General features: G+C 36.6%; 10 protein-coding genes across 10 annotated transcripts; 3 read left to right on the top strand and 7 right to left on the bottom strand.

The window, feature by feature from the left end:
- Positions 1-2,777: 2,777 nt before the first annotated feature.
- LOC128211355 (transcription elongation regulator 1-like) lies at positions 2,778-22,758 on the bottom strand. Its single transcript, XM_052916049.1, has 18 exons — positions 22,544-22,758; positions 21,929-22,190; positions 21,427-21,591; positions 20,919-21,081; positions 20,445-20,698; positions 19,681-19,953; positions 19,008-19,233; positions 18,652-18,700; positions 16,469-16,622; positions 16,008-16,097; positions 15,451-15,569; positions 12,534-12,684; positions 7,926-8,093; positions 6,944-7,126; positions 6,349-6,528; positions 5,321-5,404; positions 4,884-5,045; positions 2,778-3,772 (listed from the first exon to the last, which is right to left on the bottom strand). Exons 1-18 carry the CDS (start codon positions 22,732-22,734, stop codon positions 3,632-3,634), a joined length of 3,015 nt encoding a protein of 1,004 aa, XP_052772009.1. The 5' UTR covers positions 22,735-22,758; the 3' UTR covers positions 2,778-3,631.
- A 7,219-nt stretch (positions 22,759-29,977) lies between these two features.
- On the bottom strand, positions 29,978-91,558 carry LOC128211920 (synaptic vesicular amine transporter-like). The gene is made up of 15 exons (XM_052917057.1): positions 91,479-91,558; positions 59,716-60,361; positions 49,706-50,078; positions 46,609-46,667; positions 45,001-45,084; positions 42,763-42,855; positions 41,992-42,081; positions 39,801-39,902; positions 38,935-39,030; positions 37,528-37,658; positions 36,813-36,876; positions 34,109-34,228; positions 33,734-33,779; positions 33,240-33,327; positions 29,978-31,958 (listed from the first exon to the last, which is right to left on the bottom strand). The coding sequence occupies exons 2-15, from the start codon at positions 59,852-59,854 to the stop codon at positions 31,857-31,859; spliced, it is 1,587 nt and encodes a 528-aa protein (XP_052773017.1). The 5' UTR covers positions 59,855-60,361; positions 91,479-91,558; the 3' UTR covers positions 29,978-31,856.
- A 4,656-nt stretch (positions 91,559-96,214) lies between these two features.
- Positions 96,215-104,297, bottom strand: LOC128211936 (uncharacterized). Its single transcript, XM_052917087.1, has 6 exons — positions 103,914-104,297; positions 102,267-102,355; positions 101,094-101,259; positions 100,468-100,548; positions 98,585-98,707; positions 96,215-98,269 (listed from the first exon to the last, which is right to left on the bottom strand). The coding sequence occupies exons 1-6, from the start codon at positions 104,061-104,063 to the stop codon at positions 97,592-97,594; spliced, it is 1,287 nt and encodes a 428-aa protein (XP_052773047.1). The 5' UTR covers positions 104,064-104,297; the 3' UTR covers positions 96,215-97,591.
- Positions 104,298-105,159: 862 nt separating this feature from the next.
- Positions 105,160-118,362, bottom strand: LOC128212315 (macrophage mannose receptor 1-like). The gene is made up of 15 exons (XM_052917710.1): positions 118,315-118,362; positions 117,450-117,526; positions 116,297-116,484; positions 115,003-115,112; positions 113,887-114,014; positions 113,292-113,467; positions 111,681-111,811; positions 111,003-111,136; positions 110,584-110,735; positions 110,245-110,360; positions 109,600-109,730; positions 107,235-107,413; positions 106,453-106,595; positions 105,940-106,064; positions 105,160-105,381 (listed from the first exon to the last, which is right to left on the bottom strand). The coding sequence occupies exons 1-15, from the start codon at positions 118,326-118,328 to the stop codon at positions 105,281-105,283; spliced, it is 1,905 nt and encodes a 634-aa protein (XP_052773670.1). The 5' UTR covers positions 118,329-118,362; the 3' UTR covers positions 105,160-105,280.
- A 1,071-nt stretch (positions 118,363-119,433) lies between these two features.
- On the top strand, positions 119,434-138,405 carry LOC128212047 (C-type mannose receptor 2-like). Its single transcript, XM_052917290.1, has 14 exons — positions 119,434-119,554; positions 119,989-120,140; positions 120,505-120,638; positions 121,539-121,666; positions 127,340-127,530; positions 128,124-128,248; positions 129,192-129,319; positions 131,292-131,458; positions 131,767-131,888; positions 132,404-132,531; positions 134,184-134,350; positions 135,662-135,795; positions 136,159-136,292; positions 137,171-138,405. The coding sequence occupies exons 1-14, from the start codon at positions 119,488-119,490 to the stop codon at positions 137,305-137,307; spliced, it is 1,914 nt and encodes a 637-aa protein (XP_052773250.1). The 5' UTR covers positions 119,434-119,487; the 3' UTR covers positions 137,308-138,405.
- Positions 138,406-142,893: 4,488 nt separating this feature from the next.
- LOC128212413 (free fatty acid receptor 4-like) lies at positions 142,894-145,298 on the bottom strand. The gene has a single exon (XM_052917870.1). The coding sequence runs from the start codon at positions 145,181-145,183 to the stop codon at positions 144,062-144,064; it is 1,122 nt and encodes a 373-aa protein (XP_052773830.1). The 5' UTR covers positions 145,184-145,298; the 3' UTR covers positions 142,894-144,061.
- Positions 145,299-152,099: 6,801 nt separating this feature from the next.
- LOC128210218 (uncharacterized) lies at positions 152,100-156,222 on the top strand. Its single transcript, XM_052914419.1, has 3 exons — positions 152,100-152,235; positions 152,456-152,680; positions 155,540-156,222. Exons 1-3 carry the CDS (start codon positions 152,118-152,120, stop codon positions 155,764-155,766), a joined length of 570 nt encoding a protein of 189 aa, XP_052770379.1. The 5' UTR covers positions 152,100-152,117; the 3' UTR covers positions 155,767-156,222.
- Positions 156,223-190,745: 34,523 nt separating this feature from the next.
- On the bottom strand, positions 190,746-191,896 carry LOC128210663 (TATA-binding protein-associated factor 2N-like). The gene is made up of 2 exons (XM_052915014.1): positions 191,791-191,896; positions 190,746-190,951 (listed from the first exon to the last, which is right to left on the bottom strand). Exons 1-2 carry the CDS (start codon positions 191,894-191,896, stop codon positions 190,746-190,748), a joined length of 312 nt encoding a protein of 103 aa, XP_052770974.1.
- Positions 191,897-214,663: 22,767 nt separating this feature from the next.
- On the top strand, positions 214,664-233,398 carry LOC128210661 (uncharacterized). Its single transcript, XM_052915013.1, has 6 exons — positions 214,664-214,732; positions 223,600-223,799; positions 224,956-225,066; positions 226,374-226,511; positions 228,840-228,990; positions 233,303-233,398. Exons 1-6 carry the CDS (start codon positions 214,664-214,666, stop codon positions 233,396-233,398), a joined length of 765 nt encoding a protein of 254 aa, XP_052770973.1.
- Positions 233,399-237,467: 4,069 nt separating this feature from the next.
- LOC128212394 (uncharacterized) lies at positions 237,468-239,654 on the bottom strand. Its single transcript, XM_052917833.1, has 2 exons — positions 238,882-239,654; positions 237,468-238,246 (listed from the first exon to the last, which is right to left on the bottom strand). Exons 1-2 carry the CDS (start codon positions 239,431-239,433, stop codon positions 238,208-238,210), a joined length of 591 nt encoding a protein of 196 aa, XP_052773793.1. The 5' UTR covers positions 239,434-239,654; the 3' UTR covers positions 237,468-238,207.
- Between the last annotated feature and the right edge of the window lie 6,143 nt (positions 239,655-245,797).

The raw sequence follows: 245,797 nt of genomic DNA, 5'->3' as shown, positions 1-245,797 counted from the left end.
CTAACTTCTTTCGTACATTATGAATCAAATTATGAAACAAAATTGTATACGATATTTTTTAAGTAAACCAATCAATCACGAATTAACAAACCTCTGTAAAACTATTTTAGGCCTAGTTGCTGAGTTGCCAATAAAATGAAATCATAACTCCTGTTTGGCTCGAGACCTCATACCAAGAGAAATCAAATATAATGCGCTTGTATATTTAGCCTTCCAAAAAATTGTTCTCGAGAGCATGGGAGATTAATCAGTGATAGACCCAAGAAAAGTACGATATTGTATTTATGTATTTATTCAACGGTGACCTCCACAGAAATAACTCAAATGTTGTATTTCTGCAGGTTAAGCGAAATGAACAACTTTTAATAAACGGAACACCTGCGTATTTCCAATCAACCACCTTTCTCATATCTCATGAAAATTCCAATCAGAAAGCAGTTATTTGGCAAAGAATTTGTGGATGCCTTTCACATATCGCCCAATATTAACGAAAATAACAAGAGCTATCACTAAAGGTGATTAATACCCCCGAACGCCGCCTCTCATTATGATTTATCATTGTATGAAGTTTTATGAAATTCCATCTAGTAGTTTTTAAGTTACTGTGCGGACAAAAGTTAGACAAAACAAAACACACACAGAAAAAGGCAATAACTCTGTAATTTGCTAAAATAGTGCAATGATTCATGTACACTGAACTCCTATCTCATTGTGCTGTACCATTGTATAAAGTTTTATTACATTCCATCCGGTAGTTTTCAAGTTATGCTCCGGACAAGAAATAAGTAACAAAGGGCAATAACTCTGTAACTGGCTGAAACACTTCCTCTCATTATGATCTATCACTGTATGAAGTTTTATTAAATTCCATCCAATAATTTTCAAGTTATGCACTGGACAAGAAAAAGTAACAAAGGGCAGTAACTCTGTAATTGGCTGAACTAGAATTGCAGTCCCTGTACACTGCTTTTCCTCTCATTATGATCTATCACTGTATGAAGTTTTATTAAATTCCATCGAATAGTTTTCAAGTTATGCTCCGGACAAGAAAAGTAACAAAGGGCAGTAACTCTGTAATTGGCTGAAATATAATTGCGGTTCCTGTACATTGCACTCCCTCTCATTATGATCTGTCACTGTATGAAGTTTTATTCAATTCCATCCAATAGTTTTCAAGTTATGCTCCGGACAAGAAAAAGTAACAAAGGGCAGTAACTCTGTAATTAGCTGAAATAGAATTGCGGTTCCTGTACACTGCACTCCCTTTCATTATGATCTATCACTGTATGAAGGTTTATTAAATTCCAGTTTTCAAGTTATGCTTCGGACAAGAAAAAAGTAACGAAGGGCAGTAACTCTGTAATTAGCTGAAATAGAGTTCTTGTACAATGCACTTCCTCTCATTGTGCTTTACCATTGTATTAAGTTTTAATAAATTCCATCTAGTAGTTTGCAAGTTAATGTCTGGAAAAAATGACAGCAAAAGAACAACAAATAAAGGGCAATAACTCAGTAATTAGCTAAAGTAGAGTTATGGTTCTTGAACACTGCACTTCCTTTCATTGTGCTTGACCATTGTATGAAGTTCCAATCAATTCCATCCAGTACTTTTCAAGTTATACTCCGGACAAAAAAAACAACAAAAAAACAAAGGACAATAAACTCAGTAATAGGCAAGAATAGAGTTATGGTTATTGTACACTGCACTTCCTCTCATTATGTTCTACCATTGTATAAAGTATTATTCAAATCCATCCAGTAGTTTTTAAGTTATGCTCCGGACATGGTAAATTGCAACGGACCGACCGACAAACCGACCGACCACAGGGTGACTCCAATATACCCCCTTAAAACTTCGTTTGTCGGGGAAATACTAACATAATAACTTTATTAGATGATTTGGGCGAAAACATTGCCATTGAAACCTATTTCATAACAACATGCTTTACAAAGCAATTAATAAATCGATGCATACTTGAAAATAACTTCTCATATCAACCAGATGAAGACATATGTGTTCGAGTGATGAACGCAAAATGGTGAGATTTGTTTAGCTTTTCCGTTTAAATGTTTCATAAAATCTTCCCCCTTTCATACCGCAATTTACGATTTATTCTAAATAATTACCACCCAATCATCCCTCATTCAGAGCAATCATGGACAAAATTTGATTTCCATAAATGGAAAATCGCATTTAACAACTGCGCAATGCAGCTACTTTTTATTCAAAGTTTTATGCAATTATTGTATTCAAGCTATTGAACGTCCATATTATTTTTCCATATACATGTATAGTCATCTGCGCAAAAGCAGTCAAGATAGACAGCGACCTGACCAATAGCCAGTGATGAGGTTTGCATATATTTAACAAGAGGTTCATGCTCTTCTTGCATAGCTGTTTTCGTCGCAGGTTACCACATAATTTCAAGGGAGAAAAACACTACAATTATACATAACTCTCTACACAAACTTGGCTCCCTTAGAAAACAATTTTGCATTTAAAGGGTTATAATTCAGTCATACATGGGGAGATCTGACTGTTTTTCGAAAAGAACCGGGTTCTCGTGGATATCATTCTCGTACACCAGATGTGATGATGCTATGCGTACCATGAAACTACTGTCTAAGTTTGATTCAGATACAATTAAAACTGAATATTTTTATCTCATTCACACGCAATTGTCTACAGACGCACGGACGCTGGACAACGCGGCATCGCATCAGCTAAAGGTTAAACAAGAATTCATTAACAAGAAGAGATAACAAACAGCCTAAAATACGCTCCAAGTGTGTTTATTAACATATTTTAATGTTGTTACAATGATTAGTTTAACATCTGTCATAATTTACATGTACTAGTTCACAGGCAATACAATACTTGTTAACAATACCGGAGAAATATACATACATAAATATCTCCAAAATGATCATAGTTGTCAAATAGGTGGTTAGTACATGCATCTTAATAATAACATTATGGATTTGCAAGTATCAAGCACTGGAATACACCCGAAGTGCAATTTACAGTATGCAGTATGGCATTTCTGTATAGCATTACACACACTTACTTTTGTATTTAAAGCACGTCCTTAAACATCTACTCAAGAAATCAAACTGATCATATGCGTTCCGTTTGTTTATCTAGATTTACAGAAACATCCATCACTTGCTTAAATAATGGATTTAATTAGTTTTTGCCATTGACAATCTCCAAAAACACATATTAAGAGTACACCATTCACTCCTGAAATGTTCCAATTTTAAATCAATGCCAATGTCTAAGAATTAAAATTTTAAAAACAAATGAGAGTATGGATCATTTTCTAAACCCGAGGCGAAATCCAAAACCTCTTACATGGAACAAAATGTAGGCAACGAACATGTATCTGTTTTAAAAGCCCTCCTAGAAAAAATATGATAAGTCTTAGGAAAAACACTTTCTTTAGGTCGCAGGAAAAACACTATCTTAAGAACTATGTTCCCTATGCTTCTTACACATCTTTAAAACAATGTGCAGCTTTACTGCTGGGACAATATCACATTTCCACAATACACATGATGACACTATCCAAAGGTTACCCTTCAGACATTTATCTTTAAAACCTCAACATGATTTTCAACACACCATTTCTCACTTCACGTTTCTACGGGACGGTTCTGAGGCGGTTGGCGGAGGGGGCACGCCTTTCTTCTCCAGGTCATCAATGTATGAGTGCAAGATTCTCTTACGTTCATCAGCGACCGCTTCCAGCGTCAGGTAACGCCTGTCATTCTGAAAACACAAACAAATCCTTGAGAAACTCATTTATTTAGTTTAAAGGTATTTTTTGTAGGCTTTAAAATACTAATTATGTTTCCTATTACGGGCTCAAAATATAAAGCGTCGGTACTCGGTAGGTATATATTTTTTTTAATTAAGGTCTTATTATAACTGTATGCATGATAGTTATACAGAAATAAGCTTTAAAAACATTTAGCTTCTTGGTGGCAACATGCAGTACAAGTTATCGCTAATAAATTGCATTGTGACGAAATTTAAACCGTAAATGGAATTCGTAAGTCGCTAAGCAACAATATAGTATAAAACTCAAAAGTATTGTCATCGACATATTTGACTACAGCAGAAAAAAGAAAAGGTCAGGAGCTATAAAAGACGGACGGTCAGGTAACCAGAGACAGAAATATTTTTAGTCGTAATGTTGATTAATGTATCTCTTATACACGTATAGTATTTTTAAGATAGTCACATCAGCAAACTCGAAAAGTTCATTCCTACTGATTGAAGCATGGGTCGACAGGTCATTGTCCAAATAAAAGAAAAGTTTTGTAAGTTTGACCTTAACTGAGATCATATTCAGTTCAATCTTATATCTTTGATAAGCAAGGCTGTATAATGGCTGAATTTGTAAGGTTTTTGACAAAAGAGGGCATGATTTTTAAAAATACTGCACAAAAATAACAATGTACTTGTTTGCAAAACGCAAGAAGAAAGACTGAGAGATAACAACGTGTTCAGATGTGTGTCTTTCTTTTTCAAATTATGAACTTCAGCGATTTTTTTCATCAATTTATGTTCTTGAAAACAAGAGCACTGCTGAGCAAAGCCAATGCTTATCTGCTTTTATCAGTCGAAAAAGGGGCATAACTAAAAAACTATTGAAGCCATAGTCAAGGGCCTTGCTGTATGTGAGCATATTTTCTCTGGCAACATGTGCACCTAGTTACATTTGAATATCTTTGGACATTTTTCGGCTATAGCCAAGGTAAAGTTTTTCAACAATGGCCACAACAATATCAAGACTATCACAAAACTCCAACTTTCATTCTTAAAAATAAAACAGACAAGCTAAAAAATATCCTCTGCATGTATGAGCACAACGAACCTCAAGTATCTTAATGATGTCATTGAAGTGGCTCTCGGACTCCTGCAGTTTCAGCCTCGATGTGTATGTGATAAGCTTCGTCTCCTTGAGCAGCTCACGGAACTCGGCCTTAGCCGTAACATACTTTTCACGCAGATACTCGTCAAACTCTCGTTCCCTGGACTGTAAAAGACAAAAATTTGAAAGGACTGGTTTGCAATGATATTACATCTTTGAATTGATATATGAATGAACCTTCTTTAATCTTTCATAAGAATTTAAAACTGAAGTTTTGCTAAATTTCTCTTAAAATCTATAATACTGTTAACTGATAAAAACAATTGCGATTATTTCAAATGAATTATATCTCGTAAGCAATTCGTAACCTTCAAAATGAATGGTGATTCTAGCATAATTTTTCTCAAAATATTCACCATGTTTTGGCATACAACACTCACCCTGTCACTTGATGAGAACTTGGAGTATCTGGGATCATCTTTTATGACTTTCTTAATCTCTTTCCAGGATGAGCTCAAAGAAATCTGAAAAAGAATTTATTACTTCAGAAAAGCACTACATAACAAGGAAATGACATTTCTTTTTTTTGCCTGATATAAAACCTGCTATAATGACAATGTGACAAATATATTTTCTACTGAATATCATCACTGCAATCTCTATCTAAATCCCCAACTAAGCCTAAGGGAAATAACTCTCTAATTTGTGGTTCAACAGGAACTGATATTACTGTGTCCCATGCCCTTTTAATACAATTGTAAATCATTCTATTAAAGCTGCACTCTCACAGACTTACCATTTTTACACCTTTTTTTATTTTTTGTCATGGAAAGAGCAAATTATTGCATAAATATCTGCAACCCAATGATGTAAGATTGCTGACAAAATATCAGATCGTAGATTTTCATATATCCGTTCGAAAATTAATGTTTTATGGTTTAAACCATTACTAACGTTTTAAGAAAAATGCATAAAACACCAATTTTTGAACTTCAATATAAAAAAATCTGCGATCTATTTTTTTGTCACCAGTCTTATATAACCGGTTTCCATGCATTTTCGCAAAAATTGGCTCGTTCCAAGAGAAAAACTAAAAGAGTTGTCGAAAAGTTCAATCTGTGAGAGTGCAGCTTTAAAGGTTTTAGTAAAGGTTAAAGCCAAAAAAAACCATCTCAATTTTAATGCATTATAATGGTTAAACTCATTTTACTTAAATGATCAAAACAAAAAAGCATATGATATGTGAACAGAAAAAAATTATTAAAGATTTTAGGGATTTTTTTAAAACTGAGGAATCTATGGCCAATTAGCTATTAATTATAACCCCATTCATCATGGCAATTTTTTTACCTATGTATAAATAAATAATATGCCTATTTTCGTTCAATCATATTGTACCTTTAACGAACCCTATAGGTAATTTTGTTAAAAAGTTCAGCAGAAAAACATCTCTACACATTAAACATACCTCGGTGGTTTCATCGAGGAGTTTATGGAACATTTCCCTGTTTTTCTTGGCAAGGGCCTTGATGTGTTCCTCAAACAGTTGCTCTTTCTCCTCCCTCTCAATTCCAGCGGCCATGTCCCAGCGATGATCCTTACGCAACTGCTTCCTGGTGTCACGCCATGACGCCTCATGGTTACGAACCTGAATAAAAAAGATACCTTCTTTGTAAAAAGATTGATGTCAGAAGATTTGTAATATTTAATGAGGTCCATTTTTCTGATGACCAATATAGTGACCTTTAAAATTGATGATGCCATTATTAATCACTGACAAACATTCACGGCCAAATAGATTTACACACTAATTTTGAACCCTCATTTAACCACGGTTGTAAAAAATATAAAATTCTTGGAAAATTTAACAATACCGGTAGTAATTGCAAATATTGAACTTAATTGTGAAAATTAAGCACATCTTTATCTTGTGAATTCATATTTTACCCTCGTGAAATTTAACCACAGAGATCATGAAAAATATGCTCTCATGACTATTAAACCCATTTGAAATTTAACCATAGTAATCACGGCAATTTAAATCTTGCGAAACTCAAACATACCAGGTCCACCAGCAGGGCATTGAACAATTGTATGGCCTCGTCTTTCTTGTGCTGTTCCCTCTCCTTCTCTCTCTCCCTCAATGACGAGGACAGATCTTTCTTCACCTCTTCCTCGCGTTTACGGATACTAGCTTCAACACGCTCCTGTTTTTCGCGCGTCTTGCGATCCTCATCATCTGATTCCTATGTATAAAAAGTTCAATTTATTAGCATTGATTTAATACACAGTCTATAAAATCTTGTTTTATCTGTAGCATTCAGGGGCTTATTTTATTAATAAACAATTAGTTGCAACTTCAAACATCCGTACAGGAATATCATGGATACCAACAAGATGCTTTCCCTCATATTGTCTTCAACTAAAACACCTGCTAAATTAAAATTCACTCAAAAATAAAGCTAAATAACGGTAATTGGCTTAAAGATAAACATACTAAGAGCTTTAAAACTGTCCCCAGGACCTCTGTAGCAGTCGTTAACACTTCAACACTAACATGTTTTTTGTCTATATGTATACATGTACATTGATTAAGTATCTACATAATCTATACCTTTAAAAGAATTTTCATGAATTATATGATTGCCCAGAGCTGCTAATCAATGGTACAGGAATAAGAATAAAATCACTGACAACCACATTTCTCCAAATCAGATGAGTCACTGCTACGAGTGCCCAGTATTTGTGACCATGATCTATTGACTCAAAAATCTAAAGGTCATCTACTGACCCTGACAGATGTGCATACCAAGTTTTCAGACTCTACAACTCCTAGGTCAAAGGTTATTGAAGTAGCCATAACTTTTCTAGGTCACCATGACATTTGACTACCGTATATATACCCAAAAACCATTGATTTCATCCTCTGACTTTGACCTATTTGCATACCAAGCATTAAGACACACACTAAAACTGATTATATAAAGTAATGTGCCTGCTATGTAGATGTTTGTGCGAAGATGAACCAGTCTGAGATATACTCACATCATCGAGAGTCTTGACGTAATCCTTAAACCAGTCTTCCCGTCGAGAGCTGCTGTCAACAGCCTTGTAGCGCGGGTCAGAATCAATTTTCCGCTTGATATCGCTCCAACGAGAGTGGCGCTCGATTTCAGAGGTCTCCTTTAGAAGCCCTAGGAACTCAGTTTTCAACTAAAAAAATAGAAAAAAAATATGCATGATATAAACTGTTGACAGGAAATTATGTTATGTTTATCTGTGATGTGGTTATATTTCGCTGTAAGTTATGCCAAAGTTCAGCAATTTTAAACTTTTTTTGCTATACATTTACAGTTAAGATAAAGAAATCTATTTCCCATATTACATACAAAGAATGAATACAACCCTAAGTTGTAGTAATTCTTTGCTGAAAGATTTATAAATACCTCAATAATGTATTGTTTAATTTATCACTAAAGTACAATAAATTGAAGGCAGCAATATAAAACCAATCACATTCAATCATTCTTTTTAGCTTTCTTTTTTATATCAGCGAATAATATTCTGTGTTATTTCTTTCTTGTCTTATTTTATACACACCTCTTTTTCATAAACGATTGCATGTTTTTACACTGGTCACAATAACTTCTGTGAGTATTTGAAACTGGGAAGATTATTAATAGAGAAAGGCATGTACATATAAAACATTTCGTATCATATTTCTGAAAAATAAATATTAAGTTAAAGCAGCCTCTTGGACAATCAGTGGTGTCCATGCCAGCTGAAAACAAAAGCATGGTTAGGCTGAAACATAAAGGTCATATTCTATTCTGCAATGTAAATGGACAACACTGATTTCAAACAATAAACACAAACTTGATGAAACTTGTGCTCGAATGAGAACTATGACTTTAAGACTAGTGTAATACCGGTATCTTTTGTCTCATTTAAGGAATGAATTGCGGGGTTGATGTCATTATCGGGGTATGAACGCAATTGGGTTGGTTAATGTGTGTGGAGTCCGAAGGACTCCACGCGTACTTTGACCAACCCAATTGCGTTCAAATCCCCGATAATGACATCAACCCCGCAATTCATTCTTTATATTTACACCAATAGTTCATTATTTCATTCAAGAATTGTTAAAAATACTTCATTTCATTTAAGAAAACCTTTCAGTAATCCGTTCTTGCCCATTCTGTAAATAGAACAACCCGACTATAACCGGAAACATTTTTTTCAAATGACGTCACAATAACGCGGGAAAAGATCAACCACTTGAAATCACTTTAAAACGTAAAATTAAAACAATTCTGGTACCAATATATTTAAAATATAATAAACTTACACTTTTAAAAATGTTGATCTATATTTTACGGGACCTGCAGACACAATACAACCAATAACAAGATCAATAGCTTTCATGTATATTGTTATGCAATGAATTACGATCCGAACATATCCAAAGATGTTGCGTTCATCGATTGGCAATTGCCAAAAGGCAGTTCATTTAAGGAACAGAAGTTGAGGTGTAAATATAATATTTTGAATCCAAGAAACTGCTTTTTTTCTATGTTGTGTTCAGGTCGATATTCCAGCAAAAGGTAGTAGTTTGAATTGGAATAAAAAAAATCAAGTGCAAAAAAGTTCCAAATACATTGTTGTGCACTTTTTTATTCTATGAGGTTGTTCATTCAGTTACTATAATTTTTTATTCATCACTGAAAAATATGGATCTTGAGAGCTCTACACTTCAATAAAATCTTCAATTTGTTATTTTGTATTCAATTTGGTAACGCTTTCGGATTTCATGGAATTTCCACCTGAACACTGCTGAAAGAAATAGTTTGATAGGTTTATCTCAAAACAAAGAGCGTGACCTTGACATGTATATGATATGTGTGAACTTGGGTCAATTGTTATAAAACATTTTCCATGAACATTTTAAGACATGTTCAAATATTAACAACAGAATGAAAAACACAATTGTAACTGAATGAATTTAAGCACAGATTTTATATTGAAGCAATATATTTATTTTAAAGAAATGAGAGTTTCGTCTGAATATTCAGTATTGTATTTTTATATTCAACTTTATAAATAATGTCATTATTAGCATACTCTATTATAATTCAGGCATTGTCTTGTACACATTAAAAAAATATATGAAATTTTGATCCAGGAAATTAGAATTTTCCTGGTAATTCTTTCTTTTACAAGAACTAAAATGCATAAAATTTGTTCTCAGGATAACATAATTTATCATGTGTTCAGTTCTATAGATGAACATAAAACATTGGGCATACAACATACTCAGAGTGACAATGGCAAAGTTTGGACAATTTGTTTCAGTAAAGAAATGTTTGTTTCTTTTTATTTTACATGTGGATTATTCCTTGCTTGAAAGCTTTTAAACATGTACAAGAAATGACTGTAAGATAATATTTGTTCATCAATCAATCAATCAATCAATGCAAGAAATTATCAAGACAGGGGACACAACTTCAACGTTTTCAACTACTCAAACTTTATACAAGCAGAATATCCAAAACTGTCGATCATAAAATCTTGTTACATGTATACTAAATCAAATGAGCATACAATATAATTCATGATGAGAGATTGTTTAAGAAAAAATTGATATTTGTTTCAAAACACTTTAGAATATTTCAGTACCGGTGAACACAAACCCGATGACAGCCAGCCCCTCTCGGCCCGGAATTTTACGAGACAGTCTTATGACTGACGACTCGCTACACGCCCTCGGCGGCAATTTTCAACCCCTGGGTCTATTTGAACTCTCTGACGATGGTTTCATCTTTGGTTCAAAATTGATAAATCAGGTCAGTTAAACAACAGATAAATGGATGAGGTGGTATTGCATTTAAGAATACTTTACTGTATTTATATAAATAGTAATTGTCATGAATTACAGAAAGCAAAACAGATTAATTAAGAATAGATTTAAAATTTTGTAACAAATAAATCAAATATTGTTACATTTATAAGAATATTGTATTCAATATAGAAAATTGTCAATATGAGTAGACAATATTATTTCTTTCATTCCAAATATTACACATTTAAAACAATGAAACAAGAATAAAAAAATCACAAAAGTATATTAGAACAGCATTGGTTTTTCACTTTCTTTGTCAGGATTTTTCTTTAAATAATCAAATAAGGCATCAAATTTTCTCTCACAAGAATCTGTACTTTGCAGGTTTGAAAGTCAATGTGAAAACAACATACAATCTCTGGTGTGGCTTAGAAGTAAGGCAAGAAAAGGCTTAAAGCAAGAAAATATGAGTTTAATAACATTTTTTTCTTCAGGAGACCATAATCATAAGGATGAATATTGTAACAGACAGTTTAAATCATTTAAATTGAACTAAAAGGTCATTCAAATAATCAATACCTTAAGCTGAACACAATTGGAACAAGAGCACCCTGAAGCAAAAACAAACGCTTGTCTGTTCTTGTTTTGTCAATCGAACAAGGAGCGTATTAAAGCCAAAGTCATGCATCTAAATATACATGTGTGTATTGTCCGACTCTGGCAACATGAGTTCAAAATTAAATTAAATTTTTTTTAGCTACAGCCAAGGTTAAAAATTTTGGAAGTAGGCCACAACACTAGCTATGACAATACCTCAACTCTTCCAAAAAACGGACAAACTTTTAAAAATACCTCTCTACTTTCAGCCAGTCAAGTTTATTTCATTGGTTAACAAATACTATAAAACCATAATCTCAAAGATTGTAACTGACAAAACAAAAAAAACGGTACCATAGTTTGATACTGAAAGTAATTTCTTTGTTTTGCATTCTTTTCCCACAAAGACTTGATTAAACCTATTTTTGCTCTACAAACTAAACACACAGTCAAAACGTCCACAGAAACATATAAATCATGCATGAAATTCAAATAAAATTGTCATTTGTGAGAATGAAAGCCGCATAGTTCTAACAAGAACTGCGCCTTTTATTCGGCACAAATGAAGAGCTGAAACAGAGATATCATTATTTAAAAGTGAAATAAAAAGGTTAAAAGTCGAACTTCACCATCAAAAACATTTGTTTTCATAACAAGAAAGAGTGCATTCTTTTCCATTCTTTTCTCTATTAGTCTATTTAAAATAGCTAATAATTAATTCTGTTTAATAATAGTATATGAATAAATAAGAAAACTTTTAATAAGCAAGTTGATATAATAAAATAAAATTATATTATATTTACCCTGAAAATGTAAGGTTACCCCGGTATTCTTAAATATATATATACATGTATATGAACAGTTCTATGACAAAAGCAACATATCTGATAATCTGATTTCTGAAACACAAGATTTGATGTATCCTTTTGTAGAAGAGCTGAACACAAAACATTAAATTCTAACGTAACCTTAACTCAGAAATGTAATAGGAGTATCGTTATGCTAAAATAGAAACCTTCTTTACATTTCCTTTGCTTGACACCTGATGATTCTCTACAAAATTTATCAAGTCTTATTTTTGGAATTACCGTAACCAAAACATTTTTTATCATCTTATTAGAACTAAAATGTAAATAATTTGCACAGTGCCAGCTCTTCTACCCTCCCTGCAATGAGAAATGGAATGGACAGTCCCAACTTACAGGGGAGACACCTACCTTCTCTTTTTGTTTGGACTTTTCCTCTTTCTCCCTGTGGCGCACGTCGCTGACAAAGTCGCTGAATATAGCCTCACGTTCCCGCATCTTCTCGATGGCCTTGAAGCGTTCCTCTTTCCCATACTTACTCGCGAAGTCACTGAACGAGGATCTGGAAGGGGGAAACAACTTATTAATTAATTTATTATTTTTTAGTCATAAGCTGAAAGGTACTAAAACTTGAATACTGTCATCAATTAAGTCAATTCAAGATGATTCAGGGAAATGGATATCAAATGCATTTGACATAAAGATTGGACAATTTGCTAAGGTCTAAAAAAAAAATACATCTGATTCCGGTTACCTGACCTGAAATAGGCGCCGACCCTACCATTTTTATAGTCAGTTTGAAAAAAAGAGAGAAAAACTTAAAAAATATATTTTTATTTTTTTTTGCTTTTCAATATGTAGTTTAAAACCTTGAATGCTTTTTAAATACAGAAGATAACTTTAACACCATTCTCCAATGATGAAAATGACAATCTCATGGGTAAAAGTTGAGAATTTTGAAAATCCTGAAAAATGCTGGGGGCCTGGGTGCCGCAGGGCCCCCGGTCAGGTCCAGGGCGAAGCCCCCTGAAGCTCCTTAAACATAGCCATTTTAGTGGATATGAAATGCCTTTTCCAGGCTTTAATTTTAAACAATGAGGAGTATTGGAATAAGGTTTTTCACACAAATATGACTATGAATAAGTATACTGATATACATGTGACACTACATACTAAAATATATCCCGCATAAGCAAGCCAGTAATCATGATTTACTAATTTTATTTTAAAAACCTCAAAATTAACCATGCTAAAATACCATATTAATCTGTCACTTTAAAGAACAAGTTGCAATAAGCAATTTGTCAAATCACTTCGCACTTCGGCCGAGATCGTTGCTAAGTTACCGGTATGGTACAAAAGACCATTAATCATTCTTGTTAATTGGCATCCTACTAATCAGCTATTTTGTAAATATCAAAGACATAATAAAACTGTCAAAACATAAAGACAACATTACTAAGGTGTTATAAATTATCTACAGTGTATAAAATTTTACGACATTTTGGGGGGAAATTTGACCTATACAGTACTGCAGTCGTCTGCACTTACACTCAGACCTGTTTTGGCAGTCTGATTTGATTTTTTTAGCAGCACTTCTGATAATAAACTTGTTTTTACAAGTCAGATGTAATATTTCTTCTGTTTCTCAATCACTGGCACTTAACAAGTCTCAACCATGACGTATTTAATGCGTATTTTCCGAAAATCTAAAAACAGTAACAAATACAACTTTTGTTTACATTGTTTCCGTCATTGTTTTTGTCTGAAAATTTAAAGAAATTAGAAATTCTACCACTTTTGAACACAAACTACCGCTATTGAGACCTAAATCTACCTCTCTGTCATTGCCAAAGTAAACTCAGCAAGTTTGCGGTTATTTTTGAGAGGCCTGTTGTAAGTTTTTCGGTATCGGAAGTAGAGGATTACCTTATATGGAAAATGCTTAAAATAGCACATGACGTATTGCAAAGGTTACGATCTACGCACACTTCTGGAGAAATGACCCGGAAACTGATGCTTTCTGTCACGGAAAGCTCACGAGAGAGATTCAATTCGAATTTCTTGAGATTAAAACTGAGATTTAAGCTTGCTTAGATATCATCGCTGACCAAACTTGAAAACAAAATACTACTCGCGCCTTTTTTCAATATAATTGTGACTAAGGACCGCGTCTGCCATATATGGAAACGTTCGTGATTCTCCTCAATGACGTTAATCTTCCGATCGATTTGATTAGTCAAGCAGCAAGTCGTGTTTTCCCGCCTATTTCCGTGAAATATACGTCACAGCGTCGTTTCAAAATACCGCAGTGTTCGGATAAGACAATAAGAACATAAGTTATCGCAGATCTATACGAACGTCGAAGCATCGAATAAGCGATGGAAAATATATTTCAAGGTCCCAGCCTAACCCCCTCCCCCCCCCCCCATTTTCTCAACGGATCTCGACGAATTGGAAATTCGACCCTCCGGGAATACGAAAATCCCGAAATTCCGGATAAATCCGGAAAACTTTTTACCCATGATTCAGTGAATCTTATATAAAGTCCAATGAAAAAACAGATGTAAACAAATAAGCCTTCCTACCCTACCTATTTTTGAAAAGGATGTAACACTCGCTAAACCTAATTTTTTTAGGCCTAATTTTACTTCATCAAGGATATCAAACTTATAAACATTGCTGAGAAGTTTGTTATAGATTGGATAAAAATCTATCAAGTTTGTGAGCAGACAAGGTCAATTTTGTCTAATTTTGTTCCAACGTCTGGTAATTTGTCAATCCTGAAAAATAGCTGGGGGTTTGTTTGAGTACAAAGGAATCTGGCCAGAAGAATAGTAAAGGGGCTAGACCCATTTTGATACGTTTTTCAAAATTAAGGTACTTCCTAATGTTTTTTATGCAAATGTCTTGCGCAAAAAATCTCTACAACTGCATAAAGTCTGAACTTAAAAGCTCTCAAACCTGATTTCAGAATTTATCTTGAACATTATAACCCCTGTCCATTTAAGGGCCATAACACAGTAACCAAATTTATCAGGTCAGAAATAAAATCCTTCACTGCATCTAAGTTTGGATGAAAAAGGGTCAAGTAAGAGAGCAGGCAATATACTTGTGGTCAGATTTTGACATTTGAAGGGCCATAGATGTACGGAAGTGCTGTTAGTTATCGAACACATCCGAGCTATGCCCTTTTCACTGATAACATGTTAACAAAGTTCAATGTGAATATCTTTATACAGTTTTGAGTTAGGATCAAGGTTGGAGTTCTTGCAAGCGGATGACACTAAAGGCTACCACAATACTTTATAACACAGTGAGGACCTACTTTCCATGCAGTTTAGCCTCCTCTAGGAGTAGTTTGAAGGCAGCCTTCTTCTCCCGCATACGCCGGTGTTTCTCCTGTTTCTCTTCCTCCGCACGCTCCTTCACATACTGTTCGAACACCTAAAAATAGCAATGGCATTGATTAGAAAACGTAAAAAAAATATAAGCTTATCTCTTTAAATACCTTTTTTTGTCATTTAAGTCGATAGATATAGGACTCTTCAGAAAAAGCCAAACAAACACTTTTATAAATCATGTTCATATTATTACCAGGCTATGACCCTTAAGCCAGAATATATGAATATTTTCACATAATTTAACCCAGATTTTTTTACAACCCAAAACTGAATTTAAGCTTCCTGATCTGTACTAGGTTTAATTAAGATTTTTTTCAAAACTCTTAGTCCGCATTACCAATTTCCACTCACTGCTAATGTCCAAAACAGATTTTTGTCCCAAAGATGTTGACTTTAATAAGTCACATTTAAGAAGTATCTGGCTCTAGTCATTTTGCAAGATTAATTATTGAATGAAAACAGTTAACAAAATTCAACCAACCTGTTTCCGCTCCTTTGACGTCAGTAACAGGTATCGTGGGTCAAACACAATCTTGTGAAGCTCTTTCTCCCAGGTGGAAAATGCCGACACCTACAACATAGAAAACATGGTTTAAAATAGTAAGTCTGGAATTAATGCAAGATTTTACCAGACTAAATGTTTCCCTTATTTTTGGTAAATTCCCTTTTTTTAACCTGACCTAATCAAATTTACTAGACTGAGATGCTGGGATAGATGGGTTTCACAAACACATAGTCACAATATTTAGGAGATGCTGTTATACTATACTATCTCTGAGAAAACTGAAGTTATGATATTGAATTTGAATTGGTATTGCTTAAGTTACTATTTACTGTAATAAATCTACAGTCCCTTAAATTTTCCCTCAATCTTTCAACCACGAATCCAGATATTTTTTACATGAGGACAACATGAAAATAAAAATCTCAAAAAATGCTTACAGCTTTCTCAGCCAGCATATCCCGGAACTGTTTCATGCGTATTTCAAGAGGCACCACAGCCCTCTGCCTGGCAGCCTGCACTTCAGCCTCTATAGCGGCCTCCTTGCTATTATCTATAGTGTTCTTTTTTTCCTCTTCCTTGTTCTCCTCCAACCTGAAGAAACAATACTTATTGTAAACTAGAACTCTGCGAGTCGGATGTGTCGCCTGACGAATTATTTACTGTCGCATTATAGCTGTTAGATTGGCATTTTATTCATTTATAGACAATGATGTTGCCATTTAACTTTCAAGTGTAGGTGGCATTTGAACCCTCAATCAGATATACCTACGGAAAAAGTTTCAGGTTGAAACCTCCTATAGTTTACGAGATATGCCACGGACAAAACCTAAGCAAGAAAATTAACAAAGGGCAATAACTCTAAAAATATGGCAGCAAGAGTAACGGTTCTTGTGCACTGCACTTGCCCTCAATGAGATCTATCTAGCTATTAAGTTTCAAGTTGATACCTCTTATATTCTTCAAGATATGCCCCGGACAAAACTTTAAGCATGAAAATTAACAAAGGGCAATAACTTTAAAACTAAGAAAGCAAGAGTTACTGTTATTGTGCACTGCACTTGCCCTCAATGAGATATATCTAGCTATGAAGTTTCAAGTTGATACCTCTTATATTCTTCAAGATATGCTCCGGACAAAACTTTAAGCATGAAAATTAACAAAGGGTAATAATTTTAAAAGGGTAATAATTTTAAAACTAAGAAAGCAAGAGTTACTGTTATTGTGCACTGCACTTGCCCTCCATGAGATCTATCTACATATGAAGTTTCAAGTTGATAACTCTTATATTCTACAAGATATGCCCCGGACAAAACTTTAAGCATGAAAAATAACAAAGGGCAATAACTCTAAAAATATGGAAGCAAGAGTAACAGTTCTTGTGCACTGCACTTGCCCTCAATTAGATCTATGTACATATGAAGTTTCAAGTTGATACCACTAATAGTTTAGGAGATATACACCGGACAAGCGAAAATGGGACGCGGACGCCGCCGCCGACAAAAGTAACCCCTATATGTCGTCTTTTCAGGCGACACAAAAAGTAGTATGTACATATGTGTGACCAGTTGAAATAAGCACAAGCCCACAAGCCATGCCCAAGGTAAAATGCTTTCGTCTTGCTCAAAGTCTGGATTTTATAAAGCAGGGCTTGTTCAATATTGTAAAGCCAAGCAGTTGTATCAGAATTAGGACTAAAGCCTAGTTTCAATGACAAGGGCTAATTACTCATCAATGAGAGCATTATAAACAGAATTCATCCAGAAGTTGGCAATATAAAACCAATAATTGCAACCTTACATATCAATTTTGGAGGGTAAAAATCTGAGCATAATAAAACCAATTATTTAAGGATTGCAATTTAGAAAGCTTCAAGGCTTTTTCACCTTCTTTGCTAGGGGTCGAAATTAGGCTACTTCACAATTGGGAAAAATGACACATTTTCCCAATTTCCAGATATTTTTTTCACAATTCCCAGATATTTTTCCCAAAAAGGAATATCTTACTTCACAATTTTACAATAAAAATGTATTCTGTTTGAGCAAGTTATTCGTTTTAACTTTTAAGTTGACATAAGAAGAATGCTTCATAATTTAAAGGACCAATTTGTCCATAAAATTATATTGTTATCAATTCTTTCCCTCAATTTAGAATCAACTCTATGAAGATTAAAACTAATCTCGCTCCCTCTCTTGTCATTGTGTCATGTTAAAAAAGCGAAGTCAAAGACATGATTTCTCCCCCAATAAGATCTACATGTGTATCAATTAAAAGTCCATACATTTTAGACCTTTCAAGCTTGACCCTGTGGAGTGTTTGTACACATTTCATATTAAAAAGGCCATAATTGAAAAAAAATCAGCTAGAAGTAGACTCACATGTAAGATATGAGACTGTTTTTTGTAACATGAGTTCCAAGTTTCATATGGATACCTTGACCCGTGTTTAAAACGTGTCTTAAATCCTCATATGTGGAATTTCACATTTTGCGACGTTTACGCATTTTAATTTCCCAATTTGTAAAATTTCACGCATTTAAATTTCCCAGAATGAAAAGGCTAGGCCTCTTCACAATTTTTGGTGAAAAAGCCCTGCAGCTTAAACAAATCATGAGGCCACATACTTCTTCTTCTTGGCAGCAGGTTCCCCAGTTTCCTCCTCCTTAATGGCAGCTGTAACAGAGATAGTAAATTATAAGAATACATAGAGCAAGATTAAATATAATATGAAATCAGTTCAGTTCAGAGTAGGAGAGCTTAATGTTACAATGAAGACATTAGTAAGTAAAAACTGAAAATTATTTAAAGAAATCTTGTGTCTTAAAACTATTTAAAATGAGTTGTCTTAAAACTACTAAAAAAAGTTGTGGGCTTAAACCCCACCAGTGACTTTATATGGGCAACAGAACTAGGTTCTACCAGCAAATAGCTGCAAACAATCAAGCTAAAAAAAATCCTTGAGTACAAAACAAATAACTACATTTCTCTCCAGGCGGTCCTTCAGTCAGTTTGTCTACATCAGCCCGCCCCATGAGATCGTCCGGGCGCTCCCACAGGGAGGTACGGGTAGAGGGGTTGTAGAAGAACACCCGCCCATCCCCAGTCCACACCACACACCAGGGGGTGCCAGATACAGGGGTACTGGAGACTGGACGGGACTTCTCCTGGGCTTTCTCTTGTTCTGTTTTTTCAGCCTTTTCTTCTTCCTTTAATAAGCAAATTCATATTCATTTACTGGTCTTAGTTTTAAAATGTTGTATATCTAATTTGAGATTTATATTATTTATATTAAACTATTTCACTCTATTTAGGGCTGATAGAAATGTTACCATCAAAGTGACATTGACACCAGGTTTTGATTTTTGAACTATAATTTGGGATGTTTACTTGAAAATTATGAAAGTTTAAATACTTCCAAGGACTAAATTTTGGAAGTTTTAGCCCATTTTCAGCGAGTAACATTCTTACAAACTTCCTAAACTTCATATATGCAATCGTTGACTGGTTTATAATTGATGTCATTTTCTGTAGCATTGAAAACATTACCATACATCATCAGCATAGTTTCAGGCAGGTACATTTTAAAAGAAACTATCCAGACTGGGCAAGTAGAGCAAAACATTTACTTTGAAAATTGCTTATCAAACTCTTACCTGTTCTTCATCATCATCATCCTCACTGTCTGACTTCACTGCAGCCGGTTGGGGCTTGCTGGTATCCATGGGAACAGTCCCATTCACTCTAGCGGGCTCAGGCTCTGTAGTAGTGACTGGGCTCTGCAGGGCAGTAATCTTTGCATCCCAGTCTACCAAGTCTTGGGGCTTATCCCAAGTGGATTCCATAGTCTTTGAATTGTAGTAGTATGATCGGCCATCTGTGTTCTTGTGCTCCGTCCATACCGCTACCTCTGCTGGCTTTGGTGGCAACTAAAGAATAGTACCATATGTACATGACAATATTATATGTTGATTTAAAAGAAGCACAAAGATAAGTTAAGATACTAATAAGTTTTAAACCTTTTCAAAAGTAACTGCATGGAAGTCACCTTGGTTCAAAACTTAACTCTAACATGCCTTTACTATACATTGTAAACTGTAAATTGTTCTATGCATTTTCTCTGTTTTGTGACAAGAAAATAGTACCACTGCAAGTTAGATCAGTGTAATGTTGATAACCATAATTCTGTCATAAAAATTAGACTTTGGACAAACAAGCCTGAATTGTCATACAAGAGCTTGCCATCATTTTTTTTCACCAACCCTTGCTATATAAAATCAAGTTATTGAACAAGCCTTGAAAGTGTTCTACTAATGCATGGCTTGCGGCCTTGTACTCATCTCGACCACTGATTATTTAACATTGTATTCTACTTTGACATGTAACTTACACTAACTAGTAAGCTTTTATTCAACCCTACCTGACTAGAAGGAAGCTTATGGGCAACTACAGAATTATCTGGCCCTGGTATGGCACCACCCATTGGCTGACCTCCCATTGGCATCTGACCAGGAAATCCACCCATCCCTGGGGGCACCATATTGGGAGTGAAGCCTGACGGCATTCCAGGGAAATTCCCCTGGGGCAAAAATGGGGGTTGACCCCCTTGAGGCAACCCTGGTGCAGACAAACCAGGCACTACGGGCTGTTCCATTCCCTGGGATGATGGTGGGGCTGAAAAGAACAGATATTCAAGATCATGTTCACTTGTTGGCTCAGAAATACTCTAAATACTCTTGCACATCCATTATTTTGGGTTGATTGTATCTAACAGATCCAATTAAACATGTTACATGTTCTGCGCAATATCAATTCGAAGGACCATCCCAACACTATTTAGGTTTATTTTAGATATCACTTTTAACCGTTCCAGATTTCACCTCATCCATTTTACCTTGTTCTGCAGGTGTGACAGTTGTTGTTCCAGGGGCTGTAGTTGCAGCATTAACCTGGGCTGACTGAGCAGCCATCTGTTCCACCTCGGCCTGTGTGATAATCTTCACGTTGTCTGGCTTAGTCCAAGCTGACTCACGAGTCTTTGCGTTGTAGAAGTATGTCTGTAAAAGGATTGGAAAATGGTAAAACTGCATGACAATATTAGTACATACATCACCAAATCATAACAATAGTATTCAATAGCATTCACATCATATATATTTATTGTAATGCAACGACATTATCATTGTAATTAACTGACAAATTACTTCAAATATGTTCAATACTATTTGTTTTGATTGAAATGCAAATATTATCGGTCTTATTGAATTTCTGTCAAAGAGACAGCAAAGACTTTAATTAAAGGAAGTATAATTTCACTACCTTAAGTATATTCTTCATAGAATAGTAAAGTTTATGTTATTTCAAATCTAATTTGAGAACAACCCAACAGATTTCCTTCATACCTTGCCTTCAGCAGTTTTTGTTTCCACCCAGAGCTCCTGTAAGCCAGGATCATTTGGGTTTCCCTGCATTGGTGGGTTCATAAAGCCAGGGGGTGGTACACTAAAGTTTGGTGGGGGAATGTTGGGTGGCATCCCACCTGTACCTGGTGGTCGATTAAACTGGTCCTGAATAAGATTTTATTGCACAATGAAGTTTTATCAGAGAAGAAAGATGTTCAAATGGCAATTGGGCTTGATTAAATTTGGAAAAAAAGTTAATTGTAAGTAGATTAAGTAATAGTTGGTCAGTCACTTCACTATCTGAGACTGTTCAACAAAAAATTGAGAATCTTATTCCTTATACAATTTCGCTAATTAATCATCATTTTTTTTCTTCACAAACAAGCTGTATCAAATAAAACATTTAACATGCTAAATTAAAAATAAAGCATTGTTTTTTACGGAACAAGTAAAATAATGATTAAAATAACTCCAATTTTAAAGCTTGCTGCATGCAACATACCATGGGAGGGGGTCCCATGTTAGGTGGGGGCATGCCTGGAGGACCATGTGGGGGCATTCCTGGGGGTCCCATAGGTGGCCCCATAGGACCAGGGCCGTGGGGAGGACCATAATTTGGGTCAAATGGGGGTCTGCCAGGGAACGGTGGGGGCGGGCCTCTTGGTCCAGGTCCACGCATAGGGCCTCTCATCCCTGGTGGTCCCCTCATTCCCGGTGGTGGTGGGCCACGGAATCGTGGTGGTCCTCTCCCATATGGTGGCGGTCTGTAATTCAGTAAAATGTAACAGTTAGTGAGTTACTCTAAGATGATTATGGCCTGCAGAATGTTGCACCAAACTTCTTACAAATTAGTCAATCTCGGTGCTTTTATCCCTATAATACTATATCTATATATGAACTGCATTGAAATAAAAATGGAAAAAATTATCATGATTTCCTTTTAAGAAATTCATAGAAAAAGATATTCTCTGCAACACATGACGCTTTGAAAAGCAGTACTTGTTTAAAGCATATAAATATATTGTTTAAAGCATATAAATATATGCAAAGTATTTCTTTTAAAAACGTAGCATGAAACGAAAGTCAAAATCTCTGTGAGTGTGAATAATCGACAAACCTTGGACCTCTCCAACCTCCCCTAGGTCCAGGTCCCCTGGGACCCGGAAAACGGGGCTGCTTGTTCTCGTAGTCGCCATAGCCTGAATAGTCATAACCTCCACCATATTCATCAGGTCTTTCAGCCGGTGGTTGTTCCTGTTCTTCGTAGGGTTCTGGTGTTTCTTGTGCAACGTTATTTTCTTCCTCCATTTTGCACGCTCTTGTTTCGCCTCGTTTTCGTTTGATGACGTAGTGTATTTGAGTTTGTAAGCCGGTGATCGGTACACCAATGTTTCAACAGCAGAGCAGCCCGGGCGATGTTCGAGTTGCTCAAATGTTATGTTTGTCACAACTTTTGATATATATGAGCAGTCATTGAACGATTTATGTAAACGAAGGGGCATGCATTAAATTCGATCATGTAACAAACGATGTAGGTGTAGCAAACTAGCTGATTATTTTTTTTTATTATTTTAATATTTTAATCTTGACAATGAACGAAATTCAGCAACAAAGTTTGAGCTATATTTTCACAGATAAACTGGAAAGTATATATTAACTAGGAATATATTATCTATTTCATAATACTGCTGCTATCATCCGTCAAAATTGCATAATCCCTTTTTTGTTATATATATTTTGGGACAAATCCTACATGTACTCCCAGATGTATTTTGTACACATACACACATGTACATTGTTCCATCTGGATTAAACTATTACGTAGTACTCCATGTCACGGATATATAAATCGTGTCCATGTATACGTTTCCAGCAAATGCATGTTTTCTTCATGATATTTATTTAACTTAAGTAATTATCCCATTGAATTATTGAAGGTATGTTACAATAGTGAAGAGTAAGACTGTTTAAAACTGCTTATGAATACTTAGATTCAACGACAAATTTGGAGTTCACAATTCTTGGTAACACAATGACGTCTCGTTAAACGTCGTCTTAAAGCTGCACTCTCACAGATTGAACGTTTTTACTTTTTTTTTTTTTTTTTTTTTTTTGTCTTGGAACGAGCCAATTTTTGCGAAAATCCATGAGAACCTGTTATATAAGAGAGCTGACAAAAAATAGATCGCAGAGTTTTATATTTAGGTTCAAAGATTGATGTTTTATGCATTTTTCTTAAATCATTGGTCATAAAACATCAATTTTCGAACGGGAATATGAAAATCTACGATATGATTTTTTTATCAGCAATCTTATATCACTGGTGTGCATATATTTATGCAAAAAAATCTCTACCCAAGACAAAAAATTAAAAAAAAAAAGTTGTTAAAATTGTATATCTGTGAGAGTGCAGCTTTAAGATATCGAGGAAAAATGGAAAATATTAGACAAAAAAATGGCCCTAAAATTTTGACATCAAACCTGACTTATCGCTTATATAATATATCGAATAATTATTTTATATATTATCATATAAACGGGCACAATTATGGTTGATGCATTTTTTTGTCATTTTGATGCCTCATTATGATTAATTCATTTGACTTTTAAAATGCTCAAAACAAAATAAAAACATATGATTAAAAATCACAAAATAGTTCAAGTACAAAATATTTAAAATATAGTGCATTCGTAAAGGTTGGAAATCTATCTATCTATCTATATTATATTGCATGTGCGTACTTACATGCATGAAAATACACGATCGAACCGGACTAAAACTAAAAAACAAGTGAGAAGACGCCTAAAAAAAGAAGTGCGAACAATTAAACATTCGGCGCTGAGAAAGAGTTCCCTCCCTTAATAATAATTATATTTCCTCAAAATTTGTAAAATTTGAAGTGTAACGTGTGACTACTTCTCGAGCGGTCAATTGGCATTATGTACTTAACAATTTACCTCAAGACTTCTTTGGCGGTCGGTCGGAAATTTGAACAAATGATTTGCAAATAATAAGGAGGAATCAAAAGTAATTAAGTAACCTCAACCTAAGCAATTCGCCTGGTGCCTTGTCCCCAAAGCGCTTAACAACTTTTGGTTTATGTTTTGCAATCTGTGCAGAAGTCACTACAATGATTCCACAAATATATGTATATATATATATATATATATATATATATATATATATATATATATATATATATATATATATATATATATATAATATATGCAAGGTCAGTGTCAATGAGATTTATAATCCTCGAAGTTACTGCTTTAGTTTGTTTATTTTAGTTTATCAAGGTCAATTGGCTGCCTTATGGTTTGCATTATCTAGCTAATCTTATCAACTGTGCAATAAAACACCATATGATGGTGAACTAGGAACATCTCCATCTAAAGAAAGGTAATTAATTATTTTGAAGTTAAAATCATCACGTTTATCATAAACAAAAATAGTTGTTTATAAAAAGGGAAGTAATAACAATGAAAATGTAAATCTTTAATTCAGAAATGAATTCAAAGAAAAGGTTCAATCTTTTAACTATCTTGGAATTGTTTTGTCAAGCGGAGGATCATTTATGAACGCTACACAGACATTAGCAGATAAAGGACTTAAGGCTATGGGAAATTTGTTTGGGATAACTAGGGGGAAAGAAATTCCTGTTAAAATATGTTGGATTTATTCGACTCATTTGTGTCATCAATTTTGTGCTATTCTTGTGAAGTTTGGGGCTTTTGTATAGCTGAAAATATAGAAAGGGTTCATAGAAAATTTCTGAAAAGACTTCTTGGAGTAAAAATAAGCACTAGTAACTCTGCAATATATGGTGAACTAGGACGGTAGCCTCTGTATGTTACTAGACATGTACGAATTGTAAAATATTTTCTTAAACTGTATCAATTTAAAAGAGACAATTGCATTTTATATAATACATTGCGAAGCCTTCGATACGATACGGAAAATAACGCAAATTCAAACAATTGGTGTTCAAATGAACGCACTATATTACAAAATGAAGGATTTAATGAAGTATGGTTATATCCGGAGTCGATTAATATTTTGATAATGTTATGCCTATTTTTAGAAGAAGATTAATCGACTTATTTATTGGGTGTTGGAAAACTGATATAAACTCATTAAGTTCACTAGTGTTATACAGAGAACTAAAATGTACTATTCATATGTCATCGTATATAGATAAATTATATAGCTATATAGACTTAGGATTATTATTGCTAGGTTAAGATTGTCCTCTCATATATGTTAAATGTTGAAAGAGGCAGATATGTTAATATTGAAAGAAATCAACGTAAATGTGTTTTATGTGTTCATAATGATATTGAAGACGAATATCACCTTGTTTTGATTTGTCCACTATACAATGACATTAGGAAAAAATACATAACTAAATTTTACTACGCAAGACCAAGCATGTTTAAATTCATTCAATTATTAAACTCGGAAAATGCTGCATGTCTACGAAAACTAGCTTTGTATTGCAAACATGCTTTTAAGCTACGATACAATGGTTTGATTAATAATGCGTAACTTTATTGATTTTAACATGTTGAAATCATTGATTATTTATATATGTATATATTTATAAATGTATATATGTATAATGCACTCTCGCATTTATCAACTATTGCCATGCTATGTGTTATGTTATTGTAATAACGATGAACTGTATATGTTCAAGTTAACAATAAATGTTCTGTTCTGTTCTGTTCATAAAGATTGCTGTTCAATTGATCTCCCCTTACTTCGAGTTGCAGATCTAAATAGGATGCTTTTAAATTGGATGTATTAGATTTATTAAGATGCATTTGTGAAGGGAATATATCGATTTAATATTATCTGTAAATACCGGATTATCCAAACTTAGAATATCGTCAATACTAGTATATATCTAAAAGTGTTATTGAATTTATCAGCAAGGATCAGATCTCCAGATTTAGATGGTTTCAGCATAAATTCACTTTCATAGCAATATAAAAAGAAGTCTGCAAGTAAAGGTGCTTAGTGTGGAACATATATGAACACAGCGCTGAAAAGTCATACGTTTTAAGCACCGAGACCTTATATGGACTACTTTCAAGATCATTAACTACAACTAAAGATTTGTTGATGAACCAAAAGAGATTAATTCCAGAGTTCTCATAAATATTGCCAGTATATTTTTTTCACATGCATTTTAATCGCAGTTTAGCAGGATGTAAGTAAAATCGAAACCTGTTTAGTAGAACAAGAACTAGAATTAACTATAAATCTTGATGTATACGTGTTTTTAAGCATTTTAGGTAACCAGTGCATTGTTGGAATGTTTTTATGATCATCATTCAACACAACTTGAAAATTAACATTAGAATCAATATGATTTTTAATAACACTCTGTTCATCGAGTTGGCTAGGAACGTAAGTTCTAGAAGATTGTAACTCTTCAATGATAGTATTTACATAATATAAACGTCAAACTATTAAGACTTTGCAGGCTGATGTCAAGCAAGTCAGATGAGGTGGGACAGAAAGTCCTTAGTACGATTGATCGTTCCGGAACGTTTTGAGAAATTAATGAGGAGTGTTTTGTCGCATAAAGAAAATGGGCATGATTGACTTCTCGATTAATAAATCTCTAAACAGGCGATCCTGTAATCCGTCTGGTAGGTTGAGTTTGTAGGGGCAGGTAGGCATTCACATAGGAATGTGATAGCAATGCTAACGAGGTATGCACATGAGTGGTTTGGTGCCTGAGTATTACCGGCCACCGCTAAATCCAGTTTCCACCAAGCAGCCCAGAGTCAAGGTCAGTGACTTTATGACTGGGCTGACCAGGTGAGTTCTGCCCAATGGGTGGTGGCTACACCAGGTCTTACAGGTTAATGTAATCAAACTACATGTACCATGATTCGGAGGGTGTGTAGACCAGCAGGGATGTAGGCAGTGGTTTATATTGTAAATCTTACAAACTGCTACCGAACTCTGTGGATTTGTAGGGTCGCATTAGGAGTTGTAAAAGTATGAAAATGTCGGACTGTTGGTTTAGATTGGCCTACATCCAGTAGCTGTCGAGCATATCAACGGTTTGTTTAGTTACTGTTTCATTCAAAACATCAATATGTTGTCATAGCCGTTGTATCGTGATACTGGCAAGACTGCATTTCAGTTGGGTGAAGAGCAGCAGGCGGCATTCGAGGCCCTGAAGGGACCTCTAACAACACCTCCAGTTTTAGCTCTTCCAAACCGTGTGGATGAATTTGTCTCGGACACGGATGCCCTGAATTCTGCGATTGGAGCTGTACTGAGCCAGATCAAGGATGGGTATAGCGGGTTGTTGGTCTGGTTGTTGCATATGGTAGTTTAACTCTTACAAGCGAGCAGAAGCGCTATTGTGCAACGCCTCAAGAGCTACTAGCGGTAGTAAGGTTCACCCGGCAGTATAGCCATTATTTTTTGGGAAGGGCGTTCACTGTTTGCACAGATCAGTCGTGTCTTACATGATTGATACGGTTTCGGGAGCCAAAGGGTCAGTTATCTAGATGAATGGAGGAGTTATCTCAGTATAATATGATTCTCCACCATAGACCGGACAGTAATCACCTCATTGCGGATGCCCTGTCCAGAGTGTCTGAGCAGTGAGCCAATAACCAAATACACAGGAAAAAATTGGCCCCTACTGTGACACCAGTGCAGCGAACAGGAGATGCACAGCAGGGGATTATCATGCCAAACATTTCTTAAACTAGGCCTTTAAGGGTCCGCCTATCGCCACTCATCCGATTCCCACTCCCGGCGTCATAATTTGCGTTTACACTGTGTCAGGCAATGAGATTGCTTTCTAAGTCAGTTAGATAACCTGAAATAACATTTTCATGAATAAGAAGCGCTCTTTCGCTACAATCACTCCGCCCATTCTTAATCGTAAAAATCATACTTCATGTCATCTAACTTTTACATGATACCTTTTCTTCCCGACTCGTAATAGTTCGATGGCATGACTTTAAATCTTAATTAATAAGCATTAAGATTTTAATTCAGGTCATCTAACTGACTTAGAATACAACCTCATTGACTTTTAAATTGTCGACGCAGAAATTGTGTATCGGATGAGAGGCAGTGGGCGGACCTTTCAACACCAAAAAAAGTTGAAATTCTGAATGAGTGAGCCAAGTTCTTAATGCAAATTGATCGCCTTTATGCATTTTCATTGGTTGTAAATGTAGGTTTGTGTTCTAAATTGTACTGTTCTTTTATAACGAAATGTATGCAAATACATGCATACGTGTGCTTTTTGCTGATATCACTTAAATGTTTTGTTATAATTTGCCATACACCATTGTGGTTGTTCTTTGTATGTTCCTAAATGACTGATGGCGCGTGTATAATGTATTGTCATCACATTCACACATCTGGCATTATGGGCCAATCGCTGTAAACAACAAGACAAATGAACTTTATGCACAACAACAGAATTGTAGGCAAAAGGATTTTAATTCTATTTATTCAACATTTTTTTCGAATATTCGAATATCGATTTTGACATTCGAATACCAAACGTTTGATCGAATATTCGTGTGCATCCCTACTTTGTACATATTTCTTATAAAACTGATGCCCACATGTGCATAATTCTTCAATACAAACTGAAACTGAAAACTACACAGTGATCTCCCTTGACAAGTAGTGAAACTATCTGCAGCAGCGTGCAAAAATGACTGAATTTCAGCCATATGTACATGCTTGAAAATGTATTTATGCGACATTGAATAAAAGTTTTATTAAATTACGTTGTTTTCAGAGAAGATACTAAAATAAATATTTCGCATCAAAGTAAAACAAATATATGACGTCACGTGATGTTGATCGCGATTGAACAGCAAAGGGAAGTAACCGCTGAATGCAGTCTAAACGGTGTTGCCAGCGTTGCGCAACAGTCTCAATGAAACGGGACTGCTATATGCTATATGTAATTTATGCTCCCGAAGGATCTCTCGTCCAGAACCTACATACCGTCTGTGACAGATAACTATATTGCACTAAATTACCGTTCCCCTCATCATTTTTCATAAGTCTTTGGTTGTCCGGTTAGCGCTGTGGTTGACGCACTCGCTTCTCACCCAGGCGCCCTGGTCGGGCTCGAATCCCAGCCTGGGCGCATGTGAGTTTGGGTTTGTGGTCACCAAGCCGGACAAGTGGGTTTCCTCCCGGTTCTCCGGTTTCCCCCACAACACAAGACCACACTCTCGCGTAGCATCGTGTCAGCTATACTGATTTATATAATGTTGTTACAACTTGTTTCACAATCGTTGTAAATTAATTAAGTTTAAACTATAAGTCTGAGAATGATTTTGCGTTTTTGGTAATTGATAAGGGGGGCGTGGCCATAGGGGTGTGGCATAACTACGTACCCTGCCCCTGTGTATAATACACAGTGTCGGACACTGACGAAAGGCATTTAAAGAAAAGCAATATCTTCTTTCATTAATTCACAGCTTTATTCAACAACATTAACATGCAAATCATTGATGTGAATTTAACAGATATATACTGTACATATGTTGTCAATGTTTATAACAGGATATACAGAAATTGCACTCCACTCACGGGGACCTGTTATCAACACTCATATCGTACAACCACTTTTTCGAATCTGTCCCCAATTTCTCGAAAATACTTGAGCGTAACAAACAAAAAGTAGATTATTGAATTATGCCAAATTTCTTAGTTAAACTTGTTTCAAATTGAAGTAAGTGTATCGTGAGTTTCACTAAGATAAGTTCGTAGTTCGAAATATTGTTAAGGATGTCAATATTAAACAAACTTTACTCCAAACAAAAATTCGTGAGCTTATAGCTTAATCCTGTTATAAATGACATTAAGACTTCGAGCAATTGGGGGTCAGTATCACTTTGTAGTAATGAATGTTGTTTTTTCGAAAAGGACTTTTGAATATCTTTTTGAATTTGCAAGCAAACGTTTCAATTACATTAATATCAAACTGAATTACTTCATATACAAGTGTAGTACTTTCACAATCGGACCTCCACGGTATTTCCATCGAAAAAATCTCGGATGATTGGCAATACATCAGTAGAAGTAGTTTGTAAAATTAAAACAATAATACCTTTACTTAATTAGAGCGTTTTGACGTGTGATTTGAATTGCCAAGTTCATATTGAATCCGATTGAAGTGTAATATTGCACTCACAAATAAGATTCCTATGAGTAAACTCCTTAGGCTTAACTGCTAAATTCAAATTACTACGCGATAAGATTTCAGCGCATTCGGAACTCCTCGGCCATTTTTTTCAAAAACAACCTCGGATGTATGCAGGTACATCAGTTGAAGTAGTTCGTAAATTTTTGAATTATATCATTAATTAAATATAGTGTTTTAGAGTTGTATTTATTGATCTAAGTTTAAATTGTTTGCCATTGAATTGTATTATTGCAAACATATTTAAGAATCCCAAGAGTAATGCCACAAAGTTTAACTGCTAAATAGAATAACTACGCGATCTACTTGCAGCGGACTTAAACGTACCACTTTTTGAGTATGTAAACCGTCCAGATACATCCGAGGTTGTTTTCGATAAAACGGCCGAGGAGCTCCGAATGATTTCAGCGTAGTATAATGTAAAGAGTTCTGAATTTGTAAACCATTCATATACATCCGAGATTTCTTTCGATGGAAAATGGCCTACTAGGTGTTCCGATGGGTATTCTCAATGTTTAGGTTGTCCCATAGTCTCGTGGACAGTCATCTGGATCTTTGTCTTTATATGAACAGTTTATATGTACAAACTATATGACTACAAATATGTAGGTACATTTTTAAACATGGAAAAGTTAGTCATTTATCGAATAATCGTAGAGCTGGAACGTAAATTGCAAACTGATCCATTAACACATTTTAAAAACAGTTTTTTAATATCACCGAATGTTATTTTAGTCCTTAATTTTATTCGCCCATCAACCAATGGCGAACAACGACACTTAACCAATATTCTATGACGGAAAGCAAGAAATGGCGCACAAAATGTAGCAATCATATGGAGTAAGGAGATACTATTTTTTGTTTTCGATAAAACGGTAGACGCTTGATTAGAAGGGCGAATAGACGTCAACGTCATAAATTAAGGCTACATATTACCCTGAAACAAGAAATGACATGTGATTACGTTAATTATAATTAGCACTCTTGACAGTCTTTGATCATGCGACCATTGTCATCAATTTTATCAAAAAAATAATTCATATTAGGGAAGGAAGGGAAGAGGCAGAAGGCTTGGACATCTTTATTGATTAACACGTAGAGGGACGTGGCTGAAGAGCACAGAAGCCACCGTCGTCGTCTAAAGACATCTATGCAAAGTCACAAACACGTCTATGAGGCTCGGCTATTAATCAAACTATCATGGGAATAGTGTGTTCATTGAAAGTAGCCATCGTCTTCGTCGGAGGCTGCGTTACTAGCCGTTGTCTGATTATATGTCACGTACTGCACTGGGCACTGGTCGTTCATGATAAGCGACTGAAACAGTAGGAAAGCAATATAATGTTAACACCAAGGAAAAAGTGTTGAATGGCAACTTTTTAAAATAGATTCTTATAAGGTTGCATAGAAGAAGAAAGTTTATTCAAGAAAAGATAATACACACTATATTTTTGAAATAGGCCAACATGACCTTTGATCAAATTCATAGAATACAATTTCGTACGTATACAAATACAAATAGCGAACAAGTAAACTACATACAAGTATAATTGTATCAAATTAATAGCAACTTTTTCTACAGAGTTTGATATACATATAAGTTGTTGCGTAACTTCTGTGTTAAATTGTATTTTTGAGTCTTGCGAACGTTCGAAAACATGAAACGGTATCTAAAAAGCATATGACATTATCCCGCCCTCCCCAACACCAAGTTATGCAAATACCGGCACCCCTCCCCCATCAGCTTATAAGCTATGTTTTATGTTGTTTATGAGTAGCAATGGTGTAACATTATTTTTACATTAAATATTATACACATATATGTGATAAATAACCGTAGGAAATGGCAAGAAAAGTTGAATATCATAATGAAGAAGTTTGTCCAGATTGGTTCAGAAAAATTTGTTAGCCTACGACAGAATTGGTGCTATGGGTAGTTTAGTTTACCTATGCAAAAACTGGTAGTTGGGTCTTGTCTGCCTATGCAAACATTGTGAACGGAATTTTGTCCGCCTTTGCAGAAATGGTTTGGTGAATATTGTCCGTATTTTCAAAATTGTTTGGTGGGCTTTCGTCCGCCTTCAAGGAATGGTTAGTTGGATTTTGAACAGCTGTGCAAAAATGGTATGGAGGATCTTTTACGCCTTAAAAATGGTAGGTGGGGTTTTGTCCGCCTTTACAAAAATTAGTCAGTGGGAATTTGCCCATCTTGTATTAATTTGATGGTGGATTTTTTTCTGCCTGTGCAAAGATTGGCTTAGGGGATTTTGTCCACTTTTTAAATTGTTTGAATGATACTGTCCGCCTTTACAAAAAGGTAGGTGGGCTTTGTTTTCCTTATTAAAAATTGGTCGGTGGTATTTTTTCCACTTGTAAACTAATTTGTTTGTGGGATTTTGTCCGCCTTTGCATAAATTAGTTGGTGGATTTTGTCCGACTATCCCAATGGTGTGCGTTGGGGGAGGTTGACTTCCTATGCCAAAATAAGTGAGAGATTTGTCCCCTTTTTCAAAATTGGTTCGAGGTATATTGTCCGCCTATGTAAAAACTATATCTGAACCATTTTGTTGACATTTTTATATTAAGGTACGGCATTACCATTTTCTCCTCCTTTCCTGGAGGGTTGCGTAGAAAGACGACCAGAGGTGCATATGTCAGACACGCAATCGCTGTTATCCACAGCATCCTAGAAATAAAACAAAGACATAACTTCATCAAATCTCACTATACATACAGGAAAAATATACTGCCTTAACATGACGAACGCCAGTCCCTTATTACCATGGACGCTGCGCAAACGATACGTGACATCTACATTGATTTCATTCATTCTATAGTCTCATAAGTTTTGAAACTAATTGATTAAACGGAGATATACCCGACACACGTAGCTTTCCATTGTGATACATCGTATGAAGACTCTAGTCTATTATACACATGTATTTGAAAATCAACCCGATAGTATTTACTACAACTACATTTATTCATTGCTGAACAAAATTGTTGTTATTTTTGATACGAACCAGAATGCTATATTTTCGGTTTAAAGTAAAGAAACATGTAAACTGTTGCAAAATCTTGCAAAATCTTACCAGCTAAATCCTATGGCCTTTACAATAGTTCCACTCAACATAGGTCCTGGAAGTAGATACGTTGGAAATTAAATACATTTTAGCCAATGATAAAAACGCCTTCTAGAAACTCCTTTTTTGCAATGTGCATACTTTTAAACAGTACACTTGATATTTTCAAAATAAATGCTGCACGTCTCCATTGAAGATAAACAAAAGAAATCAAGTCGGTAAAATAAAGATCATGGTGTTGCCATGCAAAACGCCGGTGAACTTTCTTCACTAGTTCATAGTCTAGACCAGACATATTTTTTATTGCGTCAGTGCGTCTACTGTGAACCAAATCTGTATATCATATACATGTACATATGTTACTTAGACTTTTTTGATACATACCAACTGCAAATCCTAGCGCAAACGCGACATCTGCTATGGCATACACGTTGCCATACACCGAAACATGTCGCAGATCGACCAGATATCCCATGTGTGGCATCATAGAAGAGTCAACCATACCTGAAATATTGTCAGTGCACATTGATTAAGCTGGCTATATATTTTGATATTCTGTGTACCGCGTAGCTCCATCTTGAGTGCCGACTACTCCATAAAAACCGCTGAAAATCGCGTTCTGAAGGGGGGTGGGTGCAGTCGCAATTATTTTACGATGAAATTTCATTGCAAAGATATCTTAATCTGATACGAATACATCTCGCATTCGTTTAAGAAGTTTAATCAAGTGTGGCGCCCTTTTGAGAGGTAATGAGAGATTTAAACTGATCTGGCTTCATAGCAAGACCTCTTTGTGGACTCCATCACCATCACAACACCATAAAACATATTTACTATCTACGAGCAGTAGATGTATTTAGCGGTATAATATATAAAAACTCATCCGGATGTATTGAATAACCACCGTAGATTGCACTTAATCTTGAGAGAAGAGTCCATGTGTTATGATTGCTCTTTAAAGATGCTTTCTATTTGCTTTGTCAGCGCTTACCATTCACTATCAGCTATGGAACTCTTTGTATAGTGTTTCAGCATAAGCAGTAAATGAATATTTGAGAGATACCATTTATTACTTCATCAGTAGCAGTTACTCCTGGAGCCATATTACAGAAGCGTCTTAAGTTAACTATACCTTTTCCTTAAATGCAACATGTTCCTATCTTATCTCACTGGAAGAAAGTGATATACTTGGTGTATGTTCTGCAATTAAAATACGGACACTTCATTTAAAAAAAAATGAAAACTTCATTTTAAAGAATAAGTAATTTAAAGAAATATAAAAATTTAAAATTTAAGTTAAATTATGTATAATAAACCCCTTAAGATGCTTCTGTAATACGGACCAAGCCATACTAACAAATGATGACAAAGAAGCCATGCATGGGCAGGGCGATACTAATTTTTAACCAAATTTTGTGTCTTACCAATTTGCTTTTTGTGTACCTCATGTATTATACGAATGTTGTGTATATTTATACTGTTCAACGCAAAAGGCAGCACAATAAGTTTTAATCAAATGAAGCCATCCACGCGCGGCATCTTTTTGACTTCATCCACTATAAAAACATCCTCTTTAAGTAAGAGATTGTTCCCTGACCGTCTTCTATTAAAAAGGGTGTCCAAAAACCATCTTCTTGAATTAAAAGATTTCCCCAAAACCATCCTCTATAATCAAAAGAATTCCCAAATAAAACATTCTCTGTACTTCAAAGATTGCCCGAAAAACATCTTCTAGAATTTTTCAAAAACCATCCTCTTTAATTCAAAGATTGCCCCAAAATCATCCTCCCTAATTATAAAAAAATCACAAAACCATCCTCCCTAATTAAAATAATTCCAAAAACCATTTTAAAAACCATTCTCCCTAATTGAAATAATTCTAAAAACCATCCTCCCTAATTAAAATGATTCCAAAAACCATCCTTCCTAATTAAAATAATTCCAAAAACCATCATCCCTAATTGAAATAATTCCAAAAATCATCCTCCCTAATTAAAATAATTCCAAAAACCATCCTTCCTAATTAAAATAATTCCAAAAACCACCCTCCCTAATTGAAATAATTTTATGATACTTCCTCCTGACTTAAAAGATTCCCCCAAAACCATCCTCTATAATTAAAGGTTTGCCATCAAACCATCCTCTATAATTAAAAGTTTGTCACCAAAACCATCCTCTATGAAATCCACTTTTGAAATGTCTTGCTACCTGAACATTGTTGACAGTGTTAAACACAGACATGCGTTAAGCACATAAGAATTATCATCTCACAGGCTTTAAACAGAAGAAGGCCGTTATAGGAACATTACCCGACATGAAAGGAGATGTGATGTATGTTCATTGAATGACATTGAAGATGAATATCATTTTGTACTGATATGTGATAGATATAAACACTTAAGAGATCATTATATACCTAATTATTATTGAACACGACCTAGTATGTTAAAACTTATTACTTTTCTTAACTCTAAAAAGAAGTCGTTGCTACACAATCTGGCTATATTTACTATTAAGGCAAACCAGATCAGAGACAATATAGTTAATATTACAGCATAACTTAAACTAGATGTTAATGCTCTCTTTTTCTTGTTTCTTTTTGTTTGTAATCATGTCAATTTATATATCCTGTTGTGCAGGCTATGATGATTGTTTTGATGATCATAAGCTGTATATGCTTGTATCTCAATAAATGTTCTGTTTTCTTCTGTTTTATAATTAAAAGATTGCCATCAAACCATCCTCTAGAATTTAAATATTTCTCAAAAACCATCCTCTAGAATAAAAAGATTGCCTTAAAACAGGCGACAAAGAACAACAGGGGACTACCATCGTCGTTTCATAGAATTCAAAAGAAACAGCAAAAAATAACAAAATAATTTCCAATGTGGCCCATGCAATGCGTTTATATTTGGAAACCATGATATCACAATTATCGAAGTGTATGGAATGTTTCTATTTTTAGCTATGGTGGTAATTGCAAAAACACGCACAATACAGGTGCTTAATACACTTCTATAAACGATTGCAATACGATACGTTAGGAAAAGTGCATGTACTGTGAAGATGGTTCTGTAAATTTACTCACCAATTGAAAATCCTAGCCCAAACATGGGCGCAATTAATAAAGCATTAGTTCTACAAAATGGAATCTGAAATGTAAGATAAACAATAGTGTCAGAATTGTCACAGATAATTGACATGTGTACTGTTTTATTATAAATGGGATTGTTTATGAATTGTTTATACATTATTATTATTATTATTATTATTATTATTATTATTATTATTATTATTATTATATGGATAGACAAAATGACATATTAAATAGGGACAACATTAAAACCAAGTATGTATAAATGAAACAAGTTGGTACATTGCTATACAGTCTATACATATGAAAGGGTCATAAGTCCGGGATGCCAAATATCAATATTCAAGTATACAGTATGTACCATTTTAAGTACAATCGAAGCACCTCGGCCATTTTTCTTTGAAAACAAACCTCGATTGTATGGTCAGTTAAACAACGATGCAAGTAGATTGCGTAGTAATTTCAGTTTAGTAATTGTGCATAAGGACTTTACTCTTATGAATCGTAATAATTTCTGCAATACTACACTTCACTTGGAATCAATTTGAACTTAGTAATAAGCATAAGACGTTAAAACACTTTATTACTTTTATTCTTAAAAATTATACGAACTACTTCTACTTATTGTATCGGCATACACCCGAGGTTCGTCGTTTGGCAGAGATAGCCGAGGTGTTCCTACTGTTGAAAGCAATGTCGATTCACTTACCACAAAGAGGCATATAGCAATGAAAATCATGCCAAGCATGGTAGACAGCCATCTGCCGATCTTGGAAGCGACGGGGCCGAAAATGTTCGTCCCCAGACAGTAAGATATACTCGCTGGCAAGAACGCCAGACCTGTAAGCATACGTACGTAATAATTTATGTAAGGTACTGTACATTTATATGAATATATATTTAATTCCAAAGATTGTGCCATACACACATTGCAGGTATGCATTTTAAGAATTAACAAAGTGTCTGAGTAATATCACTAACCAATATATATCAAAATAATTATCAAGTACGCTTTAAAAAAGAAATCGTATGAAACGGGAGCGGTCACTTTAAGCATGAATACACATCTTAAATCTGTGAGGCGGATAATATCTCAATACATATTTCTTGAAGCAGCAAATAGATATACAGACTGGTAATACTGAGAGGAGAGAGCTTCAGCAGCAAATAGAAAAAAACAGGCATGTGTACCAAGACAGAAATCTTCAGCAAATAGAAGACCGGCCATGTGTTCAGCGATATAAAACACAACAAAACAAACATGTGGTACTAAGAGGGAAAAGCTGCAGCAGCAATTAGAAATTCAGACATGTGTTACTAACAGGGAAAAGCTGCAGCAGCAATTAGAAATTCAGACATGTGTTACTAACAGGGAAAAGCTGCAGCAGCAATTAGAAATTCAGACATGTGTTACTAACAGGGAAAAGCTGCAGCAGCAATTAGAAATTCAGACATGTGTTACTAACAGGGAAAAGCTGCAGCAGCAATTAGAAAAAAAAAAAAACACAGAAATGTGGTACTAAGAGGAAAAAATCAAAGCATAGAAAAACAATACATGTGACATGAAGAAAATAATGCTTCTGCAGCAAATAGAGATACAAACATGTGGTACTCTAAGGAAAGAGTTCCACATCAATTGGAAATATAAACATATGGTTATCGAAGTGTAAAAATGCAGTAGTTAATGGAAATTAAAAAATGTGGACCTCGAAGGAAGAAGCAAATAGAATATAAAAATACAAAGTTAAACCAATTTCATTAGGAAATTTTCCAGAAGCATAATTGTATGTGTCCAAAACTATTTAAATAATTAAATCTTTCTAGAAATACTGTAATACCTTGACAACTACATAGACAAGCCAAGTTGTCAACAATTAACGAATAACATGTATAAAGACACATGGCCTAACACACACTCATTACGTACAAAACAACACTATAGACCACACATACATGGACATATCTGTATTGATAACTGTTGGAGCCCTTCAACGGTCTGCGAAAAAGGAGTCTATTTGGAGTTTAAACTAGTTTTTTGAGTACAAAACCTCACACTTATCACCCAAGTTTGTATCAACACATTGTCTTAGAAACTATCGGGGCAATGTCTACAAACCTTCGCTCCACTCCTCCGCACCCATGACTTTCTTCATCCAGATAGGCAGCGACGGCTCGATCATGGCAATACCCATGTTAGCGAAAGTTATAGAACCTACAAATGATGGGGTTTGAATATATACAATCGACCTTTAGTTAAGCAGCCACCTAAGAGACACGGCCACATTGGCTGCTTAAGAAAGGTGTCCGCTTAAAGAAGGTAATAATTTACATGGTAGCTTTTGTTAAAAATATTGTTTTCAAAATCATCACCATCTAGTAAGAAAGGACTTTTATGTAGTGTACTTTTAGCCCTATGACATGTAAAAACTGTAAATTATTTATCATGTTAAAGATGGTTGTGACACTCGTTTTGTTTATAATAACAATGAATATGGTATTATTATATGCACTGGCAGGCCATGGTAGCTGATGTTTGACATTGAAGTGGATTTTTTTAATATATCCCGGGCAAAATGAAAACATTAACATTTTGTTAAAATCTGGTTCATTTCTCTATCGACAAAACAAAAAAAGAAGAAAAAAACGCCAGGCCTTACTGCGGAGTAATGCTGGAAGGTATTAATCACCGTTATAAGGAAAGTTTTGGGACCTTCTGTCATTAACCCCACGGTATTGTCAAAACGTCAAATATAACGACAAATATATAGTATCAGATGTCTTTTTTTCGTCTTGTCAAAACCAATTATATATTTGTATTTCAGACTTGTGGAGCTTGGAAAGACTCCATAATAATTGTGAGACTTTTCAACCGCAATAAAGCAAACCAAAAACGACATGAATCGAATCTAGCATTATATGTGGATCATGTGAGCACAAAACGCCTTTTAGCTGTGACAAATATTGAATTCGATGATTCTCTACCTGCCGCTATGACAATATATGGGTCCTTCAGGAGAGTGATGTACGAGGTGCCTTCCTGGGACTCGGGTTGGACGGCTGGCTGTAAGACGAACAACTGCAGCGCTGTAAAATCGAAAAGTCACTTTTAACTTAAAGATTTTGCAGGCAAGACGCGTTGATGAGAAGTTAAATGAAACGCGAACAGGCGGTTTAAAAAAAGCTTAAAGATGCACTCTTAGTACCTAATAAGATTAACCACAATTAATTATGTTGTTTTAATAGTCCAAAAAGGATGAATAAATGAAAACCAATGGTTCTTAAGAAGAATTCCGAGTTTAATTTGAAAGAAATGAGCATAAAACACGATATTTCAACCATAAGAGACTATATTAGACCGCAATAAATCTTTTAGCTTTCACCAATCATTTTTTTTTTTTGCACTTTCTGCTGTTAAATACACGGTTTCAGGCTTGTTATCAGTTATTGATATTTTCCATAAATGCATTATTAAGCAAGTATTAAAAGGTTTATCACTCAAAATTTATGTTTGTTATACATGTGTATGTATTGATTTGAATAAGAGTGTCACTTTAATAATACAAATAAGTGAAATGATGGAAACGTTATAAACAAAGACATAATGTTAAAAAATACACATTGAAAGCAATTTTAAGTGAAAATACGAACAATGAAACGCATTGTTAAAAGAATCTAAGCAAAAAAAAATATCAGCGTATAATTAATTTGTGCATGACCTTCAGTCAAGAAAGAAAATGCGTATAGTCAGAACTTCAATGTAAAGAAATGTTGCGGATTACGAAACGCACGTATCATAAGAAAATTCGGGACTTGGACCACATGGAAAGAAAGGTTTAATTGAAGATAACATGAAAAGTACAATTTACGTCAACTGAAAATAATTAGATCGTCGTACGAACAGACGATTTATAAAAAGAAGAAAAGAAACACACTTAAGTGGAATGAATTCGAGATGAAAGGACTGCTAAGCGAACATGAAACAAACAAGAAATCTAATAACCAATACAACAAAGGCAGAAATTATTAGAGAAAATTTCGTCCTGAAACACCAAACGGAAGACTTGTAAGGACTTTGAACATCCAAGCGTTTAGCGTCATTATGCTGATTTTTTAAATACTTCGTTTTAGGCTTAGATTTCAAGAATGCTTGTAAAACATCTTGGAAAAATTTCTACAACATTGCAAAAATCCAAACATTCCAGTTCTTTTCGATATTTAAACCGAAAATAGGTTAAACCTTGAAATTGTCACTCATCCCAAGATTAAGATTTTTAGCCAACTGCCAATATAAATATTAAATAAAGCATATAACTTAGTATTATTTGAGCCAAACAAGCATTCTATTCATTAAATACTTGTTTGACACCCACAAAACGTGCGTAAACCGATTAGAAAAAGTAAAAAGGGCACCACAAGCGGATGAGAACCCTGGTCTGTATTTTGACTATCGGAAAAGGGAAAAAAACATGAAAAAAGTCAAGAGACCTTGATACTGACGCCGAATACAACCGTTACTAAGGCTGTAACAATACTTCGACATTGTCATCGATGTCGTATAGAACGGCACCAAATTTAGACCGTGACATAAATGCCGAATAGGACAACACACACGCTGTTACACAACTTCGTCCTTGACACCGATGTCAAATACGACGACACTAACGCTATTACAATACTTCGACCTTGACACCGATGCCAAATACGACGACACGAACGCTATTACAATACTTCGACATTGAAACCGATGCCAAATACGACGACACTAACGCTTTTACGATACTTCGACCTTGACATCGATGCCAAATACAATACTTCGACCCTGAGATCGACGCCGAACACGATGCCTCTAACCTATTACAACATTTCGGCCTTGACACCGACGCCGAAAACAACGACACTAAGGCATAACAGTACTTCTACCTTGACAAAAACGCCAAACATAATGCCACTAGGCAATAACAATATTTCGACCTTGACATTGACGTCGAATACGACAACACTAAGGATATTATAATACTTCGAACTTGACAGAGACACAGTATACAAAACACACTTAGGGTATTACAGTTCTTCGACCTCAACAACGACACCCCAACGCCGTATACGACGACACAAGGGCAATAACGATACTTCGATCTTTAATTGACGAGCTTAAATGTCTCTATGAACATACCTCCGTCTAACAGCGCTAAGAAGGCTAGAATAAGAAACGGCGCTTCCTTCCCGGCGAACTGGTACATTATACCTCCAAACGGTGGACCGACTGAAAATGAGAACAACGTTTAGTATGAACATTGTACAGAGTGTATGATAATAAACATACAATAGAGTTCATGCCCCCCCCCCTCCAAAAAAGCGTTTATAGTTCAAAACTTCTGTGTATTGATCTTTATCTAATTGCTTAGTTGTCTTATCAGATCTCTGATCTGAGTAACCTGCTGTGCAGTTTTCGAGGTGTTATTAAAGAAATGGACCCTAAATGGCCCTGAGCCACTAAACAAATACACAGGAAAATTGCCCCACTGTGACACCAGTGCAATTAGCAGGAGATGCACAGCAGGGGATTGTCATGCCAAACATTCCTTAAACTAGGCCTTTAAGCTGTTCGAAGGTCTTGTTTCTGGGACAACTTTCTTATTGCTTACCAAAACAAACACTTAATCCTGTTACACACTCACAAATGTCATAAGACACAGACTGAAACTCAGAATCAGAAATGCAATTACATAAATGTAAAATTGTATTTGGACAACAGGTGTGTAATAACTTGTTAAAAACGTTCGTGGTTTTTGATTTCGTGGTCAAAATTTACTTTACTCCTTTAAAAAAAATATATATAAAAATACTCGTCAAAGGTCCATTTCCAAAAAAATCGTTTAATATATTCTGTTTTGAATGGCCACGTTTGAAGTATACCCTATGTAAACCACATCAAAGCACTTACTAAGAACGCCGAGAGCAAGCCCACCCAAGGCAATACCCATGGCGCGGCCTCTCTCGTCATCATCGGGATATCGCACTGCTAGCATGCCCATTCCTGAAAACATGTTGTAAACAAAATGTCAAGTACAATCTGCTTAAAGATGCACTCTTACTCCCAAATAAGATTTACCACAATTAATAATATTGTTTTAATATTCCAAAAAGGATGAATAAATGTCGAAAACATTATGAAAAATACCGTGTTAATTTTGAAAATAATTAGCATAAAACACGGCATTTCTACCTTATGAGACTTAGTAGACCACACTAAATATTTTAGCATTCAACAATCATTTAATATTTATGAATTATTCAGCTATTACATACACGATTATAATATTGTTATCAGTAGTTAGTATTATCCATAAATACATTATTTAGTAAGTAGTTTAAGATTTTATCAGTCAAAAATAATGTTTGTTATACATGTGTATGTATTGATTTTGAAAAAGAGTGTCACTTTAAGATAATCAACAAACTTAATTTAGGTACGCAAACTTGACGTTCTCACTTATTAATACAGAGCAGTTTGTTTAAATATGTGCATTTCTCAACAGCCAGAAAAAAAAAAATTGAGTACGAAATTGTCTTTGACAAATAAACACCCCATGTAACGGCTGCGAAACAGTGGCTCCACAGCTCTTTTAGGAACTGTGTATAAAAAAGAGCCAATGACACTTTCCGAGCTAGAGCAAAAGAACGGATATCATCATAAAACGTAAGTATGACTCGTTATTTTATCTAATATCGCAAGTATGAGGGCTTATTTGAGAAATCGGGTAATGCAGTGCCATATAAATATATTTAATCTTCACACGTATTTCGGTTATTTTGTAAACATATTATTTATGGAGTTATAAAACCGATTCTCCCATCAAACACATGCATGTTTACAAACGAAAGTAGAACATTTTCACCAATTTTCAGCTGAATTTCACTCAAGAAGCTTACATTTAAAATAAAACCAGTATTATCGAGTGCTTTTATTTTGTCGGGAATAAAAACCACCTGTTTACCAGAATAAGCATGTTTATACTCTTTTTTCTGGGTTCCCCGATTTCTCAAATAAGCCCTATTAATTGTGATATTAGATAAAATAACGCGTCATACTTACGTTTTAAGACGATATCCTTCTTTTGCTCTGGCTCGAAAGTGTCATTGGCTCTTTTAAAACACAGCTGGAGCCACTGTTTCGCAGCCGTGCATGTGCCCAAGAAATATCAAGCCATCGAGTAATGCTTATGGTATAATTGCTTACGTTTTGTTAACGAAAACTACAATTACAAATTCTTAATAATGGCCTTTCGATTTACCGAAACTGCCGAAGTGCACTATTTTATGACCTCAGGAATTATCATTTCTGTGTTATTGTTTTTTTTCTGTTAATGAGTTTCTAAAGGTCCGCCCGCGCTCTATAATGGCTACATAATGGCTTGAGCGCGTTACGTCCCGAAGTGCAAATTTAACAAAATTTATAAGCCAAAGGGGGATTTTTCATTTCTTCATTATATTGTGTTTTCTTATGTAATGTTCAGCTATCATTCAATATTATAAAGAGTCGTGCAAACCGATCGACTTAAATGTTAAAACAACGACATTGTACTAGCAAATGATCATACGAAGGCGACATTAAATTAATTTCTAGATTTTTATCCCTGCCTGTCCCCTCTTTTTCCGCCGCCCCATAAATTTCATTGACTCAAATAAAATTGTTGAACTTGGCTCTGTATTTGCGTATCCGTCCGATACTGTCCGGGAAGGGCGTTTATTCCAACCTAAGGTGTCGATGTATAACTTTCGTATGCATAAAAAGAGAACTGTAACGGTCGTGTTCGAGGTTCGTCTAAAACACACGAATTTAGTTAGTCCATTATGCAATAAGACAGAGAATGAACACATATTCAACGGTGAAACAGTCATCTAAAAAGAGTAAAAATTAAAATGCCACCACCCGCACCCATTTAAAAAATGGATGAAAATCTAACAAAAGCTTTATATTGGCTATTTTTATAAGGCTTTAAGTAAGAACGCTATTGTCATCATTGGATAATTGTGTTGAAGTTATTTTTTTTTCATAAAAGTTCAAAAGTTAAAACACACACGTTTTTAACCAACTGGCTATTAAAACGGTACGGTGTGTGCCTGTTTCGTAAAAAGGGTCGGGTAACCCAAACCAAATGTACATTTAGGCCTTTTGTACCTGCAACACTGGAGCATGCTGATCCTATTCCCTGGAAAGCCCGAGCTACAAACAACACGGCGTATGTCTCACCGAAGGCAAATACTGCAAGGAGAAATACAAAAGAGGAACATGCATTAAATAAAATATTAAATTGATGGAATTAAATTACATTGGGACGAAAAATACACAATACGTAGGTGAATAATGAGTTCTTTGTTAGCATGATGGAAGTCGAGCTGCTGTAATGATAGATTGTAATGCATCTGAACATTTTTGTTGCCAGCCAAATTGAGTAATCAAAATATATCATTAATCATCTTTTAAATACAGACTTTTTACAAAACTGACGCGACCTTCGCAAGGACGAAACGATTAATATAAAATTGGCATGATATTTGATATTTTAGAAGGCCGCATTCAAAGCAACAGAAACCAGCTTAAAGGGATTCGCTCATGCTATAGAACCAAATTTATTTTCCCGGTAATGCATCTGAAAACACTTATATTATAAACTATTTGACTTTGTGATACCGAAATCGCAAAAGAAACAACAACATTTAAAGAATAAACAAATATTTTTTGTTTTAGAGGGGAGTGAACCAACGCCGGCACAGCGAAGAGCAAATTAGGAAACTGACAACAAAACCACACGCCCACAAGGTCACATACATCAGGAAAACCTAACCAGTAAGCCTTTGCTGAAATGCTTAACTAACGCTATTCAAAATTATGGATTTCAAAGAAAAAATTTGAGCATATATCAGCAATCATTGAAGGATTCCAGCCGTCAGTATCTTAGTTTTAACACTCCTAATGAGTTGCCCCAGTTGATTTCGTCATTCAACAAAAAAGTGCATTTTACAAAAACATGAGCGAATCCTTTTAAAACCAATTCTTAAGTACATGTAAAGTATAATTGGCCGATTGGTTAGATCTTTGTTTAAATTTACAATGTTGCGAACGTCATCGTTGTTAACTGTGATATCTTCACTGCTCTGGTACGTTTATGGATACACCTGGGATTTGCTGTATTTCTACCAAGATTTGGGACAGCTGTCTCAGCTGTACTTGTTTATATGTAAATATATGTGCGTCTTATCAAATAGCTCACATTTAAAAGTTAACAATGATGTCGTTAAACACGTTGTTAACTTTGACAGAGTTCTGTACAATCAGCCAGTTGTTAGTTAAGACTGAAGCGAAGTGTCTTGAAATGAGTTTTAAAAGTAAATGCTAATAACACCTTTTCGAAGAAGGCTGTACATTACGTGTGAACCAAAACGTAGTATAAGCAGGTTAAAACAGATGGACGTTGATTAAATGCATGGGGCCAATTGTTCAAGTTAACAACGTTGTTAACGCACTCATCGGTGTTAACTTTTAAATCTATTTGCTCTGAAAGTATAATGGATAATACTGAAATCTGCAGTATTCTAACAATCTAACTCTCATGGCTCTACTTGTTTTATTTAAAAGTATTAGCAAACCATTAAATAGATAACGTTAAAAAGTGTACAACGTTGTCGTAAATTAAGTTTTGAACAATCAATGCAAAGTGTCTTTAAAACAGTCTTCAAAACAAAGGATCACACAGAGAGGTACGGAATAGACGTGATGGCTACTTACTTACTGTAGATGTCATCATAATGAAGAATCCAGTAAACATCGGAATGGTGTACCCTATCCTGAAAAGAGAAAGGCATAATTATATTTCAATGGGTTGTCCGGTTAGCGAAGTGGTAAGTGCACCCGCTTCTCACCTAGGCGATCCGGGTGCGATACCCCGGCCTTGGCACATGTGAGTGTGGTTTGTGGTCATTAAGTTGAACAATCGGTTTTCTGCAGGTAATCCCGTACCTCTCATAACACAACAACACGCTTCCATGCCACTCTTTATGATTAATATAATGTTTTAAAGCTGCACTCTCTCAGATTGAACGTTTTGACAACTTTTTTTGACTTGGAACGAGCCAATTTTTGCAAAATTCCATGGAAACAAGTGATATAAGACAGCTGACAAAAAATTAGATCGCAGATTTTTATATTGAAGTTCAAAAATGTTTTATGCATTTTTTTAAACCGTTAGTAACGGTTTAAGCCATTAAACATTAATTTTCGAACGGAAATATGCAGATCTGCGATCTTATCGTTTGTCATCAATCTTTTATCATTGGTTTACAGATTATTACGCAAAAATTTGCTCTTTCCAAGACAAAAAATAAAAAAAAGTTGTAAAAACGGTAAATCTGTGAGAGTGCAGCTTTAATAACTTATTTCATTTTTTTGCAAACTCAATAAGTTTAAAGTTGTAAACATTTTTGTTTTTTACTACCGGCGAAACATCGTACATTTTTAATGCTGATCGGTACTAAATTTGAATTCAAACTACCAAGTCATACATAGGGAGGTTTCTGTCCTCTAGCGATAGGTTCATGCACCAAAACAGTGTGTGTGTACCACGTGATAAATTACGTCATAAATGCTACGTCGGAAGGCAATATTTTGCTAGAATAAAGTCTTAAAACAAAGATAACTTCGCCATTTCTTCACCATTTTAGATGAAACATAGCGCAGCCTACGCCTCTTACGGAGCTCCACCGTCGGTCTTTAACCAGAGTTTGATTGGGAGTTAAGTTTCTTAAAGCACTTCGACAAAACTTTTCACAATACGGCAGTCTGACGGAGCACTGTCAAAACTTTATTTTGGAAACAGGTTTGTTGAAATGTTTGAGGAAACTAATTACGTAATCAAACTTCGGTAATAAAACGAAGGCGGGGCTCTTTAAGTGCTTTTTATTTTTAAAATGGTGTAGTAAAAGAAAAGTTATCTTTGATTTAAGTCTTCATTTTATAAAAAAATGTTCCCTTCCGACGATGTGACGTAATTTATCACGTGGTATATACACACACTGCAAAAGCCATACAAGTTATGTTCGAGACCAATAAGACCAATAAGGCTCATCGTCGACGGGCGAGCGGAGGGGGGGGGGGGGGGGGGGGCGGGGATGTGGTTACCCCCGCCACTATCTGTACCCATAGATAGAAGCTCTAATCATGTGCGTGTATACTAAATGGCACATGAGCAAAAAGGTCCACTTGCTAGGCATTTTTGTTATCAGAACTTATATTTTATAAGTACTATTTCTTTTTTCTATTTGTATAGCTTTCTCGAATCAATAAAAACATCCTATACCAATCCAGTCAATTGAAACTTGCTGATTAAATAGAACTCTATTCGTTTGTCGTTTTACTCTAGAAGCTGAATACCGAACTACAAGCTTGTAATTGGCGAACTACAAGTTGAATTACTATGTACAATATACAAGCCGAACTACAAGCTGAATACCAAACTACTAGCTTGTAATTCAAATATAATGTAAGCTAATGTATTTGTCAGAACAACAAGATGAATACCCAACTACTAGCTTGTAATTCAAATATAATGTATGCTAATGTATTTGTCCGAACTACAAGATGAATACCAAACTACTAGCTTGTAATTCAAATATTGTGTATGCTGATGTATTTGGTCCGAACTACAAGATGAATACCCAACTACTAGCTTGTAATTCAAATATTATGAATGCTGGTGCAGTTATGGTGAACTACAAGCTGAATACCGATATACAAGCTTGTAATTGGCGAACTACAAGTTAAATTACGATGTACAATGTACAAGCCGATCTACAAGCTGAATACCCAACTACAAGCTTATAATTGGCGAATTACAAGCTGAACTACGATGTACAATTTACAAGCCAACTTCACATACCTCTAGAAATACCACTTACTACCATTTTACATACAGTCTATATACACGCCTAACGAAAACCTCAAAACAGCAGAAATTATTGATTCAAACAACATGCATTACCTTTATTCAGCTGTAGGATTGCGGAAGAAGCCAGTGGCTAATACGTTTCCCATTTCCTATATCAATGTTCATATTTATATAATTATAGAGGAGACATGGAATACATAGGATATTTAAGGAATGAATTGCGGGGTTGATGTCATTATCGGGGTATGAACGCAATTGGGTTGGTCAATGTGTGTGGAGTCCAAAGGACTCAACGCGTACTTTGACCAACCCAATTGCGTTCATATCCCCGATAATGACATCAATCCCGCAATTCATTCCTTATATTTACACCAATAGTTCATTATTTCATTCAAGAATGTTGTTATGCAATGAATTACGATCCGAACATATCCGAAGATGTTGCGTTCATCGATTGATGAACGCAATTCATTTAAGGAATGGAAGTTGAGGTGTAAATATTTGTTTTTGTTTAAGTGTAAGATTGTATTATATTTCACCGAGAGATCTACAAAAGAGTGACGTAGCCACGAGTAAAATATTTACTTTTGTTGTTCACAAGGTGAAATATATTGCGATCTTACACTGAAACAATCATATATTTTTTTATTTACTTTAAAAGTATATTAAGCAGACATCTAATTATAATTTTACAAAATGCTCCAATTTGAATGCGAACATAACGTCATTTCGGAAATGAAGTCGTTAAAATTATGCCCCAGTCTTCTGCGCTCTGACGTCGAATTGGGAACTGAGAGCCGACTAAAATTTCACAAAAAAGTGAAAAATATCAAAGTGATGATTTCACTGTTTGAAACAGTGAAATATCAAATTTTATTTCTCTGATAAATCTATTTTAACCTCATGAAAGCATATAGTAAAATGTCATAAATGAAAGAGTACCTGTTGGTTATTGGCCCCACAAATGGATTGAACAACATTTGAACCAATGCTTTGGAACCAAACATTAATCCTGCTTTCACATTTGCATCGCCATATTCTTCATAGTCGGCCTCCTTCTTTCTCTTCTTCAAAATGGCTTCTGCTGTCAAGTTCTTAACCTTTGTACACTCATAAGGTGAAAGGGGTTCATAATCACTTCCGTTCCATGCAACGTCATTGCCAAACGGTTCCATAGTTTTAATTTGGCTTTTAGTGAACGCATCATCAAAGTTTGTCCTGTTAACACATATAGTATTATATGGTTCCTCTGTGTTATTGCTCGGTACTTTTGAAGCTTCCTCCAGTTTTAGAATGAAGTTTGGTATTATAGGCACTGAAACATAGAGCATAAAGGGTTTGATACTAAGCCAACAAATTCAAATGTGTATAAACAGTGTATGTATACCACGTGGTAAATTGCGTCATAAATGCTACGTCGGAAGGCAATATTTAGCTTCGAATGGTGACTTTAAACAAAGATAACTTTCTTATTTCTTCACCATTTTAAAGGAAAAATGTCTACGCCGCTTACAGAGCCCCGCATGTGGTCTTTTACCAGAGTTTGATTGAGAGTTTAGTTTCTTAAAACACTTCGACAAACTTTTCGCAATACAGTCGTCTGACGGAGCACTGTCAAAACATTATTTTGGAAATAAAACGAAGGCCTGGATCTTTAAGCGACATAGACTGCCCTTTGTTTCATTCAAAATGGTGTACTTAAAGGCAAGTTATTCTATGATTTAAGTCTTCATTTTAAGCAAAACGTTGCCTTCTGACGTAGCATATTGCTATAACCAGGGCCGGTATTCATAAATAATTTTCTTAAGTTAAGTATCATACTTATCATTAAATATAATAACTTAATATTATCTGAAACACTTAATGTGCATTGACTTAATTGAAAATATATTATTTTAAATTAAAATCATTTAAACGTTTCTTTTAGTTTGACTATGGAAAGTCTAAGAAATTGACTTAAGTCAGGAAATTACATAAAACCTTTTATGAATACCGGCCCAAAACATCAGTGTGTTGAAAAAACCCTATTAAGTTCGCTTTCGTATCTATTGCGTATGGCCTAACTTTTCGCGGACTGCGTCAATAATTTACATTTATTTTCAGGGACGAGGCCACAAGTGTTGCGGACATCTAAAAGGCTCAACAACGTCAGATTGACTACTTCTTTGGTCCAGTTTGCGTGCAACAGAGTACGGAAAAATATAATATAGTGTTCTCAGACACGATGGATCATTACGAAACAATGGAGCTTGGATGTTTAATAAAGAACAAATGGAAGTAGAGTAGTTTTGTAAATATCTGTGAGAATTCTTCCCACCAAAAATCTCCTAGCCCAGGACAAAATATTCCCTTTTTAACCAAGCTTCAAAAGCTATTTTGAATGTATTTGAAATGCACAAAATAAATAACTGAATATTTAACTAACAGAGATTCAAACCTTTTGATATCACAGTTCTGCCTTTTTGTGCTATTCCGCAGAACTGTGGGGTTTTCGTTTATCTAAAGTTATCGAAAGAGTTCATATAAACTTTTATATATACATTTGCACTTGATTTTCTGTACGATAAAATTTGCATTCATTTTGCATAAACCCGTCGATCTTTCGGTACCTTAGTAGGTTGAGTTTCGCAAGGAAGACCTGGATTGAAGTTTTTTTTTTAAATCGCTAGACTTAATTAAAAGTTGGTATTTTTTTTGCCATGGCATGAATATGGTAAGTATACATTATCCGCAATTTACATGAGCAGGTGTGCAACGTCACCGAGTCGAATCATTACGTGTTGAAAAGGTGGAGGTAACGTTAGTTAGTGGTGGGATAACGCTTGATCGTGATTGTAAACACGACCAGAGGTAGGAAACATCATAAAATGTAGCGAGAAATTAAAATGTATTTTTACAAGCGAAATGTGGAAAACTACACCTGTTATTATTGATTGCATGTGTGTATTTGATTTCCTCTAGAATATCGCCGTTTCCCACGTCATTCGGGAAAAGCACGATATTTTATATGGCAAGTATGTACCGCGAGCTTTGAAGGTTTAATTTTTTTGTATACAGTTGGAAGTGCTGTCTTAAACTTCACAACATGGAGAACAATAGAAACCTTAAGCAATGCTACAATATACTTTAACTTTAGATAATTCACATATAAAAACATGGGCAACACATGTTAAGATATGAGAATTTTATTTAGATGAGACTTAATGAGATGAGAAACAAGTTATTGCAACATAAAGTTATCACTATCGCTAGAACGACGCTATTTGAATATGGATTTGGATATTCCTGGACATATGGTGGTGCTGGAGACAACGTATGTTTTGTAACACTATTCAAAACAAAACCACTAAAAGACTGTGCATTACAAAGTCTGCAAATTCAAATAAATGCGTTTCCCAAATCAATTTATTGCAGACATCTTAAAAGTTTGCTTAATCATTAGAAATATTTATCTATGGAATTGTCTTATATGTCTCACGAAACATTATCAAACTTCCGTTGTTCTTGTCATGATTTAGTAATTGCAAAGAGCAAAAACAAAGCAATAGATTCAGTGTGCAAAAAATGATTATTGTAGCTCTTAAGTTTTACTGTCCATTTACAGTCGAACCCCGTTGGCTCGAACTCCAAGGGACTGGCGAAAAAAACTCGAGCCCTGGAAAGTTCGAGCCAAGCGGGAATGCTTACGTTATTTTTAAATAAATCGGTCCTTTACATTGAGTTCGAGCCAACGAGGAATTCGAGCCAAGCTAGTTCGAGCCAACGGGGTTCGACTGTTATCTGAAATAGGGCGTGAAACAATCTATTTTGCCAAAAGAAATCATGGTCAAAAAGCTTATTTTTATATTATTTTATGTCTATTTTTAACGTTCTCTTTTAGCACATACTAATCTTTGAATTGATACCAAAATTATGCAGGGGGTCACCATACATTCGAACTTATGTGTGTATCGGTGCCCTAAAAGCTGCACTCTCACAGATTTACCAATTTTACAACTTTTTTGTTGTTTTTTTGTCTTGGAAAGGGCATTTTTTGCGTAAATATCTGCAAACCAATGATATAAGACTGTTGACAAAAGATCAGATCGAAGATTTGCATATTTCCGTTCGAAAATAAATGTTTTATGGCTACTAACGGTTTAAGAAAAATGCATAAAATATCAATTTATGAACTTAAAAATAAAGATCTGCGATCTAATTTTTTGTCAGCAGTCTTAAATAAATGGTTTCCATGGATTTTCGCAAAAGTTGGCTCGCTCGAAGACAAAAAATAAAAAAAGTTGTCGAAATGGTAAATCTGTGAGAGTGCATCTTTAAAACAAAGTCATTGTTAGTCTATATAGGTGATGAGGAAATTATATCACAAAATATAACATTTACTCAGCATTCAACGTTTACAACATTCATAGCTATCATAAATTATACATCACATTTTCGTAGAGAGCAAATTCATGGTCCTTACAGAGATTTTGCATAATTTCATATATATGAGTAAATATGGCATTAGTAGACACTGTCTTTTTAGGTTCGTAATATAGATGCATAGTATACAAATCTACTATTATTTCGTTAAGTTTTTCTCGAATGTGATGACATCAAAGTTTCAAACATTTGTTTTGTTTCCAATGGCAAAAATAAGGATTTAATAATTATTTCTTTAAATTATTATCCTTGGGACAAACATGAAGGAAATGATATTCATTTTCAATGACATTCTTTTGCAGTAAGTGCAAATTCTATCTGTTCTGGGTCTATGATATGCATGAATTTACGAGTACATACATCATTGTTAAGATTTTATTTAGTTATAGTTAATGGTTATAAGTAAGTTAGATTGAACTTAAATTTAAGATTAGAAACTGAGTTTTTTGATTGGCCTGTATATTTAGCTGACCAATAGGCTGAAGGGAATCTCTGAGGCATGAGTAAGAATAAGGATAATATCAATATTTAATACCGGCCCGGTCATTTTTCTGTAAATGCATACTAACAACCCTTTACATGCTTAGTGTTTATGATAATATTTTGTCTCTTTATTCAGCATTTGTTTAAATCTACTAATTGCCTAGAATAAAATCAATAACGGCTGACTGCTGAATTACTAATATATGTATATGGCGGAATTGAATAAAAAAACACAGCTAGTTTGTCAGTTGGACAACATATAATTTCGAACACTAAGTTTGATTATTGTTCAAAATTTCGTCATGCTTATCATGCTTATTTCTAAGTTAAGACACTTAACGAGTTGGAAAACACACACACACACTAATAATTGCTTATATAACAATCGAATTGTTTAATAAAAGAAATCCTTGACAGGGTGAGGAAAATTAACGCTTATTGATTGCAGAGGATAGTCCGGGAGTTTCGGAATTCTCGATACCTTGATGCGATATAGTCTCTAAAAGCCCAGTGGTTTTATGGGATGTTTAAGTGTTTATTATCGAAGACAAAAGCTTCAATGCCATTGTGAACCCACGTTTACAAGACTACTGAACTACAAAAGAAAATCTCTTGGAAAGCCCAACCTAACTATAGCCTAAGTGCGTCATAAAATTGTCGCCAGCGTATCTTCAATGGCAGTTTCAAGCAGTTGCTAATGGTACGGGGTGCAGTTAAATTGCGTTTATTATCTTTGTGTGTGGTGTCGCTTTTACTTTGAATCTAAGAACTGTATATTTCTACAAGTTCTAGACACTGAGGTGATGATGTGTTGGTAGCGACCCATATATTTTGGCATTTAAAATGCCGATGTAGCGTTATTATGGCTTAAAGCGTCCGCCAAACAAGACATTATCTCAAAATAGAATACGCCATATGAATACGTAGTATTGAATTGCCACACAGCAAAATAATTTGTCAAAAAAGTCGTTTTTTTTTGTCGAATCATCTTGATATTCTCAACCATATTTGCACATCGGCAGACAGCAGATATATTTATTTGTCATTGACAAGTTATTTAAAGTATCATCGTTGATGCATTTCTACAGTTTATACTTGATTTTCGAATTGAACGTACATGGCACTATGACTCAGAATATACCCCCCCCCCCCGTTTATTGGTGATTCAACCGTTGTAATTACATAATTATGTATAATAGTGCACCGTAACCTTCCTAGATTATGCGGTTGTGGTTTGTTTATACGGCATTCCAGTACAAATACTTATAGCAAAAGGATACCATCCAAAATTCGAAATCGCCGCCTGAACCCAAAAGAAAGTAGTGTATTTCATTTGCATAAATAATAATAATAATAATAATAATAATAATAATAATAATAATAATAATAATACTTTTTAAATAATACTAAAACTAATACTACTACTAATAATAATAATAAATTGAATATTACTACTTATACTGCTACTGCTACTGCTACTACTACTACTACTACTACCTACTGCTACTGCGACTACTACTACGACTACTACAACTACTACTACTACTACTACTACTACTACTACTACTACTACTACTACTACTACTACTACTACTACTACTACTACTACTACTACTACTACTACTACTACTACTACTACTACAACTACTACTACTTCTACTACAACAACTACTACTACTACTACTACTACTACTACTACTACTACTACTACTACTACTACTACTACTACTACTACTACTACTGCTACTACTACTGCTACTGCTACTGCTACTGCTACTGCTGCTACTGCTGCTGCTGCTACTGCTACTGCTACTGCTACTACTGCTGCTGCTGCTGCTGCTGTTGCTACTACTACAACTACTACTACTACTACTTCTACTACTACCACATACAACTACTACATACTACTACTATTGCTACTGCTACTACTACTACTACTACTACTACTACTACTACCACTACCACTACCACCACCACCACCACTACCACTACCACTACCACTACTACTACTACTACTACTACTACTACTACTACTACTACTAATAATAATAATAATAATGATATTATTAGTACAATCATTAACACCATTCTTAAATTTGTGTGTTCATTTGAATGATTTTTGTACGAGAAACACAAGCCAGTGTCAAATACAATATTGTTCCAACATGAAACTGGCTTGCATCCAACGTAGAAAAATGGGTTAATTAATCAGGTATATGGAGTTAATGGGAAACACCATAAAGTTGATATTGGTATGACATTTCATCTGGAATATTTTGAAAATGCAGAAATGTCAAATAAATATCTATTGAAATCTGTGGTACAATATTTGCATTGAATCAGAAAACCAACGACCACAGTCCGATAAATAACAATAAAGGTCGTTTTAGCAAGCTACCACGAACACTTCAGCGGGCTCCAATAACAGCGATGTTGAAATACGGTTACCGGTAATTGAACAGTTATTGGCAGATGCTTTCTGAACCCGAGCTGCAGAGAGAAATCGGATCCAAATTGGCAGCAATAAAAAATCTTATTATTTTAAATCTGAAAAGAAATCATGGAAGTGTTGGTGCTCGTAAAATTGTTAGCTTTTCATTTGTTTTATCAATGGCAGATTGATTTTAGTAGGAGAATATTTTGACATTGATAGAGTGTTTAAATAAGATAAATCATTGCTTTTAGCCTTATCGTATTATTATTTTTTCACTGCAATAACAGTAATTGTAGTTAAAGCAGTGCATTTGTGAGGTGATGTCGATAGATTGATAGACTTTATACAGCAGATATAGCATAAATAAATGGTTATAATAAGTTTAATCAAAACCGAGACGGATTTTGTCAACGATAATTGTTATTCAAACCTTTGATGATGCTGTTAAAAGCGGGTAAATCCGAAACAAGACTAATGCTGTCAAAGTTAACTCTTATTCAAACCGAGACTGATGCTGTAAATAAGCAGTTTTATTCAAAACGCGACTTATACTGTCAATTAACAGTTGGATACAAACCGAGACTTATGCTGTCAATAAACCGAGGTTGATATGTTCTTACTTCCGGTATATTTTGAGCTTCTGAATGGTAGCTTTTCTAGAACCTATTTTCAAACTAATTTCTGTTTGTGTTTTTCTTCTCATGTTAATATATAATCATTAAAGGATGACTTAATTTGAGAACTTTGAGTCATAAAAAGGTGAACTAAAGAGTTTGTACAGATATGTTCCCTGAAGATTAATAAAAGTGGCATTAAAAGATGGACAAACAGTTGCGTAAATGTCACATAAAAAAACCAAGCACGATGATTTTGGGATCAGCGTTACTAATTTGTGTTGATGAAGGTTGTCATTCAATATCACTCTTGAAATGATTCTAATTTCTCACATATTGTACCACTGGTTTTCTGTAAAGTTCAAGTTTATTCCACAGTGGCTTGACGACAAGTTCCCATAAAAGTCTTATGAAATCAATTCAACTACCCAAAATTATATTTTACACATACCTGAACATGTATATCATCGATGTAAAAAGTGACAAATTTCAAAAGCCTATACTGTCAAATAAAATGTATAGGGTATAGGATACTTTTTTGTCAACTCTCATTTTATGTTTAGGGCAATGTATTATATTGATGAACATCTTGGTTACAGAGTTGTATTTCGGGATTTATAATTATTTTCTGAACAATATTTTATCCCATTATCTTTTCGAAAGACAATATAGTACTAGCAACTTTAATTAATGGACTATTTTCTGCTGTGCCGCCCGCCTGAAGTCTGACCGCAATTTTCCCAAATAGGCAGCTTTTTCTCGTGAATTTATCATGGCATTTTCTCCAGTCGCTCTAATAGCAGAGCTGTTAACCGTCTAATTTTGTTGTGATTTGTAAATCCCTGTTTCCTCTATATTCGATTAAAGGAGGCGGCATTGACAGTTGTTTGATGACACAGACAAAGTTATGGTTCAAGTAACAACTTGTAATTTTGTTACATTTAACATCACTTTTGTATATTGTTTAGGAAATGTTTTGGCTAAATATTTATGTGAAAATATGATGCTTGTGTTATAAAAAAATAATGCCACTCTTTATTAATTTCTCCGTTGTATGGAAATGTTAAAACCAGAGTTATAACTCTTCACTCGTCCTTTAAAATATTGCCAGATTACAAAAGATGATATGCCATATATATTGCAAACTTTATAAATTATGTAAGGCTTTTTACTCGAAATTAATTCATATTTGACAGATAAATGACAAATGGACTACTATAAAGATTATATGAAATGTGTGGCAATATTTTATATTTGTTTATGCATGACTTGCTACCACTATTGTGTAATTCTCTGGTGTAATTGTATTTTGGGACGATGAACTATTATGAATATTATGTTATTGGATATAAATCAAAGACGTAAAAGGTAGTTCTAGTGTGTGTTTAATGCACCAGTCAATTGTAACAACGCCCCCCCCCCAGGTCCGGGGAATAGCGGGGGCTTTAAATTCCGGTCCAGCCAATCCCAGGTAATATCTCCGTCCTGCGGGGACAAACAGTTGGTAAAATTGCCACCAAATGCCCCCGCATCCTGGGGACATACTAGGTAAGTACTTCAGGCCCATTCCTCGCTATTTTCGGCGCGAAACCAAAATCACCGCATTCACACGGTATTGTGGTGACACATGAAAGGTAAAAACACGGCCCATTTCCCCCCGTTATCCCCGGTATATCCCCGGACCTGAGGGGGTCGTGGTAACAATTGACTGGTGCATAAAAAACCACTACGGTAATGGATTGTGCTTAGAAAAGTAATGGTACATGAGTAGCTCTTACTAAAACCATTCCAAACGTTATTACTTGTGTGTGCTATTTTGAAGAGTCTTATCTTATATCAAGAATGGTTAAAATGACACTCTTATTCAAATCCAATACATAAATTTTGACTGGAAACCCTTTAACTACTTACAATAAATGCAGTTATGGAAAATATTAACTACTAATAACAAGAATGTAACCGTGAATTTAATAGCAGAAAGTGCAAAAATATTAAATGATTGGTGAATGCTAAAAGATTTACTGTGGTCTACTATAGTCTGATAAGGTAGAAATACCGTGTTTTATGTTCATTTCTTTCAAATCAAACTCAGTATCCTTCATAAGAACCATTGTTTTCGACATTAATTCAATCCTTTTGGAATATTAAAACAATATTATTAATTGTGGTAAATCTGATTTGGGAATAATATCAGTAATTAATATTTTCCATAAACGCATTATTTAGTAAGTAATTAAAGGTCCACCAGTCAAACCTGATGTTTGTTATACAGTCGAAACTCGTTGGCTCGATATCTCATGGCTCGATATCCTCGTTGGCTCGAACCAGATTAAAAGGACCGATTTTTGTTTACTCTTTGTTCATATAATATTCGATCGGATGGCTCGATATCACTGTACATGTGTATGCATTGATTTTAAATAAGAGTGTCACTTTTAGAGTATTAAAGATGTGAAAGTTAACAACGGTCCAAGTAACAACGCTGTTAACTTTAACAATTTTCTGAACAATTGGCCCAGTGTATTATATAGAAGATATGATAGCCCCTCGCCTTTTCGCTGACTGAATGTAAGACTCCTACTTTAAAACGGGTATTCATAGATGACTTTGTACGACTTCAAGCCCCAATTTCTCGAAACTTTTTAAGCTTAACAGCCTTAAGTAGCTTATTTCAATTAGCCAAAATGCATACTTTAATTGAATCTTGATAAATGAAAAATGGTTAAATGTGATTTTCGTAGTGATAATTCCTATCCAAAGTATAAAACCTCTTGAAGAAGTTAATATTACGTAATTTATTATAAACCAAAAATAGTGAGCTTAGTTTAATTCTGTTATAAGGGACTTAAGAAGTGTCGAGAAATCGGGGTCAGGTAAGAGTTTCATACGCTTGTAACATTGTAGTTGACAATGTGTTATTATAAAGTAAAAAAAAAAACACACAAAAAACAACACACTTAAAACATTTAAAATATATGTAACAAAATAAAGGCACTTACCGACAGTTGTTAGAAGCATATTATCCAGGAAAATCGCAATAAATACGATGAACAGAATCAATCGTCTCGACCCCCTACAACTGATAATATACTCCTTACACGCCTTGATTCGACTCGTTGTTCCGTCGATGAACGTCATTTTGTCAATACGTCACGTTTCCGTTGACTCGTAACGTTTGATTCCTCCGTTAATTCACCGTTTTCACCCCCTTATTATAAACGCCGTTTGTTTTATAAGCCAGTAAGCTGGCGAAGTCTATACTATCTCTGTCCCATGATAAAATCACAGACAATAAAATCTCATTCCCTCCTTTAGAAGTGCTGTTTTTTATTAAAACATTCCTAATTTTTCTTCCATTATCGCTATTTTTACGATGGCATTGTCGTCATGATTCCAGAACAGCTAAAACAGCTATTATATTTGCTAATCGAGACGCGCTATTTCAAGGCATTGGTTAAACTGCTCCGCAATGTTTATTAATTGGAAGGTCCTATTCCAATGCGCCTGACTAACTGTGATTTCTTCTTCCCCAATGTCACCTTCGGCTAGCTGGTCCGTTAATGGACAACTCACGATCGTGCGTTATTGAAGAACCAGCGCGGATCTTTGATGCTAGGGAATGGCGATCCTTAATGCATAGGATAACTGAAACAAAAATATAAATATAAAAAATATTATTTCTGCCACCTCAGATATTAAGTAGATCCAAATATTTGGCAGCACTAGGGATTGGTGATCATTGGATAACTGAAATAAAAATGTAAACAGTATAAGAATATTATTCTTCCTCCCCTGATAAGTAGGTCCAAATATTTGGCCATGCTTAGAATCCTTTACCGCTAAAGATACAATAATACCCGTATGTAAAAAAAGGAATTAAAATACATTTTGTTAAACTACGTTGGGAGCAAAAGCATCTATCATGGCCGTGGGGTATCTATTATTTCGTTAATGAGTAATTTTAAAGAGCTTTAAGCTTGCTAGAAGTCGGCGAATTTAAGATATGGAAACTAAACCAAAATAAAATACGCCATGCTGTACATAGTTGAATAGCGTGTGTGTCTACGTATGTAAAAATCCGTATGCGATGCCGAAGTGCTCTTTTTGAAAAGTCTTTGTGATATGTTTATCGCACTGTTAAACAGAGGATAGTGATCCTTTAATTCAAGATCCGAGGTCTAGTGGTATCACACTTGACTGTCAATCCAGGGGCGAAGGTTCGATTCCCCGCCGCGCCACTACATGAAAAATACGAGACAGTCGTCTTTCTTGCGGGACGTTAAATGGGGGTTCCCTGTGATAGTGCTATTCACTAGAGCACGTTAAGAACCAGGGTAGCTATAACAATGGTTACATTCTGCCTGAGCACTATGCTCCGAAAACCGAACAGGCTTATCGGAGTTCTCGCCGGATGGGCCTTAAAGCTGCACTCTCACAGATTGAACGTTTAGACAACTTAGTTTTTTTGTCTTCAAACGACCCAATTTTTGCGAAAATCTATGGAAAACCGTTAAATAGGACTGCTGTAAAAAAATGATCGCAGATTTGTATATATTCAGTTCAAAAAATGATGTTTTATGCATTTTTCTGAAACCGTTAGTAACGGTTTAGGCCATAAAACATTAATCTTAGAACGGAAATATGAAAATCTACGATCTGATTTTTGTCATCACTCTTATATCATTGGTTTGCAGATATTGACGCAAATATTTGCTCTTCATAAGACAACAAATAAAAAAAGTTGTAAAAATGCTAAATCTGTGAGAGTGAGGCTTTAGAATAAACGTACACACCCTGTAATTCAGCAGATCAGCGTAATCCAGAAAACATGCACTAAAACCTTAAAATAGGCGATTGGCCTTTCAAATTTATGTATTCATCCGATTTCATCATATACAATGAAAAATAGAACAAGATATTTTAAACGATGCTAAAATACACAATGCGTCGTTGAAAGAATAAGCTAACGAGAACTACATTTCCTAAATGGTCTATGATATCACAACATGGGATTGCAGTCAATCTGTTATAGAAGTGTGCCAAACATGATACCTATTAAAGACCGTGTTTTCGCAACTCTAGTCAACAACATCACGATGTCAATAGCATCACCTGCTAATTGGTTACATTTTCCACACTTTGAGAACAACAACTCGAACACCTTGTTTCTGAAAATGACGTAGATTTGATTGTGTGCTGGGATTTAAGTCAAATCAAACAGCGTTTATTCACCCATACACTAATATATGTCAAATGAGGTTTAACGTATATGCAATGTTAAGGTGATTCTCGTATTTATAATCAATCTAACAAACATAAGTTTTGAGTACAAAACCTTTAACTACCAACTAAGTAATGACTTTACGGGAAATTATTACTAGTATTACTATATGATAGCTGAAAACGCACAAATATTAAATGACTAGTGGTCCTAAAAGATTAACGGAGATCAACGACCGTTCCATAAGGTAGAAATACCGTGATTTCTGCATCCTTCATAAGAACCATTGTTTTCGATATTTATTCCTCCTTTTCGGAAAATGTGAAAACAATGTATTAATTGTGGTACTGCTTATTTTGGAGTAAGAGTGCATCTTTAAAGCAACGCAAAAAGTTTCTAACTCATAGAGAGAATATAGAGTTGTCCGGAAATGAGCGCATTTGCTAAAAAATAATGGAAAAATAATTGTTATATGACTTAAAATCTTATCGGAGCACTCGCCGAAAGGGCCGACTTCGAAAATCAATACATTCAAAAAGAACAAAAACATTGGCTAGCACACTTGTTTCTCACCAAGGAGCCCCAGGCGGGTCTTATTCCCGACCCGGTCAATAATGAGTTTGCTTGATGGCCACCAAGCTGGACAAGTGGATTTTCTCCGGGTTCCCTGGTTTCCACCCCCTCCCCTCTTTACAATTTATATAAATTAAATAAACTTACTCTATGAGTACAATCTGATGCTCTACCGTATTTGCTGGACAATGGGGGATTGGGAATTGGTCCAAAATCATAAACGATAATGTCATCTCGATCAATTATCGGATATGTCATCGAAAACCAGAGGTCAAATTAACAACTAACTACATTTGAATGTTAATAAGTGTACTGCATTATATTTTGTTGAAAGAAAATTCTTATGATGTAATTTTTTGATATGGAATTTTTTTTCCAAACACAAGCTTGATTTTTTGTTAGTTAAATATATCTGAGATATAATAATTTAAATACATAGCATTGCCTGCCCTTTGTTTCATTTAATCTGGTGAAGAAAAATAAATTTATCTTTGTTTAAGTCTTCATTTGAAGCAAAAGAATGCCTTCCGACGTAGCATTTATGGCGTAATTTATCACGTGGTTCACACACACTGGCTAGGGAACATTGACACTGTAGCACATATCATTGCTACCAATGGACTTGTCTACATTAAACAGTTTGGATCCATGCTGTACGAAAGACCGGTTGAGACTTTTCAAATTGTTTGTCACGATTTTCCTATTCACAAATTTACGATTTTCAACTACACGATTTTATCATTTCGACTGCGCGATTCACACGAATTCAAGATTTCATGATATTAACTTCACATTTCCAACTACATAATATCACGAATTCATGGTTTTGCTGTTTCAACTCTAATTGCAATCATGAAGTTGAAATCGTGAATTAGTGAAGAAAAAATCATAAAATATTGAATTTGAAAAAAGTGTCATCTCCGGTCTTTCGAAATCGCGTTATCATGAAGATGAAATCGTGAATATGTAAAAAAAGAAATCATAAAATATTGAATTTGAAAAAAAAGTCATCCCGGTCTTTCGAAAAGATGATTCTCTTATGCATCTCCCTTTTCGGAATGTATTCATACAGCACGAAAATTCAATGTCAACGACCGTCTACAAGTAATTAGCTGTCTCATCATGTTCCCCCCAAAATCAGTAAAGATATGCTGGATCGTAATGGGACGTCATATCGCCCACTACGGCCCCCACTTTTAGCAATGCAAGAATCAGTGCTCGCTTTTGTCGTAAGTACTCTAATCATCGAATCGATTATACAAACACTTTCTAATTGTTGTATTGGCTTATAATGTTATCTTGCCGTCAAAGGATCTAATGGGAATACAAGTCAATTCCAAGTACAAAGACAACAGAGGCCAGACAATGCACCCGATAGCTACAAAACAAACACAGCCCATGGTTCAGCTGTAAAACAATATTTGGATCTGTTATTGATTCCACTTTTTGTACATCATACATTCTAATTATGAATGCTTTTATTCAATTTAAAATGCTTTATGTGCAATGTTTGTCCTATGAAGTTGTTTAAGCATTGTCAATGATGAAGAGATAGTTATTCAAATGTTACTACATCATTTTATATTGAGCCTCATTCTGTAAAAATAGTTGTACTTTTGTTTTAAAAAATGACAAGAATAAAGCCATTCGTGACAGAGAGCGTTGGTTCAACAATATCGCTTCCGTCCGGTTGTTGACTTAGATAAAGATATCAGATTTCATGTTTATTTTTGTTAAATGTTAAATGCGAAATGTGGCTTTTTCTTCACCTCTCGCCCAGGAGATTGTTCGATCCTCAAAACCTGGGGTACATTATCTCTCAAAATGAACACCATTGCCGGTTTCTTCAAGTGATATTATTTACTCTCTTCGCTGTCGAGTTCATTCGGAGCACATCGGCCATTTTCCATAGGTGGTTGTATAAGTTTATTTATACCCGCACTCGGGCCTTGCCAGTTCGGCGAGTGTCCGTTAAGATTGTTAGTCATTTTAGGTTTTTGGAGCATAGTGCACAGACAGAATGTAGCCCTGGCTAGAGCTACCCCGGTTCTTTAACGTGCACCAGAGTATAGCACGGTCACACTGGACCCCCCATTTAAACGTCCCTTTCAGAAGACGATCAGTATTTTTTTAGTGGTGCGACAGGGAAATCGAACCTAAAACACTTGGATTGAGAGTCAAGTGTGTTACCACTAGACCATGGATCCGCCATTTTCCGTCGAAAACAATCTGTGTTTTTTTTGACGGTTAACAATGTCGGAATCCTTTATATTTAACTACGCAGCAAGTAGATCGCGTAGTAATCTTACTTTAGCAGTTAAGTCTAAGGAATTTACTCTTATGAATCTTGATTATTTATGCAATACAACATTTCACTGGGTATCAATTTTAACTAAGTTATATAAATAACACGCTTTAACTCTAAAACTAATATTCATAATGTAAACAACTACTTTCCCGATGCACCGGCAACTATCCGATATTGTTTTCGGTGTTTTCCTAAGTAACTGAGTATAAACCAAACCAACTTTCAGGCCAACCCTCTGTAGCGTGTACATTTCAAACAAACAACTCTTTTGAATGATCCACAAACCTCTTTATAAAAAATAGAATTTCCCGCCATGTGTTTGCAAATAAAGACTAAAGTCTAAGCACCATTGCATGTAATTTATGTTCTTGCGTCAAACATACATAGGTCGTAGAGAGCATAACTATTTTGGCAAATTGAATGGCACAATCTTACCAAACGTGAACAAATCGCTGGTGAATATTCAAACAATATATATCTGACAACTCCCTGTCCCTCACACCTGTCATTACATTGCCCATCCTCCCAACACAAAAATGGCCGCCACGCGTGTACAAAACGTCAGTCTAAATATCATTTAACTATGAGATGGGTACTTTTCATTCAAGCAAACATAGTTCAAACCCATACTTAATGTAAGGCATGTAACATGAATACCAATATGCTACAGGTAAAGTTTCATTTCAATGTTTAAATATCTTTTAAATTTTCAACGACAGCTTTTTTCAAGCATAATGTTATTTATGATCTAAATTAACAAAAATACTATAAAAATACTACTACTGCTACTGCTACTGCTACTACTACTGCTACTGCTACTGCTACTGCTGCTGCTTCTGCTGCTGCTGCTACTGCTACTGCTGCGGCTACTACCACTTTTACTACTACTACCACTACTTCTACTACTTCTACTACTACTACTACTACTACTGCTACTGCTACTGCTGCTGCTACTGCTACTGCTACTGCTACTACTACTACTACTACTACTACTACTACTACTACTGCTACTTCCAGTCTACCACTCCAACTACTACACTACTACTACTACTACCACTACTACTTCTACTACTACTACCACTACTACTACTACTACTACTACTACTACTACTACTACTACTACCACTACTACTTCTACTACTACTACTACTACTTCTACTACTACTACTACAACTACTACTACTACTACTACTACCACCACCACCACCACCACCACCACCACCACCACCACTACTACTACTACTACTACTACTACTACTACTACTACTACTACTACTACTACTTCTACTACTACTACTACTACTACTACTAATAATAATAATATGATGTTGTAACATTACCTCCCTTTAATATATATCATAGCAGATGCGTTATTTTATGGTGTTATTAAAAATGCTATCCATGCAAAAATAATACAATGGTTAATCAATATAAAGTAAACATAGAAATAATCTCGATGTTTATATCTAAAATGCACTAAAACATTTTTGCATCATATTTATGGATGGCTTTGACAAAACTCGTGGATCTATTTATAGTTTTTTTTTGCATGTATTTTATGTTATTGCGTCAAACATACACAGGTCGTAGGAAGCATTACTATATTTAGCCAAATAAATGGTACACAATTAAATCAAACGTGAACCAAACCAATGGTGATTGTTCAAACAATATATATCTAGCAAATCGTAGATCTATTTATAGATTATTTTGCATGAAGTTGCGTCAGACACACACATACCGAAGAGCAGTACATTTTTTTGGTCAAATGAACGGCACAATTAAACCAAACCGCTGGTGAATATTCAAACAATATATATCTTACAACTCCCTGTCTCTCACACCTGTCACAACAATGACTCTCCACCCAATACGGAAATGGCTAATCTTGCTCAAGTGGTCTCCAACGACATAAGAACAGATGTCCCTGACGGTAAGGGTGGCTTAGATGGTCGGTAATGAAAAACAAACAAGCCTCTTAGTAAAGCTAACATGCCTTTCCTAAGAGATCTGACCCACGTTTTTTTTACGTTTTCGAGAAAATTGCATTCTCCATTTGATAGAGAAATTGTCTTGTAGGTGGGAGTTAGTAATCAGCTGCGAATAACAAATTTAGATCAAGTATAGTATGAACTATGATCAACGGTTCAAAACATTTGTCATTTATATACATACATATTTGAGTTAAACATAACTAAGATGTTACTAAATAGTATCTTGCTGTAAGGCCCTTCCTCTCATTGTAATTGCATACTTTATTCACCAGTCAATTGTAACCACAAATGCGGTGATTTGCCTCCGCGCCTAAACAGCGGGGATTGGGCCTTACCTAGGGTCCCTGGGTCGCGGGCGCATTTGGCGGGGATTTTACCAGCAAATCGTCCCCGCAGGGCGGGAGTCTTACCCGGGCTTGGCTGGACCGAAAGTCAAAGTCCTCGCTATTCTCAGGACCTGGGAGGGCCGTGGTTACAATTGACTGGTGCAGTAAAACATAAATTTACTTTGTTGGGAAAAACAAGTCAATCCATTTACAATAGTATGTAGGCGCGTTCCTTGGCAAGTCCTGCATACAAACCTAGGATTGTCATTAAACGCTCCTATGAAGATTTCCTTTTGAAGTAGAAGAATGTCAACACGTTATATATTAATTCGTCTTCTATTACACCAAGAATTGGTTGAATCAGTCTGATTGTTATTGGATGTCAGTTTCTTAAAAAGCTGCAGTCAATTGTAAAAACTTGATAAACTTATCCACAATTCATATTTTGACTAGTTTCCAAATCAAAGTAAATTGATTGGTTAACAGTAATCATTGGATAAGAAATGACCAATCAAGAAACATTTGGGATAATTTTAGCCATTAACCAACGAATTAACCAGTTTTATACGATTGGCTGCTGGATTGAAATGTTCAGAAATCAGACGCACATAACAATATGACGACAATTGAGAAAATAACAGTTCAGAACAGAACAGAACAGTTCAGAACAGAACAGAACAGAACAGTCGTTTATTAAGACTTATGCATCATGAAGTACATCGTCTTAAGACATGCACTTATCTTATATATGTCCAGTGTATGTAGATTTTAAGTTCGAAAATAAGCCATATTTTTATGACGTCAACAAAGTAAAGAATATAATGCTGTTGTATAAGGTATAGACGTAAGTATGTTTATAATTTAATAATGTTGTAGTACGGGAAACAGTATCGTAAAGAGGATGATGAATTATTAAAGTGACACTCTTATTCAAAATAAATACTTAAACACATGTAAAACAAGCATAAAATTTGAGTGATAAACCTTTAACTACTTACTAAATAATGCATTTATGGAAAATATTAATTATTATTAACGGGATTATAACCATGTATTAAATAGCTGAAAACGCAAAAATATTAAATGATTGGTGAATGCTATAATATTTACAGTGGTCTACTATACTCTCATAAGTTAGCAATACCGTGTTTTCTGCACATTTCTTTTAAATTAAGCTCGGTATCCTTCATAAGCATTCTTGTTTTCGACATTTGTTTATCCTTTTTGGTATATTAAAACAATTGTGTTAAATATGTTTAATATTATTTGAGAGTAAGAATGCATCTTTAAGAATAACATTACGAATTCACAGTGATTCTTTAGCATTGTGGAGTCTAATCAACAAATTCCAATAGTTGGTGGTAGAGGCATTATAATAGTGGCATCTATAATAATAACGTTTCCTAAAAACGTGGGCATGTAGTATTATTTACTATTTAGTCATAACTATTATGTTGGACACATAAAAATCCCTGGCACTCCTTGGATTCATTGAAAACGTATTTTGTCAATATGTGTACTAATGAATGTACTGGTTATAATGTTGTTTACTATTTGGCGTATGTGGCAGACCCGACATTTTCAGGAAGTGCGAAACCATCAGGGGATGCTGAGCCAATTAGCAATAGGAGTGTAATAAAGGATAGTCTCTTTGAGTACATATTACGTCATATAAATAGCCAATCGGAACTCCTCGGCCATTTTCCATCGTCAACGACCTCCGATGTATGCCAATACATCAGTAGAAATAGTATCAAAATTGAAATTACCACGCAATCTACTTGCACCGTAGTTAAATGTAAAGAATTCTGACACTGTAAAATGTCTATGTACATCCAAGGTTGTTTTCGATAGAAAATAGCCGATGAGTTTCGATTGATAAATAACAAAGAATGTACTTCCTTTAAGCCCCTTTTGTTTTTGCCGAAGTGCGAGTTTGTCTTTTTTATATTTGTAAATTCCGCAGTTCCATTGTTAAAGCTGCACTCTCACAGATTGAACGTTTTGACCATTTTTTTTTGTCTTGGAACGACCCATATTTTGCGAAAATCCATGGGAACAAGTTATATAAGACTGCTGACAAAAATTAGATCGCAGATTTTTATATTTAAGTTCAAAAACTGATGTTCAATGTATTTTTCTTAAACCTTTTGAAACGATTTAAGCCAAAAAACATTAATTTTCGAACGGAAATATGATAATCTGTGATCGGATCTTTTGTCAGCAATCTTTTATGATTGGTTTGCAGAAATTTACGCAAAAATTTGCTCTTTCCAAGACAATAAATACAAAGGTTGTAAAATGGTGAATCTGAGAGAGTGCAGCTCGAGGGTTGAAAGCGAAAAGGTTCTATCTGCTTCTTTATTTTATGTCACTTAGAACCTTTTCGCATTCACCCCTCGAGCTTTAATGAGCATAGCAATTTTAAATTGGCTTACAAGGAATAATATTTACGATGCTATAGAACAGCTGTTGTTGCATATCATGGTTACATCTATAGTTGATATTCATAAAGTAAAAATCGCTCTGTCGAACTCGTTGTGAATTAGGAAAATACTTCGAGATAAGGAAAAGTTCGATATAAACGTAAAACAAAAAGTGTATAACTAAACCCAACGCATCCGAAACAGTTCGGAATAACCAGAACATTTAGATTTTGACAGAGCGAGTTTCGACTGTATATGTAATATATCCTCTAGATTGTGCTAATTGTTGTCTTTGTTTTATTCTATTTAGTTTGCAAATGCAATATGTAATTCAAAGATTGTATAATTGAGGATTGTGGGATTATTAAATTAATGATTTGGAGACACTGGTCTACTTATGCTTACAAGTTTAGGTGGTCAACATTTTACCTTTTCCATTGAGAATACAGTATTTCATAAGTTTTCCTATACATTTAATTCAGTAAATCAGTTGTCAGTCGTTATTAATTTAAATTAGGTGAAGCGGCATTTATAAACAATGGGTAGCCCATTTAGGAGAGTTTATCCGATACAATGTAGACCACTAAAACGTTAACAATTGTTAGTATGTTCTTCCACACAATAAATGATAATGCGACTTTGTCCATATAAATATCCTTTAATCATTACATAACGCAATCAAGTCAAATCAAGTCAATATTTGTTTATTGTCGGATTTCATGCAACATTTAACAACATAAGCTATAAATAGCTTTTTACCGACATAATAGCATAATTACAACTTTTATCATTTTCAGTCTACGTAATTGCCTTATAGAAGCCTCAACGAACTGTTCAAACACCAATGTGAACATTTCTGTCTATACAATTATAGCATTCCTTTGTTCGCGACCTAAGCAGATGCATTATCAACCAGGTCAAGTAACTTGCAGAAAGCCGCCATTTCCATTTTGCGATACAGACTGACCTAAGGTTGACCATCTAGGGAACATCGCAGACCCCGCGCTTATCAAAATGGTATCGCGGGTACTGAAGGTAAGTGCAATCAATATACTGCTTGTCATCCAAGCCTCATATCTCTAAATAACAAAGTATATCCATTAAATAAAATCGATGCTTCTTAAAAGAGCAGTTATTACTGTAAGCACGCTTGTCGTTCAACTGCGTGCTGAATGGTTTAAAGCGCAACACGAGTGATTTTTAGTGTTGACATGCTTGTCATCGATAAAGTGTACATAATAACTCTCTAATGTAGCCCCGGGTGTTGCAAACAATTCGAAGGAGTCTGGATTGATTCTCAAATGCGAGTCTAATTGATGAAACCACAATGAAAAGATGTTGAAAAAATGCGTCGGCGTTAAAAGGAAAAGTCTGAATGCGCCATTCATCAAGGTGCTTGTAAATGCTTTTTCAGCAAGGTGTGGTTGTGGTTGACCTGATATGGACATTGACGTCTTAGTGATCAGGGGGGTATCCATAAAACACCTCAAGTCATTTTATTTAGCTTAAGTCAATTTCTTAAAATTTTCATAATCAAACTAAAATACATTAATTATGCATATGATATTGTGCATTTTCAATTTAATTTTTGAAAATAAAGTTGTTTTGACCTTTACATGAAAAGATAGCATAAGGCCAATGATATACTTATATTAGATAACTGTAAACTGACTTCAGTTATGAATGAACTTAAGATGCTTTATGAATATCGGCCCAGTGGTTTTGCTGGCCACTCCAAAGCTGAAACATCACCATTTTATTAAAGATGCACTCTTATTCCCAAATAAGATTTATCACAATTAATACAATTGTTTTAATTTACCAAAAAGGATGAATAAATGTCGAAAACATTTGGTTCTTATGGAGGATACCGAGTTTAATTTGAAAGAAAGGTGCAGAAAACATGGTATTTCTACCTTACGACACGATAGTACATCACTGTAAATCTTTTAGCATTCACCAATCATTTAATATTGTTTGCGTATTCTGCTGTTAAATACACGGTTACAATCTTGTTATCAGTAATGTTTTTTTTTCCATAAATGCATTATTTTGTAAGTAGTTAAAGGGTTATCATACACAATTTATGTTTGTTATACATGTGTTTGGATTGATTTTGAATTTGATTTTGATTGATTTTCTGTTCTGTTCTGTTTAAAGACTTCACATCAGTATAAATCAATGGACTGCATGTCACACATGTGTTTATTGTTGTTCCTTTGCATACGTGCGGTTTGGTATGTCTTCGTTTGTGGACGTTCGATCGTACATGTAAACACTTTGTTGACAAGGCCTAAAAAAAAAGTTTGGTTAGGGTTACATCCTTTTCAAAATTAGGTAGGGTAGGTAGGCTTTTTTTTTTTTTTTTTTATTAGGCTTTATATAAGAATATCATTTTCATCATTGGAGAATGGTGATAAAGTTATCTTCTGTATAAGCATTTAAGGTTTAAACTACATATTAAAAAGCAATTAAAAAATAAAATAAAAATATTTTTTTTTTTTTTTTTTTTTGAAACTGACTATAAAAACGGTAGGGTCGGCGCCTATTCCGTAGGTAGGGTCGGGTAACCCGAACCAAATGTATTTTTTTTTAGGCCCAACTGTTGGGACAAGTTTGAGGTTGAGTTCTTCTTAACTAGTTTATATCCTCGTGAACTCATGCTACGCTGACCGGTCTAAATGTTGGGACAAGTTTAAGGTTGGGGGGGGGGGGGGGGGTGGAGCTTATTTACCCTCGCATCGGGCTATACCCATTCGGCGTGCATATTGAGGTTGACTACTTCTAAACTAGTTTAAATACCCAGCGAACTCATGCTTCATTGACCGGTCCAAGGCGGTAACCCAACTATTATTAAGTTGGAGATACGTTGATGTATGTGCAGTCTGTCTTTACTGTTCTGTGACGTTGTTTGTCGCTCGCTGGTGTATTTTTAGTCCAGGCTGTTCAGCTTCTGACCCGGACAAATTTGATACAGAAATGATTTTTAGCATGTTGATTGGAAATGGTGTGTTTTACCATGAATCATAAAGTTTCAAAACATTTTTGGTTGGGAAAATTATTTTTGGGGCATTTTCTGCTTTTTTAGATATTTTTTTGAGGATTTCTGGAATCCATGCATAACTCTGCAACCATTCAATCAATATTGAAATCATTTTACATGTAGGTCTAACATTGATGGATAAAGTTATTTACATAATAATGAGGTCTTAACACCCAAGTTCAATGTCAAATTTTTGAGGTTAAAGGTCAAAAATAAGAAAAATAATCCTTTATAGACAAAACACACAAATTGCCTCTGATAGATATCCAACTATTTACAAATTAATGTTCACCATTACAAAGTTTTGTTATGCATATCAGAATTAAATTATTATATTTGAGGTCAAGGTCAAATTTAAAGGTCAAATTGGATATATGAAAGGAATCAAAATCAATTACCATATTTTCGGTGATACATTTGAGTTTTGAAATTCTGCATTTAAGTTCTCATAGGATAAATGTTGAAAATATGGCATACACGAATGAACTGAACAATTTTCAACATTATTATTTCTTGGGCAAGAGTTCCGAAATTATGATCATTACATTTACAGAAAATGTTTATAATATTGCTAATAATAACACACATTTAATGTTTGATCTACCGGTACTCAATAGTATTTAACTGCAGCAAGCTCCGACGCAGTTACGGCACATTGTTGAACACTTATGGCTTAATTTACTTCTGCCACACGCCATACTTCTACACCCAGTTTTATATAGAAATCGTATTACTTGAAGGATGGAGCTGGAGCTGGTGCCATATCAGTTAGCTTCCGTACAAGTAAGCCGTTTTAAAGAACCCAACCATAATCACAGGGATTTTCGTCCAAACCTTTCCATTGCAACATTTGAGAGTATGTTCGTAGTGAATGGTATTTTGTTGCACTGGACGTTGGTGGTAATATTTACAGATCAATAGATAAAGAGTTACTTGAAGTTTTCTCAATGAAAAACATGACTCTCAGATCATTTATGCTGTCTATTTGCCTGTCCGTGTATAGAAGAATCAGTGCACGCTCACCATGTTCAATCTCTTCTTTTGATATGTTCATGTGAAAAGTTTTCGATTTGTTGAGCACATTCGTGGAATTTCATGGACTTGTTAAACAACTTCAATGAAGAAGTTTTGCCTAATCCACTTGGTTAAGAAACAATATCAGAGCCAAGTATCGCATGGATAAACAAAATACATTTACTAAGTAATCAATACCAAGGCGCTCTTTAACAGCTTTAATGGTTGTTGATTTATTTTTCCTGCCTTCACTATTGAGATGTACTGAGAATCCATGATCTTCAAAATAATAGCGCAGTAACACTAACAAATAAGTGTACTCACCAACAAAACAGTGTGTATTGGAGTTCCAGATAATACACCATAGCTTGACAGTTATTCTTCCCTTCATGTTTATATCCGCATTATGCATTGTCATTTTAACTTCATTAACTCTTGGTGTCTTAACTACAGATTCTAAGTCGACTTCTGCACTTAGTAAGCTATCAAATTATTTCGTTGCTGCTTGTAAATGTGGATTCATATCACCGCTATCATTTCCACTATTCTTGTCTGATTTAATATCTGCAGCATCTTGATTTTCACTGGGAGTGCTATTTCCATCAGTGGTCATTTGGCTATTTTTCATTAAACCACCCTAACTTGAATATTTGGTCATATCTTCAGTATTCACCTCATCAACTGTGCCACCATTATCTTTTTCAGCATCCACACCTAGTTTATTGCAGATTTTTATTTTCACAAGCTGTTACATCTTCTTTTTCACCCGGATAATCATGACTATCAATCAGGAAAGCCTTCATTGCTAGTAGTGAACATAATACTTTCTTTGCTTTTAATTGCCCTCTTAATCTCTACTGATTGCTTTTCCACTGAGCATATGTGGAACTACATTTTCTGCGTACACAGTCTCTAACAACTCCCGAGTCATTCATAACTTGGTACCAAGAAAACTCATCTAGATATGCAGTCCACTAAGACGACAAACAATCTGTGACATCGGACTGCTTTGAGGCTGTGTGGCTATTATCAATTGTGCTTTGTACCACAACGGCTGGTCAAATGTGATAATTGGATCTGCATTGTAGGTCGTCGCCAAATCTTTGACAAAAGACCGTGTTTAGTAAATACATGATTCATTACCCATATCCATGTCTATCATTGAGACTTAAGGGTGTGATCCAGCATGTACCATTTGCATCACCCCATTCCACTGTGGTGTCCTTGGTCAAAATAATTGACAATTTCCATAGAGTGTCAATGTTGTAACTCCTCTTGTCATTGATTCTGGTAGCGGTGCAAATATGGTTGGTTTACTATGTATAGGGTCCTTGAAAATCTTAACTTTCCCAACTGCTGCAATGTCCGATGATGTCACATCGGTTCTAGGAACTCTCCTGCTCAGTTTCATCCCTGGTGTTATGGACATCATCATGTCCATACCATGGAAGGTATTCAGACCATCTATGGTACGTATATTATAGTCCACATTGTCGGCCATGTATTGCAAACACATACTGTGTGTATGACAAGGTATGCTACAGGTTTGCGTTACAGTAGAACACTTTTCATACTTCTGTTTTTTATGATACGATACATGGAATGATCAAAAATTGTGCAATTGAATAAGATGAAGTTAAATAGTTGAACAACCTGTAACACTTCCCCACCCACCCTGCACAGTATGCTTTTGTATTAGCTAGTGTTCAATTTCAGTAAGTTCAGACCTGTTCCAACCTGTTGGTTGAGCATTTTGAGGCTTTATTAGCCATTTTTTATATAAATAATTTAATAAAACGAAACAGAAAATAACCATTTTGATTTAAAAATAATAAAAAAATATGTATATATTTTTTTTAAATATTTTAATAAAAATAGAAACTTTGCCATAACAAGACTTATTCCTATAAATTTAGATAAAATAGTGACAATAAATAAAAAAATACACATTCAAAGCCAGAAAATGTAATACCTTTCAGCAGTTATATGATACCCTTTTTTACAAAATTATGGCGGCCATCTTGGCGGCCATCTTGAATTGTAGAGTTTCCCAGTCGGGAACTTTTGGGAAATCTGTGTTTATGGACACTACAGACATTGAACTTTCAGAAAACATAAGTTTAATTTCTGTATCAATTTTGTCCGGGTTCAGCCTGTTTTGAGGCTCAGTAGCCTTGACTATTTAGGCCTTAACTTTCTGTCTGTTTTGCGTTTTCCATATTACTAAATATATTATAACTGACTTAGACTATATTTTTTCATCAGGCGGGAAACCCAATCATGGCGTCACGTCACATCTTAGCCATGAAGCGTAGTTCTTATTGGCGGCCGATAGGCGATTTCGTTAGCTGGAAAAGTGGCTTATAATCTAACCAGGCATGTTTCGCTAAATATTTTGTAGAAATGAGAGATGACATTTATTTTATTTATTTTATTGCGAAATATAATACGTCACATTTTCCCTGTAATAAAGTACATTGGTTGACAATGGTCCGATTGTTCAGAAACTTTGAAAAATCCAACAACGTTGTAAACGGCATCATTGTTAACTTTTAAAGGTTAACTTTTTTATAATTTGCTCATATTTTAAAAAACACACAAGTGCAACTGAATCAGTATTATAAAATCTAGTTAGACATACCACAGATCACAAGTATGGCCATGAAACTTCCAACCATCAATTATTTGAAAGTTAACAACTATGACGTTAACAACGTTGTTAATTTGAACAAAGTACTTAACAATCGGCTTAATTTATTCAATGCATGAGCGATATACGTAACAATGATATTTTAAACTATTCTGTTAAATGGTTTAAAGATACAGTCGAGATTCGCTTTTTCAAACTCTGTTATCTCGATGTTCGGTTTTGTTAAAGCTGCACTCTCACAGATTGAACGTTTTAACAACTTTTAATTTTTTTGTCTAAGGACGAGCCATTTTTTGCGAAAATGCATGGATACCAGTTATATAAGACTGCTGACAAAAAATAGATGTTTACATTTCAGTTCAAAAAATGATGTTTTATGCATTTTTCTCAAACTGTTAGTAACGATTTAAACCATAAAACATTTTTTTAGCAGAAATATGAAAATCTGCGATCGGAACTTTTCTTAGCATTCTTTTATAGTTGGTTTTCAGATTTTTACGCAATATTTGCTATTTCCAAGACAAAAAATAAAAAAAAGTTGTAAAAACGGTATATCTGTGAGAGGGCAGCTTTAACATGTTTTGTAGTTCGGTTATATCGAATTATCGTTATCTCGAAGTATTTCCCGAGGAACAAACGATTTTGACGTAGCGAGTTTTGAATGTTATTGAGTAAACATCGGTAAATTGCAACAACTCAATCCGCTGCGCAACGTTATTATGAAATGAAAAATGCAGCAAAATTATCAGAAAACACATATCAACGATAACGAAAGAAGTGTAACGAGATCCAGCATTACTTTTTGCAAGTGGTGACCGGATATTCAGTGTAAATTTCATAGAAAATAACATTCAATAGTTGAGTTTTATTATTTGGTGCGCCACTCGTACATAGAATAAGCTACACCACAAGGATAAAATTTCAAGGTTCTAATTTGAATCTGAAAAGTGCAAGTTCAGAAAGCTGTATTCGAGAACCCTCTTTGTTTAGTGTGAAACATATAAAAGCCATTTTAAGAACCCTCACACACAATAGTTGATAGTCAGTGTGTCTATACCACGTGATCTTTGTTTTAAGTATTCACTTAAAGCAAATTTTACCCTTCCGACGTAGCATATATGACGTAATTCATCACGTGGTATACACACACTGATAGTGATACTCAAAATCATACGCACAACTTGACAACTTGATGAACATTCGGAACTCCTCGGCCATTTTTTTCAAAAACAACCTCGGATGTATATGGACGGTTTACATACTTAAAAAGTGGTACGTTTAAGTCCGCTGCAAATAGATCGCGTAGTAATCTTATTTAGTAGTTAAAATTTATGACTTAACCCTTGGGAATCGTAATTATGTTTGCAATAATACACTTCACTAGCAATCAATTTAAACTGAGAGCAATGAATACAACTCTTAAACACTACATTTTATTAATATATTCTTTTATTAAAAAAATACGGACTACTTCAACAGATGTACCGGCATACATCCGAGGTTGTTTTTGAAATAAATGGCCGAGGAGCTCCGAATGCTTGATGAATTTTCATTGGAACTGTTTAAACGTTACAGTGCAGTTGACGTGAAGTATCTCAAAACTGTTTGTATGAATTTATGCGTTATGCTACCGAATGCGTTGCTGTTAGTTTTTATGTTTGTATCACAATACAATCAAAAAAGTATAAAAACACATAACGGAAAATGAAATAAATTTATCGAAATTATAAAGCGCTTTTTATTAATAGTTTCATTCAAGCACAAACATAGAAACGCTTCGCCGAGTGGTATTTAAATAAACACAAAACAAGCCAAGCAATTGAGTGTACATTTATTTGTCTGAATCCGCACGTATTTCCGAGCAAACGAAGCAGCGGCTTGTCAAAATAATCCCCGTATTTACATATGTTCAATAACGACTGGGCAGAAATATTCATTTCATTCCGAACGAATGATTCCGCGACATTGTAATGTAAATGTGGCTGTCAGGGAACCGCGTGACAAATATCGAGTAGTGTGACACCTCCGCCGCTCCGATGTCGCCATCAGTGCCACCTACGGCCTCCTGTCCACTCACCCGTGCATCGCGCGGTCAGAACAGGACGCCGCATTCCTCTGCCATTTGTACTTTATCATATTAAGTCATTATTCCATGGTAAAATTATCTTGCCTTGTCGTCAATACCGCGTGCGGTCAGTATTTTATGTTCAAAATTCAGCTACATTTCTCCCACCTCAGATAAGTTGATCCAATAATTTAAGCATGCTAGACATTCTTTTCTCCCACCTCAGATAAGTAGATCCAATAATTTAACCATGCTAGAAATTCATATCTTGCCCACGGGTGAAGATAAAATGCCCGTATGGAACTCCTTTTTAATGGTCATCACATTGTAATTACCTCCCTTGTTGAAGACTCGTCTGTAGCGTCATGGAAACCTTGTCTTGTGACATATTTAGAACGCTTAATTTTTTTATTTTTCGCTTCAAATGTCACCATAAAACAGTTTTCATGCACGTTCCACGAAATAATGCTTCAATCTCCTTAGAACTATTTAAATCTAAATCTAAATTAAATCACTGCGCGCATATCCATGACAACCACGAATTATCACATTTCCATACTCAATTATTTCTACTAAGCACAAAAGAGCTACAGCAAAAATACATTTTTACTTTATTTTGTTTAACTGAGGTGGGAGAAAAAGCATCTACCATAGCCGCTCGTGTAAGATAGGTTCATTCCTACCCTCGCGCAGGGTGTTTAGCGGAAACTCGGTAAACCTCGTTTCCGCAAAAAACCTACGCTCGGGTCTTACACCCCGGCCATGGAAGATACTTATAATCTTAATGATATCTCACATGCTTGTACACAGTAATAGCTAGGAAACATGAATTAAATTCTTTATTATTAAGAAAGGGTGAAGTGAGCTTAGCGAAAGAGCCCATCTTAATCATTTAGAAATTATGTCATGTCATCTTACTGACTTAGAATACAACCCAATTGTCTGCCATGACACATTGTAAACGCAAAATCTGACGCTGGGCGAGTGTACGTATGAGTGGCAGTAGGCGGACCTTTAAAAGACCCTCGAAAGTTGAATTTCGTTTTCTTTATAATTAAGCCTAGTTCTTAATGATCGTGTATCTGCACTTTCATTGACTTTTTTGTTTTATTAAAAGCATTGTAAATATGTCTTTCCTGTTATATTTTGCTTTGCATTTCTGTATTTATAGCATGTTCTTTTCGTTGAAATAGACTCTTTCTTATTATGTATTTCTTTGTCACATATCTTGTATGAGCTAATGTATACTAATACGTTTGTAGAATTCATTGACGACCACATTGTAAAGAAGAAGAATTCATTAGATAATGTTAGCAATGTGTCATTGGTAGAATTATTTTGCCTCAGTGATTCGTGCGATCATCCATTGATCAATTTTCATTTTTCAGCCAATTCGTTTTAGTTTTTCGTGTTTACTTTATTGTCTTGTGTTTCATTTGAAAAAAAATTAAACATGCAATATGTTGTCGAATTTCTAACATAAAATAAAATATTTTATTGCCATAATTGTAAAAATTAAATTTAATCTGGTTCTATTTCTGACTGATAAGGACAGTAATAAAATCCTCACGTCAATATCTCAGCATTTGGCTTTTAAATCATAGCCTATATTTCCACAAATATCAACAACTATATCAACCTAATTTTCAACATTGATCATTTGCCAACTGACACGTGCATCACGTGATCAATACAGAACTGTGTATCCTTCGTGTTTTGGTTTGTCAATTTTCCTATAAATGGCATTGTATTCTATTCTTTTGATTTTATAAGCCTAGTTTAAGCCTTCTGTTAGTGACCCCCCCCCCAAAAAAAAAAAAAAAAAATAATAATAAATAAAAAAAAAATAAAAAAAAAAAAAATAAAAAAAAAAAAAAAAAAAATAAAAAATAATAAAAAAAAAAAATAAAAAAAAATAAATAATTAAGAAAAATGTGATAGTACACAACCTCTGTTTATTGACCTTAATCTACTTGCAGTTTACAGTTTTAGAAGTTTTATTATAGAAATGGACCCTAAATGGCCCTGAGCCAATAAACGAATTCACAAGAAATTGGCCCCTACTGTGACACCAGTGCGATTAGCAGGAAATGCACAGCAGGGGATTATCATGCCAAACATTCCTTAAACTATGCCTTTAAATGTTTTCCTAAATCCGAAAAAGGTCCATTTAACACCACTTCATGATTCTTTGCTAAAGCATAAGGCAATGACAATTTCGCCGATTCGAATTAAGTGAATACAAATGGTGGTTCACCTTCTTTAAATTGACATAATTCAGCCCAATCGAAACAGCGCGGCCATTTTACATCGAAAACAACCTCGGATGTATATGAGACGGTGAACAATGTCGGAATTCTTTACATTTAGCTAGGCTGAAAGAAGATCGCGTAGTGATTTCAATATATCAGTTGAACCGTAGGAGTTTACTCTTGAGAAGCTTAATTATTTATATAGTATTCCCGTTTACTGGCAATTAATTTGAAAATAGTAATACATTTAACAATATACACGTTAAAACACTACAGTTAATAAATACTATTATTTATTTATTACGAACTACTTCTACCGATGTATTGGCATCCATCCGAGGTTCTTTTCGATAGAAAATGGCGAGATGTTCCGATTGAGTGAAACGATCAGTATAAAAGACAATTACACACCAATAAAGTACAAATACAGTTGACTCAGATTAGTTTTGTTACGTGTTGGAGCCTATATTCTAAAAATCTCGAGAAACGCGGCAGGAGGTTGTCAGCGAACGCGTTGCATAATTTTTGTTGTCGTATGAATAATACTTTCTGTGAAATCATTACAAATGCTAATACCAGAACTATTTAAGGATTTTATTGGACATCACCATGCACATGTTTGCCAACACTGAACTAGTTTGACACTGTGGAGAAATGTACGTTCCCCTGACAACTCGGAGCTCAGTTAACACACAGAATTTCGTGTGAATAAGAGTTTCATGATATTTATGTTAATTGAGTACTTCTACATTGTAACTATGTTTAGACACATAACGTGTTGTTGACTGTTTAAGCGAGTCCAGGGGCCAGCGTTACGTACTAACGCAAGTGCGTAACATCAATTTAAAAAATGAAAAAGATAATTATGGCCAAAAATAGCTTCAAAGTTGAGGGCTAAGCTAACAATTGATATCAGAATAAATGGAAAATCAGCTTATGTTACTGAGCCTAAATCAATCACTTTGTAACTACAAACTCGGCGGCCTCGAACATATAAATCCCTCCAAAAACACATCAGAGCTCAACATGTTGGTTCCTTTTTTCCATTTTTCCCGCGGGGAGGCCCCCGAACCCCCCACCGGCTACATGGTTATTCCCCCTCCCACACCCTGCCCCTTTTCGTGCGTAACATTCAGCAAGGCCTGGCTACGCCCCTGAGCGAGTCTAAGAATTGATGTTTATTGTAAGACGAAATGTTTAAGTTAACAGTACATATAATCGCCAGTAGTCTTCGGTGTGTGTATACCAAGTGATAAATGACGTCATATATGCTACGTCAGAAGGCAATATTTTGCTTAAAATGAAGACTTAAATCATGTTACAACCGTTGTCAAAGAGATATAATCATTTATTAATTACATGTACTCCATTACTTTTCACTAAAGTAAAATTCCCGAGAGTCTGTTCCAAGGGTTTAAAGGGACAGGACACCAGATGATACCATTGCAAGAAAAAAGAAAATTGTCAAAAACTTCAAAAAATTCATATTGTTGTGTACAACGCATTGAATCTTACTTACAGATGTATCACCTCGCTTACGACACATGCATCTTCCGCAGTTTTTTGCGTATTTTTTTCCAATTCGAAATTTAGTGGGTTTGTCTAACAACTGAATCCAAGTAAATTTATTAATAGAAACTGTACGGATCTAGGGACTTTCACGTGCTAAATATACACACTTTAAACTCTGAAACCATTATTCGCTATTTTTAAACGGATAAACGCTGAGACAGCGACTCAATATTCTTTTGATCATGTTAATGATGTATTATCGGCCTCATACTAGCTCGTTTTGATAATTCTAGGCTTGTTTTGATGAAATACTTTATTAGCCGATTTTACGTCCATCTGGTGTCTAGTCCCTTTAAGATATTGAAACCCGATAGGAGATCAGTCGAGAAAAATGAAGCTATGGTTTTACGTGTTAAACCACCAGATTGTTACACTGCCAACTGGCTATAAACAAAATGTCTGTTTGCTAAATGATAATATTATTTACAAGGCCACATTACATCTTAACCAAACCAGCCGGATTATATAATGTTTCAATTTCATTAGCAAGTAATGCTAGGAATGTTATTTATATCAAATCATTTACAAACATGAGTTTTTTTAAATTTATTTAAAGGCCTAGTTCAAGCCTTCTATAAGTGACACCCCCCAAAAAAACACACAAAAAAACTGTGTACAGTACACAAACTCTGTTTATTGATCCTAATCTACTTGCCTTGATCCCTCCTATCAGGTCTCCGATCTGCTGTGCAATTATGGAAGTCTTATTTTAGAACTGGACCCTAAATGGCCCTGAGCCGATAAACAAATACATAGGAAATTGGCCCCTACTGTGACACCAGTGCGATAAGCAGGAGATGCACAGCAGGGGATTGTCATGCCAAACATTCCTTAATCTAGGCCTTTACGATCACAAACAGACGATCAAGATAGATGTCGATATCTATATAAAAAAAAACGGAAAACATATATGACCAAAGAAAGCATCAAAATAGATATATTACCGAAATATTTTTGCAAAATTTTGTCTAACACTTGACTATGGTAAGCACTAATTCTAAATTGTTATTTGAAATGATTGTATAAAAACGACGTAAGATAAATATTAAAGCTACAACCTCACAGATTGACATTGACCTTTTTATCTCGGTAACCCCGTCTGTTTGTATCAATGTCTTGAAGTCAATGATATGACAGTATATGCAATAGAACAAAACTTAATTGTTCGGAAAAACTGCCTCTTACTTCACACGTTTCCTTAAAGCGTCAGTAACGCTTTTAGCAATAAAAAAACAATTTTCCAAAGTAGACATGAAACCTACGATCTTATTTTTTGTCAGCAGTCTTATAATATCCCTGGTTTTTGTCAGCAGTCTTATAATATCCCTGGTTTTTTGTCAGCAGTCTTATAATATCCCTGGTTTTTGTCAGCAGTCTTATAATATCCCTGGTTTATGTAAGCAGTCTTATAATATCCCTGGTTTTTGTCAGCAGTCTTATAATATCCCTGTTTTTTGTCAGCAGTCTTATAATATCCCTGGTTTATGTAAGCAGTCTTATAATATCCCTGGTTTTTGTCAGCAGTCTTATAATATCCCTGGTTTTTGTCAGCAGTCTTATAATATCCCTGGTTTTTAGACATTCACGCAAAAATGGGCTCTGTGAGAGTGCAGCTTTAAAGTTACCAAATATTTTTTTTTCCATGGTATAAATCGAAATCGATATTCAAAAGGAAGAGTAAGATAAGAGGGAAAATTTCGAAACTGAAACTGACCACGGAACAAGGTAAAAATGTCCCCTACAATTATAAATGCCGAACCTCACGAAATATTGGAATAGAAAACAGATTTTTCCAAAGATGGAAAGAATCCATATCCTTTAAGCCTGAAACAAATCCGAGAGATTTATTGTACAAATTACATGAAATTCTAATTACAGAGGGATTTTCTTGCTGATGCATATCACATTGGTAATGCAAAGGCTAGCCCAAAGAAGTCCAGCTTTGGCAGAGTGTATACATCCATTTGCATTCCTGGGCTATAAATATTCTAGCTAACATTGATTTTAGAGAACTTAAGGAGTAAAATATTCATTGAATGAAATGCCAGTCGGACCAAGTAAAGTGCCATCTCAACGACCGCTCTTGTTTTTATATGACAAAAAGATATGAAGCCTCTCCTTGTGATCTGAATTTTGTCATTTACACCTGGTCTGGGCGGGTTGACTCTTTTTCTAAATCAAGTTCATTAGCGCAAGAAACGTTAGACAAATCTTTGCCTCATTGGCAAATTGGTAGTTTAATGATACAAGATATACATATTAGAAAGACAGATTGTAAAGTGTTTGGTTTTTACTTATTTCTTTATTAACCAGTGTGTGTATACCACGTGATAAATTGCGTCATAAATGCTACGTCGGAAGGCAATATTTTGATTTGAAAAAAAACTTTAAACAAATATAACTTCACTATTTCTTCACCATTTTGAATGAAACATAGCGCAGTCTACGCCGCTTACGGAACCCTGCCTTCGGTCTTTTACCAGAGTTTGATTGAGAGTTTAGTTTCTTAATACACTTCGACAAACCTTTTCACAATACGGCCGTCTGGCGGAGCACTGTCAAAACATTATTTTTGAAACAGGTTTGACGAAGTGTTTGATGAAACTAATGACCTAATCAAATTTCGGTTATAAAACAAATACGGGGCTCTTTAAGCAGCATAGACTGCCCTTTGTTTTATTTAAAATGTTGTTGTAAAAGAAAAGTTATCTTTGATTTAAGTCTTCATTTTAAGCAAAATGTTGCCTTCCGACGTAGCATATAAATTATGACGTAATTTATCACGTGGTATTCACACACTATTAACTGTTGTGATCAGTCCCTGAGAAATGTATGCTTGTGGCGATCGAAACGACCACTTGGGTGAGAGGCGGACTTCTGTACAGTGTGTGTATACCACGTGATAAATTGCGTCATAAATGTTACGTCGGAAGGCCAAAATATGCTTCGAATGAAAACTTTAAACAAAGATAATTTCACTATTTCTTCACCATTTTAAATGAAGCATAGCGAAGTCAACGCCGCTTACGGAGCCCCGCTTTCGGACCTTTACCAGAGTTTGATTGAGAGCTCAATTTCTTAACATCTTTTCACAATACGGCCGTCTGACAGAGCACTGTCACAACATTATTTTGGAATCAGGTTTGTCGAAGTGTTTGATGAAACGAATCACCTTATCACTCTCCGGTAATAAAACGAAGGCGGGGCTCTTTAAGCGGAATAGACTGCACTTTGTTTCATTTAAATTGGTTTTGTAAAACAAAAGATATCTTTGTTTTAAGTGTTCATTTTAAGCAAAATGTTTCCTTCCGACGTAGCATTTATGACGTATTTTATCACGTGGTATACACACACTGCTATACCATCAGACCATAATTGCTTTCCATAAAATCTATACAAAGTCAAGACTCATGCCTCTGACGATAGGTTCGCCGGACATTTAGTCATTTAGAAGAGCTCCTACAACCAAAAAACCATTATGCAGATTACAACTGCCAAATTTCCATTTAGTCTTTAATTGGTTTGATCGAGTTGGTTTTTAGGAGCCCGCGCATGCATGCCGGCTATTATAGAGGCATTTCGCGCTAAGTAAACTAAGTTTTCATTCTTGGTATTCTTAGTAAAAAGTTTGATGGCATGAGTTAAAATCTTCATGATTAAGAATAAGGCGAGTGAGCGTAGCGAACGAGCCCTTCTTAATCATTATGCTAACTGACTTAGAATGCAACCTCATTGGCTTACAAATTGTGAACGTGCATTGTGAACGATTACTTAGTCATCGGGCCGGGCGCAGCAAGAAATCACTTACTCTTCCTTATGTAATATACTTATGCTACATAACAGATATTAATCTTAGAAAAAATCTTATAGTGAAAAATCGAGTGGCATGGCTATATTTCATAAGCCTTGCCATTTGGGTGTAAATCAATAATACACATTTCTGAAAATATATGATATGGCGTCATGCAAACTCAGTTTTCGCATTTAGAAAATTTTCTTTTTATTAAATGATTCGCAAATTTTCATTTCGCGGAGAAATGACATTCATGATATCCAATAATTTGTGATCAACTGAACTCAATGGCTCGGTATTTTTCTGGACCTGAATAGGGATAAATTAAGACCATTCAGCAAACAATATTAACGTGAGCCAAATAAATCTGACAGAGCTGTATTCAAGATGAATTGTTTTCCGATTAAATATTTACTCTGTTTCTAAAATGACTTTGCATTGATTTCAGAGATTTTTTTTAGAGTTGTCAATGGACATCGATTTCGGATGAACTGTTCTCTACAATTCTTTGTGAATCATGTACTGTAATACTTCATATATCTTTAAAACCCCAATACATTAATTTGATTGATACAGTTTGAGTAAGGCACTCTTACAAACGACAAATCCTATCTGGTTTTATTTGTAGTTTTCCTGTTTGTATGCGTGCATGAGCTGTAAATATGTAAAAAATATGCTATGGTACAAAATGATATACATTGAGAGTAGCTATGGGTTGCAATCCTTGTTTAATTAATGAAGTAACTTTGGTACTAAATTTCAAATTTTATACAAATATGATCTTAGCTAAGCAAAACCTTTACGCAATGTGTTAAACATGTATTTTCTTTTCCAGAACAACAAAACTGAACAATGAACATACTGGAAGACATTTAACGTTCAAATGAACGTGTGTCAATTCAATGTCAATGCCTTACCTTTTGTTCATACGACTCTCGTGTTAAAGATAACAGCCTATGTTTTTTCTTTCACTCAACCTTAGTTCATACGACTCCCGTGTGAAGGATAACAACCTATGTGTCTTTCACTTAACCTTCGTTCATACGACTCCCGTGTTAAAGATAACAGTCTATGTTTCTTCTTTTACTCACCCTTCGTTCATACGACTCCCGTGTGAAGGATAACAACCTATGTTTCTTTCACTTAACCTTCGTTCATACGACTCCCGTGTTAAAGATAACAGTCTATGTTTCTTCTTTTACTCACCCTTCGTTCATACGACTCCCGTGTGAAGGATAACAACCTATGTGTCTTTCACTTAACCTTCGTTCATACGACTCCCGTGAAAAGGATAACAGCCTATGTGTCTTTCACTTAACCTTCGTTCATACGACTCCCGTGTTAAAGATAACAGTCTATGTTTCTTCTTTTACTCACCCTTCGTTCATACGACTCCCGTGTAAAGGATAACAGCCTATGTTTCTTTCACTCACCCTTCGTTCATACGACTCCCGTGTAAAGGATAACAGCCTATGTTTCGTTCACTCACCCTTCGTTCATACGACTCCCATGTGATGGATAACAACCTATGTTTCTTTGACTCAACCTTCGTTCATACGACTCCCGTGTGAAGGATAACAACCCATGTTTCTTTGACTCACCCTTCGTACTTACGACTCTCGTATAAAGGAAAACAACCCATGTTTCTTTGACTCACCCTTCGTTTATAAGACCCCCGTTGTGACGATAGCAACCTATGTTTCTTTGACTCAACCTTCGTTCATTCGATGTCTTTAATTATTTAAAAGATCCAAGATAAATTAGAAACGTATATGTATTAAACAATCGCAGTGGAGCATGCACCGAAAAAAACACCCAAGCCTGAACATCAATGTTGGTCTAGCTACGCCTCTGAGGCAGCAGAAATGCTATGCTATGCTATGTTTCTTTTAGTCACCCTTCGTTCATGCGACTCCCGTGTTAAGGATAACTGCCTGTATTTCTTTGACTCACAATTCGTACATACGACTCCCGTGTGAAGGCCAACAGAATATTTTTCTTTGACTCAACCTTCGTTCATACGACTCCCGTGTAAAGGATAACTGCCTGTGTTTCTTTGACTCACCCTTCGTTCATACGACTCCCGTGTTAAAGATAACAGCCTATGTTTCGTTCACTCACCCTTCGTTCATACGACTCCCGTGTGATGGATAGCAGCCTATGTTTCTTTCACTCAACCTTCGTTCATACGACTCCCGTGTGAAGGATAACAACCTATGTGTTTTCTTTCACTCAACCTTCGTTCATACGACTCCCGTGTTAAGGATAACAACCTATGTTTTTTCTTTGACTCACCCTTCATACATACGACTCCCGTGTGAAGGATAACAACCTATGTTTTTTCTTTGACTCACCCTTCATACATACGACTCCCGTGTGAAGGATAACAACCTATGTTTTTTCTTTGACTCAACCTTCGTTCATACGACTCCCGTGTAAAGGATAACAGCCTATGTTTCTTTCTTTGACTCACCCTTCGTTCATACGACTCCCGTGTGAAGGATAACAGCCTATGTTTCTTTCACTCAACCTTCGTTCATACTATTCCCGTGTAAAGGATAACAACCAATGTTTCTTTCACTCAACCTTCGTTCATACTATTCCCGTGAAAAGGATAACAACCTATGTTTCTTTCACTCAACCTTCGTTCATACGTATCCCGTGTGAAGGATAACAGCCTATGTTTCGTTCACCCAACCTTCGTTCATACGTATCCCGTGTGAAGGATAACAGCCTATGTTTCGTTCACCCAACCTTCGTTCATACGACTCCCGTGTGAAGGATAACAACCAATGTTTCTTTCTTTGACTCACCCTTCGTTCATACGACTCCCGTGTGAAGGATAACAACCTATGTTTTTTCTTTGACTCAACCTTCGTTCATACGACTCCCGTGTGAAGGATAACAACCTATGTTTTTTCTTTGACTCAACCTTCGTTCATACGACTCCCGTGTAAAGGATAACAGCCTATGTTTCTTTCTTTGACTCACCCTTCGTTCATACGACTCCCGTGTAAAGGATAACAACCTATGTTTTTTCTTTGACTCAACCTTCGTTCATACGACTCCCGTGTGAAGGATAACAACCTATGTTTTTTCTTTGACTCAACCTTCGTTCATACGACTCCCGTGTAAAGGATAACAGCCTATGTTTTTTCTTTGACTCAACCTTCGTTCATACGACTCCCGTGTGAAGGATAACAACCAATGTTTCTTTCTTTGACTCACCCTTCGTTCATACGACTCCCGTGTGAAGGATAACAACCTATGTTTTTTCTTTGACTCAACCTTCGTTCATACGACTCCCGTGTGAAGGATAACAACCTATGTTTTTCTTTGACTCAACCTTCGTTCATACGACTCCCGTGTTAAAGATAACAGCCTATGTTTCTTTCTTTGACTCACCCTTCGTTCATACGACTCCCGTGTAAAGGATAACAACCTATGTTTTTTCTTTGACTCACCCTTCATACATACGACTCCCGTGTGAAGGATAACAACCTATGTTTTTTCTTTGACTCACCCTTCATACATACGACTCCCGTGTGAAGGATAACAACCTATGTTTTTTCTTTGACTCAACCTTCGTTCATACGACTCCCGTGTAAAGGATAACAGCCTATGTTTTTTCTTTGACTCAACCTTCGTTCATACGACTCCCGTGTGAAGGATAACAACCTATGTTTTTTCTTTGACTCAACCTTCGTTCATACGACTCCCGTGTGAAGGATAACAACCTATGTTTTTTCTTTGACTCAACCTTCGTTCATACGACTCCCGTGTAAAGGATAACAGCCTATGTTTCTTTCTTTCACTCAACCTTCGTTCATACGACTCCCGTGTAAAGGATAACAACCTATGTTTTTTCTTTGACTCACCCTTCATACATACGACTCCCGTGTGAAGGATAACAACCTATGTTTTTTCTTTGACTCACCCTTCATACATACGACTCCCGTGTGAAGGATAACAACCTATGTTTTTTCTTTGACTCAACCTTCGTTCATACGACTCCCGTGTAAAGGATAACAGCCTATGTTTTTTCTTTGACTCAACCTTCGTTCATACGACTCCCGTGTAAAGGATAACAGCCTATGTTTCTTTCTTTGACTCACCCTTCGTTCATACGACTCCCGTGTAAAGGATAACAGCCTATGTTTCTTTCTTTGACTCACCCTTCGTTCATACGACTCCCGTGTAAAGGATAACAGCCTATGTTTTTTCTTTGACTCAACCTTCGTTCATACGACTCCCGTGTAAAGGATAACAGCCTATGTTTTTTCTTTGACTCAACCTTCGTTCATACGACTCCCGTGTAAAGGATAACAGCCTATGTTTCTTTCTTTGACTCACCCTTCGTTCATACGACTCCCGTGTGAAGGATAACAACATATGTTTTTTCTTTCACTCAACTTTCGTTCATACGACTCCCGTGTGAAGGATAACAACCCATGTTTCTTTGACTCACCCTTCGTTGTGACGGATAGCAAACTATGTTTCTTTGACTCAACCTTCGTTCATACGATATCTTCGCAGTGGAGCATGCACCGAAAAACACCCAAGCCTGAACATTAATGTTGGTCTAGCTACGCCTCTGAGGCAGCAGAAAATGGTGTTGAATTACTTCATACAGTAGTGTAGTAAAACATTGTTTTAATTGTTTTGATTTACAATGCAGATTATTGTTTTGTTTCGTTCAATTATGAATACATCCCGCTTTGATTTTGTAAAATAGAATAAAAAAAATATCAAAATAGTTCGTGATTACCTTAGTGGTAGTAACTTGACGATAGTTGTACTTTAAGATGCGATTCCTGTCTTTAGATGTCTCATGGAAGATGCCGACTACCTAGAAAAACTTCACGAATCTCGTTTAATGCTCTCGTGCACGCAAGCCTAATGAAATCAATTCATACGAGGAGAGCAAAGCTGAACAGGCATTTTATTATACGGAATACTTGAAATGAAGTCAAGCAAATGAGCCCGTTATCATCAATGAGTGGTTTTATATCGGTGTACGTAAGGAAGATCGTTAATATAAATGCTTTTTAACAATATTGTAGAAACTGTATGTTTGTGTGTGTGTTTATACCAAGTTTAAGAGACCAGTGATGTCTAAATTATCCTGTATTTACTAACAGAACAAAATATTTAGCACCTGTGTCTATGAAAAAATGACATTGTTCAATATAACTATGTGATGGCGACCATTCTTGGTTGAATGCTATCATCGAAACTTCATTTTCACCTGTTCGTAACTAAAAGAGTATGGTTCCAAATATGCGTTCTTTAACCACGTATTACTTAAAAGATAGGTTGAAATCGATTGAATAATTACAGAGAAAATATTGACAAGTTATATGACGTATGCTTTTTGAGAATATCTCCCTTAATACAATATATACACAAACATGTACACTGCCACAAATGGTTCAAACCTCAGCAATTTGCTCACAACACAAGTTTTACCTTTACAGGCATAAATTAAAAATAAACGATCGTGCCTAACAGCAACAAATTCTTACCGTTTATAAGAAGAACAGTCCGCTCACAAACACACATCTAAAGAGCTCCAATTGACAAGTTCTTCAATGGAAATAGCGCGCGCGGAAGTTGCTAACGAGTCACGTGGTATGTGTGATACACGATAAAAGGTCGATTTCCGGTTCACAAATAATAAGTCGCCGAGTTTAGTTTAGCGTTGTGGTTCATCGATATTTAGACACTGGTTAATGGGAAAATAGCTAATTTAATAACATGTAAAACAATATTTGTGATATTGTTGACTTCGAAAACATTGAATACGTGGAATATTTTAATTATAGATATCGAAGTTTCATCATGCTTTCAATAGTGATGAATAGACGCATGAAAACCACAGGCGTCTGAATCATTGTTTGTCTCTAAAACATTGATTAAAATCATTGTGGGTACATATAATGAGATAAAAAAACCATCTGAAGATATGTTGTTTATTTCATTTTATGAACCCAAAATGATTTTAATCAACATTTTAGAAAAAAAAACAATGACTCAGACACCTGTGACGGGGGAGATGAAGAATTAATAAGATTAAAAACACAAACAAAAAACCAACAACAACAACATATTTTCTGATTTTGACGAATCCTGGTACATATAGTTGGTTTATGGCCACAGCTTATATCCATCTGTATAGCGATTTGGCATTGCTTAAACATTGCATTGGTCACTGTGCCGGCGTCCTGAATGACACAAACAGTCGAACCCCGTTGGCTCGAGTTCGCTTGGCTCGATATCCTCGTTGGCTCGAACTCGATCTTAAAGCTGCACTCTCACAGATTTACCGTTTTTACAACTTTTTTTTGTCTTGGAATAAGCAAATGTTTGCATAAATATCTGCATTCCAGTGATAAAAGACTGTTGACAAAAGATCAGATCGAAGATATTGATAAAACATCATTTTTTGAACTTCAATATGAAAATCTGCGATCTAATTTTTGTCAGTAGTCTTAAATGACTGGTTTACATGCATTTTCCAACAAATTGGGTCGTTCCTCGACAAAAAATAAAAAAAGTTGTCAAAACGTTCAATCTGTGAGAGTGCAGCTTTAAGGACCGATCCCTTAATACTGAATGTAAACATTTTCGCTTGGCTCGAATCGCCGGTCCCTGGGACTTCGAGCCAACGGTGTTCGAGTTTACAATAGTCTCATAATAAATCAATATTTTTTACCCTGATGTCAGACTGTTTTGAACTTTTGTATCTTTATTGTTGACAATGTGCTTCATAATTATCTAATAAACGCAACTTTTACATGCGCCAATACTCTGTCAATTTCATATCTGATTTTCATGCATGTCGTTTAATATTCGTATTCTACAAGTTTTCAGGACATGAACTTTTTCAAAAGGGATATCTTGTTCGTTGATCAGCAATGGATCTTGTTGTTACTGTTAGACTTCTCTATTGTGAGCAATGCTGTAAAGGTATTATACTTGTGAAGTGCACAATGACATATTAGTGCAAATAAAAACAGAAACAATGTGGTTAAATATGCAGCCTATAGATTTAACAAAAAGAGAAAGTTCCAGAAAGATAAATGATAACATTTAACCACATCACAAGACTAGCTTTGTGATAGCCATTTGATATGCATATGTAATTATGCTGCTACCTCTAGTGGGTCCATAGGTTGGGGCGCTGCCGCCATCCCGTCCCAGAATTTCTAATTGAACTTTTCATATCCATAGGGTACCCAAATGTACCATTTTTACTATAATTATCGAAATAATTCACTGGGGAGGACCCCCAAATCCCCATTGCCATGATGAGATATTCTTTTGGAGTAAATCATGCGCATGCCACAATTTGTGCATCTTAATTGCGACCCCCTCGACCTTCAAATCCTTTATCCTACACAAATAACTGTCAGATACATATAAACTACTAGGCGTTTAACTTTGCAAACATTGCAAATAGTACATATTCTTCAACTGGTGAGTTTCTAAATCAATATAAGCATTTTGAGGTTAAATGATCAAAATCCGTTTTAACTTCCAATGAAATTCTGTTTGACTTGTATGACGTTTTGAGGCAGTGATCCAATGGGAATCTGTGTGACTTATATGACCATTTCAAGGCAATTAGCTCACATTATAATTATCACCAGCTCAACCTTCATTAGCATTTTGTGTGACTTTGATGATCGTTTAAAGTCAGTTACACCACTGTTTATCCATCACTAACTTTATCCTCAGTTTCAAGGAATTTACTGTCGTTTTATCCAACACCAACTTAACAACTAACTAAAATATAAGTTGTTCTGAGTGTGTCTTGCTAGTTCTTTGTCCTGTCCTTTCGTCTTGTTTGGCTTGCTCGTTAGTATTTATGTCCTGTCTTTGTGTCTTGTTTGTCTTTTTTGTTTGTCCTTTTGTCCTGTCATTTTGTCTTGTTTGTTTGTTTCTTTGTCCTTTCTTATTTTCTCGTCTGTTTGTCCTTTTATTCTGTCTTTGTGTCTTGCTTATCTTGTTTGTTTGCCTTTTGTCATGTCTTGTTTATCTTGTTTATTTGTCTTTTTGTCCTGTCTTTGTGTCTTTTTTTCTTGCCTGTTTGTCTTTTCCCCTGACTGTTCGTCTTTTTTCTTGTTTGTTTGTCTTTTCCCCTGACTGTTCGTCTATTTCTTGTCTGTTTGTCTTTCCCCTGACTGTTCGTCTTTTTTCTTGTCTGTTTGTATTTCCCCCTGACTGTTCGTCTTTTTTCTTGTGTGTTTGTCTTTTCCCCTGACTGTTCGTCTTTTTTCTTGTCTGTTTGTATTTTCCTCTGACTGTTCGTCTTTTTTCTTGTTTGTTTGTCTTTTCCCCTGACTGTTCGTCTTTTTGTCCTGTCTTTGCGGTTTTTTTTTTTAATTTTGTTTGTCAGTTTGTTTGTCATTTTTAGTTGCCTGTTTGTCATGTCCCTGTTGTCACGTTTTGGTGGCATGATTGTCTTGTTTTGTTTTATCTTTTTATCACAGGTGCATTTATTCTGAGTTTGTCAGTGCAGTTTTATTGTATTTCTGATATCGAATGACTAGATCGCAAAGTGGATAATTTATAAAATATCTGTCAGACGGTTTTCAAAAGAATATATAATATGAAACCTAATGCCTGTCATTACTTTACACTAAATGAACCCTAAAACACATTGTGCTTAAATAGCAAACAAAGCGTTTCAGACAGGTCAAATCACATCAGACTTATATCAGGTAGAACCCTAATCAGACTCATTTGCAATCTGTATCATATTAATCATTCTTTAAAGAGAAGCCATGTTAAGTTTTGTAATGCGGCTTTATTACAAATGTAAAATTAGCGTTTTATCATAGAACGTCAAAACAAGTACAGACAAGACGAATGTTGATATTAGGATTCAAAGACGCGGCTGAATGGGTTTTATTGAATATTAATACATATATATCTATTGATGTTTATGAAACATACTGATTAAGTTTCGTGAATATTAGACCAAACATAATGCCTATAGTGTGTTCCAGATTAGATCTAGTCACCAGATTAGATCCACGTGAAAAATATCGATACCCAATTGGCTCAATAAAGTCATGTGACAATATATTGTTAACATTCCGAATAAACACGGACATAGCCGAAGTATGACGGTTTAATCAACTTTCTAGATCGTAGTTACTCGGTCGTCTCCGGCATGCGTAAATTATTTAGACTGGTACCTTGCATTATCACCGATAAAATTATTGGTGTCGGGTCGATTCGGCCGAGATATCATTTCGGCATGATCCTTTTCGGCCTAATTTTATTCATTAATGTTTGTTTTAATCGTGTGAATTACGCTTTGAACTTTCATTTTATATCAGTTAAATTTAAATTGTGTTAGTTTCGTTATTGCGACTTATATTTGTTTGTAAAATTGTGTGAATTAAGCTTTGTACTTCCATTTTATATCACTTAAAAAAATATTCAATTAATGTCGTGTTAAGGCACTTATATTTGTTATCAAATGCATAATTTAAACTATTATTCACAATATGCCCGTAAATTCTCACATGCTTATTTACTACCACAGCGTGTATATAAATCGTTTTCACAGAAAGTAAATTTCTAAAATAACGAACTCGTATGACCGGCGACCAGTCAATACAAAAAACAGAGAGAATATCTTTTTTTATTTTCCTGTTTTAAACATTAGGCTTATTCGTTCTATAATACGTTTTGGAAGTTTTACACGCATCAAAACGGTTATTGACGACAAATTTTGAGTAAAGTTGAGTAAGAGTTGATATCATTAACAACAAATCTTTTTTTTTCATAACTAAAATTTATCCGTATACACTTCCTCATTGATAATTGCAAACATGTATCCCTATAGACGCGGCCAGGAGGCGTCTAATGATAATAACATGCATGTAAAAAAACGACACTACGGAATCCGGTGAGGAACATCGCAGTCTTGTCCCTCCCTCCCTCCCTCCCTCCTCCACCCATTAAAACTGCCGAAATAAAATTAAACACAAGATTTCTTACTTACATTCTCGTATCTTTTTGTTATACAATTTATGCCTGGAATAGCAAATAACACTCGCGCTTTTCTTTGGTAATTTGATACGGCTTTGGACGAGAACGCAATATCCCCAATAGGGTTCGTATGAAACGTGAAGTAATTATAAGGAGAGGTTATAGTTCATGTTTTACAAATTACAATGTAAATGAATTTATTCCAAGTGAGAGACGTCGACTTGTCGAATTAATTCATGTAATTTTTTATGCATGAACCAAAGTTGAAACTCTGGTGAGTTGGTCATCAAGTATGACGTCACGGCCATAAAATGATTCGACCGTGTCACACAGGCTAATAAACAAAGTTGAGTGCACGATAAAATGGTGTCTGATTGGCGTGATTAAATTGACATATTGTAACTACTTTTTAAATACATCGATTAAACGTTGTTTCAAAAGAAATTGTACAGATGTTATTGATGCTTTAAATCCTTTTCGGGGGCTTTTATGAAAAATTATACTCAAAGAAGCAGTGCGTGTATATCAAAACCTGACTTTTGAAACGTGTGCGATACAATTTATATATAAAAAAGAGAAAACTGTTCATTTAATTTAACTAAAATGTTGCAAATCCCAGTTATACGCCTGCATCATATTCAATATGCATATACATCTCTGTTTAAGCCAGAAAAGCACATATTCAATGTGCTCAAATGGTTAATACGCAAGAAAACCTATAAAATACAATGCTTTTTAATTTCCATGCTTGTGATAAAATTCAATTTTCGCGCGTTCAAAATGCGAAGCATTGCGGGAATTGGGGAGATCACGAGCTGTATCCTTTCTGTGCCAGGGCAATGTGTCTGATTGCAATAAATGTCTCGGTATAGTAATAATATAACCCAACTGTCAATCAAATTAAAAACCGCTCCTACCACTAACTAAAATAAATTCCCATTCCATAATAGGCGCGCACTTCAGTGCGGCGCAAAAAACATCCTCAGCTCGGACTATCGCTCAAGGCACTGGGTTTCGCAATCTCACACGGAGTGATCTCCCATGACAAGCTTGATAGATCTCTGCCAATTTGATCGAGTATAGCTGAATTTCAGCTATATAAACCTTATTCTTCTCTTTTGAATAGTTGTTTTCAAATTATTCAATGAGCAGTGAGGTTAAAGCACAAATAAAATATTAAAACTGAAGAACATTTTCAAAGTATCCATGGTCACGTAATTTGCATGGTGACAGTGATTTCTATACTGTAAGGGAAGTAACACTGCGTTGTGGTTGTCTTTGTTTATATTTGAATTTGACCTAATGCATTTTTGGATCGCTATGTCACATGCACTGGTGTGATATGACCATTCTTACATATCGGTCGAGAGTCCTTGAACATCGAAAACCGCAGTTGCATTTCTTCAATTATTCGTAAATTTTTCACGCAAACATATATTATTTTTCTTTTTAAGAAATCATTACTTGTTACTTGTAATTAATAAACTAGTAACTTATACTAAAAATTATACATTATATAAGTATTTGTATTTGAACAGATTTGGGCGATCGTTTGAACTTAAACTTCGTTTGAACTAAATAGTAATTATATTTTCAGTATACATAATTGTTAAAGAAACAAACATCATCATCAGGGTGCACTAGGCGCGCGTTCCTGTTTCCAGGCAACAGTTAGGTTACCAGGCCCTGTTCTGTAGCCTCTTTGTGATTGGCTGCTATAGCGTCCTTGTGTGTCGTCATGATGGCCAACAACAATGTCAGGGACGCCATTACGAGACGCCCTTGACCTTGGCGTTCGCGCATTGTTTGGGTCGAAGTATGGTGAGTGCGGAACGACTTCGTTTTGTCTTGATGGTTCACGGCGATAATAATTCGGTGGAGTCTGTCCAGCTGGTGACCCCCTGTCCCAAGAATTATGATCATCTTCGGATCTGTCGTCCATATTTATCCCTTGTTCGGTGTTCTTGGGAGATATTTGTGGTGTCCTTGCCAAAGAGGCAATCGTCGGTGGCCTATCTGCCTTTATCGGTTGAGCAATGCCCTTTGAAATCAACGGTCCGTCTTTGTGTAGCAAGAGGGCGGGCCAGACCAAGAAGTCAAATTTATCACCATTAGCGTTTTTGTACTTCCGGAAAGTATCCGTGTCGAAGTCTGCGCCTCTGCTTAGCTTGTCAATAAACACAAGCGGAGGGTCTTGAACGCACATGGACCAAGAAATGTCAACACAAAGTTTGCAGTAGTTGTCCACGGATTCGTCGTTATACTGTATCGGGTTGATGAACGTTGGAACAATGACCCCCATAAACGTCTGAATTTTACCAAAAGTATATATCAAAACACATATTTCAATTGTCTTCAATTGTCAAGATTCAATTAAAATTCGACATGATTCCTTTAAACATATGCAACTATCAGCAATCATGCCTGTACAAACAAGTGAAAATGAATCTGATGCTTTTCATAAACATGAAAGTCACCTTGAAATCTTCGATATAACAAATCGATAAAATTATATTACTAAGAGTTCGTGATCGCAGGTAATGTTTAATTGCACGATCCATTGTTACAGATCATTAAAAAATCCAAATGGTTTAACAAAAGAAATCTGTATAGATAGTGTTACCTTCTGCAATGGTCGGAGGCATTCTTGGGCAGTAGTTCTCTGGTACAGGCGAGCTAGTTCTTTTATCTCATCTGTAATGCTCCTCTGTTTCATGCGGGCTATGATCCCATCGTCATCCATCCACTGACAAAAGAAAAGCAACAGTGTATTAACGACATTGAACAAGTCCTTCTACATTTTGAGAAAATCTTATCTCTCTACCCGGAGTGAGCCTGCCCTTCTACAAAACCGTATAAAACAAGTCATTCTACCCAACTCGCACTGAGCAATGCCTTATGTCCTATCCGAATTTAGCAAGCCCTTCGACCCTACCCACATTGAGCAGGTCCTCTTAACCTACTCGCATTGAGCAAGACCGCTTACCCTTCTCGCATTGAGTAAATCCTTCTACCAAACTTACATTGAGCAAGTTTTCTTACCCTACCCGCATTGAGCAAGCCCTTCGACCCTACTCTTATTGAGCATGTCCTCTTACCGTACTCACATTGAGCAAGTTCTTCGACCCTACTCTTATTGAGCATGTCCTCTTACCGTACTCACATTGAGCAAGTTCTTCGACCCTACTCTTATTGAGCATGTCCTCTTACCGTACTCACATTGAGCAAGTTCTTCGACCCTACTCTTATTGAGCATGTCCTCTTACCGTACTGACATTGAGCAAGTTCTTCGACCCTACTCTTATTGAGCATGTCCTCTTACCGTACTCACATTGAGCAAGTTCTTCAACCCTATCCGCATTGAGCAAGTCCTCTTACCATATACACAATGAGCATGTTCTATTACCCAACTCGCATTGAGCAAGTCCTCTTACCCAACTCGCATTAAGCAAGTCCCCTTACTCTACCCGCATTGAGTAAATCCTTTTAATATACTCACATTAAGCAAGTCCTTTTAACCTACCCGCATTGAGCAAGTCCTTTTAACTTACCCGCATTAAGCAAGTCCTCTTACTCTACCCACATTGAGCAATTATTTTTAACCTACCCGCATTGAGCAAGTCCTTTTAACCTACCCGCATTGAGCAAGTCTTCTTACTTTACATGCTTTAATCAAGTCCTATCATCCTACCAGCATTGAGCAAGTCCATTTAACCTTCCCGCATTGAACAAGTCCTCTTACTCTACCCGCATTGAGCAAATCCTTTTAACCTACCCGCATTGAGCACGTCCTTTTAACCTACCCGCATTAAGCAAGTCCTCTTACTTTACCCGATTTGAGCAAATCCTTTTAGCCTACCCGCAGTGATCAAGTCATTTTAACCTACCCGCATAAAGCAAGTCATTTTACTCTACCCGCATGGAGCAAGTCATCTTACTCTACCCGCATTGAACAAGTCATCTTACTCTACCCGCATTGAGCAATTCATTTTACTCTACCCGCATTGAGCAAGTCATCTTACCCTACCCGCATTGAGCACGTCATCTTACCCTACCCGCATTGAGCATATCATCTTACTCTACCCGCATTGAGCAAGTCATCTTACTCTACCCGCATTGAGCAAGTCCTCTTATTCTACCCGCATTAAGAAAGTCCTTCAACCTTACCGACATTGAGTAAGTCATACTACCATACTTGTTTTGAGCAAGTTCTTCTACCGTATCCGCTTTAAGCAAGTCCTCTTACCCTACTCGCATGGAACAAGTCCTTATTGCTCAACCCGCATTGAGTAAGTCTTTTTACCCTTCCTGTGTTAAGCAAGTTCTTCTACCCTACCTGTATTGGGCAAATCCTCCTATCCTACCTGCATTGAGCAAGCCCTCCTATCCTACCTGTTTTTAGCAAATCCTCTTACCATACCCGCATTGAGCAAGTCCTCTTACCCTATCCGCATTATGGATATATTGACTTCCTTGATATAGATATACCATAGAAATTGAACTTACAGACGCGGACGGGTAGAGAGCCTCGCCTTCGATGTTCTCCAACTGTTCTTTTGCCACGTCCTGACAGAAGGAGAAGCTCGCCTGAATCATATGTGTACAAATGAGGTAAATACCAGGTTATTTGCCGAGTCTTTACATAAAGCTAGACAAAGCTTATAGCAACCATTATTCAAGAACGATCTGTTTCTTATAAATGTCGAGGAGTCTGATGTCGGCTTGGAAAGGCTACTTATATTTTAACCCGCGAAACCCACTCAAAACTTTTATTTATTTGAGGTTTTGAAATGACACGTATAAAATTGATGATACCGTTTTTTATATATCTCATTAAGTAAACATTATTATGAAACACATATATGTATATACTTTCAGCGTTTTAATTGTTAGGGTTTCAATTTAAGGTTAAAATTATGGTGGTTTAGGGTTCATATCAACAGGGGGCGGGGCACGGGCCCTTGTGCCACACAACCACTAAATCCAGCATACTAGGGTTAAGGCGTTGTCTCATAGAATAAGACCTTAAACGATGCCCCACCCTTAGTACTTTCAGTGCTTTGATTTTACTGATATTAGTTATTTTCTGTTAGTCGGTTATTTGTAAAATAAAAAATTATATCGTATTGTACCCTTAAGATTCTCTGAAGCGTGACGACGATTTCTATTTCTGTCCAATCATGTCTCCGGAAATATTCATACGCCGCGTCCCACTCTGTGTCATACAGGCGCGCATATTTGTCCTTGATCTTGGTCGGTAGGCGCACGTCAGGTTTTCCGTCATTGTAAAGTCGAGATCTAAAGTGAATTTCGTAAAAAGGTATTAATTTTACTCATCAAACTGCTATAGTTTGAGTTTCTTAAAAAAGTAATATATCTTTGCGTTTATGCAATACCATAAAATTGTGTCTATGACTTTATGTATATACCAATGAAAAATATATATCTTATAGAAACTTCTACATTTAATGGAACGGAACCGTGGCTGCCGACCATGGATGTACTTACAAATATAGTTATTTCCTTGTTTGTAACTAAGAGATTTAAGAACTGAATATATATGATAGGAGTTTCAAAGTTGCTGCCGCAAAACTATGGAATTCTCTCCCGGACACTCTCAGAAAAGAATCATCACTTAATTCATTCAAAAGGGCTCTCAAAACACAACTTTTCAAAACTTCCTACAACGTATAGATAACAACTGTGACTGTTTTTATCCCTACTTTTTTCCGATACAGAACTACAGTAACTATATATACATATATATATATATGGTTTCATGTTGTTGATTTCTTATTCTTATTTTACTTTTTATGCTTATTTTATTGCATATAGCATTTTAAGACACTTTATGTCTGTGTGTTTTTTTTTACAACATATGAGTTTCACTTGAATTGGTTTAATATGTTAAAATAAGTCACTTCTGGTGATTTCCACATATCTGCGATATGTCACATGTTTAATTTTAAAGCGCCCTTGAACGTATTTTTTATGAAAAGGGCGCTCAACAAATCTGGTATAATAATAATAGTAATAATAATGATAATAATAATAATAATAATAATAATAATAATAATAATAATAATAATAATATATTAAGTCATATCTATACGATTTTCTGTATAATATTTATGATTAGAGAAAAATCTGCTATGGTTTTTAGTTTTATGTTACAATTTTAGAATTGTTGATAACGATTTGTTCTAAATGTGTTGGTAAAACCACAACTCCATATCAGACTTATTTCTGACCAGTACAGAATTGATGGATAATGTACATAATCATATTAGATCTCTGGAGCTTACTTGTCCTGGAGCTGTCGTTTAAGCAGCAGGATTTCTGTCTCCTTTTCTTGAAGTTGCTGCTTCAAGCTTCCATCGGAGCCCCAAGATTTCTGGAATATAGAGAATGTTGTAATTAAAAACATTATATGATCAGATTACTTTAATTTGTACGGCTAATACACAAGGATAACTTTCAAATCTGCCAGACGGGATTTTCTGGTTGCATTTTTACAGAAGATTTGGTATTATAAACCATGGGCAGTATTCAATATTCATCTTAGGTCAATCTTATGTGCATGCATCATTGACTTCATTCACTCTATGGGTAAGTTATTAATAACAAGCAATCCGATTAGCTACATCGTTCTTTGATCCAATAAAGACCAATATTGAATACCAGCCCATGACTGTAGCTTTTGGGTTTAATAACCTTGAATTCCCATTGAGAATTTCGAATCGTACACGTATACAAAATATAATGAAGAAAGCAATTTATGTCAATTATTCCATATGATTTATGTCCTAATATATATTTGTTTTCGATGACTAACTTAAATAGAAAGAAAAAGTGAACATATGACTATGGTTTGTTTTCTTTTACACGTTCAGTATTATTTATAATTCACTTTAGTTGAAACTACAGAAACAAACCTAGTAGCCAAACTTTTAACCGAGATTAAATACATAATGATAAAGGCCAAACAAACTCCAAACAAAACACAGAACGTTACATATTCATAAATTGGCACATATATACATATGATATAAAGTTTAATAAAATATACTAATATCTTAATAATCGGGCCCTGATTTCTTGACACTTCTTAAGTCCCTTATAACAGGATTACGCTAAGCTCACTATTTTTAGTTTACAATAAATTGCATAATATTAGCTTCTTTAAGACTTTTTATACTTTGGATAGGAATTATCGTAACGAAAATCACATTAAACTATTTTTCATTGATCAAGATTCAATTTATTTATAGTTTATTGCTTATTGAAATAATCTACATAAGCCTTTTAAGCTTAAGAGGTTTCGAGAAATTGGGTCCAGACTGTATGTTGAAATATAACAGTGGGGATAAGTGAAAAGCGGAAACATTTATGGATAAGTAAATACACGTTATTACAATTAAACTTAAGATTTACCTGTTTGGCCTGCGTGTCGGGAATAATGTTTTAAGAAATATAAAACATAAAAGATTCGTCATTGGTAAGAAAATCTACCAAACGATATTAATTTATAGAAGATAATTGTTTCAGACAAGATCGTAATATATTTCACCGAGAGAGCACCAAAATGCCACGAGTGAATTATTCACTTTTGCCGCTAACGAGGTGAAATATCTTACACTGAAACAAACAATTTTTAATTTTATTTTTTATGCCTTTAATTGGAGTTTAAATAATTTAAATACACTTTTTTATGAAAACGAGCCAATTTGTATGTGCACGTAAAGTCATTTCTGAAATGACGTCACTGAAATTATTTCCAAGCCCATGTGAGCGCTGACGTTTGATTTTGAACCGAGAGCGGTGCAAACATTTCAAAACAGTGAAAAATTTCAATTTGATATTTTCATTGGTTCAAACAGTGAAATATCAATTTTATTTCACTGATCTCTATAAACCATAGGAAAGAATATATAATGAAAACCGTTTCTTACCGATTTTGGTTTCTGTACGTGTACACCAGCACGAAATTTCAGGATATTTAGCTCGGTTTTCGCGTCTTCGATAAGTCTCGGATCTAATCCGGTATTGTCCGGCAATTTCCGGAATAACTCGTCAAGTTTCGTTGTTCCTACCTCAGCCATTGTACATTAAAAACTAACCACATATTAATACTAATTTGTAAATAGTTCGTCTTTATTCCTGTTAAATCATTTCATTTTCACATTTATATTTTGAGAATTTCACACCGAAATCATAAACTCCCGTTTCGTATACACATGTAGATATAAACTGTTTATGAGTGATAGGAATTTAGCTTTTAAATACAGACAAAATGGTATTATATTTGCTTATAAACCTCCATGGAAAGTTGCTATTGATGAAATTATGTTTAAATAGAATTTTGGAAATAGGCAGTCAAGTTTCGTGCTCGGTCCTCTGATCTGTATTGATTTGAATGAATGGATATTGATTTGGTTAACGTATCGAATGGATATTATATGAAAATGATTTGTTGTCAACAAACATATTTAGATTTTGTTAATAGAAACATCCCTGATTCATTTGAAATTATGAATTACATTATTCTTTATTATAAGATTTGAGAGCAAATAATTGACATCCTAAACTATGCGTAGTTATTTTTTACTTTAATATATCATTATTATAAACATATAATATATAGTTCGAGATATGATCAGATATAGCATGTATTTCTTGCATGTCTGACATAGTTTATTTACATAAACATTTAATAGTAAGTAGGGCGGAGATCGGCCATAATCTCAAGTCTTTGTGGAGTAAAATAAATACAAATTCAATGCAAATTCATCTGCCATAAAACGAACGAATATACAATTCGATATACAAATTTCGTTTAAATATTAAAACATGAATATAATCACCTTTAAATACTGTGATTTATTAAAGGGTTCGATCTCGCACAAACATTTATTAAACCTCAGCATAATAACCAGATGAATGAATAAATTAAAAAAGATAATAGACATCGGCTTTCTTGAGTGCAAACAGCTTTTACAAACGAGCTCATTGCGGAATTAGTGTGTTGAATAGCAAAACATAATAACAAAAGTTCTCCGGCGTTTTTCTTCAATGATTACATTTGTATAGCCGTCATTAAGCGAAAGTATGCCCTAAGACTAAGCATCTATGCACCCACTTCTGCGTACAGCATCAAAGAAGACATAAAAAACATCACCGTGAGAAAGACCATCATTTTATTTTGGCAAGATGACATATATTAAATACATCTGCATACTTTAATGGAATAATACTGCCATAAGATAACCATTTAATGCACCAGTCAATTGAAACCACGGCCCCCAGGTCATAAATCATGTCACAATGACCTATTTGCAACTTGGTAACTGATGCCGAGTAACCACGCCACCAGCACCAGCCAAGAAGGTCGAAGTCCCGCTTGAGATGAAGATACTGTGGCTGAAACAGATAGGGAAATGATGAAGCAGCATGTTAATGTATAAAATGTCAGTCGTTTCATCATCATCATCAACAACATTAACATCAACATCGTCATCAATATCATCATCATCATCATCATCATCATCATCATCATCATCATCATCATCATCATCATCATCATCATCATCTTTATCATCATCATCATCATCATCATCATCATCATCATCATCATCATCATCATCATCATCATCATCATCATCATCATCATCATCATCATTAACATCGTCATCAATATCATCCTCATCATCATCATCATCCTCATCCTCATCCTCATCCTCATCAATACCATCATCCTCATCAACATCATCTTCCAAAGTCATTATTTAGCACCAACTGCATTTGAATATTATCACTCAAGGGATCTTTTTCTTCATTATCAGTCATCACTATCAACTCAAATTATTTAAATAATATCTAAAAATAATGTGAAAATAATCATTAGCATCGCATCGCAGTTATTATATGGAGGCCCGTTCCGATATTTTCCCAAAGTAGTCTAATATTTAAAATACATACTGGCGGTCCGCTCACAGATATAGTAGAATTTCTGGAAGCAGTTGACGTCATTGTAGTTGCCTCCCTCGTAAATCACGGCACAACTCTCGTTCCCGTTGACATTATTGGGCTCGTGTACCCAGGTTCTGAAATTTCAAGAGTTATACAAATTATACACACAAATGTCTAGATCGAATATTAATTGGTTGTGACTGTTAAATGTTTTCGTTATACATGTACAAGATGTTCTACCCTATTTCGTGTACAGTAAATGATGTGCAGAGAGTAAAATGATTTTAATCGTAACGACTTCGGTATGGCCCTTGTGCGCTATTTAGGAGGGAGGCGTTTATTGATGTAAATAATTGTTCATGCACAAAGATGGAAGTTTTTGCTGAATTTTAAGTAAGTTTATTCATTACCGCCAACAAATTAACTTTTGCTCTTATTAATATGTATACTTTATTTAACTGGCACTACATGTTTCCATGTTTAAACTTGAATAGTATCACGTGACATTATCGCGGTACTAACATGAGGTTAATATTTGGCGGATTGTCTGTGGCTGATGAATACTGCCAGATTCCACGGACAGCCAGATCGCTCAAGTCCGTCCAATATCCGGGAGAACCTTCCGGTAAAGTGGCGAGCTGGGTATTCACACACGTTTGCTCCGTCTGTGAATAAAATGTTACATGGTGTAATGTTAAATATGGATTTTGATGTTGCAAGCGGAAGGCACAGGGCAGTCAAATGTAGAATCGTCATACAAGTTGACGTAATATTAACTTGGCATTTACACACTGGATAATTGAAAACGATTGCGCTGTCAAAGTAATGCACCAGTCAATTGTTGTCACAGCCCCCCCCCCCCCCAGGTCCGGGAAATCTAGAAACATGCGGTCAGTGTTAAGACATGAAAATGTAACGTTGTTTAGAATACAACCTACATTTACTGCCAATGAGTTTGCAAATAGGCAATCACTAATTAATAATAATTAAGAACTTCAACTTTCGAGGGTGCTTAAAGGTCCGCCCACTGCCACTTTTCGGTAAACAATCCTGTGTTAGATTTTGCGTTGACTATGTGTCAGTAAATGAGGTTGTATTCAATTAAATTAGATACTGAATTAATTTTTTAATGATTAAGAAGGGCTCTTTCGCATACTCCTCCCATTTTTAATCATTAAGATTTTAATTCATGTCATCTAACTATGACGTATTATTCTCCTGAATTCAACCTTTCATAGTTCATAATATTTTTGTGCATGGTCCCCCGTGTAACTTTTGTTAAATAAATCCAAAGCAATGCTTACCTTGTCGTTTATTGCTAATCGACCAGCGGTGAATGACTCTCCATCCGGTCCTTGACCGGAAACCAGGTCAAGACAGTGTTGTTTGGCCTCGTACCACGTGACAGTGAGGCTGTAGTTGGCAGGGCTTATGTAATGGCACGATTGTTCACATTGAAACCAGCCTGGTAGACACTGTTGACCTGTCGGTGAGGGACAAGTATGACATTAACATAATAGTTATGTTGTAAACGGCAGACTGTAACTATAGTTACTATATACTATAGGTAGTTGGCGGGGCTTACATGGGCCTCGTTTGTGGTAATGGCACGGTTGTTCACATCGAGACCAGCCGGGTTCTTATTGTTGATGTAACCTGCCCTTGCAGTATTGTCCAGGTCGTTACATAGCCCAAGCGTACTTACAAAATGTGAGCGGATACTCGCAAATGTATCCTGCCAAGTATTTACAGATCAAAGCACTGATAGTGCTGGACTACTTGAGCGATGATTTTTTCTATGTGATATTTAAAAAAGAGCATATGAATGGAAGCATGGCCCTCGCTCACTCGCTCGCTCTCAAGCCTGCCCGTCCACACATCCAACTTGCCGACACATAAGCCCGTCAACGTACTCGCTCACCACTCAAAACTTACACACAACCTAACCCACCCACCATATTGATTCGGTGTGTTCAATGAGCAGAATAAAACGTACATCGTAGCAGCAGTGGGTATACAGAATCAACTAAACTTGTATACTCGTGTGTTGTTGTATAATGCCTATCAACTTCAATTTTTAAGAGAATGTGAGCAAAATAGTTGTATATAAAACACTCCCTTAATTCCGATCATAACTTAAACAAAGAGCGTATAACAAATGAGTTACAAATGTACATATTTAGAACAATTATCCGTTACAAATGTATATGGAAATAAGAATCATTAGACTGTTCATAAGCATATGACTTACATACGCAAATACATAGCAACACGATGGTACACTGCCCAGCTTACCGAGAAGTATGAACACCAATACATGTTTGCAAAATATGAGGTAAATATTAATGGAAAATGATAAAGGATAAATGTTCTTTCATTTAACATAAAATGCTACTGGGTATAATTCGACCATTTAGATGAGCAGTTTATGCAGAAGGGAGAAAATCGCACTGTATTAATTATGTATTGTATATCTGTAAATTCCCTCCCCTGTAATATCTTATTTATAAAATTAGTATGCACTTAATAGTTCCTATAAGGTCAGACCCAGAACTGCAAGGAGTTTTCCAATTTGAGGTGTTTTTCCTTTCATGGCTGTGTTTTATACGTGTGTCTTACTGTTCATTTTGTCAAAGTATTGCATACTTTTACTTAATTTATAAATCAAACATTATTCCATGTATGTTTCACAGACTGATTTTCATTTAAATCTGGTACTTTCGAGTATGATGGTCAACTCCACGTGGACTCAGTTCACTTTTTGTGGACTATTACAAAAGTCTTGAGCTAAAGCTCAAGTCTTACCAGGTTGTCATATGGCCCGGGATAGCATACTTACCGAATGTGAGGGCATACTCGCCGATGTACCCCGACCTGGCGCTACAGTCCATGTCGTTATATGGCCCGGGATAGCGTACTTACCGAATGTGAGGGCATACTCGCCGATGTACCCCGACCTGGCGCTATAGTCCTTGTCGTTATATGGCCCGGGATAGCGTACTTACCGAATGTTAGGGCATACTCGCCGATGTACCCCGACCTGGCGCTACAGTCCATGTCGTTATACAGCCCAGGATAGCGTACTTACCGAATGTGAGGGCATACTCGCAGATGTACCCCGCCCTGACGTTACAGTCCATGTCGTTATACAGCCCGGGATAGCGTACTTACCGAATGTGAGGGCATACTCGCAGATGTACCCCGCCCTGGCGTTACAGTCCATGTCGTTATACAGCCCGGGATAGCGTACTTACCGAATGTGAGGGCATACTCGCAGATGTACCCCGCTCTGGCGCTACAGTCCATGTCGTTATACAGCCCGGGATAGCGTACTTACCGAATGTGAGGGCATACTCGCAGATGTACCCCGCTCTGGCGCTACAGTCCAGGTCGTTATATAGCCCGGGATAGCGTACTTACCGAATGTGAGGGCATACTCGCAGATGTACCCCGCTCTGGCGCTACAGTCCAGGTCGTTATATAGCCCGGGATAGCGTACTTACCGAATGTGAGGGCATACTCGCAGATGTACCCCGCTCTGGCGCTACAGTCCATGTCGTTATACAGCCCGGGATAGCGTACTTACCGAATGTGAGGGCATACTCGCAGATGTACCCCGCCCTGGCGCTACAGTCAATGTCGTTATACAGCCCGGGATAGCGTACTTACCGAATGTGAGGGCATACTCGCAGATGTACCCCGCCCTGGCGCTACAGTCCAGGTCATTATACAGCCCGTCTCTATGGATCTCCACACAGTTTTCCTTGCCTCCATTGTTGTTTGGTTCAACACTCCATTTTCTATAATAAACATAAGATCACAAGTCATACATGTCTTGGTCATTGTACCCCGCTATATTATAAGAATTGGACGCGGCCAGGGGACTGCGTCTAGTTTTAAATTGTACAAATTCTTCACCGGCAAGTTAAGTCAATTTTTATTTTCGGATATCATGTAACATGTTAGTATAAGATATGTATAGCTTTTTACCGACATTATTTTACCGCGGCAATGGTGTTATGGAATAAAATTATTATTTTATTACTTTTATACATATATAAGCAAACTGGTTTTGGATTATTTTACGAATCATCTGTACTCATTTTTTTACTATTCCATAGTTCAACACATTTGGTAAGATCACAGTCATATGCTTAGCTAGAACAAACTTGATCAAATATTATCAGTGGTAAACTTTTACTTTCGACAGGATAGATGTGTATTAAGATCAAAGTAGTTTCACTCACTATTTAAAATATTTAAACCAAACATACGATAATTTGCTAACACAAATGTTTTTACCAGAACCCTTACACAAGTTCAGATGTAGGTACCGATTTGTCCGCCCAAGACCAGCCGTAGGAGTTGTCGGCCTTTATAAGTCCTGTCCAAAAACCGTATGACCCGAAGGTTTGACTTTCCAACCACGCCTGGAAGCATTGTTTTAAAAATGCACAAAACATCAATTTTTGAACTGCGGTCTATCACTGGTGTCCATGATTTTCCGCATAATTTGGCTCGTTCCGAGACAAAAAAATAAAATAAAAACAAGTTGTCAAAACGTTCAATCTATGAGAGTGCAGCTTTTAAAAGCTGACTATTACTTACAACAAATTCATGACTGGAACTTGTCTTTTAAAACGTTTATTATACCTTTTCATCGCTGCCATCAACTTTCAGCAGGTGCGCGTTTCCGCGTGCGCACGCATCACGTGCATCGTTCCATGTGAGTAACTTCCCTTTGCCGAGCAGGTAACACGATTGTCCCCCTCTTATCCAAGAACCACAACCAAGGTTTAGATAACCTGAAAAAATATATATCTTAATACATTTGTTGTTTAGGTATGTAAACCAATAACGTAACATGTTCTTAACATATTATTTTAATAGTGATGAAAAAAGGTCTATTATTCGAACGATATTTCAATGCTTTTATACCAAAAGTATTCGGATCAGTATTTGGTCAGCAATGTTATTTAGTCAAAATTATGAACTGCTTTTCATATAAGAAGTAATATATATGTTTATCTTAAAGTTTATAATTTAATTTGAAAGAAAAGAAAGAAATTTACCTTGAAATGCCGACATCTCGCAGGCGTAGTGTGCGCGTTTGTTGCAGGTGACGTCATCAATACTTCCTCCCTGATACATGACGCCACAGTTCTGACGTTGGGAGTGATCGGTGCTTGGAGCTACATCCCATTGACTAGAACACAAGAGCATGATTCATACAAAATAAATAGTTAATGAGTCCATTAAATCTTAACACTGTCTTGGTAGCAGAAGGCTGCCTGCAAAAGTTTGAACAATTTAGACAATGGACGAAGTAAAGTGTTTCGTTTATTTCGTTACGTTCAGTGTTTAGATTTGAAACTTTTTATTAAAACATTTATGGTATTGAGGTTATTGATTAAAATATATAAATATACTTATTAAATATATGTTGTCATATGTAACGTTTCATAATAAAAAGTGTTTAAACTAAATTCGTATAAGAGAAAGCCTTCCGACGATGGTATAACAAAATACGCTATGCAGTGACATCACGATCAATTTAGCAAAAGTCTAACATAGTCTAATTAAATATATAAATGTACATTTGAAATATATTTTGTCATTTGTAAAGTTTTTAATTATCTTTTAACTAAATACGTTTAAGAGAAAGCCTATCGAAGATGATAAAATAAAGCTATGATATGCAGTGACGTCACGATACAGTTATTAATAGACTAACACGCAATGATACTTACATAGATGATCCGTTTGCCTCTGTGCCGTCCGTCCACACGTACTTGCCCTCCGTCGCTTGATCATTGAGGCCCGTCCACCAGGGCAATAAAACTCCTTGGTTATACGTGGATAGGAGGCTCTGCAGGGTACCCTTCAGATGAAATACAGATAATACTATAACTTCACTTGCTTGAAGTCTCTTGTCTAGTCATTGAAGCCCGTCAGTCAGGGTAAATCCACCTTTTTGTTCGAGGTACATGCATATAAGCCAATTAACGAAAGATAAATATAACTGAATTCGCCTTCTCAATTTCCTCCGTAGTAATCTCCCCTTACAAGCAGAATAGATCTATTCCACCGTAAGGCAAGTACAGCTGGATTTGACCTATATAAACTATATGAAAACAAATCTATTATCTTTTGAGGATGGTTTCTATCAAGTTTCAATATGTCAAGGTGCATTGAGATGTAAATACAAAAAAAGAGTTTTTTTTACCGAATTTATCGATATGATATGCACCAGTCAATTGTAACCACGGCCCCTAGGTCCGGGGTTATACCGGGGATAGCCGGGGAAATGGGCCGTGGTTTTACCTCTCCGGTGGCTCCGCAGTGCCGGGTGAATGCGGTGATTTTGTCTTCACGTTAAATATAGCGGGGAATGGGCCTTACCTAGGGTCCCTGGGTGCGGGGATTTTAGCCGGGCTTGGCTGGACCGAAAGTCAAAATCCCCGCTATTTAGCGGACTTGGGGAGGGGGACGTGGTTACAATTGACTGGTGCAATCTATGGCCATGTTATTTGCATGGTGGCAGTGATTACTGTACTATAAGGGAAGTAATACGGCGTGGAGTTTGACGCCATATGTTGCTTGATTAGTGCGGCCTGTCCATCAATAATAATTTTGTTAAAGAGGGTTGCAATACGTTGAAAAGTACCCTATATGAGGCAATACACGGTGCTTAATTAGAATTTTATTATTTTAATGAGTTATGCGGTCCATTCGCACGTATGAACGCGCTTTTATTACACGCTGGTACGCCTCTCTACATGATGTTGAGAGAGAGAGAGATAGAGAGAGCGAGAGCGAAAGGGGAATTAACGTTAGAGGGGTGTAACTAAAGGGCGCAACCTTTAAACATGCTCTCTTCCATCAGAAACGATATTTATCCGGTTTAAATTATTTGCAGGAGGGTTTTAGGGTGCTCTCCCTCAATTCAAGTCGGAAATGGTGCATTTTTGCGTATTTTATTACTGTTTTGTTCGATAATGACACGCAAAGTAAACTTGGACGATTTAAGGTTGGTGGGGAAGCATCCTCCCTCCTAAATTCACTAGTGGTCCTAAATCTGGAGAGTGGAGTAAAGGTTAGGAACAATTAGATGACAAAAGGAAACAGTTAACAGTCCTTTTCATCGATGTAAAAACTAAGTAAAAAATCGTACATCATCGTCATGGTTTATGTAAGTGGTTAAAAAAATGTTCTAATCGAGGTTTCGCCAGAATAATTTTTCAACGGGAAAATATTAGTACGGGTGTCTGGGCATATGTGAGAGTCAGATTTTCGGTGTCGTTTGCTTGCGAACCCAATGAAACTGCCTCATTAGTTATTCATTAATCAAAAAGTCTTACAACATCATCTTGTGAAGCGAATGCCATGAGTCTTGATCTATTCGCGGGCATGAGGTTCGCGCAGAACTGTTTAGCCTGAGTCCAGTTGAGATGTAACGAGTTGTTAAGTAGCGGGCTGATGTAGTAGCAAGCCGAGTCAGTCATCAGCCAGTTGTTGGTCGTAGGGCAGAAACTTCCTGCAAGAAGATCATTATGGTTGTTAATTTATTAGATCAAAATGTATTTAATGAAATTCATACGTTGGCACAGGGTATGTGTATGAATCCTTAATTATCTTGTGCGCAGGACTTAGTAACTCGCGCGCACGACCTAGTATCTTGTGCGCAGGACTTATTAACTCGTGCACATGACATAGCAACTCGTATGCACGACTTATTTATCTCGTGCGCACGACTAAGTATCTCGTGCGCACGAGATAAATAAAAATCATACACATGTCACCTCTGTGCCACCGTTAATTCAGGATTCATATGAACAATATATGAAAAAGAAGACAAAGAGGAACAGAAGCTGTGCAATGTTTATAAATAAAAAAATGCAAGGCGATATAGACTAAATTAGTTAAAATACATACACTGCCTAGATTGTAACTTACCTCTAGAGATGGGAAAGTTACAGATAAAACCCAACTTTGACCGGCAAAACTCGTCACTGAATTTCCCGAACTCGTTGATGGCACAGCAGTCCTGGTTATCGAAGTTGTCTGGTTCGTTACGCCACTGACTGAAGAAACAAAACAAAAGATACTAGGGCGCGCGTCCCCCCCCCACCTCAAATCGTCCAAGTTTAATTTTAAATTTAATATAAGAGAAAACAGTAATAAAATACGCCCAAAATACACCATTGCGGACCAGCTATTAATACATTTTTTAGTGGAATACCCCAACCCCCACCCCCTGCAAACACTGTAAACCAAAAATAAATCGGTATGAGGGACGGGCGCAAGTCAAAAGGTACCGCCCCAAAGTTTCGCACCCCCGCTACCAGTAACGTTTGATCCTGGGTCCGCCCCTGAAAAACGTTCCTGAAAGATGAAAAGGTGGGCAGAAACACATGTATCGATAGATAGACGACTTGTCTAGTATCTTACTGTATCCATACCTGTCTGTAATATGATTCTATATGAAGCAGTATTTGCTTTACAAAACACAACTCTAATACAGTTTAGAATTTGAAAACACATATAACTATGGGATAATGATACTAGACATGCTTTGACAAGCTTAGAAAATATGGCAATTCTTTAAAGAGTAAAATATATTACCCGATACATCGGATAACTCGAGGTTTTACGTCAGGCCCGGCGTCCTCGAGTTATCGCAGTTTTTTGTAGTTCTAAATAAGTAAATCGTTACCTGAAGCAACATTATAGATAAGGTTGCTAACCAACTCCCCGCTTAGTGGCGGATCCGTGGTCTAGTGGTAACACACTTGACTGTCAATCCAGGGGCCGTAGGTTAGATTCCCCGCCGCACAACTTAACAAATACTAATCATCTTCCGGGAGTGACGTTAAATGAAAGACCCGTCTGACAGTGCTTTACACTGGTGCACGGTCAAGAACCAGGGTAGCTCTAACGAGGGTTACATTCTGTCTGTCCAATATGCTCGTAAAACATAAAATGACTAACAAGCTTATCGAAGCACTCGCCGAATGGGCAAGGCCCGAGTGCGAGTATAAATAAGCTTATACAACACCACTCCCTACTTACATCAGATTGTCGTCTCCACCATATTGGACCCAGTCCCAGATATTCCGATAGTGTAGCCCCACCCACCAGCCGTCTGTCTTGTAGTACTCTGTCTGTATGTTTAACCAGTCCTGAAACGAAACAATGGTAACAAGATATGAATCCATGATGAGTCTTAATTTACATATTCATAGATAAATCCCACCAACCATCGATCTGGGCTGGTATTCAATACTGGATTTAATATGATCTAAGAACGATGTAGCTAATCGGATTATCTGTTATTAATTTTTTTATCAAAACAGTGAATACAATCAAAGATGTATGACCATAAGATTGACTTAAGTTGTATATTGAATACCACCATGACTTGCAGTAGTCTGTCTAAATGTATATGTTGAAGCAGTACAGCATAGGTTAACAAAATTAAGGGCGATGTTTCTCCAGTATCGACTTAAGTTCTAAACTTTACGTTCGTTAAGTTCCCTATCTGTCGGCCATCTGCCTTGCACTACGTTTGTTTAGCAAGTTCTGTAAAACAAACAGCGTCAGTTAACTGAGGTGAAGTATGGCTCAAGTGTTGACATAGGTTCAAGGTAGCCATCGACTAGCTACCCACAGTCCTTCAATACTCCTCTGTGACTTTGTCTGCTGACCACCAGCTCTTTGTTATGAAATAGTTCATTGAGCATATACCCGACTTTAAATAAAGATTATTGTAGCTTGTATCTTTATATTGTATCTTGTTTTAAATGCCCTGTTTCATCTAAAACAATCGCTGGAATGAATACATTTACTACTCCCACCTCAGATAGGTAGATCCAAAAAATAACCAGGCTAGAAATTCTTATCTTGTCCACGGGCAGAGATAAAACATGTACCCGTATGGAACTCATTTTAATGGTAATCACACAGTAATTACCTCGACCTTGTTGAAGACTGTCGCCTGTAGCATCATAGAAACCATGTCTAAACAACATTTAGAATGCTAATTAATTATTTCTCGCTTCAAATGTCATCATAAAAATGTTTTCACGCATCTTTAAGAAATTATGCTTCACTCTCCTCACAACTATTTAAAGACCGATCGGTAAACCTCGTTTCGGCAAAACACCATACGATCGGGTCGGGATGAACCTATCTTACACCCTCGGCCACGGAAGAAACTTATATACTAACATGATTACCCTGAACAAACAAATACACATATAGACTTGGGTTCAATTTAGTATTTTATTAAAAATGTATGTAACTATCGAGGGCGTTAGTACTCCACAAGTTAAAGTAGTTGACAATTTACTGCATGGCACATTACCATTTCCTCCCTGGTCCGTATAACCATTAGGTCAGCATTTCGTAAGGAACACTCCGTCCTTGCTTGGTCCCAAGTTAACTGATCGTCTTGGTTAAATAGGTAGCAGTTGTTGAGTGCCTTCTGCCAGCCATCAGGGCAGGATATATCGATGTTGTACAGGTCTGCGTCAGCATACCCGATATACACGCCTGCAAAACATCGGTATATTCGTGTGACATATTGAAAATAACACATACACAAACACATTAAAGCAATGCTCTACTGGAATTGATCAGAAGTGGGTTATCAGAGTGTGTATATACCTCGTGATAAATTACGTCATAAATGCTACGTCGGATGGTTATAATATGCTTCAAATGAAGACTTAATACAAAAATAACTTATTCATTTATTCACTATTTAAAATGAAACACAGCGCAGTCTACGCCGCTTACAGAGCCCCGACTTCGGCCTTTGACTGAAGATTGATTGAGAGTTTAGTTTCTTGAAACACTGCGAAAAACCGTCTCACAAAAATTGCCTTCCGACGAAGCCTTTAGGACGTAATTTATCACGTGGTATACACACACTGAGCATGTCAACACGCACAAACACACACACACATGCTCATCTGATAAGGGGTTTTCGCCAGGGACCAAAAGGGCGTATGTCGACACGAACAAGCACACACATACTAATGCTCAACTAGTAGGCCTTTTGCCTCACGCATACTCGCACACATAGGGGCTTTTGACAAGGATCAGAGTGGGGTATGTCGACACGCACAAAAACACACACAAACACATTAAGGCAATGCTCAACTAGTAGGCGCTTTTAAAAGGGATCATAAGGAGACACCCCCTGATCATTTTATGCATACGGACATGAGTTGGTTATTACACAAGTTTGAAGTTTTATTTTTAATAAACCAGATGGTCGTATACAACGGCTATAATACTAGATTGTTACAAAATGTATATTACACATGTAGCGTTATAAAGGGTCAGGCCCCATCCCCTTTGATACGTGGTTTTTATCTCATATGTAAGTAAATGACCTGAACATATTGAATATGCAAACACGCAACACTTTAAGACAATTGCTTATACAATATTCACACGGACATTTTATTAATGCACCAAAATCCAGATGTAAAAAGGAAAACTAAACTCACCAAATAAGAGGATAACAACACACCCAGTGTAAAATGTGATGTTTGAAGATTGTGATGAAAACAAGCTCTGCGTTGTCCTGAAATTTAAAATATTAAAAAGAATATTTAACAAAAGTGCAGTTTATACACGCATATACGCGATAGCGATTAAGATCGAGAAATACGTGCACCCAAAGTTTATCTTTTAATTTAAATTGCACACACCTTGTACTTGAAGTAGACATGGGGCCGATTATTCAGTACACAGTTTGAGTTAACAACGTCATTTACGGCATCGTTTACTTTGTAAGGTGGACTATTTTTAGGCGCTCGTATATTTTCAGTAAAGTTACAATAGATGTTCTCTAATCTTGTTAAAGAATAATGCAGATCACAAGTATTACCACAAAACTTCCAGATCAGTAAAGATTTGAAAGTTAACAACGATGACGTTAACAACGTTGTTAACTTTAACAAAGTTCTGACAATCGGCCCATGTTCTTTGATCTTGTCAAAGAGAAACCGATCGAATCCAACCAGGCATAAGACACACAATACCTAGGTGTTCCTGTTGTGAAATTTAACGTAGATTTGATGTTTAGAAGAAATATGTATAGTCGAACCCGGTTTGCTCAAACTTGCTTGGCTCGATTTCCTCGTTGGCTCGAACTGGATATAAATGACCTTTTAATTTCAACTGAAGGTAAGCATTCCGACTTGGCTCGACTTTCCCGAGGCTCCATGTATATTCGACGGTCCCTGGGAACTCGATCCAACGGAGTACGACTGTACGATCTCATATATAATTCACATTGCCATTAAAAATAGTCGAAATAATAGTACAGCAGTATTGTAATGACACTAAAAGACATGGATATTGAAATACCTTCGCTTGGCCATAATTAAACTGGACACGGGTACTTCCAAAAACGAGAGAGTTTAACGAAATAAAAAATATGACACCATAATTCACTATACAGAATACTAGCGTGTTAAATATACATATACAAATATATTAATATTAATAAATCGTCCTATTTAAAAGTTATCTAAATTTCAGTGAGGTTCAGTTTTTATCTCATATAAGTTAGTGATATCAACCATTTATGATAATACTACACCGTTTATGAAATTGTTGATCTGTAAAATGCATGTATTACATTCAAAAGCGTAACCAGAACGCTTTTCAAGTAATGTCATGCAGTTCCTTACGGTTATATATTGCTAATTTACTTAATTATTATGTAACTCTACATTCAATTACTTATTTCAACGTGTTATAATACATATACATTTATATATGAGCAGTATTTGTTAGGACATATATAATATAATATGATTTTGAAACAATAGTTTAAATAAATCACTATCTACCAAAATACCAGTTATTACATTTGTTTCGAGAAAAATCCAGAAACTTTAAATTAGGCGACTATAAATCAACTGCTAGATTTACATCCCCACCTGCTCCCGCTTTTTTCCGCTGCCCCTTAAAATTCTTTGACTTAAAAAAGGTATTGTATTTGCTTATTGGCCCCGTAGTGTCCGGGAAAGGCGTTTATTCATACCTATGGTGTCGAAGTATAATATCTACATGTTAAAGGAATAAATGTTACTTTCGTGCTAGTGGTTTGTCCGGAACCGTATGTATATGGTCCCTTATGCATTAAGAAAGAGCATGAACATATATATGCAACGGTGAAACGGTCATCAAAGAAAAAATACATGGCACGTCCCCTTTTTAAAGGAAAAAAGAATGAAAATCCAGTAATTAATTTATATTGGTCTAAACCAAAAATTGAGGTTCAGAATGAGATAAAATAAAAATTGATAATGTGCGTAGATGTACCTTTGCTGTACAACCGCTGTATCTTAACCATTTAATGATAACAGCTATGATAGTATAAAAATTGGTCACCATTGAAATGTTAAAGTAAATGACACTGTTTCATAAATTTATTTTTAATATTTAAATATGATCTGAAAGACTACAAGTTTGGGACCTTATATCATAATCATATCTTTGTTTGGAAATTTTTCTTTGAAATCAGTGACAAAAATGAGTCTTATAATTTTAAAAACGAACTTTAAATCGTGGATTATATTAATGCTGGCTACAATTCACGGTACGTACATGAAGTCATCGACAAAATCGCATTGCACTGGATGCACTTCCTTTCCCTAAATATGCACATTCGAATATCCTGATTACATTATCATTGTTTAGTGGTCAACATTCTATTTTGTCCAATGGAAGACAATATTTCTCCAGTTTTCCAATACATTTATTTATTTATTTAAATTGGCAGTAAGCAGTTATTGAGTTTAATCGAGTGAAGCGGTATATACACGTTGTGGCTCGACCAGTGCATCCCTTCACCCCCTTATATGGCTAACCGTATGATGGTAACTTTCAACATATTCACTTCCAAAGTCTCTTAAAACACCGCATGAGGGGAGGGAGGGATGCGTTTGGATTAAGCTTTAATGCAGCCAATATGAACACGCAGACCTTATTACCTCAGACACCATGGTTTGATTATTTGCAAATGTTTTGCAGGCATTTCAACTGAGTGCGAACCGGGATGGCAGGCCGTCGGTCAAACGTATTGTTACCGGATAGGAGACGCTATGTTGACGTGGGCCGCTGCAACGTCTGAATGCAACAAACTCGACTCAATGCTGCTACGGCCGTACGACCAATATGTTGTGGTAAACTGTCGTCCTTGGTGGTGGTGTCGGTGGTGGTGGTGGTGGTGGTGGTGGTGGTTTTTGTTTTGGTGGTGGTGGTGGTGATTATGATTATGATGATGATGATGATGATGATGATGATGATGATGATGATGATGATGATGAGGAGGAGGAGGAGGAGGAGGAGGAGGAGGAGGAGGAGGAGGAGGAGGAGGAGGAGGAGGAAATGGCAGAGATGCCAGGTGGAGGAGGAGAGTTAACTATGACAACATATAAATGTGGCTAAAACTATTACACATATAGTATGTTTAACTTTCAACAGATAACTTCCTTCAAACGAAAATATTAAAGATATCCAAATCAGAAACTCCCTTTATAACTTCAGCAAGATGTCAAGCAGCTTCTAGCTACAAGTAACGACACACGGTGGTGGACGGGCCTCAATGATATATCCAATCCGCAAATATGGGTCTGGGATACTGGAATGTATGCCTCGCAGGTTGAAGATCCCTCCATATTGTAAGTACGGGCCCCTACGAACATTGTAAATAAGGTGCTCTATCAATATTGTAAGTACGAGCCTCTACCAGCAATATAAGTACGGGCCTCTACCAACAATTTTAGTACTGGCCTCAACTAGCATTATAAGAACGGGCCTCTTCTTATATTGTAAGTACGGGCCTTTACCAGCAATATAAATACGGGTCTCTACCAACATTGTAATTACTGGCACCTACCAGCAATATAAGTACGGGCCTCCTCAAACATTGTAAGTACGAACCTGTACCAGCACTATAATACGGGCCCCAAACATCATTGTTAATACGGGCCTCAAACAACATTGTAAATACGGTCCTCAAATAACATTGTAAGTTCCGGCCTCTACCAATAATGTAAGTATGGGCCTTAAACATTTTTGTTATGACGGGCCTCTTCCAACATCGTAATTCGTGCCACTACCAATATAGTAAGTGCGGTGCTGTATCAACATGGTAAGTACGGGCCCCAACATTGTATTTACGGGCCTCTACCTAAATGTTTTGATGGGAGAACCTCAATGAAATATATAATCCGTAAAATATTATCTGAATCTGTGATACTGAATGATATCAAATTGAGGATCCGTCTTTTGGCCTAAGTATATAAATAATCGGCCTTTCCAGTAATCAAATTCACTAGTCAGTAAGGAAGGAAACGAAAAAACATTGTTACAACTGGGGTCATATTACAGAATAACAGGCGAGAGTATTGAAAAAAATGGAAATATGTATTGAATTATTTTTTGTAAAACATTTATACTCCCCGGGAGCCATATTATAGAATCACCATGTAAGAGTACTAAAAAGATAGGAAATATGTATTAACTTCTATTAAGAACAACATTTATACTCTTGTTAACCGTAGCCTGGTATTTTACAGTAACTGGATTCGTGAACCAGACGACACAAAGCACCTCCAGAATTGCGCTGCTCTGAATGAACAGGGCAGCCTGACAGACGAACGCTGCTCGGACAGATACAGATATATATGTGAATACCCCATGCAAGGTTTGCAGAATTTGTTATACCAAAATGATTGTAGTTTGGTGCAAACATAAAGGACGAAGATTATTCAAACCTATTGTACAACCGTCATGTGTTTTCATTGTACATGTAGTTTCTCTCAATAAATCATTGATAATTTATTTCGATGGTTATCCAATAAGCACATTGTGTGTTTGTTTGAAAGTGTTGGAATAGACGAGTAAGTGCGCTTTGAAATGAATGTATTGGAGAAGCCTAGTCGGTGCTCCTTGTATGAAAGTATGGGAGTAGCCGAGTCAGTGCTTCTTGTATGAAAGTGTTGGAGTAGCAGAGTCAGTGCTTCTTGTATGAAAGTATTGGAGTAGACGAGTCAGTGCTCCTTGTATGAAAGTGTGGGAGTAGCTGAGTCAGATCTCCTTGTATGAAAATATGGGAGTAGCTGAGTCAGATCTGATTGTATGAAAATATGGGAGTAGCTGAGTCAGATCTCCTTGGATGAAAGTATGGGAGTAGCTGAGTCAGATCTCCTTGTATGAAAGTATGGGAGTAGCCGAGTCAGAGCTCCTTGTATAAAAGTATGGGAGTAGACGAGTCAGTGCTCCTTGTATAAAAGTGTGGGAGTAGCTGAGTCAGTGCTCCTTGTATGAAAGTATGGGAGTAGTCGAGTCAGATCTCCTTGTATGAAAGTATGGGATTAGCTGAGTCAGATCTCCTTGTATGAAAGTATGGGAGTAGCTGAGTCAGATCTCCTTGTATAAAAGTATGGGAGAAGCCGAGTCAGATTTCCTTGTATAAAAGTATAGGAGTAGACGAGTCAGTGTTCCTTGTAAGAAAGTATTGGAGTAGCTGAGTCAGTGCTCCCTGCAAGAAAGTATTGGAGTTGAAGAGTCAGTGCTCCTTGTAAGAAAGAATTGGAGTAGACGAGTCAGTGCTCCTTGTAAGAAAGTGTAGGAGTAGCTGAGTCAGTGCTCCTTGCAAGAAAGTATTGGAGTAGACGAGTCAGTGCTCCTTGTAAGAAAGTGTAGGAGTAGCCGAGTCAGTGCTCCTTGTAAGAAAGTGTAGGAGTAGCCGAGTCAGTGCTCCTTGTATGGAAGTATGGGAGTAGCCGAGTCAGATCTCCTTGTATAAAAGTATGGGAGTAGCCAAGTCAGATTTCCTTGTATAAAAGTATGGGAGTAGCTGAGTCAGATTTCCTTGTATAAAAGTATGGGAGTAGCCAAGTCAGTGTTCCTGGTATAAAAGTATGGGAGTAGCTGAGTCAGTGCTCCTTGTATGAAAGTATGGGAGTAGCTGAGTCAGTGCTCCTTGTATAAAAGTATTGGAGTAGCTGAGTCAGATCTCCTTGTAAGAAAGTATGGGAGTAGCCGAGTCAGATCTCCTTGTATAAAAGTATGGGAGTAGCTGAGTCAGATCTCCTTGTATAAAAGTATGGGAGTAGCTGAGTCAGATCTCCTTGTATGAAAGTATGGGAGTAGCCGAGTCAGATCTCCTTGTATAAAAGTATGGGAGTAGCTGAGTCAGATTTCCTTGTATAAAAGTATTGGAGTAGCCGAGTCAGATCTCCTTCAATAAAAGTATGGGAGTAGCTGAGTCAGTGGTCCTTGTGTAAGAGTGTGGGAGTAGCTGAGTCAGTGCTCCTTGCAAGAAAGTATTGGAGTAGCTGAGTCAGTGCTCCTTGTAAGAAAGTATTGGAGTAGACGAGGCAGTGCTCCTTGTAAGAAAGTGTAGGAGTAGCTGAGTCAGTGCTCCTTGCAAGAAAGTATTGGAGTAGACGAGTCAGATCTCGCTGTATGAAAGTATTGGAGTATCCTAGTCAGTGCGCATTGTATGAATGTATTGGAGTACCCCAGTCAGTGTGCATTGTATAAAAGTATCGGAGTAGACCAGTCAGTGCGCATTGTATGAAAGTATCGGAGTAGACGAGTCAGTCCGCATTGTATTAAAGTATTGGAGTAGACGAGTCAGTGCTCCTTGTAAGAAAGTGTAGGAGTAGCTGAGTCAGTGCTCTTTGTAAGAAAGTATTGGAGTAGCTGAGTCAGTGCTCCCTGCAAGAAAGTATTGGAGTACACGAGTCAGTGCTCCTTGTAAAAAAGGATTGGAGTAGACGAGTCAGTGCTCCTTGTACGAACGTGTAGGAGTAGCTGAGTCAGTGCTCCTTGCAAGAAAGTATTGGAGTAGACGAGTCAGTGCTCATTGTATGAAAGTGTGGGAGTAGCCGAGTCAGTGCTCCTTGTATGAAAGTGTGGGAGAAGACGAGTCAGATCTCCCTGTATAAAAGTGTGGGAGTAGCTGAGTCAGTGCTCCTTGTATGAAAGTATGGGAGTAGCTGAGTCAGATTTCCTTGTATGAAAGTATGGGAGTAGCCGAGTCAGTGCTCCTTGTATAAAAGTATGGGAGTAGACGAGTCAGTGCTCCTTGTATAAAAGTGTGGGAGTAGCTGAGGCAGTGCTCCTTGTATGAAAGTATGGGCGTAGTCGAGTCAGATCTCCTTGTATGAAAGTATGGGAGTAGGCGAGTCAGTGCTCCTTGCAAGAAAGTATTGGAGTAGACCAGTCAGTGCTCCTTGTAAGAAAATATTGGAGTAGACGAGTCAGTGCTCCTTGTAAGAAAGTGTAGGAGTAGCTGAGTCAGTGCTCTTTGTAAGAAAGTATTGGAGTAGCTGAGTCAGTGCTCTTTGTAAAAAAGTATCGGAGTAGCTGAGTCAGTGCTCCCTGCAAGAAAGTATTGGAGTAGACGTATTAGTGCTCCTTGTAAAAAAGTATTGGAGTAGACGAGTCGGTGCTCCTTGTAAACAAGTATAGGAGTATCTGAGTCAGTGCTCCTTGCAAGAAAGTATTGGAGTAGACAAGTCGGTGCTTATTGTATGAAAGTGAGCGAGTAGCCGAGTCAGTGCTCCTTGTATGAAAGTATTGGAGAAGACGAGTCAGATCTCCTTGTATAAAAGTATGGGAGTAGCTGAGTCAGATCTCCTTGTATAAAAGTATGGGAGTAGCTGAGTCAGATCTCCTTTTATGAAAGTATGGGAGTAGCCGAGTCAGTGTTCCATGTATAAAAGTATTGGAGTAGACGAGTCAGTGCTCCTTGTATAAAAGTGTGGGAGTAGTCGAGTCAGTGCTCCTTGTATGAAAGTAGTGGCGTAAACGAGTCAGATCTCCTTGTATGAAAGTATGGGAGAAGCCGAGTCAGATTTCCTTGTATAAAAGTATTGGAGTAGACGAGTCAGTGTTCCTTGTATAAAAGTGTGGGAGTAGCTGAGTCAGTGCTCCTGGTAAGAAAGTATTGGAGTAGACGAGTCAGTGCTCCTTGTAAGAAAGTGTAGGAGTAGCTGAGTTAGTGCTCCTTGCAAGAAAGTATTGGAGAAGACAGGTCAGTGCTCCTTGTAAGAAAGTATTGGAGTAGACGAGTCAGTGCTCCTTGTAAGAATATGTAGGAGTAGCTGAGTCAGTGCTCTTTGTAAGAAAGTATTGGAGTAGCTGAGTCAGTGCTCCTTGCAAGAAAGTATTGGAGTAGACGAGTCAGTGCTCTTTGTAAGAAAGTATTGGAGTAGACGAGTCAGTGCTCATTGTATGAAAGTGTGGGAGTAGCCGAGTCAGTGCTCCTTGTATGAAAGTTTTGGAGTATCCGAGTCAGTGCTCCTTGTATGGAAGTATTGGAGTATCCGCGTCAGTGCTCCTTGTATGAATGTATCGGAGAAGACGAGTCAGATCTCATTGTACAAAGTGTGGGAGTAGCTGAGTCGGTGCTCCTTGTATGAAAGTATGGGAGTAGCTGAGTCAGATCTCCTTGTATGAAAGTATGGGAGTAGCCGAGTCAGTGCTCCTTGTATAAAAGTATGGGAGTAGACGAGTCAGTGCTCCGTATAAAAAGTGTGGGAGTAGCTGAGTCAGTGCTCCTTGTATGAAAGTATGGGCGTAGTCGAGTCAGATCTCCTTGTATGAAAGTATGGGAGTAGGCGAGTCAGTCCGTATTGTATGAAAGTATCGGAGTAGGCGAGTCAGTCCGTATTGTATGAAAGTATCGGAGTAGGCGAGTCAGTCCGTATTGTATGCAAGTATTTGAGTCGACGAGTCGGTTCACACTCAAGTAAAGTATTTGAATTTTCTAATGAAGGGCATACGCAATGCATGAAAGATTAAAGGTTGATGCATTTTTTAATGCATTATCATGTTTAACCCAATTGACTTTAATGATAAATATAAAAAGTTGCATGATTAAGGTACAGATAAACAGTATTTCCTTTAATAGTTTGTTAATAAATAGCTACGTGGCCACATTTTCCTCTGTTAAATAGCGCCAAAATATCGCTTGTATCTTACTTTCTGAACCTATATCAGATGCTCTTCATCAACCTTTATTGTGTATGATAAAAGTATTCCCGTCCCATGTTCTGTCATGTTAAACACAAAGTCATACATATCAGCTATACCATGTGTGATCTAAATGATTTGCAATTTTTTTTCGTTAAGCAATTATCGATAAATGTTGGGGTTAGATATTCATAAACTAGTATATACTTCCAGTAGACTCGTTTCATTGATGCACGTGTGATGTTTCTGTGTTTTGTTTGTAAGTTGTATATTAGGCCGTGAGCCTATAAAGCTGCACAGATTAAACATTTTACAAACTTTTTTTTTTATTTTTTGTCTTGGAACGAGCCAATTTATGGTGATGCATGGAAACCAGTGATGTAAGTCTGCTGACAAAATCAGATCGCAGATTTTCATTTTTAAGTTAAAAAATTGATGTTTTTTTGCATTTTTCCTAAACCGTTAGTAACGCTTTAAGGCATAAAACAATAATTTTCAAACGGAAATATGAAAATTTGCGATCTGATCTTTTGTCAGCAGGCTTATATCACTGGTTAGCTAATATTTACGAAAAACTTTGCTCAATCCAAGACAAAAAATAAAAACAATTGTCATAACAGTAAATCTGTGAGAGTGCTGCTTCAAAGGGATAAGCTATTGTTTGGGCCAAAAATATTTTTCCGGTATTGCATCTGAAAACACTTCAATATTATTTAGTTAATTTTTTGATACCAAAATTGCAGATTATAAATAAATTTAAGTATGAAATTAAAGATATTCTGGTTGTAGCGGGGAGCGAACCCAAGCCTGTACAGTCAAGAAAAAATATATAACTGATGCCTTCACCACTCGGCCACAAGGACTTTTCCAATAGTTTATGTAAATTATAACCTTTATCGAATACATCGGAAACAGCACGTGATACTATCCATCAACCAATCAGGCTGCAATAATTTTCTGAATTTGTTACTTACGATATTCAAAAGTGTAGTCTTCAAAGACGATAAAAATATTTGAGCGAATATCAACATTTTTTGAAGGGTTTCAGCTGTCAGTATCTTAGTTTTGACACTTCTAAATATTTGCCACACTCTATTTCGTATTTTACTTAATTAAAAGTGCATTAACAAACGATGAGGGAGTCCCTGTAAACAGGGTTTTTGATAAGGTTATGACTGCTTGGCTCGCCCATCGTATAGTTAAATGGTTCGCTTTGGGTATGGCAAAACTACAGACGAAAACCGCAATGCCGAATGTGTAATGTTAAGGTATACACTTTTTTATATTTCGGTTATCTCGAATGTTCGTTATCTCGAAGTATTTTTCGTCCCTACGACATCGACATAGCGAGTTTTGACTGTTCAAGCACATTATCACATTCAAATCACAGGAGGTTCCTGTCTTTCCGGCTGGTTAAACTTTTCCGGTGGTTGTTACCTATTTCCGGCGGGTCTCGGAGATCCGTGGAGCATGCTCAAGTGGACGGATGCCAATCAGAAATGTCAGACGGTGTTGCAGGGTATGACCGGGGCTCAGGGAATAACGCCGCATCTTCTATTCATAGAAACTCAGGCCGAACTGGTATGCGTGCCTTCGACTACAGAATTTACGTATTATGGTTGTGTCTTTGTGTTAATTGTATGTCTTTAAATAAGTATTATGTTACTATACACTAATTTATTTTAGCTCGATTGTGTCGAAAGCTGAACCACTCTCGAGTCTGTGCATGAACCAGTACTGTGTCCTTTTGAGGTGCCATGAGAAAGTACCCCTAGTGGGGATCGAACCCAACACCTCTTGGGTGACGGGAGGACCATTTTAAATGAAACATGGCGCTTACATAGGCCCGCCTTTGGTCTTTTAGCAGAGTTTTCTGCTAAGTTTAATTGATATATTTTGATCTGCTGTGTTCCTTACAAGATTTGAGACAACTATTTATAACATCATCAAATAATTCACGTAAATAACATACAAGATTAACTTTCACTAAGTTCTGAACAATCGGCCCGTAATAAAGTGTCACTTTCAGATTAAACGAAATAAGCCATCAATATACTCAGTTGACACAAGTGAAGGCAACCTAACTTTAAATTGTTTACATTTCAAGTTTCTCTATTACCATCTGTATATACACATTCCTTCTATAAGTATCGGTGGAATGTAACCTTTTCCAGAATTATATACGGTACCAACTACCATTAATATCTCTGACGTCAGAGATTTGGTGGATTGGACTGACAGACAACCAAACCGAGGGACAGTTCAAGTGGACGGACGGACGACCCATTGGCAGCCTTGCGTGAGTATTAAATTGTGTTTAGCATGTAAGTATGTTATTATAATAATAAATTTCTGCAGTTTCAGCCTGATAATGACTTTGCTACTTTATTAGAAATTGCCATAAAACCGACGATGATAGAATGATGGATTTTTTTTGGCATTTACGCGTAGAGATGTTGGGAAGAGTACAAACTACTAGAAATAAGGCGATTATGAATTCAATGCTAGTTTTTTTTTATCCCCGCCCGTCCCCTCGTTTTTACGCCGCCCCTCAAACTTTATTGACTGAAATAAGAATGTTGAACTATGGTCTGATTTTGCGTATCGGTCTGGTACTGTCCATTTATTCACACCTACTTTGTCGTATAATATTCACATGTAAAAAGGGAGAATTGTTATGATCGTGTACGTGGTTCATCTAGACACACATATTTATGGTCCCTTATGCAAAAAAGATAGCATGAAACGGCGAAACAGTCTTCTAAGAAGAATAACAAATAAAATGTCAGCCCGCCCCCTTTTAAAAAACTTTTGGTTGAAAATCTTGCAATTAATTTATACCGGTCTAATAGTATGTGTTTTATCAAATTGTTCTCGTCTTTATAGCAAATATGTTTGGGACAATGACCATAAGGCAAATAGGAATGGATGGCATTAAGTAAGCTTCGAAATACAAATCTGATGGCATACAACCATGCTATCATTATTTACGTAATTTGCCTTAGTAGTTTTATCGTTCACATTATAGATAACAAATAAATATTTAAACCAACCCAGCTAATCCTTCTTGTTCGACTTGTGGTCACAAAACCGACCAAGCTGGGTTACCTCCGGGTACTCCGGTATCCCCCAAAATACAAAACCACACTCTCGCGTAAAATCGTGCCAATGAGAGTGATTAATATAAATTGTAATCATTGTAAAATAAATATGTTTAAACTGAACTAATCCTTCTTTTTTAGGTTCTGGGCGTCAGAATGGAACAATCTCGGAGCCAAGGAGAGGTGTGTGTATACCAACAGCGTCGGGTCAATGGCGGACTTCAACTGTAACAAGTCGGTGTCGTACATCTGCCAGAAGGAAAATGATGGTATGAGCGAATATACTTGTACATTAAAAATGAACACGGTTTTGCCTTTTAAAAAGAGTATGATTTAGCGTTTGAAAATGGGTATGGTTTAACCTTTGAAAGTGGGTATGGTCCTACCTTTAAAGTGAGTAAGATTTTAACTATTTAAATCAAGTATGTGTTGATTTTTCAAAACGACTATGGTTTTAACTTGAAATAGATTTAGGTTTTACCTTGTAAATAGAATATTGCTTTACTTTACGACTATGGTTTTACGTTCCAAAACGACTATGGTTTGTTTAACGTTCCAAAACGACTAAAGTTTTACGTTCCAAAACCACTATGGTTTTTACGTTCCCAGGGGCGTAGCTTCCTATAGGCCGTGTAGGCCGCGGCCTACACAATTTTCAGAAAAAAAATGCCAAATCTGCAATAAAAACTTAATTAATATATCGGAAACCAGGTATTTAAAATCTATCGTTTTCCTTTTCACTAAAATATACATGCATACGACATTAATGTTACGTATATGATTTGTCGAAATGTGCATACCAGTAGTCTGCACTTTGACGCTGTTCATTACATAAAACATTTATTAAAGGTAAAACATACTGATATCGTTACTCTCATTAATGTTTTTACAACAAAGAAATATACGCTAAAATTCACCCAAGACCACCTAGCTAAAACGAAATCCCGGGGATGCATGCCCTCGTGACCCCCCCCCCCCCACCTCCTCAGAAAGTGGCCTACACATATACTTTCGTCAAGCTACGCCCCTGGTTCCAAAGTGACTATGGTTTTATGTTCCAAAACCACTATGGTTTTTACGTTCCAAAGTGACTATGGTTTTACGTTCGAAAACGACTATTGTCTTACGTTCCAAAACCACTATGGTTTTACGTTTCAAAACGACCATGATTTTACGTTTCAAAACGAACATGGTTTTACGTTTCAAAACGACAATGGTTTTACGTTCCAAAACCACTATGGGTTTACGTTTCAAAACGACAATGGTTTTACGTTTCAAAACGACCATGGTTTTACGTTTCAAAACGACCATGGTTTTACGTTCCAAAACGACCATGGTTTTACGTTCCAAAACGACCATGGTTTTACGTTCCAAAACGACCATGGTTTTACGTTCCAAAACCACTATGGTTTTACGTTCCAAAACCACAATGGTTTTACGTTCCAAAACTACTATTGTCTTACATTCCAAAACGACCATGGTTTTACGTTTCAAAACGACCATGGTTTCACGTTCCAAAACGACCATGGTTTTACGTTTCAAAACGACCATGGTTTCACGTTCCAAAACGACCATGGTTTTATGTTCCAAAACGACCATGGTTTTACGTTCCAAAACTACTATTGTTTTACGTTTCAAAACGACCATGGTTTTACGTTCCAAAACCACTATGGTTTTACGTTCCAAAACGACCATGGTTTTACGTTCCAAAACCCTTATGGTTTTACGTTCCAAAACGACCATGGTTTTACGTTTCAAAACGACCATGGTTTCACGTTCCAAAACGACCATGGTTTTACGTTCCAAAACGACCATGGTTTTACGTTCCAAAACCACTATGGTTTTACGTTCCAAAACGACCATGGTTTTACGTTCCAAAACGACCATGGTTTTACGTTCCAAAACCCTTATGGTTTTACGTTCCAAAACGACCATGGTTTTACGTTTCAAAACGACCATGGTTTTACCTTTCAAAACGACCATGGTTTTACGTTTCAAAACGACTATGGTTTTACGTTTCAAAACGACCATGGTTTTACGTTTCAAAACGACTTTAAAGCGAGTATGGCTTTGCATTTAAAAGCATGTATGGCTATCTTTAAAAAAGAACGCCAGCATACTAACTTTTAAGTTCGAAATCATAATCAAATTTTGTAAAAGAGTCGTTCCTGACCCAATGAACTAATTCATTGTTTAACCGTGATTCATGATTTTGAAATACAAACCACCGTTTCCCTTCAGTGTCCTCAGTTGTCCTTCCGGGTCTGGGGTGCCCGTCCTCCTGGACACGTGCCGGCCGTTATTGTTACCATTTTGAAACAACACAACGGGAATCCTGGGCGGACGCGCGATCGATATGCAAAAGCGCTGGGGCAGATCTGATAAAAGTAGACTCCTTCGACAAAAAGGTAAAGTTAGACAGAGAAAATCCGACCCTAGGGCAAGCCTCGTTACCGGCTTACGCGCGTGCCCTCGGGTCGGATTTTCTCTCCGTACCGGAAATATATGATACATACTAAGTCTTATAATCCCATACCCTTGAAGCATTTGTCTCTTTGATTTCAATGACGATAAATAAGTGATTTTTGTTTATTAATCGAAGGAAATCGATCATTTAAATAATATGGTACACATATGATTGGGACCGTACAACAGTTGACTAAGATTAAGTAGTTTCACTTTAAATTATACACGTTTCCTAGCGTCTGTTTTTCAGTCCTGGGTGGAGGCCCAGAATGCAATGTTTGATAGTGGGCTTTGGTATTGGACGGGCCTCAATTACCAGCAAGCTAAAACCTGGCGCTGGGCGGACAACTCTCCAGCGAACCTTACACTAGTGTAAGTATATCTAAATGTTAATGTATAGCCTAACATTTCGTTTTCGTAATTAAAGGAGATTGTTTGCTTCTAAGAAGTCCCAATATCCAGCAGGCCACACATGGTGATTTTTGCGATATTACCACTAATTAAGTTTTATTAAGTCACAGCAACCTCTTATCAATCAGTTGTGATTGTTTTTTTATGTTTTACTGGGTATGAAACGTGAAGCCTGGACGACCCAGTTTATTGGCGTCATATGTCTTATGCGTACTGTTTTGTATCCTTCGTCATATTTCTTAGCCATTTTTGGATAAATATTTCAACTACACAGACACAGTTTTTTTTAACTTATCTATAGAAGACTTTTTCTTATTTAAAAAAAACAACAACAACGTATCATTGTCCAAACAACTTTAAGCTTTAGTTTTCAGTAAACAAGAACCAGTACCGTCATACAATAATAGAACGATATTAATGACGTCAGCTGTATTACACATGCAAACACGATTATGACGTTTTTTTTCTTTTCTCAGTAAATGGAATGCCGAGCCTAACAACTACAAGGGGAACGAAGCATGCACCATAATCCGGAAGTCCGGCAAGTTTAATGACGTCAACTGTCTGATACAGGCGGGATACGTATGTGAATATAACTCGGAAGGTATACACTCTCGTCTGTTGTTATGTTCTGTGTAGTATAGTCGTTAATGTGGGAATTGTTGTTATTGTCGTGTAAAAAGAATGGTATTTTTCATAGAATAAACAACATATGAGATCATTGTATAAAACATTATCGTGTCCATCGGGTCCTATTACTCTTCCTGGGATTGTTTTAAATTATGTTTTTTAATCAACAGAGGAAACGTATGGGCGTTGGCAAGCGTTTGATCGATTGCAGTGATTTATACAATATTTGTATTAACATTTATTTATAAACAGTTTATATGTATTTGTCAGGCAAAACAGTCTGTGTAATCATCAATCAGACTGAAGTAAATCATTAAAATACAGTCGGTGTGTACATATGCCCCGTGTAGTTCTTTTCTGCTCAGTAAGACCATAGCTGACTTCACACACTGCTATAGTCATAGGCGACTACACGAACTACTCTACAGTCATAAGCGACTATACAAATTGCTACTCTATAGTAATTGACAACTTTTCTAACTGTTACTCTTTAGCCATAAGCGCAATACTAACTGCTCGGCGACTACCCGGACTGCTACTCTATAACCATAGGCGAACACATGCACGAACTGTTACTCTATAGTCATAGGCGACCCCACGAACAAATACAATATAGCAATATGCGAATACACTAACTGCTACTCTTTAGCCATAAGCGCAATACTAACTGCTCGGCGACAACCCAGACTGCTACTCTATAACCATAGGCGAACACATGCACGAACTGTTACTCTATAGTCATAGGCGACCCCACGAACAAATACAATATAGCAATATGCGAATACACTAACTGCTACTCTTTAGACATAAGCGACAAAACTAACTGTTGGCGTCTACACGAACAACTACAACATCACCATAGGCTACTACACGACTTGCTACTATATAGCCTTAGACAACTACATTTACCGCTACTGCATAAACACTGACCTAGTCACATAATATGGCACCACTAGCAGACAAATAAAAATTCAAATTTGAAGCAACGTTTTTTTCTTTGTTTAAAATACACATACATAACAAGTGCCTCATGTAGTTCTATTTGGGTTACCTTGAACTATAGAAGACTACACTGACTCCTTGAAGGGGACTGACCAGGTTCTCATTTCATGGCACCGTCACAGAAATATGTTATAACGCTGAATGTTTGATACAATATTTCTCTTTGAATATTTAAATGAACATGAATTTCTGGCTGGTTCAATTAAACCGAAGGGGAATTGATTAACCGCTACATAGGCACGGAACTGGTCACATTTCATGACACCACTACATATTTATCTTAAAATCTTGAAATTGATCTTAAAACATTACAGATTCACCATGCAGTTCCGCTTCGTTGAGTACTACAGTAGACGACTTCACTAACTGCTACTGTATAGGGACTGACTTGGTCTCATGTTGGCATAACCACAAAACTACATGTTTGATGCTGCGTTAGAGCTTTCTATATTTAGATAAATATATAAAACATTACAGATTCACGATGCAGTTCCGCTTGGATGAGTAAGACAGTAGACGACTTCACTAACTGCTACACCATAGGGACTGATTTGACCAAATATTGGCACCACCACAACAATATCGTTAGATCTTTATACATCTAGATAAATATATACATTGCAGATGCCCCGTGTAGTTCTGGCTGGTTAAGTCAGACCGTAGGGGACTTCACTAACTGCTACTACATAGGGACTGACCTGGCCACATATGATGAAGCCCATGCCAGATGTAACCAGCAGAGCGCTCCGTTCGACTCCTTTCTGCTGGCAATCAACACTCAGGATGAACTTGTGAGTTGGTTTTGTATATGTAGTTCTGTGTTTTACTATCTAAATATCGATTGGTAATGTCCTTACTTGTACTTCAGTTTTTTTGTTCATCTGAAGACTGCTGGTCATCATTTGACAAAGTGATACACACCTACTTTTACATGTTGTCTTCCTAATTTTTCTATAAAAAAAACATGATAAGTCAGAATAAAACCTACAATATCAGCCAATGAAATTACAGATAGGCAATCATTAAAGGCCTAGTTTAAGAAGTATATTATATTATATCTATTTATTTTATTTATTTATATATTATTTTTTTTTGGGGGGGGGTCACTTATAAAACTAGGCCTTTAAGTACTAGGCTTAATCATTCAGAATTTCAACCTACGAGATTGTCATATATCCGATACACACTCCCTGTGTCCAATCCCTGCGTTGACAATATGTCAGACAATGAGGTTGTATTCTAAGTTAGTTAGACGACCTGAAATATGCTCTTTATGATGTGAATAAATACAGATCATTTATCCTCGAAATGGGTTCTAAGAAGGGTAGTAAATGTACGAAAATGTTATATTCATTTTGCTTCGATGGTTTGTCAAAGATTATCTAAGATATCGTTACGATTAAATAAATATGATTTATCTCGATGTTGGCAAAGAGCGGCGCGAGGCCATCGATCACATTCTAATTCACATTCTATATCAGTGTGTGTATACCACGTGATAAATTACGTCATACATGCTACGTCAGAAGGCAATATGTAGCTTAAAATGATAAGGTGATTAGTTCCATCAAACACTTCGACAAACCTGTTTCCAAAATAATGTTTTGACAGTGCTCCGTCAGACGGCCGTATTGCTAAAAGGTTTGTCAAAGTGTTTTAAGAAACTACATTCTCAATATAAATCTGGTAAAAGACCCAATGCGGGGCTCTGTAAGCGGCGTAGACTTTGCTAAGTTCCCTTAAAAATGGTGAAGAAATAGGAAAGTTATATTTGTTTTAAGTCTTCATTCGAGGCCAAGATATTGCCTTCCGACGTAGCATTTATGATGCAATTTAACACGTGGTATTCACACACTGTATGAGACCGTCCAGGGTATTAAGATATGCAAGAACTATTTCTATACGCCGCAATGCACGTGTCGGTTTCAATATTCCATTTGACTGCCTTCCAGAGACATGTTAAACATAATAATTTTCATATACCATTTACTCACCGATTCGACATAAAGGGCACATATTCAACCAGAACGACGACCATTACATGACACTCAAAATGAACACAATTCAGTTACGCAATATCATGAGAATCTTTTCTTTCGTAGACATTCGTGGCACAGTCGTTGTCAGCGGTCAACACTATGGTGGAAGAGTTTTACACGGGTCTTACTGACGCTGGTCACGAAGGATTGTGGACGTATGACACCAGTTTTAACCCAATGCCAGCCGACGGCCTCATGTATGTTCTTTGATTCCATTGGTCAGCTACTTGATCGCATTGATCGTTATTAACCCGTTGTTTTTAAACCATTTTTGTACGGACACTGGTGACACAATGACAAACTATTAAAGTTATAGCATGATTTGAATTACTCCAAATATATACAACAAAGGGTCGATGATTTTCAAATTGTATTCAAATATCTTTGTGACGTAGTTTGCTATGTTATTTTTAATTAGCATTCTTAGTACAACCCTACATTGTAGTTGGTCTATCAGTATACTACCCATTTAAGAAAAAAGTTTTTAATATACTTTACATTACGATGTCAAATAACAACCTTCCTTATGTATGTATATCTTATTTACGCCATACTTTCAGTCCATGGTCGAAATCTCCTGACTTTCCAAAGGGGAATGAAAATTGTGCCACCATCATTTTCGCCGGAAGTTACATAAACGTTGCCTGCACTGATTTGAATCCGTACATATGTGAAAAGCTTGCGTACGGAGTAGGTATGTAAGGCGAACGGGATTTGTTGTTGTACGGGATTAAGGTAAACATTGACATGTCGCGTTATAGTTTTTCAATCAACTTCTATGTCCTCGAGTTGTTGGTTTCGTAGAAATTGATTCATGCATGTAATTACTAAAAGGTTTAAAGTTGGTGCAATAATCCTTTTCAAGGATACCGTTTTAAAGCGGTTTTCAAATCTATTTCCGTTTTGTTTGAATCAGTGTGTGTATACCACGTGATAAATAAAATCATATATGCTACGTCGGACGGCAACATTTTGCTTAAAATAAACACTTATATCAAAGATAACTTTTCTTTTACAACACAATTTTAAATAAAACAAAGGGCAGTCTACATGCATGCCGCTTAAAGAGCCACGCCTTCGTTTCATTACCGAAGTTTGATAAGGTGATTAGTTTCATCAGACACTTTGACAAACCTGTTTCCAGATAATGTTTTGACAGTGCTCCGTCAGACGGCCGTATTGTGAAAAGGTTTGTCGAAGTGTTTTAAGAAACTAAACTCTCTATCAAACTCTGGTAAAAGACCGAAGGCGGGTCTCCGTAAGCAGCGTAGATTGCGCTATGATTCATTTAAAATGGTGAAGAAATAGTGAAGTTATCTTTGTTTAAAGTCTTAATTCGAAGCAAAATATTGCTTTCCAACGTAGCATTTATGACGCAATTCATCACGTGGTATACACACACGGTTGAATGGAGATTTCAATGTTTTGGATTGGAAGCTGAACTATAAAGGCGATAATACGCATCGTAATCCGCGAAAACAATACTCCCACATAAAGAAGCATACAATTTCTTAGGAAATAAATATAAATTATCTGGATGTTTGCCAATTATTTTGTTTTGTTTTCTTTCAGCCAGCAAAGGTTCCCGGTTATTCACCAAGTTTTCGGTATCATCCGTGTTTGTTCTGGCGGCATATTTCCTTGTGTATGGTCTCTGTCTACACTACATCCTGCACGTGTCTTACGTGCTGTTTCCCGCCTTCGCCTAGAAATTTTCTCTCTCTGACACAATCGTTACACCGTGTTTGGACTTGATAGCGCTTTTTCTATTTTTTACATTATATTTTCTCACCTATTACACAGCTAAATCCGGCATTTTGCCCTCGTGATATATTCTTTCTCTCAAAGGCTATGACATCACTTTTGGACAATTTGATATTCAACTTAAACATGAGTTTTTCACTGAATACCATTTCAATGCTTGTACGCGTTTTGTCAGAAAGTAAGCTGGTATGCAATACACTCAATCGATTCGAAATATAATGAATGTTCTTCAAGATACTGCTCTAATTAAGTTGGAAATACGTGAGAAATTAACTGTACTTCTTTCCTCGGTTTTGGATATGAACATTTCATTCTGGATTGCATCTAGCAGTGTATTCAATATACACTTAGATAGGTTTGCACGTATGTAATGTTAGGATCGTCTGTCAATATATAAATAATGTGTTTTTATTTAAGCCTGTTTTTTTTTTTAATTGTTTAATATCAAAAAATGAACAAATTGTTTAACCATGTTATTTTTAGACTGAATCTTTTATAGGCCTTAGTCTTTATTAAGAAGAACACGAACATGTCGACTGAGTCCATTTATAGTTGATATTTATACTCAAGAGAACCAACAGAAACCAGTCGATGAGAATATTGAAGTATAAGTGAACTTTCGAAGACAATTTTTATGTTAATGCAGGATTAACATTTTTATCATTCTTTGCTAATGTATTAATAGTCAACACTTCTAACACTAAAATTCGATATTTGATAAGCCCGTGGTCAAACAAAGCAGCCTTGTCGGCATATATAGCCCGATTCTTCTCTTCAGATCATTTCAGTATTATGTTAATCGCATTTGTGCAGCATTTAAATGCACTCAATATTATCTATGGTGTCTTTGTCGTTCTTGTGACAACCATTTTGTAAAAATCATATGAAGTTGTGTCAAACACAATCTAAAGAAAAAGAATCACAACACAGAATTTATGGACAAATACTATTTCTATGCCTTATCATGGTGATGTTTATTTTGATGACGCTGTTGGATATGATACAACAAATAATATTAATAAAAGGGAATTGCCCTTATCGGATGATGATGATGATGATGATGATGATGATGATGATGATGATGATGTCCAACTAGCTTTGATAATTAAACATAATATCGCATCAATCGTCCCAGTCGTTCAGCAATTTCAGTGCTCTGATTATCTTTATTACATGCTCAATGCAAGAAACTGATTCTTTGTGTGTGTTTCACAAACTATAAAAACCTTTTTCAATGCGTCTTAAGGTCCAATGCGTTTACTCCAACATTAACCAATAAGGATATTTTGATATGTGTTAAATGTTTTTGCTGTATTGTGACGTTACTTTCGTCTCTCGATCAGAGCTTAATTGGCCACGGAACATATCTAATAATAGCGTCGCTACACTGATTGATCACCCATTTGAATTGTCAAACCTCATTTAGGAAAAAATCAAAACACTTAGCAGATGCTCCGATAACATGCCGATTCCGTCATTAAAAACAGTTTCAGGACTATCCTATCAACAATATCTTTTGGTTATACAAGATGGAAATTTTCATTTTTGTAACCAGGAAGTGATTCGATACATTATTTTAACTGCTTTATTGACTATATTTGTTATTGAAAATAGAAAAGAAATCACAAAACATTGTTGACAAAAATGTCAAGTAATTCTTGCAACAAAAACATATGTATACAATCAATTATCGACAGTTTTCCGAAAAGAAATGAAAATGCTTTTTTGAGCAAAACGCTACATCAATCAACATCATTTCTGATCCATTATTATGCGAGCACCGTATATTGACTGTTTAGGACTGCCCTGGTAGTCAATGTGGTCGCTGTATTGAACCAGTGCAATACAGTTGGTGTCAATTCCATGGGGTCGCTGTATTGAACCAGTGCAATACAGTTGGGGTCAATTCCATTGGGTCGCTGTATTGAACCAGTGCAATACAGTTGGGGTCAATTCAATGTGGTCGCTGTATTGAACCAGTGCAATACAGTTGGGGTCAATTCAATGTGGTCGCTGTATTGAACCAGTGCAATACAGTTGGTGTCAATTCAATGTGGTCGCTGTATCGAACCAGTGCAATACAGTTGGTGTCAATTCAATGTGGTCGCTGTATTGAACCAGTGCAATACAGTTCGTGTCATTCAATGTGGTCACTGTATCGAACCAGTGCAATACAGTTGGTGTCAATTCAATGTGGTCACTGTATTGAGCCAGTGCAATACAGTTGGTGTCAATTCAATGGGGTCGCTGTATTGAACCAGTGCAATAAAGTTGGTGTCGATTCCATGTGGTCACTGTATTAAACCAGTGCAATACAGTTGGTGTCAATTCCATGTGGTTGCTGTATTGAACCAGTGCAATACAGTTAGGGTCAATTCAATGTGGTCACTGTATTGAACCAGTGCAATACAGTTGGGGTCAATTCAATGTGGTCGCTGTATTGAACCAGTGCAATACAGTTGGGGTCAATTCCATGGGGTCGCTGTATTGAACCAGTGCAAAACAGTTGGTGTCAATTCAATGTGGTCGCTGTATTGAACCAGTGCAATACAGTTGGTGTCAATTCAATGTGGTCACTGTATCGAACCAGTGAAATACAGTTGGTGTCAATTCAATGTGGTCGCTGTATTGAACCAGTGCAATACAGTTGGTGTCAATTCAATGTGGTCACTGTATCGAACCAATGCAATACAGTTGGTGTCAATTCCATGTGGTCACTGTATCGAACCAGTTCAATACAGTTGGTGTCAATTCAATGTGGTCACTGTATTGAACCAGTGCAATACAGTTGGTGTCAATTCCATGTGGTCGCTGTATTGAACCAGTGCAATACAGTCGGTGTCAATTCCATGTGGTCGCTGTATTGAACCAGTGCAATACAGTTGGTGTCAATTCAATGTGGTCACTGTATCGAACCAGTGCAATACAGTTGGTGTCAATTCCATGGGGTCGCTGTATTGAACCAGTGCAATACAGTTGGTGTCAATTCCATGTGGTCACTGTATCGAACCAGTTCAATACAGTTGGTGTCAATTCAATGTGGTCACTGTATTGAACCAGTGCAATACAGTTGGTGTCAATTCCATGTGGTCGCTGTATTGAACCAGTGCAATACAGTCGGTGTCAATTCCATGTGGTCGCTGTATTGAACCAGTGCAATACAGTTGGTGTCAATTCAATGTGGTCACTGTATCGAACCAGTGCAATACAGTTGGTGTCAATTCCATGGGGTCGCTGTATTGAACCAGTGCAATACAGTTGGTGTCAATTCAATGTGGTCACTGTATTGAACCAGTGCAATAAAGTTGGTGTCAATTCCATATGGTCGCTGTATTGAACCAGTGTAATACAGTTCGTGTCAATTCCATGTGGTCGCTGTATCGAACCAGTGCAATACAGTTGGTGTCAATTCCATGGGGTCGCTGTATTGAACCAGTGCAATACAGTTGGTGTCAATTCAATGTGGTCACTGTATTGAACCAGTGCAATACAGTTGGTGTCAATTCAATGTGGTCACTGTATTGAACCAGTGCAATACAGTTGGGGTCAATTCCATGTGGTCGCTGTATTGAACCAGTGCAATACAGTTAATGTCAATTTAATGTGGTCACTGTATTGGAACCAGTGCAATACAGTTGGGGTCAATTCCATGTGGTCGCTGTATTGAACCAGTGCAATACAGTTGGTGTCAATTCATTGTGGCCACTGTATTGAACCAGTGCAATACAGTTGGGGTCAATTCAATGTGGTCGCTGTATTGAACCAGTGCAATACAGTTGGTGTCAATTCCATGTGGTCGCTGTATTGAACCAGTGCAATTTGGGTCAATTCCATGGGGTCGCTGTCCACGTGCGCGTGTATTTTCTTTGTCGTCGCTGTTCATACCCGCGTGTATATTCTATGTCGTCGCTGTCCACGTGCGCGTGTATATTCTTTGTCGTCGCTGTTCATGCCCGCGCCCTCTGTCCTTGTGCGTTAAAATTGAATTTGTTAAATAACATTGGGTCTACTAGTATTTGGGAAAATATTTTAAAATTAATAAAATCAGAAACGCGCACATTACCATTCAAGAGTAAACCTAAGTTGATAACTGTTCCAAGCTTCAGTAAGTGTATTGTTGTTAGCATGTGTTCAATTCATGTTTTATAGTGGACAAGTGATCATAAAGTGACGAACAGATTCCACTTCCCTACAGAAACATGCTTGCGAGGGAACGATGTTCTTATAAAATAGATCGTGATTTAATGAAATACAGCCAAGTCTTAACCTTGTATGAAGAATCTGTAGGGCCAGTATTAAAAAAACATAGGCAACTGAGGACTATTGCAAAGTATTCTATTGAATTGTTGTACCAATTTAGCCGACTGTAATGTAGGGGCAAGTGAGTTCCATGCCCGGATGCAGGACTGGTTAAGAGAATTGTAATACAAAAAGGCATAACAATGTATAAGCGGAAAATCTATGGACTTTCTTAGATTGTAGGAGTATCTAAAATCTTGTCGACGGACAGGAATAAGATTTCGAAGGTATGGACTTATATTGGTTTTAAAATAAACATTCAAATAAGCCTGTGGTTTGATCTTCTTTCGGAACTGCCAATTAAGTTCTCTATAAAGATTTTCAATTGAGACTCATTTCGTTGCACCAGTTACTATTCTTGTCGCTTCGTTTGTATCCTGTCTATATCCATTTTTCGATTGCAGCGCATTTGTCAAATAAAATATTGCCTTATTCAAAAAGTGGTCGGATAAAAGTCATGTTGATTTTATTTTTTCTAAACTTCTTCTATCAAGTGTATATTAAAAACCGTAAACTGTTTTATCTCACACATGCTTTCTCTTTGATGTTATCGATATGGGATGACCAAATAGAAAGAACTATGCCAGATGTGTTTGTGATATATTTTCAAAAATATTACGTTTGAGCATTTAAATCAAAGAAGAATGAGCCGATCATAGAACTTGTCTTCTGTTGATTAAATGAGACTAACCAGGTATCCGCCCATTTACTTTTTTCGGATGTCAGAATTAAGTATAGCAGCAGCATCATTAGGAATATCTACAACCATTGATACACTAGTGTCGTCAGCGAAAATACTTATTGACGCATCAATATCGCGAACTATGTCATTAATATATACAATGAAGAGCAATGGACCTTATATTGAACCTTGGGGTACATCTGCTTTAATAGGACGAAGGTAAGAAGTCAAACATTGAAGTATTACTCGTTGTTTTCTATTATGTAGGTAGTTACAGCCAAACAAACATAATTTCACACGAACACCAATAGCATGTACTTTAGACAAGAGGCCTGCGTGCCAAACACGGTCGAATGCTTTGTTAATGTCGCAGGAAACAACTCGAACTTCCTTCCTATTTTCAAGAGCCTCACCAAATGCATTGTTAATGGAAGCTTATTGTTTAATAGTTGAATCACAAGTTCCGTAACCAGACTAGAAGTCAGTAAAAAAAATTGTTGTTGAGCTTATGGTTACATCTAGTTTTTAAGTTTTTCTATTTGGTCTTTTGGCCACATATGCAACACACCTGAAATGATAAATCCCTAAATGCGTTTAAATTCCCATTTCAGCTATTTCAGATTTTTGGAAGGTAATAATTCAAAACACATTCTTGATTGACTTGTTCTTAGAATCAAAGAAACATAAACACGTACAGTTTAAAAGTTTGTTGACAGTAACACTTTTTTGGAAAGGCATACATAAATTATTGCAACATTACCAATTACTGAATTACAGTTAAATTAAATGCAGATATGCGTTAGTTATACTAGCTTCATTATAATTTCTTACGTATTTTTAACACAAACTAAGGAAATTATCAAAAGTATTTGGTTGCCTAATAAACGCTCGCAAACAGGGCCAAATTTGACACATGGGCAAATGGTGGGCATATAAACCCAACGTAAGAAAACAATATTCTTTATGAAAGTTATGATATGCTATTCTGACAAACTGTATCACGACGACTAACAAATAAACTTGCATCACTACACACGCCGAACCATTGGATGTAAAAGGTGAGTATGGTGTTAAGAGAATTATACGCATACACATTAAAAATTGTGGAAAGTAGTTTCACAAAAGAGTGACTATGAGTTGTGTTAATTGTAAAAGTTCTAATCATAACTCGACATCTGATCATATTGCACTTGCACAGCTGGGTTGACTTTGGCAGCACTGAGCTTTGACAAGTTGCTATGTCTCCAATTGCCAACCGGCATGTTACATGGAGGCGACCGAGGTGTGTAAACTCGACGTGATGCTAGACGAAAGTATTGCGCACATAAATATTGATCACATTGCCATGAACTGTTGTTGACGGTACACAGTTAATTTGCCATTAACTATCATCCCATTCTAAAACAAAATTGTTTTCAAATGAATAAGTTTATACTAGGTAAATACTTGTATTTGTAACAATAAATTTAACTTTCGTAAGGGTTAATTCCAGCCATTTAGTGAAATTGGCGTTTCATAGCCTCTTTGTCCATACATTTAATGTTGATGCCTTTTTTGTTTATAAAAAGTTAACCACTTTCCCCTATATTTCTATTGTATTTGAATATCAAATACCAGATAGTTTAGGTCTAAAACATCCAGTTGAGCTATTACATATATTTTTTATCTACTTGTGGACATATTAAGATGGAATTACAAGTATTTTGTGATAGACAGGATCACATGTGAGTCGAGTTGTTCGTGTTTAGGGAAGTCCCGTGGTCAGGTTCTTGCTTGAATGATCGCGTTCGTGTGTGCACGGGCGATTCATCATTCACTGTCCGGTACCGTCCACAGCAAGTACGAATTGTTCGACGTATGTCAACATTAACGAATCCGTACATGAACGGATTAACAAGAGAATTTGCATATGCAAAAACAACCGTCCATAGTAACGCTGATGACGAGATGTTGTTGTAAAGGTATAAACTGTCCCTTTCTATGAGGATAAACACTATGAACAGTGGTAGCCACATTAAGATAAATACTAAAACAAGAAGAACAAGCGTCTTGATGATCCTGAAATCCTGTTTCCTGCGAGCATCTGAGCGTCTATGATGTAATGCGTCATTGGTGCTGTTTGCAACGGCTCGTTTGGACGCCCAGAATTTCCGAAATATTCGGAAATAATTCACTGTGATGATTGATATAGGTAGAAAAAACCCAATGATAAATACTACGACCGTAAATAACACTGAATACCTGAACTTGTGTTTTGGCCATACCAATGAGCAAATGTTAATAGTTTCAGTCTCAAGTCTTATATCATTAATATTGAAAAATAATCCAAGTGGCAGGAATAAACATGACGTCACAACCCAAATACAGAGGCATATAAGTCCTACGTGCCAAGGGTTTAGACGTTTTCTTGTTGGCATTTTAAGATTGATGCATGCGTATCTGTCGATACTGATGGCAGTCATGGTCCAAATCATCACAATTCCACAAACAAACATCCAATAGTTCAGAAAATGGCACATAACGTGCCCGAGTCGCCAGGTGCCCGTTATTCTGACGTAGGCAACAAATGGTGATGACACCATAAACGCAATATCAGCTATAGCTAAATTACACACAAAATAGTTTGTAATCGAAACTGACACTGATTTGCACATAAATACTAATATAACTAAGTTTCCGATCAATGACAAGACGAAAAGGACTGTTATAATCACAGCTTCCACGTATGCGCCGCTCGGCCAAGATCGGTCGAATTCGGAAAAGAACGTGAAATACGAAATATTTCCCCAACCATACTTCGTATCCACAGCAAAGAAAAACGATTTGTTAGTTTCACTCATTTTAACATCGTCCCGAATTCAAACAAATTTCCGTCTTCTAGTCAGCCCATTAAGTTTGTCACTGCATTCCACCGCCTTCCGAAATGTATCTTTTAACATTAAGTCTGGCTTTAATATTGACAGTACAAAGAATTTGCAACTAATTTATTGTTTTATCAATTCCTCAATTTATGATGCGCATGTGTTATCTCTATTTTATCTAGTTTTATTTACTTTGATAAGTCGTGTGGGTGCGCTTTTCACTTGCTTGTAATCACAGTGGTTATAGGCTGTTTGAATGATATCCTGCATTTTAACACGCCGCAATGTGCCGTATTTTGATGAATTTAAAGACACAAGTATACGTATACGGAACCTCCAGAATTTCAATTAAAAGCTCCATACTAATCCTAATAATATCAACACATAATTTGCAATCATTGTTAAAGTGAATGTATCTTGTATGGGAACCAAACAAGTCTACAGAACAATAGCAGTTAATATCATAAAAACAGTCCTGACAATAAATCTGTAAAGTAGTCTGGCTTCGTTACTTAGATTAACGACAGCATTATTATTGCCAAACAGTAAGTATTTCACACGAAATATCTGTTTATTAATCAACATTCAAACGTGTTGTGCAATCCACTTATTACATAGAACCAATACATGGTTAGTTGGGATTTAGACGGCTTTTCTAACGCTTAAATCAAATCCGTCAGGCGTGTCTTGTTGGTGGAGACATGAGCTTGAACATTAACTGCCTACTTTAAAGGCCTAGTTTAAGGAATGCTTGGCATATTAATTCCTTGTTTATTGCATTGGTGTCACAACAGGGGTCCAATTTTCTGTGTATTTGTTTATTGGCTCTGGGCCATACAGCGTTGACAATTTTAGAGTAGATGATCTCATTGTCTGGCTTATATATTTTAAACTTTGCATAGCTAATATATATATTTTAATTTGACTGATGGGAAATAAATAATAAACAAGTAAGAATAATTAGTGATTTAATAATTATATGATTGATATATCTAATCCACTTCAAATGCATGGTAACCATTATTATCTCCAAATTGTGAAGCATCATAGTTTAATCATATTAATGAGCTATTATATATTAAATGTCACATTATTCTTAGTTTCATTCTTAAGCAATGTATTTTTTTACTGTTTTAAAAATCAAAAAAACACACACAACAACATTAGTTCATTTATATATTAAAACCCCCAGAACTACACAGCAGGACACTAGTATCTGAGATATGATAGACAGCAGGAGGCAATACATATTAAGATCAATACACAGAAGTTGTGTACTATACATGGATTTTAGAGCAGGACACTTGAAGGTTTGCATTAGGACTATAAATCGAGTTGCGGAGCCACAATTTCTTATTGGTGGACAGAGGCCAGCCTATTTTATAATCTCTTGCTATAAATTGCTTCCGAGATAACGGTGATTTATGAATATTAACGAGGTTGGCATCTGCGTTTGCTTAGGGCCGTGTCACTTAAAGGGTATAAACACCAACATTATACCGCAATCATAATGTAGGCAACTTTATCCCAGGGATGAATGTGTACATCTACCTTTTGGTGGTGGCTTTTAAATGTCTCCCTGTATGTTTCACGTAATTTAAAGCCAACATTAAAAACATAGTTGATCCTTTTTTCGGTTTTATATTTTTTTCAAGTACTGTCTTCACAGGTCCACCAAGCAAATGACTTCACTGATCAACCCTAATAATGATGATGAAGATGCCCATGGTGTATTCTTCGCCCCAGTCGTCCATCAGTTCTTGTTTGTCTTTAATTCTTACTCATTGCAAAAATATGATTATCTTTGTGGTGCGTTCATTATACAGTAGAGTATTTAGTTAACCGGTTTAAACTCCTTGACAGTCGGAAGACATTTGCCGTGACATTTACCAACAACAATATTTTGACATTTGTTGAATGTGTTTGCTATCTTGTGAGGTTATTTATGTTTCTCAATTAGGGTTTGATTAACCACATTGACCTATATATATTTACAGCGTCGCTTCACTGAGATATCACGCAAATGACATGCCAATGTTAATGACGGAACGAATCACACCACTTAACATACACTCCGCTAACATGCCGATTCCATCGTTAAAATACCTTTCAAGACTAGACCATCTCCATAGGTTTTTTAGTAAGTAAATGTGCATTTTTGTTAGGCCTAATAAAACATTCGGTTCGGGTAACCCGACCCTACCTACAAAATAGGCGCCGACCCTACCTTTTTTAAAAAGTTTAGTTTGAAAAAATATATTTATATACTTTTCTTTTCGATATGTAATTTAAAATATTGAATGTGTTATACAGAAGATATCTTTAACAACATTCTCCAATGATGGAAATGACATTCTTATATAAAGCCCAATAAAAAAAGCCTACCTACCCTACCTATTTTTGAAAAGGATGTAACCCTAACCAAACCTTCTTTTTTAAGGCATTATTAGAAAGTGAATCTTAATCACTTTTTTACTATGAAATTGATAACATTTGTTATGTGATTTCTTTAGAACCCACAAGATAATACTGGGAAGTTTGGAACATTTTGCCACAAAACATATTACTAATAATATTGTCTTCAGACTTTTCCGATCAAATGCAAGTACTCTTTAAGCAAAAATCTGATGAAATCATCTTTCTTTAAATTTGCTCACCACCAATTATGCGACAAAGGAAGTATATTATACTCGTTCCGCAAAACTATATAAACCATAAACGTAAATTGGCCTGCCCTACCCACGTTTTTCATTGTTGAAGGGCATTAATTTCTTTTTAATATCCGAAAACCTCACGATAGCAAGCCGTATTGAACAATCCACATCATCCTTTACCTTTGTATTAATAGCTTTACCGTTTTTTCAACACAAAACTTTGGCATTAATCAAAAGTACTCATTTTTCTAAGTTGTCATATAAACGCTCGCAAAACACCTAGGCAAATTTGCCCGTTGGGAAAATGTTCGGAATATTCACGCAACATAAGAAAAAATTGAAATTAATGTAGAACTCTTCTTTGACTAACTGTATCAAGATGCATAACTAATTCAACATAAATAACTACACCCGCGGAGTAAATGGAGATAAAAGCTAAGTATGGTCCTAAGAAATTTATACGCGTAAAATTGAAAAAAAATCGGTGAATGTAGTTTCACACAAGAGTGACAATGTGTTGTGTAAATTATAAACAAAACATGTTATGATCATCTAGAAGTTTCACAACTGGTTTGTTTTGGCAACACTGAGTTTAAACAAAACATTGTGTCTCCAATTCTTACCCAGAATGTAACATCCTCCTCCACCGCGGTGTGTAAACTCGACTTGATCTTGGGCAACAGAAATGCGTCTTTGAATCACAATGCCATTCTCTGTGTGTATATCCTCTATTCCCAGTCGATTGGTGTTGATGCCTGATGACCAGATATAATACTGGTGTCATTTGATAAGGTTTTGTGTGTTCGTTTGATTATTGTACATTTATTAACAATTTCATCATATACTTCTATTGAAATCGAACATCGATGGCGTCAATAGATGAAAGCTTTAGAGTACCCCAATAACCCAAAAGCTCTGCTTGCTAGGGATAAAACGATGATCGAGTATTGTCGAAAGTCGATTATTTGTGTCCGAGGTCGGCGATAATCGATTCATTAGTCCATAATCGATTATCGCTAATGTACGGCAAAGGGAAGTAACCGTGTTGTGTATGTACTGATTTTCTTTAAAACGGGAAACGGTACGGCCTTATACGGGGTTACACGGCAATTTATTCTCAATTATTTTAGAATTAAGTTATCTCCTAAAACATTTTAATAAATTATCAATTGTAACCTGGAATGTATAACAAAACAGCATATAAAACATAACTTATTGTAATATGTTTATTCATTTAAAGACATGTATGTACAAACCGATATAGTTTTGGATATATTTGAAATATATTCACTTGTTACGTTTCGATTATATAATCGATGATTGATCGAAATGGCTCGTCCGATTATTTTCGATGATCGATAATGGCTTTGGTCCGATTTTCAATCCCTACTGCTTGCTACCTGTCATACACACTCGACAGTAACGTTGAAGTCCAGATGTTCACCAAGAACTAGGCCTAGATACACATATATATCAACAATATCAAGTGTTGTTTACTACCACATGAGAAATTAAAGTCTGTTTTACACAAATTATTATTTCTAATGTGCACATGTTTTCTTTTCTTTTTATGAACAACCATGTTATTTGTATAAAACGAACCTGATAAAGCATTTAAAATCTGTTGCAGATCATTTCATTCGAGGCTATTAATACAACGTCATCAGCATAAAGCAATATGGACAATTTTTCAGTGTTGCCAACGTCTATACCTACGTCTACGGCTTTTATTTTTAAAGCTTAATCGTTGACAAAGCAATTAAATAAAATCGGTGACAAAATGCACCCCTGCCTTAAACCTAGTTTTATGTTGAACAATTCTGACAGCATTCCATTTACCTTGACGCAGCAAGTCACATTCTAATAAACTACCTGTATTGCGGTAAAGCGTTGAATGTCTTTCGGCCTGCAAATTTTTGTGAGTATAGTCATGTAATTGAAAACATAAATATAAACATAAACGTCTAAAGATATTATATGCTCGCTCATAATTTCCTTCGCGAAATCTTTTAGAAATTAATGTTGCTTCTCAATGAGATAATGAGGTATATGTCACTTGAAATGTGAAATACGCCAAATAGTTACTTATAAAGTATGGAGTAATTCTCAATATTATATAAAACCTTACCAAGAGCTTTTGATTCATAAACAATGCACTGTCACGGATAAAGCATTAAGGAGTTTTTAGTAAAATCTACTCTACAACGTAGGGGTATTTAAATTTCTACCAGGGTATGCAAGCTAAACCAAATGCATCCCAATAAAATGCATTGCACATATTGATTAGGTTTATGTTTAAGGCTTCTTTCTACAACGCCAAATGCCTCTGGATCGAAACACCCACACACTATTTATTCCCTGTATGTTTGGTGTACATATATCTTAATAATGCCCACAACATATGTCACTCGTGCACTCATATTTTTTTTTTAAATACCATATGCATTATGCTACATTCTCATGATATTGGACTGAAATTACTGATATAAACTGAGAAATGTTCACATACTGACCGTTTCATTCGGCATTACATGACTACGTCACAAATTGTAGCGGGTCGATAGCCTGTCAACGCTTTACGTGTTTTGATTTGAATGGTAAAAGTGTATAATATTCATTTGGTAATGGTTAAATGGTTGTTAGTACGTACTTACACAAGATAATTGTTTTATGCGACACACATTTATATAAAATACAAGTAAATAAAGTTAAGTAATAGCCGATTTAGGCATTTTAAACATATAAAATATACTCATGAACGAACTACAATCACCAAAAAGCTGATATTAGGTTAAAATGAAGTATTATAATTTCATTTAAAACATTATGAATTGATATTTTTCCGGGTTTTAACGACTTCTCAGAGTTTATTTTCGGGGAATAAACCTGTCCGAATGCGATGACCCGCATTCTACTTTTAACTACAATGTACATGTAGATATTATCGGTCCTCGGCCGAATCAACATCTAAAAACAGGTATATAGGATTTCGCTTTTTATATTGCGTTCTGTAAATGCTTTTTGTACAATTTCAATTGCGTTATATTACGCAAAACGCAGCTTATTCGAACTATATTAACCGCATAACATAGATTGAAAACTCATTACAGCGCTTTTTATAGCAAGCTAATTTCTATGCAGTACGCAGTCCGTAGCTATTAAAGCAGACTGCTTACTAGATATTTTCGATGTAAATGTTAATGTAAATAAGGTCGGTGACCAGCGCAGTTCTAACCGCGCTGGGGTTGATACGCCCGTGCGCGCATTAATTCGCCAAAAGTTAAAAATGTTTGTTAATCCGCCGATGCGATTTCCGAGATACCGTTATAAAAGTCTAGCGGCCTACAGCCTACTAAAAAACTAGTGATTCAAATTCACTTTAAATCCTGATAAAAAGTAAAGTCCCTTAGTAATTGAAATTAAAAAAATATACAAAAAATGCTGATTCAAATACAAGATGTGCAATGCTGGTTGTTTTAAATCGTTGTGTTATTCTGGTTGTTTTAAAGGTGCACTCTCACAGATTGAATGTTTTGATAATAACTTTATTTTTGTCATTGAACGACCATTTTTGTTCGAAAATGCATGTTTACCAGTCATTTAAGACTGCTGACAAAAAATAAGATCGCAGATTTTATATTGAAGTTCAAAACCTGATGCTTCATGCATATTGCTTAAATCGTTAGTAACGGTTTAAGCAAAAAAAACATTAATTTTCGAACGGAAATATGAAAATCTACGATCTGATCTTTTTTTAGCAATCTTTTATCACTCGTTTGCAGATATTTACGCAATGCTCATTCCCAGACACAAATTAAAAAAAGTTGTAAAAATGGTAAACCTGTGAGAGTGCAGCTTTAAAGCGTTATGTGTAATGCTGCTTGTTTTAAAGAGTTATTTGTCTCTTATTTGGTGATTTGTTGTCCTTGATCCTTTTACAGGATTTGGTAAAATGTTGGGCTTCTGGACTTGACCTTGTGTAATCATGGTTCCTATGAAATATGTTTTTATGTTCTCATACCCCACCCCTAAAACTCTTAAGTTTCTAAACTATTAAATTAAATTCACAATACTTTATACACTAACCTATGACAAAAATAGATAACATTCTACGCGAAACCGGCTAGTTTGTCTGTCTTGTTATTCAGTACATCACTCTCAAATAAGTAGTCTTATCTATAAAAATAACCTACATCCACTGAAAAGACTGATCTGGTTAATGTGCCGTCGCACATACTAATTGAAGAAATATAACAACGATGAAGACTTTACTGCCATCGCTGTTCCTTTTCGGCATATTTCAAGTTTCAAATGGAAATGTCATGGAGACAAGGCTTGAACTACTGGAGAAACAGATGAAGGAAGTATTAGAGAGAGGTATTAAGCATTTTTTATTTAGGTAATGATAATTGAATTATGACACTTACGTTGTCGCTCTGTCGCAAACTAGTCTGACAAATTATCATTAATTTTAGATTTGGATAATTGATTTGAGGTTAGGGATGTACATAACACATTCATTTTAATTCACCCGAAATATAACTGAATAATAGTAAATTTTACAACTTTGAAGTAAAGTCAGTTTCTTTTTTTATAGAGGCTCATACCAAGAGGGAAAATGAGGAGCTCCAAGCTACCGTCGCAAGTCAACAGAGCATCATTGTCGAGCTGCAAGCTACGGTTAACGAGCAGTCGGACAGGATAGAAGCATTAGAATCTGAGAGGGTTGATTCAGAACAGGGTGGGGCATTCCAAGATTCCACGCAAATGCATGACACGCCCAAATCTGATGTTATAAATGGTGGGAAATACGCCAGGTCGGGTAAGGATGTACTTATTAAACGAAGTACATGTTTAAACTTTTTTTACATGAAAATATTTTCAGTATTGCAACATGCCTTGAAAAATTGGTACTTTGACCGTACACCGGAACAATACGAACCTAATTCACATAAAAAGAGACTGTGTTTATGAATGTAATTTTGATTTTCAGTTGTAATTTAACGTTTTGATAACTATTAACGACCGGTAAAAATGCTTCTGATTAACAAATGCATGTACAATAACTTGCCTCAAGACTTATAAAATCTATAATGTGTGTCCGGTCCGGATCGAAAAATACTTCCTGAGGGCGCGCGCGTTAGCCAGTAACGAGGTTTGTCGATTACCGGTCGCGCAACGTGCCGTAGTGTCAGATTTATCGATCCAGACCGGGAACACATGTTTGATCTTTTTTTTGCATTCAATTATCAATTTGTTTAAAAATTACTTAGAGAACGCATTTTCGTCAGTGCATCAACAATCTCGTGGGACGTTGTTTACTTATGTCATGACGCGTATTTATTTTATATCAATGTTAAAGCCAAATGTTTCCAAAAAATATAATTATGTCTCCCCATACTATGCGTGAATGTCCGTCCAGTCGTCCCTCTGTCACAATTTCGTTTCCGCTCCGTATCTTCTAAACACCTTGAAAGAATTTCATGAAACTTAGGTCAAACCACATAGACAATATACATAATCAACATATCAGCCTTGCCGACACAGGGTAAGGGCATATATTTTGTGTCCGCTCTGTATCGTTTAAACCCTTTATGGATTTTCATGAACCTCGGGTCAAATGTTCACCACATTAATACGATCTGCTGAAGCCACATTGCAGGCGCAGAGGGTCATGGTCAAGGTCGAAAACCCACATTACAGATACGCCGGCTCAAGGTCACAGATAAAGGACAAAGGTCAAGTCATCGACTCATATCCACTCCATATCTCCTTAACCCATTGAAGGGTTTTCATGCGACTTGGGTAAAATGTAATCCACATTTACAAGAAATGCCCGACCCATAATCCAGGAGCGCCGACTCAAGGTCAACTTCACAGTTTAATGTGAAAACTTTAAGCCAAATATTTCCTGTTGGCTCCATATCTCATGAACCCATTGGAAGATTTTCTTGAAACTTTAGTTAAATTTTCACTCATCGAGAAAATATGCAGAACCCACATTCCAAGCATGCCAAGTGAATGGCAATGTAACATTTCAAGGATAAAGGATATAGCCATTGATTATGTGTACATACGTTCGTTTCCGCTCTGTATATTCTAACACCTCTTGAAGGATTTTCAAGGGTCAAATAGTCACAACGCCCAGACGAATTACAGAGCTCACATTCGATATTATTATATTATATTATAACACTTGTTTCCGATGTTCACCTCATCGGAAAAAACACACACAATCCGCTTTAGATATCGTCATACTGTTATTTTCTTAAACCATACAGATACGCGTGACATATGTGGGATGGGATTTTTTCAGAACGGTTTAATTCGCCGGAAATGCTTGTGTGGTGTGCAATAATACATATTCTTGCATATCGGATAGGTATTTCTGGTATAACCTTTCAAAAGTGCGCCATCGAATATGGATTTCTACAATATTTTAAATCACAAAATGAAAATGACTAGTCCTCAAAATTCCGATTTTAGAGGAACTATTTTACGCTAAACATTGAACTAGAAATAGTACGCATTTTGACATCAGTAAAGAACGTCGCCAGTGTTATTTGGTGATTTGTATAGAAATGTGCGTCTTTATGTCAATTATTACACAAATCTATTCATACAAATCAATCATGTATTTACGGTCCGGAAAATCCGATTCTCGGAAAGGCTGCGTTTCCGGTAACTCGGCAAGCCTCGTTGTGTGCCCTTAGGTTTTAATTTTATTTTCCTACCGGACAGGCATAACATATATCATTAGAGCGTACAACTAGTGCTTTTGGGCAAATGATTGGAATGATCTGTATTCAAACACTCATTTACTTTAATAATTAGAATTACGATCACACCCAACAGAAATGAATTCAAACAATAACTTTATCAGTCCTTAAACAACTGGCGCTTTGTCTCACCGCCAAAATATCAAACCCACCCCCACCGAGCTTATTGGTTTTATTATGGTTTGGCCCGACCAGCTTCCTTGTGCCGTTTAAAGCGGAATTTAGAAGCTAAAGGGGAACAATTTCCCCTAATATAAAAATTATGTATAAAGCCAAAGAAAATTAGTCCCTAAAAAACCGCATGTGTGACAACGATATACATCTAAACGTTACACCTCCGATAGAAGTGAAGAAAAAAAGGTCAGTCCCGACTGAATGAGGGCCAACCAGACTCTTTAAGTTAGTAAGATAGCATCGAATCGACTCCAAGGGAGGCTCAGAGCCTCGATCTAGACTATCATCCTATCCGATGATAATCAGAGACGAGTCATGACTAATATAAACCGATGGTGTTTTATTCGCCAAAAGAATAATTTTGGACCCAAAATGCCGCGCGACCTGCAATGAATGACATCTGGTGTGGTCTCTCAGACATATTAAATACGGATCAGACCCTGTTATGTATACATCCACTTACATGGAGCATCGAGGGGCAGATCGGACGAGTCTTTAAATTACGTTCATTTCATTACACTAATTTATACTTGAGGCACGGGGAGATAGTTATAGACAATACAAAATAATTAAAGCAAAACAGTTACAACTTAAATATGACTAAATGATTTACAGAATATATTTTTAATAATGATCACACTAGAAGCAAATGACGTCATTGACGATATTTTGCCCTGTATTTAAATACTTTCTAAAACACATTCACACGACAAAATGTTTTTTCCCAGGTATAATAAGTCGACGACAACCTCCAGAGATGATGGTCGCGTTCTCTGCAGTCAAAGTTGCTATACAGTCAAGCATTGGCTTAAATCAAAACATTATTTTTGAGAACGTTATTCTTAACCAAGGTAACGGCTTCCATTCACAACATGGCGTGTTTATTGCCCCTCAAACCGGTATCTACATGATCGTGGCCAGCTTGCTACACGACGGCCACACTCCTGTCACATAACGCTGCAATCATTCATGATGGCAATATAGTGGCGAAGATGCATGGGTACCAGTGGGAGCAATTCAGTCAAACCGTCATCATTGCGGTGAACGCCGGGGATGAGATCTATATAAGGAATATTGCTCATGACCACGAAACTATCTCTGGCGATAGTTTTTCAACGTTTTCTGGGTTTCTTCTTTGGCAGCTGTAATGAATGTCCTCATCGAACAGTCATAATTGGTACTTCAGACGATTGAAAATAACTTAAATAAGTGCAAGTTCAAATGTCACGAATGTGAAAATAATAAAACATAAAACTTCCCAGTAGTGATAAATCTGATAAACGCGCATTCATTAAACTTAATTCATAATCTGATGGACGCAACGTTCGCGTAACATCGTGCCAACAAGAATGATTAATATTATGTTGTTATACCTTGCTTTACAATCGTTGTAAAATAAATATATAGTTTATTTTTAGTTCCAGATATTGTCATACTTCTAGTGTCGTCATCTTCGTACAAAGCATTACTTAAACGTACGGTATTGTTAAAAAGAAATAATATTATGTGAAGTTCAAGGGCAGGCCCAGTAACCAATAAAATAAATAACAATGTCCCTGTTCAGAGGCTGATATTTAAGGCCCAGCAGACACTTATTGAAAGACACGCTACGTTATTGCACAACAACACCAGATAACGTATGCAAAACAATATGTTCATAAATAAATGATGGGGCTACCGCTATTAAACATAAGCAAAACAGAAGTTCACTTGAGGTGAAACTGGTTTTCAGAAACTTTACCATACCCTTTCCCCAACAGTTATCATTTTTAGTAAAATAAAAAAATGCGTACAGCAGAAAACAGCAAAAACTTGATGGCAATACAGTATGAATTTAAAAAATTATATACATTCATAAATTAAATTAAGTTAATAAACTTTGATGGTGCTGATTTCCAATCTGATCGAATCTTAATATTACGGATATGCATATGCGCCGTAATGTTGTTTGTATTTCTTCTTTTTTATAGTCGTTTTAGTGTCCAAATGCACAATGCTCATATTAAGTGCAGTAAGAAGAAGAGTCATATATGAAATATTATGATCAAACTTATTCCTGAGGTTTCCGGTATTATGCTTCAACCCCGACATAATTGTTATTTACTCATCACTTTCATAAGACCATGACGATAACTTGAATATGTATATATTTTTTTCCCGCGATGTATTTTCAATAAATCTTCTACTGGTTTCGGTTTAAATATTTGTATTCTGACTACTACTGGACTATTCCAGGTAGTTTAATTTCAATCGTCATCATTGAAACAAGTATGGTAATGTATTGTAGATTTCTTTTTGTTTCGAAATGATTCGATCGTTGCGTTTAAGACACACACGATGTAATCTGAATAAATTAATACTATTGCATATGATCTAAACACAATTTTATCACAAAAACAAACACGTTTGCCTGGGCAAGAAGTGCGATTATTTATAGTTTAAGACTAGGCGGAAGGAGCAAGTAAATGATACATTATTTCACCAACATTAAAAAAGTGTTCAAATCACCATTTATAGACATACACGGAGAAGGTTATCCTATTGTCTGAACCAAGGTCCAAAGACATCCGCAAGAATACAGTTTGCCAGAGTAAAAACCATAGATAAATATCGCTTTTTAAAGTGAAACGTTAATGGTTAAAAATGGTTAAAAAAAATCGCCTTTTTTGCTTTCTACACATGTCCGAAATGCCACAAGCCTTAGCTACACTAATACTGGATGGGTCCCTACATGCAAATTTGAAGCAACCAAAGCAGCTCTGAACCATTCATTCCATAACACTCGTGTGACTTATCGTTTATTATGTAACACAAAACCCTTTCCTTCTTGATCTACAAGCTGGCTATAATATAATTCTTTACGGTTCATCGGTTAAGCAACGCATTTCATTAATGAAGAAAAAGGACTTGCATATGTACTGCCTTTTGCTATCAACCTTGGTATATGCCAGGTTTACTCTGTCCGATACTAATTACTAAATGTTCGCTTCTGAAATTGAAATCGTTACAGTTTATATCTAAGAGATCATCAACACGTAGGAACACAGCGTACGATAGAACAATGATGGTTAGGTCTCTTAAATTTTCACTTCCGCATAATCAGTGAACATGTCTCAAAGTTATATAAAGTGCTCAGAATTAACAACATCCTTTGTCTTTACAGGCTTGGTATTCATACAGATTTAAGCATAGATGTTACTTGGAAACCGATTTCTTTTAGGAATTTAGGAATAATATTTTATTGCGTAAAACACTGCCGAAATAACACTGTCGGGTCTGACTTCTTGCTATCAATTAGTGATGATAAGTACCTTTCAACATGAACAAAGTAAGATGGCCTATATTCGAAATCGTTCTTTGTACAGCAAACAATGAATGCCTTGACTTGATGCTGTTGGTTTGCACACCAAACAACTGATTGTAGGATAACATGAAGTATTACAATTTCATTTAAAACATTATGAATTGATATTTTTCCGGGTTTTAACGATTTCTCAGAGTTTATTTCCGGGGAATAAACCTGTCCGAATGCGATGGCCCGCATTCTATTCTTAACTACAATGTACATGTAGAAATTATCGGTCCTCGGCCGAATCAAAATCTAAACACAGGTATATAGGATTCTTCTTTATATATTGCGTTCTGCAAGTCGCCGATATTAAAAAAATGCATTTTGTACCATTTCAATTGCGTTATATTACGAAAAACGCAGCTTTTTGGAACAATATTAACCGCATAACATAGATTGAAAACTCATAACAGCGCTATTTATAGCAAGTTAATTAATATGCAGAACGCAGTCCGTAGCTATTAAAGCAGACTGCTTACTAGGTATTTTCGATGTGAATGTGAATGTAAATTAGGTCGGTGATCACCGCGGTCCCAACCGCGCTGGGGTTGATACGCCTGTGCGCGCATGAATAGCCGAAAGTTAAAAATGTTATGTCGATCTGCCGATGCGATTTCCGAGATACGGTTATGAAAGTCTGCAGGCCTAGCGGCCTACAGCCTTAAAACTACCACAGATTCAACATATTCAGCAAATTTTTCATCTTTCACAATTTAAAAACTAAATTATATGGACCATATTCTTATGATTTATGGAATATGTCAAGTTAATATTTCAATACGCCATGACAAGGGATGTTATATTGTTATTAAAATGACCTCACATTTTGATTAATAGTTTCTTGTAATAAGATAGGATCACATGTGAGTTGAGTTGTTCAGGTTTATTGACATCCCGTGTCCAGGTTCTTCCTTAAATGATTCAATTCGTGTGTGCACTGCCGAATGATCCCTCACTGTCCGGTACTGTCCACAGCAGGTACGAAACGTCCGATGTATCTCTACATTGATGAATCCGTACATGAACGGATTAACAAGAGAATTTGAATACGCAAAAACAATCGTCCATAGTAACGCTGATGACGAAATGTTGTTGTAAAAGTATGAACTGTCTCTTTCTATGAGGATAGACACTATGAATAGTGGTAGCCACATAAAGATAAATACCAAAACAAGAAGAACAAGCGTCTTAACGATCTTGAGATCCCGTCTACTGCGAATATCTAAGCGTCTATGACATATTGCGTCATTGGTACTGTTTGCAACGGCTCGTTTGGACGCCCAGAATTTCCTGAATATTCGGATATAATTCACTGTGATGATTGATATAGGTAGAAGAAATCCAACGAGGAATAATACGACCGTAAATAACACTGAATACCTGAACTTGTGTTTTGGCCAAACTAACGAGCAAATGTAAATAGTTTCAGTCTCAAGTCGTATATCAATAATATTGAAAAATAATCCAAGTGGCAGGAATAAACATGACGTCACAACCCAAATACAGAGGCATATAAGTCCAACGTGCCAAGGGTTTAAACGTTTTCTTGTTGGCATGTTAAGATTGATGCATGCGTATCTGTCAATACTTATTGCAGTCATGGTCCAAATAATCACAATTCCACAAACAAACATCCAATAGTTCAGAAAATGGCACATACCCTCTCCAAGTCGCCAGGTGCCCGTTATTCTGACATAAGCAACGAAGGGTGATGACATCATAAACGCGATATCAGCTACTGCCAAATTACAAACAAAATAGTTGGTTATGGTAAGTGACACTTTTGACTTGCACATAAATGCTAATATCACAAAGTTTCCGATTAATGACAAAACGAAAACGATTGTTATAATCCCTGCTTCAACGTAACCACTGCTTGGCCGCGATCTGTTGAATTCGGAGAAGAACGTGAATACCGAAATATTCCCCCAACCATACTTCGTTTCAATGGCAAAGAAAAACGATTTATTATTTTCACTCATTTCTAATGTTGTCACCGATTTAAATCGATTTTCCGTCTTGAAGTTAAAGAAATTGCAACTAATTCATTGTTTAATCAATTCCTCAAGTCGTTTCGATGGCAAAGAAAAGCGATAAGTTTCACTTATTTCTAAAGCGTTCCCCGATTTAAATCGATTTTCCGTCTTCAAGTCAAAGAAATAGCAACTAATTCATTGTTTTATCAATTCCTCAATTTGTGATGCGCATGTGTATTCTCTATTTGATCTGCTTTCATTTACTTAAGTAAGTCATATGGTTGCGCTTTTCACTTGCTAGTAGCTGTAAGTAATGGTTGCACTTTGATTTGTTTTCTAATCACTGTTGATAACTTCTATGGAAACGATACCGATATCAGCTATTATCGAAAAAAGGGACTGAGAATAAAGATGCAAAGTAGTTTGGCTCCGTTACTAAAATTATTATTGCCTCAAAGTTTAAAGAAAATAACTATTCTATTGTTTCCTTTAACTATCCAGCGCGCATGCGCAAACTGTTGAACGATCCACTAATATAAACCAATCAATGACATGAAATTTGTCGGTCGTTTTTGTCGGAGCGTTTCAAACGCCTTAATCAAATTCTTCAGCCGATCCTATTAGCTGAGGCATAAGCGAGGATATAAAATCGATAAGCGGACCCAGAATTCGTCATTGATGGACAGAAGCCAATCTATTTCATATTCTCTTGTTATAAATTGCGTCCGAGATAACGGCGATTTATAAATATTAAATTGGTTGTTATCTGTGTGTGCTAAGAGACGAGCCACTTAAAGGGAATAAAACATCAACTCGCGCAACTTTAGAGTAAACACTCCATAAGGATGACATATTGGAATAAATGGTATCTGTGTCATTGTTTTCATTAAGTGGTTATGATCATACCTGGATATTGAAATTAGACTGCGTTAATATGACGGGGCCAAATTGATCCCACGGGTAATGATGTTCATATCGTCTACGGATGTGGTTTAAATATACCCCCTTATATATTTTACCTAGTATAAACGCAATATAAACAGAAACTTGATTATTTTCCAGTTTGTGATATATTTTACAGTTCAACAAACATGCAAAGAGACATTATTATAGATATTCGAATAAACAAACTGTTGGGATGTAGAATATATCTAAGAGGAAACCTGAATTTTACATTATTTTCCCGCAATTCCTTCACTTGATGTCACTAACTTGCAAAACAATAATAATGTTTGTATTATGATACTGATATTTCAATTATATGTCAGCAAAAGAAGCGTTATAATTATATTTCTTGTCTATTTCAACCGAAAAAAATGCATTTGATTTGAATATTTATTTTCCTCAAGTTTCATTCATATAATACAATTTTGAGAGTCCAGGAATTATACAACAGATATATTAGACCACCTAGGAATATTTCCATAAGGGGAAGTTGTTGGGAATATAAACGCAGCCTAACATGTAAAACGTCCTCTGTTATGTTGTTATAGGTCAGTCAAATCGTCACAAGAAAGCTTACCCCTTCACATGTATATTTCAGTGTAGACCATTTAGTTTTACTCTTGATATCCATAATATGTCTATTTACTAATTAGTCCTAGTAAGCCCTTATTGTCAACTCTCTATTCTCGCTCACTTGCCTGGTAAATCAGCAAGCGTTCCTAGCTCGCCTTATGCCCTAAAACAAAACAGGGATTCTTACCCAGACTCATCGGATGTTTGAACGAATACACGTTTGCACGTAGGTTCGGTAACGTCTAAAAATAGCTTTTTAACCGGGTGTTCTACCCGTTTCCCAAAGACTCAATGACTTGTTCTTCTTTGTTCCGTCATCTGCCTCACAAATCAATAGAATGTTTCCCTGTACTCCACAGGTATTTCCAGTTGCCATAAAGCACAAGTAAAGGTTTTAATGCGGTCACTATGTGCCAGTTGAAAACAACAAAATAAATTATTGTTCTTTTAAATTAAATGATGGTCCACCCAGTATGTATCTTTACCAGTCCACCCAGTAAATGTCTTCACTGGTCCACCCTGTATACATACATTCACCGATCCCCCCTCTACACGCATTCACGGTCTACTGTCTACGTGTCTTCACCGCTCTAGCTCGTGCAAGTACATGTCTTTTCACCGGTCTACTCAGTTCATGTCTTCATCGATCCGCCATCTAAATTTCTTTACTGGTCAACCCAGTATACGTCTTCACCGACCAACGCAGTTACACTCATTATCGGTTCACACCATACATGTCATCACCGGTCCATCTTGTACATGTCTTAAACGGTCCACCCAGTTCATTTCTTCGCCGGTCAACCCAATCCAAGTACATGCCGTCCCAGTTCCACCCAGAACATGTTATCTCTGGTCCAGCTAGTACATGTTTATCCAAGTCCACAAAGTACATACAATCTCCGATCTATCTTTGACCTTGTAGCAAATCCATTTGAGAATCTTTTATTAATACTTTCCTGTGGCCAAACTAGTTAATATATACCTCTTTTCCGGTCAATCCCAGTTACCATTCGGTTAGCTTGCCATTCTACCTGGATGTGTCCAGCAAAATGTTTATCTATCAACCATGAGCTAAATAAAGATGTTGCGTCGATGAGTCGAGGGCCAAATGTAACAAAAAGACTTAAGTCAAATCTCAATCTCAACTCATTTCTCTACAAAAGTACATACTATGGTTTAATATCTTAATATACACTGTTTTTAAAATCGATTTCCTAATGGAATGTGTTGTAACAAGCCCTCTGTCAATATTTCAGACGGACTGTTTCTGGAGACAAAACATATAGTTGAGTATTTGTTGCAAAAAACAGTGAGTTGTACTCTGATAGTCCTTTTTTCATGTCAGTCCCGGAGTGGCCATTTTTACGATCACAGTGCACAGAATATATTTTGCTGAAATTAGAGGGCGACTCTTTAATGGTTTGATCTTGTGAATTGTAAATCATAGAGTCGATGTTCACATGTCAATTATGTACCATTCAAATCCTGTTGTTGTTCCCATGTCCATCTTGTGCACAGCCAATGCAGTGCTGGTCTTCTCATTTCCTTCACGTTCCGAACACATCAATCAGTGGTTGATTGCTTAACCGGTGCCAAGCAAGTTCTAGGGTATCTTATTTAATGCCGATCGTGTACCAAACAAATACAGTGATGGCGGTTCCCCTGTCAACTGTTTAAGTAGCAAACCTTACTCGCTCTTGACATCCACCTTATATCAAATAAATAAAAGAAATGAAGGTTGCACTGTCCAGTTCGTACCCAGCATTTTCAGAGCGGCTGTTTTTGTATTCATTATTTTATGGAACAACTAAAATAGAGGCAGTTATTATGCTTATAATGTGCCCTGCAAGTCCAACTGGGGCTTTTTCAATTAAGTAGGCTGTTTCTTAGTCCATTTTTGCACCAGAAAATCCCAGATTGTCTTTTCAATTGTACATCGAGTACTAAACAATGGTGAATGGACAACTTTTATTAAATGAATAGAAACCTTTGACTGGCTATTGTGATGTTTATTACGTCCGTCGTGTGCAAGAATATCTCAAGGGCGGTCTTTTCAATGCCAATGTCGTGCCAAGAAAATCCCCATAAAGGTCGTCTTGCATACGTCCACGTTGTACCAAACAAATTTCATTTATACCATTACATATTTTCTCTACCGAACGAACAATGGAATGGATACAGGGCCAACGGTAAGGTTGTGACTTTTATCAAGTTGCTAATTAAGTACATGGGTGCCAGTCCCGAAAATCGGGGTTTTATGTGCACTCAGTCGGTTTGAACATAAAGGAAGGTTCTTTAATATGTTTTACAGTTAGTTTGGAAATTGTTATTATATTTTGCGTATTTAACAACAGTTTACAATTGCTGAATGGAATTATTGAAAATGTTAGGTTGTGTTCATGTTTCATTTACATATTTCAGCTTTATCCATCTGGAGTTGAAATTCATATTAAACTTAGGGACCACCTTCGAATTCAAAAAATCGATATAAATACGTATTGTATATGTGCTGTATTCAATATCAATACAGTAGTAACATTTGGTGTTATTGTAACTATTTGCAGTTTTATTATTCGAATAAAAATGTGTAACTGCATGTCATTGTGTGCATATGTTATTTACATGAAATGTCATTCTCTCTCTATATAACATATATTTGTAAGGGATGAAACTCAGACTCACAACAGATAATCCAACACAGTTTCGTCCCGTGTCTAGGGGCTTATCTTCAATTTATTAAGCTTCGCTTCTTGCAAATGTAACCGTATTTTTACTGTTGTTTTCAGCTATAAATAACGTCATTATTTGTTTTAAGGTGACTCGTTTACGTTTTTAACAAAACATAATAGATACTCCTCTCTATGCTGCTATTACATTTAACTCGAGACTTGAAAATGATCATTCAATGGTCTAGTCGATGGTAAGTGTCCTTCAATCCTCCGAAGACTTAATCACTTCTTGTATCACGTAAACACAACAAGCCCTTCTATCCACCCACCATTATGAAAAACACCATTATCCAGGACGCTTGGAACCACAAATATTTAAGCCTCACCTTATCAATATCAGAAAATTACAATGAACACATTTCTAGCATGAATCAGAAAGCAAGGCAACGCATTGAGAGAAATAAAATTCACTTTAGACAGACATTCTCCCTAAATCATGTACAACACTCCATCCTTTTAACTTTTAAATACGCAGAATAAACTTATATTGGATAACATTATGGCTGGAGAGAAGGAAGGCTTAAAACGGATTCGGTTTGAAGTAGCTCGTATCATATCTGGAGGTACTCGACTTGTATGATTTAAAAAGCTCTTTGCTGAATCTTGTTTTAAGCAACTATAATCTAGATACCGGACTTCTCTATGAAATGCATCATTCCATGACGCCTACATAGCTTTCAACTTCGATGCCATTAGCAGTTGCAGACATACATCATAAAGGCTCAGGAATTCCCACCAAATAAGAACTCCTAACAGCAAAACGGAACTCTCTTCCAGCGTCAGTAGAAAAAAAGACTTCTCTCGACCAATTTAGTTTCGAATTAAATAAAGTTCGTCGTGTACGCTATTGTTTCGTGATTAGGGTTTTCTTTAATCAATGAGCTCGTCTTCGAATGCACTGTAGTTCCTTGAATAAACTCCTCCTCTCAAGAAATATCGTTAAAAGTCCAATGTGTATATGGAAGGTAATTGAAGATACTTATCGCCGTTTCTTTAAATGCTACAAGTGTACCAACGATATTAGGGTTTGGTTTGACAATTTCACCACCCTGTGCAATATCATTATACAGCTTCTTTTTGTTGATAACATGCCCCTCTCTCTCGTATCAACAAGCAAAATCTCCACCACTTTCATTCAATATCGCCTCAATAATACGCTTCCGATCAATTGTAATTTGACAACTTCATCGAACCCTCCCATCATCTCTGACAACAGCAAGTTACCACACCCTCTAAACTCTTCTTACTCTGTTTTCTATCATTGTATTTGTTTCTAATTCCACTCTCACATGTTCTCATCAACTTACATTTTGTATTTACCAAACACTTATTTACCGAAACTTCATGAATGAAATAACAAAGCTTGTTTAGGAATACTTAAATCTTTTACTATTTCTTACATGTGTATATCACTGGTAGTCAGCACCAATGAATCATAAATGACATACAGAAGAGAGACTAAGAAAAAATGAATTGTGCTTACGTAACTTCTGAAGGTTATCATTCAAAATTGCAAGTGAAGGTCTAGATGCTGAATGCTTCTGTTCCCATTTGCATGTGTATATGTGTTTTGTGTTATTGTAAAAGTCTAAATAAAAACTGATTAAACCAACATAACATGAATATAAAATATCAAGCCATTCAAGCCCTGATGTTATTAGATAATGTTTTATTTGTTTGTTTGAAGTATGTAGACCATTGCCACAAAGAGATATATCGCATATATAAATCTTACATCAACTACCCAAACAATTAGGTCATAAACTTTCAATTGGAGTCTTTTTTCTATACCTACGGATTGACATCTTATAAATGATGCATTTCTATAATGTGATAATATGCTTATGATTTATAGAAGTTTCGGAGTCATATTATTTTTATAAATAACATGATATACACTTTTGTTTAAGAGAAACTGCACCATTTAGTGAATGTATATTATAAACAAATTTTTAATACGATCATATATGAGTAGTGTTGTTCAGGTTTAAGTCCATCTCCTGTACTGGTTCGTCCTTTAAGAATCGTGATCGTGTGGGCGCCGCCGATTCGTCTCTCACTGCCCGGTACCGTCCACAGCAGGTATGAAACGTCCGACATATCTCTACGTTGATGCATCCGTACATGAACGGATTAAAACATGAATTTGCATACGCAACATTAACTGTCCACAGTAACGCTGAGGACGAAATGCTGTTGTAAAGGTACACGCTGTCTCTTTCTATGAGAATGGACACTATAAACAGTGGGAGCCCCATTAGGATGAACACTAAAACGAGAAGAACAAGCATCTTAACTATCTTGATGTCTCGTCCCCTGAGAGAGGCTAAGTTTCGTAGACGTATAGCGTCACTCCTGCTGCGTGCAACGGCTCGTTTTGACGCCCAGAATTTCCGAAAGATTCTAAAATAATTCACAGTTATGATGGATACCGGTATCAAATATCCAACGATGAATAATATGATGGTAAACAACATGGAATAACTTATCTTGTCTTTTGGCCATACTAATGAGCATATGTAGATAGTCTTAGTCTCGTATCTTATATTTATAATATTGAAAAATAACCCAAGCGGCAGCAATGAGCATGACGTCACAACCCAAATACAGAGGCATATTGCTGCAACGTGCCAATAGTTTAAACGTTTTCTTGTTGGCATGTTAAGATTGATGCATGCGTATCTGTCGATACTGATTGCAGTCATGGTCCAAATCATCACAATTCCACAAACAAACATCCAATAGTTCAGTAAATGGCACATACCCTCTCCGAGTCGCCAGGTGCCCGTTATTCTGACGTAAGCAACAAATGGTGATGACATCATCAATGCAATATCAGCTATTGCTAAATTACACACAAAATAGTTCGTAATCGTAAGTGACACTTTTGATCTGCACATAAATAGTAAAATCACTAGGTTTCCGATCAATGACAAGACAAATAGAGTTGTTATAATCCCTGCTTCGACGTAACCACTGCTCGGCCAAGATCGGCCAAACTCGGAGAAGAACGTGAAATGCGAAATATTCCCCCAACCATATTTGGTGTCCACGGCAAAGAAAAACGATTTATTAGTTTCACTCATTTTTAAGTTCCTCCGTATTAAAACAAATTTCCATCCTCAAGTCATCTGATGAAGTTTGTCAATTCTACCATACTTTAAAATACTTTCGAAATTCATCCTGCCACACCAAATACAACTTCAAATATCTACATGTCAAAGAAACTTTTAGCATTTTTTTGTTTTATCAAATCCTCATAGATGATGCGGATTTATTATATCCCATTTTTTTTCTTCTATTTACTTTTTTAGTCCTGTGGTTTGTGTTCAATTGATGAAAGTCCCAATGGTTATTCTTTGAATTAACTTCATTAGGCTGTTTGAATGATAATTTTTAACTTCTTACAATTCAACAACAGTTGAGTGCTAAATTTTATTTAAATTAAAATATTTGTATGCAAAACATATTACTGTTAAAAGCACACGTACATTGAATCTTTCGATTTTCATTTTAACGGTCAAACATTTTTTCCGCTAAAAGCTTACAAATATTTGGCAACTACTTTTAAGGTGGATGTTATTTCTATCAAATCAGCATCGTTATCAGTTAATATTCTTGAATAATTTCCTGGAATAAAAACTGCAAAGTAGAATGGCTTCGGAACGAAGTTCTACTTATATATCATAATTATTATTATTATTATTATTATTATTATTATTATTATTATTATTATTATTATTTATTATTATTATTATTATTATTATTATTATTATTTTTATTTTTATCTGATACCTTGAATACTTCATTATACTAGTTTTTATTTTCGAGATTAACGGCCTACTAAATGAATTACGTTTCAGTGGATCTAAATACATTGTAGTTCTAATAAGGTTGAGTTCATTTGAAGTTACAAGGAAACTGTAGCAAGCGTGCTCCAGCTATGGCCTCGCTGTCATATGCTTTATTTTCACTAGAACGCCAAAATTGAACTCCATCATATGCCAACACGTCGATGAGAGCAAGCACTAATAGGTGACAAAATGTATAGGTTATTCTTTTGGAGGTCGATATGAACATAATTCTTTTAAATCTGACGCGGCCAGACGGACAATCAAATTTCATGTAGACCTCCAAATATATCAAAACGTTTTTAATGCTCGAATTATAATAGACAAAGCCCCGCTTTAACAACCTGTAGTCATTCCATCATGTAAGATTTGTTTGTGTACGAATCGGTAAATAAAGAACTTTAAATACAGGTATTTGTGTATTATGTAGTTTGCAAATTAGACAGCAGTCATGGTATTTACAGTGTTATTCCTGATCTGTTAACAATTATGCACCAGTCAATTGTTACCACGCTCCCCCAGGTCCGGGGGTATACCGGGGATAGCCGAGGAAATGGGCCGTGTTTTTACCTTTCAGGCGGCCCCGCAGTGCCGGGTGAATGCGGTGGCTTTGTCTTCGCTTAAAATATAGCGGGGACTGGGCCTTACCTAGTGTCCCTGGGGTGCGGGGGCATTTGGTGGGGATTTTACCATCTGTTCGTCCCCGCAGGGCGGGGATTTTAGCCGGGGTTGGCTGGACCGAAAGTCAAAGTCCCCGCTATTCCCCGGACCTAGGGGGGGGGGGGCGTGGTTACAATTGACTGGTGCATTACCCATGTATTTCCTATACTTTACCAGGATATAACCCTATCTCTGTAAACTTCAAATACTGCAAAGTTTATTTAAAACGTCATAAATTAGACCTATTATGTAGATACGCTCTGAATATAAATGACAAATGTGTTGGCGATTCAGCCTATAAGTACGGCATATAAAACGTCTATCAATATAAAATTAAATGACAAGCAATTTGGAAAATACTGTCAGTCCACTTGCTCAAAATAATTTCGACCACTTATTAGTAATAAGGTCTACAATGCATCGAAAACACCAGAAGCAGGATGGTACGAATCATCAAAAAGAGAAAGTTTTGTCAATGCATTTATAATTTAGTCCAATCATTTTGCAGAAAACATATGCTTCAATGATAGATCCATCCCCCTTCATTGGGATTCTAAGACAATTCTACATCATAGTTTAATCTCTATGTAAATCTTGTTGTTTAATTGTGGTCTTATAAACCTTTTATGTCGGAAACTATAACGCATTGGATCAAACGAATTGTCTGTATACTATATCCTCATGATGGTTCTTTGTTCATCTTTTTCTTCAAAATTAAATCGGAAACCGCCCGACGATCCTATTTGTGAAGACATGTTCTTTTTGTTGGACAGGAGCCAATCTAATTGGTATTTAGAAATATAAATTGCTTCCGAGATAACGTGGTTTTATTAATATTACTTAAACGTTCAATTGCCTGTTATCTGCGTGTGTTAGGAGACGTGCAATTCAAATAAAAAGCATGTGTTATAAAAAAATCAAGGCATGCTGCATGCATGTGATGTTCTAAAAAACTGCCATCAGTTTTATTAGGAGAGAGGAATTCATATTTGATCTAAGCTATCTACTTAATCCTTACTTATTACTAACTATGTTTTTATTTCATGTCTTTGCTTAATGTACTTATATACAACAACTATTGTTTAAGCCATTTAAAAAAACAGCAACCTCCCTCCTTTCAGAGATCATCTAAAATTCAAAAACAATATTGCTGAAACCGATTTGTTTTCTGTCAGTGTTAATATAAATGATTTTAATTGATCACTAAAATTATTAAAACTCATTTGAAAAACAATGATATGACTTTCAATAGTGAAATAGTGAGATAGCTACCGATCGGTAATGATTGAACTTAAGCAAAGCATTAGCTAACATCACAGGAATCGTATACAGATATTCCCAAAATAAGGGTTGGTTTTTTTTTGTTTTTTTTTATTACCTTTCATATATATTTATTATATCATTATATTTCATACAAATAATACTGTTGAACAAGTTACATGTCAGAAATGTACATATATATATATATATATATCGTAAACAACAGCATACTAAAAATGTATGTCATTGTTTTCAGAATGGTTGGACTGCCCTGCACAACGCAGCATATTTGTGTCTACCAGATCTTGTTAATGTCTTGCTCAAAAATGGCTGTGATGTACACAAACAAAACAATGTTACATTGCAATGTAAATCAGTTTCATTGACTGAACAACTTTGCTATATAAATGTTGTGGTGGTTTTAGAGTTCATTTATACTCACACTCAGTCAATGCCCATTCAGCAAGTGCCTCGATAAAATTTTAAGTCATATTTTGCTTTTTAGAGCAAAGGGCACAGACACAATGTAGCCCTGGTAAGAGCTATCCTGGTTCTTTAACATGCACCAGAGTAAAGCACGGTCTTACGGGTCCCCCTGGAAGACAAATTCAAATTTACACTCCAATAGGATTAGAGCAACGTCATATAACCAAAGATATATGACGCTACAAAAATTAGTTATTCTTTTATCCAAACTTATGTTGTCAGTTAGATTTCTCTAAAAACAAATACTCAATTGCCGAAGATACTGCTTATTTTTTATCGTAATAAATATTGTCAAGGAGCGCTAGCATAATTGCAAGAAAAAATTTGATCAATCCTTAATTATCCATAATTTCTTTTTTGGGCAATGGAATGGTTGAATGACAACCAGTGTCGTGTTAATTGAAAATAAAACAATTGGTGACTCTTATGAATCACTTTATTCACATCAACCATGTTAAAAATGATTATTCACAATGACTGTATGATCAATGCTTCAGGATGAGTGTGCAAGATCACAACAAAAAAATGACGTCCAGCTGGGAGAGATAGCACGCTCTCTGATCAAGGCAGGGTGTAGTATGAATAGCAAGAGCAGTGACTGGGAGAGGTAGCACGCTCTCTGATCAAGGCAGGGTGTAGTGTGAACAGCAAGAGCAGTGACTGGGTGAAGTAGCACGCTCCCTGATCAAGGCAGAGTGTAGTATGAATAGCAAGAGCAGTGACTGGGTGAGATAGCACGATCTCTGATCAAGGCAGGGTATAGTATGAATAGCAAGAGCAGTGACTGGGAGAGGTAGCACGCTCTCTGATCAAGGCAGAGTGTAGTGAGAACAGCAAGAGCAGTGACTGGGTGAGGTAGCACGCTCTCTGATCAAGGCAGAGTGTATTATGAATAGCAAGAGCAGTGATTGGGAGAGGTAGCACGCTCTCTGATCAAGGCAGGGTATAGTATGAATAGCAAGAGCAGTGACTGGGTGAGGTAGCACGCTCTCTGATCAAGGCAGGGTGTAGTATGAATAGCAAGAGCAGTGACTGGGAGAGGTAGCACGCTCTCTGATCAAGGCAGAGTGTAGTGTGAACAGCAAAAGCAGTGACTGGGAGAGGTAGCACGCTCTCTGATCAAGGCAGGGTGTAGTATGAATAGCAAGAGCAGTGACAGGGTGAGGTAGCAAGCTCTCTGATCAAGGCAGGGTGTAGTATAAATAGCAAGAGCAGTGACTGGGTGAGATAGCACGCTCTCTGATCAAGGCAGAGTGTAGTGTGAACAGCAAAAGCAGTGACTGGGTGAGGTAGCACGCTCTCTGATCAAGGCAGAGTGTAGTATGAATAGCAAGAGCAGTGACTGGGAGAGGTAGCACGCTCTCTGATCAAGGCAGGGTGTAGTATGAATAGCAAGAGCAGTGACTGGGTGAGGTAGCACGCTCTCTGATCAAGGCAGGGTGTAGTATAAATAGCAAGAGCAGTGACTGGGTGAGATAGCACGCTCTCTGATCAAGGCAGGGTGTAGTATAAATAGCAAGAGCAGTGACTGGGTGAGATAGCACGCTCTCTGATCAAGGCAGGGTGTAGTATGAATAGCAAGAGCAGTGACTGGGTGAGATAGCACGCTCTCTGATCAAGGCAGAGTGTAGTATGAATAGCAAGAGCAGTGACTGGGTGAGATAGCACGCTCTCTGATCAAGGCAGGGTGTAGTATGAATAGCAAGAGCAGTGACTGGGTGAGGTAGCACGCTCTCTGATCAAGGCAGGGTGTAGTATGAATAGCAAGAGCAGTGACTGGGTCAGATAGCACGCTCTCTGATCAAGGCAGGGTGTAGTGTGAACAGCCAGAGCAGTGACTGGGTGAGATAGTACGCTTTCTGATCAAGGCAGAGTGTAGTGTGAAGAGCAAGAGCAGTGACTGGGTGAGGTAAGTGATCTGAGTAAGATTGCTCTCTTGCTTTTTTGTTTGTCTCCCTTTCATCATGCTTCCTCGTATGACAATTTGCACTGTTCAACGCGTTAAAGCTGCACTCTAACAGATCGACAGTTTTTACTAATATTTTTTATCTAGAAATCAGCTTATTTTGGCATCAATGTCTTCAATTCAGTATTTTAAGATAACTCAATTATTTGGAAAACTGCCAAAAAATCATTTTTCTTAAAGTGTTAGAACGCTTTTAACCATAAAACACAAATTTACGAAGGTAACTCTGAAAATCTGTGATCTGATGTTTTGTCAACAGTCTTTTATCACTGGTGTCCATACATTAATGCAAACGATGGCTTATTCCAAGACAATAACTAAAAAAGTTGTTAAAACAGTCAATCTGTTAGAGTGCAGCTTTAAGTTAGGTCATGTGTGTATAAAGTGTTTACTTGACATGCTACTTACTCAACTGACCTGTACGGTTGTACCTATTCAGGTTAAGTGTGAATCCTTTATATGCGCTGTTAATTCAGTGTGCTCATAATGATAAAAAATATACGGTATGCATCCTCAAATTCCTCATAGAAATATGAGAAAGGATGTCAACCTGGAAAAAAGGTATTTTGGTAAACCTTTTTGAACAATTATTATCATTATTGTATTCATGTAGTCATCAATATAAATATTAAACAGAAAGGATTTATTAAGTTCAAAAATGAACTGCAAAAAACGTATATTTTATAACGTAAAATACATATTTCATTTACACTGTTGAATAATTCCAATTTAATAACATTGCTTATTGCTTCTTCAGACAATAATGTATTTGTGTAGGCTGCTGGATGTCTATAAAATAAATTTTAATAGCTCTTGCATTGAAATCAATTCCCTTGGGTACAGTTTTTATTTTTGTAAAAACAAGTCAACAATCTATCATATCATGTGTTGTATCATAAAATGAAAATTAATGATAATGGAGATTTCATGTATATAGAAATTAGAAATTCTGTATGGTGCTTGAATTCTGAATGTCTCACTCTGATGTTTGCAGGCCGACCTGACGGGGCTGATGTATGCTGCGTTCCATAATCATCCTGAGGTTACCATGACCCTCATTGATGCTGGCTGTGAACTCAACGCTGTTGGCGGTGTGACTTATAGTCTTTCGATCATTACAAACAAATATTATAAAGCATTTATAAGATATTGAAGCATTTTATTTATTTTTTTAAGAAAACAATTGTATAAATATCTGCCCTAAAATGAGCTCACTGTTTTGTTATTGAAAAAAACTATTTGATCACAAAAGTAAGTAACATTTCTTTTATCAAATTATCCTGACCATTAAAGCTGCACTCTCACAAATTTACCCTTTTTACAACGTTTTTATTTTTTGTCTTGGAAAGGGCAAATTTGTGTGTAAATATCTGCAAACCAATAGTATAAGACTGCTGACAAAAGATCCTATCGCAGATTTTCATATCTCCTTCGAAAAAAATAATGTTTTATGTCTTAAACTGTTACTAACGGTTTGAGAAAAATGCATAAATATCATTTTTTGAACTTAAATATGAAAATCTGCGATCTAATTTTTCGTCAGCAGTCTTATATAATTCGTTTCCATGGATTTTCACAAAAATTGGCTCGTTCCAAGACAAAAAATAAAAAGTTGTCAAAACGTTCAATCTGTGAGAGTGCAGCTTTAAGTCCGGTCTGTGTAGCATATGGCTATAGCATTACATATAATAATCCTGATACTTATATATTAAGCAAGTAATTTGACTTTTCTTTTAAAGCAGTGAGTTAATTATAAACTTTAAACTTTATATATTTTACAACGGTTGTGATGAAAGTAACATTAACTTATACTAAGTCTGGTTGGCACGATGTTGCGCGAGGGTGTGTTCTTCTGATGTGGTGGAATCCAGAGAACCCGGAGAAAAGAAAACCCACTTGTCCAGCTTAGCGACATCCAACCAGTTTGGCCCCGACCCCCTGAATCGAAATCCCGATTGCATGGGTGAAAAGTGAGAGCACTAACCACTGGGCTATATAATGCTATATTGATAGTTATTTCTTCAGACGTTCTGGACGGCACTCCACTGGGCGGCTGACAGAGTTAATGATGAGCTCGTGTACATTCTCCTAGAGGCAGGGATAAACCCAACAATCAAGGATCCGGATATTGTGAAGCTGATTCGCATTTACAATTTTTACATTTGACAATCGCAGTTTGGTGTGAAAACTATAAAAATATTCATGTTGAAAGGATTGATAAATACTAAAAAGGGACTATATTTTTACCTCGAAATAGCGATTATTTCGAGATAGTGATCTCAGGTTATTGATAAAACAATAATTAAACAATGGAGGAATCAAATTGGGACCAAAAAATAAATTCGAAATAGCAATAATTTGGAATAAACCGTGCTCAGAATAGCGGTAATTAAATGTAGTTGTTTATAACTTGACATGTGTCCATTATTTGAACACCGAGTCATTCATACATGTAAAGCAAAATTAGACAGTTCCTCCCATATTTTATTTATGACAGTATGTGTTGTAATCTTTTTTTTCTGTTCTGATGTTACCATATTTTGTATAGGATGCTAGCATACATAGGGTGCAGGCAAAATATTTGGAGAAAAAAACGAGTAAAAACCCTTTATACCAAAGATAGAACGCAGTGGATATTTGCCAAAACCGGTGCTGAAAATCGGCAACAAGCATAACGTTATTGAGGACAAGCAACAAGCTGACGAAACTGGAGATAAGAAAGGGGTTGATGTTTAAAAGAGAGAGGGGGAACGGATGTAAATGATGGTTAAGAGAAAGATCATAAAGTGGAAGGGTCTGAGGTGAGAAAGGGGTTGAAGACATTGTATTGGAAAGGGCTGGTGATAATGATGGTGAATCGGATGCACAAAGTAATGAAGCAAGTGAAGATACCGCAACTATATCTGATGGTAAAGAAAGGACATATGATGTTAAGCAAGATGTTAAGATATATGTTAATTCAAAGGCACTTGATAGTGAAATGGGAACGGTAGAAAATGATGAGACAGAGTTTACAGAACATAAACTAGACACTGGTCTTGCCACTAATGATAAGTATTCAAGTGTTGAAACAAAGGCTGAAGTGGAAACAGGTGATGCAATCCAGGATAGCTCTAAGCATGTTTTAGATAATGCTGACATTGAAGACTCAGCAAACACTACAATGATTGAGGTCAACGTAAATGATCTTGTAGAATCTGATAATGTTCGTAATGGGAAAGATATGCTTGTTGGTTCAGACTCTTGATAATACATTGTACCTTATTAACTAGTTTAAAGAATGAAAATAAAATGGTGGCATATCTAAAATAAATAGGTTTTTTTCGCAAGTGAATCCGAGGGACTTTTTGTTTTTATGTGATATGTTTTCTTATTAAGTGAGTTTAGTCAAGTTATAAAATACACAAGTATTAACCTAAATTATTTCTACATACATGTATGCCGATGTTTTGACATTTTGTAATGTTAACTTGTCAGGTTTTCATGTTTAAATATTAATTAATACTGAAAATAAACAATATAATGTTTGAACTGTTAATCTGGATATAAAGCAAAATTCATCATGGCAAATAAGATAGAAACGTTTTAACAGCATGCTACGTTAATGGATTTGAATAGTACAATTGTTTTAGCATTTAGATATCTCGATAAGGCCTAAAATACATTTGGTTCGGGCTTCCTGACCCTACCTACGAAATAGGCACAGATCCTCCCGTTTTTATAGTATGTTGGTAGTCAGTGTATGTATGAATATGAAGTTTAAAACTTTAAAGCTTTATACAGAAGATTAATTTAACATCAATTCTCCAATTATGACAATAAAGTTCTTATATAAAGCATAATGTATACCTACCCTACCTGTTCTTAAAATGGATGTAACCCTAACCAAACCTTTTTTATTTGACCTAACCAAAATACTGCTTTAAAGTCCAACATGATAAAAAGCCTTTTAAAGTTGCCGCTTACATAAGATGGACTTTTTTTACATCAATGTAATTAATGTTTCAGGATATTGAAAATACTTAACTGTTGTGCAATATTATATTTAAATTTTTAAATATGTCTTTACATTTCAAATCTAAATGTGTATACATCTATTGTGCTTATAACTCGTGGCCAGAATGAGTTATTTTGGAAAGCATGAATCTTTGAAAAGGGGCAGTGACATACTAGAAACACACGTGTATATAGCGTCATTGATTAAGTAGAAACACAAAGGTTGTTTTTGCCCTTTTTAGCTCACATTAAATATGTTCTTATTGATAATGATTACAACTGTTTATTGTTTAATGGACACAAAGATTGTTTTTTTTACATAAATACATACTTTTTATCGATCATTTGCCATCAACATACTCGTGTAAAAAGAATTGTGTTAATTTTAGCGCAACTCATGCTTTACAGTTAAGTTAAATGTCCTGTAATATTTTGTTTATACTATTAATTTTCATAGCTGACACAAAAGAGCTCTAATTTTACGTTTGATGATGTTTCATTACTGTAACAAGCATAATGTTTGCCTTTCAAATGACACATGTTATTGGAATGATCTATGAAAGGTGAACGAGCAGATCCTGTTATTATTTTTTTAGGTGTTTGCTACTTGCATTTTATTTTTAACTTTCATCACATGCCTGGAAACTGTTCGTAATTTATAAAATCATTTTTTTGGAATAAAACTGATATGGTGTGAAGTTGTGAATGAGTTTCAAATAAAAAAAATAAGGAGTTAATCTTATTAGACTTAATATTGTGATTTCCGGCGCTCCTACATTTCCTTCTTTTTGCCACTTTCTTCCCGCATTGAAAGGTCTCCTATTTTTTACTACTTTTTAGTAATTCTTTCATAAAATCGTCATAGCTGTGAAAATACATCAACATCATGCTATATAGAAAATGGTAATAGCAAGTTCTTAAATTAATGAAAAACCCTTATTTTCCGTGCCTTTTAAGCTTGATTTACTTCTGTAATTATTCATATAAATATTTATACCAACTGCATTACTGGTCAAATACTACGGCATGACCTCTGATTCTGTTCTCTTGTGCACATTCAATTCTTTCTAGGAAGGATACTTTTGTCACCTTGTTAATCATTCTTTTAATTCTTCGCCATAGAGTCACAAAGTGTGTGTTTTTCATAAGCAACATCCAAAATAGTGAATGTATGATTTCGTTTTCGATTTATTTCTACTGGTGTTTTCTTTTCGTTTCTTTTCAACTTATATAATCTTTTTGTTCCCTGTACGCTCAAACGTTTATAATAATCAAAAATATGTTTCCTACGGTGGAACAGAGGTAACATCCGTATACTTTATTTATATAATGACCATAACTTAGTAAATTGAGTGAATAAATCAGACACAAGCACTGGAAATTTAAAATTATAACTCAATAGGAACACCAATATATTTCGTTTATGTATTGCTTTTCTCGCTTAAGTAAAGTGATCACTCCCATTTGAAAAGACAAAAGTTTTCATGGTGTTAAAAACTTTTTCACTCGGTTGTTGGATAACATTGGTCATTTCTCATATATATGTACAACTAATTCCAGTTTCAGATTTATTTAAAAGGAATGCAACATATGACAAAGTACAAATATGCATAATCAATAAAAACATAACAACATACATTTGTATAAGAAATTTGATTCATGAAACACAATCAGAAGCAAAAAATACAAGAGCTAAAATGACAAAATTTTAAAGTAAATAAATATGAGAATAGTTTTTAGTTAGACTATTCTAGGAATAAGGAGGTCTTATCTACTCGCCCCTGCGTCGGCGTCCGGTTCAAGTTTTAGGGCAGGTTGAGATTTTCACTTATAACTTCAATACCCTTCATTCAATTCACTTAATACTACACACAGTTGTTCAGGGCCGTGAAGTAATGAGGTTAGATAACTCCATATTATCCTTAATACAAGTAATTGCCCCTGATTGAGTGTGAAACTTAGGTAAACGTTTAAGGGCAAGTTGGGATATTAATAAAACACTTGTATACCTTTCATTCAATGCCATGAATTCTTTGCACAATTAATGAAGACCATCGCACAATAAGGTCAAATAGCTCCATTTAAACCCTAAATTATGGCCCTTGATTGTTTTTATTGATTGTTTTTTAATTTTCTTATAATTGTTTGACAGGCACATTTTGATATTCTTAACCAGGTTTTCAGAAAGGAAAACAAGTTATTAGAATGACTTGCGTCATTGTACGGGGCGGCGCAGCGTAAAAGTCACCTTATGTATCGAATAGTTTTAGCTACGTTTGACATAAGGTGGCCAAACTTGGTATTTGCGAAGAAGTAAGGGTATACATATTGTGACCAAATATATATAGGAAGAGTTTATTATGACATTTCCTGAGATTGTGTGTTTTGCCCCAAGATTTATGGTCTAGGTAAAGATCACTGTTGCTAAAAATAGAAATATAGTTACTACTGAATAACTCAAGTAAGGGTTGAAATAGTGTGACCAAACTTGGTATATAGTAGGGATGCTAACGAATATTCGATTATTCGAATATTCGATCGAACGTTTAGTATTCGAATATTAAAATAGGTATTCGAATATTCGATGTTTTTGTTGAATTAATAAACTTTTTGCCTACAACTGTCATCTTCGTCGGTCTTGTTTTTACAACGATGGACCCCTAATGCCATAGGAGTGAACTTGATGACACTATACACGCGTCATATCGGATATAACGCCGGGAAATATAAACAGTCCCCGTAATTTTGCATTTACTGGCTGTTAGACAAGTGAAATAAAACACATTCCAATTATTTTGGGTACATTTAAATGACCATGCCAATTAAGGGTTTAAGAGATCGGCCTTTATATCAATGTTTTGTCTTCACTGCTAATCAAGCTTGGCAATATTGCTCAAATCGCCTTCATGATATGAAGGACATGTGCTAGTTATGTGCTTTAAACTGTTTCCATGTTTTCAATATAACGCTCTTGCGTACAAAAATTAACTGTATGGTTTAACGTTTAAGGATATATGTCCTGTATTGTTGTACAATACCTAAGGCAAAAGCGACGTTTAGTCATGGTGTCGTTTTCTATAAATATATTTCGTAAACATCAATCCCAGAACGAGGCTGCAAGTCCCAGGTTGGCGCATATCGTCATTTAATCGGGAAAAACGCAATTCTCTGATCTTATTTTGCATTGTTTACAAAAATGAACGTAGAGGAATTGGTACAATTCGGGTTTTTTTGTTAAAGATATATCGCTTTTTCTTGGAATATATTTTGAAAATGGGGAAATTCAGAGGCTAATTTGTGGAACTATAAGGGTCCGCCGCGTGTACCGAATACGACCAGGAAGGGTAACAGGGCCCCCGCTATTACGTTAGTGAATAATAATAGTTTACTACAATTCTTAAAGGTTCATTTTGGTGTTCGAATATTCGAATATTCGATCGAAAGAATTACCGAATATTCGAATATCACTTTTGCCATTCGTTTGCATCCCTAGTATATAGGACAAGTTAACGTCACTGTTACTAAAATAGATTACTGTTTGGTACTGCATAACTTTAGTTATGGTTGACATACTGTGACCAAACTTGATAAGTAGAATGAGTTTATGAAGGACTTCCATGGGTTTGTGTTTGTGACCCTTAAGGTTGGTTCAAGGTCACTGTTACATAAATAGAAGACGGCAATTGAAACTGAATCTCTACTACCAAGCATTAAAAACCCGGTCACATCACGATTCTTGTTCACTTTTTTAATTTGATTTTTTTTATTGCTTTTGACAGGCACATATTAACATGCAAGTGGTCACTCCCTGTTTTTTCAACCAGACTTGTGACTGGCTTAGGTCAGGTTAAACACTTGACAAAGGAGAATTGTTACACACCATTACTCTGCCAGCACCCTTAAGAGCCCTCCCAGGCGGGTTATCTACTATAGAAGTCCTAGCGAGGAGTAGTACTGGGCCTCTCGGAACATTTCTACGGGGCCACACTGATATTTTATGGGCATAACGCCAAACTAATGATCAAGATACACGAAAAGATATACTGAAGCAAGTATCTGGTGCATCAGCCGCATAGTCCGATCAGAATCGAAGGGATGTCTGCAATCAACATCATGTACTTAAACCACCAGTCAGGCTTCAAACATGCATCATATGGTTATGAAGCAATTGTTTGGCCACAGACTCACTTTGTCTATTAAAAAGTAGGTAGGAAATGGTAACTAGAATCGCAGAAACCTATTTCCGTTTTTTTGTCATCACCATCATGACAACCACCACAACCACCAACACCGTGCTCATCACTAGCATGACCACCACAATCATGACCTTCAACTCCACCGTGCTCATGCCCATCATGGCCACCACAACCATGACCACCACCTCCACCTTGCTCATCACGATCTGACAACCACAATCATGACCACCAACTCCACCGTGCTCATCACCATCATGACCACCACAATCATGACCACAATCTCCACCTTGCTCATCACCATCATGATAACCACAATCATGACCACCACCTTCACCATGCTCATCACCATCATGACCACCACAATCATGACAACCACCTCCACCGTGCTCATCACCATCATGACAACCACAATCATGATCACCACTTCCACCGTGCTCATCCCGATCAGGCAACCACAATCATGACCACCAACTCTACCGTGCTCATCACCATCATGACCACTACCATCATGACCACCACCTCCACCGTTCTCATCACCATCATGACCACCACAATCATGACCACCACCTCCACCGTGCTCATCACCATTTGACAACCACAATCATGACCATCACAATCACCGTGCTCATCACCATCATGACCACCATAATCTTGAACACAACCTTCACCGTGCACATCACCATAATGACAACCACAATCATGACCACCACCTCTACCTGCTCATCGTCATCATGACCACCACAATCATGACCACCACATTCACCTTGCTCATCACCATCATGACCACCACAATCACGACAACCACCTCCACCGTGCTCATCACCATCATGACAACCACAATCATGATCACCACTTCCACCGTGCTCATCCCGATCAGGCAACCACAATCATGACCACCAACTCTACCGTGCTCATCACCATCATGACCACCACAATCATGACCACCACCTCCTTCGTGCTCATCACCATCATGACCACTACCATCATGACCACCACCTCCACCGTCCTCATCACCATCATGACCACCACAATCATGACCACCACCTCCACCGTGCTCACCACCATTTGACAACCACAATCATGACCATCACCATCACCGTGCTCATCACTAGCATGACCACCATAATCTTGACCACAACCTTCACCGTGCACATCACCATATTGACAACCACAATCATGACCACCACCTCAACCTGCTCATCGCCATCATGACCACCACAATCATGACCACCACATTCACCTTGCTCATCACCATCATGACCACCACAATCACGACAACCACCTCCACCGTGCTCATCACCATCATAACAACCACAATCATGACCACCATCTCCACTGTGCTCATCCCGATCTGGCAACCACAATCATGACCACCACCTCTACCGTGCTCATCACCATCATGACCACCACAATCATGACCACCACCTACACCGTGCTCATCACTATCATGACCACCACAATCATGACCAACACCTCCACCGTGCTCATCACCATCATGACCACCACAATCATGACCACCACCTCCACCGTGCTCATCACAATCAAGACCACCACAATCATGAACACCACCTCAACCGTGCTCACCACCATCATGACCACCACAATCATGACCACCACCTCCACCGTGCTCATCACCATCAAGACCACCACAATCATGACCACCACTTCCACCGTGCTCAACACCATAATGACCACCACAGTCATGACCACCACAATCATAGCCACCACCTCCACCGTGATCATCCCCATCTGACCAACACAATCATGACAACCACCTACACCGTGCTCATCACCACCATAAGCATCACTATCATGACCACCATCTCCACCGAGCTCATCACCACCAAGACCATCACCACCATGACCATCACAATCATGACCACAACCTCAACTGTGCTCATCAACATCTGACCAACACAATCATGACCACCACCTCCACCGTGCCTATCACAATCATGACCATCACAATCATGACCACCATCTCCACCGTGCTCATCACCACCATGACCACTACATTCATGACCACTACAATAATGACCACCATCTCCACCGTGCTCATCACCATCTGACCACCAAAATCATGGCCACCACATCCACTGCTCATCGCCATCATGACCACTACAATTATGACCACCACCTCCACCCTGCTCATCACCATCATGACAACAACCTTCACCGTGCTCATCACCATCATGACAACCACAATCATGACAACCACCTTCACCGTGCTCATCACCATCATGACCACCACAATCATTACCACCACATTCACCGTGCTCATCACCATCATGACCACCGCAATCATGACCACCACAATCACCGTGCTCATCACCATCTGAAAACCACAATCATGACCACCATCTCCACCGTGCTCATCACCATCATGACAACCACAATCATGACTACCACCTCCACCGTGCTCATCACCATCATGACCACTACAATCATGACCACCAACTACACCGTGCTCATCCCCATCATGACCACCACAATCATGAACACCACTTCCACCGTGCTCATCACCATCATGAACACCACAATCATGACCACCACCACCATGACCACCGCAATCATACCACCACCTCCACCGTGCTCATCACCATCATGACCACCACAATCATGACCATCACCTCCACCGTGTTCATCACAATCTGACAACCACAATCATGACCACCAACACCACCATGCTCATCACCATCATGACCACCACAATCATTAACACCACCTCCACCGTGCTCATCACCATCATGACCACCACAATCATGACATACACAATCATGAACACCACAATCATGAACACCACCTCCACCGTGCTGATCACCATCATGACCATCCCCATCATGACCACTACAATCATAAACATCACCTCCACCGTGCTCATCCCCATCTGACCTACACAATCATGACAACCAACTCCACCATGCTCATCGCAATCATGACCAACACAATCATGACCACCACCTCCACCGTGCTAATCCCAATCATGACCAACACTATCATGACCACAACATCCACCGTGCTCATCACAATCATTACCGCCACAATCATGACTACCACCTCCACCGTGCTCATCAACGCCATGACAACCACAATCATGACCACCACATCAACCGTGCTTATCACCATATCACCATCATGTCCAACACAGCCATGACCACCACCTCCACCGTGCTCATCACCATCATGACCACCACAATCATGACAACCACCTCCACCGTGCTCATCCCCATCTGACAACCACATTCATGACAACCACCTCCACTTTGCTCATCACCATCATGACCACCACAATCATGACCACCACCGCCACAGTGCTCATTCCCATATACTCACCACAATCATGACCACCACCACACCGTGCTGATCATCATCTGACAACCACAATCATGACCACCACCTCCACCGTGCTCATCCCCATCATTGCCACTACAATCATGTCAACCACCTCCACCATGCTTATCACCATCATGAAAACCACAATCATGACCACCATCACCATCATGCTCATAACCATCATGACCACCACAATCATGAACCACCTCTACCTCAATGACTATCACCATCACCACCACCAGCATCATCACTTCAACATCCACTATTACCTCCAACTCCATCATCACCACCTCCACCTCCAACATAATCAACATCATCAACTCCACCTCAATTATCATTTCCAACTGCACATTAATCAACATCACCATCATCATTTTCACCTCCACCATCACATCCACCGCAATCACCATCACAATCACCACCACCGGCTTATCACCCCCATCATCTACTCCATCTTCATCAACACCACCTCCAATACCATCCCCTCCACCGCAATCACCATCACCATCACATCACCACCACCTCCATCATCACCTACATCACCATCACCTCCACCTCCATCATCCTTCCATTTCCAAATGCACATCAATCACCATCACCATCACCATCATCACCTCCACCATAACCTGCACCTCCATCATCTACATTATCATCACGTCCACCTCAATCACCATCAACATCACCACCTCCATCATCATCAGCAACATCACCATCATCACCACCTAAACCTCAATCACTAACACCACCAGCATCACTACATCCATCACCTCCACCATTTTAAACTGCACATCAATCACCATCACCATCACCATTATCGTGTCAACCTTCACCATCACCTACACCCAATCACCACCACATTCACCTCCATCACCTCAACTATTTCCAACTGCATATCAATATTCATCACCAACACCATCACCTCCACCACCACCAACACCACAACTTCCAACTCAAACTCTACATCAATCACCAACGCCATCAATGCCTCACCTCAATCACGATGTCCAACTGCACTTAATCACTATCACCATCATCACCATCACCTTCATCACCTACACCACCACCATCACCTCCTTCTCCATCACTTACACCTCAATCACCATCCCCATCACCACCACCAAAATCATCACCTCCAACTTAACCTTCTTCTCCATCACCACTACCTTCACCTGAATAAACACAACAAGCATCAACACCTCCATCTCCACTATCACCTCAATCAACACCACCCCCATCACCATCACCTCCACATCAATCACCATCACCACCACCAACATCATCTCGACCTCCATCATAACCAGCTCCATCACCATCACCTCCACATCAATCACCATCACCACCACCACCATCATCACCTCGACCTCGACCTCGACCATCTCCATCACCTCAACCTAAATCTCTATCACCATCATCACCACCATCACTACCCTCTCCACCCCAATCACCATCACCAGTACCACCACCAGCATCACTACTTCCGCTTCCACCATTACCTCCACCAGCATCACTTCACCTCCACCTCAATCACAGAATCATTATCACCTTCACCTCCATCAACACCACCTCCATCACCATCACTTCCATCTTAATCACCATCATAACCATCAGCATCATCATCTCCACCCCAATAATCACCTCCACCTCCGTAACCACCACCATCACCATTACCTCAATCTACATTACCTCAACCATTTCCAACTGCATATAAATTACCATCACTATCACCATCGCCACATCCATCTCAATCATTACCTCCACCTCCATCACCAGCAACTCCATCTCAATCACCATCAACATCGCCATCATCACTTACACCACCATTACCATCATCTCTAAGCCGTAATCACCATTATCACTTCCACCTCTATCACCATCACCTCCACCTCAATCACTATCCCCATCACCACCAACAGCATCATTACCTCCACCTCCATCACCACCACCCCCACCTCAATAACCACCAACAGCATCATCACCTCCACCTCCACTTTCATCTCCACCTCTATCTGCACCCCCACAACCATTTCCAATTTCACCAACACATCAATCACCATCACCTCCACCATTACCACAACCTTCGTCACCACCTCCATCATCTCCACCTACACTATCACCACCATTTCCAACTCCACCTCCACATGAATCACAACCACCTCCATCACCACCACCTTCACCTCAATAACCACCATCATCACCTCCTCCTCTACCACCACCACCTTCACCTCAATCATCATCCACATCACCACCAACAACATCATAACCTCCACCTCCAACATCACCTCCACCCCCATCAATACCACCATCATCACCTCAAATACCATTACCAACAGCATCACTACCTCCATCGCCTCCACCTTTTCCACTGAACATCATTCAACATCACCATCATCACCTCCACCTTTGACGTCACCTCCATCACAGCCACCTCTACCTCAATAACCACCACCAGCATCATCACCTCCACCTCAACCATCACCTCCACCTCCATCAACATCACATCAATCACCGTCTCCAACTGCACATCAATCACCATTACCATCATTATAATCACTTCCTCTCCACCACCAGCATTATCCCCTCTACCTCCACCATCACCCTCACCTCCATCACCACAGCCATCATCACCTCCACCTCAATCACCATCACCACCAGCATCACCATCTCCATCACATCCATCATTTCCAACTGCACACAAATCACCATTACAATCATCATCTCCACCTCCATCACCACCACCTCCGCCTGAATCACCACCACCAACATCATCAACAACACAACAACCATCACCCCAACCTCCATCACCACCACTTCCACCTCCATCACCTCAACCTTTTCCAACTGCACCAATCACCATCACCATCATTACCTCCACCTACACCATTACCTCCACCTCAATCACCACCAACTCCACCTATCACCATCGTCATTACCATCACCATCATCATCTCCACCACCATCACCTCCACCACCATCACCATCATTACCTCCAACTTAATCATCATCAGCACCTCCACCTCCATCGCCATCACCATCAGCACTTTCACCTCAATCACCATTTTCAACTGTACATTAATCACCACCCGACCTCCAGCACCACTACCAACTCAATCACCATCACTATCACCATTATCACCTCCACCACAATAAACTCTACCACCATCACCAAAAGCACCTCCAACTCATTCACCATCACCATTATCACCTCCACCATCACCTCCAACCCCATCACCTCCACCACAATCACCAACCCCATCACCACAACCAGCATCATCACCTTCACCATCATCACCTCAACCTCAAGCACCATCACCACAAGAATCACCAACTCCATCACTTCCGCCATTTCCAACAGCAAATCAATCACCATCACCATCACAATCATTACTTTCACCTCAATCACCACCTCCAGCATCATAACCTACACCTCAACCATCCCCTCAATCACCACCACCTCCATCACCATCACCTCCACCTCAATCACCATCACCATCACCACCACAAGCATCATCACCTCCAACTCCACCTCAATCACCACTACCTCCATCACAATCACCTCCGCCTCCATCACATCAACCCCAAACACTATCACCATCACCACCACTACCTTAATCACCACCACCATCATCAGCAGCACCATCTCCATCATCGTCACCTCCTCCTCAATCACCATCACCATAAAAAACAGCATAATCATCTCCATCTCCATCATCACCTCCATCCCAATCACCACCATCGCCACCTCCATCACCATCACCATTATCACCTCAACCTCAATCATAATTCCATACTGCATATCAATACCCATCACCATCTCCATCATTACTTCTAACTCCACCATTACCTCCAACTCAATCACCATGATCATCACCACCAGCAGCATTATCACCTTCACCTCCACCAACTTCTCCACCTGCATCGTGACCACCTCAATCACCATCACCTCCACCTTAATCACCATCAGTATCACCACCACCATCATCATCTCCACCACACCTCCATCACAATCACCTCCACCTCAATTACCTCAACCTTTTCCAACTACATATCAATCACCATCGTCATCTCCACCTCACTCAACAATTTCCTCCACCTCTATCACCACCACCTCCACCTCAATCATCACCTCCGGCATCACCACTATCATCTCCACCACCATCACCATCATCACCTCCATCACCTACACTTTAATCACAAACCCCATCACCACCACCAGCATTATAACCTCCACCTCCACCGTCACTACCTCCATCACAATCAACTCCACCACCTTTACCTAAATCTCAATCACTATCACCATCACCACCTTCAACATCAAGAGCACCATCAACATCATCACCATCTCCACCTCAGTCATCATAACCATTTCCACTACCAGCATCATCCCCTCCACCATCACCTCCACCCCAATCACTACAACCTCCACCTCCATTACCATCACCATCATCAACTCAATCACCATTTCCAACTGCAAATCAATCACAATCACTATCACCTTCTTCAACTCCACCATCCCCTCCACATCGATCGCCATTACCATTGCCACCAGCATCATTGTCACCTTCATCTCCATCATCACCTCTTTCTCCATCAACACCAACTCCATCACCATCACCTCCACCTTAATCACCATCATCACCACCAGCATCATCACCTCTACCTCCATAATCACCTCCACCTCAATCACCACCACCTCCATCACTATAACCTCAACCTTCATCACCTCAACCATTTCCAACTGCATAAAAACTACCATCACCATCACAATCGTCACCTCCATCTCAATCCTTACCTCCACCTCCATCGCCATCAACTCCATCTCAATCACAATCGCCATCGCCATTATCACCTACACCAACATTTTCATCGTCAATTAGCCTTAATCACCATTATCACTTCCACCTCTATCACCATCCCTATAACAACCAACAGCATCAATACCTCCACCTACACCATCACCTCCACCCCCATCACCCCCACCATCATCACCTCCACCTCTACCACCATCACCACCAGCATCACTATCTCCATCACCTCCACCATTTCCAACTGAACATCAATCACCATCACCATCATCACCTCCACCTTTGACATCAACTCCATCCCCACCACCTCCACCTCAATAACCAACACCAGCATCATCACCTCCACCTCTACTATCACCTCCACCCCCATCTGCAACCCGACCACTATTTCCAATTCCACCTCCACATCAATCACCATCACCTCCACCATCACCACAACCTTTATCACCACCTCCACCACCTTCATCACCAATACCTCCGTCACCATCACCACCACCTCAATCACCCCAACCATTTCAAACTGCATATCAACCACCATCAACACCACCAGCATCATCACTTCCACCTAAACCACCTCCACCTCAATCACCATTACCATCAACATTATCAGCTTCACCACCATCCCCTCCACCACCATCACCATCATCACCTCAACCCAAATCACCATTCCCAGCATCACCTCCCCCTCCCCCATAACCTCCACCTCCATCACCTCCACCTTAATCACAATTCCCATAGCAACCACCAGCATCATCACCTCCACCATCATCTCAACCTCCATCACCAACACCATCATCAACTCCACCTCAATCACCATCACCACCAGCATCACCACCTCAATCACCTTCACCATATCCAACTGCACTGCAATCATTTCCAACTGCACATAGATCACCATCACCATTATCACCTCCACTTCCATCACCACCACCTCAATCACCATCACCTCCACCTTCATCACCTGAACAATTTTCAACTGCACGTCAATTACCATCACCATCATCACCTTCATCACCACAATAACCTCAACCTTAATCACCACCACCAGTTCAATCACCATCATCATCTATTTTATCGACTCCACCACTACCACCTCAATCACCAATACCATCACCATCATCACATCCACCTCCACCTCCACCACCACCTCAACCTCAATCACCACCACCACCTCAATCACCATCACCATCTACTTTATCACCTCCACCACCATCACCATTACCTCCATCACCATCACCTCAAACACAATTTCCAAGTGCACATCAATCACCATCACCATCATCACTTCCACTTCCACCATCACCTCTACCTCAATCACCATCACCACCACAAGCATTATCACCTCCACCAACATCACCACCTCCATCACCTTCACCATTTCCAAATGCACAGCTATGACCGTCACCATCACCATAATCATCCCCACCTTCACCATCACCTCCAAATCAATCACCACCACCTCCACCTCAAAAACCATCACCATCAACATCATCACCTCCACTACCATCATCTCCAACACCATCACAACCAGCTCAATCACCATCACCATCATCGCCTCCACCATCATCTTCTCCTCCACCACCTTCCGCCTCAATCACCATCCCCATCACCACCATCATCACCGACACTATCACCTCCACCTCCATCACCTAGACCATCATCACCTGAACCTCCATCACCATCACCACCAGCATCACCACCTCCGTCACCTCCATCATTTCCAACAATCAACATCACCATCACCATAATCACCTCCACCATCGTGACCAACAACATCAATCACCTTGCTCATTACCATCATGACCACCACAATCAACCACCGTGCTCATCACTATCATGACCATCAACACAACCGTGCTCATCACTATCATGACCATCAACACCACCGTGCTCATCACTATCATGACCATCAACACCACCGTAATCATCACCATCACGACCAATAAAACCACCATAGTTCTCATCACCAGTATGACCAATACCACCAAAACCGTGCTTATATTCACTATGACCACCTCCTACAATCACCGTGCTTATCACAATCATGACCATCACCACCACCGTTCTCAACACCATCATGACCACCACCACCCACCACCATGCTCATCACCATCATAACATCACTATACACCACCTTCCTCATCACCGTCATCACCATCCACCACCATGCTCATCACCACCATGCCATCACTATACACCACCTTCCTCATCACCATCATGACCACCACCATCCACCATCATGCTCATCACCATCATACCATCACTATACACCACCTTCTTCATCACCATCATGACCACAACCATCCACCATCATGCTCATCACCATCATACCATCACTATACACCACCTTCCTCATCACCATTATGACCAACACCACCACCACCATGGTGCTTACCACCATCAGCACACCCACCGTCACCACCACTGTGCTCACCACCACCACCACCTCAAACACCACCATCATCACATCCACCACCACCACCACTGTGCTTACCACCATCAGCACATCAACCACCACCACTGTGCTTACCACCATCAGCACATCCACCACTACCACCACCGTGCTGTCCACCATCAGCACATCCACCACCACCTCCACCGTGCCTTCCACCATCAGCACATCCACCATCACCACCACCTTGCTATCCACCATCAGCATATCCACCACCCACCACCATGCTCATCACCATCATACCATCACTATACACCACCTTCCTCATCACCATCATGACCACCACCATCCACCATCATGCTCATCACCATCATACCATCACTATACACCACCTTCTTCATCACCATCATGACCACAACCATCCACCACCATGCTCATCACCATCATACCATCACTATACACCACCTTCCTCATCACCATTATGACCAACACCATCCACCACCAACTCCACCGTGCCTTCCACCATCAGCACATCCACCATCACCACCACCTTGCTATCCACCATCAGCATATCCACCACCCACCACCATGCTCATCACCATCATACCATCACTATACACCACCTTCCTCATCACCATCATGACCACCACCAGCCACCATCATGCTCATCACCATCATACCATCACTATACACCACCTTCCTCATCACCATCATGACCACCACCATACTCATCACCACCATGCCATCACTATTTACCACCTTCCTCATCAACGTCATCACCATCACAATCCACCACCTTGCTAATCAACATCATAACCACCATAATCAATCACCGTGCTGATCACCATCATGACCAACACCACCACCACCACCGAGCTCCCCACCATCATAACCAACACCATCAATACCGTGCTTATCACCATCATGACTACCACCATCCCTCACCTTGTTCATTACCATCATACCATCACTACCTACCACCTTGCTCATCACCATAACGACAATCACTACCAAGCACCTTGCTCATCACCATCATACCATCACTATCCATCTTCTTGCTCATCACCATCATCATTATGCCTATCCACCATCTTGTTCATCACCATCATAACCATTACCATATACAACATCCTCCACCATGATCATATCCATCATGACAATCACTATCCACCACCATGCTCATCACGATCATGACCATCACCATCCATTACCTTGCTCATCATTATAATAACATCACTATACACTACATTGCTCATCACCATCATGATCATCACTATCCATCACCTTGTTCATCAACATCATGACCACCACAATCCACCAGCGTGCTCATGACCATCATGACAACCACCACCATGATTATCCACCACCACAGAGCTCCCCACAATCATGACCAATACCATCAACACTGTGCTCATCACCATCACGACCACCACCATCCACCACCTTGCACACCACAATTGTGACCTCTACCATCAACCAGCGTGTTCATAGCCATCATGAAATCACCATCCGACTCCATGACCATCACAATCATGTCCAAAACCATCCACCATCATGCGCATTACCATCATGACCACCACCATCCACAATCATGCTCATCACCATCAAACTATCACTATCCACCACCTTGATCATCACCATCAGGACCATGACTATCCACCAACTTGCTCATCACCATCCATCACCTTGTTCATCATTATCATAACCCACACCATCCACCACCTTGCTCATCACCATCATGACAATAACTATCCAACACTTTGCTCATCACCATCAAGCCCACCACAATCAACCACCTTGCTCATCACCATCATACCATCACTATCCATTATCTTGCTCATCACCATCATGATCATGATTATCCACCACCTTGCTTATCAACATCATGACCATCACCTTATAACACCTTGCTCATCATCATCATGACCATTACCATCCACCACCATGCTCATCACCATCATACCATCACAATCCACCATCTTGCTCATCACCATCATGATCATTACTATCCACTACCATGCTCATCACCATCATATTATCACTATCCTCCATCTTGCTCATCACCATCATGCTCATGACTATACACCACCTTGCTCATCACCATCATGACTACCCACAACCTTGCTCATCACCATCATACAATCTCTATCCTCCATCTTGCTCATCACCATCATTACTATCACTATCCACAACCTTGCTCATCATCATCATCATCATCATCACAAACACTGCCATCCACAACCGTGCTCATCACCATCACGACCATCACTATCAACCACCTTGCTCATAACCATCAATCTCCACCTTTGTTCCCATTACCATCATGAAAATCACATTTTGACCATGACTATCCGCCATCTTGCTCATCACCATCATGACCATCATTGTCCACAATCTTGCTCATCACCATCATGACCATCACTATCCACTACCTGTTTCATCACCATCATGACCATCAACACCATCACTTTGCTCATCACCATTATGACCATCACTTTCGACCGACGTGCTCACCACCATTATAACCATCACCATCCATCACCGTGGTCACCATCATCATGACCATCACCATTCACCACCTTGCTCACCATCATCGTGACCATCGCCATATATCATCTTGCTCATCATTATCATGACCATCGCCATCCACCACCGTGCTCATCACCATTATGACCACCTGCACCGTACTCATCACCATCATGACCACCTGCACCATGCTCATCACCATCATGACCATCACCATCCACCACCGTGCTTTTCACCATCATACCCACTATCACCACCGTGCTCTTCAACATCATAACCATCACCATCCAACAACGTGCATTATCAAGACCACCACAACCACGACCACAACGGTGCTTATCACCATCATGACCATCACAACTATGACCGTGCTCATCACCATCATGACCACAACCTCACCATACACCACCGTGCTTATCACCATCATGACCATCACCACCACCACCAACAACCACAATGCTTTTTTCCATCATGACTACCACCACCATCACCAAAACCGTGCTCATCACCACCACCGTGCTTAATACCATCAGCACATCCACCATCACCACAACCACCCTGCTCACCACTATCAGCACATACACCATCAACACCATCGTGCTCACCACCATAAGCACATCCTCAATCACCATCATGCTCACCACCATCAGCACATCCACCACTACCTACACCACCACCACCACCAAGCTCACCACCATCAGCACATCTAACAGCACCACCACCATGCTAACCACCACCAGCACATCCACTACCACCAAAACCACCTTCTACACCACCGTGCTCACCACCATTAGCACATCCAACACCACCAGTACCGTGATTACCATCATCAGCACATCCGACCACCCCCACCACCACCACCACCACCACCACCAGACCACCACCACCAACAACACCACCACCACCGTGATCACAACCATCAGCACATCCACCACCAGCACAAGCACCACTGTGCTTACCACCATCAGCACATCCAGCACCACCACCATGCTGTCCACTATCAGCAATCCACCACCACCACTGTGCTTACAACCATCAGCACATCCACCACCACCACCGTGCTGTCCACCATCAGCACATCCATCATCACCACCACCATGGTGCTTACCACCATCAGCACATCCACCGTCACCACCACTGTGCTCACCACCATCAGCACATCCACCACCACCACCTCAAACACCACCATCATCACATCCACCACCACCACCACTGTGCTTACCACCATCAGCACATCCACCACTACCACCACCGTGCTGTCCACCATCAGCACATCCACCACCACCTCCACCGTGCTTTCCACCATCAGCACATCCACCATCACCACCACCTTGCTATCCACCATCAGCATATCCACCACCTCCACCACCTTGCTGTCCACCATCAGCACATCCACCATCAATCACCACCATCAGTCACTGAAACATGGAACCGATGCAGTCACTTATTGCAATAAAACTATTATACATAATTCAAATAAATATCACAATCAAAAAAGCAAATATCATATATATTAATAAATATGCTGATATTTAACAAATGTTTTTAAAATTCATCATCATCATCATCATCATCATCATCATCATCATCATCATTATCATCACCACCACCACCATTATGACCATCATCATCATCATCATCATCATCATCATCATCATCATCATCATCATCGTCCCCATCACCATCAACACAACCACCACTACCATCACCAGCATCACCATCACTAAAACCACCATTATGACCATCATCATCATCATCATCATCATCATCATCATCATCATCATCATTTTCATCATCTTCATCATCTTCATCATCATCATCATCATCATCATCATCATCATATGCATATGCAAGACCATCATCACTATCCATTACATACTTTACTCTTGAACACTGACTATGCATTTTTGACATCAATTCTAGCATTATCTATATATTTACCTAAAGCTGCTAAGTTTCATACACTTTGATCGCCCTCTTCAATCCAGCTGTCAAGCTAAGTACCATCATCAGTGAGTTGTCGCCCATTACCAACTCAATTGCATGTGTCATCACTTCAAGTGGACAGTTGGGCACTTCCAGTACAGTGGGCACTGAAACATTGAACTGATCATGCAGTCTTTCATTTCAATAAAGAGTTTTTATGTAAATTTAAAACAAGAAGCTGAATAAAACGAACACATATTAAACATATTTAGTGTTAATTAAATAATATTATTCAATAGTAATAAAAATTAACGGCTAAATAACAAGAACCACCATTGCACACTTAAATTTATATAGACATAACTTTTACGACACCTTTCACCTAATGGTAGCAATACATGTAAAATTGAATAAATTAACACTTTCTCAAATGTTGATATAGATTTAACGGGACCTGCTGACACAATACAAACAAAAACAAGATCAATAGTTTTCATGAATATATATTGTTATGCGATAAATTGCGATCCGCACATATCCGAAGATGTAGCGTTCATCGCTTGATAAACGCAATTGCCGAAAGGCAGTTTATTTTAGGAATGGAAGTAAAGGTGTAAATATTGGAAAATGACCGAGATGTTCCGAATGATCTGAAAAGGGAGACGGTCAGCAACTTTTAATACGGGCTCTTAACCGAGCGTAAAAAAACAGTAAACCAGAGTGCATATTGCACCTGGGATTGATGACTTCAGTACCGTTATCATCAAAAACATTTAAACTAAGAGACAAGTATTGCATATGCATCTCAAAGAGTCCTTAAAAGATCACCGTAAACTAAAATAAATAATTATCTTTTTAAATTTTGATTTACAAGTGAAAGTGTTTAAATTTATGAAAAAACTTCATTTAAATACTAGTGTTGTTTGAAAGTGTTTGTAGAACATCTTTATTTCCTTTACAAATCTTTCTTATCATAGTATAAATTATTGATATTGTTTTAAACATCTTGCAGAAATGTTATTTGAAGTATTGTAGAATTACCTTTGATATTTTTTAACGATATGATGGCATATCTTCTTTTAATAGCCAAAAACCAGGTCCTAATTCCATTATTTTTCCAATTTTCATAGATATATATGTTAAATTTGTATATAAGCACAAAAAAGGTATTGGATGTTTATTTTTGACTAATATAAAGTAATGTGAATAATAATGCTGGAACTAACTGTGAGAGCCCAGGCACAGATTCATCCCTGGGCTTTAGGGCTGAAGCCCCCCCCCCCCCCAGCTTGGCTCAAAGATGTGCTTAGGGGAGGGCTGGTCTTTTTTATCTTTAATTGTTGACAAATTCAGGGCTGATTTGACCATTATTTGCAGAGTATTCTCTTATCACTAGATCAATACATCATGGTTTGTGACAGTCATCTGGTCAGTAGGCCACTTATACCTTCCCGGGGGAGGGGGCAATTAACTTTGTCTAGAATACTGTGACATTGTTAAAATTAAAAATTAACCCAGTACGTTCTGAACAATTGAGTGTATTTGCAAAGGATATAGTTTTAAACTGAATGAGCTAATGAATGAGCAAATGTAACCATAATTATAGTACATTCTTGTTCTGATTATGTTGTGAACTGTTAAACTGCTATATTGTGAATATATTACAAGTTTACAACATATAATATATTATGGGGGGTTATTTGAAGAACCTTAAACATCTAAAAATAAACACAATGCTGTTTTACGTATTTAAAATAGCAATGTACAGATTGATTGTCAGATAACTGTGATCATTAAATTTAAATTTAATTTAAAAGTTAAGGTTTGTTTACCTTGTTATGTTAAAAGTTGGAATCATTATTTTGTTCTGTAACTGCTTATATGATATTTAGAATTAGGTAAATAAGTATATTTATTGTGTTTGTAATTATGTGCTTTCTCAAACATTAAAATATAAAATTTGCTTTGCATTGCCTTAACCTTACTTGTGATGCACTTCAATGATCGTAGTCATAGTATGTCATATAAAATCAATTTTGTCTTTGACACTTGTTTATTTAAAGACGCACTCTTATTCGCAAAGATTTACTACAATAAAAAAAAATGTTTTTATTTACCAAAAAAATAAATAAATGTCGAAAAAATGGTTCTTATGAAGAATACCGAGTTTAATTTTAAAGAAATGTGCAGAAAACACGGTATTTATACCTCATGAAACGATAGTAGATCACAGTAAATCTTTTAGCATTCACCAATTATTTAATAATTCTGCGTTTTCATCTATTTAATTCACGGTTACAATCATGTTATCAGTAATTTTTATTTTCCATAAATGCATTATTTAGAAAGTAGTACAGGTCTACCACTCAAAATTTATGTTTTGTAATATACATGAGTATGTACTGATTCTGAATAAGAGTGTCACTTTACGAATAAATGAACTGTTTCTGTAGTTGATAACATACATAGAGCCCGTCTAAGGCAGTGCCTTATTTCATATTATCATACTGTGTCAAAATTGCCCCTTAACGATTTTTGTATCATGCTTTGGGATAGCTGTTACAGCTGTACTAATTTTACTGAATTATGAGCGAATATTCAACTACTTCACGTTAAAGAGTTAGCAACGTCATGGGCGTAGCTTCCTTTAGGCCGTGTAGGCCGCGGCCGACACATTTTTCAGAGAAAACGAAATAATAAAAATGACAAATCTGCAATAAAAACTGAAGGTATAGGGGGTTAGAGCTTAAATTTGAAATCCCGACAAATGCGCCTTAATATAGATTTAATTCAAGGTAAAACACAGTTAAAGTGTTGTTCTCATTAATGTTATTTTTCAACAAAACGACAACCTAGCTAAAATTAAAATTTGTGGCGGGGGGAGGGGGAGACCCCCAAATAAGTGGCCTACACATTTATTTTCGTCAAGCTACGCCCCTGAACGTAGTAGTCAATCCCATTTATTAACTTTAACAAAGTTCTGAACAATTGACCCATTGTTCAATCATTTCTTTCATATCAAAAGCTAACCTTAATTATCCACCATTGCGCCACCAATGATGTGTCTCTTATTGCGTCTCTTCAGCCAACTCCATTAGAAAGGTTTTACTTCCGGTTGGATGGAGCGACACTTCTGGTACCGTTGGCTCTGAAACATTGAACCAATATTTATGTTCAAAAATGCCGACTTATAGAGTTAACATGAATACCACTTTACTAACATCATTAATAAAAGACATAACATTTTAAGATGTAACACCGAAGTAAAATCTATGAGCCGTATTGCGCCATTTTGGGCCTTCTGTCATCTCGTTGACTGTTATTATCTAATTGATTATTTTAATTAAATGACATATCAGAAAGAAATTTCTTAAAATATCATGATGATATCACTTATGTTTTGAAAGATACGTGTTTACAAGTAAGACCAATGTTTTCCACATTTAGAAAACTACATTTGATGTCACACACATGACAAACTTACGAAAGTACTTAATTGAAATCACGTGAAACATTGACGCATCAATATTACAATAAGCATATCATCTTCTTTGTTTTCCTTATAGGGAATCTTTCTGGAACATGAATAAAGAAATATTTTGTGAGTCATCTTTGTACCGATAATCCATAGGGCTGTTGAAGACAACTTTATTTTTTTAGACAATAAATTCAGTCAAAATAAGTCGGGACGAAATCCATGGAAACAAGAGTAAATTAATGGTCATAAGTCTTCATTGATGCCCCAATGTCAATCCTTCAAAGGAAAGAAGTTAAGAATAAATTAATATACATTTTTATTGATGATTAGTTCAATTGTAATAGTTTTGTACGAAGGCCTATATTCGCCCGATGCGGCTCAAATATTTAATACAAATTGCATTCTTTCTTATAATGTTTTCCACGGCCTTTTCTACCTTTAAAATTAAACTGTTAACCAAATTATAAATATAACCATTAATCTCATTGAAATGAATGTCTGCAACATTTTGCAGTATGATATGTCATACTATACACGACAATGAAACAAATATTACATATTCGGGCTCGGTTAAAAAAAATATTGGGAAAGAAGCAGACGCCCAAAATCGCCCACCTAAGCAAAGGGCCACAACACTGTGATAAAGCAATAATAAAAATGTTGCAATTAAACATATCTTTACTGATAAGTCGAAAATTATGTTGTTCTCGTTGATCAATCAATGCCTAGTTGTATTTTGTAAAGGGTCATCAATGAAGCTTCCTGTAAAGTTTCAGTGAATTTGGCCTGGTAGTTTCAGAGGAGATGTTTTATAAAACAAAAAAGGAAGTTGGCCAGATTGTTATTGTTGTTGATCAATTGCGACCCCTTGTCGTATTTTTGTAGAAGGTTACCCAAGGAAGCTTCAGGTAAAGTTTCATTGAATTTGGACTGGTAGTTTTTTTAAAGCAAAACAGGAAATTGGTTATTTTGTTGTTGTTTTTGTTGATCAATCGTGACCCCTTGGTGTATTTTTGGAGAGGGTCTCGCAAGGAAGCTTCATGTAAATTTTCATTGAATTTGGACAGGTAGTTTCAGAGATGTTTTTTTAAAGCAAAACAGGAAGTCGATCATGTTGTAGATCAATAGTGATCCCGTGCTGTATTTTTGTAGAGGATCACACAAGAAAGCTTCCTGTAAAGTTTCATTGAATTTTGAGTGGTAGTTTCAGAATATATGTTTTTAAAGCAAAACAGGAAGTTAGCCAGTTTGTTGTTGTTGTTGTTGTTGTTGATCAATCGTGACCCCTTGTTGTATTTATATAGAGAGTCACCCAGGGAAGCTTCCTGTGAAGTTTCATTGAATCTGGACAGGTAGTTTCAGAGAAAATGTTTTTAAGCAATTGTTGACGGACGGACGGACGGACGACGGACAAAGACCGATCACAATAGCTCACCTTGGTGAGCTAAATAAGAGAAGAATTCAATCGCCCTCACTGGCGAAAGAGATTGTTTGCACACACACACACTAAACAAACTCTTAAGAGATCTCATGATAAAGGTAACACACTTTTGGACATTTTGCTTTTTGCTGTTTGACAACAATTGAAAGCAAAAAATAGCAGCATAAAACCAGTAGAAACAGTTCGGAATATTCGTACAAATCCTTTAAATTATCAGCAAGCAAAGTGCATGTAAAACACAAATAACATACCTGCAATTCCAAATACACAACTATTGCGAAACGTCCATCTTGTCCCGGTTCGCACCTTCACCTGACCAAAGTAAATGCAAGGCAGAATTTATCGCTCCATGCATTCACACCTATACGTACACATGTCCAGGGGCTAGAATGCATATTATTATCATAGTCTATTTTGTTTCGATAATCCTTGGTAAAGGCCCCGCTATCCCCCACACCCACGTCGGGGTTGGGTGGGGGCAGTAGTTACCATTACGTAGAAAAAGCAAAGTTATGAAAACGTCACTGGATGCTAAAGGGCAATGCGTGACACAAAATAACAATAAAGCATTTTTACTGACTAGGTAAGGACCATAACACTGGCATTAATATATGTATGTATAAATGAAAACTCGTGTGCACAACTTTACATGCCAGTGAACATTTGTGTTGAAAGTTTGGTGACTCTATGTGTGGTAGATAAGGAGTTATGCCTGCACAAAAATTATTCTGAATATCTTAATTTTCACTCAATCAAGGACCATAATTATTTCGTGACTGGAATAATAGAAATAAAAAATAATTAAAGCAGGTACACATCTTTATACACCAATGAATAAATGTAATGCCTCTGGAGACTCCCATGTCACAAGATTTCGGGACGGACGGACATCATCATCATCATCATCATCATCATCAACGTCATCATCATAGCTTTTGTTGAAATATTAGAACTCTATTTTTTAGCTTTATAATAAGTTAATCCTCTTTATGTGGCAAAAAGGCACAGTTGCGCCCCATATAAGCAATTTCTGCTTTATGTGTTGAGCGTCGCCGGATAAACGTGGTCGCCCTGTTTATGCGTTGAAAATCACCGCATAAAAGAAAAAAAAACACGTTTATACGGCGATGCTGTTATGCCGCGTTACACAGCCTTTAGAAAATTAAAACAGCCACCTTAATTACCTCTATGACTATTTATTAACCCTACACAACGCGGCATATAACACTCAACGCTGTACAAATTATAGAAGTTAAAACGGTGTGCGATATGCTTATGAAGGGGTAAAATAGAAAAGACACGTTCACGGCAAAAAAATGAGGGCGGTAAGCAAAATCTACAAAAAACGTGTGGTTAAAATTGTTAATATTTTGCATCATAAATGCCACATAATATAACATAATTCACAATGAAGCATAAAAAGATATGTAAACAGTAAAGTAAAATAACATTTTAAATGTAAATTTTAACGTGTAAACAAAATGATGTGTAGGACTCTTATACTTAGTGAATGAAAAGAAATATAACATAATGTATCACAGATTGAATAATAAAAGGAAATTCTTATTAATAATGGTTAAGGAACGGTGTAACGTTGTTAACTGACCCCCATATAATAATGACCCCCCGGTCATTATTTTATATAGAATAATGACCCCTTTCTATAAAATACTGACACGTACCCCTTATAAAACAATGCCCCCCCCCCCCATTTTATCTATAAAATATTGACCCCCACCTAACCTATAACTAACATACTCTATATCAATTCAAGTCACTGTCGTGTTTATATTGCTTATATTTGTTGTTGTTGTTGTTGTTGTTGTTGATACTGCCACTGCTGCTGCTGCTGCGTCTACAGCTGACACAACAGTAGAATAACTTAGAGGCCCCGTAAGAAATAAGCGTGCATCTGTTGAAAATGAAATCTAAAATGGTTTTCATCTGAATTATCATTATTGTACTACAAGAGAAGTATAACAATAATAGAAGACATACCTAAGTCGTTTTAAAGGTGCTGTACTCCGTATAGTAAAATAGCGGGAAAAAAAGAAAAATGTCAAAACTGACATACACTTGACATCGACCTGTACAATGCTTTGCAATTACTAACTGAAGTACCACATAGTTTACAATTTATTTAAGTTTAGCAGTTATTTCGTATTTTTCCATTAAAAAATATTACTGGGTACTTCTACCAGGTAGAATTCATTCCTTATGCGTGATTGCTAGTCGGTGTTATCACGTGATATTACCGAGGTAGGTGTATAGCTTAATTATGTCGCCCAATTAGAGTAAGACGTCGAAGCTCAGTGGATACGACGTTGGACTGCAATTTTGGCGACACGGGTTCGAACCCGGTTTCCGACACAATATTTTTTTTTTACATTTTGGTACTTTTTTACAATTAGGATATCAAAGCGTAACACATTCTATTAGATAATTGTCCTGAGATTCGTCACAGAAAAAAACTGTTTTAGTGCCAATCTGGGCCCCGTTTTACTAACATATTGTAAGTTTTACGTACATTCTCAACTTACGCAAATAATACGAATTGCGTACGTGCGTTTTACTAAATTTTCGTAAGTGGAAATATTTGCGTAGGGGTAAATAATGCGTAACTCTCCGATTGGAGGTAGCACGCACGCGCCTGTCAAAAAAGTAAACAATCGTCTGCAACAATGGAGCCGACCGCAAAGCAGCGACAAAAGGCGAATTGGTCCAGGGCGGAACAAGATGTTTTGAAGGACTTTGAGCTAACCTCAACATTAAACAATAAGTTATGCCCTGGACTCACTCACACATGTTGATAAAGATCGGGCCTGGAAGGAAATAGTGGAGCGGTATGGTATTTTTAAGTCATAAACAACAAAACATCCTGTTGTATTTGAAAGATAAATCTCTTATATTTAGTTTTACCATTAAATATATATTGTCACAACAATTTTGACTGGCAGACTGTGGGATGTACCCCCCGCCCCCCCCCGAAATATGAGTAAAATAATTTAATAACAAGAGCCGTTGTAAGACAGCGCGCTCGACTACGCTGCTTTGACTTAGAATACAATAACGATGTAATAATACCAAGTTTGGTCTCTTTATGTCAAACCTAACTAAAATTATTCGATACATAAGGTGACTTTGATGCTGCCCTAAAACCAGCCCACCCAAACAATGACGCAAGTCATTCAAATAACTTGATTTCCCATTATGAAAATGTGGTTAAGAATATACAAATGTGCCTTTCAAAGGAAATTTTAAAAAAATCAAGGGCCATAATTTTTATTTAGGCTTAAAACGGAGTTATGTTTCTTGTTGTAAGATGGTCGTGAATTATTTTGAACTTTATTAAGTGCATTTAATGAACGGTATAGAAGTGTTTTTTTTTATTAAAATCCCAACTTGCCCTTAACCTTTACTTGCCTAAAACTTTAACCTAAGTCAATCAGGGGCCATAACTTGTATTAAGGATATGGAGTTATGTAACCTCATTGGGTGATGGTCCTGAACAATTGTGTGAAGTATTAAGTCAATTGAATGAAGGGTATAGAAGTTATAAAGCAATATCCCAACCTGCCATAAAACTTTAACCTAAGTTCCATAGTCAATCAGGGGCCATAATTTGTATAAAAGATAATATGGAGATATCTAACCTCATTATATGATGGCTCCGAACATCTGTGTGAAGTATTAAGTCAATCGAATGAATGGTATTGGAGTTTTAAGTGAAAATCCCAACTTGCCCTAAAACTTTAACCAGCCATAAAACTTTAACCTAAGTCAATCAGGGGCCATAACTTGTATTAAGGATAATATGGAGTTATGTAACCTCATTGTGTGATGGTCTTGAACAATTGTGTGAAGTATTAAGACAGCGGCGGTTCCAGGCCTTTCTAAATGGGGGGGGGGGGGGGCACAACTAATTATAAACATATCAAAATTTTTTTGAACGCATAATTTTAATCATATAATGATATGGAATTAACATTTGTCTTCACTGTCAATAATGTTTGGCAGATAAATTGAATTAAAAAGATATCAATTACTGAGATAAACCTTCAAAAAAACAACAAAGATATCTAGCCGTTTTGGGGAATCGAACCAGGGTCAACGGATTAAAATGCTAATTTGTTAGCCTCTCGTCCACCTCAGACACACATATTTATGCTTTAAAATTAGTGCTATATAAATCTACACTACAGTATATTGTGTGATTTCTAGTCATTAGACATTGGCGATGAATTCCACACGCTACTAGTCTGTAAGAAATTCAAAAACCAAAGAATGAAATACATCTCACCATTATTTTTAACCGCCCTAATATTGTGAAATATAAGCTATTTATGACAAGTAAAGATAAAGACACTCTCGAAAATGTATGTAGGTTTATTCGAACAATACTTAAATCATGCAACCGAACTTAACAATACCTCGCATCATATCCTAACATTTAAAATTTAAAAAATAAATAAATAAATAAATAAATAAATAAAAAAGAGGAAAAAATACAAATAACAGAGTACTTAACTGAAAGAAATAGGAAAAAAAACTTGCCCTACAAATTAATCCTTAGCTTCCTCAGTCGCCGATGTCCAAATTTACAACCAAATTATTTGTTCATTCACTAAAATATTCCCATTCATGCAGACGCACTAAATTCACGCAGAAAACGAGGAACAAATACCAACTACACTGGCGGTACGCTTTGTTTACTCATCCGCCGTTTATCATTTATAACTGCAAACTTATCCGCTATGTATAACTCATTCTTAACCCAAATTTCTAGTATTGTATATATCTTATCCATAATAAACAAGAACACTCCCAACCTCCCCCGGCAATGGCTTGCCAATACAAGTATATATCTATTACATTAAATATTAATTGATACTTACCATTGAAACGTATTTGTCTCCATATTGAATTTCAGTGTCGTTATGATATGTACGAGTATAAATTGACTATTTCGGTAGTATAATTGACATTACCTAATATATGATTACCTTTACTTGTGTGACATGCAAATCTGATACTACTATCACTCTGTATAACATTGTACTTGTATGTTTTCACAAAAAAATATATATAGCCAGACAGAGCCCCTGGTGTTTTATACCGCGGTCCAAATAACGGAGTTGACACGGTGTGATACTGCCCCATTTTGTAGACGGGATAAAACAACAGTGGCCCTGCTAAGCTTTTATACACGTACATGTATAGATGATTATTGTATTTCGTACTATTAATCAGTTATTTCGAATTCCAGTACCCGATTACCAATAATTTAACATGCGTTTTATATATATCCTACTCATGTTGTTGCATACATTGTAACCTGAATTAGTAAATAAAACGAGTTTTGAGTTGAGTCGAGTTGAGTTGAGTATATTGATTGCACTCAACGATACTGTAGGTACTTCGGATGTCATTGTTATAAATTTAAGTAAACTGAAGTAAAAACAACTTGACAACAAATCCCAAAAAGGGTTTCAAATAAATAATTATGTATTAATTTACAAATGCTCTAGCATAATTCAGAGAACTAGACGATAATAAAGGCCGAAATGGAAAGTTTCAAAGCGGCAACGTTTTTATTTTAAACTTTTGTTAAATGCACGTCATGCATGCACATACCATGTTGGCACACAATGAAATTATTAAAAGTATTGACGAACATATAATGTGCACATGTTAACAGCCACATTTGTCTACTTTTAATCCGCTGTCTGTGTAAAATGCGGCGCCGATTTTTTTATCGGATGTTCGGGCCCCGATGTCATTTTTCAAAAGACTATTTCGTTTCGCATACTATATTACGCCAAACTTCAGGAAATATATTGGACTCAGATATAATATTAAAATATAACAAACAAGTGTAATTAATGCAGAAGTACTTAAATATTTAAAGTACTCATTTAATATGTTTTCAAATAAAGAAGGGTTGTGTTTTGTTTTAAAAGGTTAACATCCTTTGTGTTTTATGTTATAGCAAGCGGTGCATTAAATATGTCATTTTTAAAAGGTAAAGAATCTATAATTACAGATTGTTTCGAAATGTTCTAGATATATTTGCTTTCATCGTTTTATTTTTTCAACAAACTCTAATATAAAGTGTGGTCAGTTGAACCTAAATCTTTAGGTTTTATCTTTAAATCTTTATGAAAGGGTATATTTCTAATCGGGTGTTTTCAAACTTCTACTCCTACAAACCATATCATGGTATATTTTAGCAAACCAATGCTTTTGCGTTTGACGTATCATATCTCGGTAGAAAATACATCTTGGAAACAAGGAGATTACAACTATCGACAACTTTTGAATTAATCCAAAACATTTCATTATTTTTAGCTCACCTTAGCCGTTGGCTGAGGGTGAGCTTTTAGGACCGATAAATGTCCGTCGTCTGTCGATACTTGGTCAGGATGTTTGTCCCAGTAATTACTCGGACGAGTTCGAATATGGGTCATCTGGGGTCAAAAACTAGTTCACATCGCCCAAATATGGAAAAACCTTGTTTACACTCTAGAGGTGACATTTTCAGCCCAAATATCCTGGAAATTTGTCAGAAAGGTTGTTTTGATGATTTCTAGTTCAAGTTCGAATATGGATCATCTGGGGTCAAAAACTAGGTCACAGAGCCCGAATATGGAAATACCTTGCTAACACTCTAGAGGTGAAATTTTCAGCCCAAATATCCTGGACATTTGTCAGAAAGGTTGTTTTGATGATTTCTAGCTCAAGTTCGAATATGGGTCATCTGGGGTAAAAAAACTAGGTCACAGAGCCCGAATATGGAAATACCTTGCTAACATTCTAGAGGTAACATTTTCACCCCAAATTCCTGGAAATTTGTCAGAAAGGTTGTTTTGATGATTTCTAGTTCAAGTTCGAATATGGGTCATCTGGGGTAAAAAGCTAGGTCACAGAGCCCAAATATGGAAATACCTTGCTAACACTCTAGAGGTAACATTTTCAGCCCAAATATCCTGGAAATTTGTCAGAAAGGTTGTTTTGATGATTTTTAGCTCAAGTTTGAATATGGGTCATCTAGGGTCAAAAACTAGGTCACAGAGTCCAAATATGGAAAAACCTTGTTAACACTCTCGAGGTAACAATTTCATACATCAGAGAAGCCAAATCCCTGTTATTGCCCTTTTAATTATCAACAAGTCTATAGCACAACGTTTTACTGAGGTGAGCGATATAGGGCCATCTTGGCCCTCTTGTTTATCAATTCACATGAGTAAGAATGTTCTTAATTAATAACAACTAGATCATGGTTTAACTTCGTTCAATATGTTTGTTTTTAACAGAGTTACACCAAATTGGCTTTTTAGGGAACAAAATGACTTTCTTCTACACCCTCATCCCGAAATATATTGCAGTATGGTCACCACAATTAACAACACCATGGTTCAAATAGAACTAGTATAACACAATTACACAACCTCAATTCTTCTCAAGAAGTTTAGATGGTCCTGCTGATCCGCCTGCTGATCCGCCTTGACAATTTGACACGAAAACACGAAGTGGGAAAATCTTCGTATTGGTATTTTCTTTCCAGAAGTGACCTGACAGACGTTAAATTTAAACTGTATGCTGGTGTTAAACCTTGCACCCTACTCTAACGCTGATGGTGTTCTTGATCCGCATGTCATTACGTCATTGACGTTCTAGCTGTTCCCATAGTTCTGCCTAAAGACAAAAAGTCATTTTTCTTACCGAAAGAAGTGGCAATTAACAAGCCCTACTCGCATAATGACCTGTTTCTTGCTTCATGTTTAGTATTTTCTATACGTTTTTGCCTATTTCAAACCTAGGTAACACAGTTCTTATCTAGACTATCTAGGGTAGTTAATGTTGGTTTAAGAATTCTGTCATTGTCTCAACAATCTTGAGGCTGTAGAGGACATCCACATTTGACGGATCACATGCTTAATTAATTGCTAAACTAATAGATTCTTTGATCTTGCTCCAGGGCATAAAATAATGGCAAAATAAGTTTTATTTCGACTCTTAAACACACTTGAGCTGGCTTACAGTAATATTCTTCCTATATAAAATGATTTGAAAATGTTTTTGTTGATTTCATTTTGGGAAACTCTCCATTATTATGTCCTATTGCCAATAGTATTGGCATACATTGTATCTGTGTGTCCGTTTCATAAAGTGCCCATCATCATCGAATTCAAGCTGCATTCATATGACGTGCACAAATTATTTCCAGCGGATAAATGTTTTGATATCAACGCAAGTTCCAACGAGGGTAATTTTATCCAAAGTCTTGAGGTGGTTAAAATGTGCCCCTTGTTTATTTCATGTTATAAAACGCAACTGTTAGGTTTCCGAAATTACTGCAATATGGTCTTACTTACTTTCAGTACTAATAAAAAAGTGGTATTTATTAGAAATATGGCAATCGTTATGTCAGTTAAAACAGCTTAAGCAGTATATTGAATGTATTTGTCAACACGAACTATTGGCATTTTATTTAAATATACCTTTTTCGCAATAGCCATAATATACAAGAGAATACATCAGTCGATATATAAATGCGTTTTTTTCAAAAGATATAATTTAAATGCAGTTGTAACATTTTATGCACGTATTGTATTTATTAACAGTTTAGACATTCAACACATTCATAAGACATTGGAGAACCACAATATTTCAATTCATATATGATTAACATTAAATAGCACTCTGTAAATAACCTATGGATTGTAAGGGGTGAAACTCAGATTTACAACCTATAATACAACACGCAGTTTTCTTCACTTGTAAGATGCCTTGTTATCCATATATAAACATCTTCGGATATGTTCGGATCGTCATTCATTACATAACAATATACATGAAAGCTATTGATCTTGTTATTAATTGTATTGTGTTTGCAGGTCCCGTAAAATATAGATCAACATTTTTAAAAGTGTTAGTTTATTATATTTTAAATATATTGGTACCAGATGTGTTTCAATTTTACGTTTTAAAGTGATTTCAAGTGGTTGATCTTTTCCCGCGTTATTGTGACGTCATTTGAAAAAAATGTTTCCGGTTATAGTCGGGTCGTTCTATTTACAGAAGGGGTAAGAACGGATTACTAAAATGTTTTCTTATATGAAATAAAGTATTTTTTTAACAATTCTTGAATGAAATAATGAACTAATGGTGTAAATATAAGGAATGAATTGCGGGGTTGATGTCATTATCGGGGATATGAACGCAATTGGTTTGGTCAAAGTACGCGTGGAGTCCTTCGGACTCCACACACATGGACCAACCCAATTGCGTTCATACCCCGATAATGACATCAACCCCGCAATTCATTCCTTAAATGGAAATGCGCTTTCCGTGTTATGACTGTTGTATTTCAGCCATAAATGGTGTATTTATCTGTTTTTAATAAATGCAAATCATGACCATAATGTAAACAAATGAATAAAAACAGCAATCACTAATTATCTCATTTTGTGTGGCCTGCCTGATTTGCATTTTTTGAATAAAATTATGTTAATTTCATTACTGCAGCATTCAAAGGTATTGAGAACAATGTTGACATTATTTGTATATTTGATATTTGTGTCGTCAGTGCAACAATCGCTATCGTGATAATATTATAGTATCATATCATGTTTACTATCTATATAATAGTGTGTCACAGCAATTTCTTTGGAAGGTAGAAACATTAAACGCGTTATTATACTGGGGTTGATTTTGCTGTAAGATATGAAACAATAAACGATTTAAGTTCCAAAACATAAGGCTCTCCTCGGTATCATCGGCTTATGTCATACACTCGTTCTAGGTCTTAAATGTATTGATAAGTATTTCAACCAAAACTAAGTATTGACTTTAGGGTGGGAATTTTATATGTTATGCAACTAAAGAGTTACCGCAGAATCATTTAGAAGAAGATTTAGCCGAAAACATAAGTTTTACAGACAAACTTTAAAATGATATTGCCCAAGGCTTATAAGTTCTTGTTTTTACCAAAACATTACGCTGGTGATGCTTGCAATGACGTCAATGGTTGAAGTTATTAGCATTGTCATGCCAATGCTTGCTTTGCCCGGGAGGAGGGAGACCATGAAAATTTCCACCATTATTACAACTTTATTATATTGCTGATTTCTTATAATTTAAATAATCATACGAAATAATACAATAGTTTGATTATATTTCTGCATGCTGATAGTGACAATATTAACGTATGAAGACATAAAGTGATGATGATGATGATGATGATGATGATGATGATGATGATGATGATGATGATGATGATGATTATGATGATGATTATTACGACGACGACGACAACGACATTCTATATCATTAAGATTTTACCAATTAGCATCTAGCTATTAGATATAGCAAGCTATATTGAACAATCCACATAATACGTTAAAATCAAACTGTAAAATTAATTAAGGTCTATTCAATGTCAATGCTTTTTTCGCGTCCGATCCGCGTATTATCTGAACTGTGTAATTTGCTAAAATTGCCCAAATACATTTGGCGAATTAAGTGGACATTGACAAATAAGCGGACAGGATTTGGCGCGAAAAAGATATAGAATAAATGGAAAAAAATACATTTCAATAAAAAAGTGTATTAAAGGAAATCATTTGAATAATAAAACATTCAAGAATATCATTGTTGAATTGGAACATTATTCTACCTTGAAACGGTACGTCTTAACAAAGCTGATTTAATGGCTGCATATCAAACAATTATATATACTACTGTGTTATTATCAGATATTATTTCTTCTTAAAGAAAATATAATATGGTTTTCTTTTTATAACACGGATTCGGACAACGGACGCTGAAAGCATGCACATGGATACAGTTTGAAAAACACCCAAAGAACTTTCAATTAATGTGCATTGAGTTGGTCGGGTTTATGACCGTCGCATGCTCTGGGTCGTCCTTCAAGCATCGAGTTCGATGCATCGAGTTCGTGTTTGCGCGGCCGATTCGCTCCTTACATTCCGTAACCGTCCACAGCAGGTACGAAACGTCCGAAGTAACTCTACGTTGATGAATCCGTACATGAACGGATTGACAAGAGAATTCGCATAAGCAACAACAATCGTCCACAGTAACGCTGATGATGATATATTATTGAAATGGTGGACACTGTGTCTTTCTATGAGAATAAACACTATGAATAGCGGTAGCCACATTATGATGAATACTAGAACGAGAAGAACAAGCGTTTTAACGATCTTGATGTCGAGTCCCCTTCGAGCGTCTGATTGTCTATGACGCATTGCGTTATTCGTGCTATTTGCAACGGCTCGTTTGGACGCCCGGAATTTCCGGAATATTCGGTAATAATTCACTGTGATGATTGATATTGGAAGAAAAAATCCAACGATGAATAAAAGGATGGTATATAATATGGAATATCTAAACTTGTCCTTTGGCCATTCCAATGAGCAAATATAAATAGTTTCCGTCTCAAGCCTAATATCTATAGCTTTGAAAAACAATCCAAGTGGCAGAGAAAAACATGACGTCACAACCCAAATGCAGAGGCATATGAGTCCAACGTGCCAATGGTTTAAACGTTTTCTTGTTGGCAAGTTAAGATTGATGCATGTGTATCTGTCGATACTGATTGCAGTCATGGTCCAAATCATCACAATTCCACAAACAAACATCCAATAGTTCAGAAAATGGCACATACCCTCTCCGAGTCGCCAGGTGCCCGTTATTCTTACGTAGGCAACAAATGGCGATGCAATTATAAATGCGATATCTGCTATTGCCAAATTACACACGAAATAGTTGGTTATGGTAAGTGGCACTTTTGATTTGCACATAAATACTAATATCACTAAGTTTCCGATTAATGACAAAACGAAAAGGATTGTTATAATCCCAGCTTCCACGTATCCACTGCTCGGCCAAGATCGGTCAAATTCGGAGAAGTACGTGAAATACCAAATATTTGTCGAGCCATACTTTGTATCTTTGACAAAGAAAAACGATTTATTAGTTTCACTCATTTTTACGATTTCCCGATTTCAATCAAATGTTTGTGTTAATTCATTATGAACAGGTGACTGATTTATTGTTTTATCAATTCTTCAATTGATGATCTGCATGCGTTATTTCCATTTTATCTCTTTTTATTTATTTTAATAAGGATATATGATCGCCTTCTAAACAAATCATTGAGTGCCAAATTTTAATAACACAATATATATTTTTTTTATAATATGCAAGAACTATTTTTAATTAAAAGGCACACTTATTTGACACGTCTTGTTTTTTTATTGTAAAGGTCAATTCATATTTCCGTCACAAAGTTAACACACATTTTGCAAGCAATTATTTGAAACGTCTTGTTTTTTTTATTGTAAAGGTCAATTCATATTTCTGCCACAAAGTTAACACACATTTTGCAGGCAATTTAAATCTAGAGGTGGTTTCAACGGAAACAACCTCAATATCAGGCTTTTGTATCCCTGAAAAAAAATACAAAATAGTATGGCTTCGTAACTAAGGTATAAAAGTATCATTATTAATGTCACAAAAATCCATACATACGCATGTAAAACAAACATTAATTTTGAGTGATAAACCCGCAACTACTTACTAAATAATGCAATTAAGTAAATTTTTAATTACTATAAACAATAATATTATCGTGTATTTAAAAGCTGAGAACACAAAAATATCAAATGATTGGTGAATGCTAAAAGATTTACCTGCGATCTCCTATTATCTCATTAGGTAGCAATACCGTGTTTTCTGCGCACTTCTTTAAAAAGTTAACTCGGTGGCCTTCATAAGTATTATTGTTTTTGACATTTCTTCATCCTTTTTGGTATATTAAATCAATTGTAATAAATGTCTTAAATCTTATTTGGGAGAAATAGTGCATTTTAAAGAGATATACATGAACTGTCATCATTGTATTGGTCAATGGGGTGGTTATTTGTAAAGGGACTTACAAAGGAATGGGTATACCATAAAGACACATTAAACACGTCAGCATCTTATTAAAAGTGCACTAGATTAATTTATGTCCGTCATACTAGTTTCAGCGACACGTGTCGTCGGTGGCTCTTATAAGTGCAATACAGATGTGTGTCGAGTTCATTTTGACGTTCAACAAACAAGAGAAGTTATATGCATTTACTGCGACCTCGCAGCCATTCGCTGCAGAAAACCGAAATGAGTACCCAGAATAAAATTAAATAGATCGTAGCCCATGAAAATACGTCAATCCCTAATAAGTGACACTTATGATGATGAAAGTGTAATCAATGAGCTGAAAACACCAGAAACAGGATGTGCAAACTATCAAAACATTTCATCCATGTATGCATATACCTCACTTTTGTCCAGTTCTATTTAGCGGCAAAGATATCATACAATGAGGGTCTTTTCTAAGCAATTAACTATTGAATTGTATGTTGCAGTTACTGATAATTGTTTCTGGTCTGGCTTGGGCTTAGGTTGACAAGAAGCCGCTGGAGGGCTGCGTGTGTAAGAGAGAGGGAGGTACAGAGAGATACGGACTGTTCAAACCCTTGGTACTTGGGCTTCTATGGTGAAAAACGTGCGGACTCTTACAGTGGTCCCAATCTCCAGGTGTCCCTTCGCCGGTTGTAGACGGGACTTTCACAGAAGTCATGCTATTAACGTGCATGGTTCGGGAATGTTTGTGATGCTGGTCATCGGATAGGATATTTCCTTTAGAGACTTAGTGCCCTCTAGTGTGCCGCTTCGGCTGAGGGGAACGAACGCTATCTTAGCCGATCTGTCGGTGTACATGGAAAGTATGTGCAAAGTCGGGGAGATGGTAGCTCCATCTGCTGACTTTAAACGAGCAATGGAGGACATCTGTGTGGGAATACCAATTCCCGTACCTGTAGACTTAACTGTTTTGCCGTCAGGCAATACAGTCACAGCATTGCTGCAAATGGAAGATTGCTGTTCATCTTTTGTCCATGCTGGAGGCCCACCAGGGCTCTAAGCTCCGTGAGATGTTCTGTCTCATACAGGAGGAGAGAGAGATGGTACCGTTGGATTGTGATAGTCACTGTCACTTGGAGTACACCATTTGATAGCTTTACATTGTGAATCCGACACATGGTCGGATATGTGGCCACTTAAAACTACCAGAGGCTCTTGTTGATTATTGAGGGTTTTTTCTAAGCATTTAACTATTGAATGTTATGTTGCGGTTACTGATAATTGTTTCTGGTCTTTTCAAACCATTAAGTCAGCAACCAAGACACAGCCCGGCGCCGCCCTAATTGTTCAAAGAACAATAATTAATAAAATGTCTGTATATTAGCCAGTGCGCATGCACAATCCATTGTACAATCCACTTAATCAGACCAAGAAAGGACTTAATAGAATTTGGGATATTGTTTTTGTCAAAAGCATTTAAAACGTTTAAATAAAATATATCAGGTGATTCTCTAAGCGTAGACATGAACAGACACACAATTTCTTAATGATGGACAAAGGCTAGTCTAATTTGTGTTCTCTTAATAGATATTGCTTGCGAGATAACGATGATTTATAATTATTACTAAAATGTTCCATTGGTTGTTATCTGTGTTTGTTCAGAGACGTGATACTTAAACGAAATAACGAGTAAACACTCCGCCATGATGCCATATTGGAAGAATTGGTTATCAGTGGGAATGTTTTCATATAATGCTCATCATCACAATTATCTAAATATCATTTTTTATGCTGCGTTTACATGACGCGTACAAATTTATCTTCAGGGAAAATATGAACATATAAACGCAAATTCCCATGGGCATTAATTTTACCTCTAATGTGTAAATTTGTCCCATGCCTGGAGTTGATAAATCTTCCTTGAGCGTTTCATGTTACCCAACATTAAACACATACTTACTTATTTTTCGACTTTTTTTATTTTCCTAACAGTTTAACAGGCTCGAAGGTAAAGTAATTTCTTAAAATGTAGAATGTATTTTGGAGCACACGCAAGTTTTATGTTGTTTCCTGAAATAACTTTCATATTGATCTCACTTACTTATAAAAGTAATGATAAAAGTGGTGTCAACTACAGATGTTTCAATCAAATGTCAGAAAATAATAGCAGTAGCAGTGTATTTAATCTATATTTTCACTACAAACGATTGGCATACCATTTAAATATTATTTTTTCTCAATTGCCATCCATAAAAGCGTCCAAAACATATACCAGGGACACATTCGACAACATGGGTATCACTAAATGGAAAATAATGGGTATATAAACGCAACATAACATGCAAATGTAATCAGGGTCTGTTGTCATAGTTTTAGGCCAGCTAAATCGTCACAATAAAACTTCGGAAAAAGCATTAGCCTTGGCACAATTATTGATCAAGCTATTAAAAACATTATTTTACCGGACCAACTTAACATCTTTCAATATGGCCGAATGCCGACTATCTAGGTAATAACTGTGTTATCCTTGATGCCGCACAAATTGCTCACTTTTTCTTTTTACAACTTTACATGTATATTTAAAGCTGCACTCTCACATATTGGACGCTTTGACAACTTTTTTTTAATTTTTGTCTTGGAACCAGTCCATTTTTTCAAAAATGCATGAAAACCAGTTACTAGTATATAAGATTGGTGACAAAAAATAGATTGCAGATTTTTTTTTAAGTTCATAAATTGATGCTTTAATCATTTTTCTTAAACCGTTAGCCATAAAACATTATTTTCGAACGGAAATATGCTAATCTACGATCTGATTTTTTGTCAGCAATCTTATATCATTGGTTTGCAGAAAGTTACGCAAAAAATTACTCTTCCCAAGACAAAAAATTTAAAAAAAAGTTGTCAAAACGTGAGAGTGCAGCTTTAAGACCATTTTATTTTATGTTAATCTTTATAGTTTATATCCATAATGTGTCCTATTACTAGTTAGCCCTAGCTAACCGTAAGAGGCACCTTTATTCTCACTATGCCAGTTGACAAGAAGATAAATTATAGTTTTTACAAAAATGGATGGGGAGCTTTGTTGGTCCACTTAAAGCATATTTTCACCCTTTACACAATCCATGTATTCACCGGTCCATCAAATTTCATGGTTCTACTAGTGACTAGTGTAGCCGTTTAATATTTGAGAGGCTCTTGTAAATTCTTTCATAAGAAATATAATATGCGCCTTTTCCCGATACATCCCAATATTCTTCATCGTAGCTTGCTAGTGTTACATGAATGCGCTGTTCATTCATTAACCTTGACCTAGATTAAAATGATATTTCTCTTTTCTTGTCGATGAATTAAGGACTCTAAAAAAAATCAAGTGTTATATCAATCTAAAGCTCAGCTCATTTTAACACTTATGAGCATAGTTTATTTAAAAATCTTATATATTTTTACTCCATTTAAAAAACCAATACTAAAGCAAACAATTGTACTTAACATAACAATGAGTTGAACTCAAATTCATTGTATTTTATAGACTATTTGTATTCAATGGGAGAATGTGAATTCAAAAAAAAAGATATGCAGTTTTTAATAACTTTTGATGTCATGTGGTAAAATGAGTTATGATTGAGATTGGGTTTTATAATATATTTCTTTGTGATATTGGGGGGCAGATATTTCTCATTTTGTTCTTTCCCAGAGTGGCCCGTTCCATGTCTTTTTTGCCCAATATACATTCTGCCGAAATCGCATTGTGATTCTAATCATGTCCATTAATAAGCAGTTAAATAATGTAGTGGCCGAGTTTATGTTCATCTTTTTGCGTTGTAAGTCCGATTTGTTCTCGTGCCCATCATGTACCAAACAATCTGTGGATGCTCCTTTGTCCATATGGTGCAAAGCAAAGTCCGGAGCGGCTCTTCTCCTTTTCACCATGTACCGGCGATATCTAACAGTAGTTTATTGTATATCTAGCCTATGTCAAGCTAATTCCAGAGTGGATTATCTCATCACCAAGTGGTTGGAGTGCATCCCTTTTACCTACACAGTCCACCGAGGCCACCCCGAGAGCAGCAGTTGACGATTTTTTTTCAAGGTTTGGCGTCTCTTTTCAGTTGATTTCATAACACAGTCGCAACTTTAAATCGAAATTGCTCACGATTTCAAGTTGTTAGAAATACAAAAGACAAGAATTACGCCTTTTAGGCCTTCTGTCAATGGGCCGGTTGAAAGTCATATAAGCGCCTTGATGGAAACCAAATGACTGGGCTCACGGCAAAGAAACTGAGGTTAGGCCGAAAGATATTTGCACTGGCTAGTATCATGTTCCCCCATCACTCACTAAAATGCTTACCCAGACACGAATACTCATGAGATTGCTGCTACAATGAACATAGATCATGAGATTGCTCGCAAGGTCATAAAAACTACATCCTAACGGATTAAGCGAACCTATGAGCTTCGACTTCTAGAAAGAAGCTGCTTATTCGGTGATATGATCTATTAACTTGACCCAGCTGTGCTTAAAGTTAAATATGGCAAGCATTGCCAACCTTGGAAAGGCCCAGCTTTTGAAGTAAACAAGTGGTGAGATTGTCTGCTCCGTATCAAACTCCGAAATTCGGTGCTTGTGGTTAATCATGACAGGGTTAAGCCTTGTACGGACAGAGAAATCCCATAGTGGATCCATCACTTGCCATTGTAAGGAATGGCACTTTGGATAATGTGTAGACATAACCCATTCTGAGGCCCTTGAGATTATTGTTTATAAATGTCTTGTTTGCGAAAACCGTGGAAAGAAATAGTATTATATCTGCTGTACCTGTAAACTTAACTGTTTTGCTGTCAGGCAATACAGTCACAGCATTGCTGCAATGGTAGATTGCTGTCCATCTTCTGTCCATGCTGGAGGCCCACCAGGGCTCTAAGCTCCGTGAGATGTTCTGTCTCACACAGTAGGAGAGAGATGGTGTCCTCGCTACAGTTAAACTGTGAAAGTCACTGTCACTTGGAGTGCACCATTTCATAGCTTCACATAGTGAATCCGACACATGGTCGGATATGTGGTCACTTAAAATTACCAGAGGCTCTTGTTGTTAAGGTGACTTGAGTGGTAGGGGTATTTCATGATCCAAGGACATATCCTTCGATTGCCGAAGTGAAGGCATGGTCCGACCAAGTTGTCTCAATGGTTAGGTAGCATTCAAAGACGGACGTCGCCACCTTTCATGTGTGTTTGAGCACTTGAAAAACTGCTTGAGTGTCTAGAGTTTGATAGATCTGGTGAGGTTTTCCTGGATAGGACCGAACCAGTATTTTCCTGGTTTAGTCAAATGGAGCGACTGTAGAAGATCCTATTCCTGCTAAAGACATGTTAAAATTTGGTGATGCATGAAAGAAGCTCTCAGCTCGTTGCAGACGAGGCACTGTTGTTTGTAATGTATCAGTTGTTGGCTAATCCGGCGGTAGGTAAGGAGCGGCTTATCCATCTTCACTGCTATACAGGTTCGGGGATGGCCATTGACATTTGGAACAAGTCACTCTTAACTCCTGTTTCACCAACGTAGAGCTATGTGTACCTAAATTAATACTAGGATTGTTGCACTGAAATATGGATCTTTGCCTTTTTTGCTTGAGACGGTTTCTCTATATATTAGTCGGGGGTCTGTCACTGGGCATTGGAGGTCCACCCACGGCGTCCTTTGGGTAACCGGGACACGGAGCGAATATATCGTGAAAAACAGCCACCCTAGTTGTAGTGGAAATGTGGGATATTGAGGTTGTAATAGAATCATATGTCCTGGAGGGAATTTCTGAGAAACTCTTATAATACATCTTTCTACATTTTTGAAGAGCTGATATTTGATTTTTGCTATAATGATCAATACATTAATATTTCATCAGTTTAATAAAAACTACTGAAACAAGGCCAGTAGTAATGAACTAGCTGTTTCTGTTATACAGCAACTTACCATTTGTGAAAATTGTCTATTCTGGTGAATGTCACCAAGGCCATATATTCATTTCTAATTGGTCATGCATTTCCAAGCTAAAACCTTTGTGAGATTATCTATCCCACCATGAGATTATCTATCCCACCTTGACATTATCTATCTCACCATGACATTATCTATCTCACCATGACATTATCTATCTCACCATGACATTATCTATCCCACCATGACATTATCTACCTCACCATGACATTATCTATCCCACCATTACATTATCTATCTCACCATGACATTATCTATCCCACCATGACATTATCTATCTCACCATGACATTATCTATCCCACCATGACATTATCTATCCCACCATGACATTTTCTATCTCACCATGACATTATCTATCCCACCATGACATTATCTATCTCACCATGACATTATCTATCTCACATGACATTATCTATCCCACCATGACATTATCTATCTCACCATGACATTATCTATCCCACCATGACATTATCTATCTCACCATGACATTATCTATCTCACCATGACATTATCTATCCCACCATGACATTATCTATCCCACCATGACATTATCTATCTCACCATGACATTATCTATCCCACCATGACATTATCTATCCCACCAGGACATTATCTATCTCACCATGACATTATCTATCTCACCAGGACATTATCTATCTCACCAGGACATTATCTATCTCACCATGACATTATCTATCCCACCATGACATTATCTATCTCACCATGACATTATCTATCTCACCATGACATTATCTATCCCACCATGACATTATCTATCTCACCATGACATTATCTATCCCACCATGACATTATCTATCTCACCATGACATTATCTATCCCACCATGACATTATCTATCTCACCATGATATTATCTATCCCACAATGAGTTCATTTCAGTAGTTTTTTTTTGATAAAACATCAAAATCAAGCTCCCAACTCAGTGAGATGTTCATAAAGACATGTGTTTTGTTACAATAACAGAAGTTATATCTAAAAGTACAGTGTTGGCAACATGGCCGTCGATTGGATTATGATGCCAGTGGTTTAAACCTATTACGTTTGTTTTTGTGTTCCTGTTTTTTTCATTTTCTGGACATATTACCACATGTTGCGGTTACTCATACTTGTTTCATGATATAAACAACAAAATTAGCTTGACACGTAGTGATATCAAAGCAACCATCTGTTTGCAAAATGGTATTTGAATAAGACATTAATGTTGTTAATCCGATTACTCACTTGCAAGAAATTATTTCCGTTGTTTAATCCAGATCTATTGCTTGCTTTGATGATAATACCAGCTTTTTATAGAGAATTAGGACGACAAAGGCCAAACCAACCAAATAAACATTTGAACGTTTTAAACCTGTTTCAGCTTGTGCGAGCATTCAAAGTATATTTGGCATCGAGATATTTAAAATGTACTCTGACACGACTATTTAAAGTACGAAATAATAGTTTTTAAGAGGTAAAAGATATCAGATGTACAGTCGTGCCCCGATGGCTCGAACTCCTACGGACCGGCGAAAGTACATCGAGCCTCGGGAAATTCGAGCCAAGCGGGAATGCTTACATTCAGTATAAAGATATCGGTCCTTTACATCCAGTTGGAGCCAATGAGGAATTCGAGCCAAGAGAGTTCGAGCCAACGAGGTTCGACTGTAATTTACCTTGCAATGATGAACAAGCAATGAAATGAATCCTTTATTTTTTTCCAATAATGAAGAGAATTAAATAATATTCAAGACATACGCAAAAAGGACAGTTTTCATCTTTATGAAATACACGATATCGTGAAATAATTTAAATAAAATATAATAATATAAATATGTTAATGAAAGGAAATAAAAAGCATTATGTTAATGCACTGTTACCCACGTTGGACGTACGAAACGCTCGAAAACAGGCAAAAAATGGGCTCACCTAGGCCTATAGCAGATTGAATCGATCCAAAACGAACTAGGCAGATTATATTTATATACGAACTCCGGCGTATTTCCTCGTACATTTATATTGTTGATTCTGGTAGGAGCAACACATTTAGTTTTTCTATAAAATTATATAATGTTTTTGTTTTTTAATACACGTAAGGATCTTGAGAAGCTTACCAACTTTTAATTTTTGGAAATTATTAGTTATTAATTCTGTACAAAATATTAAGAAACAATTTAATTATTTTAGGTGCAGCTGAGAAGACAGTATCGGCCAGGAGAAATAAGCATGGTAATAAACTATATTATAGTTAGTTTTTACTTTTACTAACTTGTTCAGCGTAAAAAGCCGCGCAAATGTCTCTTATCTAGCCTGTGTCCATGCGCGAGCTTTAAAATAAGTCTCTTAATAAAACCATATTATGATTAAATGAGACTAAATGGAAATTTGGCGATTTTGTTATGTACTTTATGGAGTTTTGGCTGTCAGCGAAATAATTTAGGGTAAACTGAGATCGCTGGAGGACGCCGGAGTCCGAGCTGAAACCTCGAGGGAACCAATGTTTTGAACGACCCGAGTTTTAATTTTCCAGTCTGTTAATTATGAAATATCTTTCACTGTACTTTAATTCGCTTATATGTGCAAAGGCTGTTGATACTAAATGTAAAATAAAAACAATTATAAAAGAATAAATAGTTATGTTTATTTTTTCAAAAAGCACAGTTTGTAAAAAGGCAGCATTGAAATATGACAGTACATATAAGCCAGATTTAAGTTTCGCAAAATCAGGGATTGTTTGTCTCGTGAAACTGTTCAAACTTATAAGTATCTTCTCAAATGCCATTATCAGCTAATAGCGGTAACAGCGTAAACAGTGATAAACGGTTTTTCACACCCATTTTATATGAAAATAAAAGGAAAAATGTTCGGGACCATGCTCCGACCTCGAGGGACCGCCGTTTCTCGAACGACCGCCTGTTCGAACGACCGCAGTTTTACTGTAGTATAAAAATGTCCTGCAATCCTTTTGCTGGAGGCATTAGCCTAAATTCTAATGTGTTATTGGAACAAAACGCAACAATACAACAGCATTGTGATAGTAAAGCTGATGGGTTTTGTTAACTAACATGGTAATGAACGTTCTCTTTGGAACCAAGCTTAACTTGAGTGTGCTAGACATATGCTGTGCTAATAAGTATGGTCCTGAACTATTTAGTTTGTTCGGTAAGTTTTGAGTAGATATTTTTTATAATTTATACGCTTCTTGGGCGTAATCGTTTTGATTATCTTCCTACCTGGTGTAAGTATTCCATTGCCCGTTTGTAAGTATTCCAGTTTGTAAGTATTCCATTGTCCGTTTGTAAGTATTCCATTGTCCGTTTGTAAGTATTCCAGTTTGTAAGTATTCCATTGTCCGTTTGTAAGTATTCCAGTTTGTAAGTATTCCATTGTCCGTTTGTAAGTATTCCATTGTCCGTTTGTAAGTATTCCAGTTTGTAAGTATTCCATTGTCCGTTTGTAAGTATTCCAGTTTGTAAGTATTCCATTGTCCGTTTGTAAGTATTCCATTGCCCGTTTGTAAGTATTCCATTGCCCGTTTGTAAGTATTTCATTGTCCGTTTGTAAGTATTCCATTGCCCGTTTGTAAGTATTCCATTGTCCGTTTGTAAGTATTCCATTGTCCGTTTGTAAGTATTCCATTGTCCGTTTGTAAGTATTCCATTGTCCGTTTGTAAGTATTCCATTGCCCGTTTGTAAGTATTCCATTGTCCGTTTGTAAGTATTCCATTGCCCGTTTGTAAGTATTCCATTGCCCGTTTGTAAGTATTCCATTGTCCTTTTGTAAGTATTCCATTGTCCGTTTGTAAGTATTCCATTGTCCGTTCATTGTCCGTTTGTAAGTATTCCATTGTCCGTTTCAGTGTCATTACGGCGGCATTATAAAGTCAGTGTAGGAACATATAAAACATCATGCATAAATGAACAATAAGTAATAACCTTACGATACATGAGAATTTTACGTTAAACTTTTACGTTTTTACAGTTGTACTTTCTCGTTCTGAGCGTATTCGTCGCGTGGGTTGGAGCTCAAGACCCTCCTAAGGAGGTCAACATGGAAGCACTTCCTATTAAGATTGTCAACCCGGTAGTAGGAGACCCGGTATCGACGAGGCCCTGCTACCCTCTACCAACGCCCAGCCCAACAATAACAAACTGGAGCGGAGAGATCATTGACAGAGAATGGTAATTTATTTTTATCCATGCAAAACAGAGAAATGGTAATTTATTTTTATCTATGCAAAACAGAGAAATGGTAATTTATTTTTATCTATGCAAAACAGAGAAATGGTAATTTATTTTAATATATGCAAAACAAAGAAATATGTGTAGAGAATTGTATGTGAGAGGCTGGCTAAGACTTTCTTGCAAGGTGTGTTACTTATTCGGGCATTTTTACTAGTATTCCGTCTCATTATATGTATTTATACTATGCTGTGTATTATGTTAATATCGCAATATTCTGTAATAATGCCCCGGTATTAAAAAGCCATTTTGGCATCACATTAATGTTGGACGCCTGTCCAAGGGCATAGTTTTGCAAGAAACGGTCGGAAACGGCGATAAACCTGTTAAATAAACAAGGCGATTATTGTGTCGTTTCATACTGGTTACTAGGTATTTTACAAAATGCCTATTTCGGGCCCTGATTTTATAAAGAAAAATATATAGCTGTGAATAGTTGTTGGAAATTGAAGTAAAATACCACTTAAATACAGTTTAAATGATTGAACTCATATTAAGTAAAGGTGTAATTCCAAATTTCAAGTGGTATATAGTGTTTGGTTTAAATCTATTTATTTTACAACGATTGTGGAACAAGTTTTTGCAACATAATATTAATCACTCTCGTTGGCACGATTTTACGCGAGAGTGTGGTCTTGTGTTGTGGGGGTAACCGGAGTACCCGGAGGAAACCCACTTGTCCGGCTTGGTGACAACAAACCAAATTCACATGCTCCCAGGACGGGAATCGAACCTGGGTCGCCTTGGTGAGAAGCGAGTGCACTAACTTCTGGGCTACCCGGACAACCAGTGTATATACAATCGAACCCCGATGACTCGAACTCCGAGGGACCGGCAAAAATACCCTGAGTTCGAAAAATTCGAGCAAAGCGGGATTGTTTACCTTAAGTATAAATAAATCGGTCATTTACATCCAGTTCGAGCCAACTAGGATATCGAGCCAAGCGCGTTCGAGCCAACGGTTTTTTTAGTGTTGTGTGTTTTGCTTTGTGACGGTGGACGGCCAAAATATGAATAAAAATGTTTCAATTTAATAGGCACAATATATTAAAATTGACTATAAATGATACATGCTTAACACGTTGTTTTCTTATAGGTGGGAATATGCAAAGACTGGTATAAGCAAGAAAAGAGGAATAAGCAAGGACGTCAAACGTGCAGCGTTTGAATCCGGTCTGACGTGTGCGCGTCCGCAAGGCATCACGAAGTAAGCTTAGAAGTCATACGGACAAATTGTACTAGGACGTTGAAAATATGTTGAACAATGTAGTTCAACAGTGTTTGTATCATACGTGATAAATAACGTCATATGTGTTACATCGGAAGGAAACATTTTGCTTAAAATGAACACTTAAAACCAAGATAACTTTTCTTTTATTACACCATTTTAAATGAAACAAAGGGCAGTCTATGCCGCTCAAAGAGCCCCGCCTTCTTTTTCTTACCGGAGTCTGAGGAGGTGACAAGTATCATCAAACCCTGTTTTCAAAATAATTTTTAGACAGTGTTCCGTCAGACGGCCGTTTTGTGAAAAGGTTTGTCGAAGTGTTTTAAGAAACTAAACTCTCAATCATTCACTGGTAAAAGACCGAAGACGGGGCTATGTAAGCGACGTAGACTGCGCTACCTTTCATTAAAATTGGTGAAGAAATAGTGAAGTTATCTTCGTTCAAAGTCTTCATTCGAAACAAATGTTGCCTTCCGACGTACCATTTATAATGCAATTTATCACGTGGTTTAATTTGAATCAGATTGTTCTACGGTATAATATCTCAGAGTCGCTTTACAACTGCATATCAAAATGTGACTGATATTACATGTTAGAAGAAAGTGAACCATGCAATAATGAGCATAGTATGATTTTAAAATAAACACCGTTCCACAGAGTTTTAAAGCTGCACTCTCACAGATTGTACGTTTTGACAACTTTTTTATTTTTTGTCTTGAAACGAGCCAATTTTTGCGGAAATCCATGGAAACCAGTTATATAAGACTGCTGACAAAAATTAGATCGCAGATTTTTGTATTTAAGTTAAAAAAATAATGTTTTATGCATTTTTCTTAAACCGTTAGTAACGGTTTAAGCCATAAAACATTAATTTTCGAACGGAAATATGAAAATCTACGATCTGTTTTTTTTGTCAGCAATCTTATATCATTGGTTTGCAGAAATTAACGCAAAAAAATGCTCTTTCCAAAACAAAAACAATAAAAAAAGTTGTAAAAACGGTAAATCTGTGAGAGTGCAGTTTTAAGATGATCTCAAGAGACCAATTTTAAATCCTGCTATTGTTTGTGCCGTCTTGATTTGTGACAAACTTCAAAAAAAATATTTTTTCAAATTTTCATTACTAAACATTAAATAAAATGACAAAATTATCAAAAGTCTGCCAAACACACCATTTCACCATGAGAAGCACATCACGTCATAAAATTTCGCCATCATTTAAACACACATTTGGTATGTGAGAAATATCAATAAAAAACTATATTATAAATACTGTTTTTTTCCAGGGACATGCGTCGCTACTATTGGCAGATTTCCTGTCCGTACACAGTACACTGGTTGGGGAAACTCACCTACCCGCGTTACGGAAACTGCTATGTCCTCGCTCCATGCATACAGAAGATCAGAGTTGTAAACTGCACAACGTAAGCCATGTAAAACAACAATGATGATTTCTTTTTTGAAATTACTTTTAAAATTCCATTTCATTTGACAGATTTTTTCTTCAAATGTTATTTAGACTAAGATTTGAAGATGTATTTTAATCCCAAATAAGATTTACAACAATTAATACAGTTGGTTTAATATACCAAAAATAATCAATAAATGTTGAAAACAATGGTTCTTACGAAGGATACCGAGTTGAACTTGAAAGATCGGTGCAGGAAACACGGTATTTCTACCTTATTAGACGATAGTAGATCACAGTAAATCTTTAAGCACTCACCAATCATTTAAAATAAAAATGAGTTTTCAGCGATTAATACACGGTTACAGTCTTGTTATAAGTAATTAATATTTCCATAAATGCATTATTTAGTAAGTAGTGAAAAGGTTATCACTTAAATCTTATGTTTGTTATACATGTATATGTATTGATTTTGAATAAGAGTGTCTTTTTAATCTAAACACGTTGTTTTCGACAAGGATACATATTCAAACAGCTGCTTGATCGAATGTGCTTAGAATATAATGTCAAAGTGTCGTGAATAATGAAGGATATAACAAATTACGTCGATAACTTGATTTTCGTCATTATGTTATGCTATGTTGCCAAAGCAACATTGAGAAGATTAGAAATATCCGTTTCTTGCCTTTTCCGCGTTAATTATTCTATCGTTATTGTCAAGTATTTCGTTATGAACGAACATAACCCTGATCATTGGAAATAAAGCTGAATTTAATAATCGATATGTCATATATATAATAATATTAAAGCTGCACTCTCACAGATTGAACGTTTTGACAACTTTTTTTATTTTTTGTCTTGGAACGAGCAGATTTTTGCGAAAATCCATGGAAACCAGTTAAATAAGACTGCTGAAAAAAATAGATCGCAGATATTTGTATTTAAGTTAAAAAAATGATGTTTTATGCATTTTTCTTAAACCGTTAGTAACGGTTTTGGCCATTAAACATTAATTTTCGAACGGAAATATGAAAATATACGATCTGATTTTTTGTCAGCAATCTTATATCATTGGTTTGAAGATATGTACGCTAAAATTTGCTCTTTCCAAGTCAAAACATAAAAAGGTTTTAAAATTGGTAAATCTGTGAGAGTGCAGCTTTAATATACAATAACACATACAATACAGTGAAAATTGTTCCCCGCGCTCCATGGCGGGTCGGTTATTTGCCGTGCGTACGAAAATGTTTCTGTTAAGTATTAAAAAAACAATTTTGATCGTATCCTAAAAAAAAAAATATTAATATATTTCAATTGCAACAGAATATCTTTGCTATTTTAAAAGAAAACTTGAATAAAAGTTTTATCAATAACTTATGTCACAATCATAATCAAAAATCGAAAATAGATGCTCTTCAAATCATATGCGTTTTAAATATTTGGAGTCAACGTGTTTGGAAATGTTTTTATCATTAACTGAAGTTAATCCGGTTCAAACCAAGAGTTTTTTTCTATCCTCTTTAATCTTATTTGCAACTATCAGCCATTCAGATTGTTCAGCAGAGTTTTGACCCCCCCCACCCCCACCCCCACCCCCACCCTCCACCAAAGAATTTCATAAAAGGCAAGACTGATATTGACTATCGAACACAATGTCCACATAACATTCAAACGAAACTTGCAGCCTCTCAAAAATGAAGTACATTATTTAATATACCACTTTTAATACTTTGTCCGCATCTACCTAGTATATACTAGATCTAAAGGCATTTGGAGCTCCACGGCCATTTTCTACGAAAACAACCTCGGATGTATACCGGTACATCAGAAAAAGTAGTTCGTAAAATTGTGAATTATATTACGTGTGTATTAATTAAATGTAGTGGTTTAGCTTGTACTTGTAGAAATTTGAACTGATTGCCAGTGAAGTGTATAATGGCAAATATAATTAAGATTCCCTAGAGTTAATTTATTAAGTTTAACTGCTGAATTAAAATGATATATTATTACTATGCGATCTACTTGCAGCGTAGTTAAAGTGTACCGATTTCGAACATTATAAACCGTCCATATACATCCGAGGTTGTTTTCGATAAATAAAATTGGAAATAGAATAAAAAAGGTCCGAATGAATCTAAAGGATTTTGAAAGTTGTATCGAGTCTTTATACAAACTATTTACATGTACCTATGACGCTTTTTACGCAGACGGCTGATAATCTAACTGTTTTAAATCTAACCAAATAACTATTCAAACCAAGCCAAATTTCAACAATAAAAGTAACCGATGGAAATTAAACTAGTAGCCATCAATCTTATGTACTTTTCACACTCATTGTCTTCAGTGAGTTTTGCACTAACCGCTGCAAAACACCACATCCACACGTGGAGAATTCCGTTTGCTTGGAGAACAATTTCGAGACTTTTGAAGTCTGGGTCTTCTGCCCATACTACTCGCGGGTATGCACGACCAAGCCATGGAGATGCATTAAAAAGGTCAGTAGAAAAAGAAATTGAAAATAAAATTGATTTGGTTGTGATACAAGGTTTTACGGTAAGTTACTATTACTAAGATTTGGCGTCAATAGCCTTAACTTTAGACATTATGTAAACCACAATACAATGAAACTACAGGGACAATAAAAAAATGAAAAAAAAAAACGGGGGCAAGCACAGTAATCGATTTTTTAACAAGAGGGCCATGCTGGTCCTAACTCGCTCATCTGAGTAAACGTGTTTGACCTTTGTAATCAATATAGCTTGATATTTGTTCTCAAAGCTGTACATATGGTCCATATTTCAAAACTGTAGCTTAAAAAAGGTCAATAGGTCACCTAACAATGTCAATATTGGTATTTGTTTTTCAAAACTGTACACATGCTCGATATTTCATAACAAAGACTTTAAATATAAAAAAAGTTGGTCAAAAGGTAACAATTAAGGTCAACACCTTTAAATATAAGAAAGTTGGTCAAAAGGTAACAATTAAGGTCAACCACAGCATTGATATTCGTTTTTAGAACTGTACCATGGTCAAAATATCACAGTCAAGGTCATCTAAGGACAACATTGATATATGTTTAAAAATATGTACACATGGTCAAAATTTAATTGCTGTAGCTTGAAAAACCGAAAAGTATGTCACAAGGTCACAGTCAAGGTCATCCGAGGATTACATTGGTATTTGTTTTCAAAACTCTACGTATGACCAAATTTTTATTTACTGTAGCTTCAAAAGTAAGTAGGTGAATTGGTGACAGTCAAGGTCATCAATGCACAACGCTGATATTTGTTTTCAAAATGTTCCAAATGTCTTTGCTGTAGCTTCAAAAATAGCCAAATAAGTCAAAAGGTCACAGTCCATGTCAATTAAGGATAGCATTGATATTTGTTTTTAAACCTTACACATGGTCCAAATTCATTGCTGCAGCTAAAAGAATAACAAAGTAGGTAAGAAGGTCACAGTAAAGGTCACCTAGAGCAACATTGATATAAGTTTACAAAACTGTACACATGGTCCAAATTTGATTGTTGTAGCATTTTGAAATAAGAAAGTATGTCAAAAGGTCACAGTAAAGATTAACCGAGGATAACATTGATATCTTTTTATACAAACAGTAGGTATGGTCCAATTTCATTGCTGTAGCTTCAAAAACAAGAAAGTATGTCAAAAGGTCACAGTCCAGGTCAGCCGAGGCAAACATTGGAATTCGTTTCAAAACTCTACATATGGACCAAATGTTATTGTTGTAGCTCCAACAATAAGAAAGTAGGTCAAAAGGTCATAGTCATCTTAGGACAACAGTAATATTTGTTTTCAAAACTCTACACAGTTTGATGATCATTTATCAAATAACAATGTCTCTTCTTCCATCTAACACAACATAGCATACAGTCTATATAATTAAATTCTTGTTTATATAAGGTATATTCATTATCCACGCAAAAGATAAGATTGTAGCAAAAGTCTACAGGGGGTTCAATGGAAAAGTCTGATTATTAAATTCATCATTGAATAAAAATGAAATTCTTTTAGAAATTAAGAAATTAAAAAACAACAGTTTTCTGAGTGGTGAGTATTTTGAAGAATTAATTAAATTTAAAATATATCCTCTTGATACTAAATATAGACAATAATGCAATCTCCAACAGAAAGGCTGCTCTTGCTTCTAGAGTGAACTTTACATAACTATCAGATTTTAACAAAATGTATTTATAGTGAACATGTAATCAACGGGTTTGGACCAATTTTGACCCCAGGGGCATACTTTGAAAAAAAACTTTAAAGACAACCACTTGACAATGTTACACACCAAATATCTAAGCCCTAGGAATCATGTTTTCATCAATATTTTTTTCTTAAGGTTGCCATGGCAACCAGAGTTCTGCATGGAATTCAATTCTTTGTACAATTTTGAAAGAGCAACAAGCAAGGATCATTTATATTAAGTTTCATAAAAAATGTCCAAGCGGACTAGGAGGAGATGGTGTTTATAAGCAGTTGTTGACGCTGGACGACGTACGACGCACGACGCACGACGGAGATATAGCTAAAAATAATCCCTGTTAAGGGAGAATAAGGCAAAGATCCAAACGTCAAGCTGTAGACAAATGGTAAACAATTTCCCTGTCAATGGGCATTTGGTTGGGGATAGACTGTATTGTGCACAGGGTTGCACATTTTGGTCATGCCACAATCTCTATTTCTGATGAAGATATAATTTATGATCTTTGTATTAAATATGACACACTCACCATCTGTTTTAATTTGTTAAAACTGATAGCTGTAAAGAAAACTGATTAAAAATACAATATGACAGTGATATAAGTATATTTCTATAAATATTTTGATACAAAATAGTAAATCTAAATTTCACAAAACAGATATACAGACTTTAAACTTTAAGACCAAACCCCAAAATTATTTAAAAACGCTCTTGAGGAAAGTATTTCTTATTATTGAAAACGTGTTTCACAATTCAGTTAAGCCCATTGTTTACTCTATGAGTAGTTCATTTTCAAGGTGACATGAAAAGACAAATGAGATACGATTATCAAAAGACTTATTTGTCAATATTCATTTGCGCATCTGTGAAATCCGAATCTGCAAAATTCGACTAGAGTCGAATCCAACCACCCAGATGAAAACCAAGTACTGATTATCTTAGTATATTACACGCTTAAAATACTAACCTGATTTTTTTAAACTCTTTTTCACTATATGGCATGCAAAATTCTTTGCAAACAGGCACATACTGTTATTAAACCCCATGCCATGCTACCACAAATACTTTAGAAGAACACAAATAAAAATTAACATTTTTGACAGGCAGAAATATTTGATTCCAACTGGTTGCGTAACTTCAGGATATATGGGTGATATCGTTTGAGTAGACTATTGCTGTAAGAGTTATCGATCGTTTTAACCATCACTGGCACGAATCTATTAACAGTTACAGTCGGTGTTTTAATAATAAAGAATATAAAACTGATTGATGTGGAACGTTGTTTATCATAAGACATAGCTTTTAAACATAAATTAACTTTTAGCAAATTAAGATGTTCAAAGGTAGGCATTATATTATCTCAAGAGAAGAACGCGTTTGTCGGTTTTATCTAGATAATGTTAACATTTTTGTTTTAGACTGTGAATACCATGCTTTCTTTATACAATGTATGTTGTAAATATAATGATAGACGAACGCAATATTTATTTAATTAGTATTCTAATGGTACGGAATTAGAAGATTTTTATAGGTTAATAAACACAAATCAATCTGAAGATTTACGAAAACAATCATGAATACAATCTCCTTTTGAATATTAATAGTTCAGATTAAGGGGAAGTAATAATGATTTGTTATATACACTTTGCTAGTATCGATTAATTACACAGACACAACTCATGCCTTTCTTGTATGTTATGTATTTTGAGTCGGTGGCCTTTTATTACTCAATAGACTGTTGACTTGACTTGACTTAAGGCCTCCTAACATGGTAACGGTTAAATGTTTAACTCATGGGCTTAAACCTGCGGTTGCCATTGTTTTATTATGATGTCAGCGGTTATATTTAAAATATTAAGAAGACATTACAAGTTTTTGTACACAAATACACAATGTAACCTTGTTTTCTCCGTTGTATATCTCCGTTTCAAATGCAAGCCAGTTTTCCCGTTTCAGATGTAAGTCTTTCTTTCTCCGTTATAAGTTATTGTACATAAAGCACATTGTAATCTCCTTTCCAGATATTCAGATTTTTAGATCTCCGTTTCAGACGAAGAAAAGTATATCTTTTTTTATATAAGCAAGGTTGTATCCGTTCTTTTTTATCTCCGTTTCAGATTTAACCCATATTATACCCGTTCCAGCTCAAAGACAGTTAATCTTCGTTTCAGATGTAAGCAAGCATATCATAGTTTGAGATATAAGCCACTCTACTGAATATCTAAATTTCAGATGTAAGCAAGCATATCACCGTTTGAGATATAAGCCTATCTACTGAAAATCTCCGTTTCAGATTTAAGCAAGCATATCACCGTTTGAGATATAAGCCAATCTACTGAAAATCTCCGTTTCAGATGTAAGCAAGCATATCACCGTTTGAGATATAAGCCAATCTACTGAATATCTCCTTTTCAGATTGAATACAGTGTATCTACTATAAAATGTAAACCTCATTGTCCTCATTTTAGTAGTAAGCCAGTCTATTTCCGTCTCAGTGTTAAACCATTCTCTTTTTTTAGATGCAAGCCGTTTGGTGCAAGATCTGTCTCCGATTTAGATGTAAACCATCATCTCCTTTTCAGATCAAAGTATCCTTGCCCCAGTGCTGCGAATGCTGGTCCTGCTGGGACATGTACGTCACTATGCCTGATTGGAAAGATCCCATGCTCAAGGGTTAGCTAAGCTGGTCCTGCTGTGACTTACATGTGACTATGCCGGGTTGAAAGATCCTATGGTCAGGGGTTGGCTAAAATGCTATGATGTTGAGACAGATTTGCGAAATAAAATTCTGTCATTCGAATTTGTCTTTATCATTGAAACAACGTCATGAAGTTCATGAAAGATTACATATGTATTATCATACATGTTGTCACATAATGTTATTCATAAAAAGTGAATTCAAAAAGTTTAATATTCATGCTTTACGAGTTATATTTCTGCCATTTGTGAAAAAATATACATTTGAGTAATATCAACGTCGAAATGATAAAACCTGACCGTAACTACGTGACAAAACACAAACTACAATATCTTTCGCGAGAGATGTATAAAAATCGCTTTAAGTGTTGTTAAGAATTATCGGTCTAAATTTTAGTTTATACTAGCTTGTCTCGATGTGAAGACAAACAAGCCAGAACTACATTGTCAATCCAACAGAAAAAGTGTAAACGATAATCCGCCGAGTAATCGGAGCAAATCGGCCATTTTTCTAACCTCGGATGTACAGTCGAACCCCGTTCGCTCGAGCTCCCAGGAACCAGCGAAAATACATCGAGCCTCGGAAAATTCGAGCCAAGCGGGAAAGTTTACCTTCAGTATAAAGAAATCGATCCTTTCATCTAGTTCGAGCCAACGAGGAATTCGAGCCAAGCGAGTTCGAGCAAACGGGTTTCGGCTGTTTATGGATGATTTACAATGTCAGAAATCTTTAATGCGCTGTAAGTAGATCGCGTAGTAATTTCAATATAGCAGTGGAACCTTAGGACTTAACTCTTAGAAATCTTTATGATTTGTGACGCAAATTGGACGTATAGGAAGCACTGAAATCCAGTTTTGTACGTAAAGAAGTAAGGAGTCATACAAGCTATCAGAATTAAGGGAGTATGCTGTTATTCTGTTTTTTTTGCGGATTTTGATGATAAATTCATATAATAATAACGACAAATGATCCAAATAGTTGAACGATAGTGTCCATCAGTTGATCTGCTCTTTATCTTCCCATTGCAATATATTGACTATATAAGTTATCAACCTTAATGTGTTATATCGATTTATAAGTGTGTTTTAAGATAAGAAAATCTTCGTAGGCTTGTTTCAAATATAGCAACTGTGGAAACCCTAAGTTGACATCGAAATGTCCACAGCATGATATCAATTCTGTTTAAGTTGTATATTGACAACTATGAAATAACGCAATGGTAGTGGTATGGTTAAATTTATAATGTCTGGAATGACCCTTTATCTGACGCATTTCCCTCTGTTAGCAGATTCCAAACTATCAGGATCATAGCCATCCCAAACAACATCAAACCTCTAGACAGCTCGAAGCGGACGACTTGCGGGTTGAAAACATATTCGGAGTAATCTTTGGAAGTTTGACAACCTGTCGGTTTCAACATGTTCACAAAGTGTGCTCCGTCAATAATTAGGGCGTTAACTAGAGAATGTACAAGAGCGACTTGTGAATGACATTCAAGACAATGCACCAGGTCCCCCTATTAACCAAACACGAGATTTCCAAACTGTGACAATGAAGTTTTCTCATGGACAGAGAACTCTTCAAGGTCGCCACGTTCTTCACATGTAACATACAATTTAGGAAATATGAGAAAACCCCGTTTATCCATTCTGCTGCCTTTTGTTGGATACATGTTCCTGAGTCTATCTTTTGAAAAGAGGAAGCTTGTTTTGTTTAATGGTACCTTCAAGAGGTTTCTGTTTCCTTTTTAAGCACTCAGCTACAAACGTTGCAAGTTTTTCTTTGCCCGCCAGCTCGATATTCTCCACAGTTTGAATAACACTAATTTCTACGATATTTCTACTATCTTAGACTATATGATCATCAGAGATCACCAAATTTCATAGAAATTTCGAGTAACATCAATGCGAATTAGCTTAAAGCTGCACAGATTTATCATTTTTACATTTTTTTTGTCTTGGAAAGAGCAAAGTTTTGCGTAAATATCTGCAAACCAATGATAAAAGATTGCTGATAAAAAATCAGATCGTAGATTTTCATATTTCCGTTCGAAAAGTAATGTTTTATGGTTTAAATCGTTACTGACGGTTAAAGAAAAATGCATATACATCAATTTTTGAACTTAAATATAAGAATCTGCGATCTTTTTTTGTCAGCAGTCTTATTTAACTGGTTTCCACGGATTTTCGCAAAACTTGTTTCGTTCCAAGACAAAAAGTGAAAAAGTTGTCAAAACGTTCAATCTGTGAGAGTGCAGTTTTAAAGACAAATAAGATAAAGTTCCAGAATGCTTCAGGGTTTAATAAAAGTGTGTAAATATCTATGAAAGACTTTCAAATAATGTCTGATAAAGCCCGAGATCCACGCGATGCTTCATTAAACAGAAATACATGGGAATGTCCAACGGCATGATTAAATGGACTACTAACTCGCTATATATGCTAATGACGTACGCTTTTTAAACAACACTCAATTTCGATCATAAAAAGGAGTCTCTGTGTTTACAAAAAGGTTCAGGAGTCATTTGGATATACATACACTTCGATAAAATTACATTACTAAATCATAGGACTTTAAACATAAAATGCGTTTATCGGCCGATATTTATCGATATAATAATATCACACCTCCAAAATAAATGACGCAACGCCATTGGTCCAAGACTGGCAACGCGGTGACCCCATATTTTTGCCATATTGGGTCACCAAATTTATTTCTCCCACCTCAGATAAGTAGATCCAATAATCTAACCATGCTAGAAATTCTTATCTTGCCCACGGGCGAGATAAAATGCCCGTATGGAACTCCTTTTTAATGTTCACCAAATTGTAATTCCCCGCCCCCTTGTCGTCTGTAACATCATGGAAACCATGTCTTGTGGCAATATTTAGAACGCTAATTGATTATTTCTCGCTTCAAATGTCACCACGTACCTTTCAAGAAATAATGCTTCACTCTCCCAAGAACTATTTAAAGACCGAATTGACTATTAACATCTGAATCACTGCGCGCATATCCATGACAACCACGAATTATCGCATATCCATACGCAATTATTTTCAGCAAGCGCAAAAGAGTTCCAGCAAGAAATACATTTTTGCTTAATTTTGTTTAACTGGGGTGGGAGAAAAAGCATCTACCATAGCCGCTCGTGTAAGATATGTTAATCCCGACCCTCGCGCAGGGTGTTTTGCGGAAACTCGGTAAACCTCGTTCCCACAAAACACCCTACGCTCGGGTCGGTATTAACTTATCTTACACTCTCGGCCATGGAAGATATTTATAATCTTACAAAGATGGCATTTATTTTCCGATTCCGATGAATATTCGGATGAATACATGAAACATTGAAACATGTCAACAGGTTGTCGGCGTGATAGGTTCGTTACAGGTTTAGTAGGTGACCCGATATGGCCTCGCTCTCACCCGATATGGTTTCCTTTGTCCCGTATATCCCGTATCGGGTCACCTACTAACCCCGTAACTTATTATATTATTGCATCTTTCAAGTGTAACCAATATTGTGACCATTTTATGAAATGGCTTCCCTTGTCACCAAGCATTGTTATTCTTTTATTAAAATATCCATGCGTAGGTTGTTCTTAATATGTTTGAATTATTTAAATATTGCTTTATGAACAATTGATAAAGTGTCGTTAATAGTCATGCTAGCTACTTCAAAAGAAAAACACTCAAATATGACAGGATTTAATTCAATAAACGTTATAACCTATATATCGCCGCAATTAAAATAAGGCAGCGGTCCTTTGTGGTCGTAAATCGCACAAAGCAGCTCATTTATGTAAACAATTAAGAATATTATGGCATATGTCACAAAAATAAATATCAACAGAAAACTATTGCGGAACGCTGGTAAATACATATTGCGACAGTTTTATGCGACTTGCGTTGATTTATAGAGGTTGTTAAACAATGGGGTATTCATTGTATTGAAATACAAAGCACTCCTATTTTGATGTTTATTAGAATTATAAATGTCCGTATATTTATGGTGGTAGCTAAGCTGTATATGTACAATTTCAGTTAATAAACATCTGCGTTTGTTAACAAAAAATATATCATGTATTATTTAGTGTTTATATAAGATAAAAGTTGTGATAGAAAACCATCCAAACTAATAAATTGAATCAAGCATTAGACTAATCGAATCCACCATTTCTACTGATGACCGGTTATGTTATATCTGGTGACTAGTTCATATACTAGGTAAATACAAGCCATGAGTTCAGAAAAGCAGCTATTACTTCCCTTTGCTCCACAGTTGGATGTATTGAGTGCCTCTTACTGCACAACCTTCAAGCAGGTGTAACCTCCCTTTGAATGTACAGTAGCCACTGCCGTTATGACAATCGCGCGATGATGACTCACCTCAAACGGTACCGAGTGCAAAATATTAAAAATATCATTTTATTTCAAATCTACTTTTATTCTAAGATATGAAACATTCATCATTTTTTTCAAAATAAAACAAAACAAAACAATAAAACAATAACATAAATAAAACGTAATTCTTTAAACATGAAAAGCTGGAATCCAACTATTTTGTGTACATGGTGGCTGCTCAATATCGCCAAGGGAGGCCACTGATAACAAAATTGCCAGATTAAACGTCATTGAATGTCTTCTACACAGTTTAAAAACTTAAAAACAAGTCCAATTGGCCGTTTCGCCAATACTTTATTGTTTATTGTTAAGCCATTTTACACGTTATTAAATGAATACTCCAAGTGTCACTTCTAACCATTTTTAAGAAAATGTCTGCCTCAGTTTAATTTTTGTCGTTGGCTTGAAACCTTGCTTCAATGCTCTAAAATATAAGAGAAAAAATAGTTATGTTAACAATGATGATGATGATGATGGTGATGATGATGATGATGATGGTGATGGTGATGATGATGATGGTGATGGTGGTGATGATGATGATGATGATGATGATGATGACGACGACGACGACGACGACGACGACGAAGATGATTTTATTGTTGATGATGATGATATGTTAAACATGTTTTTATCTCAATATAGAACAATTGCCGTTCAATCAATAGACAATGCTTGAATATTATGTGTTTTATTGCTTTTGTCTAAATCAACTATTCCCTTCAATGTGAAGAATCTTTATGTTATCAATCGCCACAGCTAACATAATTCACTCCGATCAGTTTTTTAACTGTTATTGATTGCGAAAGCAAGCTTTTAAATAAAAAAAAATGTATAGCCGTATATGATGTTTACTGCCATTTGAAAAATAGCAAAAACACAAAGACCGCTACCGGCGCTTATTTGTATTTGAATAAAAAGCATGTCATTTAAAATGACACTATACTGTCGTGGTAAAATTGATTTAATGGTGATTCAGACTGAATTTTGTACCGCTTGTATATTATAACAGTAGATGCTTTATTAGCATACCAAAAACAAGACCTCGTAGACGGGACTCACCTGAGCGTTTGACGCCTGCCCCGCCTGGATCCCTTCCGGTATAGTAGCGTAACTATTCCAGAACCCTTTGACCCCAAACCCTTCAACTGTCGGTGAAATCGCTCCCTTCAGCATCCAGCGCTTTCTCGAATCAGCGTTTTTTGTGCCAAACAAATTATTCTGAATATCATTTGCTACGGCATTTTGCCACGACGTGTGATTCCGGTAACTACCGTACTGTCCGAACGTCCGTCCGTACGCTGAGTCTAACATTGCTCCAGCTTTGCTGAGATTTTCTCTTCCAGAGACGTCAACGACTAAAGCTTCCGTTCCAACCGGTCGGTTAAAGGTCTCCAGATGTCGACCGCCATACGTCTTTCCGGTGTTAGGCGTGGGGTAACGTCCGCCTCGCAACAGGCGGTTATGGTGGCGTAAAAGTGATACCCCACCACTGAATCCACGAGTTTTATCCGATGGTTGAAAGTTTGAAATTCCTTTTCGATGAATTCTTTCCCCATGAATAACTGAACAGCATAGTAAAATTTGAATAGAAACAAACACTTTGTTCCACATTTTCGGGTTTGTTTGTTTTTTGTTATTTTATACGACCTCTTTAATCGAGTATTATCCTATATTCTGATTTAAATTTATTAACCGATTAACTAACATCCCATTTTCTGGTAAGTTTTTCTGACTCTTGTTACACAATTTTATCTTTATTTAATGAATATTAAGAAGTAAAGGCCTGTTAATAGCTGTCAAAATTTTAATTTTAATGAAATATAGAAGGAAGTCGTAGAAAACTTAGGCGACCTATCATTATAAATAAATGCCGGAGGCAAATTTATTAACGTACTTGACGCACATTCAACAAGGCAATTGCAAACTAATTAAGAAGAAGAAGAAGAGATGTGCAACTGATTTTGGAGACTAAACAATATTTATATTCGGTTATACAGCAAAACCTCGTTAGCTCGAACTCCCGCGGACCGGCGAAAATACTTCAAGAAAATCAGAAACTGATGATATCCAACGAAATATACTGGGTAGAAAACTCTTTTTGCTCGGAATTGGAAGTTTTTTTGAATAACTTCAGAAATACTGAATAATTTATTTCGAATGAAATTTCACAGGATGAAAGTCAGTTCCTTGACCTTAAAAATTAGTATGTGTATATTTATAATGTTTGTTTTTTTTAAAGTTAGAATTCAGGTGCCAAACACATTAAATCATACCTTGATCACATATGGCGACTATATATTAATTGCTAGAGTTTCATCTGCTCCCGCACCTTATTTCTTTCCACCGCTCCTTTAATTGACTCAAATACAAATGTTGAGCATGTTAGGTATGCAAAAAGAAATCAACAAGGGAGGCTGCAAATCTATATAGGGTTTTAGCCATGTACGTAAAGTTAGCGGCCGAGCGGCGTGAAGTAAGCGGCCTAGCAGCCTACCGGCGTGAAGTTAGCGGCCTAGCGGCCTAGCGGCGTGAAGTAAGCGGCCTAGCAGCCTAGCGGCGTGAAGTTAGCGGCCTAGCGGCCTGGCGGCCTAGCGGTGTGAAGTTGGCGGCCTAGCGGCCTAGCCGCCTAGCGGCCTAATTTTTCCCTATTTCCCAAGTTTTAAAAGACAGGGTGCTGCCGGAAAGGGACAGGGTGCTGAGGGAAAAAAGGTACTATGCATCGAAGTACTTTAAAGAATTAAACTCTCAATCAAACTCTAGTAAAAGACTGAAGCGGGGCTATGCCAGCGGCGTAGACTGTGCTTTGTTTTGTTTAAAATGGTGAATAAAAAGTAAAGTCATATTTATTTAAGGTCTTCATTTAAAGCAAAATATTGCCTTCCGACGTAAAATTTATGACGTAATTGATCACGTGGTATTCACACACTGATTAGTTTATGGTAAAATATCCTACGACATGTGCTCCTACACATATAACATATTCAGACCAAAATTAAGAAAGGCCTTCACATGTTGACATCTCGCTTAAGTGCACGGGCATACAGATGAAAACATTTCAGGTACGCCCCTGAAACAAAGACACTGTTAAAAAGTTCAAAGCTGGGGCCAGATAGACACTAAGCGATAGACCAACACCGTAGGAAACAACACAGACAGATCACTCATGCAATACATATTAATTTCCTAACCACCAAAGGAAAATACAAAACAATAAGAGTAGAACTCATTCACAGATGAAGGCACATTTATTTTGTTTATCACTATCATTAACTTTCAGCCATTCATCGTATGATAACACAAGCCGCATGGTGGCTTCACCATCACTGTCAGGCTGCCCCAGGCCCCAGAATGACCAGGAATCCTCAACTGGCTCTCCTGTATACCATTTCCAGACGCCCCCCTCCCTTTTTCCGCCAAGCCAAGCCCTCTGCTGGCAGTCGACAGTTTCTTCGCTGAGGCGAGTTTTGGTAACTGCTGTTTCAATGTCGTCAAGATCTTGCTGGTCGCGAATCGTTGCCAGCCCGGAGCTAAGCCGCTGACAAATAGCGAGAGCCTCGTCCCAGGACTTCTTGATACTTCCGCTGAATATCACTAAATAGCGACTGTCCATCGGTGAGGCCTAGAATTGTGAGTCTAGTACTTTAAAATGTGATGTTTGAATGAAAAACAATAATAAAGATTCTTTTATGCTTTTGCTTGCAAGAACATAATGTCATTATACAGGTAATTTATGGTCCGTATTACAGACGCATCTTAAGAATTTTTTAATATATTTTAACTTAAAGCTGCACTTTCACATATTTTAACGTTTTAACGGTTTGACAACTTTTTTTTATCTTGTCTTGGGAAGAGCCAAGTTTTGCGAAAATCCATGGAACCAGTTATATAAGATTGCTGACAAAAAGAGCGGAGAATTTTATATTTAAGTCCAAAAATTAATGTTTTATGCATTTTTCTTAAACTGTTAGTAACGGTTTAAGAAATAAAACAATAGTTTTGAACAGAAATAAGCAATTCTGGGATATGATCTTTTGTCAGCAATCTTTTATCATTGGTTTGCAGATATTTTCAAAACAAATTGCTCTTTCCAAGACAAAAAAAAAAAAATGAAAAAAGTTGTAAAAACGGTATATCTGTGAGCGTGCAGCTTTAAATGTAAAATTATAAATTGTTATATTTCTGAATAAAACAAGTTCTTTAAAATTAAGTTTTCATTTTTTAAAACGTAAATGTTCATATTCAAATGCATAATGTACAATTAGCATAAAACTTGCTTCAAAATAAATAAATCAGTTTTACCAGGAAAGGTTAATTTTTTTCGTAGATATTTGCAAACCAGTGATATAAGATTGCTGACAAAAATCAGAGCACAAATTTTCACATTTCCGTTTGAAAATTAATGTTTAACTAACGGTTTAGGAAAAATGCATTAAACATCAATTTTTAAACTTAAATATAAAAATCTGCGATCTTATTTTTTGTCAGTAGTCTTATTTAACTGGTTTCCATGGATTTTCGCAAATATTAGCCCGTTCCAAGATTTTTTTCTAACAAAGTTGTCAAAACGTTCAATCTGTGAGAGTGCAGCTTTAAGATACTTCTGTAATATGGTCCAGTTGTATTATAACTGTTTATTTCAACTGATTTGAGTTTTAAATAATTTATCATTTTTCATAAGCATGATTTACAGAATTCCTTCTACATGTACTTATAAACGGAATTACAATAATCGGATATATATTTTGGTTAAAATCATTCCGCTTACTACATTTCTGCAATAAATGTAGTGCGGGAAATAGCATTGCTTTGTCGGTTTGTGGTATTCGGTCCATCGTTTGCGCAAATGAGACATGAAGGTATTTATTGCTATTGCGAATGCCGAAAAGGTATGTGATTAAAAAATCTGTCAATACAATAGGGTTATTATTCCAGTGCTTTGATCTTGGAGATGTTATCCAACTCGAGTGGATTTTTTTTCAGATTCAGATTTCAAGACGCGTAAGCCGAGAAAAATGAAAATCTGCAAAAATCGACGAGAGTCGAATAAAAAAGTTGACATTGTTTTAGGTTTTGCCTCAGAATCAGCTGAATTTGGTATCAATACCTTCAATTCAATCATATAAGACACTTCGCAATGGAACACATCTCAAGTGTTTGAAAAACTGCCGACAATTTCATTTTTCTTAAAGCCTTAGTAACGATTTTAGCGTTTAAACATCAATTTTTGCACGAAAATATGTAAAATTGACAACTGATCTTTTAAAAGCAGCATTGTATCACTGGTTTCCAAACATTTATACAAAGCCTGGCTCATTCAAAAATAAAAAAAGTAAAAAAAGGTCAATCTGTGAGGTGCAGCTTTAAAATATAACATTAAAAAAGTACTTGCATACCTTTCTATATGTTTTTGCGTTATCATCCCCAGACGTCACATCTGCATCATCTGTCAGAAGCAGAACCTCCGAGTACAAAACACACTCGCCAGTACCCTCGCCATACCTAACAGCCCCACATCCGCGTCCGCATTGAGCAAAACATAAGATCAGCGACGGAAGTGAAATGCGACCAATTTCCTCTCCGTTTATGAATGTTGCGCTCACAAAGTGGAACTCTCTCGAAGCTGAAGATGCAGTTTGGGTCCTTAAAAATATATGTAATATCGCTCCGAAAAAAGAATTACCCATCACATTAAATGATTTCATTTTGCTCCGTTAGTCTTTTGTCTTTATTGTGTTCACTATGATTAATGTTTGACCTGTGAGAAGACTTCAGAACAGATATCAATATTGAATAAAAATCAACCAATGGAAATCACAAACGCAATGGATAGTTTGTTTATTGAACAAAAAAGAATTAAAACAATGGAATAATAAATGGTTTCCATTTGCGTAGGAATCGAAACAAAGGCCTTGTAAAATTAATTGTTGCTTAGTTTATGGAATATAGGAGTATAATAATAATTTAGAACAAAGGCTCGAACACTCACGATTTTTACCACGATTATTCTCAATATACCAACTCTTGGTGACACTTAGCAAATCGTTGGTACACACGCTACGGTCTCTGCATGTTTTAAAACTGTTCACCATGACCTTTCGAAACTGTCCGTCAGTCTTAGTAATATCATAATTCAATCTTGTTTAGTCCTCCAATCATTGTTTTCGCAACTGTGGTATTTTGTAAGTAATCATGAATCCTCTTTTTGTCACAATGTCCGTTGCGACACACAAGATTGACTATTCACAATAAACAATCTCAGGTCAACTTAACTCAACTAAGTTTATTGCATTAAACATATGGTAACATGCTTTGGCATATACAACACATACTCATATAAGTGTTAAGGCATGCATTTGTGAAAAAACAATTCGACTTTGTTAGGATTGTTGGCTCTACATGCGTGGCGTACCAAATTGCATTACACATACATTGAACTCCGTAGGTTCGACCTCCATTGGCTCGTTTTTGTCGCTGGCTCGAACCGAATCTAAAGCACCGAGATGTTTATAATAAAGGAAAGCATTCCCTCTTGTCTCGAACTCGAGGCTCAATGTATTTTCGTCGGTACCTGGGGGTTCGAGCCAGGGATTCGACTGTATTACAACATAGCAAATACAACATATATTTATATGACTGCAACGATTGTTAGCTCTACCTTGCATGGCATACCAAGAGTTTTGATCGAACTCGCGGCGTTTCCGAAGAACCGCGATGAAAAGTACCGACTGAAATCACATTCATCGCGGTTACGCAACTATATGTTACGACTAACTTGGCCCTTGGTCACAATGAAACCCACGATAATTTTGTCGAACATTATATGCATTTTTCTGTCGTTAGTAATATCCGTGGGACTTGAACGATGCTGTGGAAGTTGTAGATGCTTTTGTGACAGGGAAGGCAGAAAGATTCGTGGTTAAGTCGTCGGATATGGTGGTGTAACTCACGACTGGCGTAGGAATATTGCACCAGTCAATAGTAAACACGCCACCCACCAGGTCCGGGGATATACCGGAGATAGCCGGGGAAATGGGCCGTGTTTTTACCTTACCGGTGGCTCCGCAGTGCCGGGTGCATGCGGTGGTTTTGTATTCGCGCTAAATACAGCGGGGCATGTGCCTTACTTAGGGTAACTTGGTTGTGGGGGCATTTGGCGGGGATTTTACCATTAGATCTATTCCGCAGGGCGGGGGTTTTGCCTGGACTTGCTGGACAGAAAGTCAAAGTCCCGCTATTCCCTGGACCTGGATGGGCCGAAAATCTTACAATTCGGAAACAAAACAGGAGTTTGTGTACGCGCGTGCATCCCGATACACAAATATATTGTACGGTCACGTGTTGGAAATAAGAGTCCACGATTGGACATATACATTAGGTGTTAAATACAATACGATATAACACCGAAATCAACAAAAATCTATATTTTACACACGTGGCTATGGAAGATACTTATATTCCGAAACAGATGAGTGCTTATGTCCTTTCACATGTCCTTCACGCAAATATGATTCCGATATAGGATTGTTATAAAGCATAGATAATGTTATGTTTTATATGTAAAGATACATTCATTTGTTAAACTGATGTGCGAGATATCCATAGATGCTGTATACACAATATTAAAATTGCACGATCACAGATTTACCATTTTTACAACTGTTTTATTTTTTGTCTTGGAAAGATCATTTTTAGCGTAAATATCTGCAAACCAATGATAGAAGACTGCTAACAAAGGATCAGATCGCAGATTTTCATATATCCGTTCGAAAATTAATGTTTTATGGCTTAAACCGTTACTAATGGTTGAAGAAAAATGCATAGAACAACAATTCTCAAACTAAAATATAAAAATATGCGATCATTTTTTGTCAGCAGTCTTATATAACTGGTTTCCATGGATTTTGGCAAAAATTGGCTCGTTCAAAAACAAAAAATAAAAAAGTTGTCAAAACGTTCAATCTGTGAGAGTGCAGCT

Source organism: Mya arenaria, chromosome 12 (genome assembly GCF_026914265.1).
Source record: "Mya arenaria isolate MELC-2E11 chromosome 12, ASM2691426v1".
In the NCBI taxonomy this organism is placed as follows: domain Eukaryota; kingdom Metazoa; phylum Mollusca; class Bivalvia; order Myida; family Myidae; genus Mya; species Mya arenaria.
This window is presented reverse-complemented; position numbering and strand designations above follow the sequence as displayed.

Excerpts from the sequence above, each read along its gene's own strand:
- LOC128211355 (XM_052916049.1), bottom strand. The coding sequence starts at position 22,734 with ATGGAGGAAGAAAATAACGTTGCACAAGAAACACCAGAACCCTACGAA. Across the intron at positions 21,082-21,426 it reads CAAAAACTGCTGAAGGCAAG|ACATACTTCTACAACGCAAA; the intron begins GTATGAAGGAAA and ends ATCCTTTTACAG. Across the intron at positions 5,046-5,320 it reads AGTTCTCATCAAGTGACAGG|TCCAGGGAACGAGAGTTTGA; the intron begins GTGAGTGTTGTA and ends TGTCTTTTACAG.
- LOC128211920 (XM_052917057.1), bottom strand. The coding sequence starts at position 59,854 with ATGACGTTCATCGACGGAACAACGAGTCGAATCAAGGCGTGTAAGGAG. Across the intron at positions 42,856-45,000 it reads AGCATGCTCCAGTGTTGCAG|GAATGGGCATGCTAGCAGTG; the intron begins GTACAAAAGGCC and ends ACATGTTTTCAG. Across the intron at positions 33,328-33,733 it reads AAGGCCATAGGATTTAGCTG|GATGCTGTGGATAACAGCGA; the intron begins GTAAGATTTTGC and ends TTTTATTTCTAG.
- LOC128211936 (XM_052917087.1), bottom strand. The coding sequence starts at position 104,063 with ATGGCTGAGGTAGGAACAACGAAACTTGACGAGTTATTCCGGAAATTG. Across the intron at positions 100,549-101,093 it reads CGCTTCAGAGAATCTTAAGG|GCGAGCTTCTCCTTCTGTCA; the intron begins GTACAATACGAT and ends CATATGATTCAG. Across the intron at positions 98,708-100,467 it reads CTCTCTACCCGTCCGCGTCT|TGGATGGATGACGATGGGAT; the intron begins GTAAGTTCAATT and ends TTCTTTTGTCAG.
- LOC128212315 (XM_052917710.1), bottom strand. Across the intron at positions 110,736-111,002 it reads CGAGATGTCGGCATTTCAAG|GTTATCTAAACCTTGGTTGT; the intron begins GTAAATTTCTTT and ends ATATTTTTTCAG. Across the intron at positions 107,414-109,599 it reads CGAGTATGCCCTCACATTCG|GTCAACAGTGTCTACCAGGC; the intron begins GTAAGTACGCTA and ends CCTCACCGACAG.
- LOC128212047 (XM_052917290.1), top strand. The coding sequence starts at position 119,488 with ATGAGTCTTATAATTTTAAAAACGAACTTTAAATCGTGGATTATATTA. Across the intron at positions 135,796-136,158 it reads ATGCCAGCCGACGGCCTCAT|TCCATGGTCGAAATCTCCTG; the intron begins GTATGTTCTTTG and ends CCATACTTTCAG. Across the intron at positions 136,293-137,170 it reads AAAGCTTGCGTACGGAGTAG|CCAGCAAAGGTTCCCGGTTA; the intron begins GTATGTAAGGCG and ends GTTTTCTTTCAG.
- LOC128212413 (XM_052917870.1), bottom strand. The coding sequence starts at position 145,183 with ATGAGTGAAACTAACAAATCGTTTTTCTTTGCTGTGGATACGAAGTAT.
- LOC128210218 (XM_052914419.1), top strand. The coding sequence starts at position 152,118 with ATGAAGACTTTACTGCCATCGCTGTTCCTTTTCGGCATATTTCAAGTT. Across the intron at positions 152,236-152,455 it reads GAAGGAAGTATTAGAGAGAG|AGGCTCATACCAAGAGGGAA; the intron begins GTATTAAGCATT and ends CTTTTTTTATAG. Across the intron at positions 152,681-155,539 it reads TGGGAAATACGCCAGGTCGG|GTATAATAAGTCGACGACAA; the intron begins GTAAGGATGTAC and ends GTTTTTTCCCAG.
- LOC128210663 (XM_052915014.1), bottom strand. The coding sequence starts at position 191,896 with ATGCTGATGGTGGATAGCAAGGTGGTGGTGATGGTGGATGTGCTGATG. Across the intron at positions 190,952-191,790 it reads TCATAATGGTGATGAGGAAG|GAGGTGGTCATAGTGAATAT; the intron begins GTGGTGTATAGT and ends CGGTGATTGTAG.
- LOC128210661 (XM_052915013.1), top strand. The coding sequence starts at position 214,664 with ATGCTGGAGGCCCACCAGGGCTCTAAGCTCCGTGAGATGTTCTGTCTC. Across the intron at positions 214,733-223,599 it reads TACAGGAGGAGAGAGAGATG|TTGTACTTTCTCGTTCTGAG; the intron begins GTACCGTTGGAT and ends ACGTTTTTACAG. Across the intron at positions 225,067-226,373 it reads CGTCCGCAAGGCATCACGAA|GGACATGCGTCGCTACTATT; the intron begins GTAAGCTTAGAA and ends GTTTTTTTCCAG.
- LOC128212394 (XM_052917833.1), bottom strand. The coding sequence starts at position 239,433 with ATGTGGAACAAAGTGTTTGTTTCTATTCAAATTTTACTATGCTGTTCA. Across the intron at positions 238,247-238,881 it reads GGCAGGCGTCAAACGCTCAG|AGCATTGAAGCAAGGTTTCA; the intron begins GTGAGTCCCGTC and ends CTTATATTTTAG.